Source organism: Podarcis bocagei (assembly GCF_964188305.1).
Source record: "Podarcis bocagei genome assembly, chromosome: 3".
NCBI lineage: Eukaryota > Metazoa > Chordata > Lepidosauria > Squamata > Lacertidae > Podarcis > Podarcis bocagei.
Genome location: NC_138127.1, coordinates 30,555,876 through 30,844,233, shown reverse-complemented (window position 1 = coordinate 30,844,233; position 288,358 = coordinate 30,555,876). Strand labels below are relative to the sequence as shown.

The 288,358-nt window shown below is 40.6% G+C and overlaps 1 protein-coding gene across 4 annotated transcripts; it reads left to right on the top strand.

Annotated features, from left to right (window-relative positions):
- The first annotated feature begins 101,239 nt into the window (after positions 1-101,239).
- EPHA7 (EPH receptor A7) lies at positions 101,240-272,557 on the top strand. 4 transcript variants are annotated; one of them, XM_081186543.1, is made up of 17 exons: positions 101,248-101,610; positions 107,200-107,264; positions 112,347-113,016; positions 163,668-163,823; positions 164,726-165,061; positions 239,108-239,232; positions 243,527-243,695; positions 246,451-246,559; positions 247,530-247,585; positions 254,336-254,449; positions 257,099-257,284; positions 257,876-257,937; positions 259,438-259,647; positions 261,281-261,430; positions 267,675-267,868; positions 269,606-269,761; positions 270,453-272,557. In XM_081186543.1, exons 1-17 carry the CDS (start codon positions 101,514-101,516, stop codon positions 270,565-270,567), a joined length of 2,970 nt encoding a protein of 989 aa, XP_081042669.1. In that variant the 5' UTR covers positions 101,248-101,513; the 3' UTR covers positions 270,568-272,557. The 4 variants fall into 4 exon arrangements, with proteins under 4 accessions (XP_081042671.1, XP_081042669.1, XP_081042668.1 ...); XM_081186542.1 differs by having other exon boundaries at positions 101,249-101,610; positions 254,324-254,449; XM_081186544.1 differs by lacking the exon at positions 101,248-101,610 and adding an exon at positions 106,136-106,538 and having other exon boundaries at positions 254,324-254,449.
- The last annotated feature ends 15,801 nt before the right edge of the window (positions 272,558-288,358 follow it).

Here is a 288,358-nt window from a genome sequence, read left to right as displayed (position 1 = left end):
CATTATTAGAAGGCTGGGATTGGGAGAAAAGCAGAAATTGCCACCCCACATGAGGAATCTTAGAAAACATCCATCCACCACTAGCTCCAGTGCAGTCTTCTCTGACAGTGCTCTGATTTTTAATTCCCTCAGAATTCTTTGGATATTTCACCGGACCCAATTCACTTCAAACTTTCTCTATAGGAGAAATTCAGTAGCAATTTGGTCTCTGGTGTCTTCACTAGAAGTTGTATTAGGTCAATAGTTCTGAGATGGATCTGAAGAGATTGTGGAAGCAATGACTCCCACAGTGTGATATGCTATAAGATGATAATTTCTGCCACACTTCTGAGATGGATGCAGTGGAAAAAATCCTCTAGAGAACCCAGTAGCTTACTATGAATAGCTTATTGCCAACTGGCCTCAAGGTGCCTTTCAATAAAAAATGCAAATAATAACTTTTAAAAGTTGTTGAAAGAAACAGATAAATAGCAGATAGGGCAATAATGACATCCCATAACATCCAGGATAAAGCATTACTACCACAAGAAATACTGGTGGCCACCAACTTGGATGGCTTTAAAGGGGGAGTTAGCCTTATCCTTCCTGAATTTGCCTATCAATGGCAACTAGGCACAATGCCTACATTTACAACCACTGTCAGAGGATACACAGCTCTTAGTATCAGTTGCTGGGGGAAAGTGCTATTGCATCTGTGTCCTGCTTGTTAGCTTCCCATAGGCATCTAACTGGCCAGGGTGAGGATACAATAGTTGTTTTAATCGAGCAGGGCTCTTTTTATCAATTTTTTTAAAAAATGGAAAGGCAATTAAAAGGGCCCTTTAAAAAACATTAAAAAGCATTTCAGGTGTGAACAGGACCGATTTCACCTGGTGCCTGAAGGAGGAGCAGGAAGATAGCCAGGGCAGATGTCTGGAGAGGTAGTTTCACATGAAAAGGCAAGGCACACAGAGAAGGATCTGCGAAGCTGATCTCAAGTGGCAGCTACATTCTTGTGAACAGAGCAGTCCCTTTTCATGACAGGATGGCATTCACCTGCTAGGTTTCTGAACGCCACACTGTTGTGGGAGACAGAAAAAAAGGGCCTCGGGCCTGGTTCAGCAATATATCTAAATATGTCATTTTTTCTTTGACTAGAAATAAAGCGTTCCAGAAACAATGTACATTATTTTTCATAGATATTTTACGGCACATTAATATCCGCAAATGATTTTTATTTATAGGGTCCTTGAGGAAAAGTATCTTCAGAATAAGTTAGGCCACTAAGTGTTTAATTATGGGCACCTTTGAAAATCATATCAGTCTACTATATATGTATAATGAATACCTGTCCTTAATGCACTGAGATAAGTATTATTATTATTATTATTATTATTATTATTATTATTATTATTATTATCAGCACAACATTAATCTTGTTTCTGATGAGAGAAAGCTTTTTGTTCTCATTTTTATATGCTCACAAGCACTTTGACAGGCATGAACTATGCCTCTTACAAGTATTTTGATGTATAACCCAGTAAATAACTCTTGGTTTGGTATTCTGTCATCAAATCCTCATCAGTGCAGAATGTATTGGAATCAATCATGTTTTAGATAGTCACACAACATGCACTGATATGTAAAGTCACATAGCACCCTTGTAAACTGCACACTGCGTTGAGCCATTTTGCTTCTATTATACAAAGTATCCCAGCTCTTTCTGATGAGATTCATCACGCTACATGCAGTTTAGGACAGGCATAGGCAAACTTGGCCCTCCAGATGTTTTGGGACCACAATTCCCATCATCCCTGAGCACTGGTCCTGTTAGCTAGGGATGATGGGAGTTGTAGTCCCAAAACATCTGGAGGGCCGAGTTTGCCTATGCCTGGTTTAGGAAAACCAAGAGGGAGCTACAACCAAATGTTGCAGTGCAATCTCACCTCCTAACATAAGTGCTCCTTCCCAAGCAGTGCTTTCTCCAAGCTACTCCGTTCTATCCTTCCTTTCCATTCTTCTTTAACAACCATCAATCAATATTCTTCTGTTGAATATGCTCAATCCTCATTAAACTTTCTTTTTGGATGAAGGTACACCCTTAAGTTTTTTAATGCATGTTGTGACATAAAATATATTTATGTACAGTTTCCTGAGCATATTGATACCACCATCTTATTTCTCACTGGCCCTTTTTTTGGTTTCAGTACTGTTGTCATTAACCACCTGAGTTTGCTATTGGAAGGATGGCTGCTTTTTCATTACTAGAAAAAAGTATGCGATTGATCACAGCATTTTTCAAGATGAGTGACACACAGAAATCTTAAGCCAAGGCCTTCATTTTCTACTTAGACCCCTACTCTTCTAAATCTGGTCACTGACACTTGAGCAAATCATGCACACAATATGTTAGAATTCTTAAACCATGATATTCTGCCAACACATCAACCTCAGATGTGATAGGCTAGGCCTCCAAAGTGAAATTGTTATGTCACCATCAGTCCCAGTGAGATGATGAGAGTCCATCTCATTCTAGGTCTTTTTGACCTGAGAACCTTCTGTGAGACAAGTAACACAAGCAAAACTCTAGCTGGGATGTACCATTTCAGGCTTCAAGTGGGAGACAGGATAATAGAGGAACACTTTCCACATAACTCCTTGTTACGCGCAAAGAAAAGGTTTCTAAGAGTACTGTGCTCCCTAGAAGGCCACTTGCCTGTTTTTCTAAGGGATGTCAAATATCCAATTCTGCACTTCCATGCTGAACTGATGCAGTTGAGAAATACCTGTACTGCATGGTTCTTCAGGTTCTATAGACTGTCTTAGATGTCATGTAGGCAGGGGAATGAGGACTGAAGCACTGGGGGGGGGGGGCTATTCCTGAAAGCAGGCACAATCAGGTAAGGGAAGAAGTTTTGCAGCTTCTTAGGGGTTGTGAAAGCTCTTCTCTTCCTAACTACCTCCAGCAGTTCCAGGAAAACACAGCCAGAGAGTTTGTCGGCATTTATTTCAATGGTCCTTAGTTGTCCTCTCCCTTTTCCTGCACCGTTGGGTCTGTGGCGGGAGGGTGCTCTGACTCCCTCAGAGCATTGTGCCTTCCCCCATAAGCTGGGCACAAGCTTCCCAGGCCTTGGGAAGGGGGTTCCAGGACTCTGACAGGATCCAGGAGTCCTGCTGCCTCCTTTCTAAACCCGGGCAGGCTTTGGGAAGGTGGGCAACTAACCCTAACTGTTCCCCTATGAAAAATACCACTGCATGCTAAGTTTCTCCCCTCTTTTTTACAAGTCATGTGAATGCACCACTGTCCTCTCATTAACCCATTCACAGCTGTTTCCCATCCCACCCAGGAAGAAGACTCAAGAGACAGAGTAATTGGTGGAAAGGTTATAATTATTTACAGTATAACTAGTCGATCTGCCAAAGAATAATGAGATGGTGCGAGTATGGACAGGTGGGTTGAATTAATATGTCCTGTAGGCATGTTAACACAGCCAGAGGATGTGGCTCCCCAGCCAAGAAATGAAAGAAAATTATCCCTCCTTAGTAAAAAAAAACCAAAAAAAAACACCTTGCGTATGTGAACCTGACATCCGCACCCAGGTCCCACTGTCCAGCATTCACCAAGTCATGCACGCCAGGCATAAGGGGCACTCATAATGTCCCCTAAGCTGAAGGCTATGAAAAGTGACTCAATATCACCTTTTAACCCAATGCCGCCTCAATTTACCTGTGATAAAGGTCTTAATTTCCTCACTTACCTGCACTGTATTGCAAACAGGACAAATCATCAGAACAGTAACAAAATAACACAGTGTGACGTAGATGAAAAAGAGGAGTCTCTAAGGCCAATCAGGAGATTCCCCTAATTCCTATATAGCCACACACACCCCACACAAAGAAAAGGTTAAAACCTACTCTGTAGGGGGAGTGGGCAGGCATTAATAAGAGAGGAAAGGTGCTGAAGAAGACTTCACACTTAGAAAACCACCCAAATGCCTGCCTGTGACTGGGCACACCTGCCCACTTGAGACTCAGGCTCCACCCCACCCCACCCCCAGGAGAGGCCAAGTTGTGTATTCTCCTTAAATGATCCTTGTGTGGCTAAAGAGCTGGTATGGTATTCCCCCAACATTCTCCAAGCTTTCCTTGTCACATGAGATTAGGGAAATGACTGAAACAAGACTGCCACATCAGCTCTGCCTTCTGCCATTGGATATGATGCTATCTCATCATAGGGAAAACCTGCAGAAAATGTTTCATAACACCTGACTTCCACATGAAGGCACCTGCACAAAAGCACAATCTTTTGGTGCTGCTGGTAAAGCAAATCAGTTTAAACTCCCTACCCCACTTTTCAATATAATTCTGTTCTATTTAATTTCAGATACAGAGTGAACGTTTTGAAATTAATCGGCTACACACCAATGTAATTATTTCAATGATTTCTTCCCATTAGTATCTACTGCTGTTTACTGTGTTGTGTATTAGTATCTCTGTCCATTATTTTAATAATGCTTAAATAGCTAAAGTGAGTTTAAGCTACTTATGATGAACATCTAGGGAAATTCACTAGATCAGGCCAGAATTGCCATGATGATAAATTGCAAAATAAATACAAAGGAAGTGGGCACAATTGCAAGCTATAAACACATAAATCTGGCCAGAGAAGTGGTGCTAAGGAGACTGACATACACTGAGTTCAACTGTCTTACTCCCAAGTAAATGAGTATAGTCTACTTGCAGTCTACTTACTCTGTAAACCAAGAACCCACCCATATCTGGGAAGCCATGCCCACCCACTGCAGAGTGGACTAAATCTGCCAAGTTTCAGGCAAATAGGTCCAGGGATGTTTGAGAAGGAGGGGAAAGTAAGAGGTTTGTACTTTTCTTCATGTTTTTGAAGGGAAGAGCAAGTGTGTGTGTGTGTGTTGCTCTTTCTTACATCAAAATAATTAAGAAGTGGCTAAGTGGTGTATATTCTTGATTGTATGTTGTTTGAAACTTTGCAGCTTGACATCTGAGTCTTTCTATTGCTAGGCCAATCTGTGGATGTCTAGAATGCTGTCCAAGGAGTTCTGAAGAGCTCTGAGCCTGTTGTTCTTGTTAGAAGAGAGCAAAATAGCATTTTTTAATATATATATATATATTAAATACTTAGATAAAGCATTAAAATCTTTTTTAAAAAAAAAACTTCCCCTGCTGTACCTTTGCTTCCTGGCCTTTTCTACTGTGGTTTTAACAACATCCTGCTAGGCAAAAATTTAGCAGGTGATGGTTGGGCCCCAGCCATGCACCCCTGTCATCATGGACTTAGGTTTCCTGCTTCATTTTGGGATTTCTGTCTATTCTTAAAGCCACATGAACAAGCCTCATTAAAAAAAAAGTTGTTGCTCTAGCCGATAGCTGACCCGACAAGCAGAATCATGACAGGGGGAATATATTATACCTTTCTCACTGGTACTTGCTTTCCTCATTTGAAATCACAACAGCAAGAATAACTGGCATGTCAGCCATGAAACCAAGTTAAAACTATAGTGACAAAATTAAACTTCTAGTTAGGGAGAGTAATACCTGACGATCAGCAATATCTGCCAGTATGCAGACTCCAAGAAGAAAGTGCAGACTATTTTTTGACAAAAATCTCACTCCAGCTGTGTAGCCTTAGCACTTTTATATATATATATAAAATGCTTTTGTAGGAAAAAGAAGATTTTCCCGCATGAATTTCCCCTACCAAGTATTTTCATCAGATAATTTTGGCAGCTCAAGGAGTTTTTCCTTTCAGCGCAACAAAATAAGCCAAACAGTCTAAGTAGCTTATTTTGTATATAAAGAGTTCCTGTCCAAGCCACACAGCTGGCATTTCTCAATCAAGTTGTCACCTACATAGCTCTTCAGCATAACCCACCACCACCCCACAAACATGCGCTTTGAAGATAATGGTGCAGCTAAATGCACATCTGCTGAAACAGTATGCATCGCACTGGAACATCTTTGTATGTGCTCGTTTGGAATCAAGCACTTTGCTCGAAGTATTTTATGGCCTGTCCTTCATCGGGAGGCTCAGAAATAATTTATAAGCCTTGCTGCTACAGCTAATGGAGTTTCTACTTTCCTTCATTTGATGAAGTCACTCCTTTTGGCTCCAAGGGGTCTTCAGTTCAGCAAGCGGAAGAGCCAGATTCCTCACATAACATGGCATGTGCCTTAAAGTATTCATGAGCTCTTAAAAGTGACAACAAAAGAGATTGTTTCTAAGTGTCTGCTGTTAGACAATTCATGCCAATCACAAATCCTTGAGAAAATATCATTTACTGCCCAGGGATATTCACAGCTCTCACCTATTCAAGAGCGTGAAACTCAGAAGCAGTACTATACAGGAGTTTGAGAAAGGTGATCAAAGCAAACACAAATCCTCATTTTCAAGTTATGGCAAAGATAATTAAAGGTGGGAAGCACTGGCCATTTAACTGAGTCTACAATAAGCAGCCATTGTACAAGTGGTACTTTCAGTGGAAATGATGACATCAAGTTCTACTAGTTTATTCCAGTTTTCCAGGTGCCCAATATAAAGTTGGGGCAATTTAAATTTACTCACAAAAATTATATATGTAAACAATTGCTAAATTGAGTAATGTCCACTCCAGGTTGACTGAACATTGCTGGGAAATAATAGGATTTTTTATTTTTTTTATCATTTAGAATGTTCTATTTAGGTCACTCCACATGTCAACTTAATTATCAAATGCCAACTGAAATGGCCTCCTTCTGGAATTATCTTTCCACCACTTCCTTAATGTGGAGATCTGTATCTCATGCAGCACTTTTCATACCAATGTGATCTCTCCTCTGAAATGGGCAATGCTGGTGTAGAACAGAGGTCACTAGGGAGTAGAATGACTGTAGGACTCAGGTAGAAAACTTGGGAGCTGCTGCTGCTGGATCACATACATTCCAGCACCTGTAGGGATGGCCTTGGTGTTACAGGATTTGGGGATCCATATGAAGTATTATTAAACTCCCCCCCCCCCAAAAAATGTTTTGAGACACTTCTAGAAAGTTCTCAGCAAATATCAGTACCCATAATTCATAGTGTTAAAGGAAAAGATTCTTAAGTTCCATTGGTTTTCATTGGAGAGAAGTACAGTGGTACCTTGGTTCTCAAACTTAATGCGTTCTGGGAGTCTGTTCGACTCACAAAACTGTTCGAAAACCAAGGCACAGCTTCCAATTGGTTGCAGGAGCTTCCTGCACTCAATTGGAAGCCGTGTAAACTGTGTCGGACGTTCGGCTTCTGACAAACGTTCACAAACTGAAACACTTACTTCCAGGTTTGAGGCATTCGGGAGCCGATTTGTTTGGGAGCCAAGCCGTTTGAGTACCAAGGTATCATTGAAAGTGTTTAAGGCTAAAATCCAGCACACATGTACTTAGCAGCAGGTTAACTTGAACTCAATAGGGCTTCCTTGTCATGTACAGGATTGCCCTATAACTCTCCCACTAAAATCAATGGGACCAGAAAGTCCTTAATGTTGACTGGATTGTGCTCATTGCATTTTCTTACCAAGTTCCCACTCGGCGGTGGCAGGTGACTGTTTATAACAAATACAGCTGAAAAGGCTTTAATGGATTAAACAATAAATTTAATTCATTAATCAAGCAGCGGTTAAATTTATTAATCAGTGGGAGTGAATTTTAATCAATGGTGACAATTTTAATTGGTGTGGCTTAAGACTGAAGGGTATACTTATTTTGAAGCCATTTAGCCTCTGATGCGTTAACCACAAGAGGAAATGAAATGGGACCTAATAAAAGGGGCAGAAAGACGCACCAAAAGGCAACTTATTGCTTGTTTATTGTAGTAAATTATGCCCGACCATCACCAATAACTGCAAAAGGTGCCTGTATTGAGCTTCTCATAATGTGCAAATATATTTAAATTTGATTGGCTAATTACTGAATTAATTGGCTAAAAAGGTAGGTGGTTCATCAACACCACCAACAAAATCTTTAGTACATTGGCAGACCTAATGAGAAAGCTCACAGTTCATTGATAGTGTAGAAATATGATTTAAACGCTGCCTTATTTCAGCACCTAGGAAGTCAGTGCATTATTCTATATCACAATAAATACCATAAAGTAAAGGCGAGGTACGGCGGAACAGACAGAAGGAAAAGCATGTGGAAAATGAGATAATATAATGGGCAATAATAGGAGAGCATCAGATGTGCTCGTTAAAACCTTTCTCTGGCTTTGCTTATGGTTGGTCTTTCTCCTCCTCCCCCATCCTTTACAAGAGTCCCACGCTCCTTTCTGTCCTGGTTCCTCTTCTCTTTCATCCCACCCCTGGGTTATCTTACTGGCTGCATGCCTTTCACACTCAAAGCCACACTAATGACTCACAAATCTTTTCACTTCCTGACTGGGCTCACTCAGTTGAATCCAGACACTTCCACGTTAAGGCGGCGATTTGTGGGTTAAGCTGCAATAAGCATACAAGCAGGTTCAGCTCAGGCAGAAGAGTGAGCTCAAAGGGAGAGGCACAAAGTTTTCCTGTGTAATTTGTGCCCCACAGCTAGACCGAGCCAAAGCCAGCATGTAAAAAAAAAAAAAAAACGGCAATTAAGCCCCAAAGCAAAAAATACCAATTAATTATGATGATTAGCTATGTCTTCATTAGCAGCCCATAAATAAATCATGTACTGCATCATGTAGCTACTATTACTGCCGCACCAAAAGAATGAAATAAAACTTTTAGCAGGATTGGGGGGGGGGGAGAGAAGTTGAATTAATTATACACAGTATCCTAACCTGGTATGCGCACTGTGCTTTCAGCATGGGCTGTGTTCCATTCTGTATGTTGATTAGCATATGTTTGCCATTATATTTAAAATATGCTTCTCTGCCAAGCACAAAAAGAACATAAAGCCATAATGAAAACAAAAATAAATAATATATCAAAAGCTGGCTTTATAAATGATATAAATGTTTACATGGAACAAACTTTTTTTTTTCACCCTTCTGTAGCCACCCCTAAAGTTCTTTAATGTTTTTAGCACAATAGTTCTGCATTTGACAGTATCATGCAGAATATGAGAGGGCTGTATCCAGTGGTGTCCCCTGTATACAACCAAAGTGGTTCCAGAGTCTTGGGGGACCATTCAATGTGAGAAGTGACAAGGGGGACTGCAGTGCAGAGGGAGCTGGCAAAAACTGGATTCCTTCCCCCACCAGCTAATGATAACCTCTACTGGTGCAAAGTGCCTTCCATCAGCAGATTATCTGAAATGAGATACGGATGCTAAACACGGAAACATACAATGTTTTTCTTCTTAATTAATCACCTTCCGTGCAAGTCCCAAGCCAATGTACAAAAGATAAAAAAAAACAGCTAAAAACAAGAGAGTTTCAAAACAGAAGACAGGTTTGAAATTGAATGTTGGTAGACCATTCCCAAACACAGAACAGCTGTTTAGGTCAATACTGTAAAGGCAAGAATGTGTGAATCTGCTACGCTGATAAAGAAATGCTATAACAATTGTTGAGATTCCACAATGCCATTATATGGAAGTCCTGTGTTTTTTCAGCAGAGGTTACTCCCAAGTAAGTGTACACTCTCTCATTTACACTGCATCCAGCGTGCTGCTCCTGTTAATTTGAGAAGCGTTTGAGCTGTACACATTATGTTAGCCACAATCCATATCTGTCTGCATCTATTCTGTTGTTTCTTATGAAATAATGCATTTTGATACGTTTGTCCGTGATCCAGCTTTGATTCAAACTGAGGACAACAACCTAGCTGTGTTTTCATATTGTAATGTGTACACAGCCTAAGCATGCTCAAGTCTTCCTCCACATGCCCCAATGCTGCAGACAGTGCATGAATGGAATGAGCCTTCACTGTGCACTCCCTAGGCTGGATTCAGAGCCATCCATGACCAGTGGCAGAGCTTCATGCTCCAGCACCGGGGGGGGGGGGCAGAGAGCAGACGGGGGCAGGGCTGGTGAGCATCCCGGGGGTGTGGCACACCTTCCGCAGGGGCGTGATGCGCATCCTGGGGGCGGCGCACGCTGCCAGCGCGGGCAGGGGGGCAGCCGCAATGGCACCCCACTGGGATCACGCTGCCAGGGGCGGTGCACTCCCCCTGCACTCCTCTTCCTCCACCAATGTCCATGACAAAGGGTTCCACACACACATTGTCTAAGAGTAGTTCCCATTAGCCTCCTGAATGTTAGTGCGCTTTGCAAGATAAATTTGTAGAGGGCAGGTTACAAATAAACACAGGAAGAAATGTGGCAGCTAATACCAAATGCCCAGTGTTACACTGCGGTCCCAAAAAGTTCTTAAAGTCAGGGAACTTTTCAGTAGCAAGTGAGGCAGACCCTTCTTCACCTTTCTATTCTCCTACCTTAATATTGGATTTTAAGCATTATAGGCTGTTTGCAGGGTTCTTATGTGCACTGATACATATTCTGAGGTTTGTGCAATGACCTCTCCCCTGGGGTGTGTCATGTGCAAAGGTTATTGGCATTATGCCAACAAGTGAAGATTTCAGTGAGTCTCCTCTGGGTATGGCTAAGATTGTTTATCACCCACACAGAATGAGAAGTTCCCATCCAACTGCCTGTCTTTTACATATAGGTATTATCAGTGCTTTTTTTTCTAAAAATAAATAAATGCTTAGGGGTACTCTCATTTTTCTACTCATATTGAAATACTGCCCCACAATGAGGCCAAACTTAGATTCACAAAATGTTTAGGGGTATGCATTCCCCTGCCTCCCCCCCCCCCAGAAAAAAAGCACTGGGTATTATATTGAATGTTGCATTATGTTATTCCCCTTCCATTTAATCTTAATTACGCCAGATTCTAAGCAAGATGTTACATTTCTTGAAATACATTTAAATAATGCAAAGGTTTAATATGATTCACTTGGTGAGATTGTTTGAGGTTTGAATAGCGATAGTGTTCAGAAATCATAAATCTGACAATGAGACTTTTCCATACGGATTTAACTGTTTGATTTTATAGCAAACGTCCTCCATTCGCAGCTTGTAGTTTCAAACCAGCAATTGTGTGACTATGTAATTGTGTGGTAATGTAGAATGACACAAAGCCAGTCTGAGTGGGTGCAATCCCAGAACCCAGGCAGCCTACTAAATTCTGGTGCCTCCAGCAATGAGCAATTAAAAAAGTAAAAGGAAAAATGTTCCCTACACATATTCAGTTTGATGAGTGGGCCTACAGCATTCATTGACTCCCATGGGCTTTGCATTAGAAAATTTTGCCATATTTGTACCAAATACATACAGTGATATATTTGAAACTAAATTGATAGGTCCAGCCTGATAACCCTCTGGCCTGATCTTTAAGCTGCTTTGCTGTCAAACCAGCATATAGAGCTGGAGCTATACGGTAATTCTGAGGCCAAGCTGCTCACCCCCTTGCAAGAGCCTTGAGATCCAGCCTCCATCCCAAGACATTAGCACCTATCAGCCGAAGTTGTGTATGCCCTTGACTGCAAGGGAGGACAGCAGCGCCAAGCAATGACACAAGTTACTTTGCAAAGTGCCATGTACACTGTTGCTGCATATAATAAATAATAACAATGGAAATGACAACATAAATAACACGTCCCAAATGTAAGGCTGTACTTAACTTATAACTTTGATGGTTAAAAGAAGAAAAAATGCATTTGCATAATATTTGTTGTTCAAGCCATATATGCAATACATTAAAGCTGGATATACATCTGACATATAATCAATCCTCTAGAATGCTTTTCAGGTTAAAATGCTTTTTGAAAATTAAACAGTGAACTCTAAGGAAATGAAAACAGAGATCTAATTCCAAAATTCACTAAGGCATGTTTGAAGTAATTTAAGGGATGTACCATCTCAGGTATGCTCATGTGTTTCCGATTCCTGAAGATCATGGAGATTGGCAGGCTTTCCTACAGATCTCAATCAACCTTTGCTTTAATCTAGGCTATTATTATTTTTAAACAAACCAACCAACCTGTGCCTCACAACGTTCTGTGAATTAGTTTATCTTTCAGTTTCCAGTTTTTAAAGCTTGTGGACCTGGTAGTTTCTTTTATTAGTAATAAAGGTAAAGGGACCCCTGACCATTAGGTCCAGTTGTGGCGAACAAGAGCAGCGCACGGAAACGCCGTTTACCTTCCCACCAGAGCAGTATCTATTTATCTACTTGCACTTTGACGTGCTTTCGAACTGCTAGGTTGGCAGGAGCAGGGACCAAGCAACGGGAGCTCACCCCGTCGCGCAGATTCGAACTGCCGATGTTCTGATCAGCAAGCCCTAGGCTCTGTGGTTTAACCCACAGTGCCAGCCGCGTCCCTTTCAAACTTCTAGATTGTTTCTAAACCTCAATTACCTCTCTATAAAATGGGAACACGGGTGCTCACCCCGTCGCGGGGATTCAAACCGCCAACCTTCTGATCAGCAAGTCCTAGGCTCTGTGGTTTAAGTAAGCACTTAATTATATTCTGATCTAGACATTCATATTGGCTGAAGGAACTGCAAAACATGTGTGCAGCTTCTTGCCATATATATAAAAAATGACTTCTCCATTCACTCCAGTGGACAGAAGCATTCCACACTTGCAAAGAGAAACCTGCTCCTTCTGTTGAAATGAATGGGAAGCCAACTTTTGAAAAGAGCACTGTCCTCATCATGTGAGGAAAGCAGTCGGAAGTTCTCAAATAGCAAGACTTCATGCTCATTTGGCAGAAGCTATTAATGTGCAATGTAGTATATTTGAAATATATTGTGTAAATCCAAGACATAATTATGCACATTTTACAAGCCAAGATCAGCATTTCTTAATCCGACAGGTTGACCCTGTTTAAGGCTACTGAATTACGCCAAGGATGAAGTATGCATTATTTCACAATCAAGCTGACCCTGCTACCTATTATTCTGGCTTCTTAGTAGCCAGGAGCTTGGAGGTCATTTTCCGAGCTAGTGATGTTCTTTTGATATTCAAGCAGAGATCTATATCATAAACTGTGAAAGTTGAGACAAAGATTTTTATCTTGAGGTGTTAAGGAGCCAGACCTCCTTTCTCCCTTAAATTGGCAGTTTGTGACAAGCAGGGAAGGGGGAAATTCTGAAGCTAACCGGGTCTCATTTCACAAATCCTTTCCAGTTAGTCTTCCGTCTTGCTCAACAGGCTAACAGAAGATGCAGTGTAACCTAAGGAGGCCTGTTGTCAAACCAATTGTTGACTTCTGCTGGTTTAGCCAGTGAGACCAGAAAGAGTTTAATTGGCTATCATATTGCAGAGCAGGAGAAAGCAGAATGAATCACCTATTGTTTGCAGATTCTATCTCACAATATGCTTTCCTATGTCTATGTATATGTGCAGGAGGGGAGAAAGCACAGGAAAAAAATCTATTCACATAAGAAAGAAATGTATTTTCTTCCTTAGATTGACAGGTGTCAGAGCTGCCCTAGGTCCCAGCTCACAAAGGACCAACGCCACTTCGTTGTTATATACAAAAGTCTTTATTGAAGTTCAGTTTGTCTTTCACATCAGCAGCGTGCAGCTCTACGTCTGAAACTCTAGACCGCCGAAGCTCCGTCTGAATCCCCTCCCCCCATACACCAGTTTAAGACTCTAGCCTTGCTCCACCTTTTCACCTGCTCTTTCCGCCTCTGGCTCCGCCTGTCAGCTGGGGTCTCGCCCTTCCTAGACTCTTCTGACGCTGAATCCCCTGATTCTTCTCCTTGCTTCCGGCGGGCTTTAGGACCTGGTTCCCAATCTGGGTTTTCTGCTGTCCCGCACGCCTGTACATTTGAACTTGGCGCACGCGCCCAGCCGGCAACCTTCCTCCTGACCGTTACACTGCTCCTGTCACTGCTTCCCCCTTCGGGGGGGCTAGCTGGACCCGACCTCCCTTCCGTTCCCTCACTCTCCGATGGAGGCGTGGTCAGCCCTGACTCATCTTCTCTCCCTGCTGGAGGAGACGCTGGCCCTGCCCCATGGGACTCTTCCCCCCCACTACGCTCTGGTGGGGAAGCTGGTCCTGATTTCCAGCTGCTGCTTTGGGAGTCCCCGCTGGCCCCTTGTTTCTGGTGTGTCCCCCCCGGGAACCCCCTTGCCCTGACCATGGGCGCCTCCTTCTGGGAATCTTCTGATTCGCTGGAGAAGCTCATGGAATCTCTCGGGTCACTGTCGTATTCCCCTACGCTGCCCTCAGATTCTTCCCCTTCGCTTTCCATTTCCTCTCTCCCCTGTACCTCTGCTCCTGAGCCCCTGACAACAGGGTTTCCAGATGGGTACTGTGGGTGGGTGCTCCTCATGCATACATTCGTGTGTGTGGGTGAGTGGGTGGTATTGACACAGTGTTGTTTCCATTATTAGATCAGTCTGTATCCCCCACCCCAAATTTATTATTTTATGGCCTTTAAAAAATATTGGGGGTGTATTGTTTTGTTTTGTTTTGTTTTGTTTTCATTTTAACTATTTATTTTGTGTTTCTATCCTGTATTTTTATCTTCTGAATCACCCTGAGAGCTTTGGATGAAGAGCAGTTTATAATTTTAATAATAATGGTGGTGGTGGTGTTAAAAATATCTCCATACTCTTAAGTGTGCAGTCAAAAGCCTAGTTAAAATATGCTTCAGGTTTTCGTTTAATGATTAAAGTTTTATCTGTGTGGGAGACTGGGGGTGAGGGAGAAAGAAATATTTGGAATGGAACCACTGTAGAAAGCAAGTCCACTATCCTCCCCTGGACAGCTACGTCAAGAGTGATGAGAGAGTGGAGCATTCTGGGACATGGTTTCTGTTTCTTATATAAAACACATTCACAGCTTTGTTTATATAAGGTTTTGCATTATTTACCAGGGCATTCCACACTGCATGACAAATGAACATACAGAATGATACATATGCACACAAATGCAATGTGTACCATAGCTTGTATTTTCTCTAAAGCTGCTGTGAATAAAATATCAGTCTTCATGTTTTTTATTACATACTTCCTCGTCCTTTTCCCGTAAAGTAAAAATATATAGAAATCAGGGGGGTGGGGTGTACCAAAGATGAAGAAATAGCGGTAGCAGTTTTGTGGATAGATATTAACATACTCTGCAAATTCATTTTCTCCTTGAAGTGCTTCCAGCAAAATACTGAGCAGGACCAGTGCTGCTTTGCTTACAAAATCTGACATGATCACAGCCCTTGGCAATTTAGTATTTTTTTGTTGTCGTTACATTTGTTGAAGCTCTAAGAATCAAATTAACAAAAAGCAAAATCCAGCCTAAATCTTCAGTGTGATATGAAAGAACACGACTTCACCAAGCTGTCTGATTACACAATGATTTAAATAATAATAAAAAGTTTTAAAATGGTCATGCACAGATTGATATTGCCAATAATTTCCAGATGTAGTTTGAATTGTTCCTTTTCTGATGGTACCTATTCCAGGTTGTTCCTCTATGAAGTGTAGTTACCTATTTTGTGTTGTGGTGTAAAGCTGGGGGTAAAGAACTTCCAGCTCAGGGTTCCGATGCAGCCCTCCAAGCTTTTCTGTCTAGCCCTCAACCACGTGGTCTCTCCCCAGGCCACACCTCTGCCCAGCCCTGCTTTGCACCCTCCTTGAGTGTTTTTGTGTGGCTTGAATATGTCACTGCCTGGCTAGAGGATAGAGAACAGAGGGAGAGTGTGTGTAATAATAATAATAATAATAATAATAATAATAATAATCTATTATTGTATAAACTAGGCTGCTCTACATTCTTTGTTCCACCCACTTCTCCCTGGTGCAATCCTATGTGTGCCTACCCAGAAGTGTATAGGAGAGCAGTTTTACTGTGCAATCCTATGCCTGTCAACTTTGACTTCAGTGGAACTAGAATCATAGAGTTGGAATAGACCACAAGGGCCATCGAGTCCAACCCCCTGCCAAGCAGGAAACACCATCAGAGCACTCCTGACATATGGTTGTCAAGCCTCTGCTTAAAGACCTCCAAAGAAGGAGACTCCACCACACTCCTTGGCAGCAAATTCCACTGTCGAACAGCTCTTACTGTCAGGAAGTTCTTCCTAATTCCCATCTAAGTGTGCAGAGACATTGGGAAGGGTGGGATAAATTCTAATACCCGCTGGGTAGATACGTGAGGTTGTTATGTTGGCTGAGGAAGCAGGGGATTTCAGTTTTCTTTTACTGAAAATCAGTTTTGCCATTGATTTAAATAGTGGAGGAACTACAATAATCCACAGACCAGCAGCATTCCTCACTGGTAATAGAACAGTCCAATAAAGGTGTTTCTGCAACCTGCTTGAAATTGGGAAAGAAGACTTTTCAGGCATGACTTATTGGGTTACATTCAGCTTGGTACCTCATGTTAGGCCCTACTGAATTACACAACTTATGGACATACATTAGTATGTAAGAATGCATTAATTTCCATTCTACCCTGTATTCATTGCATGCGGTACTGTTTCCATTCTGCTGCTGTTTTGCTTATGTAAAAAAATGATGTTATTCATTTCACTGTCTGCTGTAGTAAAATTTTAATATTATCATTACATTATTCCACACCATTCATTTCAATACAAAGGTAATTTATTTAAATGCAAAGGAAACCCAATTCAAAGTGGGGGTTGGCATCATCCATTACATATCATTTGCAGAATGAAAACAATATAGGTATGTGAAGGGATGCTAATTATTAATCCTAGAGACCCACATGTAGTGGTTAGCAAACAAAGAAATCAGCTTACCACCTGTATTCAAAAACACAGGTCTGATTGAATTTAGCAGAGTTTTAATCTCAAAATTATGCAGCAGTATAGCATCAATAATATGAGCTAATAAACTTTATTTGATCCTAATTTAGCTGCATGAAGCAACTGACCCTCTTTACACCCCTTCTACAACAAACAGACCAAACAAGTAATTTTAAAACTTTTACTTACATAATCCAAGGTCTTATTCGTGCATCATTCAATGCCACCAGAATAACTATTGCAGGCAAAATATTCTTGGGTAGCAATCACAGAAAGATAGATTCAGGCATGTGTCTGAAGCTGAAAGGTGTTTTTAGGCACATCCACCTCCATGGCTTGCAGAGCGAAAAGAGAGGGAAAGTGAAAAGAACAGGAAAGAGGGGATGTGACCTCACTAAGCCTGCTCTATGGTCCTTAACCCCTTCATATACTAACTAGCAAAATATGTGTGCTAAACAGTGGGTGCTGATTGTATTTGCTGGATTAATTTCCGTTTCAGACACGGAATGAATAAGTGAACACTGGCAATTTCCACTGTTGCCCCCATTTCCATAGGAATTCTCTGACATCCCCAGACTCACCTCTCAGAAATTTAATCTAGCAGATCAATAGAACAAATATTGCTATTCCACCTAAAGTTAGATAAACTTTCCACCTGTGATTTCATTACCAAAACTAATATGTGGATCCGTAAGACGCACACAGTGCTTTTTCTTTTTTTAAAGGACAACCTATTATCCCACATCTTCATTCATCACTGAGGAATGATTAAAGTAACGCCCCTATGGAATTAAAGACAGGGCTCAACTTTATTATCTTCTCATTTTACTGAGATAAATTAGAGAGACATCCATTTAATCAATCAATCAGATTTCCTTTCCCTACAAGTTTCATCCAAAGTAATCCCACTCTTAGCTGAAAGGTAACTCTTACTTAGGAAGATATTAGGGAAAGCATCCCCTCAAATTTACTGAGATATCTTTCTGCCTGTTTTCTTGTTTTTCATTGAAGCGTTGAGAATTAGTTTAGAGCTGGCTGGTAATGCTTTCTGATTCCTGCTCTAACTTTCAGCACATTTCCTCAGCAAGTCATGGAACTTTCAGTGTGATCTGTCTTGTTCTTGAAGCCTTTGCTTCTCGTTCTAATGTCTGAGCAGGGAATGCAGGTCTTATTTGCAAACACCCAGCCTAGCCTTCTGTGACGAGTCACTCATTGTCAGTAGACCATTTACAAAATACAGAGTGAATATAAATCAGCGGTAATCTGGATGTATTCAGAGACATCTGTGAGCATTACAAAAACAGAACGGGAAGCAACGTGAGACTGCATAGTTCAGTCTTGGAGGCTAGTTCCCTGTTGATCTCAGGCTATTCCCTGTAGCATGAGAATCTAAAGATGTGGTTGAATGATTTTTATTTTATTTTTAAAATCTGACTAGATATATGAACTTCGCATTCTATCTCCCAGTGGCTTAACTGAGAAGAGAGTACACTTACTCAACATCTTGTAAGTTTCTGAAGTTCTTACTGATTTCTTTCCTCTCCCTCCCTTTTATTTTTAGATTGTGTTTTATCGAACACCGTTTTTTTCCTGGTCTTGCTGAAACACTGTTAAAGGTTAATAACCCATAGTGTTTCCATGCACTTTCTCACCCTACTGTTTCTGAAATGGGAGTTTGCTGACCATGTCGTTATGTTTTTCTTCGTTTGCATTTTTATGTGCATGACTATATCTCAAACTCAGAGGCAGCACTGTTGCTGTGACAGTGAATCATAGTGACGGAGAGTGTGGGTTTTGATCCACCAACACACAGAAATCTGTGACTTTCCAAATAACTTACTAGATAGTATTATTGGGTCTGTGGCTTATGTAGGACTGAGTGTTGGATGGATTAATAACAAAATTGATGTGATACACTTTGAATGGCCAAACCTATTGCAAATGCAAAGTATTCTTCTGTAACCCAACTGGTGTTGGGGGCAACTGAAATGACAGGGGGCTAACAGATTCTGCCCAAAGAACTGCTGACAGTGTAACCTAAATGGTCTAATGATCTGACTTGGTATAAGGCAGCTTCCTGTTTGTTTTCAGGAGTGATTCAATTTAAGTTATAAAGCTGTGTATGATTTTAGGCCAGCATATTTTAAAGGTCACCTCCACTGAGGCGATTGAGACCACCATTTTCTTTCCAGAGTTTCAGCAATGAGAAAAGGGCATGTACCATATTTTTCACTCTATAAGACGCACCAGACCATAGGACGCACCTAGTTTTCGGAGGAGAAAAACAAGAAAAAAAATATTCTGAATCCCAGAAGCCAGAACAGCAAGAGGGATCTGGCTTCTGGGATAGCCTCTTGATGTCTTGGCTTATGGGATAGCCACGCAAAGCCTCTCCCGGGCAGTGGGATGAAGGCAGGAGCCAGGACAGCAAGCGGGATCACTGCGTGGTAGGCAGCCCATCTCCCTCCTTGGGGAAAAGCCCCCAAGAGCCGCACACATGCTCCACACGGCTCTTTAAAGGGAGTGCTGAGCAGAGCCACGCGCCTGCATTCGCTCCATAAGACGCACACACATTTCCCCTTACTTTTTAGGAGGGGGAAAGTGCGTCTTATAGAGTGAAAAATACGGTGCCTTCAGAAGCCTGATTTACCAAGGAAGCTGTTTGATAGGATTTCAGGAAATACTCTCCCCCCACAATGGTTAAGTCAATGCCACGTTTTGAAATATATATTATGTTGCATATGTGTGTGTTTTACATGATTTGTATTAACTATATACATTCACACAGAGACCTGTTTGGGTAGCTGGTAGACCAGATCTTTGTTGTTAAGAGCTGCACTCTGAAGGTGACATTTCAGAAGCTTTCAAATGTGCTGTGAACGTTATGTCTTGCATGCTCAAGCACTGAAATGGAAGATCTGCCAAAGATCCACAACATGCCCCCAGGCAATGCCTCCAAAAGGAAATGCAGAAGAAGAGGATACAACTTTGCTGCCTAGCACATAGCACCTATTTGCCAGCTGTGGATGTTTAAAGTGTAAAGAGGGGAAGTCAGATCTGTGTTGTCCCTGTGTTTAACCTCACTGACCAGCAGAAAAATAAAACCACCTGGAACTGACTTAAGTGACTTTTTCCTGCTGGTGGTTGCCTAGTTGTCTCAGCCTATTATTTCACACTGCTAATGTTGCTTTACAAGATGCTCAGTGTGTGACAGATGGCATGCCCCAAGGGCTTCCACATGCTACCTAAAACCTGATTGTCCTATATCATGCATTTACTAGGACTGTTCTTCTCTGTGCCTTCAAACTCACTCTCAGATGTATAAAAAGAGCCTTTCCCTTGCTGGGAACTAGAGCTACCTTTATTCGTTTTTTTACTTCTAAAAATATTTATATACCACTGTTCATTAAGAAAAAAACAGAGCAGTTTACAAGTGTAAAACATAAAACCATATAATAAAAAACATCACATTTAAAATCTAATAACCACTTATTTATTTGTAAAAATATGCATGTTCATAAAGAAATATCAGGACAGTTTACAACATTAAAATATCAAACCATACACTGTGTGTGTGTGTTTTGTGTGTGTGTATACACACCCCTAGATCAGGACTTTCTTGCACATGCCTAATTTTGGATTGTAAATTTTGATATAAAGCATTATTTTTTTATTTGTCTTTTTCCAGCAAAGTGTTTACAAACTTGTACCACTGTACCACCATGGACATTTGCTGCCTTGCTGTAAAAACCAGCAAGGAGAAACCTAGTGAGCTAGTAATAATAAGTTGGTGGTGGGCCATTTCCATGGATTTTCCTGGTTTCTAAATAAAACACTGCCTTCCAAATGAGCTATTCCTTCCTTTCCGTACAAGAATGGCAGGCCTTTCCAAGAGATATGATTCTAGACTATGCAGCTGGAAACGTTGCTGAATGTGAGGTTGAAAAATATCAAGTGGGATACCATCGCTCCACCACCCTAAAGAGAAAGCTGGTACTGTCCCAGTTCATGTTGCTAAGCCATGACTCAATTGCTTTTGCTGATTTGATTGAAGATGCTGCTGCTTTCCTCCTAGGGACTGGTCTTGTTACTTTAGCCACAACTGCAGCTAACTATCTTTTATTAATCTTCAGCTGGCACTGTCCAAGTTCTTGCTGCCAATTCATAACGCAATTGCTCTTGCTGGTTGGAGATGCTCCTACTTTCTTCACGGTGACTAATTTTTGTCACTTTCCCTGTTCCTCTGGATGCAGAGTATTTGGCTTCTGGCCATAGCTGTCAACTTACAGATTTGAAAATAAGGGACCAGCAGCCTCAAAAATAAGGGATTAGCAGCCAAAATAAGGGATTTTCCAAGCACAGGTATGTTCAGCTTCTGAGCCCCTCCAAGCCAAAGGCAGAAAGCCCAGCCAGCACCCAAACGAAGCCTCAAGCAGTGGTTCCCACAGCGCAGCAACCCGGCAAAGGGGATGCAGCAAGGAAAACCACTGTCACCTCTCTGCTGGGAAGCGCTGAGCAAAGGCGAGTCCCCAGGCAACATGGCCGATTTGTTTGGCATCATCATCATCATCATCATCATCATCATCATCAAAATAAATTTTATTTGTATCCCGCCCTCCCCAGCCGAAGCCGGGCTCAGGGTGGCTAACAACAATAAAACAGTACAACAGTACAACACAACACTCTAAAATCATTCATTATAAAATTAATTCAAATCAAACCAACGGCAACCATTGGGCCAGAGCTCCGCGAAGATTGCCGAAGGAGGGAGTCAGGCTGTGCCCTGGCCAAAGGCATGCAAGCTCCACCCCCCAGTCGTTCTTGGCTGGCAGGGAGGGAGGGAGAGGAGCTGCTTCCTTTGAAACCCGGGAACTTTAAGGGATATCAACAATAAGGGACAGCAGCGGGACACAGCGCTGGGATAAGGGACTTTCCCGCCAAATAAGGGACGGTTGACAGCTATGCTTCTGGCCATGTCTCTTTCCTCAACCTCTGTATTCATTGCAAACTGTGAACAAACCATATATCAGGGTTACTGACCCTTTTAGGCTCAAGGACCCATTTGAATTCTTGAGGTACAGGCACCACCCCTTAGGGTCACATCCTGCCCCCTCTCCTGGATCAGCCCCCATAGTGTGAGAGAAGGAACACACGCCCTTTTCCAAGGGATCTGTGTAAAGGTCAGATCCAGTAGTATTAACATGAGCCTTGGAAAGCACATAGAGATGAATGAAGTGGAAAAGATCACCACTCTTCTAACTTCCTGCTTTAGCTCCAGTCACCTTTTTCTCTCATGAAAAGTGCAAACAGTCACCACCTCATGACCAAGGAGGCAGTGACGGGGAGATGCTAAGAGGCTTGAGAGTGCCAGCAGAAGACCTCAAGGGTGGCATGATGTCCAGGGGATCAACAATGGCGGCCTACTGATCAGGAATGCAACAGCTTTAGATGACTTATTACAGGGGGGAGCCTGCATCCAGCATTCTGACCCCTCTGGGTCTAAGCATGCATTCTCTCTCAGTTATCATCTGAAATGAGTTACACAGTACAAGGAATGAAGCCATGGACCCACATGAAGTCACAACACCTTGTCATTCGTTTTCTTGGTGTCTGTCTGTTGATGCAGCGAGGCAGGTAAAGCCATTTTACCGGAGCAATTTTTCAGATAGGTATTTGTATTATTAATTGTGTTGCAAAATAAGCACATCAAAATGACCTTGGAAAGCCAAGGAGACAAATTAAAAGAGGATTTGAAAACATTTCTCACTCCTTGTTACAGATATTCTATTTGCCTTCATTAATGGCAAACTTGCGGAGAAGATTTATTTTGTGTTATTTTGCTACCTAATCTTTTTCTTCCCTTTCTTTCCTCCCACCTATCCCTTTTATACATGATGTTCAGTCCAAACAAATGATCCCTGGGCACAGAAGCTTAGCAAAAGATGTTTGTCAGGTGAGTTGTCCCTCGCTCTCCCAGCTCCCATTCCATCAAATGATTGCAGCCACAAACCGCTGACAGAAAGTAGGAATTATCCAAATCAACAGAGGCCTCACAGAGAAAGACTAAACATAAGAATAAAGCTTACAGATGCTTGGAAAATAATCATTAGCAATCAGAGGCTAATAAAGTAGCACTTTAAACAGCAGCTGTTGCCAGGGGAATAGATGACAAATATTAAATTCCCTTCGGCCCACACCTAAGTCACTTAAGCAATTAAGCATATTTCCACTTTTGGAGTTTTCATAGGTACTTATTAGTATTGTGGAAGAGTGTGCTAAGCAACCCACAGGATCTATCAGAGGCCTTTTTGTGTCAATTACTTAGTATTACTGTAAACTGCAGAGCTTCCAGCGATTATTGGAGCATTTCTTTCCCGTCCTTTCTTAGAACTGGAAGTGCATTGATTTATCCTACTTCGTAAAGGGCACGGGTGCATTTCTACCCAAACGACTTATGCAAAAATTGGCTACTCCCCCTGCTCTATGTGTAGGCAGCAAAGCTTCTCAAAATGTCACAGAGGTCAAAATGGGATGAGTGACTATCTAAAGAGGAAGGAAGTAAATGAAAATGGTACATGCAGCTGTTGTGTTTCCTTTCCTCGTTCCTCCTCCAGCCTCCTTGATCACCCATGCCATGAAAGAAAATTAGGCATAGCACAGAGGGACACAAGAAGGAAAAGGGAAAGGGAGGGTGACTCTGTCAATTTCGGTTTCACATTTCTCAGTTTTTCCAGTATAAAGATCTGTTCTTGACATTTCCACATCCATTGGGGATTTGGGTGCAAATTTCTACTAATACACACATTAGTATGCAATTTTCTGCCTGATATACACATTGCCACAAAGCCATTTGTCTTAATATAATGCTTTTTTGTTTATTTTTACTAACTTGTGCATTTTTATGCATACTTACTCTTAGCATATGCACTTGTGTACCCATTATTTGGGTCAGAGATCTGGATTACAAAATTTGGGGAAATGCAAATTTCAAAAGTCTGTTGTGTTTCAGCCTATGTATTGTTTCAGAAAGTGCAAAATTGACAGGCTCACTTTTAAATGGGGATTGAATGGAATTTATTCACCATTGCTATATAGGAATAAGAGCAGCGGTGGTTTCATTCTACTTCAGTCCCTCACAGCATTTGAAGGTACAGACAACACCGAAGGGACTAAGAACTATGTTAAGTTTATATCAAAAAGAATACTCCAAATCACCTTGCTGTGCCTTGTTGCATTCTGAGCAAATTTACTGTTCTTCAGAGGCAATAGCATTTTGTTATTCTGTTCTCAGGCAAATCATAGTGGAGTACCCACTCAGTCCTGGACCAAGCTATGGTTTCTCGAACAAGGAAGATTCCATATGGTCCCATGCTCTGTTTTGTCCTTCCTCTTGCCTTCATTTCTTAAGCCACAGTTTTCTAATCCAGGCATCATGGGAAACAGGGATTTTTAAAAACCGAAAACAGCTAGATGCCGAAGGAAGGAAAAGAAAGCGTGAGAAGGGATTATATGGACATAAGACCTATTCCATGGTTTATTGAACTAGCATTGTTTTGTCTGAACCAGGCCTGTGAGATACCTTACAAATCCCACATACTGTAACTCTATTCATAAAGGGACAGATAACAAATAAATCTGTTTTGAATGTTAAGACTCAGCATTGAAATTTGGCAGGCAGTAATGAAGAAGATGCTTCTCAACATGTCCAGAACGTTATCTACATCTTGGTATCAGTAAGATCAGGTTCCTTGTTGGAGAATAACTCGAACCACTCTAGATATCAATTGAAAATTAACCATTGCCTCCACCTGAGCAATGTAAATGCTGCCTAGAGTCCAAGTTGATATCAGATCCTTCAGCCTTCACTGATGTCACCTTAAAAATAAATAAATCACCAGCCTTTGTTCACCCGTCTAGAACCAGCCTATAGAGAAATAATAGATGAAATCTGCAGAAAGTCATACTTCGTCCTACTCTCCAACCCCCTGCCATTTCGTACATATAATACTTTGGTTGCTTGCTTTGTTTGTTTGTATGTTACTATTGTACTAAAATCATTGCTGGCTGGAGTTTTAAGAATTTCCTTTAATTATCCTAAATCCTTTTTTTGAAAAAATACTGACACTTTTTGTTCCTGACAGTTGTTGACAGATCTGTACACAATACAAGATTAATACTAGTTATTATGCATGGTTGGGATTTTAGACTTTCCAAAATGAGCACTTTCTGACACTGTGAGCGTGGATGGGGGAAGAAAGGTAAAAGCAAACAATAAAGGTTCTAAAAACAGTCTCCTTTCATGTCTCTCTTTCAACTTAAGAATATTTAGCACAATATGAGCACCGCCTGCTGTTTGGGGACTATCCAGCTTTATACATATGGAAATTAAAAAGCTAAACAAAGCAGGCTTAATATACCACAAATCAATTCAGGTAATAGAACCAAACTGGTCAACAGTGTATGAAAAGAAAGTACATCCCCATCAAATTGCCTACGCTGGTTTTCCTCTGTGAATTGCCCTTTGGTGGATTTGTGCACTGACCAGGAAAGGGATACAACTGCAAATGATCTTTTCATGTCCTTTTAAAATGATAAAAATAAGATAGTCTCCAGGTGGTCTTTTTTCATAAATCTCTTTTAAGCTTCAGGGCTACCCTGTGTGGCATTCTGACAGGCCGACAATAAAGAAGTGCTTATGATGGTCTGGAGGGGGGTTGTTCTAAAGCTTCCCCCTACTGTTAAGCAGTAAATCGGGGACTGACAGGATTCCTCACCTGCCACCTCCTGCCAGGGTGACATTAAATCTACACTATATACTCTAATCTCCTTCTAACCACTAGAATCAGGAATATGGGGGAAAGTTAGATTGAGATATCTGGATTCCAAGGTGTTTCAGTAATGGTAAAATCTGCCTGTCCCAAGGCAATGTTCCAATATAAATGTGCTGGGGAAGTAAATAAAAGTTAAAACTCTTCTGAAGGATTTTATGTCTCGGCAGTCTTATCGCTCTCATTTATTTATATTATAATAATATATAATAAGAGAACAAGTCTCCTGAATGGGTCACTTGACCCTAGTTTACCTGAGGAAGCAGGTGGACTTTACTTCTAATAGAATAAAAATGAAGGTTTTTTTTATTTTTTAAAAAAAAACCCACAGCAATTATGCATGGCTGGTGATCCGAAACAAGGTAACGCCAAACGCTTCACGTGTTTCAAGTAGATAGATAGATAGATAGATAGATAGATAGATAGATAGATAGATAGATATATCTGTGTATATATCCTCTAACAATAGTTCTCTAACAATTTTCCATATTCCCCCCCCCTCCTCCCCTGGACTTCCCTCATATTCCCATTTTGTTTTATTTCCATATTACTCACCCTGCGTGTTGTTTCCCCAAAATTTCCCAATATATATAATCTTACTTTTTGTTATATACAATTGTGTTTGTTTATTCAAACCCTGCCAGTGAGTCCAATTCTTCATGTTGTTTCTTCATGTATGTGTTTCAAGCAAGTTTAATTGGTATCTGTAATTTTTACATGGACTTTTATAGATTTCGTGCACTGCCGTCACCATTAACACTCTACCATTCTTTTTCATGACCCTTTAGTTTATATGGAAGCAAGGTGTGCCATTGGGGTCAATGTGGCATCCTCCAGATGTTGATGGATTACAACTCCTACCATTTTGTGAGTCAGAAACTACAACAAATCCAGAATGCGGCAGCTAGACTGGTGACTCAGAGTGGCCACTGAGACCATATAACACCAGTACTGAAAGACCTACATTGGCTCCCAGTATGTTTCCAAGCACAATTCAGTGCTGACCTTTAAAGCCCTAAATGGCCTCAGTCCAGTAAACGTGAAGGACCTCGTTCAGCCTGGACACTGAGGTCCAGCACCGAGGGCCTTCTGGCAGTTCCCTCACTGAGAGAAGTGAAGTTAGAGGGAACCAGTCAGAGGGCCTTTTCGGCAGTGGCACACGCCCTGTGGAATGCCCTCCCATCAGTTCATAAGGAAATAACCAGGCATAGGAAACTTAGTAGGGTTGGTGCCTGCCTGTTTTCTCATAGGAGGCATTTCCATATAGTTGGGCCCACTACAATGAACGCACAGCATCTTATTGACATGAGTTACGCTTCTGGTCTATTGATGGGGGACTACAAATAGTGTTTGCCCAGATGATCTCAGAGAGTGGCTTGGGATATACCAGGCCATTTCCTCCTTTGCCCCTTTAAAGTTTTAATCAGTAATGGATGATGTGATGTTATTTCCTATGAGTCCTCACCCCTGTAGTCCGTGGAAGTTGATACTGTTGCTGTGGGGCTGGCCTAGTGATGTCACATCCCAGGTTTCCTTACTAAATGCTACAGGGAGAAAAGGAGGAAACAAATAACATTTTCTCTCAGACTAGTATACTTCAGTTTATTACTTGACCAAAGAAAATGGGAGATGCATTTCTGGTCTTTTCTCTGAAGTCTCTCAGCCCCACTCACCTCACAGAGTGTTTGTTGTGGGGGAGGAAGGGAAAGGAAAATGTTAGCCGCTTTGAGACTCCTTCGAGTAGTGATAAAGCGGGATATCAAATCCAAACTCTTCTTCTTCTTCTTCTTTTCAGCAGGTGGGTAAACAACTGACTTCTGCAACTGACTTCTGCAAGAAACATGCAAAAGCACATCATGTGGTGAGGAGAAAGGAGAAAGGGGCAAATTAATAATGGTAGATGACTGTTTCCATTTTTATTTGTTTTTGTTTTTGTCAAAGGCCAGCGTTCAGAGAGCATGATTCAGTTTAGACGACTTTCAGCAAGATATCCCCACTGCTAGAATTAAAGTGAGAAAGGGACGCTAACTCTTGGCTTTCCATGGGGTGTCTGGCAGGCTAAGGCACCAACGCTGCTTTAATAAACAGGAAGAACCTTAACGCTTCTCTTGAGTCCTACCAAAGCTGAGGATTTGCAACGATGAAGATGAAAGCACATTAGATCTGTTGTGTTTCTGTGTGATCCTGTCCAAAGCCCTTATAATCCTTTTGTTCCCCACTGAAGAAAGAAAGAAAGAAAGAAAGAAAGAAAGAAAGAAAGAAAGAAAGAAAGAAAGAAAGAATCTTTATCCAGAGCCATTTTAACCCAGTCCAAAGAACGTCGTAAAGAGAGCCAGTGTGGTGTAGTGGTTAAGAGCGGTAGTCTCGTAATCTGGGGAACCGGGTTCGCGTCTCCGCTCCTACACATGCAGCTGCTGGGTGACCTTGGGCTAGTCATGCTTCTTTGAAGTCTCTCAGCCCCACTCACCTCACAGAGTGTTTGTTGTGGGGGAGGAAGGGAAAGGAGAATGTTAGCCGCTTTGAGACTCCTTAAAGGGAGTGAAAGGCGGGATATCAAATCCAAACTCTTCTTCTTCTTCTTCTTGCTGAACGGCTGCAGCCTTTAATTTGCTCTTGGGTGCAAATCCAATTTGTCAGTTGCAGCTCAATACCTTTCTCCCTAAAATCATCACATACAGTATTCATAGTAGTAAAATGAATCTAACAGGCATCCTTTCCAGTCTCTTTTTGTGAGGCAGGATCTTGCACATATGTATATATGAAATTTCCTGCATGTTCCTGTAATTTGATAATCTCTCCCCACTCCCCACCCCGTGTCCCCTTCCTCTGTGTATTCTGTGTTGTATCTGCATTCCAGCTTCAGCTGCTATTGTAGATTGGTTAGTTAGCTAATGCCAGACTTCTTGGTCTGGCCTTCATAATCCCATTAAGTTCTGGAAATATCTTCTTTTTGAAAGCTGGGATGCCTTGCACTCATAGTTCAAGGGCATAAATCACTTAGCTAGAATTTCTACAAGTGCTAATGTAATTTAGCATTGAAGTAAAGACAACAGTTTGTGTAGCCCACCACATAGGGCTTGCAATCCCACCCACCAGTTCCTATGTTGGCGTAAATAAGGGACTGAACTAAAAGATGTGACAGAAATAGTGAGGGTCTGGTTGGGCAAGAAAATATGCTTTTCATTTATTTTGAGTTCCACCTGGGATTTCCTTTACCATTTCATGCGTATAATAAATAGTAGCTGTCAGCTTTGCTGAATTTATTACTTATTCACAAAGGACTTATTTATAACCCTTCTAATTTCATAGTCACTCGTTAGGAAGACTAGTCAACCAACTTTCATCCTAAACCCAGTGGAATTAAGAAGACCATTTGTTGCTTTGTTTGTTTTAACTTTTGTGTGTGTGTGAATTTAACATGCTTGCTGTTTTAAAATGCTCTTAGCTACTACAGGAGTTATTGACTAAGAAATGAGATAGAAATAAGCAATCAAACAAATACTATGATCTAATCAAACTAACGCCAGGTTGTGCTTTAAAATAGATCATGCAAACTACTTGGAAGTAAACAATGTTGAAATTTAATGCCGGTTCCTGGCTATGTGTTTGACAGAAGAATCCTGTTCATGTTTATTGTTTATTTTATTAAAAAATGTTTATCCCGATTCATGCATATTTCTCCAAAGAGACTGAAGATGGCAAACAAACAGTAAGACAAATAGAATAAAACAAAACAATCCCTGAAAAACTCCAGTATGCATTCCAACAGATAAATTGACCTCCTGTTTAGCAAATTCAAGCAGCACAAAAGTAGCCCAGAACTGAGCCAGCAGGCAATTTCACAATTAACCAAAAGCCTTTATAAAAATAAAAATAAAAATAAATTGTCAAGGCTTCATCTTCACCAGCTGCCTGAAGCAAAACAGTGATAGAGCTTGACAGACCTTGCTCAGTAAGATATTCCACAAAGTAGATGTCACAGCAGAAAAGACCTCACTCCTGGTTGACACCAGGTTTTCCTCCCCAGTTTAATGGACTTGGAGTAGGGCCCTGGATGACAGCAGTAAGAGCTGTTGTGCGTACACCTTAGCAAGATTGCAATCTGAGACTGGGATACCCCTAGTCATGAATAATATTACCAAAATCAATGTAATCAGTTGCAGACGGCGTGATGAGGTGCCTCTACTTACTTGACCTCCAGTCAGCTGTGTTGCTGCTGCTTACCAAGAGCTAGAGAGGGGTGGACAAGGTGGTATAAAGGTTGCAAGGATATTTGTAAATGCACTGGCTGGAGTATCAGCTTGGCTCCACTGGTGGATTTACACCACACCAAACTTATTACTGGTGACCTCTCAGTAAACAGCAACAATGCAACCAGCCAGAGATGAGGTGAGCAGTTGCAGCTCACCATACCATCTGCTATGGAATGGAATTGAATGTATTAATGAACCACCATCACGTTCATCCTGACCAAAAAAATGGGCAAACATTTAATCACAGAGACAATAGGAGGTTAAAGATTTGATCCCTGGCATGCTATAATTTTTATGGAAGCAAATTAGTCAATTGGTGGGGAAAAGATACATTGATTTACCATGCTCTTAGGTTGCATTCCTATTCTTGTATTCGCTGATTGCAAATTCCTTTCTCAGCTCTGCCAGAGAGATGTAAACTTAATGAACTGAAGTGACAGGTTTTTGCATCCTAGGTTAGGCAACCTGACAGCAAAGTTGTGTTTATGTATATGCCTGCAGATTATATATGTGTGTGTGTGCCAGGAAGGCAAATAAAAATTTTGCGGCGCTGCTGGAGGTGCAATCAATAAAATCACAGATATGCTTCTTAATTCAATGAAATCCATAGGGAATTCTTTTTGATGCATGGTGCAGTTTAAAAGGAGAAAACAAAATAGCTCCCTAAAAATCTTGCATATATCTCAATTACCATCAGCATTGTGTTCTATTTGAATATGTTTTCAACAAATTGGTTAATAAATAAGGCAATTGTAGTGTGACTAAGAAATATCTCTGCAACCTATCTTGCCTTAAAGCAAGAAAAGAGAAGGGGGTTTTAACCCTAAAACTACTAAGCTAGGACAGAGAAAATGCTGAACTCACAGAACACACACATACACACAATCATTGTTGTGAGATTCTAAAACACCAAAAATGCATTATGGCAGATATGCCATATAAAAGTGTTGGGGGCTATATTTTTCATTTTCTGGAGCAAAGATGCTTGGCTTGCTTTTTTTCAGGTGCAATCTAGATGAGGATATACTGTGATCCATAACACTAATAATTGTAATCTAGGCCTGACTTCTCCTTTTAGTAAGTACTGTCATAGGGCAGGAGTCAGCTTTGCCTGCTGAACAACAGGCTGAAGTGGGAGAAGGTGGAGCGACTCCACCTGTAGCTGATCAACCTACAAGGTTACAGAAGGGAAGGCACTGATGTGAACCAGCTGGTTCAGCCTTCTTCAGCAGAGCTTCCAGCAGCAGTCAGGTGCTGGTAACAATACTTATAGTTCCTGATATGACTCTGCTGCTTCCTGCTCATCTTGACCCTGAGATCTTTGGATTCCCTGACCCCTGGACCATCTGACCATGTGGATTGCTGTTCATCTGACCCTAGGACCTGACTTTGGATGCTGATTCTGCCTCCAGGCAAGTACACCTCAGGGACTCTTCTGGTTGGCTGGCCTCTCAGTCCACTGAGCTCTGAATGTGGTTGCTCAGCAATGAGACTATAACATGTAGACATCTGGATTTCTTCAGCACCACACAATTCTATTTTCCATACATTCAGTACATGCACATCTGGGCAGTGGTGGCATCACAGCAGCAGGCTTCAACTTCATTGTGCACATGCTCATTTGCATGTCTGCAATGTATCCACATGCATACACTTATATTACAAAGTACTAATTCATACAATTGGGAGCCCTGACTTTTTAGGGATCCTGATCACATGTATATGTTAAATATGCTACATATATGCCAATCAACATTTGTGCCTGGTGGAATGGAATCTGCCAATCTCCAGCCCTAACGTGTGTTCACTGTATGTGTCAGACAGTCATTCAAATGCTTGGTGGTGGTGGTAGCTTGGGTGAAAGTGACTTCTTCATTGCTAAAGTTTTTGTTGATATCCCTTATGATGTCTGCCAACGTGGTCCTAACTTCAAGCTCCTCTTCACTTTTAGAATGCATTTTGCTTGCTTCATCTTATTGTCTACTTCCCTAGAAGCGGTTCAGCAATTTCCAGCAGTAGAAACATTACTTACTCCCAAGGAAACCTCAGTAGGATTGTACTGTAAGTCCCATTGTGTCAAGTGCAGCATACTCAGTAGCAAAACGTTTAGGACTGTTTCCCCCCTGGGTTGTGACTCATGCTATGTATTTGATCTTGGAATTCCCCAGCTGTTTCCCTCCTCCTCTTACACACTCAAGTAGCTGACACAAAGTGATCCTGTTTTTTTTCTTCAATGGAACACACATAAAAAAAATAATAATCATCCGTCCACAATTCTGAAAGGAAGGGGCGTATGGGCGAGAAACGCATGAACAGCAGCTGCAGAACAAAATAACAAAATATGAGAGGGCCTGGATAATATAATTTCTTCAGATGTGTTTCTTGATTGGTATCTGCCCTAAATGTTTCAGCTTTCCTTTATGTCTTGTTTACCAGTTCTTTTCACTTCTTCCCTCAATTATACCGCATCCATTTTCTGACTGCTTGAAAGTTTTGCCAGTCCCTCTATCAAAGAGCAAGGGGAGAACTTGATCATTTAACTGCAAAATAGCAGAGAGAATGGGCTGGATCCGGAAAAGATGTACACAAAACAAAGCTGGCAGAAGCTGACTTCCCTGTCACCACGGACCACCGCCAACCACCGTATCTCTTGACGGTTGGGGTCTCTGCTGAATGGAACAGGCAATGGTAATTGGGGGGTCTGAGAGAGAAAGGGAGAGCTCACTTGAATAGGTTGCTTCCCTCCTCCCAACTTTCAGGGATCTCCCCTTCACTCACAGCCTTTGCACCATACTTCACTCAAGTCCCTCAATCCATTAGCTGCTTTACACCTGCATTTTCCTGGATCCAGCACCATCTAATGAAGTTTTGCTTGTGTGACAAAGAATACTCACCGATAATCCTGGGAGGTTGGCGACTGTGGACAGGCACAGCTGCGGCTGTTTGAGCCCTCATTCAATGAGATGCACATTGGAGAACGTCATCCTCCTCTGGGAGCTGTGTGGGCCCCCAGGAGCATGCACATTTTAATTGGCCAATCGCAAGCAGGCTGGGGGGGAGTGAAGCCTGGCTGACAGACCTGGGAGTACTAGGCTTCACTCAGACCCATAGCTATCAACTTTTCCCTTTTCTTGCGAGGAATCCTATTCGGAATAAGGGAATTTCACTTAAAAAAGGGGAAAAGTTGACAGCTATTCTCAGAACTGCTGGCTACCCATATATAGTGGCTTTTTCTTCAAATTTTTAAGTATTGGAATAATTCAAGGGAGCACATGAAAAACTGTAGCGAGAGAGCTGCTTTGCACAGAACTAATATATGCTTCCTTTTATGGAGAATAAAATAATTATATTAGGTTATATCTCAAAGAAATAAACAATGGGTGTAACGTTCAAAGTCCATGTCCAGCCAGCTTTCATTGTGAGAGGCTCTGAGTGAAGCCGGAAGTTTGTTTCTGTTGGTTCAATTCTGCGTGTCATTCCTGACAGGATAAGGACTTCACAAGCATGGCAAAGGCCAGACTCATTTTCTCTCCCTTTGCGGAGAGCTGTGAAGAGACGTTTGAAACAGAAAGTTGCCAAAGAATTCTAATTTGAGAAATCCCACAACAGGTTCAATCGGTTTCTTTTTGTTTTAGTCTAATCTCCAGATACAAGAACTCGGAGCAGGCTTTGTAATAGGGTTAAGATTATGTGCAATATGGTATGCAAATGTTGCTGCTGCAGAGGGCATGGGATAATACCTAATCTGTGCTAATGATTATGTGACTAGAAAAGTACATTAAGCAAATGTTTTGCATGGAAATAATGTCATGGCTTTGCCAATTTACAGATATTAATGGATTATGCTTTGTACTTAGCTAGAAAATCAGACTAAGTACTTCTACATAAACTTTATTAGTAGCCTTTATTTAACAAAAGCCATGGGTCTAGCCTATTTATGTATCACACTTTTTCATGCAGCTATTTGCTTCTTGATCACTATGGAGGAAATGTGTCAGCTCATGGCCAGGCAGTTATATGCATCTACCACCATACAGAAGATCGTTTTTGTTCCCCCATGAGCATCAGCAAATGCAGTATTTGCAGCGGTATTCTAGTTGAGGCAGGTTTACAGCTATTGTGGTTTAGTTCTGCCTAGACCTAGAGTCTCCACAGCAAACAACAACACTTTAGACTTCACCATTCCAATTATAGGATTATATGTCTCCAAATAAGCTGTCCAGATTCCCCCCCACCCTTCCAACCTACAGGGGACAGTGAGTTGGGTACTTAAGGGCTGCTAGTGAAGTGCCCAGCTACTGGCATGAAACTACACCTTCATGTGATAGTACATGGGAAGAGGGAAGAAGCCCATACCTGTGCATTCCTGAACCAGGGTTCAGCTGTGGACCTAGAAGTAGAAGAACCTCTATCAATTGGGGCTCTCTGCCATGATCCAAATTTCAGTGCAGGCCCAGCCAGGTGTTATACCAGTGAGTATAATCAGAACAGAGGAAATGGACAATATCTATAAGGTTTCATAGAAACACAGAGTTAGGAAACATCTATTTCACAGGCTCATATGTGTATTAACTCTAATCCTCTCTCATTTACAAACTTTGCTTCCTTTCATAATCTGAGTACAAAAATATAATCTTAGGAGAATAGCTTTCCTCAACGAGTCAAAAGTTCACTTAGACTAGCTTTCTGTTTCCAACAAGAGTTAGCAGCCAGAAGTCTCTCAAACAGAAGACCAGGCCTGAAGGTGATTGCCATTCCCTGGCATTTGTTCCCAGATAATAATCTGTTCATAGTCACTGAAAAATCAAATCCATTCAAATGTTCATAAAATTTGAGAAGCCCATGCACTATTTTCTGGTGAGGGGGATAGAATGAACAAGGCTTTCTGACATCCATTTATGTCTCTTGAAGTAGAATCAGAAGATGTTCCCTTTGATGTGATTTTTCTCTCACCTAAACATCATAGTTCTTTCTTCACAGGACTGACTTTCTAGATTCTTGGGTATCTTTGTTGCCAACAACCTGAACTGGATATAGTATCCTTTTCGATCCCTTTTGCCCGATTCTGGTGTATATGAAGTTGCAGTCTTACGGATTGATAGTATAAACTTTACAATGCATAGCTTCAGTGGAAAACTAAATTCTGTTAATTTTAAGAATACCCAGGGGCTGCCTCTGCCACAGTGAAGGGTGGATTACATGTTAATATTCAAAGGAATTGAAAGGTTTAATTTCCCATTTTTAAGGAACTATTAGTGTTTCCAAGCAACAGGTAAAGTTATCACATCCTTGAAATAGACTATGCAAAGCTTTCTTCTGCTAAGTTACATTATTCTTACTTTATTCTTATAAGGCGTATTCTCTCTGAAGGGCAGCAGATGGTCATTATCTGAGGCAATGGATTTTCCATATAAGATGTGTACATGGACAACTAGCCACAGTGCCGAAGCTACAGGATGGTTAGCTGCGGGTTTTTTGCCCTGAGTGAAGCCGTCAGAGACTCCCAGCCTCTGTGTGTGTGTGTGTGTGTGTGTGTGTGCGCGCGCGCGCACGCGCAAGTGCCTGAGGGGTGTGTGTGCTAAACAGGGTGAAATACAGCCCCGTTTTGCCGAATCTTCCCCTAATGCACTACATTTCTATTTGCGGGGGATGTTTTGTTTAAAAGAGTTTTCAAACTTGTGAAGTGGCACTACACAGACACTAACTTGCTCAGAATTAGGCTACAGATGCTGTTCTTTCTCTTTTTTGTTATTTTTTATGTTTTGGAATCAAGCTGTGGTAATCACTACAATAAATATAAAAATAGCAAATTGGATGCCTTGTGTTGGAGGCGGCACTCCAGAAATAATACATTTTGAGGGTGTGGGGCATTTTTTAACAATCAAGTGGTGTATAAATTTTATGAAATTTTTGAAATAAATATATAAATACTAATTCCACTGAGAGAGTGTGCAACAAATACAACTGGGGAAAGTAACTCTTTATCAAATAATAGTAGGTTGATAGCCAGGAAACATGGTTCCCCCAGCAACTTTATTCAAAAGTCTCCATTTTGGCTGGAAGAATGAGAGCTAGCATTGGATTGGCCACAAAGAGGAAAAGGGTTCCATGCGTACCACTAACTGTTCTCTACTGAATGAGCTTTCCCCATCCTCTATTTAGCAGGTATAGAGCCTCTGAAATGTGTAGGTACCCTACTCTTTCCTGAGTTCCAATATAATGAACTCCCATTGCTCCTCTGTGATATTGGCTAAGAGAGTTCTCAGAGTCATAGAAGGCAAGATATCATGCAGAAGGCCCTGGGAAAACCCACTGCTAGAACACTATCATGAATGCATTAGTTTAGAAACCTGCAGCAAAGACGAAAAAGGTCAAGGTTTCCTTGGAAATAATTTTCCCCCAGAACACCACACCACTTGACCTAAATTTCCCCAAGCATTTGTGTTCTGGAAGGGCTTATTCTCTGAACATGGAAAAGCAGTGTACATATATGTTTCAAAGCACTTTCCTGAGCAACTGTGGTATCGGGAGATATGTGTAATTCAGAAGAAAAGGCAGTAATGTAGTCTGATCAGGGTTAAGCAGTGCTGCACAACTGATGACTCACCAAGCTGAACACAGACCATTAATCATGTATCTCCCCCCACCCCTGGACCTTGCTGTATCACCTTTTCCTCTGCCTGACACTGCAAGTACAACAGTGCTGTCAAGCACCTGGCAGTCGCATGGTCCTAAAGTTAAGAAACACTTTCTACCTTGAGATCTGATTATTGTGTTCACCTGAAAGATGAGAGGTGGTTAGCTTCCTTCCACCTTCAGCTGTTGCCTTTTAAGGCTGTCTTGTAACTCTGCATCTTTGGCATTTTATCTTAACACATCACCTCCATGCAATCTATCAAAAAAATGCCAGCCACAAAGCTCCATCTGTCTCCTTCTCCCACTTGCATGCATTTCTCCCCTCCTTTTCGCAAAAGATACTCTATTCATTCCTGCCTTCCACAAGAAATTCCTACATAAAGATTAAAAGGTGACTTCGCTGAGCAAATGGTAGGGTCAGTTTCTTCTCTCTTTTTTTAATGTCTTGGTACCTCTTTGTTCCATTTCTAAAGTCAGAGAAGAATCCTGGTCAAAGTAAGGTTTCTGTTTTCTAACTTGTATGAAGTGAGTCTGAGGTTTATCTTCCTTTCTCCCACGCCATACTCCCAGGCATAAAGTGAGGCAGGACCAAAGCATTACTAAGTTTATCTGTACCCATGATTTCCCTGAATCTGTTATTCATGCCTAGAATGAAAGAAGCTCACTTATCTCTCATACTAGGTAGGAAAATGTTTGTTTGGCCTGGGCCAAGGTATAAGAAAGCCTCTCTCTGTCTTGGAAAAACACAGTCTGGTCCCATGCCTACACTCCAACATACATAGTCATCCATTGATATGCAATGTATCTGATATTTTCAAACAGTTTTTTTATTAGGAATATATTGTTATAGGTCTGTGGGTTCTAAATGCCTGGATATAATAAATGTTAGACTTTAATTAGAAATGGTATGTTAAAAAGGAATGTCAGAGCATTGTGTCTTAAGATAGATCTGAGTGTGTATTAGGTTGTGTCTGACACCCACTTCAAAACCGCTGGAATGAGCATGTGCAAAAGCTAATGAAGTTAGGCAGACTACATAAGTTGTGTATTAGACCCTGTCTATATTGTTACCATCCATCAGTCTTGGGGGACAATGGAAGAGTGTGCCTTTGAGTGTGAAGGTTGCAGCGCCTGCTGTGGATGTAATGGGAAATGGGAGAGCTGGCACAGATGAAGGCATCTGGTTGTGCTGCTGTAGATGCAACTCTATATCCACATGGCTTAAGTGGGAAGTGAGCCATTAAGCCAGGCTTCCTCAACCTCAGCCCTCCAGATGTTTTGAGACTACAATTCCCATCATCCCTGACCACTGATCCTGCTAGCTAGGGATCATGGGAGTTGTAGGCCAAAAAACATCCGGAGGGCCGAGTTTGAGGAAGCCTGCATTAAGGCAGCAGAAGATTAACAAATCAACACATCACAGGAGTGGAGGCCACTCCCTGTGTTACAAATGTCTAAGGCTTAGGCGGAGCAGGAATGCTGCTGCTTTTGGAAGGTGGTGCCACTTGCAGTGTGATGCTCAGAACCCCCTCCAAGTTAGGCACAGGTTGTATATATGTGTCAGTATGCCATACTTTGTAAAGACACCACAGACTCCACTGTGCCTCGTTGTCCTAAAGGGAACACAGACCCTGGCAAGCATGCCTGGTACCCCTGGAATCTCACACCACTCAGATTGGGATGGCATGTAACCATATGCTACATGTCAAATAAGCAGAAGTGTGGACAAAACTACACACAGATACAACCACAGCTGGATACAGAAGGCTGTTTTTACCACATATTTTACCTACAGTTAGTCCTGATGTATGTAAGAATTCTTAGTACTTGGCAAGGCAATACAGACAGCTAAGTTACCAAGTGGCTGCATCCATTGCATGTTGACTTGGAATCTGGTAAATGGCTGTCTGAATCCACCCAGCAATTTCTATAATTGTGATGGCTGGAAAAGTTGCTGCTGTTGAAATCACTGAAATGTCTGCCAGCTGTATCTGTATACAATCCAGTTCACACTTATGTTTCCACATGATCAATAGAGAGTGGCTGAGATGTCTCTTATGGCTATTAGTCACTGCACACAGCTTGAGAAGAGCTAGATGGAAAAGTTGGTTGCAACCTGAGTTTCTTGCGTTCCTTTGTCAGCATTTCATGGTGAAATAAATAGGCTTTGCTGAATGACAAATTAATTGAGAATCAAATTAATGACCCAATCTTTCTCTTTAATTAACGGGAAGGCTTCCAGACCCTCTGGGGAGTTCAAACAAAGCAAAAAATATATAGGTACATCATCTCAGCATATCTCCAAATGTCTTCTGAGATTTTGACAGGTGCATACATGTGAAACCATTACCTCCTCCCTCCCCTGCTTTTCCCCCTAGTTCCATGATTGCCTGAAGCCTATTTGAAGCTCTTTCCTCATGCCCCAAACGTGGCAGAATATTTTCCTCAGAGTAATGATGCAAATTATGTCAGATTTAAAAACCTCAAAGCTGAGAGGGGCTAACCCCCCCCCACACACACACACAAAATGCTTGGTTTGGCTGTGCGTGGGAGAAAGGCTTGAGACGGGGGTTGCTGCAAAAGGAAGCAGAAAGTCAAATGAAGGTTAGTGATGGTCAATGAGAAGCTCTCATAGCTGATAGGCAGATAATTAGAGCACATGAGGACTTTAACTTATCAGAGCCCAACAGCCAGAGGAAGGCAAGGGTCCATGCCAGCAATAGATCTAACACTTGACTGGGTGTGTTAGATACAGTACAATGATCACAGAATTGGGTGCAGTCAGCATTTAACACCCTGCAGCTGTGGAAACAGTAAAATGATCCCAACTTGTCATTGTGAGAAAATGTAACGTTCCAACAGTCGTTCCTCTCGGCCTCCTTAGAAGAAACAAAACAATGCCTCTTGCACTTTGAGAGTACAGTTGGGTGGATTTTTTTTTTAAAAAAAGAAAAATCTACCCATACTTTTTAAGAATATTCCTCAAAGGCCAGTGCTCTACCAAAGCCTAGGCAATTGCATCACAAGTACAATAGGTTCTGGGAAGGCAGAACTTGTGCTAAAAGGCTAAAAACAATTTTGAAAGGCAGAGTTCCATATTTGAGGCTGAGAAAGAAGTCCCCAAGTTCAAGTGCAGTCTTTTCCTCATGTCTCCTCATAGGTAAAACACTAACTTTGGCTGCCTTGATTTCCTTTCACTACATATCTTACCCCTTGCTCACTTCCGCTCACATTCTACAATAAAACGTTATATTATGTTGCTGCTGCTGCTGCTTTTTGCTTTTTTGAAGCACTCTGGGTTCCACAAGCACCGTGATTAGATATATCTTTCTTCTCCTAAATCCTACATCACAAACCCTGTTTGGACTGAGACTGTAGTGCAAGTGGGCTTCCTCCAATCCATTTTCCCAATGTAAATTCTCTCTCTCTACCCCCCTCCCCCTTTCTCTCCCCCCCCCCACTATTACGCAAGGAAGGGGTAATATAACTGTGATCTTTTGGTCTCTGCAAATTCCTTGCAGAGTTGTTATAGAGATAGTCAAGTAAAGGTAAGAGCATAAGAAGGTGAGCACTGCTGGATCAGACCAGTGGTTCATCTTGTCCCCCATCCAGTTTCCCACAGTGGCCATGTGGATGCCGCTGAAAGATTCAGGACAAAAGAAACTAGTTATTTACATGGTGCATAACTGAACTATGGGATTCACTCCCTCAAGAAGCAGTGACAGCCATCGACTCGGATGGCTGTAAAATGCATGGATAAAGTTGGTGGCTATGTTCTAGAACCACTGTTAGAAGCAGTGAGCCTCTGCATGCCAGTTACTGGGATTCACAACCGAGGAGAGTGCTTTTGAGCTCAGGTCTTGCTTTGAAGCTTCCTTTAGGTATCTGGTTGGCCACTGTGAGAACAGGATGCTGGGCTTAGATGAGCCATTGTTCTTATACCTCTGGAAACCCACAAACAGGTCTTGAAGGCAAAAGCCCTCTCCTGTTGCTGCTCCCCAGCAACTGGTGTTTAGGGTGCCTCATAAATAGTAGCAACAGTCTTTCTCCAGGAGCTCATCTAACAGAGGGTTGCGCCCAGACCCTGTTTACGACGGCCGATTCCCTGAATTTTACACACTTTTAAACCTGCCCTCTCTTTGCACAATGGCACCAATCCAAACTCTCCAACCATAGAATTCCCATGAAACCTGCAGTTTCACTCTTACAATAGCCCTTGTTAGATCTGACCGTTTTAATAACACTGTATTACAGGCAGGGATCTGAGGTTTGCCTATGGCCATCCAGTGAGCTCATAGCTGAGGTGAGACTTTATTTGGAGATTTTTCAATTACAAGAAAGTAATAGGGTGACCAACATTTCATTAAACAACATTTCATGAACCAGTCGTTTCAAATAGGAAAACCAATTTTCACTTACGTATTCTCTTTTCAGAGTTATCAAATATCAAATTAACAGAAAACATAACATACAATATCTTACAAATTTGTAATGCCGTCCCCAACATTTTTTCAATTCAGTTTATTATTTTTTTGTGTTTATCAATGTCAGTATCACAATATAAATGCATGACTGTGCCCAGCATAAAAAACTAAATACAGGAATTGAATCTTTTTCACGTTCTCCCTTTTGTGAAGTTTGACCCAGGCTCTTCCTGTTTTACAGCTTGTGCACACACTTATCTGTTATGACTCATCAACTCTCTTAGGCACTAAGGGGCACAGTGAGCATGATGGGAGTGATTCATATTCAATTACAAAAGCATAGTACCAGAACTAAAATTTAATCATTCATTTCAAATATAAGAATCAATTTTCATTTACAGGACTCGGAATCAAATGGTCAGGAAGGATCCTTAGTCAGGATCTCCCAAAAGTGTGTTTTATTTGTTTATTTGTAGCAGCTGGCAGAGTGAATGTGGGTGGGAGTAAATCTGAACGAAACCTTCACACAAGAAGATGGTGAGAGTTAACACCTAACATCAATGCTGCCTTTCTAATTATAGTCCATTTCCGAAGGTCCTATTTGCCCCTCGGGTGTCATGCTGCTTACATGCCACATTTAGATATACCCTAACACCTGGATGGTTTGCAGTAATTGCAAAGGCTCTGTTCCCGACCCTCCAAGTATCCCTATTTTCCAGGGACGGTCCTGGATTTACAGAAGCAGTCCCAGATTCTGATATGATTCTGGAATTTCCCACTTTTCCTTAAGACGGCCCTATTTTCATATGCTGGATAGGATGGTAGGATGTTCCTAGTTTCATTGGAGAGAAATGTTGGAGGGTATGGAGTTATGTGACCCCCTGAGCCAAGGAGATAAGCAATTATACAGCCTTTAGAAGACATCTGAAGGTGGCCCTGTATAGGGAAGGTGTGTGTGTGTGTGTGTGTGTGTGTGTGTGTGTGTACGTACATGTTGTTGTTTTTTATGTTATGTTTCTTTATATGATGGAAGCCATCTAGAGTGGCTGCTGGGGCAACCCATTAAAATGGACAGGTATAAACAAGAAAATGGTGATGATGGAATAGGACGACCCTATTTTCATCAGAAAAATGTTGGAGGGTATGCTATTAATGTGTTACTCATGTGTAAAATGATGCTGTGGTTACCTTGGAGGTGGGCTGCACTTTCCCCCCTGCCCCCAGTGTTGGGGAAGACATCAAAATATTCCCAAATTAACATGGCAGGAAAAGGCTAGGCTAAAATCTTATTTCTAACATTATGGTTTTGCAGAGGTATAGTTCCCCCTCCCCAACATGGGGATTCATAATGTCAAGCATATGTTAAGTGTGGCATTCGCCATCCATTACACAGCAGGACTGCACAACTTGTGACTCGCTTTGACAACCACATCCCACCTACCATGAGATGGGTGGCCTATTAGGGCTTCTGTTTTTGCTGCCTGCCTGGAATTGCATAAAGATGAAGGTTGTCAAGCTCCTCGCAGACCACAAGGTAGGTGGGCTGCATTTGGCTTGGCAGGTCACATACAAGTTATGCAGGCCTACTCAACGGGTTATATTTGGAGCACATTTCCCCCCTGCCAATCTGCTCAGACTTAATACATTTTGTGCAAGGATCAGCAACACACCCTTTCCTGTACTGTTAGGATTAGCTTATGATAGGAATGCATTCTGTTTGTTTGCTTTTTATTTTAGAAGTCATAGAACAGAACTAAGTATGATGAGCAATCAGCTGAAGAGATTTCTGAGAATTGTATAAAAGCCAAGAAAAGGCTGGCATTAAGTGGTCCAAGTAATTGGGTAGACTGCTGTTTACTTCCATGGGTTTGGAATTATACACCCTGAGTGAGCAAAAGAAATTATGATTGTAGCACTTCTACAAACAGAGGAGAGCAACTCTAATGTTGCTCTTGATCTAGATTTTGTTGCCCAAGAGACAATGATTACAGTTCATACACATTTTATATTTTAAAAAGAGCCTTTTCTCCCCTCTTAAATTAGTATTAATGATGCCCTACTTCACCATTAATATTTTGTCTCTCTGCAATAGATATTGAAGTGATGTTTTTCTGTAACTTGAAGAAATATGTTGGAAAATAGGACTGCTTTATGACTTATTATCAGGCTTCAAATCCTATTTTATTTCTTCAGTTCTAAACTCCCCTTCACCTGATATTCCAGGGCACTTTACAAACACAATCTTTACATAAAAACAATAATTAATACAGAATACTTAAAATTATAATGAAAATATCCTACAAAATACAGTCCAGTGAGTGAATCATCAACAACAGTGCCAAACCTTAGTGCATCCATTTTCACCCAAGGCCTGGATGAAATTGTGTGTGTGTGTGTGTAGTCAGTGCAGAACTAAAAAATTTAAGTGTTTGGAAAGACTGTAAATTACAGTAAAAATAAGCTGCACTATAGCCAAATTTGGATCAATCCTTCAATATAGAAGTATAGAGTTTGTGAGCAAGCATAGCTACTGCAGTTTCTAGTTTAAGACCCTTAACCACTGCTTCCCAACAAGCTTGCTAGCATGGCCTTTGCTTTTCAAAGACTTCTCACAGTGTATGGAAGGTTTTCACTCTGTAGGCCCCTGTTGGAGCTGTGGTTTCATATATGATTTGTCTGGACCATGAGGCACCAGCTCTTATTCTTTTTTTCCATTCAGAGTGGATTTAACATTCCTTCTAATCAGGAACTCGGGTACTAAGATCTCACTGGCTTGGAACCAAAATGGGACTAAAGACAAATGAGAATTCTTAAGGGACACTGAGGTCTGTAAAGCTAAAAGTACACACACACGATTAAGAAAAGCCTAAAGGTGGCCAAAGCAGCCATAACTCCAAAGGAAAGTCCAATGATTAATTAATTAATATACTGCTTATATGTCGAAATGGCTTGTAAGTGGTTTACAACTATACATACATAATTGAAGTGCACAATAACAATTCTGCCAAAGTATTAAAGCTTTCCTAATTAAAATGCACAATAAAAGAAGCCAGTTAAAAAGCATGGCAATTAAAACAGTTAAAAGACAGCTAAATCTTTCAGATCAGAAGGTCAGTTCAGGGCAATACTTGCCTTCAAGAGCTGGCAGATGGCCAATACTGATGAGGGTCTTTCATATTACAGCAGGGAAGGTATCCCATGACACTAGTCTGCCTTTTGTTACCACAAGCCAATCAGCATGCCATGGCAAAACTAACCAGGTGCTAATAGTGGAGTGCAATGCCCTTGGAGGGGAAGACAGCTTTTTGATAACTTTTTTCAAAGTTATTCGGGGCTTTATATGTGAGTTGCAGAAACAACAGCTAGTGCAGTTCCCTCAGCACTGGCATGATATACACCCAATATGGAGCACCACTCATGATTTGGGCTTCCGAGTTCTGCACCTGCTATAGCCTCCAGATCAGCTGCAAGGGATGCCCAATGGAGAGCACGTTCCAATAGTCCAGTTCTAAGGCTATCCACACAGTGGCCAAATTTTTATTGTTCAGGAAATAGGTGCTCTTCACCACAGCAGCCACTTGAGCTCCATGGACAAAAATTGTTGAAAGAGCATCCCTAAGCTGTGTACTTGTTATTTCAGAGGGAGGGCAACACCATCAAGAACAACGCGTCCTAATTTATTGGACCCGGCAACCACTTGCTCAGTGTCTTTGTCTTAGCAGGATTCAACTTCAGTCTGTTTACCCTTGTCCAGGCACTGATTCAGTTTACACAAGGCCTCTAGTCACCCAGATTTAATAGAAGAATAGAGCTGAATGTCATCAGCATTCTGATAAAATGCATATGTATCATGCACACCCATACACATACATGCCAATACCGTTTAATGTGTTGTTTCTTGGGCAAATTTCACTCCAGTAGGAGTCATTAAGCTGTTCTTAATTCAAATTTATCCAAGGTATGAACATATTTGCAAAAGCCTTTCCTCTGGCTGGGGGTGATCCTACACAGAGCTGTCTTAAGTATATTCGGCACCGGAATGCAAAGATCCGTCCGGCGCCCCCCCCCCCCGGTTGCCCAGTCCCAGGCACACAGGAGGGCGGAGCTGGCTGGCCAGCTCAGCATCTCACTGGCTCGGTTGCCCCTGAACTTGTGGTGCAGAGCTGCCCACAGCAGAAGAGCCCGCTGCAGCGCCCTGACTGACGGGAGGACTCTTCCCCGGACTTAACTCTCAGGCCCTGGACTCTCAGCCTGGTGCCCCTGAGAAGCCAGTGCCTGGGTGCCCTGCACCCCTATCACCTATGGGTAAGACGGCCCTGGTTCTACATGGGTGATGCTAATGTGGGCATGTACAGAATTGGAGTCTCCTACTTCTGTTCCTCTCCCTTATGGGGACTGCTGGCTTGAGCCCTGATCAGAGCCAGCAGCTCAATTAACTCTGCCTCCATAGTTGGATTATTGGTGATTGGTGCTTAACCACTCAGATTAATTACTTTCCAACAGTGACTGTCTGCTATTAATCAAGTTTCCTCAGGAATGCATGTCATTTGATTCATTCTCAACCTGACACCTTTGAGTAGGAAAAAAGCCCTCTATGTGCAGCACCATTTGAGTTCCACATAATCTTCTGAAACGTCACATACCTTTACTACAATTGATTGACTTGGCCCCTGCTTGATTACCTGCATTTTGAGTCATAAATATCTCCTTAATCCTGCCTCATTTTCAGGGCTAGCCCACCCATGAGGCAGGCTGAATCAGCTAAACTCTGCGGGACAGGCACCCTGCCCACCCCTGCTGCCACCGACAGGGTTCCTTTTATAAAACATAGTTGAATATTGGGAAGTTAGATATGGGTGGCCTCATGGAGGACTAGTGCCCTGCAAGTCTGAGACAATGGCAGTCAATAAGCAGTGTATAATATAATGTAGATGAACAGCTAAAATATGCCAAATGATTACAAAACAGATATATATTATAATTATCATTAAAACTCATAAAGGCTTCATGTCCAAGAAATAAAAAGGTATCCATTATCAGAGTAACAAGCCCATCTGCATACCTCAAGAAGCTGTGTGTACCATGATGTCAGCAAATGTACAAGTGCCAGGTAGGCAAAGTGCGTCACCTATTTATGCAAGCAGCAATGACAACATTGTCACAGCTGTAGTACTTCATTGCACAAGAGGGCCAGCAACTCCTGTTGAAACATCCTTCGCATCCTCGTACAAACGGTCAGTGTTCCAAACCCGGTAGGTGTTTACACTATAAGCATTCACGGACTGCTCCGCTGCTGAAGGCTGCTTTCTGTTTTCCATGCCGTCATTTGGCTTGTAACTCTGATGTTAGACCAGGAGAACGGTTTGGTAACAGATCGTTAATTGAGCGTGGATTTAAGAAATGGAAAGAGTGCAACATACATTAAACCAGCCATAGCTGGGGGTGGCAACAACGAGGCACAGACATCCTCCAGCAAATTACTTTGCCTCCATGCTGGGGAGAGGAGATGTGTTCCAAATGTTCTCCCAGTTTCTTAGGCACAAATGTTTAGATGAGAGAGAGAGTGAAATTTTATATTTATGAATATCTAAGTGGTTAAATATTTGGTGCACGTAACAATGGCACAGCTGTGGTGCAGTCGACATTCAGCATATCTAAATCACACTGCTCTTAACAAGCAATTTAACATATGCATAAAAGTGGTTAACTTTGGCTGGCTTCTATGGTGGTTCTTGTTGTTTTTAACATGACACTTTCGAAAGCTCTGGGTGATACAATCCTGCAGGTTCCTTTTAATGGGCTTGTGGAGATGATTATAGAAGAGGTCGTTTTTCCACATAGCAACATATTTTGAAGTCTGTGGGTAAACTCATTATCACTATAAGAAAAGTAAAATCATATTGTATTGTGTTGCAAGTTGAGTCCCTATTACAAGCATCACACACACCCCAACACATTTTTAAGACAGCTGCCACAACCTACACCACTACATTGCTAAAAGAAATACATTGTAAATGGAGAGGAGTAGCTGATTCTCTCAGCGCATGAAGAAAAAATAATATTATTGGTAAACATCGTGTTGCAGGTTGCAGATTGGCATATAAAAATCAGGGTGCTGGCTTGCAGTGAGTCATGTGCAAAACTGCTGTATTGTTCCAAAATTAGAACAAGGAAAATATCTTCTTACTGCCTCTGACTGTTTTTCCACCTCTTCATTTATTATATGTATTGTCAATAAAGATCTACTATTGGACTCCTAAGTCTTTAGTAAGTCTTCCTTGGTCCTGGGCTGTACTACTTTGATCTGCATACAGAAGCCCACATTATATGCACAAATATTTTCTGTACCTAGAAACCTTGGTGTTGTGAGAAAGGTTCTAGCCTAGCCTTCTCCCTGACGTGCTCATTTTCTTATGTGCAGAATCTGTTGGATAGTGGAGGGAAACATTTCAACATCTGAAGCAGAACAGGAGCAGGTTTTGCCATCCCACTGAGATCCCAAGGCCAAAGACTATGGCAAGGTGGCAACAAGCCTTGCTTGTTAAAGGTAGCGTCTACAATGAAAATGGCGAGTGACACCTAGATTTTAAGAGGATATATTGTTAAGTAGGTCACAACATAAATTTTCAGTTTTGTGCTGCAATGTGTCCATTGTTGTACTGTTTTCATGAGATTGGTTTATTATGTATTTTAATTATGTGTTTCTAATTATTCTGTATTTTAACAAAGTGGTACAGTTGGTTTCTGTGTTTTGTAAGCCCATCAGAAGTCATTTGAGCATTAAGTGGTATATAAATTCAGAATATATCTATTTAAAGTGGGAGCTAGTGTGGTGTAGTGGTTAAGAGCGATAGTCTTGTAATCTGGGGAACCGGGTTCGCGTCTCCGCTCCTCTACATGCAGCTGCTGGGTGACCTTGGGCCAGTCACACTTCTCTGAAGTCTCTCAGCCCCACTCACCTCACAGAGTGTTTGTTGTGGGGGAGGAAGGGAAAGGAGATTGTTAGCCGCTTTGAGACTCCTGAAGAGGAGTGAAAGGCGGGGTATCAAATCCAAACTCTTCTTCTTCTTCTTCTCTGGATTTTACAATACAATCTTAGTATCCTTAGAAAACTGGAAAATGAAGAAAAGGCAACAAGACAAGCATATGAATGAAATCAGAGCAAGATGCATGAGTTTTCTAGCAAAAAGAAATATAGGAGTATATCACTCAGTATTTTGTTGTTTTTTTACATGGTGAGAGAGAACAAGGCAGGGAAGTGTTTTAGAGCAGTTCAAAATCCATAACCCTATATCCTTTTAAATAAATGTCTGGTGAAAGGAACTTCTCTTCTGAAACTGTATTTAATATTTCACTGTGGTTTTCACAAGATCAGTGGCTATTGGCTTTGTCCAAAATCTCCTGGAAGCTGGGGGAATAAGAGGTAGAGTAAACATTAAGAACAGGATTTTTTTTTTATTAGCCTGCTACTTTACTTTGATGTGAAAACACAAATCTAGCCTTTTTGTGAATCATGTTGGATTGAGTTGTGAATCCTGTTGGTTTGAATCTGTCTCACCGCCCTCATGTAGCTTGATCCAAATCAGGCCCTCCTCATCTGCCTTTTTCCCAATAAATGTGGCTGAGCTTCTCATAAACCTGTCGTCTCAAAGGAAGGTGCCTTATGCAAAATGAGACCATTTTGTTTGTTACATTTATATCTCACCTTTCTTCCAAGGCACAGTTCTTCTACGCCTTGTTTAATCCACACAACAACCCTGTGAAGTAGGTTTGGCTAAGAGGCAGTGACTGGTCCAAGATCACCCAGTGAGCTTCATGACTGGGTGGGGACTGGAATTCGGGTCTCCAGGGGACCTCGTCCAACACTCTAACCACTACATCACACTGGTCTATCTAGCTCAGCATTGTTCATACCTATTGGCAGTGGCTCTCCGGGATTTCAGATAGAATTTCAGCTCTACCTGGAGATTGAAACTAGGGCCTCCTGAATGGAAAACAGATGCTCTACCACAGAGATACAGCTCCCTCAGTCCATTCCTTCTTGACTCATATTTATTTCCCTTTTCTCAGGGATGTACACAGACTGCCATCTCCCCATCACATCCAATGTAATTTGCAGTCACATATTGGTGTGTGTCAATAAGTGCACATGGCAGAGAACGTGTGGGTGGCCCTGTCCACCCAAGGCACCAGCCATGGCAGATGGTATGTGGGTCCATGAGAGAATATGTGTGTGTGTCAGGGATTGGACTCAAGGGGACGAAATAGGAGGAGGAGTGGTGGGATTCACCCTACCCCCACCCCGTTCTCCTGATGCTGCATTGATTTACAGCAGGGGTTTGGGGAGGATCACAGCTCAGAGATAGATGAACAGAAAAGTTGTGAAGTATTAGAAGGAGGAGGGGGGAGAGACACAGGCAGAGCAGTCAGCTGCCACGTTGTCACTGGAGAGTATTTCTAGCCCTCTTCTCCCAGAACTCAGTGTTAAGAGTACAGGAACAAAGGACTCAGAGACAAATGGCCATGAGTGGCCATCACAAGGGGAAATGCTGTTGCTGGGGGGGGGAGCCCAGTTGGAGCAACGCCATTGTTAGGGCTTGCTGCGTTCTTTTGTTTCTCGCTATTATGAATGAATAAACAAGGACTCTACCTTGTTCTCTCTGCTTCTTGCTGTCACTGGGAGAGGAACAGACTTCCCAAAGCCTTGACAGTGTGTAGGATTGAGTGTGTGTGAGAGAGAGAGGAGGAGTGTGTGTGAGAGAGAATGAGTGAGTAAATCACCCTACCTACCAATGGCACCCGTCACAACCATCTTAAAACAAGGTACGTCATGGGATACTTTTCATGGCTGAGATAGTCATTCTACAATTATGTAGATATCATTTCATATCTCAAGGTGATAATGAATGCAGAACCATAAGCATAGGAAAGAGCAGCTGCTTTTTCCTCTGGGCCCATAATTCCGTAATAGAGCACATGCTTGGACTGCAGAAGATCCCAAGTTCAACCCCTGCTATTTCCAACCCTTAAAAGCATCATGTAGCAGCTGATGTAAAGCCTATCTCTGTTAGTATGGCAGACAATGCTGTCTATAGAGATGACCTGATAATAGGCACATTCCTGTAATTCTTTCTCCTCCCAGGACTGGGAGTTTCTGGCATTTCAAAGCAGTACTTATCAGGCAAGAAGCCCTTGTATTATGTTGCTGGCAACCCTTCCTTTTACGTTCTTGTGATCTGGATTACATTTTTGCATATTGGAGCAAGTGGGAGGACCCTCCATTTACCAGGTAATTACACCTGCGATGTTTCCCCGCCAGCATTCCAGTCTATAGTTAGGTGTACATTTGCTGAGAATAGAAGGAAAGCACGTCCTTAAAAAAAGAGAACAGGTTAAAATGAAGAGCAGCTGAAGAAGTATGTATTATCCATAGTTCTTTTGTTATTGTCAGACTGCGAAATCTAGGACAGAAGGTTTTATCTCTGTGCCTCAGTTCCACCAACTGTATATTGCGGGTGGTGACATGTTCTCCTTGGAGTTATATCAGGGGTGGTGACATGTGCTCCTTTGATACGCACAGCTGAAAAGCCCGAAATTATGATACACCTATTAGAGCCTTAGAGCTCTCACCATTGCAGTAAAAGAGACCTCTGTTGTGTATTGATTGCATGAAAAGTCAGTTTGTTCTTGATGAAACTTCCAAGCTTTGTGAACAAGCAGATTGATTTTTTATTTTTTATTTTGCCCTTAGATTTCTTTGCAGAGGAATTCCCCTACCCATATACCATTCATTTCAAGTGCAACACATAGAGGTAGTTTTTCACTTCATTAGCGTTAATCTCTTTAGGCTTCAACTTTAAAACTGTGTGGGAGGTGCAGCATAAAAAACACTAGTTTTGGTTAGTTATCATTCTCAAAACCTTCTTGTTTTCTCTCCTGTGGTTTCAGCATTTCTGTAGCTGCTGTGAATCCAACCCTAGCTGGTAGCAGGAGCAAGCTACGCTCTGACATGTGTAGACAGACACATTTCAGAGAAGTGAGGCATACAAGTTCAGTTCATCAGCCTTGTGTCCTTAGATGCTATTGGATTGCAAGTACCATCATTCCTAGACTGCTTAGTCAATAGCCAGGGATGATGGGAGTTGTACTCCAGCAGAATCTGGGGACCCAAGGTCTATAGCCTCATTATAGAGTTTGATTTTACGAAGAGTTTTAGGTTCTTGGAAACTATGGAGGGAAAAGAAAGACCTGGACTTGGGGGCAGAAGTTGAAATCTTAGCTTGATTTATGTTACAGTGGTGCCCCGCAAGATGAATGCCTCGCAAGACGGAAAACCCGCTAGACGAAAGGGTTTTCCGTTTTTGAGCTGCTTCGCAAGACGATTTTCCCTATGGGCTTGCTTTGCAAGATGAAAACATCTTGCGAGTGTTCCGATTTTTTCCCGCTTTCCCCCCCTTTTTCTAAGTTGCTAAGCCGCTAATAGCCTTTTAGCCGCTAATCCGCTAAGCCTTTACTAGCCGCTAAGCTGCTAATAGCGCTAATCCGCTAAGCTGCTAATAGAGTTGCTTCGCAAGATGAAAAAACCGCTAGATGAAGAGACTCGCGGAACGGATTAATTTCGTCTTGTGAGGCACCACTGTACTAACATAAGACCAGGAGCAAACTACCAAAGCTACTGTATGTCACAACTGAACTACACATTATGTCCAAACAGGGTTTAATTTGTAAAGCAAAACTGCTGCATCACTCAGTAACTTGGCCAAATCTTCTCCCTTTAACTATCTGTTTCCTGTGCCGCTGTCTCCTAGCATCTAATGGTGGAGCTATCCCTGCACAGCACTGTGATGTAGCATTAAAATATAACTATCATAACTAAATCTCTTCACTGCACTGCTTTGCTTAAATTCAACCTTGAATGTATCAACAAGCAGACCTTTAAATATTGCTTGGAATCTTGCCCCAAACCACTGAAATCTGAAATGGCATTCTGGAGGGAAAACATATAGGAAATAGAGAGCCAATGGATGCCTCTAGCCTTGCCGCTTCACTTTCCACAGAGCAGCCAGTCCAAATGCTCTGGGGAGGCTTGAGCCAGAAAACAAAATCTATTTTAAACCTCCATAGCCTGCTTTCAATAAATAATTTTAGTCCACAGTAGAATTTGCACCATCTGCCATCTGAGAAGCATGAGTTCAAGTGATACAGTGGTACCTCACAAGACAAATGCCTCGCAAGACGAAAAACGCGCAAGACGAAAGAATTTTCCATTTTTTGAGTCATTCCGCAAGATGAATTTCCCTATGGGCTTGCTTCGCAAGACGAAACGTCTTGCGAGTTCTTGCGAGTTTGTTTCCTTTTTCTTAAAGCAACTAAGCCGCTAAGCCGTTAATAGCCGCTAATCTGCTAATAGCCGCTAAGCCGCTAAGCCGCTAATAGCCATGCTTCGCAAGATGAAAAAAACGCAAGACGAAGAGACTCGCGGAACGGATTAATTTCGTCTTGCGAGGCACCACTGTATTTGATTGTAGATTCATTGGGCAGTGTGCTTCCCTTTTGTGAAAGGAAGGCACTTGCAAACCAGCAGCACCAAGCAGGATCAGAGAGCTGTTAACTAGGGGGATTCAATCCTGCATGGTGCTGGTGCGTCCCCTCCGGCCTTTTTTAAAACCCTTTTTTAACTTTATTTTATTGCGTTGATATAGCGTGTTCTCATAAAAGAGAGAGCACGTGTTGCGGATGGGGCCGAACAAAACCCCCAGTTAGTGACCAGGCCATTGATGGCAATGGGCTGGAGCAGATTGGAAGAAGTTGTTACTGGGGCAAAATTGATGTTGCCAATTTAGGGGTGGGGTCAGACCCCTTATATAAGCAGGGTCCACAGCTTTCTCTTTCTCTTTCGCTGTGGACATCGGATCTCCCGCCCGCCCTCACTTGCTTGGGCTTGCGCTTTGACCTTGCTCTGCCTGTCATGGGGTCGTTCGCCTTGGTGCGGGGGCCCAGTAGGAATTTGTCCAATTGGCTGATTAGTGCGTGCCTTTTGGGTTTTGCCTACTGCTTAGCAAATCGTCACAACTTGTAAGGTTGGCGGTTAGGCATTGGTTAAAATTGGTTGGTGGAGGGGTATGGATTGGCTGTGCCTGCCCCTCCAATGCTGCTGCAGACGGGTATTCCGTTAAAGGAATTCTGAAGCTTACCATCCCCCTCGTCCAAACCCTGACGGCAGGGTGCGGGCCGCGTAAGCTTCAAGGAACATGCGCGGAGCAGTGAGAGTCTGTGACGCAGCTCCAGCTGACTCTGACCATGTTTCCTCCGGGACTGGCTACGGAGTCAGTGCTGTCCCCCCAAGGCGGGGGGGGACAGGTAGTCATAACCAATGCCTAAGCAACCACTCTCAATTTGTATAAAAATAAAGTTGTGGCCAAAATTATGCCAAAAACCTTAAAAAAAAATTACGTGTGATGTCTGAGTTATTGGGGTAGGGGTTTTGGGGGACCTCAGCACGCAACCCACCTTTTTCTGTAATGAGCTCAAGGTGGCATGCAATTCCCTTCCAACTCTGCAATTCTATAAATCTATCTGTTTATAATCTATTTAATCCTCACAACAATCTGTGAGGTAGGTTAGGCTGACAGACAGAGACTGGCCAAAGGTCACCCAGTGAGCTTCATGGCTGAGTGGAGATTTGAACCCTTATAAACCAGGTCCTAATCAAACACTTTATGTTAGTGTTTAAAACTCCCTTTAAAAACACTTAAACCAACCACCAAATTGTTTTGGGGTGGATTTGGAGTAGCACAGGGAAGATCTGCTGAATCCATGGGCCACAGGGCAGATGGGAGGCATGCACATTCCTAGCTTTGATGCTGCGAGCCGATGAACAGTGACAAAAATAACTATTTGATACCATTAAAGGCTAAAGTGAAGGGGGATACTTACAAGTGCCTGGTGACAAATTCTGTACTGTGTGTTCTGCCAACCTAGTGTAGCTGCAGGCACTGGGCTTTTCATAATTGGGACACCACACTAATGCATTAATGTCTGGAATTATATGGCAGTTATCACATTTTCAATTACATAGCGCATTTGGCAATTAACATTTTGTTAATCATCCAGTTCCCAATTTCATGTTACTTTTGAAAAGAAGTATCTTACCCTCCACCTATGTACAATTACTGTTTATCATCAAGGAATACATAGAGTTGAAGTTTTGCACTTAGAGCAGCTTCTAGTATTTATTCCTCCAGTAGAATTCAATATACTTACTCCCATTCCTTCTTTGTTGTTTTTCTTTTGAGTTTAGCTCAATTTACAACCTGCAATTTCCTGCTCATGCATTGGGCAACATTGTGGCTATAGTCAACATGTAGTAAGAATGCAGGATTGCTCCTGTCTACCCAGCTGCTGGCCTGACTTCCATCTGATAAACGTAATGTGTATGCATAGCCTAGGCCTGATTATACTCTTCGCACATACACAGCCTTTCTGGATGGGCATTGCATATGGGCCCACTTGAAGATCAGTATTACACGTTACAGGGACTTTCAGGAAAAATGAGAAGCCACCTTGAGTTCCTCAAAAATTAGGAGGGGTGCAAGTTTTTAAAATAAATGGCATGCAGGTCCTATCTTGAGTTATGGTAGTCTGATCAAGATAATTGGCGTTCATTGGTAGCCTTGGGAAAGTTTTTCCATCCTGATCTTAGTTACCACATGTAAAATGGGTCTCTGAGTAGCATACATCTCATGATTGTGAAGAACAGAATAATAAAATGTGAGTCATTTCATGTACTAAAAATATAGTGCCACTTTCTGACTGAAAATATAATTAAGAGAAATAATTCTGGTTTATGTCCTTTTCTAAAGCAGGCAGCAAAAGGCTTAGATGGAACATTCTATAACAATAGAAGCATCTAGGTCTTACTCTGAGCGTCAGCCAAATGTATTTTTGAAGGAAACGTGGAACATGGCTTATCCATGAGATCTTAGATGATGAGAGGGTTCATACTAGGAGAGGCCTACCCTCAGATATGCTGTGTCTAGGCTATATAAGGCTTCAGAAGTCATAAGCAGTTATGCTGCTAATGTATTCCAACACCTAGCTTGACATCTACTTGTGGTAAATGGTACTGGACTTGCCATCAATGAAGTCTCCATTACTGTAGGAGAATGAAAAAGTCAGATGGAATGAAATCATCTGAGAACTTTTTATTCTGATTCAGAGAGCAGTTGACATGCAGCTGCCTTTCCTGCAGGCAAACTTCAACATTCATTCTTTTCCAGCAGAACTGTCATCTGGTAGTTTCTGCTAATATAGAACCACATTGCACAGTACAGTTACTCATGTCAAACCAGGAGAGTATTTAATCATCAGTTAGGTCATTTAATTAACTGTGGCATACTTATGCCTAAGTTTTCAATGGATATTAAAGAAATATGATTATATGAAATGTGTGTCTAAACTCTCCTGGATTGTAATACTATACATTTCAAAAACAGAACAAGATCTGCAGGCCCACCTGTCTCTTCATCTGAAATTGCAGTTATTTGAAAGCGTGGCAATTTGTTTGGTGGTCCTGAGCAAATTACCTGGCCACTTCACAGGAGGAAAGGACCAAGAAGGGAGAGCAATAGGATACTGCATGGTGGCAGAAGAAGCTGGAAGACAGCAAGTGTTGCACAATTCAGTCTATGCACATTCAGAATGACTAGCAGCTGACACACAGGCTGATGATATCATTGGGCACCGAGGGCCACACACTAGCACACACGGTACCAATTAAGACCTGGTGTAGATATGTACATTCATCACTTAACCACTGCAGCATTCAGCGGTGACATGCATATGAGAATGAACCATCACACACACAATGGGACAAACAGAACATTTGTATCCTATGATACAGTTGTCCAAAAGAGTCAGTTGCACATACTGGCTTCCAGTCATCAAGGGTTTAGTTCATACATACATGTCCATCACTTTAGTATCCAGTGGTAACTGCAATGTGTGAATGTGTAATTACATCCCAAAGATGAGACTTTCATATCAGTTCAACGAAAAGGGTTTACCTGTTTAGCTAATAGCAATTAACAATCCTTAACCATGTCTACTCAGAATTCAGTGCTGCTGTCTTCCAGGTAATTGGTGTTAGGACTGCAGCCTTAATTAATCAAATGTGGTAAAATCTAATGATGAACATGATTCTATGTACATTTGAACCAGCCATCCCTTTGAAAACAATGGACTGGGATCTAACCAGAGACCTTGTTAATACCACAACTTCTTTTATACAGTGGTACTTCGGGTTACAGACGCTTCAGGTTACAGACTCCACTAACCCAGAAATAGTACCTCGGGTTAAGGACTTTACTTCAGGATGAGAACAGAAATCACTTGGCAGCAGTGCGGCAGCAGCAGGAGACCCCATTAGCTAAAGTGGTACCTCAGGTTAAGTACAGTTTCAGGTTAAGAACGGACCTCCAGAACGAATTAAGTTATTAACCCGAGATACCACTGTACATGTATTTATTTCTTAGGTTTCTTACCTGCCCGTGTGAGTTACTATAAGAAAAACACTGGGGGCTAATTTGATGAGTTGGATGTCTGGCATCTGGTGGGCGGGGCTTTTGTGTTATGCTCCGGAATCAGCGCCTCCCTTCAGGTGTTCAGTTAAGTTAGAGAGACTAACTGTCATTCTTGCCTCATGTTGTTTTAGTTTCTCTCAGACATTACTGTATGTTATTGTGTTACATTACAGTTTTCTTTATTATTAAAGCTTTGTTTGACATATACGTGAGCCACTTTGCTGAAAGAAAAGAAACTCTGCTGAAGAATGGTGGAATATTCTAAACTGGGTGAATAAGGGGATATTTCCAGTCTGACAATAGGATTGATATTTTTTTAAAATCACCCCACCCTCCACAATAGTTACAACAACAACATGTACAACTGAAGAAGAAAAGACCACCACACAAAGAGTCAAATGTAAAAACAATCAAAAGCCATTTTATATGTAAAACAATTCCCTCTTTTTAAAACTTTGTTTTGGGGGATTTTGCCCAGCACAACCTCTTTAATAAAACAGATTTACTTGACACACAACCCTTCAAGATTGATGCCAAACTTCTACCTACATACCTTTATCCCCAAATCCCCAAATGAAAGTAGACCCCCAAATGGAAGTAGAGCTACAGATCAACCCTGCCTGCTTGCCTGCCAGGTGCCTGAAAAATCCCAAAGCAAGTTGCAGTGTATTCAGTCTATTCTGTTAAAATTGCTTGATACAGAAGAATCTGTAAAGAAAAGCTATCTCGTTGAAGCAAGTGAACATGTGTGGAAGTGATTCTGCCTGCTAAGGTATCTTGCCATTTCAAGATTAATTTTGCAGTCCACGCTTGGTTGTCTAGTTAGTGAAGAAAGCTGTAGATATCCTGTACAATCCATCAGGATAGTAGAAATAAACTGTCACTACCAATCTAGGATGTGAATATGTTTATGTATGAGCTGTTCTGCTGAAACCAAAAGGAGCAGAGACCTAGAGAGTGATGGAAAAAACAGGGTATTTGATATGTTATATGTTAAACAGAAGCTAATAGAAAACATGGGAGGGAGACATTTTGAATCACTTTTCAATTACAAAGAGGTTAAACTTATTATCAAGAAGTTTGGGTCGTATATTTTACCTACGGAGAAAAAATGATACAATTGGCTATGGGTGGCATCTGAATTTGAAATGTGTATGTAGTGCATCTTATTGTTTTAAATTAAGCAACCCATTACAAGCAAAAGTATCACCCAATATGTGACACAATGCTTGTTCTGCTTTTGCAGAGATAGCCATATTGCATATGTAGTTCTTAGATATACCAACATGCATATGATTTCATGTACTGGGGAAGAAAAATAATTTCCAAGCAGTACTCTAATGGGAAGAGTAAATCATGTTTTAAAAACAACTGAGCATCTCCTATAGCGTGCTAATCAGAAGTGAGGCTGGAGGGGGTATCTAACACTGTCTACTCAGCATCACGATCATTTCTGATTACTAAACAGGTAAGTCAATAAAGCTACTTGAAATTTCAAGCCAATCCACAGTTTAGGATTCATTTATATTTGACTGTGTTTCTTTTATTTAAGTGAGCATTCTCAGATGGGGTAACTCTCCACCTCACAGGAAGTGATACAACCAGCTATGAATCAGGTACTTTGTGCTATGAGAGTGAATTCAGGGCTAGTTCCGAAAGGCTTACCCTCTGAGTGGGAAGTGGGAAGAGTATTTGCAGAAGCAGAGAGCCTGCATTGCTGCAACACATGGGAATGTGGATAGATGAATCCAGCAAAATGCAGATGCACAAATGGAAACACTGAATTGTCTCTACAGGTGTGTTTGCACCACACTGACCTTACCACCACCTCATCCTCTCCTCACTTTTCTGGACATGAGAGTTTCAAGAGGCTCAGTAGACCCAAAGTCATGCAGGCAGGATAACCCACCTGTGAAGGCTAGTGAGCTGTAGCCCCAGGATTTCCCTTTGAGTTGGTGGAGTAGCCAAATTTCATGAAATGGTTGGGAAAGCAAGAAGCTAGGGAATCAGGGACATTGTTTCAGAAGAGTAAGAGAAAGCCAGCATGGTGTAGTGGTTAGAGTGCTGCACTAGGACATGGAAGACCAGGGTTCAAATCCCCACTCGGCTATGGAGCTCACTGGGATGACCTTGGCCCAGTTACTGTCTCCCAGCCTAACCTACCTCACAGGGCTGTTGTGAGGATCAACTAATGAAGGGGAGAACCAACTTGAACTTCTTGAAGGAAAGGTGGACTATTAAATAAATTTTCTATCCTTCTGTGCTTCAGATCATAAGTGATTATTCAATAGGAGCATTGAAATTTGGTTACCTTTTCTCTTTTTGAGAACTCTATCCATGCCACTTATATAGTGCTGTCATTCAACAGAACTGCATATCCTACATGAACTCAGAAGTAGTTAATGCATTCTGTGTGCTTAGTCCCAAGTAAGTGTACATAGTTGTTTTAATAGAGTAGACTTTGAAGAGGAACGCATTTCCTTTTCTGTTGGAGCTTCAGACCCATCCATTACCTCCCCCCATCTCTATAGGGCTGCGAAACCAGAAGAGTCACAGCATGCTCCAAGGCTGAACTCCTCTGCCCAAGGCATAAATGGAATACGTTAAAAACTGTATGCAACCCCAACAGAAAGAGACAGGAAATTATCGGCTGGATGAAGCCTTGTTTCCATAGAACATGAGCACTGGTGCACTGGTGCAGTACCGCATCTGAGTTGCATTCAAAAGGGTCCTGAGGGAGGTGGGGAGTAGATAAGGATTGTGATTCACATGGTGCTTCCAGAAAACTCATTTATTGAGTATTCATTCCATTTTCTTCTGGGGATATTAGATGATGTTAGCTGTTTAAAGAGCATTCATTCTGAGTTGTTTGTGGGTTAATTGATGTTGCATCATAGCAAGTGTCATTCCACACTTTCCAGCATATTTTTCCATTCTTTTCCTTATCGCAAAAAGTTGTGATCTTTTGGGGGGGGGTGGAGAAGTGGGTTTGTTGCACAAGAACTCCCAATCACCTATAATTCTGGGACTTAAATTTGCCAGCATGTGATTTACTCCTACATGAAAATAGCAACAGTCTGGAAGCACCAGTAGACTAATGCACACTATAGATCCAGAATCATTTCAAAGGAGGCGGTATAAGTTGCAAGGATGCTATCTCCAGAAAGACTGCCAAAGGGTAATTTTTAGAATTTAGTGCTTTGCCTAAAAACAATATAGAGCTCCACAAAAAAAGGTTGAAATACAGATGGTGACACTTGATAAAGCAACCATGCCAGAGAATTCTCTTGTCAGCCTGGTATTGAAAAAGGGACCAACTCCCACCACTCCTTCCTGATGGTGTTAAGCAACTCTTAAATCAATATGATGCAGCCATTATTTATTGATTTCCTTTTTTTGTCCTTCTTCCTTGTCTGTCAGTATAGTGACAGTCCAAAAACAGATCCTATGCACTAAGACAGAGTAAAGCAAGTGCTGCATTAGCTCATTTATACACACTCTATTGAAGGACAGAGATGATGGCCATCTGTGAATGTTGTATTTACATCTTGTGAAGATGGAATCGCTTTCTGGGAGAGAGGGGAAAGAGGGAAGGGCAAATCTGACACTTTTGGTTTCTCTCGGTTTCTCATTTTTCCAATCATAAATTTGGTTCTCCGTATCAGTTTGCAATTAAACAAGAAAGTTCTCAGGAAAATTCATCAGCATTTTAGTAGGGATTCTACCTAATGTATACAGTGGTACCTCGGGTTAAGTACTTAATTCGTTCCGGAGGTCTGCACTTAACATGAAACTGTTCTTAACCTGAAGCACCACTTTAGCTAATGGGGCCTCCTGCTGCTGCTGCTGCACCACCGGAGCACGATTTCTGTACTCATCCTGAAGCAAAGTTCTTAACCTGAAGCATTATGTCTGGGTTAGCGGAGTCTGTAACCTGAAGCGTATGTAACCCGAGGTACCACTGTACATTGTTATATGCATTTTTGCCTAGCACACTTTTTTTTTTTTTTTACAAAGCAATTTTGCTTAACAAAACAATTTTGGTATGTTATTTTCGATAATATTTGCATTTCTATGTGCACTTTATCCCAGGATATATATGTTTCTGTACACATTGCTTGGCTGGAGATCAGCACTGCAAAATTCAGGGAATTGGGTAAGCCGGCCTTTAAATGGAAACTCAAACAATTTTCTCCCCCATCTCTAGGGCTAGGAAGCATCAGGATCCTTGCTAAAGTGGTGGGATGAGATCAAAATATTAATCTATCAACATGAATGAGTTGTTATCTTTATTTCCAGCTGTCTCAAAACCTAAGTACTTCTTTAATCTCTTTCTATTTTACTCATGCAGCAAATCCAAAAGTCTCACTGAGTTCAATGAGACTTTCATCCTGCTGTGAGTGCTTGGAACCTTAAAACACTGGTAAAAACAGAGATCATGGGAGTGGCACTATTGCTTTAGACCAGGGATAACCTAGCAGTCACCTGTAAGGTGGAACAATTTTCTCAGTCATTTGGTGTTTCTCTGTTCCAGAAGGGCAGAATAAGACAGCCTATGAGAATACAGAAGTTGTCCACTTATTCTTTACTACTATGACACAGTAATAGAGTGTCTCCTTTGCATAATAACCCAGAATACAGTTTGTTGATTCTACTATTAACTGAAATGCATTGTGTGCTCTGATGCATAATACTCATATCAGTATAACCCTTCAAAAACAGAGCACCACCTTTTCCCAGTCTGTCATAGCAGATATCACAGTATAGCCAGCTTTAGTTCTCCTGGAATTGCCAACAGTGGCTACTGATAATAATAGTAATTCATCTCCATAGGAACACAATGCATTCTGTTTTAATGGAAACAAGTCATAACCAATGGAAATGGTTTGTGACAAATTTATAAGAATTTGCAGAGCTACATAAATAAAAGCAATCATTGTGTTAAGAAAGGACACAGATTCAAAGCAAGATCATAATGAATTTTAGTAACTAATATTAGCATCATTCACAAGGCAGAATGTTTCATTTTTATTAAATAGAAAGAACATTAAATCATAAAACTAATGTTTGAGGTTAAAGGTTTATCTGAAGTTTGGGGAAAGTTCAATCTTTCATTCAAGGACATAACTGTAGTTAAAGGTTTTGTTTATCAATTAATGGTCAATAAATTTTAGGTTAAGGAATGTGTAATCATGATAAGCTGAATGTCACGATAAGGATAGTTGTAAAACTTGATGTATTGATGTTAAAGTTCTGAGAATGTTTATAAATGATAAAATAGCTTAGAGTGGATTGTGAGCCTAATTTATGAGACAGTGAGCTATTATTTTCTCATAAGATTCTGAGAAACTTTATAAATATGCTCTAAAGTTTGAACTACCAATTTCCTACGATACGAAGCTCACTTGCCTAAGCCTATGCTTGCAGCATCTTACAAGAGATAGCAAGGGCAAGAAACTTGGAATGCTCTCTTACTTTGAACAATGGAATTCTTAAGATCTAGACTTTGGAACAAGAAATGTTTAAGTAGTACTATTGCTTACCTTAAGCTATATATAGATTCAAGTCAATCAATCAATATTTATTGTATATAGCCCAAAGGCCTTTCCAATGGATGACAGAGAATAAAAGGAAACTTCCATCAAAAACCATACACGTAACCTGTAGCAGTTTACAATATAAAATAAATTTACAACATTAAGACTTAAAATTGGAGTGCATTCACATAGCTGGAATGGAGCTTCTTGGCTGCCAGTGCAAAATTTGATGTGTCATATATAGATATTTATCTGCTAGGAATTCAACTGTCACTTCCTGTGCGAATTGACCTGGAAGCCAATTAAGAACTCCTCTCTAAATATGCTGAGGGCATCTGTTGAAATCTTAGCTCTACAAAGTCCCCGCATAGTTATGAAAAGGTTAGAGTCTCAAGGTAATGGGGCCTTGAGTGATCCTTGGTCTTAATTTGGGGGTACCAAGTAGAGGAGCAGGCAGCAGTGACGGATACACTGTCTTGGTTGGCATCCTGATGAAAAATCCAATTTCTGAGGTCACATGGACTAAGGGATAAGTAGTTCTCCATTTGGAGATTATAAGACCTAAACTTATCTTGGCACTTTTGTGCCCAGCTCCATGTCCTTAGTTGCTCTAACCAGCAGAGCTTAGTAAGAGTATGATCTTCCAAGGCGTTTAGCCTGTGCCAGTATCTCAGGTAGACTAGATCAATTCTGGCTAATAGCGAGGGAAGGCCCAACTAGGCTGTGAGGTGGGCTGCTGGTGTCTCACAGGGAAGCCCCCAAATCTGCCTCATAAATTTATTTTGTAGGACTTCCATTTCAGATTTGACACCAATTTCCCCTATCTCAGCCCCATACAGCTTTTGAGCGATGATTTTAGAGACAAAGATCTTGATAGCTGGGTTGGTTAACTGTCTACCCTTTGAATGGAAGAACCTATATAGCTGCCCAGTAGAATGGCCAAATATTAGCTTAATTGCTTCCAGATGGGATTTCCATGAAGACCTCCCATTGATAAGTAATCCTAGATATTTAAATCTGGGTACTTGATAAGGGTGTGACCATCTAGCGTCTACCTGGACTTGGTAATCTTCTTGCCAAATAAGAGTGAACTTGGTTTTATCGTAGTTAATTTTTGGATGCTCTTTTTTACACAGCTGTCCAAATTTAACCATCATCCTTCTAAGTCCGCTTTTATTCTGGGATAACAAAGCTTAGTCATTGGTGTAGAGCAAAATTGGCACTTTACGATTCCCAAGGGTGGGGACAAAGAAGGATGGGGATGCCATCTCAGGAATGAGATTATTTATATAGTAATTAAATGGGAAGAATGCCAGTATACAGCCTTGCTTGACGTCTCTGTTAATTAGAATTGCTTGTGAGAGGGTGCCTTGAAGGCCCAGTCTCACTTGCATGAGGTTCCCTCAAGGTAGTTGTTGGAAGAGCCAGAGAAGTCTTTTATTGATATTTGAATGGGCCAGTTTGTTCCATAGCTGTTCCCTGTCTATTAAATCAAAGGCTGAGGAGAAGTCAATGAAGGCAACATAGAGTGTCTTATGTGGGCTTTTGGTGAATTTACAGATTACGTGGTACAAAACAAAAACTTGGCCTATGGTGCACCTGCCCTTTTTAAATCCTGCTTGTTCTTCATGGATGAAGACTTGTCCCATTCCAGAATTTTATTTAGTAGATACCGTGAGTATAATTTGGAAGCCACATCTAGGAGACTAATGGGTCTACAGTTATGGGGATCTGATCTGTCTCCTTTTGGAGGGGCGTTCCCATGACTATGCTGCTGCGCCACCTCAAGGGGATATCTCCAGTCATGTTTATGTGAGTAAATAGTTCGGCCAAAATTGGGGCCCACCAATTTACGTCTGAAGAGAATATCTCAGGAGGGATCATATTTTCACCCAGTGCTTTCCCAGGATGCAGCGACATAATCGGTTCTCCAATCTCTGTAGTGGAAACAGGTGGCCAGCCAGAGTGGTTTGAAGAGTTTTCTGACCTGAAAAGGATTAAGTTCATTTCACTGCCATTGATGTCACTAAAGTGGGTCACCCATGTTTCAGGTGTTATGAAGGGTACAAGGCAGAAAGGTTTATCTGATAGGCCTCCTTGAACTAGGCTCTAAAACTTAGTTTTGTTCCCCTTGTTGAGAGCAAGGCCGAGACATTTCCAGCTATTTTCACAGTATGCCCTTTCCCCCTCCCTTATCAGAGTTTTGTACTCTCGTCATCTCTGTTGTAAGAGAGTAATGGCCTCGTCTGATTGAACAAACTGGACTTGTTGGGTCAATTTGGTCAGTTCTTTTTTCTGGGACCTACAGTCCCTGTTAAACCAGCTCCAAGCGCTAGCAGGAATTTTAAGTTGGGAGGTGGCAATCAGGAGTGGTCTGAATTCCTTAATTATCTCCTGATACAGCTCACAAATGTTCCTGGTCCCTTCTAGGGCTTGGAAGCGTAGCCTTTGCAGTTTTTCCATGACCATTCTCCGCTTGATGCTACAAGCAATTTGGTGGGACCATTACAGTAAGCCTCCTCTCTCCATGTAAGTGACCTGCCATTTTAGTTTCTGTTAAGGCTTTTGATCAAATGTGCTTCATTTGGAGCTATATATAGATGCTATATATGTATTATTAGAGGCATTTATAAAAAGTGAACTTCAAGATTATCTAACACTGCAAAATACTGTTTTATGAAATCTAAACTGAACCCTCAACAATTCTATGTCTACACTTTCTTGAAGTGGATTAATCAGTTATAGGCAGTAACTGCAACCTAGGGCTGGTAATATAAATTGCTAACACTGATACTTTGATTCTGGAAAACAATGTCATCACATCCTGAGGTATATGCATGTATCTGAATTAAATGGTTCTATCTGCATATGGTGCTACCTTGCTGTTTTCATTTACTAATCGGCAATGTTTCAAACACTAGTCATATCCATCAAAATCTTAACACCTGAAAATATAAATATATTATAAGTTGAGCACCAATGGACTTCACCTTCATCCTCCTCCTGACTGTAGGTCAAATTTATTTGTCGCTGTAAATTCTTGTGAGAATAACAGCTATGAGGAGCTAATTGTTATTAATGTGCTAATGTGCCTTATCTGAGCTAAGGTTTTACTATAACATATGCAGCATTTGCCTAAGCTGCTGGCCAACAATGTCATTTAAAGGTTCATTTTTATATGCTGCAAACAGTGGAATTAATTCCTTCATTATTAAAATATTATGTGCCCGATATTTCTCATGTTATATGACATGACAAATACAAAGAGGGCTTTAGAAGAATGTAACAGAGTAGGCCCTTGGCTTTCTGCCATTCAAAGCTAAAGGACTGTGGAAATCCAAAGAATGCAGTGACAGCAAGAGCTGAGATTTCCTGTGCAACAAAAGCGAAATATATTTTAGAACAGCAGCAGTCTTGGGCTGTTTGATCACTTAATTGCACTGATGCATTTGGAATGATGCCCCCATCACACCCAGAATCTATTGGAAGTAATAGAAGTATCATTTCTATTTACAGAAAAAGACTGGAGAGCTGCACTAGAAATAAAGCCCAGTGAATTTAATAGGAATAAATCCTTGGTTAGTATATTTAAGATTACACTCAATGCTGAATTTTAGAATATCCCCTATGTAGGATGGTCTATTGGGACACGGGTGGCGCTGTGGGTTAAACCACAGAGCCTAGGACTTGCCAATCAGAAGGTCAGCGGTTCGAATCCCCACGACGGGGTGAGCTCCCATTGCTCAGTCCCTGCTCCTGCCAACCTAGCAGTTCGAAAGCACGTCAAAGTGCAAGTAGATAAATAGGTACTGCTCTGGCAGGAAGGTAAACGGTGTTTCCATGCACTGCTCTGGTTCACCAGAAGCGGCTTAGTCATGCTGGCCACATGACCCAGAAGCTGTATGCTGGCTTCCCCGGCCAACAAAGTGAGATGAGTGCCGCAACCCCAGAGTCAGTCACGACTGGACCTAATGGTCAGGGGTCCCTTTACCTAGGATGGTCTATTGCTATCTTCATCACTGGCAAATGATTATTGAAAGAAAACAAAATCATACATATATTATTTATACATAATCTCTTTACTCCAATCAATAGGTTTAAATGTGGCTAATGGGTTCAATTTTTCATCCCAATATAAATGTTTCACTTTCCTGTGTTTTTTCCCTTAACATTATCAAATGTTATATGAGAGGGTCCCACCCATCACAATACAAAATCCAAAGATATTGAGTTGGATCCAGGTTAAATTAACTGCATTTCCTATCCCACATACCTAGGAATAAGTCCATGTGAATTCAGTAAGACTTACTTCCAAGTAGACATGGTTAGTATCATGTTGCCAGTTCCCATTGAAGTTAATGAGACTTAAGTTAGAGCCTGGAACCTAAGTTAACGTACTTAGATTAGAGGCAACCCGTGCTTTTGTAAAACTTTGACTTTATAGAATGTACAATTTTACAGAGCAATTCAGAATATTTTCCCCAAGCACTGTTTTAACATTGGGCTCCTTTGGGAGGAAAGGCAGGACATAAGTTGAATAACTAAATAAAAATGTGATTATGAAATTATAGTAAATAATGAACATTACAGAGAGATATATTATTTCCTTTTCTTCCCAATACTAAATGTATGGGATTTGGCTGTCTAAGAACTGTAGTGTTGATATTCACAACTTGGGGTGGCTTACAGAATTGCTGCTTATTGTGCACTGTTCTAGCAAATTTGGAATCCTAATGTTCAAACATATCCCCTGGACCTACACAAACAGATGGCGCTCACCAAATCACCTTGGCCGTTCCTCTCTGATGGATTAGTATGCTGAATCTGTCAAAAGCAACGGCCTTCAAGATATTATGTGCACAAGGTGCATAATGCAGTAAAGGAGAGGGGTTTTATGTGGTGTCAGTTTGAAAGACAGGTCCCCATTTGCCATTTTGCACACATTACATTTGATCCAGGATATTTGCATGCATCTGTTTTATATGCCACTTTGGCTTTTTGCATAAATGCATATACCAGCTTCATTATGAGTTTTCCAGGCAATCATGACACATGCTCATTTCTGTGGCAGTCAGCATGGAAGGACACATCAAACCAATATATTCATTAATGTTATGCTGTGCCTTTGTGAACTGGACAATCCTGTCTATGACTCTGGAGACATATATTCCATTTCATATGTCTGGAAGGACATGTACACAATGGAGTTTGTTATTACATACACACACACACACACACACACACACACACACACACACATTTCAGCAGAGTGCAGAAACAAATAGTCTCATAAGACTGTTGGTTGAAAGAATAAAGAAACTTAAGGTTTATTATTCCTGGCAAAACAAAGCCATTCTGAGTACTAGCTCACTTGTGGTCATTACAGTGTCATGAGGCTAAACAAAATGGCTTTAACACCAGGATGTACAGAGAAAGACTGACTGGAGGAGGAGAAGGAGGAAGTAAAGCCTGAGATACAAACAATCTACAAGAAGAAATTAGCGAGGGAAGAACAGGTTGCCTTTCTGTTGGTTCCCCGCCCCCCCTGCCCCCCGCCCCCAAACTGGTTCAGGTAACTTATTGCAAGTGTTGCTGCTTTACTCCCAACAGTTTGAATCAAGGCGTATCTGTGATGTTAGGATGCATAAAGTAACTTATAAGTGTCAGCTTGGACAACCATTATTGTCTACATTATTATCTTGAGAAACACATGAGGTTTGTTATGTGAATTAGAGCAGTGTTTTTCAACCACTGTTCCGCGGCACACTAGTGTGCCGCGAGATGTTGCCTGGTGTGCCGTGGGAAAAATTAAAAAATTCGAAAGATTTTTTTTTTAAAATAAGTCACATTTTCGATTGGGGCGCCGTCCCCGGAGGGAGGCGGGCGAGTCGGGCGGCAAGAGGCGGGGCGGCGGCGGCGAGGAGAGGCCGCCCAGCGCGGGGCTCTCGCTGTCTGCCTGGCTGGCTGCCTGCGAGCTCGGCGGGCAGCGCCTCCGTCCGCAGTGCCCGCCTCGCGGCTCTCATTCCCTGCCCCTGCCAAAGCTCACCCAGCCAAGCCGCGCTCTCCTTCCTGCCTCGCTTTGCTGCCTCCTCCCCCCCCCACCCCCAAAGCTTGGAGGTTCCCCGGCGCCGACCCGCAGGTTTGACCCCCTTCTCACACCTGTTCGCGCTCCTTGCACGGAATGGGACAGATGGGGAGGAATGGGGCTCGCCGCTGCGTCCGCTCGCCCTCCCCCCCTCCTCCGGCGGTCCCGCGATTCTTGGCTTTTTGGCGGTTGGCACAGAAGGAAGGCAAGGGGGAGGGAAAAAATTGAAACTTACACTTTCGTGCGTCCCTCCCGGCGTGACGCTGCGCGCTGACGTCACGGGGCTGTAATGGTGGTGTGCCTCGAGATTTTTTTCATGAAACAAGTGTGCCTTTGCCCAAAAAAGGTTGGGAAACACTGAATTAGAGTGTCTGATGTTGCACTCTTCCTCACATATCAAACTTCACAAGACATTGCAAAATGGCACCCCACCACTATTGAAGATGTCTAGTACCTTCTTCCCCCACATGGAGTGGTCACAATACAACCTCCATCAAGGCAGCAGACACCACCTCCTCATGCAAAAACACATTCACCACACCCTGTACTCACTCAACTATAACCTCCTAGAGGGGACCACCAACCCCAGGCAAGGTACAGAATTTGAATTCCTCATAAAAAGCAATTTCCTATGATGGCTGTGAAATGGTCGTGAGAGAGTTAGAATGGGTGGAGTTGAGAGAAAGAGAGATTTGCTTCATAAAATTTATATACAGCTTGACTGTAGAAAACCTTAAAGCAGTTTACAGAAGAGGCCAACAAAAGAGATGTTTGTTACCTCCTTGGCAATCACTGTTTCCCATATCCACCACCATTGTTGATCCTCCACCTCCCACTGTGTGTTACACTGCCAGTCGCCACCTCTCTTGCTGCTTCACCCACCCACACACACATTTGTGCCTAATTATCCCTTTCCCATACCATCCCCACTGGGGCAATTAGTCCAGCCCACATATTGTACCCATTCGAGGAAGCAGCACACACAGAAGCATTATTTATTGAAAGCCTATATCTGTAGCTGTGCAGGTGTGCATTGAGAAGTAGTATTAGAAGAAGAAGAAGACACCAATAAGACCATCATTAATAAGAAGTAGCATTTGAAATATGACTATTTGGTTGATGGGATGTAACAGAAGATAAAGCCCACAGATTCCCACAGATTCAATGTAAGGTTAAACTTCACATTTTTTTTAGAGATTTCCCATTTAGTTTGAGTTTAGTTCTGATGAAGATATGGGAACAATCCTTGAATCCCATCTATGAGCTCAATCCCATGTGAGTCTAAATACCATCTGGGTGGCTATGAGGCATAGCATCCTTTGTTGATTTAAATGAGAGCTATGGGTTCTTTACATCCTATCGTAAATAGGGGATTTTCGTTAGCCTTACGGAATCAGCAAAACTATTGTTCTTCACGGCACTCTTCTCATGGTTTTTGGTCTACATGCTCTCTCACATTTCAGAACTGCTTCACCAGGAACATTCTCTTAGGTCTTTAATTTCAATTTGGTCTGAGACCACAAAACGCACTCTGTGCTATTTCTCACCTCAAACTAGACAGCAACTTGGCTGAAGAAAATACCCAGCCGGTGTTTTTTCACTCACCGTTCAATGCAGGCACCTATTAAAACCATTCACAGTGCAGTTTTATGAAACAAAAGGTGCATTATTGGCTGAGAGCCATCCAACATAAATATTCCTTGGTCAAGATCTCATAAAGTAGAACATCCTGACTAACGTTAAAAGAACCATGTAACAAGATTTGTATGTCAGATTACATAAAAGTGAAAGTTTAAAGCAGATTAATTGAAAATTATTGTAGCATATGAAGAGAATTTTGCTGATATATATAAAAGCAAACCACAGACATGCATGCAGGGAGATGCGTTATCGATTCCACATGTGCCTACAATTTCCTCGAGTGGAAAAAGCCTCTGTAGATTTCATGTTGACTTTTTCATAGGAGGGAAAAGGTGGTTTTCTGCACAAACACGATTTGTAAACATTTAGTAGCTAGTTTCATTTCTGCAGTCACCACCATTTTTGTCTGTGACACTGTGGGTACAAAATGTCAGCACACATGAGAAATTCTAGTTAGCTTGAGGTTCATACTTAAAGCAGAGCTTGCCTTGAGAGAAGCTGATGGGCCGGGAAGGAGGGAGATCTGTATTTTAAGCAAATTGGGAAATCACAAGACAAAGAAGAATGGAATATATCGGGCACTTCATCCATCAGCTGTCATCTGCCAGCAAATAGGAACTTCAAAGAAAAACAGGAGGTACTCTAGAGAAGAAATATTACAGGCCTTCTGTTATTGGTTTTGTGAGCTCCCTCTGCGCTGACCCTCCTCTCTGGTCTAGTTGTGATTAGCATGGGGACTGGCAGAGTTGTGTAGTGTATATACCTGGCTTCCATTATTCATGCAGCAGTGACCTGCAGGAGAGGTACCTGCTCATCTATGATGCTCCCTGGGTGACCTTGCTGGAGATGAGGGTGGCGTGACCTGATGGTAGTGATTATTTTGAATGGCTAAGCAGAGGAGATAGGAGAAGCATCTAGGGAGCCTCTCAGTCAATGTAAATGTATTAATAATGTACAGTGGTACCTCGGGGTAAGAACTTAATTCGTTCTGGAGGTCCGTTCTTAACCTGAAACTGTTCTTAACCTGAAGCACCACTTTAGCTAATGGGGCCTCCTGCTGCCACCGTGCCGCCATTGTGCGATTTCTGTTCTCATCCTGAAGCAAAGTTCTTAAGCCGAGGTACTATTTGTGGGTTAGCAGAGTCTGTGACCTGAAGCGTCTGTAACCTGAGGTACCACTGTATTTGGGTGAAAAGAGAAAGACTGGGCTATGACTGTGGAGGTTTGGGGCGGGTTCAGAATCTTGGGAGGACTGTGCCCCACTTTGCCCCACAGATGAGCCTCCACTGGCTGTATTAGGTGGTGGATATATTCTGCTACATGTCATTGTTGCCATAATACAGTGGTACCTCTGGTTACAAACTTAATTCATTCCGGAGGTCCGTTCTTACCCTGAAACCATTCTTGACCTAAGGAGCTCCATAAACTGGGTGCTGTAATTGCCGAGGTTCCAGCCAACTCTGCTTCTGAAATAGTGGAACGCATAGCAGAACTTCCAATATTCAACACAGCAGATGAACAGGATCATACGGGAGGAGGCGGTTCCAAAGTATTCAGGGTTTTGTAGTTAAAAAAACAGCCACCAGGAACTTACTGGAAGCACATGGCAGCAGAATACTGCTATTACAGTGGTACCTCTGGTTACGAACTTAATTCGTTCCGGAGCTCTGTTCTTAACCTGAAACCGTTCTTAACCTGAGGTACCACTTTAGCTAATGGGGCCTCCCACTGCCGCCGCCACGCAATTTCTGTGTTCATCCTGAGGTAAAGTTTTTAACCCAAGGTACTACTTCTGGGCTAGCGGAGTTTGTAACCCGAAGTGTTTGTAACCCAAGGTGTTTGTAACCTGAGGTACCACTGTGGTGTATTAGTGGTGGAGTTATACTAGAACTTTCACACATCATGACAGGCCAGTGGCCCTGAGTTGGCATTGGGCTTGAATTCCCATAATTCCTGACCATTAGCCATGTTGCCTGGGACTGATGTGAGTTCAACAACATCTGTAGGGCCAGGGGTTCTCCATTCTTGAGCTAAATCATCATTTTTAAGGGGGGACCATCATTTTAGATACTTAGAGAAGAAAGCTTTAAACATACCGAGTGGAGTTCAACTTCAAGCTGTTCACTGAACTGTCCCAATGGAACAGTGACACAAGACATTTCTTAACGTGACAGCTCAGAGCTGTCATGTAAGAGCAGTGAAACCAATTGCCAAATAATTTGTGACAAGCCTAAAGATATAAAAGAAGACCTGCCACTAAGGAACAAATCTTTCTTCTATGCCTAAATCCAATAACTTTCAGCAGAAGCTAGCTACCCAGGTGCTGAACAATACAGGCTTTAAGAAGTCAGCTATTAGTTTTTTAATGAATAATATTAACGCTGTACATAGCAAGTGCATGGCAGGCGGTTTCTGTGGAAAAGATGCATCTCATTTATTATGCAGCAATGAAGGCAAAAGGGGGGGAACACTATAAGGTAGCCTATTTACCATATTCAATATGATTGCCATTGTGGAAGTAATCTGAGGTAACCTTTATAAGTAAAAGTAAAGGCAAAAAGGCATATGTTCCTCAATAGATAATGTTGGGGATATTGCTAAATGGATGGAAAGGGAAAGAACATTCTGGGAATCAGTGAACTATATAATTAGAAGAAAGTAAGAATAATGGTTACAGTCCAGCCAAACTGAAGCACATTTAAACCCCATTTGAGAAAGCTAAGTACACCCTATTGTGATCTGGGTTTAACTTTGTTTTAGACCAAGAAACACTGTGTGGCACTGTGTGAGTTACTCAGCCGAATGTGCCTCCACAGGTTTCTTGTAAGGATATAATGGGGAGAGGACTCCCTCTGTCTGTCACGATATACTGTATTATATGGTCTATACTAGGAATGGTGGAATACAGCCACAGTAACAATAATAGCTAAAGCATGTTGCTTTATTGAAATATTTGTGGCATCCAAAACATCCCTCAAAAAATCTAAGCAGTATATGAAAAGATAAAAAGGCATACAATACCAACAACCAAAACATAACAGGACAAAGCACAGTTCAAACTTCACAGAGAACATCAAGATATAATAAAATGCATGGCCATCAGCTTCATGGTAGAAGTAGTGAGATCAGGAGGTGATGAAACCCATGAAGAGCTACCTGTATATCAAGACTGTACACCAGGAATGGGGAGTCTCCAGCCTGCATGCTAAATTAGTCCTGGAAAGGGGTGCTACATTAGCCCATGTGGGCATTTCCGCCCAGTCACACCCACTTGCCCCACACCTGAAATCATATGGCATCAGGCAAAGATGCAGCTGAAAAGGGAAACCTTCAGATGTACTCTCAATTGTTCACTGGTTGGCAGCGTTTGCATTTAGCAACATTAAATATGGCACCCAAGGCAAGCTCTTCTGGGGTTGGTTCCACTTGGGAGGTACTGATTAGTTGCTTCTGAATGCAGGCGATCCCTGCTGAAACTGGGGACTGCAGGAGGCACTGAATTTAAATCTGGCACTGACTGCAAGCCCTGCTTTAGGAGGAATCTTTCCTTGCAGCCTGAAATGTTCCTTTGCAGATGCCGATAACAGTAACTTAGTAACTATAGTAACTTAGTAACAGTAACAGTAACTATAACTTAATAGCCATTATAGACTACTGTGCTGTAAGTATTTAAAGCTTGTACAAGATGGTACAGTTGCTAAACCCTATACTGATTTAATGTATCATTTTCTGAACTGTTTGAGGTAAATGAATTTGATGCAATATCCCCATATCATTCATGGGTTGACAACTGATCTCATTTACCCATTTCAGGAATTTGTCAGTCAATGGTTTATAAAAGAATTACTTGATCCAGCTATGTATGTTTGTTTATAACACTTCTATACTGCCTTTCATGAAAACTTCCAAGGCAATTTTAGAGCCATAGAAGACAAAATGAAAATCAATACATTGAAACAATAGATACATGAGCATCCACAACAAGCTATAATACCATATTGGCCCGAATATAAGCCGCACCCACAAATAAGCCGTACCTTTAAAATTCAAGGGGAAGAAAAGAAAAAGACAATACCCAAATATAAGCTGCTCCCTTAAAATTGTGTCTTATGCTCGTGGTCCTGGGAGTTACACACTGCCATGGCTCCTGCCATCTTCCCTCACTGGAAGTCCCATAAAAGCCCATATTTGTAAGGTCATGAATTTAAGCTGCACTTTTAACTTTTCACGGTTGGGATTTGGGGAAAAAAATGTGGCTTATATTCAGGCCAATATGATAATTACAACAAGCTAGGTATCAATGACCAGCAAACACTTGTGGTGAAAGGTAAGCTTTTAGTGACTGACAGAAGCACTTCAAGGTTGGCACATGCCTTAGGCAATTCTGCAAGCTGGGTGCCACAATGGAAAAGGCCTTCTCCTGGGTTGCCACAAGATGGACTTTGACAGACTGGCACACCCAGGAAGGATAAATCCAGGAAGATCACAATGAATGGATATCTCTATGCAGGAGAAGCTTAAGCCCCAAGTTAAGCTCATGTAACTACTGTACATTTCAAGGAGTATGTTAAATGCACACTTTATTCTATTGAAATCAACAGGGATTTTTGAAGTGTTTTAGTTTGGTGGATCATGCCCTAATTCACTATCCTGAATATCATAACAAGATAACAAACTGATACAATGTTATTCATATAATTGTTAAAGAGATATTGCCCATTCTTTGGTATTACCGCTTCTTAACGTTCTGTATGTACAGTAGCATACATGTGAGCTCATTCATGCACACTGAAGGGGAAAGAGCATTATATGTGATACACAGCAACCATGTGTGGAGGAATTGTTGGTTATCTGTGGTAGATTCCCTCCCCTCAAAATTTATCTCCCTACAATACTTGAGCAGGCCCACTGACTATGCATAAAATAGCCTGTTCCTTTCTCAGGTCAGCTGCACATGACAGCATTTACAGTTAGCCACAACAGAAGGTTTAACTTAAGCCTGGTGTATTATTAGAACAATTAATGCAATCAACGTCCAAGCATTTAGGTAAAATGAAATGATCAAATAGCTAATTTGGGTTCATGGGTGGGATCCTTCACCCACTGAAGTCAATAGCAAAAACTGGGGGGATTTCAGCGGAGCAGGATTGCCACCGTAAGCCTCCAAGTTCCTACAAGTGGTCCCAATGACTTCAATAGGATTAATCATATGGCTCTAATGCAGTACATCTTGACATTTGGAAGACATTTGATATGGTTCTACATGACATTTTCACAGTGGTTTAGGAAGCTAATGCAAAATGCAAACAACATTATGCCTAGAAGCTGATGTAAAAATATGAAGAAGGTGGGGGAGGGGGAGGACTTGAGTATTTCTCACTCAGAAGGATTCTATGAGCCCAGTCAACTTTCCACATGTATTTCTATCAAGAATTTTTGTAACGGGGATATCCGCCGAACTAATAATAGCAACAACAGAAACTCATGTTATTTATTTATTTAGCATCTGTAGACCTCGTTTTTCAGCCAAAAAAAAGCTCCCAGAGCAGCTTACAGATCAATAAAACACAAGACAGTTCCTGAGCTGGCCTAAAACTACCTAGCAATTTCACGCTGAGTAGACAGACCCCAGGGGCATAAGGCACGTACTGGTATATCGGGGGTACTGTGATGTCTCAGACATGCTGGTTCCAAATTGTTAAGGGCATTGTATACCAGTCCTAAAACCTTTCACTTGGCCTGGTTACATATTGGTAGCCAGTGAAAATTGCCCGGCACAAGAATTATATGCTGGCAATATGTTGATCCAGTTAACCAACTGCATTTGCACCTGCTACAGCTTGTGGTCCAAGCCTAAGGCGAGCCTCACATAAAGTGCATTGTAGTAATCTAGCCTTGGGCACAATGGAACTTACTCCCAAGTCAATGTGCCTAGGATTGCAGCCTAAGTTTCTTACCTATTACACTCCCGGAACTATTTTTACAGAATAATTTTACACATGTCTGCTCAGAACTATGGGTTGTATCCAGTGCTCCCCCCCTTTAAAAAGTGTTTAGGGATACTCTCATTTTGACTCCAGAAAATCACCATTTTATATTTCAAATTGGGAAAAATAAATACAGTAAATGAACAAAAGTACAAAGATTTACAAAATGTTTAGGGGTATGAATACCCCTGGGTCCCCCCAGAAAAAAGCACTGGTTGTATCCATTGCTATTGTTCCACTCGTGCAACAGACTTCTGCTGGTGCAATGGAACTTCTTTTTCCTCTCCCCCCATGATAGACCTTCAAAATCTACAAAAGAGATTTGAGGGATCCTCTGGGATAGATTTTGGAAGTGTGCAAGGGAAGGATAGGAAGAGGAAGTCGCATTGCATAAGCAGAACTCAGCTTGCACTTGGCTACAACCATTGCTATTTTTCCAGAAAAAAGAGATGAACACCTCCCTCATTCTCTTAGAATGGCAATGGCGCCCACCTGAGAGATGCCAAAATTGAGTTCTGGCAAGTTCCAGTTCCAGCCCTGGATTCAATCATTGAATACAATGGTGCTTGTTCACAAGTGAGTGAATATAGAATTGATACCTTATAAGTATATTTCACATGCACTCTTGCTTAACAATATTGTTTAACAAATAACAAACAAGAACATGTCCTTTGGTTAAAAGACCACCGTTAAGGTTATTTTGCTTGAAGAAGAAATCTGTATACGGAATTTTCCCAGTGATTGTAAACCAGTAGATGGCCAAGTGATTATTCAGTGGATAACTCTAGATGACAATTTTATTTTTCTCACAAACAATTTGTAATGATAAAAAGGTAAAAGTCATCCTATAAATTACTCAGTGCAAATTATTCTCCCTCTCTAACTGCTAATGGCTGGTTGTCAAGTTGGCAGGAATTATTAAATGAGGTGTCTAAGAGAGGCCTACACCGGTGTTCAGATGATTCAATATTTTCAGTAATGGCTGGATGACTGGAGTGGAGAATATGCTAATGACATGTGTTGATTAAACAAAAGATGAAAAGAAACCAAAAAGCACTGTTTTGGAGACGAGGGTAAGAAATATAGATGGCTATTAAACCATGTAGTTTTAAGCTAGTTTGTGTGCATCCTTTTTTTTTTTTTTGGAATTTTAAACAAGTATAATGCTGGCAAGGGCAATAGTGAGGGTCAGTAATGGCTATTGATGTTGCAGTGCAATCAAACTGGAATACATAACTAGGCTGCTGATCCCATGCCAGGATCTTGGATCCCTCCACATGGATTCTGCCTTATGCATGAATACATGAGGGTGGTACATGAATTGCTGGATGTACCAAGGCTGAGCATATACGAGGCTCAAGTTAGTAGAGTTTGTGATGGCCTGGCTCCAAAGGGCAGCCTAAAAATCACTGAAATAAGCAAAACAGTTTCAAGTGAAATCTGGCACAATTGTACATAAACATACAGTGGTACCTCGGGTTACATACGCTTCAGGTTACAGACTCCGCTAACCCAGAAATAGTACCTCAGGTTAAGAACTTTGCTTCAGGATGAGAACAGAAATCGCGCAGTGGCGGCGCGGTGGCAGCGGGAGGCCCCATTAGCTAAAGTGGTGCTTCAGGTTAAGAACAGTTTCAAGTTAAGAATGGACCTCCGGAACGAATTAAGTACTTAACCCGAGGTACTGCTGTATTTTACGTTTAGTAGTTTTCAAATCCACATGCTTTCGCTAAACACATCTGGGATTGGTCCATGTTCAGACAAAGATGGTTGCAACATACCTAGCCATGTTTCCTTGGACATACATCCCACTAAAAATCAATAAGACTAGACTTTGGGGGTGGGGGGTGGGAAGTATGATTAAGGTCAGGCTGTTTGCCCCACTGGAATTAAAGGGGGGATTCAGCATAACTATAATATGATCATTTCATCATCACAAGCATTTCTGCTTGCCAGACAGAACAATCCCTCCTATCCTCATCCCCCATTCACATTATTCTGGGAGTTCTCCCAACCCCCCAGAATAGATTTGGGGGAGGGGTGGGGACCACAGGCAGCGGGGAGGGGAGTAAAGCTCTAGTGCACCAGTAGGAGCCCTTGCATTCACTTCTATTAGCGCACAGGTTTAGCTGAATTCAAGCTAAGGGACAAATTAGTTGTGTCTAACCTAACACTCCATTGCAATCAATAGGACTGGAAGCATGTGTTGTATGGGCTTACTCCCAGTGAAGGATGAGTGTTCTGCCTCTGTACAACTTCCTCACAAAGCAATTTCTGCTGAATCAGCTTTGCACTTAAGCTGCATTCAGGCATTGACCTAGACACTCAGTGGAGAAGAAGGGCAGAGTCATATACACATGTGCCACACCAAATAACTCCATGAATGCTAGCCCTGACCTTCCTTGCTAAGCAAGAAAAGCATGCAAGGAGTTTAGAACCCCTGAACAAGCCTATTCTTTAGTTCTCTCAAATAATTTCATAACTGAATCCTTCTATGTATTACAAAGTGGTGGGTAAGCAATTGAAAAATGCCTGTGGTGTTTAGAGCCCCTCTTTCTGTACAGCTCAGATGCATTTTCATTTTGAGAGGGGAAAATAGCCTGAAAGCACCATTCTATTCTAACCTAAGTTCCTGCGGGGCTTACTCCCAAGTAAGTTTGCTCACAGATTGCCCTGTGAATACAACCAGGCCTTCTGTTCACCTACAACCGATAAATATGCTATGGGACTGTAGCCCAGTTTCTAATTTGACCCTTAACTGCTAAGCCCATGCCAATTTTTTTGCTTACATTCATTGTCATCATCCATCCTAATTTAACCACATTTGACTTTTTGCTTCAGCCTTAAATAGGATGTTGTCTGTATGCAGCCTGTGTTCTCATTTTTGTAAATTACCCTGTAATAATTAGCACATAATCAATATATGTGTGTGTGTTCCCAAAGGGGCTGAAAGCTATATGTGTGGTCGGATCCCAGTTCTCATGTGAAGTTGTGCTTACCTGGCCATTGTGGGTTATCCAAATATTAGCACTTTATAACAGTGTTTTAAAACTTAGTTCTTTAATGGAACGTGGGGGTCTATAACTCAAAACAAAAATCCATAACAGATGGTGAGAAGGGACTTGTTCCTAGTCCAGATGAGTGCCTTCTTTTTCTAAAACTAATTGGGAACACATTCCAAAAAAGCAAAAGATTTTTTTAAAAAATCCTTATAGGTGTACAGATTGTTTCTCATGTGGAAATACACGCTCTGAACAACAAGCACATTTAACCATTGCTTCACTCAGCACTTTGAAATCACCCAATATAATAATAATAATAATAATAATAATAATAATAATAATAATAGGATCCACCCATGCTTACTCATAGGTAAGCTCCTTTACATGCAGTTGTGCCCACACCCAGCTCAGTATGCATAGGATTGCAGCCCAGCAGCCCAATCCTATGCACATTTGCTTTGCAGTAAGGACTTGCTATATGGTAAATGTGCATTCTGAAACCATGCCAGTCCAATCTATAAATTTGTTAAAGTAGAATGCAGTCATTTCATTTGAGCCAATTTAGCCCCATCGGTTGTGGATCATTCCGAGGCTCTTTTAATCAGACTGTTCAACTTAGTCTTCTGAATTTTACAACAACAAAACAAATTTTTTGATATACAGAATTAATTCAAAAATGCTTTATTTTATCAACTCCCCATAGCAAGACAAGCTACTAATCACATTACTGAGTGTAGATAGCAAGACTCTCTCTCTCTCTCTCTCTCTCTCTCTCTCTCTCTCTCTCTCTCTCTCTCTCTCTCTCTCTCTCTGTGTGTGTGTGTGTGTGTGTGTGTGTGAGAGAGAGAGAGAGAGAGAGAGAGAGAGAGAGAGAGAGAGAGAGAGAATGATATTGGGAGGGGGGTGTCTTTTTGCTTTGATTCTGCCTCTGCTCCTGATCCTTTCCTTGGCTTTGTAACACCCAGTTAAAACAAACAATATTTTCCCTTTTATGGTGGAAAACCTGGCCAATGACACAGCTGAAACTAAAACTGTTTGAAAGCTTTTGTTGGAGATCTGGCTGGAAGTCACTGCTTAGTGGAAGGCCGAGAGTGCTCCAGCTTTCACCACAAATACTTTACAAGGCAAGGAACTTTAAAGACGGATGACAGCAAAAACCATTAGAAGATTAATGAGGATCCCTGCAGCCTGGTCTTTTATGGATCGCCAGCTTCTCTTTCATCAGCTATATTTACTGGGCAAGTAAATCTAATGCTAAGAAATATTAAAAGATCTCCCACAAGCCTGGTTAAAGGTAAAAGACCCTAACAAAAGGCTGAACACCATTCTACCAATAATACAAAGGCTTCTAGTGTAAAGGAAGTAGAAAAAGAAGCAACAGCACGTAATCAGGAAAAGCTTCCTTGTTTGCCAATAAGTCACATTTTGCCACCCCTGGTCATGTGGCTGTTGAGCTGTCTTTCCTCATTAGCCGAAATCATATAACATATAATATAATCATGTTATAGCATTGATCCTTTATTATACAGTATGTTAAACCTACACAATCATTAATAAAACTATAATATTTTTTTATGATGTACAGTCTTTAAATGGAGACTTTACAACTCCACAGCATCTAACCACAGTCACACAGGAGGTGAGCTGAATCTGTTTCTTTAAAAAAAGAACTTTACACATATTAGAGGGTAATAAAAGCATGCTATGCACTTATAATAATGGGGCCTAAATAGCAATAAACTTCTCTAGTAATGAAGTACAATACAGGTGCAGCCTAAATGTTGTTAATAGGCTTCTTTTAAACTCTGTTTGAAACCTCCATTGAATTCTCCATCTCTACTTAGAGGAGGGTAAGCTCCCTCTGGAACATTTTAGATTGGAACCAAAAATTAAAACAGTGGCAAATGCATGGAGAAAAAGTTCTTTGCAGCAGAATAATTCTAATTTTGCCCCTCATTGCTGCTGCCTCTCTCACCTAGTACAGTTACATAAGCGGAGATGTCTAGCTCTCCTCTTTTTCCTCCTCCTCCTGCATTCTCCCAATCCTGGCACCTGGAGAGCTGGAAGTTTCAGTTTTCCCAAGGCACCCCAGGCAACATCTGGTGCCCTGGAAACATTACATTCCCTAACATACCAGGTGTGGCTGTTAGTAAGGAAGGATGGAAACAAGAAAAGCCAGTCAGCTAGACAGACAGACAGACAGATAGGTCTGACCACCCTTCTCGTGCTGGATCCTTCCCATCACCAAAGCCAGAGCAGAGGCTGTAAAACGCTAGCTGGAGAAAAACTCAGGGCTTCAAGTATTCACTTCAGCCACGGAGTCATGCAATCCACCAACATCTGTAGTTTCATTCTATGACCAAGTATTTATTAGAAATCTACAGCTGGAAACATAAAGAATATGTCAAGGGTGGGTGTTACACAAAAGTATTATGCACGTCCTTTGTATATGATGGCTCACAGAATTATAGCATTGGAAGGGACCCCAAGAATCATCTAGTCCAATCCCCTTCAATGCAAGACTATGTAGCTGTCCTGTAGAGGGATCAAAACCTGCAACCTTGGTGTTATCAGCACCATGCTCTAACCAGAAGATATACAGATTGCCTTTATGCTTAATATAGATACTGTATTTTGGTGTCGCTGCACATAAAAAAGTAAGATGGAGACTACTATACTAATATTTAGGATCAAACTGTTAGATTTTATTCTTAATATTTCCCGCCCCCCAGGTTTGGAGTTGGCTCATGGTGATAGAATTATTGTAGGCACTGGCATTGTCAAATCCAGTTGTTTGTGAATCCCTGTGCCATCCATGCTAGAAACATATAGTATCTTCTACAGAACATGGCACCCACTTGATGCGCAACAATGCAAAATAATTGGCTTGTGCATTTTCGTGCAAGATATACTGAAACAACCAGGAAAGCAAAATTATAAATCCAGTACACACACGGAAAGTGTTACTTCTTTATTCCCACCATTACATACAACATCCATAACCCTGGATTATCATGTCATCAGTGCTGAGTTATAGCATGGATATCCTGCAAGTGTTCAAGTATACAAGTCTGGGAGTGAGATTTCAGATACGTTACCATTCCCATCCAGTAGCTTTCCCAAATATATAACTTTTGGCTGAAGAGTAATAATGCCATCAATAATAACAGCTTTTGAAAACATATTATTTTAAACTTCCTAGCAGCAGAAGTTGGTATATGTGTGTGTGACTTTTCTTGTTTGGTCGTCATTGGATTCCATACTGCTCAAACCCTAATAAATAGTCAGCTTGTAGTCTTATCATGAAAGGTGTGGCTTTATTTGTTTTTTAAAAAATAATAGCCATACACAAATATAGATAAACCATAAGGTATGGAGTTCCCGTTTTTCCCATGGAAAAACAAAACAAAACTTTGTTTGTATAGTAATAATAATAATAATAATAATAATAATAATAATAATAATAATAATAATATGGTAGAAAACCTGTGTATCAGAGAGGTGGGGGGAGCCCCTAGATTTAAAGCCTCTTTTTCTGACATGTGGACTTGAACATAGTATGCATTCAAACACAGTAGCAATCTAAACAGGTTCACTCCCATTAATTATGTACTATATTGCTTACCTCAATTTATAGATCAGCTGTAAGTTTTGTCTTTTAATATTTTCAGAACAAAAAGACCTCTCAACGCAGCTCACCAGCAAAAAAGATTTTAAACTAAAACACTAGTGTAAAATGCACCCCAACACCTATCAAAGTGCATGTAACAACACAAATCTTTATTTATCTCAGATACCTGTGCAATCAGAGTAAGACTGCAGTTCTAGACCTACTTAGCTGGGAGAAAGCTCCATTGAACACAAGGGGATTTGCTTCTGACATGTATAGGATTTCACCGCCAACGTAACAGAATCAACACAGAGCATAGATCGTGTGTTATTAAATCCAAATTTGGGCAAAGAACTACGGTACTCAAAAACATTTGTGCTCTTGCTAGTACTTTTTACTTCATTTCACTCTTCGTGTGTGTAAATCCATACCTCCATCTGACTGATTCAAACAGGGATACTTACACATTTGTTATCTTCACTCTGCATAGGTCTCTGCCCAATCCACTTCTGCCCCAGCAACCACTATTATAAATGACTCACAGTTCCTCTTGATGGGCCATATTCCTTTCACCTGCAATAGCCTGCCCTGCACTGGCTTTTAAAGCAGGGCACATAACCAGGCTGGCCATAACAGGTTCGGTTTTTTGGAAAACTTAAGTATTTTAACAGAATATTAAATTTCACAATGGATCTGGTTTTATTTATTGCAGAACAGCTGCAACCCAAGTAGTCAGCAACATTTACTAAGTATCTGGATAAGCCGTTAACAAGCAGCAGGGTGTGTAAGAGAAGCTAGTGCACTCTAGTACGTATTTGTACACATGTTCACCATTTTGAAAGGTAAACTAGAGATGGTTATTTGCAGAAAAGGGGGGGACTGCTCTCGGTAAATAGGAATAGGTGGAACATAGGCAAATCAACTCTAAGTATCTCTTATTCTAAGTGGTGGGAGCCATTCAATTGCCCTTCTGGTCTCCCTAGCCTTTAGAGGACCAGCTGAGTCAAAGAGGAGGCATACCAGCTAAAATTCTGGAAGGTACACTCTAGTAAATATGCATTGTGTGTACTAATCTCAGTTGTGGACTTTCTGCCTAAACTGGAATAGTCTGACTATATGAAATCTTATGAAAGGCCAGCAGGGGTGGCTGCATAGAAGTTTTCTGTTTGCTAAATGTAAAATTGCAAGATACTTGAAATCTCAATTTCGTTCAGACATTTATTGTGGCTTGGGAAAGACAGGGGTTTTTTTAGCAGGTAGAGGGGCAGGAATCTTCTCAATATAAAAATCTGTGGGTTTTAAAATGTAGTGATTTCCACATGTTCTTCTCCATTTTGAATTTCCTCCCAGTGTTTCCATCAACTTCTGTTGTAATGGAAAGCTGTGGTGGGAGCAGCTGGCTATAGAAGTTTGTTTATAACTGTTGTAGTCAAGTAAATTAGTATTCTCACCTGTGGTAAGGCCTAGCAACAGAAGACTCCAACCGCTATTAATCACACAATCACTACCAAGGCCAACAAATTAACAGTAACACTCTGTAATGTGCAAAGCACATAAAACCAATTAACACACAGCAGTACAAGTAAATCATACAGGAGAACAAAAAAAATCCGCATTTACAACAAGATGGAGAACATATGGTTGTCTAGAGACTGTTAGACTACCCAGAAAACCCAGACAGTATGGCTAGTGGTTATCTATTAAAGGAGATAGAAGGAAGATGTACCCCTTTCTTGATTTACAAAATTCTCCAGGACAAGGAGGAAGAAAGATTTCCAGAATACTAATGATGAGTTTGGATGACTATCAATACTATACATGTCCACTCAGAAGTCTTACTGCAATCAATTGGGCTTAGTTCAAAATATAGGATTGCAGCCTTATGTACTGATATTCCTACTATGTACTGATATTCCTCCTACTATAATACTGCAAAGAATGCTGCTGCAGGAAGGGGAAGATTTTTATCAGGAATATGGTAGATGAGAAAAGAACTTGCACCCCTTGACACTCTGCTTTGAATTGCCCCCTTCCAAAACAGCTTTTCAAAAGAATAAAAGGACCATCAGGCTCCTGGTATACAGTTTTGTATACAATATGTACCGTAATTTATCCCTAACTCCTTGCATTGAGTCAGACACTGCAACATTGTTTCATTGTTTGAAAAGAATATTTAATTCAATTTTTAATATGCATTAATGAGCCACACTGATCTTTTAGGACAGGTTGTTCTTGAAAACGTTTATGTGAAAGCTTTCTTAAAAGCCTTATTGTTCATTTTAAATCCCTATAACTTCATACTGTAAAAGTAAGTAGCTTGATTCTATCAAGAGTTTGAAGCATTCTTGTTTTCCATTAGCAGCTGTTCCAATTTCCGACACTTAACAATTTGCGACATGTTGCTCCCATCAAACTGAATTTCCCGGAAAAAATAATAATGAAATGCTGGGGTGGCTTAATGTGTCACCCTGTCGCTAATCCATAAAACAGACCCAGACTCAACATGGCTGGAAAGTTAATTGCATAATTAATATAAGTATGCAAAATATACTTGTCTGAAGAACTAAACATGTTATTCATGCTGAGGAAATGCTGCTTTGATGGTAGAATTAACAGTGCAATCCTATCTATGTGTGTTAGCTCAGAGGTTAGTATTGCTGTACTCATTAGGACTTACTGCCCGGTAAGTGTCTATAGGACTGAAGCTTGAAAGCACAATCCTGTCAATATTTAGTCAAAAGAAATTCTAATTGAGTTCATTGAGGCTTATTTGCAGGCAAGTAGACCTAGGATTGTCGGCTCAGTCTGTCTTCATGTAAACAAACCTGCTTACTCGTGTTTCTCAAAGAAAATGTCATCAGGCTGAAATGAATATTGGTTAAGTCCCGTATTCATTCCCAGGGAAATGTTTTAGTTATTTATTTCCATTACTCTTCTCCTATTCATCTGCCAAATCATTCTTTGCAGAAGAAAAAGAGAGGTTTTTATACAACTATACAACCAATGACAATTCTGAGCATATTTTGCTTGAAGGTAAGTCCAATTGAATTAATGCAATATACTTCCAAGTAGATCTGTTAAGGATGGGGTTGCATTTTTATTTTATTTTTTTAAATGAGCTTGCACTTTATTTTTTAGCTTGTTTCCTTTTATTAGTGATGTGGGCTGCTTATTAATCAGTGTTTAACAATGTAATTACAGCTGTTTTTAGTCACACTAGATAACACAGATGAATAAATGATCCGCAAGTAGCAGTGTGTGTAAAAAGGGTAATGAATTCTTTTCAGAAGCCCATTAATTTACTAGTAATAAATAAATAGTATGATGAATTAGGAAAACTTGTATACTTCCTGAATATTGCAACAAAAGTTTCCAAGCATTTAATCATCCTGTTTTCCTTCATTTACTTCTCTTCCTGTGTCATCATGGGCTGAGACGTGCCTTTACGATCTGAATTAAGCAGTCCCTCTAATGCTGTACAGCTCATGCAGGTTTGCACTGGGATTGCTGTACATGAGCTTTACCTACCACTGGTTATGGCATCACTTTGAGGCAAGCTAATGATATACCTTCTGCTGGAGAGACCAGCTTGAACGCAGCTCTTTCAAGCCTGGCAGAATTAGCCTTGCTTTCAAAGTGATTACAGTGGTAGCTTGGTCCTTGAACTTAATCCATTCTGGAAGTTGTTTGACTCCCGAATCCGTTCAAAAACCAAGGCATGGCTTCCGATTGGCTGCAGGAGCTTCCTGCACTCAAGTGGAAGCCGCGTTGGATGTTCGGTTTCCAAAAAACATGCAAAAACTGGAACACTTACTTCCAGGTTTTTGGTGTTTGGGAGCCAATTTGTTCGACAACTAAGCCATTTGAGTACCAAGGTACCACTGTATTTATTTATTTATTTACATTTGTATACTGCTACATACGCATAGATCTCAGAGTGGTTCACAACATAAAATTACAATATAAAAACAAAACAAAATGCATAACAAAATTAAAAACAAAGACAACACAATAATTCGCCCTTCTGCAACACCTTTGAAAGGGCAATAGATGTTGATCAGCCAAAGGCCTGGTTAAAGATGTTGTGGTGTCCTTTCTATGAACCTGGCTGACATCCATTTTGGTAAATATTCCAAATATATGTGGACTCATAAGCTTTGAAAACCTGTATGGGGAGACCATTTTAGCCTGTCAGAAACAGGCAAAATTTGGAGGAATGGTCAACTTTTACTTGGTGGTTTCTTTGTTTTTAAAGAAAGACTAAGCCTGCAACTTGTGGTATAGTGGGTGGAATATTGGACTAGGACCTGGGAGACCAGGGTTCAAATCCCCACTCAGCCATGAAGCTTACTGGGTGACCTTGGACCACTCACTGCCTCTCAGCCTCACAGGGGTGTTGTGAAGAGGAGAACAATGCAGGCCACCTTTAGCACCTTAGAGGAAAAGTGAGATTTAAGAGCAAAAAACAAACAAACAAATATTAACCACCTTGATCAAAGATCCCAAATGCAGCTCACAAAATATGGCCAACAACCATTCAATATAAAAATGGAGAGAACAGGCAAAACCAGCAAGAAAACCAACATAGGTGGTGGCGGTTTTGAATTATGGAGGCTTTTAAAAGGCCTCCAAGAATAAAGTGGTTTTCACTTGGTGGGAAAAGGGAGCAATTGCATAGGCAACACAACCAAGAGTGGCCTCTCTTCATTTGCCACCTCCATCTCTGGCAGCTGAGACATTAAGACAAAGACATTGATAGATTATCTTCTCTTTTTCCTCCTAATTCCAGGTGGATAGAAAGCATTCAAAACAATTTACTGTACAACAAGGCAGTGTACAACATCCTTCACATCTCCAGGCAGGGCTAGCAAAGACTCCAGTATGAAACCCTGGATAGCCATTTCCAGTTAGTGGTTTGACTCCTATATACATGTGTGAATGTACACACACACACACACACACACACACACACACACACTATACATCACTTTGGGATTTGGGATTTTCCCACAGTGCTTGGTTATACTGTCTTAAACAATCTGGAGTGCTGTTGCTGTTTCAAACAACAGGCAGACATCTTGGGCAGTTGAAAACTTTATCTCATTCATACAAATGCAAAGGGTATATCTCACAAGTGAAGTGAAGTGAAGTGAAGTCCAAAGGCCCTGATGTTTGACTCCAGACTCTTGTGCCAGTGGCAGAGCAAATTTTTCCAAATTAATGGTAGGTAGGGGAACTGTGGCAAGTTTCCTGGAACTGTTACTCAAATGGGATTTTAAAAGGAGTTCCATGTTCTGAATGAGACCATACTTGTGTGGGGAGAAGACAGGTGTTGGCTCTTTCTTTTTTTTAAGCCTCTCACAAATATAATTTGTATACATAGAATCATATAATTATAGGGTCGGAAGGGAGCCTGAGGACCATCTAGTCCAACCCATTCAATGCAGGAATCTCAATATGTGGTCCCCCACCCAATTTGAAACCATACTGGACCCTGCTTAGCTTTTCAAATGTGCTTGCTGCTTTATTGCTGCATCATCTTCAATCATAGATCAAACTTCCTTTCCACTTGTGACTATGTATCAATCTATTTATAAAAACAGATCTATAGATTGCTTTTGCTGGGGGGAGGGAATCCCCAGAGCAATTTGCACAATACACAAACTAAAATCATTTTTAAAACCACATTTCAAAAGAGCACAAAACCTACAATAAACTGGCATATCTTGACCACAATGAAACCACACAGCACCAATTGTATGTAAGAACAGCTGCTGAAAGTCTTTGACCCATTCATTTAAAGGGACAGTGACTGTATAACTTTACACAGAATTGAATTCTATAGAAAAACAGTTCTTAAGCACTATTTTACAAACATACAAAGATATCCAGAAAGATCATTTCCTAAATGAAAGTGCCAAGACTACTCTCCCAAAGTCTGATTATGCGCCAACAAGATAGTGGTAAAGAGAAGTAGCGCAGTCGTAGAGCACTTGCCATCAAAGCATAAGGTCCCAGATTCAATCCCTCATATTCCAGGTAGGGCTGGAGATATTTCCTGCCTGAAACCCTGGAAAACAACTGCCTTTCAGTGTAGACAATATTGAGCTAGGTGGACAGACCAAGACAGCTTCCTATGTTCCTAACATAAGCCCTTGCCCAAAATGGCTCCTGCCCACCCTACTTGTGCAGAATTCTCCAGCCTTTCCCTTCTCCAGGCCTTATGAGGTGGTCAGTGCTGGGCTACATCCTGCTTCCCAATCATTCTGTGTGTGGGTAGTCATAAGCATCGTAAAATATTGTCAACTACCTTTCACATACATCTGCCTTCTGGTTGTCACACATTATCATTCCAATACAAAGTATCACAGTGGTACCTCGGGTTAAGAACTTAATTCGTTCCGGAGGTCCATTCTTAACTGAAACTGTTCTTAACCTGAGGTACCACTTTAGCTAATGGGGCCTCCCACTGCCGCCATGCTGCTGCCGCACGATTTCTGTTCTCATCCTGAAGCAAAGTTCTTAACCTGAGGTACTATTTCTGGGTTAGCGGAGTCTAACCTGAAGCGTCTGTAACCTGAAGCATCTGTAACCCGAGGTACCACTGCAGTCTGTATGTGTCGCACAATCATGGCATCTTTAGCACATATTGGTATACCTGTACAAATGTGAAATATCATGTGAAAAGGGTGGGGGACATTAGAAAGCAAGGGAAAGCAGCATTTGAAAGTAACAGACAATGCACAAAAATACTACTATGCTGGAGAAGCAAACGCATGAGTGTGACATCACATTTCTGTTACTGTCCCCTCCCATCATGATCACAACAAATTGCCACAATGTTGCTACCGCTTCCCTTCACCTTGATGCATGACTTGCTTTATGAACGACCCCCAACTGCCCCCACCCCACCCCTGTGTAGCTTGCTTATATATTCGCAATTTGTAGCAATACTGTAAACTGTAGCCATACTGAGCTTGCTTGGATAGCAAATCTGACAGCTTTGTAAAGGTGTACTGAATGCTTAAAACCTACGAAAAGTTAGAATCCGAGAGACAAAAATGTGCTTATATCTGATTCTGAATTGCTACCATTTTTTTTTTAAAAAAAATGCTGCATCTGGTTATGAAAAGGAACTATATCTGATTGTTTTTACATAACAAACAAAAACAAAATTAAAATAGGGAGAAAATTGCCAGTCCCAAAAGGAAGCTTGCTATCTTTCATTAGGCTTGCTAAATGCTCTACAATGACCTCCTTGTTTGCTTAATGTATGACAAGTTTATGTTTTTATCTGACAAATGTCGGATGGTATGTAGGTGGAAGTGTGAAAGGGATATCATAATTCAAATGTATATGCGCGCACACACACACACAATTAACTGCTTGAGGATATATGGAGGTAATCTTATATGTGTAATTGTAATCTACGTATCTAAGCAAAAGTGATTACACATATTTAGAGGAAGGAACATGAATTGGTTTTGTGGAGGAGGACAGAGCTCACTGTGTGTGGCTTCTGTGGGAGTGATTTGAAGAAAGGGAGTGAAGGAGTTGTGTAATGGGATGATTTGCTTGGGGGAGCTCATTCACAAATCATTACTAAGAAAAGAAGAAGTGAAAAAGGATTTGCTTTAGCATGTAGAAGGAAAGGAATTACATGAGCAGGGATTGTACAATGTAAATGATGAGAAGCAAATGGAGGGGAATGAGTCATCTATAAGGAAACAAAAGTACCCAGCATATGAAAATATTATGTACACCTTTTGTCATTTGGTCCATACATTTTAGTAGACTACGTTGATGCAAAAAGCAAAAGGTGAAATAATCACCCCAAAGGAATATAGAGATTTTATAAACGTACACATAGATTTGAATTAAATAGAATAAGCCAATACACCACAGTGTATGAGGAAGGAATTTTGACTTTCTGTTGTTAAAACAAGCATTCTGTGGTGGATGTTTTCAGACCTGCTTTTGCTGCTCCTTCCGTCAGTAACATTTGTTTGATTTTTACATATTGCCATGTAATTGAGAGCTGGGTGACTTAGAGGTTTCTTCCAACATGGTGATTCTATGACTGTTACACTGGAGTCTGCTAAAGTGACTGAACCAACAAGGCTGCTGGGAATTACCTTAGTGGTCTTTGCAACTGTCTATTTTGTTATGGAATTTAAAGGTTGAAAGCTCTCAATAGCCTTAGGGATAGTCCATGAAATATCTGGAAGGGTGATGACTCTCGCTCTCTCTGCCACCCCAAGTTGGTGTTAATGTAAACAAGAAGATATTTGTGGAAAGCAGATGGACAGTTTTGATGCTAATAAAAAAATATACAGAGAGTGAAGTTTGGACTGTATAAGAATCTTTAAGCCAATGTCTGTCTTCCTGAAGACCTGATGTGGGAGCAGTGGACTGTTCCTGTCTGTCAGTGTGTTTCAGCTGGTCCTCCCCCTAGGCTAAACTTGTGTATTTGTAAATAAACTCAAGTACGCCTCCAATGACCTCACTGTAAAGGAAACCAAATTGCTGTCCGTGCTCAGGGGACAGGAGTATATAAAGCAATATTTCGTTTTATTAGTGAGTACGCATATAAATATACATAAAACCAGAAGCAAGCATGGAGCTCTCTTCCTATTGTGTAAGTCTGACTCACCAAATTTGCTATTCCAGTGACACAACAGACAAGATTCTTGCCAGTTTGGACTCCTCTATTTTTCTGTCTTTAAGTATTGTTTCTTCAATTACACATTTAATCAATATTATGGCATCCATTTGTTTAGATTTTCTTTTTTTATTCCAAACATTTGGCTGAAAATCTCAGAGTGATGTCAGAGTTCCTATTCTGTCCATAATATGCATAAGACTGGTAGAATTTGTTTCCCCACAACTCAGCCCTTGGTTGAAAGAAATGTACATATGACAATACTGTGATCAGTGTGTGTCAAACCACTATTAGTAGTTTGATATGTCTAGAGACTTTCCTTTGGTGGTTTAAGACATTCAAACAATATAACCAGGATGGTAATCCTTGTAAATTCCATGTACTTTGGAACTGGAACCATAAAGAAACTGAGGAATTATAATCGCTTCTGGGAGACTTCAGGGAACCATTTTTGCTAGTCACAAATGATAGCAGTCAATGGCATTGATTCACTCATCTGTGACAAGCATGTTCTACTAACAGGTTAGGATAAATATCCAAATACTCACTAGAGTACCGTATTTTTTGCACCATAACACTCACTTTTTTCCTCCTAGAAAGTAAGGGGAAATGTCTGTGCGTGTTATGGAGCGAATGCCTGCGGGTGGCAGGGGGAATCTGCTGCAGTCGTGAGCAGAGGATCCATGGTTCCCCTTCCTTTCCTCCTCCGTGGTTACAAAGCATGGATCCACATGGATCCTCAGGATTTTTGCATTGGGCTACTCCAAACTCACTGTCAGATCACATGTCTGTGGCCACAGCATGAACCACAAAAATCATATATCCACCATCGACCATAACATCCTTCTGGACCGTCTTGAGGGGCTGGGAGCTGGGGGCACTGTCATACAGTGGTTCCGCTCCTTCCTCCTGGGCCGTGTTCAGAAAGTGGTGGGGGGGATGAGTGTTCAGACAAGTGGGCTCTCACTTGTGGGGTGCCTCAGGGTTCTGTCCTCTCCCCCATGCTTTTCAACATCTACATGCAGCCGCTGGGAGAGATCATCAGGGGGTTTGGGCTGGGTGTTCATCAGTATGCGGATGATACCCAGCTCTACCTCTCTTTCAAATCAGAACCAGTGAAGGCGGTGACGGTCCTGTGTGAGTGTCTGGAGGCGGTTGGAGGATGGATGGCGGCAAACAGATTGAGATTGAATCCTGACAAGACAGAAGTACTGTTTCTGGGGGACAGGAGGCGGGCAGGTGTGGGGGATTCCCTGGTCCTGAATGGGGTAACCGTGCCCCTGAAGGACCAGGTGCGCAGCCTGGGAGTCATTTTGGACTCACAGCTGTCCATGGAGGCACAGGTTAAATCCGTGTCCAGGGCAGCTGTGTACCAGCTCCATCTGGTACGTAGGCTGAGACCCTATCTGCCCGCGGACTGCCTTGCCAGAGTGGTGCATGCTCTGGTTATCTCCCGCTTGGACTACTGCAATGTGCTCTACGTGGGGCTACCTTTGAAGGTGACCCGGAAACTACAACTAATCCAGAATGCAGCAGCCAGACTGGTGACTGGGAACGGCCGCCGAGACCATATAACACCGGTCTTGAAAGACCTACATTGGCTCCCAGTACGTTTCCGAGCACAATTCAAAGTGTTGGTGCTGACCTTTAAAGCCCTAAACGGCCTCGGTCCAGTATACCTGAAGGAGCGTCTCCACCTCCATCGTTCTACCCGGACACTGAGGTCCAGCACCGAGGGCCTTCTGGCGGTTCCCTCACTACGAGAAGCCAAGTTACAGGGAACCAGGCAGAGGGCCTTCTCAGTAGTGGCGCCCTCCCTGTGGAACGCCCTCCCACCAAATGTCAAAGAGAACAACAACTACCAGACTTTTAGAAGACATCTGAAGGCAGCCCTGTTTAGGGAAGCTTTTAATGTTTGATGTATCATTGTATTTTAATATTCTTTTGGAAGCCGCCCAGAGTGGCTGGGGAAACCCAGCCAGATGAGCGGGGTATAAATAATAAATTATTATTATTATTATTATTATTATTATTATTATTATTATTATTATTAATTATTATTATTATATTATTATTTCGTTTAGAATATTTTTTTCTTGTTTTCCTCCTCTAAAAACTATGTGCGTGTTATGGTCTGGTGCGTGTTATAGAGCGAAAAATACGGTAATTTAGGAAGCAATCAATCTCCTGAAAGCCAGATTTTCTGAGACTTGCTCAGTCAGAAGAGCAGACCTGAACTTCATGTCTCTGTGTGTGTGTTTACTCAGAAGTTAGCCCCTTTGTGTTCGTTAGAAAGCTTATCCCATGTACGTTTTGGGATTTCAAAATACAGCAATGAAATACATTAGCACTCAAGGCTCAGTCTAAGCCTTATTTGTGTAGGTGGAAATGCCTGGTATTCAAGATATTCTTCCCAATCCATGGTCAAATCTTATTCTTCAGCACACTTTGAGAAACCGTCCTGATCTAAGTAAGACCCAATTCATCCATCATTATGTGTGATCCTTGTGACCCCACACAATTCTGTCTTTCAAATGTCCAGACAGCCACAGGGAAGTGGCAGCCATGCTGTTCTATTAAAACATGAATTGGGCCACAGTCTGGAGGGATTGTATTTGGCAGGCTCTCTTGGAAAGGATTCTGTCAGGGAAGGTGCCATCAGCGAGAGTGCTCTTGTTCAGTAGTTGTGAATCTAGCTTCTGTAAATGATGCCACTGCCAGATTCTACATGTGACTTGCTTCCACACTAGCATAAGCAAACAGATAGATAAACAAGCAATTTGCATGCTCGAACACAATGTTTCATGAATTTCCCCATAGGAACTCAAGCATGAGAATCAGGAAAGATTCCACGAGTGGAAAATGTAACACATGAATCAGTCACTGTTAACAAGGTGGACCTGGATTCAGGCCATTTTGAACTGTGCAGAAACTTGCCTAGGGAGTGCAAATGTTCACTTACTAAAAATACCAGTTTCAGAAAGCAGCCTGATTTTATTGTTGCGGTTAAACTTTTAATTTGATGGTTTTTGAGCTGTAACCTACTGAGTTGTATGGAGCCTCCAGTGGCTTTTTGGCGTGGAATTTTATGGGGAAATTGATGGTTATAGTTTAGTCCCCATAGGTGTTTGAGTTTACTTGTAAGTAACATTTTATTTCTTTTTTTCTATCTGTTCTTCTTCACAGAAGGTAAATAGCACCTACCCAGCAGGATGAGTCAGGGTAGATTCTATAATGTACCACTGCAGAACAAACAAAAAGTGTTAAGAAATATTACCACAAGGTACTGGAAAAGAAAACAGCACGGTCAGTCAAAATCAAAGAAGATTTCAACTTAGGTGTGTATCCCAGTAGGGAATGCAGATATACCAAAACCAGAATTAATTAGATGCTATTTTATACGTTTGATTCATTTTATAAGTTTGAAAACAAAAAGAGAAATAGGAAAAAATATCTTTAAGATTTCAGGGCTCTTCGGTTTTATAGAAGCTGAATGTAAATTGTTTATTAAATGTACCTCATTCTTTCCCCCAAAAAATCCCAGGGTAGCAACCACATCAGCCTTAAAGCAATGCAATGAAAAATCACAATGCATCTAAAAATAATGACAAAACACATTGATCTTTTGGCTACACATTGTATGGATCACCACCCCAGTATTACCGATTTTCACTGGTGTTCACCTTCATATCAAAACATATTTTATATGCTGCTACTCAGAAAAGGGTGCACACCAATCCTTTGCATAGGGACGCGGGTGGCACTGTGGGTAAAACCTCAGCGCCTAGGACTTGCCGATCGCATGGTCGGCGGTTCGAATCCCCGCAGCGGGGTGAGCTCCCGTCGTTCGGTCCCAGCTCCTGCCCACCTAGCAGTTCGAAAGCACCCTTAAGTGCAAGTAGATAAATAGGTACCGCTTTATAGCAGGAAGGTAAATGGCATTCCGTGTGCTGCTCTGGTGCCGGTTCACCAGAGCAGCTTCGTCACGCTGGCCACGTGACTCGTAAGTCTCTGCGGACAGCGCTGGCTCCCGGCCTCTAGAGTGAGATGAGCGCACAACCCTAGAGTCTGTCAAGACTGGCCCGTAAGGGCAGGGGTACCTTTACCTTTACCTAATCATTTGCATGTTTACTGTGAAGTAGGCCCGACTATCTTTAGCATAATTAACTCCAACATAATATAAAATATACAGGGTGTTACAGTCTCAGGTACGTTAATGTTACTTGTGCAACATTTTGTTGTACCTATAACAACACCTAGAACGCTTATCCCTACCAGAGGAGCAGTGAACAGAGTGGAAGTCTTTAATGCTGAAGAGCTGCTGAACTGAAGCCAATGCAGACTTGGTCAGTAACCTAAGTAGCAGATAACTAGGAGCAAGGTATATGTATTAAATAAATCTTTGGGAAAAGTGCTTACCTCTGTCAGGCTCTTAAAATTAAAGCAATTTCCATGATATGTACAGAAATTCTATGCAGCACTGGGATCACTGTGGTACATCGTTGGTGCAGCTCCAGTAACAGCAAGTTTTTATTCTGTCCCCTTCTTTCATTTTATATATTTTGGGTGAGTGACATTGCTAAGGACATCAACCCACTACTAATCATGAGTGAAGTGCACAGCTAATTAAAATCAATGGGGCTGTGGCTTGCTGTATGGTTGGCAAATTGATGATTTGGAATGGAGCTTTATTAAAACAATGCATAGCACCCTAGGGAATGAATCTAGTGAAGTTTCATTGCTGTTATATGAAGTTATACTTGATCAAACAGTGTTTCTCAAACTGTCCTGAACTCAGGGTCCTTCTAAGTTTATCTGATGCGCCAAGCAGCACCAGTCTCTGCTGCTTAGTAGAAAGTGTATCTAGCTCTACCTGCTGTAAGAGCCTTTCTAGGGGATATATTGATATATTGTCCAGAACCAGTTTGAAGTTCATATCGTGATATCGGTTTAATAATTTTTGACCTGGCAATATATCATGAATCATGATGCGTGTGTATGCTATGCAACAATGACAACATGAAGAAAACTGTGAAGCCAGCCAAGGCCTCTACATAACTTCATCCTTATTTCAGACACTGTGATATATTGGTATATCATGATGTTTAGCTGGCGATACATCACAATGTTGAAAACCAGATATTGCCCAGTCCTACTGTTCGCCTCTACATTGTTCAATTCTTATTGCAGACATCTTTATATAGTGTATCAATATATCACGATGTTTAGCTGGCAATACATCACGATGTTGAAAACCACATATTGCCCAGCCCTAAGATTCCTTCCCCTCTTTAGGACAAGGTGCTTCTCCCGCCAATGTTAGAGTCACTGCTACAATAATACCAAATATACTATGAAAAGGATGTAGAATAACAAAATGGTGCCTTAAATTGTGCAAAATTACTTGCCCCAGGACTCCTTTCAATCCAAGGGCCCCATTGTCTTGTGATAATACATCTGGGGCCACATGCTGGTGGTGGGTGGGGCCAGAGGTAAAGTGGGTGGCTCTTTACCTTTGTACCATAGGCTACATTCCAATCATGCAAAAGTCAGATGATTCTAAACACATAAGCCCTCTGTACCTGGGCAAGCCAAATGCATTGTCACAATTCAAGAACACAACTTAATAATAATAATAATAATAATAATAATAATAATAATAATAATAATAATAATATATTATTATTATTATTATTTATACCCCGCCCATCTGGCTGGGCTTCCCCAGCCACTCTGGGCGGCTTCCAAAAGAATATTAAAATATTAAAATACTATAATACATCAAACATTAAAAGCTTCCCGAAACAGGGCTGCCTTCAGATGTCTTCTAAAAGCCTGGTAGTTGTTGTTCTCTTTGACATCTGGTGGGAGGGTGTTCCACAGGGAAGGCGCCACTACCGAGAAGGCCCTCTGCCTGGTTCCCTGTAACTTGGCTTCTCGCAGTGAGGGAACTGCCAGAAGGCCCTCGGTGCTGGACCTCAGTGTCCGGGTAGAACGATGGGGGTGGAGACGCTCCTTCAGATATAATGGACCAAGGCCGTTTAGGGCTTTAAAGGTCAGCACCAACACTTTGAATTGTGCTCGGAAACGTACTGGGAGCCAATGTAGGTCTTTCAAGACCGGTGTTATGTGGTCTCTGCGGCCGCTCCCAGTCACCAGTCTAGCTGCCGCGTTCTGGATTAGTTGTAGTTTCCGGGTCACCTTCAAAGGTAGCCCCACGTAGAGCGCATTGCAGTTATCCAGTCAAAACCACTCACGGAAGGCATAGAGCAGGCCAGTAAGTGATGTGGCCGGGAGGAAGGGGCCATTGCCTAGGAAGAGGCCCAAAGGCTAGACAGAGAAGTCTGGAGAGTTGTATTGAACCTGAGGTTCCCCACCCAATTTACACTTAAACCCAAATCCTAATCATGCTCACTCAGAAGTAAGAATTATTGATTACAATGGGAATTACTTCCTGATAAGAATGCTTAGTTAGGGCAGGGATTAGGACAGTTCAGTGTTGTTTTTTCTCCTCCACAAATACATATGCACACACAGAGGAGATAAAGAGCAATATAAAGCAGTAATTCTACTTGTGCCTGTGATTCTGCTTGTGCTATCCTATTTCAACATATGTAGTCTCCAGTTTAATGGGAGAAAGTATTTATAGTAGTCTTAATGTGTCTTAAGTTATCCAGCAGCTATAAGGCAGGTACAACACTTTGAACTTTCTATTTGTATTAATTTAAACATAACTGCAGTAATTGAAAAGTTTGTAAATGGAGATTTTGTTTCAAATCTGTAAACGGTTATATAAGTAAGCACATTTAAGTCCCATTGAATTCAGTGGGATAGTTAAGGATGTGGACTTAAAAGTGACCGGATTGTATTTTATATTGTTATACCCTATACAGTGGTGCCCTGCAAGACGAATGCCTCGCAAGACGAAAAACTCAATAGACGAAAGGGTTTTTCGGTTTTGCGTTGCTTTGCTAGACGAATTTCCCTATGGGCTTGCTTCGCAAGACGAAAACGTCTTGCGCTTTTTTTTTAAAGCCACTTGAAGAGGCGCAGTTGTGACGGACCGTGCTTCGCAAGACGAAAAACATCGCAAGACGAAAAGACTCGCGGAACGAATTCTTTTCGTCTTGCGAGGTACCACTGTACACACTAAAAGGCATATTTCTAGTGTGCCTATGTATAATAGTAAAAATGCAGCCTATGGTTGTATCCCACTAAATTAGACTGTTACTGATGCCCATTAGTTTCAATGGGTCTACTCTGAGTATGGCTAACATTGTCTATATACCAATAATTGTTTACTTCTCCAGCCTCAATGTGATGGTATATTACAGTTAGAGAAAACTAGTTTACACAAGTTGACTACATTTGTTTCAAAAATATAAACATGTATGCCATTTAGTATCTTTTAAAAGGGCACAGACTGAAGGTTGGGTTTCATAGCAAAATGCAACAATAAATCCTTTTAAATGTAGAAACATATTTCTTCTAAAAATCGTTACTAGTAATTCATTACTAAGTTTCACATTTCAGTTACATATAATCGTCTCTGGTTTCAAACTTTTTTCCAAAGTAGAAAACAACTATTCTTTAACTTTTTGCAATTCTTGACAAAAATAATAATTAATTTTGTTATGTATTCCATTCCTACAAAGGGCACTGCTAAGATCCCCAATACAATCAGATTTTGCAGAGTAAGCATGCTTTTCATCACTGGGGTGAACTTTTAAAAACTGACAACTTTATTTTCCTTTGTAAACAACAAAATTACTTTTATCCGATTAGTTCTTGTTTCTGGTTGTGTGTTAGGGGGGTGGGGAGCCAAAGAGCAAGTAGATTTATGTTGTCTGACTGGTTTCTTCATAACTGCTGTGGAAAGGCGTAAAGGGGCAACATAGTAAAACTGAAAAGGTTGCCAATGTTAATAATTTTACTTTTTAAAGAATTGCAAAGTATACAAAGGTTTTGAATTACATACAATCAAAAGAGGTTGTTTTATATTTGCAATGGCTGCTTCAGAAACAAAACCAAATGTTTTATTGCAGATGTTTTTAGCCAGCAGATCAAACGGATGTGGTATCGTGTTACATAGTTTTTTCTTATCACTTTTTTAAAAAAGAAAAAAACAAACACACCAGAATATTTCATTTGTATGTTCTTGTTCTTTTATTCCGCATGCCAAAAAGGACACTGCAATCTGCAAAGGCTAAAATTAGAAAAACTGGTGATTCTTTTTTTAAACTATATGCACATACTACTGTACACATACACTTCTACTAGTTTCAAAGCTGTGAGTTTGACCCAGATCCACAGAAAAGTCTTAAATTGAGCCAAATTCACATATCAAACAATATAAATAATCTTTTTTCCCTTTTCTTTTTTTGAGAAGCTGAAATTGAAGGGACTGGAGAGTTCTTCTTGGGAAAGTTCAGGGAAGTGGGGAGAGTTAGGGTATGCTACAAGACTTTGCTTATGTAATTTGTTTTCTAGATAATTCAAGGAACTTTATTTAAAGCCGTTTCAGTTGCTTTAACTTGGGAACAAAATCCGCTCAAATCTCACTCTATCAGCTTAAAAAAATTGAACACCAGATTGTGTCTATTATTTGCTGGGAAAAGTCCTTCCATGTTTGCTGCTGCAGCAGCAAACAACACACATTGCATTATAGTGTGTATGCTTTTTAGAAAACATGCTTAACATTGCCACTTTTACTTTGAAGGAAAAGCAGCCCATCAGCAGCTGTTGCTAGTAAGGTGTGAAGATTAAGCAGCAACAGCAACCTGGCCTCCCTCCTCCTGCCCTGCAACAGAAGCTGGAAAGGAGGAAGAGAGATTCCCTGCTGTCAGGAACACCTACTCCTACCCGACAAGGCATCTCCTCCTCTAAAGTCTGCTGGGGAAGCATTCAAGGTAGAGAAACTGGAGGCTGCTCTTACCTCTGCTCTCTTTGGAGAACCTGTCAGCACAAACTTGGCCCATGGTGCTGCCTAGAGAGAAAATGTAAGCAGCCACCTCTGCCAGTTCACACACCCTCTCCAAATCATCCTCTGGGCAGCACAGTGGTGGAGAGTGAACCTTATCTTTCCTTCTGTGCTTCAGTGAGACAGGAGGTCGTGGCTATTTCTGGCAGAAGCAGCTCCTGTCTCCACAACTGCTCATTTTCTGTTTCTCAGTAGCAAGGATTGGACAAATGCTGGCTGCTGCTGCTGCCCGTGATAATTCAGCCGCCCTCTTGCTCTGAACCTGCCCATTCACCCTTGCAAGTTTGGACTGGCTGCTGCTACAGCAGCAGGAGGAAGGATTGGGACCGCCAGAGCCACTCAGAGAGGAACAAGGGAACACAACACGGCACTGACTGTTCACTGGAGGACCAGCCACCATCTCTGCCTGCTCACTCAACTTTTGTGTGGCCATTAAGGCCACGCAGAGGGAGGCAGCCAAGAAAATAAGATGGCCCTTTATAGGAGTAGCCCATTCATCCTCCCATTCGCAGGGAAGGTTGGGCCTTTTGGGACCCAATCACTGCCCCACCAAGAGTGCAGGTGAGCCAGCCAGAGGTTCAGCTGGCTGCTCTTTCCACGCCAACCCTGCCTGGGGCACCTCCTGGAGGGGAAGGGAGCGGGGCTGGCAGAGGTGACTGGTTGCATTTTGTTTCTAGGCAGCCCCATGGGCCCAGTTCTCCCTGCCACAGTGCCCAGAGGGGATGAGGAAGAGCTCGGAGCTCGGAATGGACACCAGCCAAAGCGGCGGAGTTCAGAAGAGGAGGCGCTCCGCTTTCTGCCTGGTCTCGTTTCCAACTCTGCTGCAAGAGGAAGGGAAGATGGGGAGGCTGCTCCTTGCAGTTTGATCTCCTCCCTTGTAACAGCTGCTCATCAGCTGCTATTCCTTTTTTTTAAAAAAAGTGCCAGCGCCAGCCTCGCACTTTTAAAGTCCGCTTAACTTAAATGTGCAGCTTGACCCTCAGACAGACCCACGCCCGCCTCCCGCCAGCGAGCGCTAAGAATACGAGCACCAGAAGGGGAATCCGGGACTAGCTGCAACCTGACACCTTCCGCCGCTGACTGGCTGAGACGCCTCGCTCCGCCTCCGCCGTCCGAGCGACTCATTGCCCAGCCGTGCCTCCAGAACTCGGAATCCGGCTTTCTCGTAGGCTGGGCTCTCCTGCCAGTCATTCTGAAGGACGGGCTCTTCTCCCCGGCTTTGGCCCGGCCCCCTTTCCTCCTCCTCCTCCTCCTCCCACCCCCCCGCGCCTATTGATATTATTGGAGTGTGGTGCGAGCGGCCGGTCTGCAGTCGGAGACTCGCAGGCAGCAAATACGGAGAGAAAAAGCGAGTAGGGCAAGGGGAAGAAGGCAGCCGGGGAGAGAGAGCGAGCTCTGGGCAAGAGCGCTGCGAAATAAAACACGTTACAGAACAAGCTCTTTAATCCCCACCGAGTGGCAGCAGCGGGAGCAACAGCAACCAGCGCACAGTCTCTCTCTCTCGAATATATATGTAATTAGATATATTTTAAACACCTCATGCACCATGGTTTTTCAAAGTAGGCTCCCTTCATGGATTATTTTGTGTTGCGTCTGGCTGCTTCGCTTTGCACACACGGGGGAGGCACAGGCTGCGAAAGAAGGTAAGGCGATGCCGAAAACAAAAGTTTATCTCGTTGCAAGGGCTTCCTGGAGTGTTTATTCTTGCTCCCCGAGATTGCAACTGCATGCAGCCCCTTCTCCCCTCTCCCTCTCGAGCCCAGCAGAGATGAAAGGGGCAGCGCTGGGCACCCGCAGCCCCGTGCCGAGTCCTAGGCAAGGGAGCGAGCACCTCATTCATAGATGATAATGGATCCCCGTTGCACCCCGATTGTGTCTGCGTGACTGTAAAGAACGGCGCGTTTCCTATCAGGATTTAGGTCTGTAAGGTGTGCACGTGATGCAAAGCCCTGGGATGGTTTCAGGTCTGTGCAGGGCTGGCGAGGGGGTGGGGGCGCATATCGGTAGGACCGCTGGGGAGTTTCTTCTATTGCGATTAGGGGGCAACTTAAAAGGTGGCTGATAGCATAAGCAGTGCAATTCTACCCCGCATCGATGCCCCACCACCGACATAATAAAATATGAAAAGATTCCGCCCCCCCCCCCGCTGGAGTTTGTGGAGGAATGAAGCTACTCCATGACTGCAGGAGAGTTTGGGGACGGAGGATGTGATCCCTTGGGGTCGGGAGCGAGGGCGCTTCTTTGGAGTCGCCCGTGTCACCTAGAGCAGCTCCTCCGAAAGTCTTACTTGTCCGCTTCGTATCGATAGCGGGATCTGCAGCTCTCGGAGCGGCGGCGTTCAGTCCGAGAGGAAGGAGAGGGAGCAGGCGGAGCAGCAGCAGCAGCCTCCTGTAGAACTATTTGCATCACATATGCAGTCTCCGTGCGTGTGTGTATTAGCTGTGTGCACATTTTCACGAGATGTGCTTTGCCTCCCCCCCGCACCCGCGCCCTCTGTTGTGCATAATCCATAGGCTGCTTCTGTGTATGGCAGGGAGCTAATCTGTTTCCTCGGCGTCTTCCCTCTTGAATCGCAACCGGGGGCTTCGAAGACCTGCTCCGTCGTTTACAAAACGTAGTTTCGCAGACCTGCGAAAGGAAACGGTTCCCCACGAGATGTAAAATACATCTCTTGCCTTGCCTTGCGGGAAATGTGAGGTTCTGTGAACATATGTGTTCGAGGGGGTATAATGTCTTGGGGGGGGAGAGGACGCCCCCCCCCCACCATACATTCTCGCTTTTTGAGTTTATAGGCATGAGGTAAAATGCATGGCTTAGCCTATAGTCGGAGCTAGGAAGGACGGGTCCTCCTCTTCCCGGTGGAAACGTGCCCTGTACCTAGGCAGGAGGGAGAGCGGGCGGAGAGCGGGCGAAATCAGGCGCTCTCGCTCGGCAGGCTGTGGAAAGTTTCTCCGGAAGGCGGAAAACGCCGAGGGAAAGCTGGCGAAAGGATAAGGAGAGGAGGGGAGGCGGCGGGCAGCGGTGCCCCGGCTCCCGAGAGGGCGGCATCTGGGGTGGGAAAGAAGCCCGCATCTCCTCACGCGGTGCCCTATTGGAGGGGCGGGGGGAGGGACACCGGACAGACCGAAGCCGGTGTCACTTCAGCCACCCCGTTGTGTCCAGAAGGGCGTCATGATTTGTGAATTGACTGGAGGGGGGGGGGAAGAAAAAACCCAACTCGGTGTGTGTGTGTGGTGTGATCTCTGGAGTTCACCTGGGGCAGCCTCGCAAAACTCCTCTCCAACTTTGGAGACCCTGCTCAGTCCCCCTTCTGGTCCGGGAAGAACGGGGGGGGGGAATCGCCGGCCACTAAAAAAAAAAAAGGTTTCATCGTCCACGGTGGTGTGTATGAAGGCCACCTTCAAAAGAAGGGGGGGCCTCGTGGGGTTTGAGGGGGGGCAAGAGAAAAACAATCCTGTGGGGAGGAGGGGGGAAGGCACAGCCAGCCCCACGACTTCCTGACGATCGTTTGCAAGGGGGACTCGGGTTCAGCGGCTATGGAGATGAGGGAGGGAGAGCCAGGGTCGCAGCCTCCACCTCGGCCAGCAGCGGACGGGGGTTTCTTCTCCGCTCCCTGGAAACAAATCCCGCCGCCTCAGCTCGGCTGCCCGCCTGGGAACTCCGCGTAAAAGGCTAAAGGGGGCGCTTGCGAAGGCGCTCGCTTAGGAGGAAGAGAAGCGCGGGAACGGGCTGCCCCCGCCGCGTCACTTCATTAGCTGAGCGGGGACGGCTGCGTGGGGCGCGAAGGGCGAAGGCGCAAGTCTTGCTCGCCTCCTGAGCCCGGGAGGGAGGGAGGCGGCATTCTCCTGGGTGCTCGGAGCAGAGATGCCTCTTCTGTTTCAGTCGCCTGAGGGAAGGATGGAGCCTCGAGGAGATGCTCCGCTTCCCTTTTCCTTCCTCCGGGCCTGACGAGTGCCCCGGACTGAGTTCCAAAACGTAACTCGCTTGTGCTCGGGGCTTGTTTGGCTCTGAGGCTTCGGCTGCGCTTGTTACTCGAGGCTAAGCTGCACTGAACCAGATGGGGCTTGCTTCTGAGTAAAGGCTTCGGCTGTTTTCCAGGCCTGGTGCGGGAAAAGTAGTAATCAAGCGCCTCTGAGCATGTGCAGAGTGACACACATTCCCCGCTGGCAATGCCAAAGGGGCTCTTGGTTAGATTGTTAAAGGATATTGCAGAAAGGAGTCTTGTGGCACATTCAGGCTTTGGGTAGGATGCACTGGACACTGGTGAGAACAAAAAATTATTGGGACACCTTAAAAATGTTTAATAGATTCGCACTATTGAAGGTGTCCCAAGACTTCTTTCGTTTCCTCCTGATCACAGTGTGTGACCCCCATAGGGCCAAGGATCGATCCAAACCAGAGGGTATGGATCCCAGTCAGACTTGTGTCCTAAACTGAACAGTGTGTTTACAGCAGTAGGGGGTGGGGAGATATATTTTTATTTTTTAAGCTGGGGGGATGAGTTGATCAACCATTCAGAGAATAGCTATCAGGTGTGAAAATGTGTTGAGTAATTTCTTTGGCACTCACTTCAGTGTACTGTTATCTGGTTGCGAGAGAGGGGAGAAGAACTTCAGAAAATAGCATAATAAAATAACATGCAAAAACTATATACCTATATAGCAGAGCTTTCCAAACTGTGTCGCGACATATAATTGTGTAGGGTGCAGTGTGTAGGTGTGTCATGCAAACGCTCCCCATGCTCTTATAAGGGGTTGGTTTAACCTCCGGTTTGCTAATAAAACTGAATTACTGTGTCATGAAATGCTGCATGTCTAAAAAGTGTGTCACTAACATGAAAAGTTTGGAAAGCTCTGCTTTATGGGTACCAAAGGTTATAATTGACGCCCCCCCCCCAAGTAGCTCCATTAGGTACAGCTAGTTTTATATAGTAGCACCACCGTTCATGAAATGGTTTTCTATCTGGCAAGTTACACTGGCTGTCCTTTATTTTTGAGCTGTTGATCTGACTACTGCAGCAAAGCTGGAATTGGCCGATGTGTGGACTACAGATTTCATTAGAGGCCTTTCTCTAACAGAATCTAAAATGTATTTCATTTTCTGTTGTTATTGACCTGGTTTGAGTTGGTTGGTTTGTTGGAGGGACTTATTTCTTTGGAAAAGAAAAACCTCTGTTTTGAGCACTTGGCAAAACTTAAGGGAAGTTTGCTTGTGAAACTTGAATAAAGGGTCCCTCAGCACCTGTGAAAGTATTTCTTTTTTCTCTCCCCAAAAAGTTGTTGTTTCTTTAAAAGTCAGTATCATAAAATAGGATTATTCTCATAACTTTGAAAAATCAAGTTAATGCACACTAAGCACTTTAAAACTTGTATTCTGTGTACTCCAGACACAGAAGAGAGATACCCCTTTCACTATAATTTTGTGTACAATACATGTTTAGGTTGTTTGAGTACCACTGGGAATGTTTAGTGCAATTAAAGAATTACAACCTGTTTTCAATAGATGTACTGATGGAGACATGGAGGGTTAAACCTGCACTATGACTTTTTTTAGCTAAGCTTATCAGCATGGTCTTTAATTAGCAACAGCAATACACAGAACTCTATTAACTCCTAGTTAGAGACCATTAATAGCTGAAGTCCCTTAGATACCTGGCTTAATTAAATAAATAATTAAATGAAAAGTGAAGCTATTTAAAGTTTGAGTAGGGCCTGAACTTCATTGAGAAGGCACGATGTAAGGATACAAAAAGATTCTTTAAAACAATATGCTTTCCACAATATACTTAAGTGTAGGGCTGCAACCGTTGGTGCATATTTATTTGAGAGTAAGCACCTAAGTGGGACTCACATTTGTGAGCATAGATGATCAGGTTGGAAGGCTGCATTCCTCTTTGGTTGGAAGTAATCTGAATTAAAATCAATAGTGATTACTCCCATTACACATGGTTAACACTGGATCACAAAATTAGACAATGCCTGAATATATTCCACAAAGTTCTATTTTTTATGATGGGAAGTTTATTTTTGCTTATTTCTCAAAATATGTCAACGTGCATGGATAGATTTCAAATGGTACTCATGGTAAGAAGTACTTTTAAATCTAAGACTGCAGCCAGCTACACACTTGGGCAGGGATTTCAATATAATTTACTGCTAATTAACTGTGTAGAGAACTGCAGGCTGTATATTGATTTATATTAATTGGTTATTTTAAACTGAAAGGTGCTTTTGTTAACAGTCGATTAGTAAAATGTACTCTTGACTAAAACATGTCAATGTAAAAAAGAAAAAAAGAAACACCAAGTTTGTATCTGCAGTTAGCAGAATGATGCTATTTGAAATAATATTTCATTATTTGAAGTTTAAATACTGACCAACAGTTTTAAGAGGTGGTGTGGAACTAAATGCACTAATGTGTCAGTAAAGCTTTATGATAATACTCAATAGTACTCATATTCAGCAAATTATAAATAAATTTATATTACTACCCATGTATAAGCCCTTTTCTATTTTTATTTTGTTTATTGGACTGAGCACTACTGTAAAATAACAGTACTTCTAAGTAGCAGGTAAGTTTACAGTACTTGTAATTTATAACAAATTTTATAGGAAAAAATAGAAGTGTAGTCTCTGTTTTGCTGAAATGGCAACCCCCCCCACTCCAGTTGCATCCAACATCTGTCAGTTTCATCTTCGTCTTTTTGAAATATATTTTCTGGATCTCAGTATGCATATGTGCATTTTAATAATTTATTGTATAATGAAGAATTGTAAAGCTAAGATATATGTATATTTTTGATGATGAACAGTTCCAAATTAACTGGATTTATCATTTTTGACATCTCGGTATAATATATTGTTTTATATACACACATAAACTTTATTGTCAATCTTCTCTAATACATCTTTGACTAGTACAGATCACAATAGGTTATTACATAGTTAAAAAATTAAAAAGTAACTTAATGTTAATGTATATAAATGCATGTTGCACAATAAATGTACTTTAATGAAAATGAATTTTTTTTTTGTATTTTCTGTCATTTCCCGATAGAATTTTGTTTTATATAATAAATTATACCTGAAAAATTAGTCATCTGCATTTGAGGAAGTTCATCCAGCTGCTCTGTGTTAATACTTTTTGAATTGATTTTTTAGGGAAAGATAATTTAATAAATGAAACTTGATTCTTAAAATAATTTTAACGCAAATATTTTTTCTCTCTTTCAGTAATATTGTTGGATTCTAAAGCACAACAGACAGAGTTGGAATGGATTTCTTCTCCTCCTAATGGGGTAAGTATACCACAAGAACAAGAGAAAATAAATTGCACCAAAAAATCGCGCGCACACAGTTTAAATTAAACATTTTCCCAAAATGTTTGTCAGTGTAACGTTTTTCCTGGGAAAGGAGGTATAGTTCAAACCTGTGTTCTATAATTTAACAATACGAGTGTTTTCAAGACATGAGAAACATTTCAAGCATTTAATTTTTTTTATAGAACTTAAAGATCAAGATACAGAAATTGCTGCCATTAGAGCAGAAATTTTATGTACTTATTTTCAGAACTTTACTTAACAAACTTATCCTGATGTAGTTTGACATTACTTATATAATTAAGTCATTCCTATTTAGACTTCCTTCCCCCCCCCCCCGTTCATTTGATCATATGAAAAACGCCCATCTCACATCTGTTTAGAAACAATATGATGGAATGAAAGAATCTAGATTCTTCTAAAAATGAAACACTCTGGAAACTATATCACATGGGCAGTTTAAATAAGTAAGCATCCTTAATAATTTTCCTCTGATGAAATTTTGATTTAATTAAAAGGGTTTCTGCTGCCTCAGCACTTTGAGCATTGGGTTGCCCACCATTTAGAGTAGTTCTTAAATCACACAGTCTCTTTGAGTGCCTGTGAATAAAGGTTTGCGCAATCAATCCTTTAATCCAAAGCTTATAAAGAAATGTGGAACTGAAAGAGCATGAACTGTGAGTGGGGATACAAAAGTGTAACAAATCCTGTGTATAAGAAGAATGAAAACCTGTTAAGTGTCTTAGTTGAAAAGCAAGATCGTAAACTCAATCCAACATAGGGTGAAAGTAAGTCTGAAGGCTTTCGAAACGTAATGTGAGCTGAAAGTTTAAGACGAATAATAACTTCATATGTGTGTTGGAAAGAACAATTTTAGGTAGACTGCATAAAGGCATGGTCACATGTTTGGGGGCTGGGGATATAAAATGTTTCAGGAAAGGTGATGGGAATACATTTCAGTGGTAGTCCATGCTGCAAGTGTCATATTTAAGATACTGATTAAAATAAAAGCATTGTACCCCTGACAAAGAAAAAAATACTGGTGTCATCTAGCAAATAAAAAGGCACAAAGTCTGCATTTATTATGCTTATTTGTTGTATGCGCTAGAGTCCAAGCATTGCCAAGTGAACTTATTAACACATTTTCAAGGAGAGGTTGATGGCTCTTGAGGAAAAAATAGTTTCAGTGTTCTTAGTGCATTTCTGAAACCAAAGAAAATCAAACCAAAGTCTCCATTATTAATGGCAAAAAAGGCAATAATGTGTTTTATTATATGTAATTCTAGAAAGTACCAGTAGCATACTTCTGATAATCAGGACGTTTCTGCAGTTGTTTATATACACATTAAAGCTGGGAGATTAATATAATATATCGAAACATTTTATTTCAAGGTGATTGTCTCTTATGTCCCTACTTTAAGCTAAATACAAGCATCAGTTCCGGCTTAGATTGAGTTTTCAAATTAAGAAAAGGTAATTGCAGTTACCTACTGGTACTCAAACCAAGGAAAGAAAGTAAATATGTACACTTAACTTGCATATACATAATTTGTTTGAATTTTCAGTATGAAAATGTCTTCAGGTGGTTTCCTTTCTCACAGTTATGACAGATAACATATTTCCCTCATAATACCAAACCTGGTATTATGTACTGTTCAAAGCAGTGAGATGAGAAGAGACCATTGCTCAGTATACAAAGCATGTGCTGTACCACTGAAGATTGCAAACTTCATCCCCATTTAAAAAGAACTTTGGTTATAAGGGTGGGGCAGCCATTTGCCTGCCAGTCAGTTGGCAGTTCTGTGCTATGTAGACCATTGGTCTGACTTAATATAATGTAGCTTCACATGATTCCTTTCTTAAAGGGAATATTAAGTTTCAGTGGGCAATTAGTTCAGCTCACTAAAGCAACAGTGTGCATGTCATATCATGCGTATTGTGACATAAATACTGCAGTGCTTTGAAAATACAGTTTTATATTTACAACTTCTGTGCGTTTCAACATTTACAACCATCATATATTTTGTGGTAATAAGTTCCAGCATCAGTTCATCAATGTCTGCTTTTCTTAGAGCAGTGGACTAACACTAAAATGATCTCATTTGCTGTCAAATAGGCTTGTGAACTATTGTGTGATACATGGCTTTGAGCATGGTAGGCCAGTCTTCCTTAGTGCTTGCCTTCCATGAGTCATTAATAGTGATGACTGGGGTAGATATAATGCTGAGCAGCCCCTTAACCATGGTTAAAATGGCAGGGGTTTCAAGGTCACGTTTCTCTCAGGGGGTGATTGCAAGATCCCCCACTCAGCCCCTTCTGTCACCTGGTAAAAATTCCACCTGCTCATTACCTATTGGCGTTGACAACAATTAAGCACTCCGTGAGCACAAAACAAAAGGAGTGGCTGATGCTGACCAGGGTTTGAAAGTGGTTAGTAAAACCTGAATAAGTGTTACTGTTAACTTCACCTAATGTGAATACTGATCTAGCACTTAACTGCAAATAATAAGAGAAAGGAGAAAAACAGTTTCTTTTTAGGAGGGTGCATGCATATGAGCTGTTCTTAATCATTAAGTGTTACAGATAACTGGTCCTGAGTAATGAATTGTTCCCACAAGAAGATGAGTGATTGTGACCCAACCTGATTCACACTCCAAGGCCTGTTCAATGTTAAGGAAATAATACTGCCAAAAAAATAATAAAAATCATTGGGTTGAATCCAGACCTGCTTTTCCATTTTTGGAAACGCTCTTTCTGTTCTTAGAATAAAATTGCATCTGACAGGGGCTACTGCTCCACAAACGTCATGTTTTCTTGTGTGGAAGTGAGGAGACGACTCTCACTTGTTCTTCCTCTCCCCTGCAGCCCACAATGCCATCTCCCACACGCTTCTGAAGGGTCTCCCAAACTTCTTGAGTAGATTTGTAGAGGCATGGGGACTACAAGGGGTGGGGGGGGGGGGAAAGGGATATGCAAAAATAGCCTTGACCTTTTGCCTGAAGGAGCATACTGTATGCCACTACTAACTTTTATATATTCCTTCGTTTTCAAACGAAGTTATATATAAGTTATAACGAAGTTATACCGAGATAGTTTCCAATATAGATGTAAGCTTTATCTAATACCAGTTTCAATAGATAAGCCAAATTTAAATGTCATTATTTTACTCCAAAGGGTTAATTCAGATTGCATTTTGGATATAATTGCAGTCATAACTTGATTATACGAAGCAATATAATCATGTGGTAATTCATCAAAGATAATTGTCTTGTATCACCTCATGCAATTCCAGGATCAAAGCTGTAAGGTGATAAGCCTGTCAGCGATAAGCTGTATGCCATATGATGTTTCCCACATGGAATGTGGTAATTTTTCTTCATTTGTTAGATGTGGAAATATATTTTTGGACTAGCCCTTTGGCCTTCCCATTGAACTATGTTCAATCACCTATTTTTTCATCGACCGACGAACCACCTCAGTCTTCGCTCAAAACAGCTTTATTCATTACCTGCAGGAGAAAATATTATTATTTTCCTTCCTTCAGAAGAAAACACATTGAAATAAAGATAATCTGGACTAGACTAGCATAGCTGAATGACTTTTACGAGTCAAGAATTTAGGGGCCTGAATTGTTACAGTGAACCAAGTAGGATATTGGGTTAAATTAAAAAATGATTTTCTTGAGTTTTTGCAGTTCATGTAAAATAGTAGTAGAAGAAAAAATAGTAGTTTCAGTTTCAAACAATTAGAATTGATAACAGTTGATTTCTAATGTAAACTTTCTGTTCTGATTTCTAATATTCAAGGAAGTAAAAATCGAAGGATTCAGTCCCTAAATATTAGAATGCTACCATGCTTCACTGGATATCATATGCATACCTTTGTAACACAGAGACTTTTTACCTACTCGAAATTCCACATAGCATACTTTTTTACTCTTAGACAGCTGCAGAGAGGCTGCATAGCAGATTGTAGCCCCGATATTGCAGCCTTTGTTTGTAGATTTATATCTTTCTAAAGGCATTTTGTTTATTTTGATACCCCTGAAGTTCTGATTGATTTTTGTAGAATGGAAATCCCATAACTCAGCAGTAGCCCCATGGACCTGCCTGCCATTTCTCTGTATCAAATGTGTTGTGAATCTGTGCCTGTTGAATAATACAATTCAGAGACTATGGCTGGGATCCAGTGTGGTTGTGTAGGAAGCTTTAGTGAATCCAGCAGGGCTTCTAATTGCAGCCTCCCTGAGCTGTCTGAGAAAGTGATCTGGAAAAATCTGCCATGTCAGACACAAACTCTTTAGATCTTGGCCCACAAAATTTGTGTGTTTTGTTTATTTATTTATGACAGTATTCATATACCACCCTTTCCTAAAATACCAGTCCTGTGTACAGCAATATAAAAACATAGCCTTTCTCTTTCATTAAAAGTAGTACAGAACATCATTAAAATGACCATCTACTCCAGAAAATGGTAAACAACTGTATATGCCTAGTGCCATAAAATCTTCAAGAGATGCATGGAGGTCAAAAGGCAGGATGTCTGCCGAATCACAGTTGGAAGAGTGTTCCTCTATAATCTTAGTTTTCTCCTTTAATTATTAAGATTGCAGACCATAGTCCATGGAATCGGTGACAAAATTTTCCTGGTGTTTCTGTCAGATCTAGAGTACCCATTTAATGCAAGATGAAGTAAATGGTTAGAAAATCATTTATATAGCAATTTAGTGTGTCCAAATTGTTTCACTTAAAATATCTTGTAATCCTTGTAACAAACTTGCAAAGTAGTTTGTTATTATTCACAATCTGAATCTTAGATAGGACAGAGGTTAAAATGCAACTTGCATAGTTCAGGTAAGATTGAGAACCAGGGCTGCTCACTCCTTTGGCTACTACAGTATACTAGCTCTCCATGTAAATGCTTTTGATATTGCTAGGGTTTGGATCAGATTCATCACCACAGTTCAATCCCCCCCCCCAATATTTTGAGAAAGATGTTTTATTGTTAAGTATGCTAAAATGTCCTATTTTAATATGAATAATTATTTCTTTTATGTTTTAGTGGGAAGAAATTAGTGGGCTGGATGAAAACTACACGCCTATACGAACGTACCAGGTATGCCAAGTCATGGAACCTAACCAAAATAACTGGCTTCGGACTAACTGGATCGCAAAAGGCAATGCACAAAGGATTTTTGTAGAACTAAAATTTACTCTGAGGGATTGTAATAGCCTTCCTGGAGTCCTGGGAACATGTAAAGAAACTTTCAACTTGCATTATTACGAAACAGACTATGACACTGGCAGGAGTATCAGAGAAAACCTGTATGTAAAAATAGATACTATTGCAGCTGATGAAAGCTTTACCCAAGGTGACCTTGGGGAGAGAAAGATGAAACTTAACACAGAGGTGAGAGAGATTGGACCTCTGTCCAAAAAAGGATTCTACCTTGCATTTCAGGATGTAGGTGCCTGCATTGCTTTGGTTTCTGTCAAAGTATACTACAAGAAGTGCTGGTCCATTATTGAGAACTTAGCTATTTTTCCAGATACAGTGACTGGGTCAGAGTTCTCCTCCTTAGTTGAGGTACGAGGAACCTGTGTCAGCAGCGCAGAAGAAGAGGCTGAGAACTCTCCTAGAATGCATTGTAGTGCAGAGGGAGAATGGTTAGTACCTATTGGAAAGTGTATCTGCAAAGCTGGTTTCCAGCAAAAAGGGGACACGTGTGAACGTAAGTAGAAAAAAAAATACTTTTATGTATTCCCCTACTGAATATTTTACTGTGTCTCTTTTTTTAAAAAAAATGACTTTTGAATGAAAGTGTTCCGTTATTTAGTTCAGATACCATGAGGCTTGGAATTGTTATGCTTCACACTAGCTGGCGTAGATCAATTGCATTCAAGGGTGGAAGTCAACAATTGAATGTTGCATTTTGAAAAGGCTGTTAAACTGACTATGCAGAGCACGGTTCATCTTTACTAATGGTGTTGCACGCACACTGTAAATGCAGTTACATAATGCTATTTTACCAGAAATAGGCCAAGGAGGACATTCTTCAGAATACCCTTGAAGAAATCACAACTTGCAGAAAAGATACCATGAACAATCTTGTGTGTGATGAATGCTTGCTGCTTATTCTGAGTAGCTTATTTGTAGGAAACTATACAGAAACTAAAAGTAAGAGTATAATGCACTTTTGATTAATTAGCCACTGAAAAGCTTTTTGGGGATGCATTAGGGTTAAGGTCCTAGGGGTGGCTGTAGGAAAGTTGCTATTCAGAAAGGGAAGCGAGTCACAGCATGCATGGTTTCCTCTGCACCCATATCAGATCTGGTTCCTAAAGGTTTGATTCATTACACAGGATTCTAAAATGCAAACACGTTTTATTTCTGCAAGTTTCCCACAGGTGGATTTTATACAGTGTGATATTGACTTTAGATCTTTGCAGGACTGAACAAATCTTCCAGTATTGAAGATGCAGAGAATAAGAATCTGTGCATTAAACTTGGGAGATAGCGTTAAGAATTGTAATATGAAACTACCCATGCAAGTCTGTTAGAAGTATTATAAATACTGCTAACTTTGACTTTAATAATAATAATAATAATAATAATAATAATAATAATAATAATAATAATAATAAGTGACTTGGGATGAACAAAGGTTTATCATAATAGTAATGGTAAACACTTCTTTAGTATTTGCTTGGTTTTTCCCAACTTTTAATTATCACTGTTGTTTCTGAAGATAAACATATCTTCCATAAAAGTGAGAATATTGATAAAAATGAAATGTTGAGACCAGTGTCTAGACATTAGAATTCTACTAATTAAACAGTCTTCTTGATTTTAGACATCAATGGTATTTTTGGTTGAGGAATTAAATGATAACTTGTTTTTAAATTTCTCTGTGTTCATTTTGCAAGAATACTTCTCATATCTGGCCGGCTGCCAATGAAACTGCTAAGACAATATGCTACCCTGGAGGTGATCCAGGTTTCATTTTGTGGGGGGTTTTTCGGCCTTCCTCTCCATCTCTTTGTTCAAAAATAATCCTGATAAGTTTCAAAATAAGCCCATGTATATTAGATAGCTACTAACCCTATTTATTTATTTAAATCTATATACCGCTTGATTGTAAAAACAAAACAAAACTCAAAGCTGTATACAAAAGATAAAAGCTGTCAGCTCTTTTATGTCGGAAGGACATGAGGTGTCTTAAATGCCTTTAGTCAGCTGCCTCATTCTGATACTAGTTAGAATTTTCTGCTTTAAGAACATTAATGATAAACTTCGTAGTAACTTATAATGTAGCTGGAAGAATGGTACATTCACTTTGAAGGAAACTGAACACAACATTAATGCAATTTGTTCTTCTTACTGTCAAGTTTTGTAGTATATGAAGCAGAATCAGGCTTTAACTTTTTGGGAAATGGTACGGTCTGAATTTATCTCCGCTCCCTATAAGACCATCTCTTTGGTTCTATGAATGGGTCTGATCTATCAAAGGAAAAGTCCTAGCTTCTGAATGAGAGGATCTAGCAAAGGGCACTGCCCATTTTTCCTTTGTATACAGAAAATGATTTTCACAAGAAAAACCTTCTTCTGTGTGCACCTTCCCTTTACTAAATTAAAGTGATTATGTGCATAGAAATATGATTTTAATGGAATTTACATAGGCCTCTGTGTTTTTCGGGTTGTTATGTACATAGTTTACATTTTGTTTAGATATATCCATTCTACTACTAAAATATTTTGAGAGAATTATTAATATTCCATAACTACAATCACAAACACATTTTCTGGGAGTATGATTCATTGAACACAGTGAGACTTACTCTTGAGGAAATATGCTCAGCATTGTGATATTAAGGCGGACATTGCAATTCTTGCTAACAGACACCCACCAAAGAAAAAAAAGCTGTGTTGCTGTGTTCTTCCTCCAGTCATAGCACAACCTTTGCGGAAAATTTATGTAAATTCCAGCATATATGTTGTGGTTTTTTCTTCTGTGTCCAATTAACCAATAGGATTTAGCCATTTGTGTGACCAGATCTGTACAGTTTCCTAATATGTTTTGTTGTTATGGTGTTTTAATTAGTATTTTGAAATTGAATATATTTGCACATTGCCAATATAGATATCTTTGTGTACTTTCATGCATATACATATACTATGCAATAAAGAAGCCAATTCAAACTTAAAGGAATACCTAAGAAAATACTTTTTCACTGACTATATTTTCAGTGTGGTGCATAATATGTTTTTTCTTTAGACAGAAACTATATTCAGGTTGAAATGAGGCTTTTTTTCTGGGTGGGAAACTTTGAGAAGTGCTGATATAATCCATATTCCATATGTTCTGTGTTATTTAAAAAGGAAAATAATACTCATTTGCTCACACATGGCTATATAATATTTCATATGCTAGGAAGCACTTTTTAGTGTGCATGAAATATATATGAAAATTAATTTGGCATTGTGTCTGAAAAGTCAGACTTCCAATAAAAGCAAAACTGATCTACTCTTCAGTTCAACTGCTTCAAAACATGATGAAATAGTTGTCTAAAACATGTGAAAGAAGTATGGTCTTTTTTGTGTCGCACGGCTTATGTGCTGAAACAGCGTTCAGTGCAATGTGACACTGCTATTCTGAATAGTTTTAAAAATAAATTTAAAAACCTGATTTACCCATAAAATGCTTTAAATATGGCCAGGTCTTGTGGTGTCCATTTGTTTCTAGGTAATGTAGATATTATTAAATTGAGAACTGCTTGATATTACAGGTATAAGGATATCACTGTCATTTGGTTCCCACACTTACATATATGTACAGTAGTAGATAGGTAGCCGTGTTGGTCTGCCATAGTCAAAATAAAAAAATTCCTTCCAGTAGCACCTTAAAGACCAACTAAGTTAGTTCTTGGTATGAGCTTTCGTGTGCATGCACACTTCTTCAGATACACTGTGTATCTGAAGAAGTGTGCATGCACACGAAAGCTCATACCAAGAACTAACTTAGTTGGTCTTTAAGGTGCTACTGGAAGGAATTTTTTTATTTTGATATATGTACAGTGTTATAATTTGTGGGATGGAGAAGACGGCGCACTGTACCTTCTTCCTTCCACCACACGCAGAATATATAGTATGAGAAAGGTGGTCCTGGTGGAGGCTAGTAATGCATGGAACCATGATCTGTGTGGTTCTTCCCCTAAAAAGAGGAGGACTCTACAGTGAAATGAAAGAAAGTGAAATGTATATGAAGGAATACGTTGGACAAATTTGAACGGCATATGAGATGCCTTTCTGGTGTACTTTGACTATAACAACATTTCCCCCAAACAACAGCTGCTAATATCACCTGGGAATCTCACTCCTTGCCCAGATGGCATACATAAATTTTCGCCCCGTCCTCTTCTTTCCACTTGCTTCTCCTTCATCTGGTTGCCTTCCCTTTCCTCTTATCTTGATTGAAGACACAAGACTGGGTTTTCAATTATTCTGCAGAATCCAAAGACTCTAAGACAGGGACATAATTTAATTATCAAAAGCTCCCCATCCCCCACCCCTCCGATAATTACATACCGCACAAAGAGTTGGTTTGTATCTGTGCTTTACACTTTTACATTATGCTCGGATTTTAGTTATAATTATTCTCCTTTATTTCAGTTATTTATTGTTAATGAAAAATCCCAGCAAATAAGTAAACAAAGCCACACTACTCCTCTGAGGGATGAACAGCGCATTATCTTTGTGATAGTATGTTGACAAACCTGAGTTTGCTGTGATAGCATTTGTGTGTAGGAGAAGGTGATTATAGAGATGGACTGAGAGGCTGGAGGATTGTTTTACCGTGCCTGCATCTGTCAGTTCTCGATAATACTGGCCTACCTTCCAGTTGTTATAAGGATTACTAAGATAACACATGTAAAGTGCTTTGCAGTGTTCAACGTGAATGCTAAGCGAGTAAGCGGGAAATGAGCTATACTAGTGCATAATCTCATATCATGACCATTGAACTGGATAGTGGTTTCAGTGCTGAAATTTGGTTTTAAGAAAGCAGTAATCTGGTGCTGGAGATTCAGAGACTTCATATACCTTCTAGTGTGCATTTGGTATGCAAAAATCTGTATCTTTTGTATGCTGTATTTCCCACTTTGCAGAGCAGTGGATGTCCAATATATATGTTTCCAATGAGAGCAGGGCCCTTTTCATGCTGTAGCAAGAGAAACAACCAGAAACATGTACTTTGAAGTTGCATCCATATGTGTAGTGAGGAACATTAATGTCCTGGAACAGGAGAAACAGGAAGCTTGCTGTGAAAGGTCAGACACCAGAGAAGCAATTCTTTTTATTCTCAAGTGATGAAGAAGTTTAATTGTCATATATCAATGTTACAATGCTTTCAAAGTTCATTCATTATTTCGTTTTATTTGTACGCTGCTTTTCCACACAAAAATATGCTCAAGGCAGCTTGCAACAAAGAAAACAGGAAAGCACTTCAAAGAAACACTACAAAAGCAATTTCATAATAATATAGCAAAACAATAGCAGATTTAACAACTTGCCAAAAACAAACAAACACATTTTGATACTAAGGCTATAAAAAGATTACGTAAACAAAATGCAGCACCCAGTAGCAAAAATAACAAGAGAGCTTCATTCATAGCTTCACCTCATTCCTAGAGACCCCCCTCCCATTATGTTGCTCACCGACCCTTTCCTTCAGCAGCTTTTTATAAGTTCTGGTACGATTGTGTGAATTCTTAGGTGCAGTGTACATACTGTTCTGTATCTGCGCGTGTTTCCATTGCTATAAACATTGGAAAAGGCATGACTGGAATAAGAAATGCCAGAACACAAGCATTCAGAAGCTGAAATTAAGGTGGAAGGAGGAACTGGAAAGGGGGTGGGGTGGGGGGTTAAGAAAACCCAGTCAGGGCACATGCATGAAACAAGTGGAAGAAAAAAGATTTATGTGATGAATATTTGCATGAATGAGCAAAACATTCCAAACCTGATGCGCTACTGAAAGATGGAATCATGCACTCACTTTCACCCAGCTGTCAGTCCATTTGTATTGATTAGCTCAGGAATTCTAATACAAGTCTCCTTTTACCTGAGAAACCATGGAAATTGTGCTCTCTTTGATCTTTATCTGGGCCTGAAGCTACTCTTATATTTATTGCCACTTAAGACTGTAGTGTAAAAATCAATTATTGCTCCCTCACTTTTAGCATTAATAATACATGTGCTTAATGTTTTCCCTCCATTGTGCAAGCCCCACATTCAAATGGTAGTCTAGTTTATTAAAACCAATAATATGTTCATAGAATGTGGACATGTAGTCATTAAGTCTGAAAGGTTATGAATTAAACTGTTTCAATTTAATGTGCTGTAGCAGACCAAAAAGAATTTCTGTAAGTGGCTTACTTATTGCATGGTTGTAGAAATTGAGACTATTTTTTATTTTTTTATGAACTTTTATTCCTTCAACAGGGAAACTTGTGATTTTACAATATTTTTTCTTGGTCTTTTTAAAATTAATCAAGCCAGACTGAAACTGGGATTGGAGCAAAAATACATGCAAAATATCATATTTCAAGGAACTGGTGTTTTTTTTAAGCCAGCTGTTTGAAGAAACTCTGTTGTAAGCTGTATAAGCTGTAATTTCATTTCATTCAAGAAACCAAATGGTCAAAATAGATGCAGTTCACAGCATTTACTATTAATGCAGGAGTTACATCAGTGCATATTTTATAGGAAGAAATTAACTGGTATTGATCTTTCCTTGTTTGAGCTAGTGCAATTCTGATAGCTTCATAGGGCCCTGTACTGCCAAACTTCTGCATATGAGGTTCTGATGTAGTGTGAAATCACAGATCTCTGAAAGCACTACATGGCTATATGTGGCAAATGAGATATGGGCCTTGTCATTACAGATAAATTTGGTTGTGGCAGCGAGTAGCCTGGTTCACACAGTGCAAACCCTGTGCCTGTGGGTTTACTTAACAAATGCGAGCAGAGGCCCTGGAATATGGAGTATTTGTGCTAAGCGCACTTCACAGGACAGGTAGTGCTGGTCCTTTGGCCAAGCAAAACAGTAATGCCGGTTGCCAGTCGTGAGACCAAGTAATACTTTCAGTCCCCTGAAAGTTACTACTCCGGCGTCTCCGCCTTCGGTCTTTTAAATTGCAAGTTCCTAGGGCCAGATACTTGTTTTTCTTCCCTGTAAGTTCCATATATCTTGCTTTAAAATAGTTCCATATATCTTGCTTTGAAAGTAATTCTTAAGCAGCTTACCAGAAAGTAAGTTTGATTCCAAAGGCCCAGGTTTCAAAAATATATGCTGAGGAATGTAGGCTTCCACAGCCTTTTAGTTTCAACCATTCTACTGGCCTTTGTTAAAAAAATTACTACATTGTGAATCAAAAATTTTGAGTCAGAATACGCAAATGCAATCTGATAAAATCTCTGGAGTACAAGAGTAGGCACAACTGTGGATTTAATTCACTGTGGCTGGCAGATGGTTGGCTACAAGTTTAAGGCTGCAACCATAAGTACATTAATAGTGACGAAACTTGTATAGGATGTCACTGCATATAAGTCTTGCAGTGATATGACTGGATGGGCAAGTTATCTAGGTTGCCTAAATCACACGTCTCCTTTTAGGTATTATAGCTGTATGGGATATTTGAACCATTAGTGAGGGTTGGAAACCATAAACCTTGCCCTAGTAGATAGCAGGTACAATGTATATACAAGCAGTTGTGACATGGTACCATTTTCTTGTTTTCAGCTGCAGTGCTCACATACGCTTAAGAAAGCACAATAGCAGTCATTAAAATTCAGTAGATACCAGTCTTACTGCTTGTTACCAGTCCAAAAAATGGAGCCTAGGAAAACAGTGAGGTTGATTGATGGTGATATTCTGAGAAAATGTACACAAACAAGCTGCTTAGGTAACTTGAGCACATGAAACCAATGTAGCATAAGCTCAAAGATCCTCTCAGCAAGATCTGATTCTTAATCTAATAAAGTTGCAGCCCATTAAACCTCATTTATGGTCTCTACATCTTCTTTCTGACTCCTGGGGCAAAATGCAGAAGCCATTTGATAATTTTTATTCAGCGACCATCCAGAGTAAATGAAGTAGCTACTGCAAAGGCCAAGTAATTTAATATGTCAGAATATCCTTAAAAAACATTACCACCATGTTTAGAAATCACAGGGCTCTTGTGCACATTTAAGAGTACACCTCCTTAAAAAAGAAATAACATAAAGCAAATTCAGCATTCCATAGTGCCAGCTAATAATTAACTGGCTGATGGGATTTATAGCCATAGTCCACCTGCTGGCTTGATGTCTGGAGGCTTGATATGTCCAAAAGCCTTAAGTGAGATATCAAATATCAACCCAGTCTCTTCTGTTATGGATCAAGTATTCCATTGTCAGACCCTTAATCCTTGCACTCAAGTCTGTATATTTGCTTTTATTCATTTTGGATTTGTGTGTGTGCAGAAAAGGGGCTTGTATCTTCTTTTTCACTTATCACCCCTACTTGGGACAGCTACACTCCAGAGAACCCAGTCTTGAATCTCCAGCACTGCCAGTTCCAGCACAGCTTGGATGTCATTGCTGATTCGCACTGTCTTCAAGCTCCACACTCCCCAAGAAATTAAGCATTGTCCCCATGTTACCCCAAGAGATGTCTAGGCATATTACCTATTTGGCAGCACATGATCAGCCAGTTTTATAAGAGATTAAAATAAATGCTTACATTGGATTACGGCCTAAATAACAGATTTAGGGGACAAACACATTCAAAGCTATCAAATACAATTTGTACAGTGTGACTCTGTACAGACACACTGTCACAAAATGAAAGTTATTTTCATTTCCCCTTACTTGGTTTCTGGATGGTCCAAATAAAAAGTCCCTTTAGGCATAAACAGCTTGCTTTGCCTTAAGATCAAAATCAACCCAACACAAATTTCATGCTCACCATTTGTTGTTTTGTTTCCTTCTGGACTAAGCCATGTATAAAGGAGCCCCCCAAATGGACTTCAGATGGGAAGCCCAGGGCAGGCAGGTGTGATGCACTTTTCTACCACTTCAAAATTTCCTGTTTGTTGGGGGGGGGGGAAGGAGCTCACATCCTTTTTGAAACACAGAACTCTAGTTCCATTAAAAGGCATATAGGGCCAAGGGGACGGAGAAGGGTTTTTCCGCTCGCACTTTAGGGACATCAAGGTATATAGGGTGGGAAGAAAGTGCACTGCAATTTCATATTCTGAACCCCACCCCATCTGTGTATGGGGTTGCTTTGTACCTCCTCGTTCAGTCATTCTTGCTTTTATTGCTGATAATTTGAAGAGGCAGCTGCTGGCTCATATGGAGGAAAGAGTCAGAGGAGTGTTACTGAGTGCAGTGAGTAACTATTGGGTAGAAGTTAGAAGGAACCTGATGCTTAGCCAGTCTCAGCTTTGCACAGCAACAGGCAGCTTGAAATGTATGGTGAGCGCAAAATGTAAGATTGCTGCAGTAACAAAGGCACAACCAGGGACATGTCTCTCTGTGTGAGGAGAAAAGGAAAGCAAGGGCAGAGGAGGGGGAGGGAAAAAACTTGAAGTGAAACTTAGCTAGCATAGAATAACTTGTTGCCTACAGACACGTAAACAAGTTTTAGAAACCAAAACCAAAATCATCAGTCCTATGAAAGAACAGGAAAGAACTGGACAGCCTTTGTTACCCTAATAGAGACAGCTGCTTTCTGTCTTTGGAGCACCCCTACCTGGCCTGCTTAGACCTATTTAATTGGAAAGAAAGCTATGTAGTGTGTTTGGAAATGCTCAGAGGAGGAAGAAAGTATGGAATTCTGATTACCAGACTTAAATGTATGGTTGTCTTGGTAACTGGATGGCACATTTGAGTTTATCTTCACAAGTTGTCTGATACATAAAAAGAATCATTTGTAATTAGATTGCTAATGAATTTTCTTGTCCTTTTCTACCAGGAAATTATTTGCGTTTAGGGCACCTTCTGCACATGGTTTATGTGCTGGATCAGGAAATGCGTATACACAGCTAGCAGCACATTTGGATGTTAGGAGTTTAGCACAGCCCACATTCACAATACATGCATGTCCCCGAACACAGTCTTGTTTCATTTTTGCGGACATAATCTGATGCGGTGTTTTATGTTACACCTCCCCTTCTGAGTGTTTCCAAAGCCCTTTATAGATGTTATCTTGCCTAGCCTTACAACAACCCTAGAAGTTCAGTACAGTGGTATCTCGGGTTACATACGCTTCAGGTTACAGACGCTTCAGGTTACAGACTCCGCTAACCCAGAAATAGTGCTTCAGGTGAAGAACTTTGCTTCAGGATGAGAACAGAAATCGTGCTCTGGCGGCGCGGCAGCAGCAGGAGGCCCCATTAGCTAAAGTGGTGCTTCAGGTTAAGAACAGTTTCAGGTTAAGAACGAACCTCTGGAACGAATTAAGTATTTAACCCGAGGTACCACTGTCCTATTATCATAATGTTAAGAAGGGAAGTGAATTGATGAGATGTCTAAGGCTAGTGAGTTCATGAATGTAGTGAAATTTTAGATGGGGACTATGAGCTCAGAGCTTATTGTCATGACCACTTTACTACAGCCACTCTCAAATTTGGAAACATAAGAACAAATTTAGTGGACAGAGCTAAGCGCATGCTACATAAATCAGTGCATCTTAAAAGCAATTAACTTCATTATATTAATATTATATTAATTCAATAGATTTTATTATTCAAATAACACTATCAGTCTACATAATTTTTATAGAGGAGCTGTGCAAGGAGTTAGTACACAGTGGACATTACACCTTTCAGAGGCATGGTGGAGGCAGAGTTGGGCCACCCAAGAGAAGTCTAGCATCTCTACTGAGCCAGCCTAAAGGTAGCACAGCAAAAAAAAATGTAGATTTTATTGCTCCTCCCACCTTTTGTGCTTGCTGGCATGAATGGCAGGGCTCATCTGATCTGTTTCACCCCACTAAGAGCCCAGAGTTAGTATTACTCTGTAACAAAGAGAAGGAAAGGAGATATGGAATCAATGAAGGTGACCAGTTTACATTATCCCACTTCTGGTTCTTCTCTCCAGCCAAAATAGTGCTTGAATGTGCATAACTGCATTTTTATGCATAACATGCAGTCATACAGGTTTAGGCACCATTTTGATTCGAGTTAAGAATTAAAAGGGGTGCAAGCCGGCCACCTTGATTTTGCAGAAAAAGAAGCTGCAGGGTATCACTCCAGAATATGTTCATAATAAAGATTTCCCCTGCCATTACCAAAAACCCCATCCCCACTTCCTTTCTCCTTCACAGGTGCTATTTACAGAAAACTACAGCTTCAGTGGCAAGTAGCAGCTAGGGTGGGCAATTTTCATCAGGAAACTAGCCTGGGCCCCCAAGCTACATCAGGAGAACCCATAGCTGCTTTTTCTAAAAATAAATGTGACCAATTTAATCATATTTATTGATAAAAACACATGAATTACCTAAACTGAAGGATTTATGTTGCTTAACTTTATGCAGCTTTGTATCCATTGTTATTAGTTTCAAGTCCAATGATTTTCTGTCGCATGTATTTAATAGTATGGGTGCGTGGTGTGTTAGTATTATAAGCAATTGCACACTAATGAAGTTTGGTTTGAGTTGGTCTGGTGTGTTGTTAAGGAATAAATATTGAATTTCAACAGACATTCAAACATTCAGCAGAGAACTTTTTAAAAAAGAAAACTTCTAATGCACAGTATACATGAAAAATGCACAGTCTCCGGTTTCACATCAGTTCTTCACAATTCTGTAGTTTAAGATATTTATTTGTATTTAATTTTAGGAAAGAACTACCATTCATTTTTCATTAACGTTGAGGAGATAACGTACTGTTAGCTGCCAGTCAAAAATGGAGTATAGGAGAATACTGACATTGATTGATGGACATGTTCTGACACTACACACATACAGTCTATTTAGGTCATTTGAGCATGAGGCCAGTGCAGCATAGCTCCAAAGATTAGAAAATAATCCTTTGCTTGAGTTATTCCAGGATATGTGAAAATTCACTTGACACCAGAGTTTTCTAAACCATTTCCTCCCATTAAGAACTGTGTCTACTTTGATATGGCAAATACAGTCAAGGTGGTTCTTCCACAAACTAAGACAAACATAAGATTTTCTGTATAAATTCTATTAGTGGCATATCACTTTACAATGGGCATTTTCAATTTCTATCATGTTCCTTTTTAACCGAAAATACATTGAAAATCAGATACTAAGGGTGAAAATAAGATGCTAAGGCTGTGTACAGGTTGAACTTCAATGTAATTTATTTATTTATTTTAAACAGAGTTTCCACTGCTGCCTTTGAAAAGGAAGAAGTTTATAGGCACCCTGCTGTCATCATGGAACTTTCCTTTCCTTGTATCACTGTGGGTGGCTTTGGGCATGTTAACCTGTCAATTAAGGCATCCCTCAGGAGCAATTTATGGTGCCTTGAAAGAAGTTGCACCTCTTGAGACTGCTGCACTCTGGGGCTGATCATTATATGAACATAGGTAGAAATCATCCAGTGACAGCCTGCAGCTGGTCATTCAATTGCATGCTCATCGAGGAGCAACTGCTTCCATATATCAGAGGCATGGTTAACAGAACCCCTCCTGGGCTGCTCTGGGATTGAAATTCCTCACTGCCATAGGTTTAGGGATTTAGGGACATCAATTTTCCATAGTAGACCAAGAGCTGTTTTATGAACATGCTAAAGATTTAGAGGCTATAATTTACTCTACATTTTCCTGTGTGGATATTTAATCTTCAGTGAATCTACACAGCTCAGATTACTGTATTTTTCGCTCTATAAGATGCAACAGACCACAAGAAGCACCTAGTTTTTGGAGGAGGAAAACAAGAAAAAAAAAATATTCTGAATCTCAGAAGCCAGAACAGCAAGAGGGATCGCTGCAGTGAAAGCAGCGATCCCTCTTGCTGTTCTGGCTTCTGGGATAGCTGCGCAGCCTGCATTCGCTCCATAAGACGCACACACATTTCCCCTTACTTTTTAGAAAGGAAAAAGTGAGTATTATAGATCCAAAAATACGGTACTTTCTCCTTCCCCAGTCAGGTCAGTTCTTCATGCATTCTACAGTGAAATCAGAACAGTGTTCTGGGGTGGTAATTTCAAATGCTTTATTTGGTTTTATTAATTATACTTCTGGGCAGATTGTCAGTGGTCTTTGTGCTTTGGAATGTGCCAGAATTTTCCCATCTTTCTGCCTTCAGCTATTAGTGCAACATAGTACTGAGCAACCTAAGCCAGTAACTTCTTCTTTTCCCCTCCCACCGGAATTTCCTTGGAATTTACTGGTAGGCTTTGATCTGCCATTTGGAAGCTATTTTGCTAACGTCTCAGGAGGGTGTGTGATAGTAACCCCATGATGTCACCTTTTCCCTGTTTGATCCTAGGAAGTAAAAGCCAGCCTTAACTTCCAGGAGTTAGGCTTTGGTTTACTCATTTTATGTATACAAAATGTTTGGATTTTGAATGCTTTCCTCAGTTTCGAAAATAGTTTGGTATGCAACATGGGGAGTTGTTAAGAGAACAACTTCTAAAGCCTCATTGGAATCATGGAACAAGTTTCATTTTTCTTTGGATCCTGGTTTTGGGCATCATCCCTGCATTGGCATTCATGTGAGCAGTTTGTGTGAGCTGATAGCTCATGAGTGTCATCACCATAATATGGAGTGTTATAGAAAATGTAGTTCTTGTAAGATATTTATTAAAGAAAGATATCAGAAGCTGCTTTATCCTAGGTTCAGCTCATCGTTGTAGTTTTTAACTGCCCACCCTGAGCTCCTTAGGGTCTGAGGGATGAAGTGCTTCCTAGCTCTGCTTCAATAGATCTTTTGTGCAGCAATGTCTGGATTGAATTGGGGGTTGTTACGCATGCAAGGCATGTATTCAAACACTGAGTTACCACCTTCCTTTTCATTACGTTTGAGAAAGTAATGCTTATGAATTGCCTACCTCACCAGGTCTGTTTGAATTATTCATGCAAATGATAATCCCCTGGTTTAGTAAGGAGTTGGCACCTTTATGCTAATTATATGTCAGTTGATAAAAGTGTGAGGACCTGATCTTGCAACTTTTTATCAAACAAAAATGTCAAGAAGCTGGGGGAGTGCTGCATTAGACATTTTAAAAAAGTGACCTTTATGGTTTTAAAATGTAACTATAGGTTTGTATTCTGCATTTTGTTCTCTGAAATTGTTTTATAAAGCAAGAGTACCAGGGATCATTGCATGCACTCTTAGGCACTTTGTGCAGTTCAAATAACAAAGTATGTGGGGTGTTTTTTTCGGGGGGTAGCTTTTTCCTCCCTCCGTGAATCAAAGCACTATGTAACTAACAACACCTCCAAATCAGATCAGGCCCCCTCACAAAGCCTTGTGTCACTCTGCTGTTTCTGTACAGAATAGCTATGTTTTCCTATATAGTTCTGTTTCTCCAGGTCCAGGGGATTTGCAAGAAGCTGTCCAAAATACTGCCTGTGGGCTTTTAAAATTTGTTTTAAGGCACAGCAGTGGATGGTTTAAGAAAAGAAGAGAAAAGTTTGAAACTTAGGTGGGTTTAAAACAAAAAACCCTAAGTTCTGCTTTGACATAAACAGCTCACAGGTCTTCAGAACTCTGCAGGCAGTATTCTAAGCACCCTCACATTGTAAGTTGCTTTGGTTTGCCTTGGGCAGGATAAAGTGACTAACAAATCTAATAAATAATACCAGTAATAAAGTGTTTTAGAGGCCTGTAAGGCTTAGTACTCAAAAGGCTGGTGTGGAGTTTCATTTTTTAAAAAATAAAATAAAAATAAAACGAAGTAAAATGTACAAGTAAGAATACACACCATTCGGTCACTTTCAAATTATGTTAAGGTTAAAAAGGGTAAACAAAATCCCCCACTATTTCCCTTGAAAGTATGACACTACTACAGATTATGGAAATGTGTTAACCCCTGTTACTTCAACCACAAAAAGTCCCTTATCATACTTTTCTGCAAATTTGCAAGCTTAATCTGTTTTGCAGTTGGGGCCCCTATGTCTGCAAATTTTATCCACTTTGACCAAAAGGAGGAGAGGTTATATGTATTCTTAAGTATTCAACTCAGATCCTGAAACATAAAGCAGAGAGAGTGCAGAGCTACTCGGAAACAAATTGAACTTCAAAAATTCAAAGATGCAAAGTGAACTTTGGGACCCATGAACACCTCTGATAAATACTGAAATTGAGATGCCTTGCTGTGTCTAAACTGCATATAGTTTATTCATCTAAATCAAAGGTAAGAATTTGATTTTGTGAAAGCTTTTCAGAATAAATAACTCAGTGGTGAGGATTGCATATATACGATTAACCATTAGCACAGTATTAATTAATAATTAACGAAAACTTGCAAAAGATTGTGCAGTTCAGGAGAGAAGGAGCGAGAAAAATTACCCATCCACTGTCTTGTGTGACTAACTCCAGTAACTTCTATCTCTTTGGTTCTGAGAATATAGAGTAATCATGGGGTTCAGTCCTTTACATATGTTAGCATTAACTACGTGGCCCAAAATCACTGTTCTATGGGCCTTTGGACCACAATAAAGATTTATTTATTTTTAACTAGATGGCCCAGAATCACTGTAGCATATCTTAGAATAAAAAAAATATTTGTGTTACATTGAATTTAACACTGTCTCTATACTATATATAGCAACAAAGATAAAAATATATCCAGTTAGCCTAATAATTTATCTGTGTTACCTGTGACTAGGGGCCACATGTGATTTGTGTTCCATCAGTTCCAAATCATTTCATTTTGTTTTGCTATGCCTCCCCCTTTTTTGAATGCTCATTACAATTGTTTCTATTGCAACAGAATCCTCATACAGTGGTACCTCGGGTTAAGTACTTAATTTGTTCCGGAGGTCCGTACTTAACCTGAAACTGTTCTTAACCTGAAGCACCACTTTAGCTAATGGGGCCTCCTGCTGCTGGTGCACTGCCGGAGCATGATTTCTGTTCTTATCCTGAAGCAAAGTTCTTAACCTGAAGCACTATTTCTGGGTTAGCGGAGTCTGTAACCTGAAGCGTATGTAACCTGAAGTGTATGTAACCCGAGGTACCACTGTATAGAATTGAGGGTAATATTGGTGGGTTAAGAATTTCAACTTATCCCTGTTACATAGTGGAACCTTTCACTGAATCATTGGGCCTGTGAAGCAGTCATCAACAAAAGAAAACAGTTGCTTTTTTTCAGGGTTTCGCATGGAGGTTGTGCAAGCCCTAACCTAGCTTTATATTATGGCCAATTTTGGGAAAGCTCTGCCAATTTCATGCGATAGCCTCAAATGCTCGAGCAGAGAAAATGTCCCAGATTCTGCACTGAAAATGTTTTTGTTTAGTTTTTTGTGCCGGATTGGGGAGGGTAATTTTTAAAAAATAAATAAATACATACATTTAGGAATATAGCAAACATTGTTTCTAACCTAGGCTTGTACATAAGAAAAACAAATTCCAAAACTATATGAATAGTTTTGGGCTCACTCATTCAGCGATATACCTGAAGGCTTTAATTTCATTTTACCATGTTTATTATAATTAGGTATTCTCAGCACACAGATGTTTGAATCCAGCTTTAGATTTCTAATTTATCATGGATATGATTGAGTTCCTCCACTGAATTAAGTTCTATGTCAAAGCCGTGTTTTAGTATTTTACGTGAGTGTTTCTTTGCCTGAACACTAGGGAAATAACATTGTTCTTCAATAATATATAGTGGTACCTCTGGTTAAGAACTTAATTCGTTCTGGAGGTCGGTTCTTAACATGAAATTGTTCTTAACCTGAGGTACCACTTTAGCTAATGGGGCCTGCTGCTGCCGCATGATTTCTGTTCTCATCCTGAAGCAAAGTTCTTAACCCAAGGTACTATTTCTGGGTTAGCGGAGTCTGTAACCTGAAGCGTTTGCAACATGAAGCATCTGTAACCCGAGGTACCACTGTACAGTATAAGACTACAACCCTAATTTATCTCTTTGCAGTCTCCAGGCTCTCCAAGCACGGTTGTTTCAGGGTGCATAGTAATATTAATATTAATAATTATTTGTCACTGCTTCTGTGTTTTTTTTTTAATGTCTTAGCAAAAAAAAGTCTATTTAGGCACACACACACTTCCTCTGATGAGTTATAAAATGGTTAAACTCTGCAGTCAAACCACATATCAGTTTCCTCAAAATGCCATTAGGAAACTGAGATAAATGGTGCAGCATTTTCTGTGTTGACATGATGTTTGCCTGTCCGATTGCATCCTTCCCAACAGACAGCAGTGAAGCAATTACAAAATAAAAAGACATCTGTGCCAAGGTTTGGCTAGCCAAAGAGGGCAAACTCTTGTGTTTAAGAGGTATAGAATCCAATCGATGAAAATGTCTGGACCTGTTAGTACCAATAAAGCTGAAGGCCACTGGGAAGCTCAGAGAGGGTCTTTTGTTGTGGAGATAGAAAAGAGGCCCAAACGGTGACACTTAGGGAGGAATGAGGTCAGCCAGTACGATCATCCATCTTCCTCAGTGGCAGCTTTCTGTCAGCTTCTAACCCTGCTCAGCAGAGGATCTAAACTTCTATTGTTGACACCAGCCAATTCTCAGCCAAGTGTAAATGAAGTTAATATTCACTGACCTTATGCATAGCCAATGAAGGCCCTCAGTGTCATCTTGGAAATAATGTTATCTGACACTTCAAAAGCAAATGCTGGCAGGTTGTTTGTGTATTTTTTCCTTGGGTAGGTTTTTGTGTGTGTGCTGCACAAGTAAGCAGAGCTCCATTGTTCAGCTATCACACTATTCCCCCTCCCTTTCTTTATATTATGTGCCCAGAGGATATTTCTACTTTAAATCATCCTAAGTATGTCTTGGTTTTTCATATAACAATGCCTTAATGATAAGTGTGCATTGACTGTCGTTTAGAGATACAGCTCTCAGTAAAGTACATTTCAGCAGTTATAAACATTAAACATGTTAAATGAATACAATAAGTAGGTATACAAGACTTATATACGGCTCAATCAGAAACACATACCTCTAAGTAGTTTATGTAAAATGATAGAAAATACCAATAAAGTAACAGACATTTAAAACAAGTAGACATGATAGAAATATCAACATTTATCAACAGTTTAAAAATGAAAATACATTTGAAAAAAATCTATATACACATAAAAACAAAACAAACACAGCTCGGGTAACATGAGCAAGGCAAGATATACCAGTGAAATAGTTTTCCCTTCCAACAAAACCCCATTGAAAGGTAGTGGCAAGGGTGATTTTACATTTAGTAATAAATTTCTTTTGCTGTTACCTTAAAAATATGTATCCAGTGAAAACTGATAAGAAATTCTCAACTGGAAAGAGCAAGAATTACCAAAAGTCCAGACATCTGGGGAAAGCCTTGGAATAAATAAAAACTAGATGTAAAAAGTGATATTATTAGTAGACTCAATGTTCTGGTTTGTATGTTGCAGAAAGCCAATCTTGCAGCTTCCCAGATTAGAGATTGTGTGTGGTTTGTTCCTCTTTGGTTGTTCTGCTGCTGCTTCCCACTGAGTGAGATCATAATTTGGCCTTGTGTGTCATTTGAACCCAGGTTTAAGATTTTACTTTCTCCATGTGAACCATGAAATGTAAGTAAGGTTGAGCTATGGTTTACAGTGGTTGGTTTGTCCCACAAAAAGCATGTAGGAAGTGATCCAAGTGATTGATAATTTTGGCATGGAGTGAAAAGTAATTGTTTGATCTGGGAGCGCCAAAACTAGTGAGAAGGCTGATAAGTGATTATTTGACATGCTTGATAATATGCTGAGAATAAGCAGAACAGATCTGCATCTAATTCACATCATTCATATTAGATGTGGCTGTAAACAGTCCATAGAAATTTTGGAAAGTCTATATTGATTTTTCTTCACTTCATCAAACTTGTTTATTTATACTTATTAAAGACATGAACATGTTTTCTGGAACTGCAAATTTATTCAGACAGTAAATGATCACCTGCTTTTCCCATTAAATTAATTTAAGTCAGATGTGATAGACTGGGCCTGATCATGTTCCTACGCCAAAGGATATGAAATAAACAAGAATTTAAAAGGAAAGAAAAAAGATTCATAGCTGTGTTTTATTAGTCTTAGTTTGCCATCTGTGGATGATCAAAAAAGTCCATTCAATAATTGCTGAATTCATTTGATAACTAGATGGGATTATAATTGTACAACACTAATATTATTATATAGCACTAATCCTATACATAGTATTAAAAGCACCATGAATATTTTACAAACTATAAAATAGTAAACACAGGTGCCGGTTCGAATCATGGTGCTTGAGAAAGGGATCTTATATTTACCTTTTTACACCACAATATTCCAGTGAAATATTTCTGCATATTATCTTCAGAAACGAAGTAATGCTTCCCATTAAGACATCGGTACATGCATGTTGTGTGTAGCCATGCCTCGGTCGGGTGTTAAATTACCCCCGGAAAATGCAGGAATAATTTCCATGAAAACATAAACAAGCTGCAAAAGTATTTATGGAGAAACTTATTCTCCCCCACCCCCAGCCAGTTAAGTAGAATTCCTTCAAAAACATAGCATCTTCCATACTCTGTTATTAACAGAGTCTTAGATCACCTCAACGACTAACAAACTTACTGTTATAGCATAAACTATCACAGACTATACAAAGGCTAATGTGTTATATAACAATTGTGGTTCAGTCCTCACAGAGTAGTCAAATTAGTATACACTATAATCCCACCTACAGGAAATGTATTTGGGATTTGGATACTAGTATGAAATCCGACAGGGCAGGGCCCATGTTCTTTCTGTGTGTGTCGTTCTGCATATTGTTGATGCTAAATGCCTCTGCTACCATAAACCTGCCCATACCCTAAGAGCAACATCCAAGGCCCTTTTCTGGATGTCACCTCTGAGAGCGGTTTGGTTCTGCTCTCCCCTTATGGAATGCTTTTCCCAGCAAGGTCCAGCTGGAGTGAATGATACTATCCCTTAGGTGCCTGGATAACAGTTTCTTCAGCGCTCAGGTATTTGCTGGCACACAGCAGGCTGCTTATTATTAATTGATTTCTGTCAGTCTTTGGTTATTGACTGTATATTGTAGGGCACTGCAGTGGAATACAAAAGCCCAGAACATTATTTTTTAATCTGAAGAGTGATTTCTTTTTCTGTGTGAAAAGGAGAGAAAGCTCTTGAATTCATTCACAGGACATTCCTTTCGTTTCCTGCTTTCAATATTGAATAGGTATTTTGCCTTTTAGGTTCCGTAGGCCAGGAACTAAACAAGTGATCCTCAAATAATCTAAATGAGAAGTGTTTGGTTAAAAGTACACTTCTGTTTGTTTTCCCTGTAAAGAAAAGAAGTAAAGAAAAGTCAGAAGACAGGTTCTTTGTACTAAATGTCAGCAGAAGATTCATTACGCCAGTAGTGACATCTCTGGCTGTGAATTGTGGGTTTCTGAGAAGGTGGCTGCTTTTTCTTTGTAGCTGTCCGAGGGAAAAATAATCCTTGCATTACCAACAGCTGTTTTTATGTTGTCACTCTGTCCAGCTTTAACACAGTAATTCTGTCTCTGCCAAGAATGTCAGAGTAAGTAAGTAAGTAAGTAAATAAATAAATAAATAATCATGTAGGAAGATAAAATCTCAGGAGGCGTTAGTATGATTTTTCTCCTGATTAATGTTATTTTTAGTGGTGCAAGATTGTAAGGAGCAAACTTTTGACCCGCTTCTGTTATTCAGAGTAATAGGTAACTTTCACCTTCTCTTTGTCTGGGTCTCTGTAGAGAAGGTATGTATGGATTGGAGTTCACTGTGTATTGCATTGTAAGCATAGCTGTGATTTTTCCTGACAGTTACATCAGTAGGGATAAGGAAGGAGGGGTGAAATGGAATTAAAGCATGAAAAATTACTTTTTTCTCTTGGGTTCTAGAAAACAGGCTTTGATGGCCTTCTATGCAATCTTCAGCACATCTGCTGGTAATTAAATTTATAAAGAATAAACATCAAAATTGTGTTTGAAAAATTTAATATTGCAAGGGGGGAAAGGCAAAACAAAATCAATTGAAAGTGTAAATAGAATATTTTATGGTCAACATTCTGCATTGTTCAATAAATAAAGAGTAAAATTACATGACTGATAGAAAACCATATTGAAGGCCAGCAATTAAACTGTGTATATGTACCAGTTTGCTATAAGCATGAGAAGTAAACAGATTGTTGTTGGCATACCTCTTTCTTGAGAGATAATGGATTATGCCCCGGGGTGTATGTGAAGTCAAATCACCTGGGACGCGGGTGGCGCTGTAGTCTAAACCACTGAGCCTTTTGAGCTTGCCGATCAGAAGGTCGGTGGGACGAATCCCTACGACAGGGTGGGCTCCCATTGCTGTGTCCCAGCTCCTGCCAGCCTAGCAGTTCAAAAGCATACCATGCAAGTAGATAAATAGGTACCGCTGTGGCGGGAAGGTAAACGGCATTTCCGTGCGCTCTGGTTTCCGTCACAGTGTCTCATTGCACCAGAAGTGGTTTAGTCATGCTGGCCACATGACCCAGAAAGCTGTCTGTGGACAAACGCAGGCTCCCTCGGCCTGAAAGCGAGATAAGTGCCACAGCCCCCTACTCTCCTTTGACTGGACTTAACTGTGCAAGGGTCCAGTCAGACCTTTACCTACTGAAGTCAAACCGCTGCATTAGTAGCACCCAAGTGACCTCCCTGGGGCATTGAGATCCTGGGCTGCCCAGACCCCACACATCAAGACTCCGCTCATGGTCTCACTGATGTGGTCCAAAGGAAAGCAGAGCAATATGTTTGGTACCAGCATGGCTGCAGGAGTTGCAGGAAGGAGGCATACAAGGCAATATCCAACTATCTTAGGGACTCCAATCCAGATTTGTGTAGTGTTTACCCTTTAGCCTTTTCTTCTCCCAAAGTTATCCCACAAGGCAGCAGAGGTTTAGGATAAGAGTTTTCCTTCTCTAAGATGGGCTACCTTCTCAGGTTCACGAGCCTCATCTGCCCCTCACTTCCACCCTACAGCATGTGCAGAAACCGCCTTCTTGACCGATAGATAACACATAACACCGTGATCAAAATGCCAGCCTGTATGAAGTTTTGTTTTTTAATTTTTATTTTATTAAAATGAGACTTCGATCATAGAACAAAATCGTCACAGAAAGCAGACGTGATATATCAAAGAAGAGACAAAGACCAGGAATGAGACATCAGCAATACATTCCAGACTTTTGATGTAATAGATATTGTAACAATTCTATAAGAATAAACAAATGTAAAAATTTAAAAAATGTCCAGTAGCACCTTAGAGACCAACTAAGTTTGTTCTGGGTATAAGCTTTTGGGTGCATGCACACTTCTTCAGATACACTTAAAACAGAAGTCACCAGACCCTTATATATAGTGGGAGGGTGGGGTGGGGTTTTTCTCAGAAGGGTAGTAGGAGATGGGTGTTTGACTCAAAGGGTATGGTAAACCTGTTGATGACAGTTAATGACTGCAATTAGTTCTACAGGAAAAAGCAAGGGATAGTATGCAGATGACCAAAAATAGCTTTAGCATATGTAATGAGACAAGAATCCAATATCTCTATTCAGACCAGGTCTCTGCATAGTTTTCAGTTTAGTAATAAGTTGTAATTTTTTTATTTATTTCAACTGCGTCAGACCAACAAAGCTACCTACCTGAATCTATAAGAATAAAAACATCCTTGGTGTGGATAAGAGATATCCACGTCAATTGAACTTGTTTACATTGGGTAACATCCAGCTCTACTTTACTCAGAGTAGAGCCATTGACTCATACTCAGTGTAGGCCTATTTATCTGGCTTTCATTATACATTGCAATTGCTGTGGAGGTGTGTTACTGCATCTTTCGTAAGTTTCTTTTAGTTGGTGGCTTGTTAGATGTGTGGTGATGTCTCTGTGAGTCATTATCATCACACCTCTACATCCTTTTGCTCCTTGCCTGAGTACAACATAACAACTTTCTTGCTGGCAGCTTAAAAAATATAAATATAAATGTGTGTGTGTGGGGGGAATTATTTTGGAAACTGTAATCATAGTACATACACTGGAATGTACACCAAAAACAAATATTGTGCCAAACCTGAATATCAGAATTTTAATATAGGTAAACAATAGTCTTGCCCAATATCCTTCTATTAAAACAAAACAAGAACAAATGAAAATGAACGTTGCCCACACCCAAAAGCACAAGTTTCCATCTTGAAATATAATGAAGGGCTGGTAACATTTCTTATTGCTCACTGCTGGGGGAAGAAATATCTGTCCAGAAACATCTGTCTAGAATGGGGATAGATTGTGGAGGGCAGGGAATACTACCGGTACTTGTGGGGAGAAACCAGAAAATGCAACACAGAAACTTTCCATCAAGGACCATCCACAGGTTTGGATGGGAAGCAGTAAACACCTACAGGAAAATGAAGGCTAAAATATATTTCGTGTGGATGCTTCTGTGGCAATCACACACAGAGAAAAATTCAATCCGAAAGACCCATTTGCAGCATAAATCTCCTGTATGGAAGCACTCTAAGAAGCTTGATTGCTGTGCAACTATATGACCTATAAAGCCAGCTGTTTTATACATCCATGCACAGTTGTTCTTTAATGTTAATGGTCCCATTCTTGGATCACACTCTTTTGATGGTTGAGAAGCGCGGGACTATACCTCCATTTAATAGCAGATAGTCACTTTCTCTCTCTCTCTTTTTGCAGAAAGCAGAACTTGGAGGGCATTGTATCAATACATGGGCATAGCCAGGATTTTTGTTAGGGAGGCAGGCCTTTTGTTGGGTGAGGCAGAACCTCAGTTTGCTATGTATTTTTATTGATATTTATTTTTTCATTTGGGGGAATAGCTGCCCCTCCCTGCCGTCCCTTGTCTACACCCTTGTAGCAATGTTTTAACTGTAAGTTTTCCTTATGTAATTTGAGAAATTGTTCTGTGATTATTACTTAAAATGTATTATTTTACTGTTTACTCTTTTGTGTTGTTTCTACATTTAAAACCTAAATAATAAATCCAAACCTACTGCTAGCATCCCTTTGTGGAATGGTGAGGCCACATCCACATCCATTCTCTACTGTTCACAGGGGCCATGATGAAAGCTGGTGGGGAACCGGGTAATTAGGCATGAGGGCAGTGTGACAGGCCAGTTCAGCCCTGCCCTTGGAATTCCTCGTTCCAGGGCTTTCTCCTCGCTCCCATTGGTAGGGATCCTCCTGGGAGGCTGCCTGAATAGAGGTAATTGTGTTCTGAAGGCAAAAGGTGGGTGCTGGGAGGCTAGCTTAGCCAGGAGAGCTATGTGGAGGGACACCTCCTCTTAATCCACAACCACCACCAAGCCTGATGTAAGGTTTTCCTGTGAAACTTGTAAATAAAAGCCTTTACATTATCAATACAGTGGTACCTCCAGTTGCAAACGGGATCTGTTCCAGAGCTCCGGTCGCATCCTGAGGAATTCGCAACCGGAGATGCCGCTTCCGCACATGTGCATAGCACATAGAGTGCTTCTGTGCATGCGCACACGGCGAAATCCGGAAAAATACTTCTGGGTTTGCCGCATACATATCCCGAAGGATACGTAACCGGAGGTGAACACAACTAGAGGTACCACTGTACTTTGACCCTTTTTTATCACATTATTGCCACTTTGACCCTACTATATTTTTTTTTGTATTTCTACAGATATACTAATTTTACCTTTTTTAAAAAAACTGATATTGAAACAAATCTATATCTACATAAGTACAACATATTCACTGAAACTTTCAGCATGTGGAGTTGGGAGAGAAACTGTGAAAACTTAAATATGCTAGGCTGTCATGGACTGAGAAGAGGAGGAATGGTGGAGACCCTTCCATGGAGGAGGAAAAGGAAGACAGTATAGATTTACAACAGGGGTTTGAGGGAGGTCGCAGCTCAGAGGCAGATGAGGGGAACAGTTGGGAAATAATGGGAGAGGAGGAGGAAGTGGGGTGACAGCTGATGGACACAGTGTCTTTAGAAAGCATTCCAGACCCCTCCTCTCCCAGAACCCAGCAAGCCTTGAAAGTAGGAGAGCAAAGACAGAGGGCACTTGTCAGCACCCGTAGAGGAGATGATGATGAATGAGGAAGTAGGAGAGATGAGGGGAGGGGGGGGGAGATTCACTTGGGACAACACCATTATCCAAGATGCTGGGTTCTACAGCCTCTTTTTGTAAAGTTTTAAATAAAAAAGGACTGTAAGAAACATTTCCTTGTTTTTATACTATCCTGGGCCACCAGCTGGGAGCCGCTGACAGCACCCTTCAGGCATCCTTTTTAGTTTGCATTCACAAACTTATTTATGATTGTGATGCTACCAGGGTACTCATATTACAATCCCGTTTTTCATACTGTTTGTGCCAGAAAAAGGTTTGGGGTGGTCACATTGCTTAGATTCCAATCGGTTCACATCCCATATCTTTCTGAACCAGAAATGTTCTTGTTATTCCCCTTGGATCTCACCGCTTTTGTTACATGATAGCCCCCTACAGACAGCAATAATTTGGTACCATTGTAGGAGTATCACAGAATAAACTGAAGCAGAACATATCCACTACTAGGTCAAGAATATGTTGCATAATACACCCACAACAAAGCACCTACCTGGAGAGGTATCTGGTCTGCTTTGCAACTGAACCTATAACTCCAAAGTCAGTTTGCCACCACAGCATGTTTTTAATATAGTATGTTTAAAGTTGTACCCATCTCCTCTAATCCTGCCCCCCCCTACTTCTACCAAATAGGATTTGTGTGCCCGGATGTTTTTATCTGCTTATTCTTTTCTTTTCTTTTTTGTACCGTTAACTTCCAAAAAGCCATCTCATCTCAAAAAGAGGCAGAAGAAGAGTCAATTAAATCCAATTTATTGTTCGCAGAAATGTTTACACAGTACCAATACCTGAGCAAATTCTTTAAAAATTGGGTGCTGAATATAGTAGGATTGCTATTTTTGAGCAACAGAATATATATACATGGCCCGCAGAAGCTCCTTCGTAAGTGATAATATACAAAATGGAAAGAAATCAGCTAGGCTCTTAGATTTCACAACTTAGACTGAGGTTGCAAGCGTATATAAATATATTTGCCAACAGACCACAAGAGCTTGCAGAAAATTGCACTTTGTAAAACGGCGAAAGATATTTGAGTGCAGTCAGTAAGCAAAGTGGTCTGCCGAGTGGTCTGCCTGGCTTGGACATACCATATTTTTCCATGTATAAGACACCCCCATGTCTTGGGGACTCCAAATTAAGAAAACACCCCTCAGCACTACCTGTGTATAGGACGAGCCCCACTTCTAAACCACTAGTCTTATACATGTAAAAATAAAGCACTGCTAAAGTATGATTTTGTATTACACAGTCAGGTGTAACTTTTGCGGTCCTCCTGTTATAGCTGTGGGAAAGAGATCTGAAGCTTTCACTTCTGTTTTCAATTTACAAAAGTTTAGTGGTGCCTTCCCCAACTTATTGCCTCCCCAGTATTTTGGACTATTAACTTCCATCAACTCCAGCCAGCATGGTCACTTGTTAGGAGTAACATTCATTCATTCATTCATTCATTCATTCATTCATTCATTCATTCATTTATATTTTTATTATTTTAGAAAATTGGTTTCAATATCGCCAAATAATGGAAATTTTTAAACAGGATAGGAAAATCGGTTTCCAAGTGGAGAAATCAAAACTAGAGACCGAATTGCTAGAATCCAATACTAAGAATTTATCTAGAATGTATAACTTGCTGTTGAAATGGAACACACAGGATGAAACAGTTAAATCTGCTATGATTAAGTGGGCGCAGGATGTTGGACACAACATTATGTCAGATGACTGGGAATGGTTATGGAACACCGGTATCAAATTTACGGCATGTAATGCCTTAAAGGAAAACATTATGAAAATGGTATACAGGTGGTACATGACCCCAGTCAAGCTGGCAAAAATCTATCATTTGCCCGATAATAAATGTTGGAAATGTAAAGAGACTGAAGGTACTTTTTACCACCTTTGGTGGACATGCCCGAAGATAAAGGCCTTCTGGGAAATGATCTATAATGAAATGAAAAAGGTACTTAAATGTACATTTTCTAAAAAACCAGAGGCCTTTCTCTTGGGCATTGTCGGCCAATTGGTGACAAAGAAAGATAGAAATTTCTTTATGTATGCCACAACAGCAGCAAGAATACTCATCGCAAAGTATTGGAAGACACAAGATTTACCTACTCTGGAAGAATGGCAGATGAAAGTGATGGACTATATGACACTGGCTGAGATGACAGGCAGAATCCGTGACCAACGTAAAGAGATGGTGGAAGAAGAATGGAAAAAATTTAAGAGCTATCTTAAGGACTACTATAAACTCAACGAATGTTAAAATGTTGTGGTTGCTAGAAGTAACAGGGTACAGGGATACAAGGTTAGATAATAAAGGAGGACTAAGATGACAGAGATTAGAAAGTAACAACTGGGAGTTGCTAGTTCAAATATGGACACTGGGATGCAGAGAGGGGGGGTATGGGGAAGTCCAAGAAAAGAGGTTTATGAAAATATCTTTGAAAGTATTTTGTATGTTTGTTTTGTTTTGTGTTTGTTTGTTCTTTTTAAAAAATGCTGTAAAACCAATAAAAATTTATTAAAAAAAATATATTTTTATTATTTTATTTTATTTTATTTATTTATTTATCAAATTTGTTTACTGCCTTTCATCCAAAGATCACAGGATGGTTCACAACATAAAAATACAAAGTGAAAACACGAAATACACAATAAAACAAATGCAAAAGCAAAGTAAACCAATAACCCACCTTTCACAGACACATTGAAAAGACCACAGAATGTTAATCAGCCAAACACCAGCATTGTTTTTATTTCTTAAATTTGCTGGTAAGAGCTTTTTGATGGTAAGTGCTTCTTGACTGTGGAACAGACTCCCTTGGAAGGTGGCGGACTCTCATTCATTGGAGGTTTCTAAGCACAGGTTGGGTGGCCATCTGTCATGGATGCTTTAGTTGAGATTCCTGAATTGCAGGGGTTGGACTAAATGACCCTCAGGTTCCCTTCCAACTCAACAGTTCTATGATGGGATGTGTAGCCAAACAGCAGAGGTCACTAGGCTGAGGAAGGCCAGTTTGCAAATATCTGAAATAAATAGTAATGTCACATTATGCTTGTGCTTTGAATTTTGGTTTATCTTAGTAATGGTGGGTTGTTGTTGTTTGGAAAGAAACCAGTTTCATAAAGAATAGTTGGACATTGTCTTGTTTCAGTAAATCATAGTTAACACGTGTACAGTTTGTCTTCATTCTGGCATGACGTTAAGATCCTCCTACTCATTGAAGAAGGAAAGGGGAGCAAGGAACTGATGATGCTTAAAGGGACGCGGGTGGCGCTGTGGGTTAAACCACAGAGCCTAGGGCTTGCCGATCAGAAGGTCAGCAGTTCGAATCCCCATGACGGGGTGAGCTCCTGTTGCTCGGTCCCTGCTCCTACCAACCTAGCAGTTTGAAAGCACCTCAAAGCGCAAGTAGACAAATAGGTACCGCTCTGGCAGGAAGGTAAACGCCGTTTCCGTGCGCTGCTCTGGTTTGCCAGAAGCGGCTTAGTCATGCTGGCCACATGACCCAGAAGCTGTACACCGGCTCCCTCGGCCAATAAAGCGAGATGAGCGCCGCAACCCCAGAGTTGGTCACGACTGGACCTAATGGTTAGGGGTCCCTTTACTCACTGAAGGAAAGGGGAGCAAGGAACTGATGATGCTTAAAGTTTGAAGAAAATTTGAAGTTATATCTGAATGAGACCTACCGTATATAGATTGTAGTGCTTTATCTCCTATTTGGAAAAGCAGCAATATTTTACATGAATGTGATATAGTTGGGGATTTGTCAGTAAATTCTATCAACATTGGTGTGCGAGGGTCAAATTGGATAATTGCAAACTGTGATGTGACTGCTCCCCCCCCAAAAAAAAATTCTGTTTCATTAGTTCATTAGGAATGATGAATTTGTGCCAATTGCAACTACAATATTTGGCATGCTCGACAGTTTTAGAGTTACTAGCATTGTTTACTAAGTACAAGTAAAATAATCATGCACTCATTAGGGCATCAGAAAGTTTTCCAGTGCCAATTACCCTATGCAAATTATCCTATTTTTCAAAAGATCCCCCCCCCTCAAAATCTCCACCACTGATTATGCACAGATGTCCTCATAATCCATTTCAAGAAAATGTGGTTCTAAGTGGAAGACTAGTGGGAGAATACTGGGTATCTAATAGTTTGCCTAGTTTTTCCTCTTAAAATGACACTGAGATTTCTTCTATCTCAAGCCCAGGTTACTAGAAACATCAACCTGGGAGGTGAGCAGCTTAAGGGAAATTTTAAGCAGGTATTTTTGTGTCTTTCCGGGTCCTTAAGTTTGATAACATTTGGGCATTAGAATGTGAGGCATGGGGGGGGGTGTTGTTTCCAATAGTTGCATTTATTTTTTTTGCTTGTGACAGTCTGGAGATAGGAAAGATGTAGAAACAATCTTTATAAATTTAAGTATTAAAAATAGAACAACTTTTTTTAATGTACCGCCTGTTTGAAAATGAAGAACATTCCTGATGCTGCAGAAAGGTAACCCATTTTAAACTCATTAAAAACACATTGAATGTTTATTCTCACTACGATGTGCTAATAGCACTTTGAGCTATTAGTGAGTGTCTGTTGTGCATTTGCAATAAGTTGCATTGCTGGGTCAGCATGTGTGTTGCCATTTTGTGATAAATGAGTGGTATTAACATAGCTGGGCATAAGTAGATTAAAAATAGCTTAGGATATCAGCTTTTATTGTATATTTCAGCTATTTCCTCCTGCTTCTAAAATTATGAGCCAAGTGTTAAATAATTTATGACTTCACGTTTACAAATAGGGTTACATCATATTGATTTTGTGCTACAATCTGGAGTTTTAATATGGACGGATAAAATTCACTTCCACTTTAGTCTTCTTGTCGGTGTGATGTACCTGAGGTTCTTAGGACCCTTCTTTTATTGCATAGAATACATGGGGGTGGAAAGAAAAAAAGAAAAGAAAAATGTCTTTCTCCCTTATCAAGCTTGAATAGAATAATTGTAAATGTTGGGTGAGCTGGTGAAAAACAAGAACAATGCCCTACACACACACACACACACACACACACGCACACATCTATATATCTATATATATGAATGATGGAGGGGAAAATATTTGTAAAACACTATTTTAAAAGCAATATTTCTATGCAGCCACTTCATGCTACTACAAATCTTTTAGATCTAAGATTATATCAATGATGCTTTGTGATTACGTATAGTCTTGCTGTCATATGTGGCTGGAATACTAATGGATTGAGTGGAAGAGGGAAATTCGCCCACTCCACATTGCATAGACATGCCTACTGGGAATGGGAGCTCTACTCACAGAATTTGCCAACACCAGAATTTTAGGCATAATCCCCTGGGCCACAGCCAACCCCATTTAGCAGCACTGCCTTTAAACCAGGGGTTGAGGGACTCATTAGGGCCATGCTCTGGTGGAGGAGAATTTCACTCATTTCATTCTGTGCTGGTTTCCCAGCATTGCTGCTGACTTCCCAGTATTTATAATCCCTGATCCACACTAGTGGAGCCTGAATAAACCCACTATATCCGGAGCCCCCAACACGATGTCCACAAACCAAGACTTTCTGTCTCTTCTGTGATTTTATTTTATTTTTTGGCTGTTGAGGGTTTCCTTTGTTTGAGGGTTGTGGGGCAGGGGTTATTACCTGCTTTTTGCGTCCATGTTCTGTTTGACTTTGGTCAGTGTGTAGGTGTTTTACCAGTTTTGAGCGCTGTCCTGAACGTCACCAGATTTTATTCTGTGAAATAGGTGTTTTGTGGTGCCCACAACAGTTCCTTAGATTTCCAGATGTGCCTGCAGGCCCAAAAGAGTTGGGGGCCCTTGCACTATGTAGACAAAGCAACTCACGTACTGTAACTAACATGCATACAAAAAATAATGTAGGAATGAATGTGGCCATACACCATTGCCAAAAGAGTTTCTGTTAAAACAGAACACACACAGACTTCTACAGTCTTTTTGCCTGTGTGTTATAATTTTACATATATTGCCTGAGATTCAGAGCAGGTCAGTGCTTAAGTTCCATGAACTTGAGAGGGGCTTGTCTAACTTTTTTGGACTGGGACAATTGTGCTTCATCACATATCTTCTATCTTGATGATGGGCATTCTCTTGCTCCCACCTAAGTCAAGCAAGAATTCAGTTTGATTCAGCTTGCAGAGCCGTTGTTGTTTAAAAAACCACCACAGGATATTTCTCTTGTAACTTTCAGCTTTCCCAACAACAAACTTTGATGCCAGAAGGGGATTGTAGCTTGAGGTGAGGAATAGCAGCAGTAACTAATCATCCAAGCATTGCTGATCCCGTTTATGCAAATTCATTTATAGCATCTTTGAAAATGGGAACATGTGGGGAGGGGGGGATTTATGCAATATATCCATCTCTAAATTTTCAAGGGGGTAAATAAATAAATAAGCTACTTTTAACTGTTGCAAGATGTTTAGTGATTTGAAGGGGGAAAACATTATACACACAGCCTAATATGCCATGTTTGATTTTGTAGACATGAACAATGCATCGAGCACTTGCCAATGCATGCATGAGCCAGTCTTTATTTCCAAAGAGTTTTCCATAGAAACAGGAGAAGCGAACTTAATAAGAGGCATAGCTTTGCTTTGCTGCTGTGGAAGAAGTTTATCTATTGTGAAGGGTGGGCTTCTGAATGAAACATTTGTCTCCAGCTTCCTTGTAATTGGCAGTATGGCCAACCTTGTCAGCTGGATTGGAATAATATGCTGATTTTGTGAGGCTAAAAAGAAATTCATCCTCTGTTCCACTTTTAAAAATTGATATAAGTTTCTTTAGATGTTATGATACCTAGCTGGTTCCAGTTGTTCTGATTTTAGCCTATCACTTTCCTTGTACAAGCCAATACCGCTATGCTCTCTGAGGGAAATGTAGTCCAGGGATGAGAGAAGTTTAAGTAGCAGTGTAGGGGGCATTCTTTTTGCCATTTTCTAAGGTTTATCTTTCAAATATTTGTCAGCTGCTCTCCGTTCTCGTGCAGATTAAAGGTTCTTGTTATGGCCTACAAAGCCACAAACTACTTGGGAACAAACTACTTGAAGGTCTGTCTCATTTTAAGTGAATTTTGTGGCCCTCTTACATGTGCTCTTGCCTTCTTAACATGTGAGAAAACTTCCTCTGTGGTGGTGCTCTGTATGTGAAGCTCCCTGCTCCAAGAGGTTAGGTGATCTTCTTCATTTATTTGTGTCTGTCTGGCAGTAAAAACATTAAATTTTGAACTAGTGTTTGACTCTGTGAGTGCAGCTCTGTGGGTGTGTGGGTGGGTGTGGTGCTGTTTTGGTTTGGTAATTTGTCTTCTAATGGTTGGATTATTGCTTTTAACTGTTTTTTTGTTTTTCTTTTCTGTTTATAAGCTACTTTGAGCCGTTACTTTGGAGGGGAAAAGCAGGGCACAATTCTTTCAGTTCATAATAAAATCCAGGGATGCTCAGGAAATAGGTTTTGCATTGAAACAAGGTTTTTCAAGGTAACATAGTAATTGTGTATCATCCTTGGCAAATTTTGAACCTTAAAACAAATCCTAGTATTGTGTAACAATGCTTTAGAACAGGGCAGTTGCAGCACATGGCCCAAGGGCCGCATGCGGCCCTCAAGGCCTTTTTTGGTGGCCCTCGGCAACATTTGATGCCTCCCAGCTCAACAGCCCTAGCAGTACCTTCCCATACCCAGCTACGTGAGTCACTGGACTTTGGGAAGGAGGCACGACATCTCTGACAGGGTCCTAGAATCTTTCCACCTCCTTCACAAAGCCTAGTGGGTTCCCTGTCAAGGTACCCCTTTCTATGAAAGGCTGGACTGCCCTGTTTTAGAAGGGCTGATATGTGAAGCACCAAGCTGTTCAAGTTTGTTTTCAGGTAAATAGGAAATGCTGATAAATAAACAATAGCAACACTAAGGCCAGCCAATACAATAAACAAAGAAGCAAGCAAATATCCTTTTAGGCTATTGAATAAACCGTGGGCTGTTAGAAGCTTTGCAGAAAAATGTTAGATGTGTATTTGTGTTATTCCCCTTCCCCTCCCATTTAATTTCACATATCAAGATTTATAGGTATAATAAGCATTCAGGGCACAGCAATTCTTGGGATAATTAGGGAGCTTGCTGAGATTCTGTTTTTCATGCTTTCCGTCAACATTGGGACTGTGAAATCTCCAGCTTTAAATTAGAGTGGTATGTGGGTAGAACCTAGTAAAGAATTTGTGCCAAGTGATTCTGCCTTCTCCTACGTATAGATTAAATCTGGATCTCCAGTAGCAGTGGAATTAGATGGTAATGAGAAGGCAGAATTCTCATGTGATAGAATTGACTCCCATCACTTCAAATTGCTGGTGGAGGAAATATTTCTCTGAAAGTTTCTCTTGTGGAAAACTCCCCTGGAAGTAGGAAAGTCAGAGTGGTAGGCTGTTTTTTTCTGTCATACTTTTCTACACAGAGAGTTTATACTGGGGGACATTAAAAATGGTATCTATTTTATGGTATCTGCCTAATTATTTGCAGTGTGTAGATAAAATCAACTTGTCAGTTTCTACTTGATTGTCCTCCATTGCTATGTCTTTTTTATATTCTTTCGAGTGCAGTGTCTTGAACAACTTGCTCTGACTTGGTTCTACACTTAAAATAACATTTCTAGCATCACATCTGTTCAGTTAGTCAAATACAGATTTCAGTTTCTCAGGAAGACAGAGCTGCCTTGAGTACAGGGCTGCCTGTTCAGTGCTCCTGCCTACATATTATATTATGGCCTGGGGAACCTTCGCAACATGTGGCATGTGGTTCTATGTGGCAGTGTTTCTGCTGGTGTGTGGAGGTCATGTATGTGTTTGTCTGTAGCTGTTATTAGAGGATGTTGCATGACAGCATCACCATGCAGCGGATGCAGTCGACCTGCTCTGTGCACATGCTAATGTGGATACCACCCAATATGGGGTGTTGGAGTTGCTTTTGCATAGTGATTGTTTCACTGCTAGTTAATATATGAATGCACCAGTTACAAGTACAATAAATGGCCATGCTATAGACGCGGGTGGTGCTGTGGGTTAAACTGCAGAGCCTAGGACTTGCTGATCAGAAGGTCGGCGGTTCGAATCCCCATGACGGGCTGAGCTCCCATTGCTCGGTCCCTGCTCCTGCCAACCTAGCAGCTCGAAAGCATGAAGTGCAAGTAGATAAATAGGTACTGCTCCGGTGGGAAGGTAAACGGCATTTCCGTGAGCTGCTCTGGTTTCGCCAGAAGTGGCTTAGTCATGCTGGCCACATGACCCTGAAGCTGTACGCCTGCTCCCTCAGCCAATAAAGCGAGATGAGCACCGCAACCCCAGAGTCAGTCATGACTGGACCTAATGGTCAGGGGTCCCTTTGCCTTTTTATATGGTTACAAGGTAGTTGGAGGGCTCTGAGAAACAATGTATTTAGATAATCTGGAAGAAATGGGGCAGATCCCTGTAAAACCTTTAACTTGGATCTAATGTCCAGCCCCAGACTTCTCTGAAATTTGACCTTCCCAAGGTAGTAAAACCAAGGTAGAAATCTGAGCTAGACTTAATTGGGCAAATTTGCACAAATACTACATTTCTGAGGTGCATTTCCACCAGAGCCTACACAGATAATCTTGCAAGTGTCTGATTAGCCTTGGGCTAGTTTTCTGTGTAGTTGTTCCTCAGGTCTTGCTTCTGTGAAATATCTCTGTAATTCCTGTTCAGCAAGAGCTCGTCTCTTCTGTGTAAAAGTTGCTTTTAGAGAGACTCAGTGCCTGTGAATTATCTGCCGGCCTACAATTGAGTTGGGATGAGTGTGAGTCAGTCTCAGTGAAGTGGTTATGGGATGTAACAATGTTTGAGATACAGAAGAATTCAGATATAGAAGGTAACAGCACCAGAGTATCTTTGATACACATTGTTAAGCAAAGTGGTACTGAACCTTTAATCATGCAAGGTATGGTGCAAACTAACCATGAACTTCAGCTCCACTTGTTAGCTAGTGGGATCTCCAGAAATATTTTAAATGGTAACAAGTTCTCTGGGGAATTTGAGACTGCTTTGCCAGCCCTTAAGAAACCTGCTCAGGATACACCAGTATCTCATCTCTGCTCTAGCCTAGTCTTAGTGTCTGCAGGTGAGCCCTGGTAAAGTATAGATGTTTGCAGCTGTGCAGGAAGGTTCAATTTCAACATGTGCAGCTGTTACTAATCCTAATGCTTGAAGCATGTACTTCAGTCTTTTCACTCATTGTGTTTTGTCAGCACATCCCTTTTAAATCAGTGTTGTTTATATGTGTTATTCTAGATTTCAGGCTATTACTAATAGTGTTTCATGTTGAACACACCACTGGTTTGTACCATCGGTTTGTACCAACCATCCTTTGGTACAGATAACAGGCTTTTATGGTGCCTTGAGGGCATATATATATATATGCATAATTTTTCATAGACTACAGTCCACGTCAAGAGCATGGAGTACAGGGGTTTTTTTCGGCCGGAACACAAGGGAACAAGGGAGGCATTGATGGTGAGTTCCAGCACATCTTTTTCTAGAAAAATAGCACTGATGAAGTCTTGTCCCAAATAACAGGTATTTATATTGGTTTGTGGATATTTACATAATTATCACTGTCTCTAAGCTTCAGTATTTCATTTCCCGCTTACTTCACTGTTTACAACCCCACTCCCCCAAATATGTGTATAACTTGGGGAAACACTTTATGCCTTTGAAGTAATTAATAAAGTAGTTGATAACTCAGACATCCTGAGTTAAGACAGTTGAAAATTGATGAATTGTAATTCAGTGGTTTCATGTTGCAGTTTCCTTTTTGAAGTTCTCTTGTTCAGTCATGGCCACTTTAAGGTAATCTACCAAGCGTCCTGAGAGGCTGAAGTGTTCTGCTACTGGTTTTTGAATATGCCATTTTGGATGTCTACTTATTTGTGTCCATTTGTTCTTTTGCATAGAGGCGTGCCTGTTGTCCTATGGACATTGATGGCAGATGATGACATATATCACATTAGAAGATGATCAGGTGAATAACCCCCTGGTGTTGTGGATGACATTATTAGGTCCTGTGTTGCTGGAGTTGTCATCTGGGTCTGCTACAGGGTGTGGTGCTTGTGTTTGTATATGGCGTGTTGTAGCTGGTGAGTAGCTGTTTTAGGTTTTGGAGGCTGTTGTGCATGCTGTTGGAGTCCATGAATACTGTAGATTCCTTTCATGGAGAAATCCATGGCAATCCAGATTTAGTTGTACTACCCCTTCAATCAGATGTAGTTTGCAGAGCCCATGATCGTTAGTTAGAAGAACCAGTGTTACATTCTGTGTTACATACTGTGTTACAGTCTTCGCAATGTACTCTTCCCCTGTTCCCAAGCATTCCACTAACAAGTTCAAAATTCATTCAAGTCTTTAAATGAAATCTCCAAATAGGAAAGCCAGTATTGTGACTAGTCTATTAGAATTGAATCCAGGAAATGCGAGTTCAAATCCCTCCAAATTATGAAGCACACAAGTCAACATCTTCCAGCCTAGCTTATTTTATGGGAATAACTAAGAGTATAAAATGAAACATCCAATGTATCCTGAACTCTATAAGTCATATTTATGATAACATGAAATGTGATAATAAACATGGTTGTAATTCTTTTTTTAAGATGTTTTTTATAGAAAGATTTTCTATAAGTAACAAAAGTACATTCAGTGTCTCAATGTTTTTAAGTAGTAGAATCCTTCATACAAGTCAATTACAGTCAGCTAGGGACATTTTTTGTTCTAGGCAATGTGGGGTTGAAGGGGGAAAGAGAAGTGGGGGGAGAGGAGGGAGATAACATAGGATCAGTATCAAACTTTATTTTGGTTACAGATAGGTAGCCGTGTTGGTCTGCCATAGTCAAAATAAAAAAATTCCTTCCAGTAGCACCTTAAAGACCAACTAAGTTAGTTCTTGGTATGAGCTTTCGTGTGCATGCACACTTCTTCAGATACACTGAAACAGAAGCAACTTCTGTTTCAGTGTATCTGTAGAAGTGTGCATGCACACGAAAGCTCATACCAAGAATTAACTTAGTTGGTATTTAAGGTGCTACTGGAAGGAATTTTTTTATTTAAACTTTATTTTGGTCACAGACCAGCATAAGATAAAACATATGGATAAACTGAACACATAAGGTAAGGGATAAAACTATTACCGTAATTAAAAGCTGATTTTACCATACATAGTTTAAAAGGATATAAACAAGGACAAATGGTTAAAAGTGACTATAAGGGAAGGAGCATAAAGGAGCACAGGTCTTTCATAACATAGAAAAAGAAAAAATAGGAGCAGGGGAAAAGAGGGGAGGTGAATGAGACATTAAACTTTAATTATTTGCATAGTATATGTGGATCTTTTTTGTCAGCATCACATGGATAGGTATCTTATTTTTGCTGGTTGAGCGAGAGATCAGAGGGCTCAAGGTATGGTTGGTTGCAATTCTAAGCATATTATGTACTAGGGAGTAAATGTCATCGTGCACAGCGACACATGCCTCTCAGTAAATCTGCATAAGATAGTTCTGTACAATAAGAGGGCATGTAAAAAGACAGCTATAAGTGGAAGGCCTTATTATCCAGAAACCATTTAGAACTTGGAAAAACAAAAGCATATATGCAGCTAACTGTACTATAATTTATTTTTCTTTTACTGTGCAATTGCTTCTATCATGTTGTCAGGATTCCCTCCCCCATTCCAGTTGTTCAGCTCCATGACTTTGCATTTGCTTTAGTCTTTAAACAATTCCAAAGGCTATGGATTTGGACTGTATTTATTTATATACGTTCCCTATCCCTGCACATTATTTCTTTGCTATTTGTGGCTAAACCCCACTTGAGTATAATACATTCTGCTTGTTCAGACACATTTACAAATACATTTTCTTATCAGATCCTTGTTGAACATTTACACACCAGGGCATGGTTTTAAGAATGAAAATAAACGAAATTTGAAAATCTTACTTGACCTCTTCCACCTGGTCTCCATCTGTGATTATTCTGTCTCCACAATCTGTCATCTGTTTTTCCTCTGTGTGTTCTTTATCATTTCAGATGGGTGCGTTACTCTGCCCCCCTTTCCCCTTTCTGTATTACACTTAGTGGAAAGTGACATTGCCAAATCCTCAAGTTCAGCCAGGCAGATTTGATACACTATCAGCTGAGATACAGTTCTGATGATCAGGGTGTGCAATTAGCAGAGACAGCTTCATTTCACAGTGCAGTGGCTCCTGCTATACTACTACGAACTGCAGAGTTATGAGTTTCTGGGAATAACCCCTCCTAGGAAAAACTTCCAGAAAATAAACCTGTCACACAGCTATCAGAATTTCTCTTACTACAACTATACAGAACCTCCTTCTCTTCTTGGTTTATTTAACCACGTTCCAGCCATTTCCATGCTAAGTTATTTCATTTCCAAATTTCATTTAAACAAGGACTAATATATATAAACCATACAGCGCCGCCACTCCCTCCAACCCATTCACAATTGTATTTCATGTTAAATTGCATTATGAGTTTGCCTTTTTTTTAATTGTTTCTGTTTTCAGTTTAAAAATTTAGTAGGAATAGGAAGATGTAGCCGTTCTGTTGATTTGATTTATTATATTTCTATGCCTCTTTTCATTAAAATGAATCCCAAAGTGGCTTACAAACACCAAATAACAGTAACATGATAGAACATAAGGAAAAGTCACAAAAAATCATATAGAATAATTAACAGATCATCAGCAAAGCAACTGCAATCTATAAAACACTGTTAACAAAGCTACAAAAAAAAAGCTAAACATCACAATTACATCAAAAGATACACTTCTTTTTGGTGGCATGTAAAGCAGCTTGGAATACAAGAATTATACACATAAGAAATGGATGAAAAACCCTCTTTTTCTGGAGTTATCAGGCAAATTAGCCCCACTAATGGAAGCCTGAGTAAGGACTTCCACTATCACAATAGGGCTCTCCCATGGGCATAGCCAGGATTTTTTTTAGGGGGGTCAGGACTTTGTTGGGGGGTCAAGACTTTGGTTAGGGGGGCAGAACCAATGTGACTGGTCCATTAGTTAAGTATTTCTATTGTTTTACTTGATTGGGGGTGGGGGAGAGCTGCCTCCCTGCCCCCCATTGGCTACACTCATGGCTTCTCCCACTCTCCTCGTCCCCCAACTTTGTGTTAGGGAGCGGGAGAATCCCCAGAACAGTGTTTTGGGGGGATAAGAGGGGAGAATGTTCTGTTGGGCAAGTTGAAAACGATTATGAGCATTCATTAGAAAATCCTGATGTAAGGGGAAGTTGTTTTAAATTTCATTTTAATGAAGTATTTTTTTTTTTAAAAAATAAGTGTCTGTGAATCAAATTGTTTTGTGTAAATTCTCTATCTCTAGGTCTTGAAACTTACACAAACATATGTACCTACTTAACTTTCAGCACCGGAAGACTTCAGCTGAAGCTTGTGATGCACATATAGGCATCCTGGGTAGCTACAGAAACCCTTAAATTTTTGATGGCTGTATAACAGTCTTTCTCTTATCTGATTGTCCTTTGAGTACTGTTTTATTGATGGCTCTATAGTCAAACTCAGGTTTATGTCCCCCGCCTCCCCTCCCCTTTTGAATAAAAGCTTGCTGGAACACTTAGAGCAAGTCACTACCCAAAGAAAACACGAATCTGATATTAAATTATTTTAATTACATTTCAATTGGAAAGCCTATAGACATGTCTGCTTCTGTTTATTATTATGCATAAGCCCTCCAGATTTATTTCTTGCTGGCTTGCCATTAAGGCTTACTAGAGAAAAATTAAATTAAAAAACTAATTCAAATGCACTGTGACAAAGCCTCTTGAAACACCACCTTACCTTATTGCTTTCTTTATTCAGCAGTTTATATCTGAGCAGGCCATTTTTGGGACTGATTCACTCAGTTGCAATTGTTGCATCATAATTAAAATGTTATCATGCGATAACATAGTAACATGCAATACTTGTCTTTTATATACTTAGTTTGGATGTAACACCTATATCTCAGTTGAGCCCCTGGGACTGAGATTTGGTCTCACTGTTTAGTAAATTTCCAGTTCTAGTTTGGAGGTAAACTCTGGTTTGTGAAAGCCATAGTTTGAGTTGGATTTTATAGCCTGGTTTGCATGTCAAAGTAAGCCAAACTATGGCTTAGCAAGAATGTGTCACAGTCATTCTTTCCTACTGTCATAGACCAAGGCTTGGTTTAGCAGGTGATCCAAACCTAGGCTTCTAGTTAAGCCAAGATTTATTATTGATTACAGCTTGTGGGTAGTGAAGAGAGAACATAACTACAAGCCAAGGACAAAATCAGAGTGTGCAGACCGAGGAGGGGTGGTATGCAAACAATGGTTTGACTGTTTCAGTTACATGTGAGCTGAACCTTATTTTAGTGCAGAGATTTTGAGCCATTGTTATATGAACCAAGTATAATCATTTTTTTTGCGGGAGGAGACTGGTATATGCTGAATTTGTCACCGCTTGGTGCTTTGATTTACGTATTAGTATATGCACTATTTGATGTATGACTGAACAAAAAAGCAATATTCAGTAAAATAGAATATTTTGTTGAAAAATGGACGTACTCTGCAATATTAAACCAATGTATTTACTAGGTTCAGCTTTTAAAAAATGAAAATGCCTTTTCAAGTTTGGGCACTTCTCTTTTGTGAGAACAATAGACAGTGAGCAAATCTTGAAAGATGTTAGAAATACGTATGACAGCCAGGGTATTATTGGGTGGAGGGGAATAACGAGTCTGAGAGATTCTTGACAAGCAACAGCAAACATTGAGCTGGTGATGGTATGCAGCTAGAGGACAGTCTTATTTGGAGATGTCATTCACACTATTGCTGAGGAGCCATTAAAAGTCTCGTGTTTACTTTGGCTAACCATACAATGTAATTCTTTGATGGAAGCACACATAGACTTTAGACACTATTGCTGTTTAAAAGAAACATTTGCAAGATAAAGTAAACATATTTTAAAGCTAGGCATTTATCACTGCATAGTGTGAGACACATAAAATACAACAGCTAATATATATATATATATATATATATATATATATATATATATATATATATATATGCTTTCGTAGATTTTCACGGGTACAGGAATGTAGGTTTTGGTGTCTTCGGGTGTCTTCCCGTGTAAGAGTTGGGGTGTCTAGGCGACGTTTCGACGAGGTCTCACTCGTCATCTTCAGGCTGGTGCTTTCGGCTTCTTGTTACTAGAACAGAGCAGGATCTCAGTGTTTGAGTTCCTATAAATACTGTTGAGGGGGTGTGGTGTATAGCCTCCAACGTTCTGGGCAGAGAGGAAGTTCCTAGGTTAATGTGCCTTTTCTTCTTTTGTTCATTAATTACTTGAGGGATATCTTGAGTGATTACTTGAGTGATATTCTGAGTACCACTTAGGAGGGTCATTAGGTGTGGATTAGTTGCTAAAGCTTTCGTGTCTTGACCTCTTGACCTTGTAAAGAGTTTTTCTGAGAAGATGGCTGTACTGCACTTAGTTGTGCTCTGGCTTGGCTTCGTGTATAGGGGCGAGCTGTGGTTTTGTGCCCTGTGCCAGCCAGATCTGTGTAGGGATTGCAGGGGGGTGCAGCATCCGGAGGTGCCACTATGGTTTGGCTACTGGATGGTGTCTGTAATTTATCTGTGGAGAGGGTCTGGGTTTGGGTCTGGTGTGGTTGATTGGAGATGGCGTTCTGTGTGCCTCTGGTTCTGGTGTCGGTTTTTGTGGGGAGGGCTAATTTCCAGATGTCTGGCAGGCGGGACGTGTCGTCACGCTTGTTCATGTTGTGAGGGTGTTTCTCTATCTCGATGGCTTCCATGATTATTCTCTTGTGGTGATGTTCCATGTTAAAGAGCAATTTGGAATCTGCAAAATTAAAGAGCAATTTGGAATCTGCAAAATCTACGGTCTCCCCAAGATACACAAAGAAGGAACACCACTCAGACCAATAGTCAGCTCCATAGGCTCACCTCTACAAAATCTCGCTAAATTTCTCGCTAAGCAACTTCAGCCCTATGCAGAATCTATCGCTTCACACGTTACAAACTCCTTCCAGTTCATAGAAACAATAAAGAAGCAAAACCTACATCCCGATGACCTACTTGTGAGCTTCGATGTTGTATCTCTCTTCACACAAGTGCCCATTAATGAAGCCTTGACAGCCATTCAAAACAAATACAATCCCCCCGAATACATCCTGGACCTGACCAACCACTGCCTAACCAACACGTACTTCATCCACAATGGACAAAGATACAAACAGATAGAAGGAGCACCTATGGGATCACCCCTCTCACCGGTCATCGCAAATCTGTACATGGAACACTTTGAAACCAATGCTTTAGACAAGTCAGAACACAAACCCAAACTTTGGCTCAGATATGTTGACGACACCTTTGTAATTTGGCCACACGGGAAGGAAAAACTAGATAGCTTCCTCACACATCTCAACAGCCTACACCCCAAAATACAATTCACTATGGAAATAGAAGCCAACAACCAACTTCCCTTCCTTGACGTCCTAATCTACAAAAAACCTGATGGCTCCCTAGGACACACTATCTACCGGGAAAAAACACACACCAACCGCTACTTACATGCACAATCACACCACCACCCTGCACAAATAAACTCCGTAGCCAAGACTCTCATCTCCAGAACCAAACGCCTGGCTGACGAAGACCACTTGACAACTGAGTTACAGAATCTCTCAAATGTGTTAATCGCCAACGGATACCAGCAAAACAGGGTTACGAAGCTAATCCAAAAAGAAACACCCCCCAAAAACCAAGACACAGAAGAAAACAATGGCATGGCCCTCCTTCCTTATATCAAGGGCACTACAGATAAAATTAGCAAAATCCTCCATAAACACAATATCAAAACAGCCTTTTGCACCAACCAAAAAATAGCCAATATCCTCAGAAACCCAAAAGATAAAATCCAGTTAGAAAACCAAGGGGTCTATGAAATACCCTGCAAAGTCTGCCCAGCCACGTACATTGGACAAACAAACAGACGAATAAATGCACGTATCGCAGAACACAAGAATGCCGTCAAAAAAGAAGAAAAAACTTCCTCTCTTTACCAACACATGAAAGAAACAGGACACGAAATTAATTTTGCAGATTCCAAATTGCTCTTTAACATGGAACATCACCACAAGAGAATAATCATGGAAGCCATCGAGATAGAGAAACACCCTCACAACATGAACAAGCGTGACGACACGTCCCGCCTGCCAGACATCTGGAAATTAGCCCTCCCCACAAAAACCGACACCAGAACCAGAGGCACACAGAACGCCATCTCCAATCAACCACACCAGACCCAAACCCAGACCCTCTCCACAGATAAATTACAGACACCATCCAGTAGCCAAACCATAGTGGCACCTCCGGATGCTGCACCCCCCTGCAATCCCTACACAGATCTGGCTGGCACAGGGCACAAAACCACAGCTCGCCCCTATACACGAAGCCAAGCCAGAGCACAACTAAGTGCAGTACAGCCATCTTCTCAGAAAAACTCTTTACAAGGTCAAGAGGTCAAGACACGAAAGCTTTAGCAACTAATCCACACCTAATGACCCTCCTAAGTGGTACTCAGAATATCACTCAAGTAATCACTCAAGATATCCCTCAAGTAATTAATGAACAAAAGAAGAAAAGGCACATTAACCTAGGAACTTCCTCTCTGCCCAGAACGTTGGAGGCTATACACCACACCCCCTCAACAGTATTTATAGGAACTCAAACACTGAGATCCTGCTCTGTTCTAGTAACAAGAAGCCGAAAGCACCAGCCTGAAGATGACGAGTGAGACCTCGTCGAAACGTCGCCTAGACACCCCAACTCTTACACGGGAAGACACCCGAAGACACCAAAACCTACATACATATATATATATATATATATATATATATATATATATATATATATATATCCCACAAGCATGTATTAGGTGTCATGAAAAACATAACAGATGACATCTTTGACTATTAAAAAAAATACTGTTTAACATGGTCATGATGACTGAGAACTATAATAGAAAAAGTGGTCTATGATAATAAAATCTCCCTTTCCTGTTGCGTTCTCTCCTCTATTAAATGCTGATTTGTTATATTAGATGCTTTGATTTCAGTTACTTCCTTCTTTACAGACATATTTTGAATATGTGTTTGTTCTTAATATGTCTTTGCTAGTGTAAAATGATACTTCTTTATTTACTGCCTTTATCAAAAAGAAAGCTTAAGGCAACAGAATATAATTAAAATGTGTAAAAGCAGATATTTAAAAACTTACTGAAAAAACCCCATCAATAAGAATAGAAAAAATAGCATCACTAAAATCAAAATATACCTAATGTAATAGTTAAAGCTGTGAACTCCCACAATATGCTTTTGAAAAGAAGCATATATCCTGGAACCGTGTGTTCAATGTCTAATCAAAAATTTGCATTCCTGGATTCTCCTGTGTCATGGGTTGCAAAATAATTGCACTGGATTACTGCATTAGAATACTCACAAATCTTTATTCATTGCACCATGTTGTTTCCATCCACCTCATATGCTGCTCATTTTCAGTATTAGAAAATGGTTATATATCAATGACAGGAGGTCTGAATTTGAGGCTATTGTAATTATTCCCACTGAGACACTGTCAATAGGATTAAAATGAAGATTCTGGATCTGTCCTTCCAAGATGAGGTCACAACATTAGCAGTAAGATTCCTGTTTTGGCAAACTGCATTTTCAATTCTGAATTACAGAACATTAATATGACATAAATATCTAAAAGTTGCAGTGATGAGAATAAAAGAACTCAGACCCTCCCAAATCTACATTAAAAAACACCAAGGACATAGCAGCAATGTATCCTGACCTAGGTTTATGTAGCTCTTTTAGAAAGCCGGAGGCTCATAGGTTTCTTGTTACAGAACTGTCTTATTTTCATTTTATTACTAATCTTTTAGCAGCTGTATAACTTCAGTAATGAAACTTCTGAATAAACCCAACCACTTTAAAAAAAAATGAAAATGGAAGATATATAGGGACAGGCATACAAAGAAGGAAGAAAAATCTAAGTAAAATTCACTTAACAATATACAGTTTGCTCTTATATTGAAACAAAACAAAGATTTATTTGCTGTTTAACAGAGGGAAGAAAAATAAACCAAAGTCCTAACTTTAATAGCAAGTAAATTTCCTCTTTGCTCAGTTTAATAATCTGATTGTGAGCAACTGGTATCAGAATATGGTATCAGAATTTACCCTGCTCTGAGCAGCACTTCCTACCTTCCTCCCCCCCCCCCAAAATACTTTATATTAATTTCAATATTACTCTTTTCTAGATGCCTTGAAAAGTGACTGATAAATAACTAGAATAAATAAAAAGAAAGGTAAGTTCAAACTGAAATACTAAGAATATTGGAAGAGCCTGCAGGATTGGACCAATGGCCCATCTGGTCCCACAGGCTTGTGGGAAACCCTCAAGCATGGCCTGAGTGCAACGACACGTTCCCTTCCTGCAGCTTCCAGCAATTGGTATTCAGAAGCAACAATGCACTGATTCGGCAAGCTAGAAGTCCCAAAGGAGCCAGACTGCTTCACAGAATTGCTGTGGGTGGTGTTACTGGGCCCCATAGATTTTCTGTTCAGAGAGAACCTTGTCCTACTGGTTTTCTCCATTCCACAAGGTTTCTCTTATACCCACTATATCAGCACTTTCTTCTAAGTCCAAGCACTCCCAATTTGCCCATATTGGCTCAGAAGCCTTTAGTATTAGCATGTAAATGCTTCCATGCAGTTTCTCTCTTCGCCACTTGCATTTTGGCCTGTGATTATTTGGTATCTCTGAATTGCTGTCCTGTGCACAATGCCTACTTCTATGCCTCCACCATTTCCATTTCCATTAGTTTTTCCATCTTCACCTCAGGAGGTTGATCTGACCCAAACTGGACCCTCACCAGCTCCTGTCGGCTTTCACCTCAAAATCAGTTCACAAAAGCTGCTCTGCCACCCTGCTCTGTTCCCAGCTCACGTGGGTCCCTTCCCTTCTGTACAAGCCTGGCTTGTCCCAGAATGTTCCCCAGTGCCAAACAAATCCCAACCTTCATTCCAACATCACCATCATCTCATCCATGCATTGAGACTGCAAAACTGCCTAGTTGGCCATATTAATATCTACATTTCCTCAAATCTGTCTAGAAATATATCTCACTCTACATGCCTTCTGCTGTAGCTCTTCTTTTGTCTCCGCTGCTCTGCCAGCACTGGAAACAGCTCACTTGCTTTCCAATTTTTTATTTTTGTGGTGAAGTGTAATTGAGTTTCTCATACCCTGCATACGTGGGGAGAGAACTGTTGCATAGGTCCTGCTTGCGAGGTTCTCATAGGTATGTGTTTGGTCATTGTGAGATTAGGATACTGGACTAGATGGGTGTTTGGCCTGATCCATCAGAACTTTTCTTATATTCTTAGAATTGCATTTGTGTATAGGAGGGGGGAGTTGTGTGATGGCACTCAACTAAGTTTCATTCACAGTAGACCTACTAAACTTAATGAACCTGACCAGTGCTATTTTTCTACAAAAAGAGGTCACCATGAATGCCTCCTTCTTTCTCTTAGAATGACAGCGGCACCTACCTGAAAGGTGTTGGAACTGAGTTCCAATGAGTTACCCATGAAAAAAAGCCCTGAACCTCACTAAGCTAGGTCCATTAATATCAATATGACTGCTCTGAGTAGAACTTAGTTGAATGCCATCCTTTGCTTTTTGTATGTTACCCAGTTATCTTCTTATTTCAAACATGGGCAATAAGCGTCACTTTGCTGCTGTAAAGTGTCTTTTCTATGTGTGAGAAAGATTGGATTTAAAAGGGTGCACATTTTCTAAGCAGTATTCCTTTTACTTGGGATATATTCCGTGGTAAAGGGACAGCCCCCATTCCTTGCCAAAATAATATTTATGCTCTGGAAGAGGATTACAACACAGAAATAAGCTTAAACCTTCTGTGTCTTCCTCTTTTCAAAGCAAGTGATAGCTACTTGAGTCCACAGTTATTTCATTTGTGAATGTGACTTGTGTTACAAGCCTTCCATGAAATTTTGTTGTGCTACTCAGTTCTGATTTTACATGAGATTTTTCTTTGCAAAGCAAACAGTTCAATAATCACAGCCTCACTGGTCCTAAGGGACACATTCTCCGAGGCATTAGAAATATCACCAGAGACACTGAATATACAATAGGTGTCTAAATGACATTTTTACCTTTGCTAATCTAACCCCAGAGTGCTTTCACATGCTGCATTCTAAAGCAGATTAAAATGACCAAACTTGTCACTTGAAAGGGCCAAGGGAGCTATTTACATAGGGTTCCCTTGAGATGGCTGCCCAGTGCATTTCAGAGATTGCTGATCCAGTCTGGGATCCTGGATGCAAAATGTGCAATGTGCTAATAACAGTTCAATGTTCTTTTTAAACCATGGGCACTCTAGGTTATTGCCACTCAAATCAAAGTTGCATTTCTGCCCACAAAAAAAAGAGAGAAGGGGAAAGATCATTTACTCTATCTTAGTCTTGTATGATGTGACAAAAGACTCTCCTTTTCAGATTCAAGAAATGGCTTCTGTTTAGGTGACACAAATATATAACTCCATCTCTGTATCTTTGGCTCCATCTTTGTCACACAGCAAATGGCAAAGATTTGTTCTCTACTTCCCCAGAGGTCAGGGAAAGTTCTAATGGATTTCAGCTACAGAAGGGTGGATTTCAGTGAAGGTGCTTATTAATTTTAAGAGCAGTTCGACAATGGAACCAATTACATTTGGCTGTTGCTTTCTGGAAGCCTTCAAGCAAAGTCAGCTGTTTGTTGGTGATGTTATAGGAGGTGAGATGAAGGCCCCTACAAAGCACTCTATGACTCTCCAAGGCACGCACAGGCAAACCTGGCCCTCCAGATGTTTTGGGACTACAACTCCCATCACCCCTAGCTAACAGGACCAGTGCTCAGGGATGATGGGAATTGTAGTCCCAAAACATCTGGAGGGCCGAGTTTGTCTATGCCTGTGCTTGCTCTATGGCAACTGTATGTTGGCACCGGAACTAGTTCTAACTGGGGGCGGGGCACACACTCCAAAGGTTAAGTTAAATTAACTTCCACAGCTTCTGTATTTTCTAATTCTAATTCTAATCTACAGCAACAACCAATACTTTTTCATATTTTTTTTGCAACAACAAACAAACAAACAAACAAACACCAAAATGAATAGATCTTTTCATGTTTGAACCATTTTAGCTTCCCATCTCTTCTCTTTTTCTGCTTTTTTGGTGGTAGTAGCCATTTTGTGTTAGGGTGCACCTCTAGCGCTTGCCATTTTCTGACTGGTCCTCTCAGCTTCTTCTCAAAATTCCAAATGTGCCCCTCGGCCCAAAAAGATTGGCGACTACTGCGTTAAATTTATATATTGTTGCTTAATTTTAGGGCAAATTGCTGCAGTAGAAGAAACCTTCTGTTAAACAAGTAGTAAAAAGTGATATACCACCACAAATGTTTAGGATACAACTGTCTCTTCTCTTTGGCTGTGATTTCTGAACACACGTATGTGTACGCATTTGACCAAGGTAGGACTTTGGGGCAGGTGGAACAGAGGGAGAGGGAGTAGTAATCATACCCAGGGAATACCCACAGTGGTATCCATTGACTTACAGGTTATTATTGTGAAACGGGTTCCTAGAAAATGCCTGTGATGGTTACAACTGATCTAGTGTATGCACCACAGCCACTATTATATGACTTCCATTTTGGAGCCATGTTTGTCTGTGACTGACAACTTTCAGTATCCGTGACACTGAATAAATACAAAATGTTAGTTTGATTGCGTTACTATTTGTGTTCAGCAATACAAATTTGAATTCATGCCGGTTCAGATCTCCTATCTCATTACTTTAGACATGCTTTTTCTGTGATTCACTTGCAGTTTGCTGGGCTTACATAAATTATTTGCTCCCAGATGCACTTTTATATGCTTTTATAGCATTGCCTGAGTTTGTTTTACAATTGATTTAACAACTTAAATGATCATAAAATTTGCAGGCTTCAGTGAGAAGTGGATTTTCTGTTAAAGGTGAAGAGGGTAAGTTCCCAATTGGTTTTCTGCTCCTTCTCAAAAGTATCATGGAGAAAGTATGGGCAGGTAGAGAGTATGGGCAGCACATCCTTTACAATTTGTGGTATAAGCTTACCATATTTGTTGTCCTCTGTACCAGTCAGTTCCATGGGGTGGGGTGGGGGGACAACGATGGACGGACATAAATTACTATAAACACTGATACATTGTGGACAGCCAGTGCTGAAAAAAGGACTCTGTATGAGATGAAGGCATGCGTGTCTATAAAGCTGCTTGCATACGTATTTATTGGTTTTGACCTATAAAGTTATAAACAACTTACCTGCTCACTTACAACCCTGCTCCATGGCTGTGATTGCCTGTTAAAGCCCTCTTGGTTGTGCTGCAACCTATGGATGTTTTTTAACAACAGCTAGGGAGAGGACTTTTTCTATGGTGGTGCCTTCTCTAAGGAATCACCTGCCCTCCGAGCTTAGGCAAGTTCTAGCATTAGTGGCATTTCAGCACTTATTTTAAAATGTATTTATGTTTCCATGCTTTTGCGGTGCTTACTTCCAGTGAGTTGTTGTGATATAATCCTGCCCTAGATTATTAGCAGCATTTTATTTCTTTGTAAGTTTGATGTTTAAATTGAAAATCTGTTGTATTAACTTTCAACTATGTGTGAAAGGCTGTTATAAATATGTTTCAATAAATAAAATTTTGCACACACACACGATTGGAAATATATATGCAAAAGAATGGCTAACATTGTTGATGTTTTGCTTTTATTTTATATTAGATTTATGTCTCTAAAAATAATTGTTTGATTGCATTTATGTAGTACGTGCTGTTGAAGAATATTTTATAAGTGTCACTGCATAGCCTTCTATATAGAACTACCCGAGACACTAATTGAGAGACCACACAAGGAGCTTTGGGCTGGAACAGTCAGTTCATTTCTTATGCACTTTCCTCATAGCCTGATAAGCTCAGCTATGGCAGAAAACAATGGTTTTGTCATTTGGCTGTTTTGATAGATTTGGCTGAAAGTGAATCAAATATATATATAGGTTTAGTGCTATTTTTGAGACAGCATGGCTGACCTTTACTTCAGTTAACAGCAAAGATAACTATGGTTCAGTTAGCTGTGGTTTAGATAGAGCCTCTACCCCAGGAAAAAACTCACAACACAAAAACAATGATCATATGTAACATGAGCGTAATATGATGGGAACAATTATAACTATTTGATTGGGGGAAATGAAGGGCAATTTCTTCCATACTGACACAAGATGTTCCCTGTTACAGCAGCAGTGTACTCTAAAAAGTGTGCTCTAAAAGTCTACTCCTGTCCCCCACGGATGTACTGAGGGAAGGATATGGTACTGTTGATCATTAGGCAAAAGATTCCTGCATTCCAAGGGGTTGGACTGGATGACCCTTGGTATCCCTTGCAATTCTATTATTTTATGATTATAAATAATAGTTTGATACATATTTTTTTCCTAACTGCAGAAAGGCCTTATTTTGGTAGTCCTTATGGAAACTGGAATTATTATGTAGCTGAGAGGGGATAGGTTTTTCTAATGAAAGCTGTAGTGTGTAAGTTCAGCTGATGTTAGAAACCAGAAACTTCCAGTTCCTAATTTATGCTTTTAACCGCTACCTTTTGCTGGGAGTGAAGTGTGGGACCTTTTCACAATATGAAAGAGGAGTAAAAGTGCATTTTGAGAACATTTTAACACGGTATGTTTTCACACGCCCGAATCCATATATCCCTTTAAAACGCATGGTGTTTTTTTTAAAAAAATAATGGTATCTGTTTGTTTCATTATCTTTTAGCCTGCGGCCGTGGATTCTACAAGTCATCTTCGCAAGATCTGCAGTGCTCCCGCTGTCCTATGCACAGTTTCTCAGACAGGGAAGGATCTTCGCGATGTGATTGTGAGGACAGCTATTACAGAGCACCTACTGATCCACCATATGTTGCATGCACAAGTGAGTTATTCATGTAGATAATCACAAAGAATGTTATCTTGCCAGCCGCAGGCACACATCTATTTGTTAAGATGGGCTCTCTCTTTCTTTCTGGTACACAGTATTGGCCTTTAGTCTATCTGAGTTAGAAGTGTTTGAAACTGAAAGTTCTGGCAGAGCAGCAAAGTGGGCAAAGTAAACAGAGTAGGAACTACATAAATCTAATTTCCCTGTTGCCCCCAACATAACCCAGAGAACACACTATGCAAATATATGTAATATTGTGATGAGGATGAAAATATGGTTCTCCTACATATATTTGCATTGTCATATAAGCCTAATGTGTTACTGCACCAAATGAGCGACATGTGAAATGAAAAGTAACCTGTGTAGATAAGGAGTCTGGTTGAAATGTAATGGGATTTGGCTTGGCATTTCACCTGCAAATAGACTTACCTATGTAGACTGGTGATTCAAGGAACGAATTTGTGCAGTTTGCTCAAAGACAAAACCACCCAAATAAAGCTGTAATTTGCATCAAAACCGGGTAAAGAGGATCTAAATGTATTCTGTTTAATGCATTTTAAAAGGACACAAGAATTCAACTGGAGGCATTTTGTATGAGTCAGCTTCAGAGGTGCATTAACTTATCCCTTTAATTGCACAGAAGAAAAGCTGCTAAAGCTAGGTGTAGTAAATACACAGAGAACAGCTATCCTGTTTCCTTAATGGAAAATAAATAAAGCTTCTTGTCAAGTGAGTTCAAGCAGGCTTTTTGGTAGCTTGTAGTAAATATAATGAAAAGTTTATGTTCTGGCAAGCTTTTGCCTAGGTAATTAAAACATGAGCTAAATTCCCCCCTGCTGGTTTCTGTTTTAACTCCTCCCTCCCATTTGTTTTTGTGTGTTTTGTGTTCAATAAAGGACCTCCATCTGCACCACAGAACCTTATTTTCAATATTAACCAAACTACTGTGAGTTTGGAGTGGAGCCCTCCTGCTGATAACGGAGGAAGAAACGACGTGACCTACAGGGTATTGTGCAAGAGGTGCAGCTGGGAGCAGGGCGAATGTGTTCCCTGTGGGAGCAATGTTGGATATATGCCCCAGCAAACTGGATTAGCAGACAACTATGTCACCGTCTTGGACCTGTTAGCTCACGCTAACTACACTTTTGAAGTTGAAGCTGTCAATGGCGTTTCTGATTTGAGCCGCTCCCAGAGGCTTTTTGCAGCTGTTACTGTTACCACTGGTCAAGCAGGTAAGTAAACAAACTCTAGGATTTTTTAAGCACATGCAGCAGGACTTGTTGCACACTATATTTGTCAGCAGCTAAAGCGAGGCACATGTTGTGCATGCCTGTAGTAAGCCCCTACAAGGCCCGCCCCCTTTTTTTGCTAGTTTAACATTGTTTTGATTCTAGTGGCAGATGTGGCTTTTAGGATGGAGCACATGGGGCTATTTGTGGCCTACTTGCAGAGTGCCACATGGTTGTCAGTGCTAACCACTACCCTGTTGCAAGGCGTAAGACTGGATTGTAATGCTAGTCAAAGACAAGAACTGCTCTGTTGTGCCAGAACTGACTCTTTTGCCTGATCTTGACATTTGTTGCTGTGTGCTACCTTGCATAGGATCAAGCTGTTAGATGTTTATGTTATAAGGGTATGAAGTCAAGCACTTTCAGACCCATTGATTTCAATGAATGCATTAAGGATATGTTTAAATTTTCTTCAGTGGGTGTTTTGTTGGTTCAGTATGTTGGTTTATTAGTGACTAATAAATTTAACTTACTACTCTATATGTTCTTAGTGCAATAAGAAACATAAAAAATCATTTGTATTGATAAAATGGGTTTCTGTGCGTGCATTGGCTTCTTTGTAGCAATACCCTAGTATTTTCAAACTCTTAAAAGAGTTTGTTTATATTTCATTCTGAAACAGTTTAAATCCTCTGCCGGAATCTGAGTTAAGGATAATGCCTTCGGTATTCACATCCTTCCCCCAAGATTATCCTTCCAGCTTAATACTTCCAGATATTTGATGATGAGATCCAGTGAGAATGTGACAATTATTCTTTGTTTCTTATATTTATGATAATCTGACAGGTGAAATGTCAGGAAAAATAAAATCAAACTAGCATATCACCCAAGGGGCAAAATGTGTTTTAGTGATCTTTGCATGTCGAAATAGGAAGTCTCCTATTCAGGAATGTAAAATGATGAATTGCTTGTTGATAAAAATGATGTTCTAGCAGGTCTGGGCTGCATTTGTGTTGATGGTAGAAATAGGGGTAGACTAACGGCAACAGGCCAGCTGTTTATTTTAAGCAAAAAATAAAATAAAAAATAAGTTTTTTCGATATTCTGGGGTTCAGATGAATAACTCTGGAGCAGGGAAATTAGTGAATGTCTAGAAGTTGCTTCTTGAATACTCATTGCTAAAGGGACATGTACAACAGGCCCAGTATACTTCCTACTGCATGAGCAGGACAAGTATCTGCATTGGGCTCTCCTGGGCTCTCTTCGCTCCATCCCTTTTCTTCCTCAGCCCTTGCTCAGGTGCATGTGACTTGCAGCATGCCCGATATTGTAAGTATTAAGTGATCCAGATGTAGACACATCTGGACAGCTCCACCCTAAGGACATGGATTTTGTCCGTGTTTTCAATACTTTTTATATTTTTATATCACATTCTATAGATAATTGCAATGAATGTTTTAGTTAAAATATTTATTATGCTAAAAAAACATTTTCCATCCATGTATTCATTATATTTACATTATTTTTCTCATTTAAGAACACAGGACAGTATTTTGTAAAGGGACGATTCACATGGCAGCAGTAATCTTATTTCATGGAATTGTCAACAATTTGGAGATACTAATTTTTCATGTCTCCTCTTCCAGACACCTCCTAGGGTTCTTGGTCATTTTCTTCAATTTCAACTAGAATAATTTTATAAATAGTTTTAAGTATGTTTTTCCTTGTTTTCCTTTTTAATATCAGGGCATCATCCATCCAAATGAGGAGCAGCCTATATCATGCCTGAAGTTTATAGATTCGGATTGTGGGAGGTTCTGAAAGCTCCTTTGCAGTGTTTTTCTTGTTTCCCAAAACATGATTTCTCAATTTGTTGGTATGGAGAGGAGAGCTCTGACTTGGGCTGAGAGCAGGACTGTCTGTGCATTGCAGTGCCTTAGGAGTGTCTAAAGCATGTTGCTGTCCTATTCTGCTGTGACATCCTGCTGACTGCCATGGGGAATGTAATCCTCATAGCATTATTTAATCTAGAGGTGCAGCTAGATAGTCTCTGGATTTGCTGGACCAAGTAACAATTACTGGGTGAGGCAAAAGTACAGCTTTCAGAAGGAAACATGGAAGGTTCAAACTCCCCTATCTTACTGTGAATTTACATAGTTACCTAGGAGCAAGTTCCATTAAACTCAGTGTATCCCTTCACCTACTGAAAAGATAGGGGGAAAATATTATTTTTGTTATTCGACAACAGCTTGCACATATTTTAATCCATTAACATGCTTCAGAGAGTAGTGTTATTGTGTAAAAAAAGAAGGCTAAGCTTCAAGTATTAATTTGTTTAATGACTTTCACAGAATCAAATACAGGACCCAGAATAGTTGTGTATATTTGCAAAAGCCCTTTCCTTATGCAACTGCCAGGCTCGGCTACATCTGTGATGTGAAAGAACCTACTAGTGTCTTGGCAAGCAAAACTGCTAAAGCTCAGCTTCAAACAGCCTTTTTCTTTTCCATTCTTCCACCAGTATGGCTGTGGCTAATGCTAGCCTCTAAGTTTATAAATCTTCTAAAATGTGTAGAGCATTTAATGCTCCAATTCCTTTTCCAAGGATTATGAATAAGCCTTGATCTACAGAAAAGAAGTGATGATTTTTGTTGGTAAGAAAATGATTTCACATAAAACAAAGAAATTGGTTATGATACTGAATATGCTTTCTAAATCTCCTTCCTGTAATTAAAGTTTCTACAGAGCACTACAAATTGTCCAATATCTTAATATTCACTTTTATAAAATTATTCTTAAGCTGCCTGTTGGTCCCAAAAGGGCATCCGAAATGACTTATAATTGAAAAACTTTAACACAAGAACTTTAAAACAGTATCATAACAAACCAGTTAAGAACAAGAGGAGAAAACACATTTTAAAACAGAAAGTGTGATTAATCACATTTAAAATTGGGCAAAAGCCTTGCAGAATGGAAAAAAGGGTTTCACTTACCCACTAAAGCTAAATATAGATGAAGCAAATTTGATGTTCGCAGGAAGGGTGTTCATTCCACTAAAGAAAAGGCCTTGTCCCATGGTTCCATCTGTGTTACCTCCTTTGGTGAGGATATACAGCAGAAACTTTCTTAAACTACGGGCAGGTTCATAAAGGAAGACACAGCTTTTCAAATACCCTGGCTCTGTAGTGTTTAAAGCTTTATAGGTAAGAACCAGCAATTTGAATTGTACCCGGAAACAAAATGGAAGCCAGTGCAATTTGTACAAGACTGGTGCAATACAGTAGTGTCAGCAAAGCACACAGAACAAAGCAAATTGGCCATGACATTTTGCACAAGCTTCAATTTCCAAACATTCTTCAGGCTGTTGCTGTGTACATTTTTAAGTGGAAAGTGATTAAGGGATAGCTCACCATGTACAGATCCACTTTTTCCAGGAAGAGGCACATCTGTCCTCCTACAAGCTGGGCAAAGTTGGACCTAGCCACAACAGCCATGGAACCTTCTTGGAGCAATGCTGGGTCTAAAAGAAACCCCCACATTGTCAACGTGATCAGACTGGATGACCTGCCCCAGTGGCTTCATTCAGATCTTTAAAGCGTTAGGGGATAAAATAGAGTCCTGAGGAAACCCATAGGTAAGAGACCAAGCAATGGTCCTCTACTTTCTGAGGGACAGAGTTGTCAAATCCCATACTGGTGAAAAGCCCCAGAAGTTGATGGTATCAAATTATTATTACTGCCTCAAGGTGATTTACACATAAGGTAATTAAAAACAACCAAAAACACATAAACAGCAAATACATTTAAAGCAAGACTAAAATCCTAAAAAAAGTAGACACTCATGGTTAAGACCCATTTATCCAACTGAGAAATCCTGCCAGAACAAAAATATCTTAAATTGTTTCTGGGAAGTGTGGTTGGTGGGCTGCTGTCGTATCTTCATAGGAACGCTGTTCCACATAGCAGGGGCAGCCATACTAAAAGCCAAGCTCTGAGAAACTCTCCCACAGACTACAACAATTCACTGGGTGTGTAAGGGATTCGGTGGTCTCTCATATAGCATAATCCTGAGTTTTATAGTGCCTTGTATGTTTATATGAACACCTTGAATTTGGCCCAGTAGCAGATCAGTAACCAGTGAAAATCCAATAAGCAGGGTGTTATGTGCTGCCTGTAATTTGCCCCCACAAGCAAGCTAGCTACTGTGTTCAAAACTAGCTGCCGCTTCCAGACCAGCACATTGCCATAATCAAACCCTATCACTGAGAGGTCTAACAAATGCTTAACCAACAGGGATATACACCCTCTGTATAGTTAGTTCCTGAGATACGTCTTCCATCAAGATGACAAAGGCTACTGTTCATTGGAACATATCCAAATAATTCGCTTAATCCAAGAAAGCCTGGATATTTATTTTTGAAATTATTAATATGGAGATGGCATCAACAGCACAATCCTATGCAGTGTTGCTCAGAAAGAAGTCCCACTATGTTCAGTGATGCATACTCCAGGCAAGTGTGCATAGGATTGCAATAACAGATGACACATTTTGTTGTGTAGTCATCATTTGCACTGAACATAACTCAAACGTTAGAGCTTACAGTGTAGTTTAGAGCTTCTTATCTGCTTTCATTTTCTATTTGCTGAGAATTCCGGTGTCTAGATCCAGGTTCTCTAGTCACAACTACAACCATTGTGTTTTTTATTCAGGTATCATGCTATACCAGAGATAGAAGAAACTTTAGCTTTTCAACTATGCTTCCCTCCCCCCTCCACCTTCTCATTCTGGTTTGATAGTGGTCACAAACCATAGTTTGTCAATTGAAACATCACATTAAGCCATAGTTAAGCTTCCTGAAACATGGTGTAGCTTGATGACTGAATTGAGTCCTTTTTTTCTTTCTCTGTAAATTGCCACCACTTTAATTAAATGGTTGGCAAAGAGATGGGCAGCACTCAATGGCCTATATAAATCCATGCTGTCAATGCCTTAGATTGCCATATGGTGAAAAGTATTTGAGTTCTCAACGAATTAAGCTAATCAAAAGGACTTCATTATGCAGCAGCTCCTTGGCACGTACCTTGATATCTAGAGACAGCATGGTATATTAAATAAGAATTAGATTTGATGGGGGTTGGGAATTTATTTTATTTTCCTACTTGTTTAGCTTAATTATTGTGCCACAGGAAACTTGCTTTTCATACATTAAAGGAAATAGATAGAAGTAACAATGTAGGGCTTGGTGGGAGAGGCGAAATAACCTAGGCTTCATATACTGCAAAACTGCAGACATATCCTACCACAATAGCACACAATATGCAAGTTACCTACCATATTTCTTCTTGGGTCTTGTTCCACAAGAAAAAAGCTAGGCAAAATGCAATACTTTTAAAGCAGATTGTTTACAGAGTAAACAGTACTATAATTCCCAGCAACCTTTAACAAGCCAGAATATATTTGGGGGGGGGGAGGAGAAATGTACTTCAATTGTTCTTTACAGGAAGAGTATGACAGCTTGTTCACAGCCACAGGTGAGCAAGGGTGGTCTCAGTGGAAGAGCTGTTGTTTGTCTGCATTTTGCATCTTCCATTCTGCCCATGACCAAGGTGGTCTGTAGGAAAGGCAAGTCATACTTTAAACTGTGTGAATGGATGACAATTGTTCATTCTTTGCCGCTCATTTGTTCTCATGAATTAGGCTTTTTAAAGATTTTCTCTCAGCCCAGTGTTTGTGAGAACAACTTTTTTTGTGTGCAGGGAACAGACCCTTAGAAAATTATAATCATTTTTTATTTTTATATTTTTTCCCATTTCCCATTTTCCCCACCTGTATTATCAAATACTGAGCATTTCTACTAAGCATTTTGATATATAAATGCATTCTATCACAGTTTTTTTTCCTTTAAAAAATACAAGATTTTTTCCCCTTTAAAAAACATTATTAAGACCCAAAGAATAAAAACTGTTTTATTGTGTAACACAAAGCAGTTTTGTCATATAATTGGTAGCCTCTACAGTTCAGAGAACAGAAAATATTTTAGGAAAATGATTGATAACTATAATTGAGTATAAAAAAAAGGCTTGGAACACAACAGAAAGAGTCTTGCTTCTGTTCCTTTATTTGAAAAAAAAAGTTTACTATGGAGCGAAGAAAATGTTTAACCTTCTTTATAGCTGCGTAAACTGGAATTCATGCAGTTCTTATTTGTGGCTATGATTGTTCTGTGCTTCATGCAAAAATGGTTATTTTATGTAGTCAGATTTGTGTGTATATAGGAATAAGGGATGCTGGTGGCTCCTAGGGCTTGCCGATCAGAAGGTTGGAGGTTCGAATCCCCGCGACGGGGTGAGCTCCCGTTGCTCGGTCCCTGCTCCCGCCAACCTAGCAGTTTGAAAGCAAGTTAGTGCAAGTAGATAAATAGGTACCACTCTGGCAGGAAGGTAAACGTGTTTCCGTGCACTGCTCTGGTTCGCCAGAAGCGGCTTGGTCATGCTGCCCACATGACCCAGAAGCTGTACGCCAGCTCCCTCGGCCAGTAAAGCGAGATGAGCACTGCAACCCCAGAGTTGTCCGCGACTGGACCCAATGTTTAGGGGTCCCTTTACCTTTACCTTAGGAATAATATAGTACAGTATAGATGTGAGAATGCTTGTGATCTATGCACTTGCTGCTGTTCCATCACATTATGTGGACACATTCAATAACCTGGCACTCACCACGCAACAAAGTTGTCCTCCGCCTTCCAAAAAATTATTCTTTCAGGTTTTTGTTCTGGCGCATTCACTCTTAGAGGCTGCATTCACAAAATGCAAATCATTATGTAAAGATAACATCAACTTAATTGAGAAAAGAAGTGGGAGGGGCCATAGAATATGTACAACTCATTACTCCTCTTTTGTTCTGTCTTACCCCCGAGGAGAAAAAATGTCAAAAAGGGAAAAGAGATGCCAAATCAGCTGGGAATTGGCGGGCAGGTGGCAGATGATTAAGATCAAATTATTTGTCATATTGGAATAATATGGAGGAGGTGTATGTAACAAGATAATTGACACAGCAGGGCTCAGGCTTCATGATATTATTTTGTGTTGTGATATAATTAAAGTTGAAATTGGGATGTAACGTGTAAGGGTTTCAGCAAAAGGTCACACCAATATTGCTCATTTATTAGGAATCTTTTCTCCAAAATTTGAAAGACTGCAGCCAGGAGCACAAATGAAAAATATTATTTATTTGTTATTTTAAGCCGGCCCAGGAGAAAAGTCGCACCTTGCTTCTAAAAATTTAGGCTAGTTTTGTATACTCAGTGTTCTTAAATACCCAAAGGCAGGAAACCAGCAATTGGTTGGTTGGCAACCAAAAACCAACAAGCTGGACTGGGAAGTGCTGTTGTGCTCATGTTCTGCTTGTAGGATTCTCATAAGTATCTGTCTGGCTACTATAAGATCAGAATCCTAGACTCATAAGCCTTTGGCCTTATTGAGCTGAGCTCTTCTGAGGGAGAAAGGTTGTTTTCTGCTGCTCCAGAGAAGCGGACACGGAGCAATGGATCCAAACTACAAGAAAGAAGATTCCACCTAAACATTAGGAAGAACTTCCTGACAGTAAGAGCTGTTCGACAGTGGAATTTGCTGCCAAGGAGTGTGGTGGAGTCTCCTTCTTTGGAGGTCTTTAAGCAGAGGCTTGACAACCATATGTCAGGAGTGCTCTGATGGTGTTTCCTGATTGGCAGGGGGTTGGACTCGATGGCCCTTGTGGTCTCTTCCAACTCTATGATTCTATGATTCTATTCTATGATTCTATGATTCTTAATATGCATATTCATGATTGGTCACAGTGATATAACAAGGGCAATGGTTGACATCACCACATGTCTGCAAATACTGTAGGTAGAGGGGAACTTACATCCAGCCGTGAGGTGTCACAGTCTCTGCTTTTGCTGCATATGGTATATGAACAGATGACTGTACCTCTGAAATGGAGTGTTCATAATAACCATCAGTTTATTTGTATGCTGCTTTTCCATGGGAAACAATGCTTGAAGCTACTCATAGCAACACCAGAAATAAGATACATTTCAAGATAATTCACGAACAATGACAAAACACAGTATTTGAACAAATAGTCCAGGCAAAAGATTAAGCAACTCGCAGAAGCACCATCCAAATAGCACAAAAAGCTGTACATCATATCCATAACTAAATGTTGACCCCAGCGACAATGCCGAAGTCTGTCAAGTTACCTCCCTTCTTCCCTGCCAGGTGGAAATGAGCCAGACAGAGAAGGAGAAACCTGCTCTTGCAGGAGTCACAAGTGGTCTTTCACATCCGAAGTGCCCTGCTGGATCAGTCCAAGGGCACATCTAGCCCCGTATCTTGTTCTCAATGTGACTTATGAGAATCCCGCAAGCGGGACCTGAGTACAACAGCACAATTTCCACTTAAAATCCCTGCACCTCATACTCAGGGGCTTATTCCCTCCAGCATTGGAGAGTAGAACACAGTCATATGACTGCATCTTCTTTTGAAGCTGGCCAAGTTGGTGGTAGTGAATTCAACAGTATAATTATGTGGTGTGTGGAAAAGTACTTCCATTTGTCTGTCTCGAGTCTTCATTCAGCCTCATTGATTCATCCCTGAGGATGGGGTAGCGGGGAAATTTCTCTAGTGGCTACTTTCTCTGCATCCTGCATAATCTTATACTTGTTCTGTAACTAACAAAGCTCAGCTAATAGTAGGGCAGGCTTTCAGGTTACTAAGCAACATTTTAAATATAACAACAAAATAACAACAATTTATTAAAATGTTATCTCAGATTATGAGTCAGTACTGTTCTTTCCCTTCAGCTTCTGAATTTGCACATATTAAGCTGATGTCCTTCAAAGGTGAAGGGCAGTTTATTTGTCTCTACATTGGATGTAAATATCTTACGTTTCTTTATGGGCTAATAGCCGTAAATAAATAAATAAAATAAATCTTACGTTTCACATGCAAATAATGTCATTACTGTATAATTACTTGACCACAACCTTTCTATTTTTCTCATGCTATTAACCATTTAGACATTTAAAAATATTAGGACCAAGTTAAAAGTATTTCTGCTCTGAGTTACAGTGTTCTTTGAGTCTATTCTGTAACCATTTTATAAAAATGATTCATTGACTGTTTTACACTGGTGTAGCCCAAATAAACTTAATTGCCCCCTGCCTCAGATTAATATGTCAAGTATCTGACAGGATTTAGTAATTGGTTTTATGTCTGAATAAAATCTAGATACAATGGCTGTCTTGTTTGCATGAAACATGGATCAGGTGAAAAATAAGAAGCCTAGCCATTCAAGTGGCTATAGCAACTATCATTTTAACATCTTAAGATGCAACAAGCTAGATTGCTATATTTTCTAAACAAAAGTGGCATTGTACTGTTGGTATGAGGTGGGGGTAGCTAGACACACTATGAAGGGAAAATGGCTTTTAGCCCACTTTCAGCTCCCTGAAAAAAGGCTATTTCTTGCTTTCTACATTGACACACACCCATTAAACCTTTAAAATATAAATAACTCTTAACTAGTGAAACAGAAGTACTCATGACCATAGGTTTTAATCTATAACTTGGGAATTCAGAATTCTATTTTAGTTGTTGTATTTTTAAAATGATGGTTTCTAATCATCGTGGTTTGGGGTGGGGTGGACCGCGACTGCTTTTTAGTCAATGTTTGCCATTTACTGAGACATATTGGCTCATTTGGATGTTGCTGTCGGGTAACTAGGTATGCAAAAATTTCCTAAGTGTCACTACTTCTTCTCAGTTCATCTCCTAAACAGCGGCGTAGCGTGAGTTGTCAGCACCCGGGGCAACGCAAGTAATTTGCGCCCCCCCAACCCCTAACCTGCAAGTTGCCGCTGGCGCTGCCGCCCAAATGACGCCGCTTGCCCGGAGGAGGAGGGGGGCAGAGAGGCGAGGAAAATGCAACGGCCCAGCAGCTGCAGCAGCAGCGGCGGAGGCGGGGCTGTGAGGAGGGGCTGCCTGGCGGGACTGGACGAGCGCTGAGAGCCGCTGCCTGCCGGACGCCTTCAGCCCGGGCGCGCGCACAGCTCGTCGGTTCCGCGAGACATGCGGCTCTGCTACAGCCTGCGCCCGAGGCTCTTCGGCGACTCCGGAGGCAGCGAGCGCGCCCCCCCAGATGTTGCGCCCGGTGCGGCCTGCCCCCCTTGCACCCCCCACGCTACGCCACTGCTCCTAAATACAGATTTGTCATATTCTCAGTGCTTTGTTCTATTCCTCTTAGAGCTCATCTTTCTACTAAATTAGTTAACCTACCAGTGTTACAGGAAGTAAAAGGTACAAAAGTTAACTAGAACTGTGGTTGACATTCATTGTGGTGAGCTTTAAACAAGCCAACTTCATAAGCCACACTTTGAAATCACTCCAAATGCTGGTTTCTCAAGCTCCTTTAAAATTAACTATAGTCAGCGTTAACTACAGTTTTGTCAATCCAGATGACATGACAAACCATGATTGACCAGAAGTGAAAGTGAAAACTTTCAAACTATTCATCTTGGCTGTACAAGAGGAGAGGGGGGATACATGAGCCAAGAGGAGCTTGGGTTTGTTCATGTCATGCTAAAACATAGCTTGCAGGCAGTTGTTTAATTTGCATAATTTATCATAGTCACAAATTTGGATTGTTTGCATGGAACACTGACTCCCTTACTCTTTATCCTCCTCAATTTATCATACAATAATGCACAAGGTCAAGTGGAAGAGGAACTGAGTTTTCACATCCCATTCTTAAGCACGTGAAGACAAACCATGGCATGGCATCTTGTAATTTCTGTGATATAATCTCTATCAGACACTGGAGGTCTATCTCATTCAAAATAACAACAATGCATTTCCTTTTAAATGATGATACATTATTTTTGTAAATAATCCAAGCTATAATCCAAACAAAGTTAAGCACTTACAAATCCCAGTGACTCCAATGGAATAATTTTAAATGTATTCCATTGGAATAAATGGGACTTTAAAGCGGTTAACTTTGGCAAAGTCATGTTCCGTAAATAGAACAACATTTGTCAGTATTTTGCTTTGCGTAAACAAACCCTTCGGGAGATTTGTTGTACTTGCAACTAAGCATTGCTTACTTTTCACATTGCAATGTTTGGTGCTGGAGGATATAACAATGGCTTGGAAGCTGTTAGAAATAACAGCTTAGCTGACTGTGGTTGCACACACTGGAAAGACAAACAGAACAGTTCTAGCTGACTGGTCTCCTCTTTTTTATTACTATTGACATGAAAGTTATTACACTGTTTCCATAGTTCCAACGCAGAAAAGAAGCTCACAGTCCCTCCTCTGCCAGCACTCAGCTGGATAGTGGTTTTGGTGTTTTTCTGCAGGCTACAAACCTATGGGGTCTTATTTGCAAGACTATGTTAGCCCTAGAGTTAATCTCTAAACTGAACGCATGCCGTCTTCCAGATATGTTAAGATGAAGTAGGCTTTCCATGTGAATGAATAACCAACTCGATAATTTCTCAAATGTGAATATATGTCAGCCACTTACCTAGCAGAGACATTTCATCGTCACCTGATAAAAATAGGCCTGCTTTGATCTGTCAATCACATTTTTGTTTGCTACTTTTTGTGGGGGTAGGGCTGGGCAAACTTTAGAGGAGCAACTTTAGAAAGAGGGGATGGAAGACAAATAGTGCAGGTTCCTGCAAGTGTACCCACTTACTCGGAAGAAAGCTCCATTGAAACCAAGTACACTTACTTCTGAGTAAATAGGAGGCTATTATTTGCAAACCCTCATGCCTGCTTCTTGTACGGGCAATCCTATATAAGGATATTTCGAAGATACTCCTACAGAAAAAAGGAAGGCATGAAATACAGATTCTGTACAGTCTGAGTAAGATATGCAAGGCTTGATTATAACAATGAAATGGTAGTATAAATAATACTTTGTTTAGTGTAAATTAACATGGCTTAGTGGTCATATTTTGGTCACCATTGAAGAAGTATCAGCGGGAAGGGTGATGTAAGTCAATTATTTAAATTGGCTCCTTTTCACCTTGATTAAAATCATGATTTCAATCATCTTGATTTAAATAAACGAACCTGCATTTAAGCTAGCAGTTTGAGAAGCTGCCCTTGAAGGAGGAGCAGTAACACAGTGTGGAAGAGCTCAGTGTTAGCATAACTCTTGCTGGTTTGCAACCTATGCCCACCTTGTTGATATAGCAGCGACTCCTGCTTTTGGTTCAGATAAGTGTCTGCCTGGTATGAGCAGATGACATGGTGTTGAAGTACAGTTATTTTATTTTTGTTTTTGTTTTTATTATTAAAATTATTATCATTCACCAGCAGGTCCCAGGGCAGGTTACAAACCATTTTAAATTCAGCATCCAAAAGGTTAAGACAAATTACAGTCAAAGGAATAGGGTAGGTCCGGTTGGTACATATGTCTTCTGAAAATAAATCCAAAAAATGGAAATATTTGATAATTTTATTGGGGACAAGCTTCTCTAACTCATGATTGTTTACTAATTGAAAAACAAGATGACATTGTAGTTGCAATAACACAACCCAAAGAAACAAGTGAAGGGTAGTATTTCTACTCTGTCCTATTTTTGTATCCTTATGTAAAATCCTTGGCATTATTCCTGTATAGTTTGATAAATAGCACACAGCTGCTTTTAGATACGCAGACAGGCAATTCGGCAATGAAATCTACAAGAATAAATGAATTAAGTTCCATGATATCTTAAGGTCCTAAGCAGCTGCTCTTAAAGACCAAATTAAAAAACCATAAATATAGGATTGAGAGCTTGATGCTGAAAGGCAATATGTACTGATATCCCACTGATATTTGATTATTTTTAATGGTAGAAATTTGGGCTCCAATTCAAATTATTAGAAGCAAAAACATGTTCCCTGTGCCATCATAATGTATTTAAGGATGCTGGCTGACCCGGACTGGTATTTTGCCCCCCTCTATTTAAAAGACTAGCATGCAAAACTCAGGTTCCAAAGAGGCTTGTGCACAACATAGCACTTCTAAGTTCACATGGTTGTTGCTATTTTTCCTTTCTGGTAACAGATTCTACTGCCTTAAAGAATGTTGATTTGCAAGGTTCCGGATGCTAGGGGGAAGCAAAACAGTTCTTTAGATCCCATCCATTATGCTTTTTTCTTGAGCTTCGTTTGGAAAGCACCAACTCAGACAACTTTCAGCCCATTCTTGAATATGCTTTCCTTTCCTCCCTTCATTTTGCCTCCATTACTTCCTACAAAATACATATCTATTTCATCACACAAAACAATGTTCGTTTCTGCAGAGTCTAATCAAAGTAGTGTAGATATACTCAGTATGGTTTCTCTGCCTTTTTAAACACGTATTTTTATCGGACAGTGCTGTGAAGCCTGCACCTCCTAAATGGTTATTTCTGTGCAGTGTACCATATTAATCACCTATTGATGAAGTCACAAAGTATATCAATATAGTATATTTCTGCAGAAGACAACTCCCTCACGCTAAAGATTAAAAAAAAGCCCTATGGGCAATTTGCTGAGGTCGCTGTAAATTGCCAGTAGTATTGGGTATCCTGTGTTCCGTATTTAATGCTAACATAGTAAATGTTGATTATCTTATTTTTTGCTTCGTTAGTGATGAATGAGAGCAAATTTGAGGTAGACAAGCAGTCTGGTGGAATGATGCAGAGCCATCTATGAAAACATCTGTACAACTCCACCAGTGCAGTAAATTATTGCTGCAAGCCAAAGACATTGATCCAAAAGGATCATTAACAGCTTTAGCCAACTGATCCAAGTAATAGGGCAAATGAAAGAACATTATCAAGATCTAAACTTTTTAAAAGCTGTCAGTTATAATTGCTAAATCATTGTCACTACTTTGTATCAATATGCTACGTTATGACTTAAATTCACTTTCTTCTATTGCGAGCAGAAAATAAATATCAATTAAGTGGTAAAATCCACAGGATAAAAAATTATCCAGCCCTCCTGCACTCCATTTTCTAGGAGGTCACCCACAAAGGGAGAGATAATTGCTGCAAGGCAGCAAAATTAATCCAGTATGAGCAAGAAAGGATGATATATGTTCTGTGACAAACTACGTGACAGAGATGTACGTATAAAACAGTGGGTTCTTCTTTTGGAGAGGATGCAAGGGCAAGAGAAGGAGACCTGTGAAAAACAATTAGCATGGCTTCAGAGTGAGCAATTCTTAATTATCCATAGCATGTCGACACAAGGTAATTACTGTCCGAATTTTAACAATATTTGGTGATTAACTAGTAGAACAGGAAAGAGCAAGAATACAGCCAGTTGTTTCGTATTGCAAAACAACATCCCATATATTAACACGAATCAAGCAACTCGCAGCAATAATGTGACATGGCAATTCTGCTGTTGTTTGACTGACCCACATGTATAGAAGGTAAGGAATCTGTATGGCAGCAATCCAGCAATACACAAGCTGCTTTCTTGTATGCATTGAGAAGTCATGGTGGGCAAATTAAACTGATCTCCTTTCTGGCAGCACCTGTGCCTCATGAAATTGCCACCCCAGAAGCTGTCTCAACCTTTTTAAGAGCCTTGCAAGTGCATTTGGATGCTGCTGCCTGAAGAGAATGCCGAATTACTTTCATATATGTGTGTGGTTTTATTCCTGGTCTAATGTACTTTGTGTAGGCTAGCAAGATTACCGTATTTTTTGCTCTATAAGACTCACTTTTTCCCTCCTAAAAAGTAAGGGGAAACGTGTGTGCATCTTATGGAGTGAATGCAGCTATCCCAGAAGCCAGAACAGCAAGAGGGATTGCTGCTTTCACTGCATAGCGATCCCTCTTGCTGTTCTGACTTCTGAGATTCAGAATATTTTTTTTCTTGTTTTCCTCCTCCAAAAACTAGGTGCGTCTTGCGGTCTCGTGCATCTTATAGAGCAAAAAATACGGTAAGCATATGGTGAAGCGAAGGAAAATCCCAATTTGGAGCCTCTAAACTTAAGTATAAATGTACAGGTACACTTGTAACGATGAAATTATATGGCTTCTTGGACTGACTCACATATACATTTGTTAGATTGACCTGTGCAGTCCTTGAAAATATTAAGCAGCTTTCAAGTTTGTATTTTGTGAACAAATATTCATTCATACAGTGATCTTGTTTGGTAAGAATCTTGAATCCTATTGTTGTTCATGTTGAATTCCAAGAAGTAAACCAGGAAACACATCTCTGGGTGGGCTTTTACTTACAAATTGTGGCACTGTAATGTTAGTGTAAAGGGTCTTTGAAGTCTTGATATCTCCTTTTGTGAAACAGTCAAAACAGCTGAAGTGTAAAATGTAATTGAACACAGTTGGCTATGTGGCAATGCAACTGAACAAATTGACTATAAAGTTCAGTGACACACATCAATTTGTACTGAAATGTTTATTATCCAGTTTGTTAAAGTGCTCAGTGTGTGTGCTTCCAAAGGTTATATTTTTGTGGCCTTTCCAGCATACAGCAAACAACAAAAGCCAAGTTTTATTTGTTCACAAGATCTCCAATACCCAGACTTTTCCCGCCCTGAAGTTGATTTTGGGTTGCTATTCTGCAGTAGGAATTCCTTTGCAGAGGCAGGATAGAGCTGCACTGATATTCCTGTGATAGTTAAAGAGATCGGGAGCAGATGGTGAGATAGTGTGTACCACCTTACCATCCGGCCTTCTCTCCAGCATGAATTCCCATTTCTCTACAGGATATGTCAACACCAGTGGCTCAACACCAGTTACCTGATTTAAAGGGACGCTGCCTGCCCCCTTCTCAGTAGTCCACATCAGCTTGCTCCTCCTATTGCATTATGTAATAGGCACTGACTACTGTAGTTGAATAGATCTTTATGCATTTTAAAGGGAGAAAGAGAAAATTGTAATGTAGGAGGCAATCTAAAAGGTACAGGCAGGGCTTTTTTCCCAGAAAGAGGTGCCAGAACTCCCCCCTTTTTAGTGGGGACACCCACCCAAAGTTGTTGAGCTTTTTTTTCTTAGAAAGCACCCACCGAGTCTCAATTTTATTGTATATAACCAAAGGCCTTTACAATAGACGATAGAGAATAAAAGGAAACTTTCATCTAAAATCATACAATGTAACCTATAGCAGTTTATAACATAAAAATAAATTTACAACATTAAAACTTAAGATTGGAGTGCATTCACATAGCTGGAATAGAGCTTCTTGGCTGCCGGCGCAAATTTGGCTTTCTGGTGTGTAATATATAGACATTTATCTGCTAGGAGTGGTGATATATTTTTTCCTCTGGGCATTGTGTACAGTGTGGCAAATCAGCAGAAAGTGTGTGATGCCCTCTACCTGATTGCATCCATATACAGTGGTACCTCAGATTACAGACGCTTCAGGTTACAGACTCTGCTAACCCAGAAATAGAACCTTGGGTTAAGAACTTTGCTTCAGGATAAGAACAGAAATCGTGCGGCGGCAGCAGGAGGCCCCATTAGCTAAAGTGGTACCTCAGGTTAAGAACAGTTTCAGATTAAGAACGGACCTCCAGAACGAATTAAGGTCTTAACCTGAGGTACCACTGTATACATTTGCAATCTATACAGGAAATTCCCCAACATCTCCCCTCTAAATATGCTGAGGGCATCTGTTGAAATCTTAGTCCTGCAAAGACCCTGCTTAGTTGTGGGAAGGTCAAGATAATGGGGCCTTGAGTGATTGGTCTTAATTTGTGGGTACCAAGTAGAGTAATGGGCAGCAAAGGTGGATACTCTGTCTTGATTGGAATCCTGATCAAAGATCCAGAACTTTGTAGAGCCCCCCCCCCGCCCAACCTCTTGTTTGCCTGCTCGACCTAACGCCACAGGGAAACCATAAAAAGCTTCACCGCTGCCACGCTGCTAAAATCCCTCCACCATGCAGCCCAGAGCGCCGTGCAGGGGGACGGAACTGCAACGCTACAGACCTTCTGGAATGCACCATTGAGGTGCCGGAACTCAGTTCCAGTGAGTTCTGGCTGAAAAAAAGCCATGGGTATAGGACGGGTATTCCATCTGAAGGAGAAAATAGCTTATCTAAGTGCTTTGTGTAACAAATTGTTGCAGTATGAAGTGTTCCAGAAAGACTGTGTGATTTCCCATCACATTGTGCTAATTCATTAGCATTTGCGGAATCACAAACCCTTGCCATTGCTTGGAAAACATATTCTGTTGTATGACATCCAGTGACTGCCTGGTCACTGAAGCTACCAAGGCTAGGAAGAATGATTTCTCCTCTTTGTTTTTCCATACATTGTCATAGCAAGATGTGAAGGCTGTCTTGTTTTAACGAAAGCAAGATATGTTCAGGCCAGTTTTAATTTGAAGTGCTGCTAACCAGTCCTGCATCTCATTATTCCGCATAACTGTTTGACACAGTGACATCCTTGAGTGTGACAGAGCAGTGCTCAGGGGTTTCTAGCTTCCAGTTTCTGTTTCATTTCTTGGTTGATCAAAACTTCAGTGGAATTTGGAACAGGGTGAATCCAAGTTCAAAACTGGAATAGGGAGGAGGGTTAGAATCAACCATAACATCTACTTCTCATGTTTATTCAAGTTGCTTTTCCCCCTGCTTTGCTAAGGCTTGATTGACAGCACACTGAAACGAGATTCCCTAAGAATGTATTGTTGTTGTTTGAAAAAACCTGCATACCACACATCCAAACTGTATACTACTGTGACAGTTTTATTTTTAAATGGGAATCTAGTAGCAGATAAAAACAAGACAACCATCAAGGGAAGCTACAACTAGAGACAGCTGAAGCAATTGGGTGTATAATGCGTTCCTTTGAGAGGCTGCTTATTTCCCCATTTTTGTTTCTGCAAACCTGTTAAGTCTAGGGATGGGAGATGAAAGTTCAGTGCATGGGATACCATGGCATTTTGGCAAATGTTTGTTCAGGTGTGTGTAAATGTATGTATGGGAAGAAGTGATCATTCTTGGGGATTTGGTGTTTTGAGTTCAAACCCTAGAGTCGTCTTGCACTTGGTTTGTCGTCTTGCACTTTGGTTTCTAACTTTAACTAGTTTGCCTTCTGTAAAATCAACACTGCATTACAGCAGCAAATGTTTTGTCAAGACAGTAGCTTTGTTGGGCTCTATATAGTTCCAGCACTTTGTTTTTCTAACTGAACAGTCTAAAGCCTCTGGAATGTTTAGAACCAGAGGTGGAGAATCTCAGGTCTAGGGACTTTTGGGCCTCTTCATCTGGACCCAATACTTTCTTATCCTCTCCTCCTGGGTCATTCACCTTCTTCCCAGGTTATACCCCTAATTGGCTGGAATATACCCTACTTGAACAAAAGTTAAGAGCCACAACCATTGCTCTAACTACTTTTGCCTCTGAGTATATGAAGAATTCTAAGTCCTCCGTTTGGTATATCAAAATTCAGAGTGATCACGAAAGGGCTACTTATCTACAAGAGTTCATTTCCCTCCATTAGACATGTGCTTACTCTGCTCAGATTTCAAGCTACATCCACAGAATACCTGGCTGGTGAATTATTTAATAGGCAAACAAATGACTTTAGGCTTGACCAAAGACAATGTGTATTATATCATGTATTAACCTTTATACAGCCCACCTAGGTCTATCAGATTATTCCATAACTAGATGGTTGCCTATAGAATAGAATGCACTATCAGTGAGAAAGGCTCTTTTTCTTTTACCCCCAAGTACTGCTGTGAGCTGAAGGGATTTTGAAATCTAAATGATTTTGGAAACTCTTGGATTTTCTGAGTTTAGTATTTGTGAGTTATATTCTAATGGCCTTTGGCTGCACTTCCACTGGCATGAGTCTTCTGGAAGGTGGACCAAGAGCCCTTGGGGCCTGAAAAGGTTCCCCATCACTGGCCTAGGAAACAGTGATGTCACTGTGTTCTCCCATTATCTGAGATTCAGCAGTTTATTTCTGAACATCAAGCTGGTTGGAAAAGTTTTGCATGGGTGGAACTGAGGGGGGTGGGAAAGAATTAAAGCAGATCCCGCTGGATCAGACCAACGTGCAGAATCCTGTTCTCACAGTGACCAGCCAGATTCCTATGGGGAGCCCACAACCAGGACCTGAGCACAACAGCCTTCTCCCCTCTTTCGGTTTTCAGCAACAGGTATCCAGAAGCATTACTGATCTTGGAGGCAGAACAGATGTGATAATAGCTTGGCAAGGTGACGTTGCAGCACCTTTGCTTTTTTTTTTTTTGGAGGCACCGGCTGCCCCTGCTGAGTATAAGGAATTAACACTGAATGCAGGAAGATATATTAAGTAATAATGACAATGTGAGGTCCATGTGCCCTTTTAAACCTAATTTATAACCCTGGTAGATTACTGCAGCATTGCTTTCATCTGTAAAAACTTCACCCAAGAGACTACTTTATATTAATTCATCATGTTGACTTCTTTTGGTGCATTTGCCGTAATATATATATATATTAAAATATATGGGAAGACAAGTCTGAAAAAGCTGCCAGCCAATTTGTTCCACCTTGGATGTTTTCATTTTTCAGGCGTTTGTTTTCTCTTCCTTGGAAGTAAAATGACAACTTTATATTTTGCCTTCCAGTACTACAGAAGGAGTAAGATAGCAAAATATCATCCAATAGCTACAGTTACTATAGTTTCTAAAGAGGCAAGGCCTGTCTCAAGTTAACCTGTAGCTTTTTTTTTAAAGCCTTTTGATTTATCTGTCACCTGATCCATCAGCAATGAATAATTTTCATGGAAGGTGCACTTTAATTACATTCCCATTTGACTTGCATTATCATGCCCTATCTAGGTAATTAATCTCACCAAGTATCCAATTTCGGCCTTTATTGCTGGCAGGCAGGCCTCTTGAATTATGTGTGCTTGAATGGGTATTTGGTCTATTTTAAGCTAAACACACCACGAGACAATTTTTAGGGTCTCCTGTTCTTCCCTCCCCCCATTAAAATGTGACCCTTACTTTGGAGTGATTTGGTTGATTTGCTTATTTTGCTTGACTGTCTTAGCATTTTTAGACTTAAGTGGCCAAGGGCAGCAGTTCACAGAGTTGCAGAAAGAGTAGGTATGCCAAATTAACCAAGATCCTGATTATGGTACGCACTTAAAAAAAAAAAAAGTAGTTGGAAGATGAGTCAAGATATGGGAGGCAGGCAGGAATAACGATTTTAGTTCTGTAGTTTCATGGTATGATTCAAGAAAGAGAACAGTCTCCCATTCGTTTTGATGGGTGTTTTGCAGGAGAACTTCTCTGTACTGTGGCCCGAGTCATGTTCCTTGTATCACTCTGAAATTAGAAATTGCAATTACGTTAAATTTAGTTCCATTTACCCTGTGGGATCATTCTTTATTTTATATATATATACAAAAAAAATGTACAATTGAACCCACATATTAGCTTGCATACTAAGAGTCTTGTAGAGAAGATTATTCTTATTCTGTACCCTCTTAAAAGGATTCCAGCTAAGGTCTGCAGTAATTAAGCTTATAACATAAGGGATACTGTGGAGAAAGTAAAGAACTGTATGGTAGAAAAATTAGAAACATAATTAGAGCCTTCATGTACTTTAAGAGAAGGAAAATATATGTGTGCATTGAAAGAAAAGTTTCATGTTTCTGAAGGTGTTTGGTTCCTTTGAAATAATAACAGTGAGAGAGTAACTTTAACTACTTAGCTAAGATATAGTTCTTTGCTTCCCAAAGACTTTTTTTCATATACTATTAATTTGGTTCTTTTTTTTTACTCATTAGATCTCTGAACAACATTGTGGCATTTATTTTCACTTTTTCTTAAATAAAGTAAGTTTGTATCTGTAACCATGTTTAGAGTTACATTTACATCCAGACATGTTCTTTAGTGTACCATTAATTATCTGATAAATGTTTTTAATTACTTGTTTTTAACTGTTTTTATGGATAATTTAATATTTCTTGTGAACCGCTTAGAGGCTTTATTATAATCAAACAATGTATATTTTATATATTTATATTGTTAAATATATAAAATAAAAAGTAAGGTGAGATAAACATAATCATTAGTGGTGCCTTTGTATCAGTAGAAAAGGAGAAATGCAAAATTAAATACATATGGTCTTGTAGAACTTTCTTTATGGAAATGGAGAATCATATTATAAGTCATCAGTTAGTAAATGTTGAAAGTCCCTGAATAAATTTGGCTTGTACTTTCCTGTCTGACTGGGCAGCCAGGGGCTTGCAATGACACCATACCACCACTTTGGTGTCTCCTTAGAACAGAATAGTTCAGAAGTCTCCTTTCCTCTCACCTAGGCATCTACCATGAGACGCCATGTAGAAAATATTCCTATAACTTGGTATATAATGCTGATTTTTAAAAATTTGTTTGCAGATTTATAAGCCATTTCACAATCAAAAGCTTCACACTCAAAATTTTTAAAAAGGATAAAATTCAAAAGTGGTTTTTTCTTTATGTCTTTAAAACGTGCATTGATTTTGTTTACAAGCTTCCTTAGAAGGATTTGTTTCCTAAAAGGTGGGATATATTCTTCCTAATACCAAATAATAACATAACTTGCTCATAACTCCCTGGCTCACAGCTGATACTTTCAGCAACTACACTCATCTTCAATAATTGCTGCAAAATCTCTTGTCTCTCCGCTACAGAATTTTACTGAGCTTTGCTCACTAGAACCCAAAATCTTCATGCCAACTGGAACTTTTTCTTACAAGAGTAAAGCATGCCTCTTTCCATATCACAAACACAAACATCTGCTGTCTCATATGCACACTATTTGGAACCCTTCTTGACATAGAGAGGCAGTTTTAGGAATCTTTATTATTCCACAGGACCTTAGTCAGCAAAAAATAGCTCTGGTAGAAGGGCATTTTAAGAAAGGAATGGGGGAAGTGATGAACCATCCCTTCATTTCCATTCTAGTGGACTGCTTTGTTGTCATGTTCCATTTCTTACAGATAAAGCTTATTTACACCTTGCTATTGGTGGAGGATACAAAGGGGTGATGTCATATTTGGTCTAGCACTATCGCTTCTCGGCCTTTTGGCTAAGATCAAGTGTAGTGTATTTGATCTAGCACTCTGCCGTTGCGAGCCACCGCTCTATAAGTCAGATCATCTTTGTCCCGAGCTTCAGTGTCCTTGTTCCAATGACTCCTGAGTTTAAAGGACACATCAGTGGTTGTTCATGTGAGTTGGTGCAGGAGTTGGAAATTTCATATCCTTTTCAGTTTTTATATCTACAGCTTTTGCATGAGATCCCAGCTTGTAAACGTAGCTATTCAAGCCACTGCAAAATTTGAGTTCAGTTTAGTGATCATTACTTTTGTCGGAAGCCCCATCAAAGGCATCTGTAGTGCCGCTAACAGATGCTTGGAGAATCAAACTAATATGCAGCTGAATGACACAGTGCTCACAAAATCTTGGTGTTTGCTTAACAATTCAGCAAAGCATATGCTAGTGCAGTAAGCCCTAAAAGTAATAGTGTAGGCTGAGGGTGCGCGAAACAGCCAGGACTTTATTGCATACCTTATGCCATTGTCATGTGCACAGTGAATAACGGAGAGCAAGATTTGACTTGGAGTAGAGTTTTAAACAATCCGAGTATAGTTTAGAAAAACTGAAGCATATTCAGAAATGAGTTTCAAACTTTCAACTCTCTAGTTCAGGTATGAGGAACATTGGGCCCTCCAGGTGTTGCTGATCTGCAACTCCCATCAGACCCAATCAGCGAAGCCAATGGCCAGGGATGATGGGAGTTATAGTTCAGCAATATCTGGAGCTCTCCCCACACCCGTTCTAGTGGTTTTATATTGATTATAATACTTGTGCAATTTGTAATGCAATAATTTGTAATGTAATAACGTAATAGCTAAAAGCTTGCAACCCTGAAAAATACGCCTACAATATTAACAGTATTTAAAAATGATTATAGTGGTGCCCCGCAAGATGAATGCCTCGCAAGACGAAAAACTCGCTAGACGAAAGGGTTTTGCCTTTTTTGAGCTGCTTCACAAGATGAATTTCCCTATGGGCTTGCTTCGCAAGACGAAAACGTCTTGCAAGTTTGTTTCCTTTTTCTTAACACCGTTAATACAGTTGCGACTTGACTTCGAGGAGCAACTCATAGAACGTGGTGTGGTATCCTTTTTTGAGGTTTTTGAAGACTTTGGTGATTTTTGAAGCTTTTCCAAAACTTTCCCGACACCGTGCTTCGCTAGACGAAAAAACTTGTGGAATGAATTAATTTTGTCTTGCGAGGCACCACTGTAATCAATTTATGCATTCATTATTTAAACATAGTTCAGTTAGGGTACATTAAAGAGTGCATTGTTACGGAGTGCAAAATAACAACAACACACCTCTAATATTAGTGTATATTTCCTGCAATGAGCAGAAACTTAAGTTTTCACTTCAGTTAAATCCATGATTCAGTAAGTGTGTTATGTAAGAGTATTCGGACTTCCTAATAAATGTAAAGTGTCGTTTTCCACTTGGTATTAAAAGAAACAATAGCCAAATGTCAACATACCGCATTTTTCACTCTATAAGACGCACTTTTTCCCTCCTAAAAAGTAAGGGGAAATGTGTGTGCGTCTTATGGAGAGAATGCAGGCTGTGCGGCTATCACTGATAGCCGCGCAAAACCTCTTCAGCGCAGCGGGAGCGTTTCTCCTGCTGCGCTGAAGAGGCTTCACGTTGCTTTCGCTGAAGCCAGAACAGCAAGAGGGATTGCTGCGCAAAGCCTCTTCAACAACATTTGATTCAGAATATTTTTTTTCTTGTTTTCCTCCTCTAAAAACTAGGCGCGTCTTATGGTCGGGTGCGTCTCATAGAGCAAAAAATATTTTGCCACTCAAGTAAAGATGCTGAATGAGATTATGATAATAGACCACTTTGTTTGAAATATGCAAATATTAATTGTACATTTCACAACTTTGGAGAGAATGCTTTGTTGTGTTCTGTGTAACATGAATATTTTGCACTACACAGTACTGGTAGATGATTAAGACCCACGAACTGAGAAATATAGATAAAGTATATTAATAAAGTATTTTAACTCTTTCTTGAATTAAGATATGAGTTCATAGTCAGAGCATATGGAAACATATTAATGAAATCCAAGGATGTGAAACCTGATTGTTACAAAGGATAAAACAGTATGTTTCATTTTTAAATATGATGTAGTTGTAAGAGCTCTGCAGCAAAATTTAGAAGTGGCTTTCTTGTTAACAGATTGTACATTAAACTTGAACCTCTTGATTGTCTGTGGCTCATACAGCATCTATTCTGATTGTATATAGATGGCAGTGAAGCTCCAAATATATATGAATTGATTTGGTTCAAATATTATATAGTTCTCTCTAGCTATTAATCTGTTGAGAACAGTGAGAATAAACAAGACTTGGTTTCCATTAATTTGATAAAGTGTGGATAAATTTGTTGCTTGTTGCTTGTTTTGAGATCTATAGATTGTCTTTTTGAAACTGGATATTTGAAGGTTACCAATGGGCATTTTAAGATTACAGTTACATTTCATCATTGCACTTTACAGTGGCATGTAAAACTGCTGGGATATTTTAAAAACATTGTCCTTGACACCAAGTGTTAATATAAATAAGGGGCATTATAGCTGGTAAATGGCTTAATTAACTTTTACAGTTACTGTTGTTTTTGCACTATCAATTTGGAAAGAATAATACTAAAGCCTCCAGTTCTTTTTTTTAAATAGAAAAATAGGTGCCAGTACTCACCATAAATTTGTTAAGATAAGTTCCACACTTTTTAAGAAAGAAGAGGTGTTGGTACTGCTTACCCTTTAGTATCCTCTGAAAAAAAGCACTGAGAGCATCTTATGGCAAGTGATGCAGCCCACCCATTTAAACTGGCTCAATAGGATGAGCTTTCTCTGCTCATTGATCTCATGAGTGCCTGTTTTTGCTCTGTTAAGTCAACAAACACCATGAGCATCGTCATAATGTTGTGTGAGATCCCCAGCCCTCACTTACCAGCTTTCACTGCTACTAAGTGGGGCTACAGAAACAAACTCTGTGATGCCATAGCATCACATGGTGTGTGTAGACATTGGATGGAATTCAGTTGATGTTCTTGCACTCACAGAAAGCTTTGGTCTAGTGGGAGCATCTGCTAATATGGGAGTGGGTGATTTTTGCTAGGTACCACTGTATACCTCATGCCACCTTCTTGGCACATTTCCAAGCATAATTCAAAGTGTTGGTGCAGATCTTTAAAGCCATAAATGGCCTTGACCCTGTATACCTGAAGGAGCGTTTCCAACCCCATTGTTCATCTCAGACACTGAGGCCTAGCTCCAAGGGCCTTCTGGCAGTTCCCTCACTGTGAGAAGTGAAGTGACAGGGAACCAGGCAAAGGACCTTCTTAGTAGCCCACCGTGTGGAACATGCTCCCATCAGATTGTCAGTGTTTGTTTTTTAAAAAAGGTTCTGACCTCCCTTTGTTGCCTCAGCCTGGTCCTCGGACCCTTGTCGGCATAAAAGAGTCCACAAGAAAAGTATCTTTGCAGAGTGCTTTCTGCTTTTTATTCTTAAAAGTCTTTCTGCAAAAGCGACTGACCAACTATACACACATCACCACTACCAGCTTTCACTAACCAACCAACCAGCCCAGCCTAACATTTCTCACTCTCTATGTACAACTCGGTACAGGCCGCTGACTCATGCTGACCCAGCTTTCTAAGCATTAAAGAAACAGCGGCCAATTTTTAGCCATGACACAGATATCAAAAAAATAAACAACTATATGACTATATGACTTTTAGAAAACATCTGAAGGCAGCTCTGTATGGGGTATTTTTTTACTGTTTTATGTTTATTGTGTTTTTATATTTTGCTGGAAGCTGCCCAGAGTGGCTGGGGCAACCCAGTCAAATGGGTGGATGATGATGATTCCATTCTGGAGGGTCCTGCAACTTTCTGGGGGAGGAGGAAGAGCAAAATTTCCCTCCCCATATCTTCCATCATTGGATGACCTCTTGATCAAGATCCCCTCCATGAATGCAGGGGCTATAACTGAATGCCCCCTTAAATGCAAAACTTAAGCTTATTATATGGTAGCAGCTCAGATGCAGGTAAATTAATTCCTGAGCAGCTTAAAAGGATGGGCTGCATGGAAGCATCACTTGGTGTCTTATGCTCTCCTCATGCTGTGTCTGTATCTAATAAAGGGTAGCCTAGGGTTGTTTAACTATTAAACCGCAACATGTTATTCATTCTTTATTTTTAGCTGAAACAAGCCAATGAGTTTGATACAATTTTGTTTTGAATTTAAGCTCAGGGGCGGGGGGGGGGGGAGAGAGGGACTGTGGAAGAAGAGACCTACAAAATTACTGTGCATTTTTATGGAGCTGCAATATTTTGAAATTAAGTTCACCAAATTACCTACCCTACTTGCAGGCCTGTGAGCTCTACATAGTCTAACTTTTATAGGCCAGCTGTTGGCCAACCGCTGCTTCTTGTTGAAGTGGGTCTGCAAAGCCATGCATCAGTGAAGCTACCAAGTGAAATCTTTGCTTCCTTCTGTTCGGCTGCACATGCCACCCCCTTAAATGGCAGGCTTTTCGTTTCCTTATTTTTATTCTTTGCTATGAGTTTCCAGCTATGCTATGGAGAAGTGCTTTAAAATCCGTTTTTCCAATTCAGCAGATATGGCATATCACCAGTATCATGAAATGATTTTGCAACAGCTTGAAAATATCAAGCTCATGCCGTTTGAATGACTAGCTGTATTAAGCGAGGTGATAGACTTAGCACTTAATTTGTCATATGTGCAGGTTTTCTATATGTAAAGAAAAACAGTGAAATGCATATTGGAATTGGAAAAGGTAGCACATAGTTCACACAGATGCAGCCAAGAAATTAAAGGCAAAACCTGATACAAGCAAAGATACTTTTGTGTTTTATTTGTTTTCATCCTAGCAAATTCGTAACCAAAGTAAATGTTACATATGTTTTGGAGGGCATTTGGAAATGGGAAAATAGCTAGCAGGAAAAAGGGTTAAGCATGTGGAGGAGGAATAAGTTCTAAAATGATTTTTGCATGGAATCTGGTGGTTCCAATGTGATCGAACTTAGGAATACCTATTCTATCTAGTGCTTGTTCGTGTTTGAGTCTCTGGTGCATTGTTGTTGGTTTAAAAAACAAACCAACAAACCCTGACTAATTATTTGCGGAGGTTGGGTTGGAGGGGTCTGTCTTGTTCTGCCAGCTGGTCTGGAGAGTACCATGGTCCCCCCCCCCCTGGCTTGGGAGGTGTTTGAAGACTAGATCCTGCCTTTTCTCATACAGAAATCAACAGGACCGCCTTCCATGTGCCACTGGGAACAGAAGTTCAAGATAAGTAAACTTCCTCTATCCTCGCATACTTCTAGTTTGGTGCTAAAGCGACAAGCAAGGAATAAGAGAATTATCTTTGCCGATGTGCCTTACATGTGCCCTGAACAAATACTGTGTTTGTGGCATTCCCATTATAGTTATCAATTACATCCTTCCTTTGCTCTGTTTTCCCCAATTGATTCTTATATATATATATATTTATAAATGCAAAATGCAAATTTAAAATGACTTGAGTTGAGTCAGTCAGTCAGTTTTGTTTTGTTTTAGTTTTGTATTAGCTATAGCTATATAGTCAAAAGAGCCACAAGGGTCAGAATCATATATTCAGCTGTTATAAACGGGAACAGTAATAACAGCTTCATTGTCACCTTTTCAGCCAATGTAAATCTCTCTTGTTTGACATTGTTTGGTCTTGATGCTTTATGATTTTTCTCCCTACTCCCATCAATAAAGGATGCTTAGGCTTGCCGATATGTATAGAGGTAAACAAAGAAAGGTCTGCAATGAAGTGATATCCTGGCCCAACTACACTGGCTGCCAATTAGTTTCTGGGCCCAATTCAAAGTGCTTGTTTTGACTTATAAAGACTTAATTGGCTCAGGACCGCAATATCTCAAGGACTGCCTGTCTCCAGATGACCCTATACAGGCCCTGAAATCATCCTCTGAGGCCCTTCTTCATGTGCCTCTTCCATGAGAGGTCCAAATGGAGTCAATACAGTGGTACCTCAGGTTACAGACACTTCAGGTTACAGACTCTGTTAACCCAGAAATAGTGCCTTGGGTTAAGAACTTTACTTCAGGATGAGAACAGAAATCGCGTGGCGGCGGCAGCGGGAGGCCCCATTAGCTAAAGTGGTGCTTCAGGTTAAGAACGGTTTCAGGTTAAGAACAGACCTCCAGAACGAATTAAGTTCTTAACCCGAGGTACCACTGTACAAGAACGGGCCTTTTCTGAAGTTGCCCCCCATTTTTTGGAATGGTCTTCCCAGGGAGGTTCAGTTGGTGCCTTCATTATAAAGCTTCAGGTGCCAGGTGAAAAGGTTCCTCTTCAATGAGGCTTTTGGCTACATCCAATACCTTTTTAAATGTGTTGTGTTAGGGGGATGAGGGGTTATTGGTTTGTATTTGTTCTTATTATGTATTTTGTATGTTTTTCTATCTTGTATTTTTATGTTGTGTCCTGAAATCTACATTTTTTTCCTTATAACGATTTAATTTTTGATTTATTTATAGAGGTTTTTCCCTGTGGGTAGATCCACTCTTGGTTACTTGAGTTCTCTGCTCAGATGACTAGCAGCACATGTTCAATACAATTCCACTAGAAAGTTCATTGTGTTTCAGGTGCTGTGACACCTATGCTGGTTCATTCACACATATGCATCCCTACTTGCCATTTCAGTCATTGGAAGATAAATATGTGAATTTGAATCCCTCCTAGTTTTGTGAAATTTCCCCTTTTGACACAAAGCATACACATTTTTTTGAATGTGTATTACTGTATATTGTGTGGAGTATGTAATTGCATAACAACTAGCTTTATTCACAATTCTGGATCTCTCTAAATGTGGAATCGACTGAACCTCTTGACTTTCATAGTATGAAAAGGAAGACACTTGCCTTTCAGGCAGAAATACATTTAGCTGTTTTACAATAAGAGATCAAACAAGACTTAACTGTTGGATACAATTGCGTTCAAGGATGGCTTTCTTCGTATGTCACATTAAACCATAGTTTTTAACTGTTATTTAATGCAGACCAGCAGCTCAAAAGGCCATGCTTTGTTCCTGCTATGCTCCTGGTAGCACTGCTCCAAGAGCAGCAAACCACAAGCCTTGACTTGCTGTGGCATCAGAACCTGGACTTGTGGTTTGTTTCTCCTTAGCAAACTACAAGGAGTAGCCAAGGTTTGTTCCTGGCTTGCTACTCGAGGTTTGTTTGAGGAAAACAAACATTGAGCTGAAATTCCAAGAATACAACAGGCAAGGCTTATGGATTGTTGCTTTTGGGATGGCACAGCCAGGAGTGAGTACATGCAGCAAGGTGCTTCTTTTTTGTGTTTAAACCATAGTTAAACAAGAGCCAGTATAGTTATAGTGTTGGACAAGAACTCAGGAGATCAGGGTTCACATCCCTACTCAGCCATGAAACTTATTGAGTGACCTTGGGCCAGTCACGGCCTCTTGGTCTAACCTACCCCACAGGTTCAGGTAGGCAGCCATGTTGGTCTGAGGCAGTCAAAATATATATAAAAATTGTCCAGTAGCACCTTAGAGACCAACTACGTTTGTTCCTGGTATAAGCTTTCATGTGCATGCACACTTCTTCAGATACATACACTGAAACAGAACCCTACCTCACAGGGTTATTGTGGGGTTAAATGAAGAGAGAGAGGGAACCATGTAACACATTGCAGAAATACAGCCAGCAGCTCCTTGATTATCGTACCCAAGATATTGAATCTTGAAAGATATTGATTGAAAAGCATCAGAATAGGTAAGCCACATATATTTTCCTGAAGTTTTATGGCAGTTGGAGTGCCTGCGCCGGCAAATTCTGAGTAGGCAGCACCTGCAGTATTGATAACATCTCTGTTGACTTGCCAAGTGTGCCCTGTGTTTAAGTGGCTATGGGAAGACTGTGATTCCATATGCAAATGTTGTATGGATTGGCATAGAACTACAAGAGTATTTGTGAAAACATTAAAAAGGCTGATGTGGGCCAAGTTTTATATATGACATGGTGTTCACAGAACTGTTTCAGCACATGGCACCATGGCTTAAAGTCGAATAAACTTACAGTGGTAACTCGGGTCACAGACGCTTCAGGTTACAGACTCCGCTAACCCAGAAATAGTACCTCAGGTTAAGAACTTTGCTTCAGGATGAGAACAGAAATCGTGTGGTGGCAGCGCGGCACCAGGAGGCCCCATTAGCTAAAGTGGTACTTCAGGTTAAGAACAGTTTCAGGTTAAGAACGGACCTCTAGAACGAATTAAGTTCGTAACCAGAGGTATCACTGTATTTGGTACTAGTACAGACCATGCACACACACGCACATGCACTAGTGAATCTTGAAATAGACAAGCTTTATTAAGCCAAGTCTTGCTATAGGACACATATGTATACATTTACCTTGCTTAAATTTTATGCATAAGGCAGAAATAATAGAATGTCCTCTTCATTCCCTGGGATTTCACTACACTAGGGCATAAAAGGACCTTAACATCCCATCCCAGCTGGTTTTTTACAATTGTTGCTATTTGACTTAAATAAGGAATACCTAACTTTCCCCCCTTCTTTTCCCTCTCCATCCAGTTTTTCCTCGTGTGTTATATCTTTTAGATTGTAAAATCGGTGGGTAGAACTGTCTTGTTTTTATGGATTGTGTGTTAGCTACTCTAGGAGCCCTTACAGCTGAAAAGTGGAGTATAAATCAATTATGTGTAGTTCTTACCAAAGCGATAAACCTGTGTCTGAAGTTGGGAGTTCACATTACTGAATGCTGCTGTACAAAAAAATACTAATAAACAAATTCTTTGTCTCATGATATTTGGCGTTTAAGGCACACCATGCAAATAATAAGGTAGATTTATTTAAACATATATTTCTAAGAGACAGAACTCTCTAAGAGCACTGAAGGGTCATAATTTATCATATCTTTTCATTTAATCTGCTGAAAGCTACTTCTGAAACCATGTGTGTGTTAATTTCCCCCAGTAGATGTGTAGTTTTAGTGTGAAAATGGACAGATGGAGCTACAGCTGGCAATGTATATGTTTTAACAGGTTAGCTGGCATTTATCTGCATAAAACCAAACAAAAATACAACTTTAAAACTGCCAGATTAAAGGACGCTAAAAAGCAGTCATGACTGGAGAGTAATTCCATTTGGTTGTTAACTAAGAAATTCTGTAACTTTTTCCATGATTCAAGTAAATAAAAGTACCATTTTACTGTAGTGAAAATACTAGAATTCTAAGTGTTTTCCAGAGCCTGGAAAGGGTAACATTACTCCATGTTTTGTAGATACACTAAAATCAACAGGTGAAAGGTATGGTACAAAATGAAATTATACTGTGGAACTCACTGTCACATGATATTATTATAGGAAAGAATGTTAATGGATTTTCAAAAGTCTCAGACAGAAACATTTGTAAAGAGAAAAGTAGATTAACAATTATTGATGCATTTGTATTCTGTTCTTCTCTCAAGGAGTACAAAGTGGGATGCATGATTTTCTAGTTAGTCTTTAAACCAGATTTGGTTTTTTAAAGACTGATTTTTGGTTAACCTACATTACTCAGTAACCTGGTATTGACACTGACACCAAAGCGCAGTCTGCATCGGATTCAAAGTGACATATATATCTCCAAAGTACATGGCAAACATCATAGCAGGTTACTGAGCACCAACATCATCAGCTAACAAACCAATACTATGCTAAATACTACTCTTGACAACACAGAGTCAAAGTAATGGTGTCATATCTTCCACAGAAGAGGCTCTAATATGAGGTCATGTGTGTGTTGTATGGATTCAGCTCTTTTCTCCATTTCCCCTCTAGCCATCATCCCATCTGTTTCATCTCTGTGTAACAAGCCGTGGCATGGAATCTTAAGCATTGGGACTTAGCCCCATCTGTGCCAATCACCTGTGTGAGGTCCCCATTCCAGAAATTTATTAGGAGGGCAAAGGAGTAGCCATAATACCAACCCATGAATTCCCAAGGGTATTCTGTAAGCAAGTACAGTGGTACCTCGGGTTATAGACGCTTCAGGTTACATACGCTTCAGGTTACAGACTCCTCTAACCCAGAAATAGTACCTTGGGTTAAGAACTTTGTTTCAGGATAAGAACAGAAATCGCGCAGTGGCAGCTGGAGGCCCCATTAGCTAAAGCGGTACCTCTGGTTAAGAACAGTTTCAGGTTAAGAATGGACTTCCAGAATGAATTAAGTTCTTAACCCCCGAGGTACCACTGTAGTTGCTAAGATTAGACCATACATACAGCATTTAGAGACTACAAAAATTCTATACCTGACCTTGTCCAAGTCAAAAGAATGATTTAAAATTTGCCCTTTGTAGACAAGAAAGCTGGAGTAATCCCATGGTTGTCATGGCAACCATGCTCCTGAGATGCTCCCTGCCAAGAATATTTGATGTGGATATTGAAGTGCCCAAGTGTCCAACTTGAAACCAAAGTCCACCTCTGTCTGCTCTGCTCAGACAGACTTTCCTATGAGGACCTCTCATTTCTCTGAAAAGCCCAAGACTTTTGAACACTTCGTATATAGAAAATGTCAAGAGTATGGAGCAAAGAGTTCAAGAGAAGGCAGAGGAAAAGAGGGGAAAGGGTAAAGCATTTCTCAGTCAGTGATTTGCAGCCAAGGCCTTATTACCGTGTTCTTATTTTATCAGGGCTCTCTTTTGAATTGCAGTATCCCAATAGCACCCACAGGGTTTAGGTCTTACCCAGACTATGAAAAATTCCAGATGAGCCCTGGGGAAATTATATATCCATGCAACAGAAGTGCTACCTTGAAGGAAGACTGTAACTAATGACTAAACACCAAACATCTATTGTGATAACAATGATAATCTGGAAATGCCCCAAGCTTTGTTCAATTTGTGCTACTTTCTTGCATAGTCTGTAGTGCAAAGGTCGAATGCCTTCCGTGCCAGCTTGATTCATCTTGATGTAAAAGCTTGGAGACTGCTTTCATGTAACACTATAGTCAGTCTAAACAGGGATATTGATTTAGCCACAATTATCTACATGTGTCTTGTCGCCACTGCAATGGTACATCTTGATAGCTATCTCAGGTGAGCAGTCGTATTGTAAAACCTCACGTCTCTGTTGTCGTTCTTCCACATGTTGCCACAAGTGGAAGTGACAAAGACGAGTGACTCTCCTGGCACCTAAAAAGGCAATATCATAAAGGACTGATTGTAAATCTGATATACAGCTTGAAGTTGGATGACCAGGCAACTTCTTTCCTGTTCTGCCACTTTGTAAATCACACCTTGGCATGGGTGTAATTCAAGCACACTGAGACCTTAACCTCTTCTGCCCCCCAGTTATAAAAGGCACATATACAAAGTACACAATACAGCTTTGAAAGCCTTACATTATGATTCTGACAAGGATTAATTGAAACTAATTGAATGAAGTCCCATTTAAAATTCTCTGGGCAAGGCCTGAGTGTGGAGGCCAGGACATGTTGCAGTTTTAACCTAAATACACCACCTTTACAAAGACAAGTCTTTTCCCTACAACTGTTTACTTTTTGATCTTCAGGCCACTTCGCATTTATTATATCTGTATCCCAACCAAAGAGCTCCAAATAGCAGTTTAGCTTCACAATGATAAGATGTGGTAGATCAGGCTGATACACAGGGACTTGTCCAGGCCCACCCAGTGAGCTACAAAAACGTGGTGATTTGAACCTCGATTTTCCGTATCTAGTCCTAACAGTGCAGAAACGGTATCACACTAGCATTTGTATGTAGCAGGCTTCTTCATTTCCTTTTACAATAAACCAAACTGTACAGTTTCCTGCAGAAATAAATGTGCTGTTTGCCCTAGAGCATAGCCTTGTTTATCTAAGTGGCCTTAGGACATCCAGTTTTAATAGGGTTCTATTGACATAAACCTTTATCTAGCAGGGACAGTGGTGAATTTGAGTATTTTAAGCATGGACTGTTTCAAGTTTGGCTCCTGTGAGGGAGCTGTCAATTTCCTGTTCAAGCTAATGTCAAATCTCTCATTAATTGTATTGGTTCTTGCAGCTGCTTTGTCACTAATTCATTCCCCACTGTCAACCAAACAGGACCCACTAGGAAGGCAGGGACAAGCAGATATTCCTGGGCAGTATTTCAGTAGAGATGGTAGCCTGTGTTGAAATGAGGACTCAGAAAGAAGCAGGAGCTGGAATATTTGGGATGTAAATCTTTTCTGTGAAAATAGAGATGAAGCCCAGGAACAACTATATCTTAGATGTACTCATCTTGCTGAACGGTGGCCAAGGCAAAACCTTGGAGAAGCATAGAGAAAGGGCTTTTGATTGCTATCTCAGGGATTTATTAATTGCTTTTGCATTCCAGAACTGGTGGTGTAGCCTAAATATTTATATATACATTGAATAAGATTATTTTGAAGCTAATATGTATGCAGTTATTTAGCATATCTACAGTTAACTATGATAAACAACAAGTGATACTGTGTATTTAGAAAGTCTTCCTGTCCATGCCAAAATTTAAAATCTTACAGAAAATTGAACAATATCTTTATATGTAGACCTCATAAGGGCTTTTATTATGAAAATGGCATTCTATGGAATATAAATATATATTTGTGGAATATGAACAAAAATTGTTTCTCCCCAGTCTCATACAATTGTAGTTGAAATCTTTGTGTTCCAATAGCTGTGTTGCTTGAAAGTGGTCCGTAGCAGCATTTTATATTATAGTGAACCAATATTCACATTCTATAATACTGCCATAAATTGCAAGAAAGGGATTGTTAATGGTATATGAATCGGGGACACATTGAACAAGTTGTCATCACAATACTGCATAGGAATTTTGGGTCTGCACCAAAACACAGGGAGCAAAATTAATATCCTCTTCCCTACACATCATCGTCCTGATTGGATCCTTTGTTTTCATGTTTCATGTTTTTGTTTTAAGCAGGTATATGAAATATAATCACATTTCACATATCTTCTATTTTGTTGCTTAGAGATGATCAACAGCAAAACATAATTACAAGATTGTGGTTCATAGTACCTGCATGCATATACACAAAGGGGAAATAAGAGTTATGTAGTACGACCTATCTAAGCACAGTGGGATTCATGGGGTATAAACCTTTATTCCTCCATTTAAAGTGAACAGAATTACTAATGAGTACAAGATAAAGGCTATTTAATCTTCCCTGGGCCTACAACATTCGTGTTTGGAAAACTGTGCTAAGTACAGTGGTACCCCGCAAGACGAATGCCTCGCAAGACGGAAAACCCGCAAGACGAAAGGGTTTTCTGTTTTGGAGGCGCTTCGCAAGACGAATTTCCCTATGGGCTTGCATCGCAAGACGAAAGCCCATAGGGAAATGCTGGCGGTCGGGAGCAAAGACTTTCGCCCACAGCCGGCCTTCAGAAGAGGACCTCTTCTGAAGGCCGGCGGGGGGGCAAAAGTCTTTGCTCCCCCCCGCCTGCCTTCCCCCCACCTGCCCCGGGCGATCTTAAAATGCTGGCGGGCGGGAGCGAAGCGTTCGCTGCCGACCCCCAGCATTTTAAAATCTCCAAGGGACAGCAGAGAAGTCTCTGTCCCGGGGAGGTTTTAAAATGCTGGGGGTCGGGAGCGTTCGCTGCCGACCCCCAGCATTTTAAAACGATGTTCCGAAGTGGGGGGGTGGGGCGGGAACAGCTGCCCCAGCCGCCCCTCTTCGGAACGATGTTCCGAAGGGGGGAGGTGGGGCGGGAACAGCTGCCCCATCCGCCCCACTTCGGAACGATGTTCCGAAGGGGGGAGGGGGGGCGGGAACAGCTACCCCAGCCGCCCCACTTCGGAACGATGTTCCGAAGGGGGGAGGTGGGGCGGGAACAGCTGCCCCATCCGCCCCACTTCGGAACGCTGTTCCGAAGTGGGGAGGTGGGGCGGGAACAGCTGCCCCAGCCGCCCCACTTCGGAACGATGTTCCGAAGGGGGGAGGTGGGGCGGGAACATCTGCCCCAGCCGCCCCACTTCGGAACGATGTTCCGAAGGGGGGAGGGGGGCGGGAACAGCTGCCCAATCCGCCCCACTTCGGAACGATGTTCCGAAGGGGGGCGGGGGGCGGGAACAGCTGCCCCAGCCGCCCCACTTCGGAACGATGTTCCGAAGTGGGGGGGTGGGGCGGGAACAGCTGCCCCATCCGCCCCTCTTCGGAACGCTGTTCCGAAGTGGGGAGGTGGGGCGGGAACAGCTGCCCCAGCCGCCCCACTTCGGAACGATGTTCCGAAGGGGGGGGTGGGGCGGGAACAGCTGCCCCATCCGCCCCACTTCGGAACGATGTTCCGAAGGGGGGAGGTGGGGCGGGAACAGCTGCCCCATCCGCCCCACTTCGGAACGATGTTCCGAAGGGGGGAGGTGGGGCGGGAACAGCTGCCCCATCCGCCCCACTTCGGAACGATGTTCCTAAGGGGGGAGGTGGGGCGGGAACAGCTGCCCCATCCGCCCCACTTCGGAACGATGTTCCGAAGGGGGGAGGTGGGGCGGGAACAGCTGCCCCAGCCGCCCCACTTCGGAACGATGTTCCGAAGTGGGGGGGTGGGGCGGGAACAGCTGCCCCATCCGCCCCACTTCGGAACGATGTTCCGAAGGGGGGAGGTGGGGCGGGAACAGCTGCCCCATCCGCCCCACTTCGGAACGATGTTCCGAAGGGGGGAGGTGGGGCGGGAACAGCTGCCCCATCCGCCCCACTTCGGAACGATGTTCCGAAGGGGGGAGGTGGGGCGGGAACAGCTGCCCCAGCCGCCCCACTTCGGAACGATGTTCCGAAGGGGGGCGGGGGGGCGGGAACATCTGCCCCATCCGCCCCACTTCGGAACGATGTTCCGAAGGGGGGAGGGGGGCGGGAACAGCTGCCCCAGCCGCCCCACTTCGGAACGATGTTCCGAAGGGGGGCGGGAACATCTGCCCCATCCGCCCCACTTCGGAACGATGTTCCGAAGGGGGGCGGGGGGCGGGAACATCTGCCCCATCCGCCCCACTTCGGAACGATGTTCCGAAGGGGGGAGGGGGGCGGGAACAGCTGCCCCAGCCGCCCCACTTCGGAACGATGTTCCGAAGGGGGGCGGGAACATCTGCCCCATCCGCCCCACTTCGGAACGATGTTCCGAAGGGGGGAGGGGGGCGGGAACAGCTGCCCCATCCGCCCCACTTCCGAACGCTGTTCCGAAGTGGGGAGGTGGGGCGGGAACAGCTGCCCCAGCCGCCCCACTTCGGAACGATGTTCCGAAGGGGGGAGGGGGGCGGGAACAGCTGCCCAATCCGCCCCACTTCGGAACGATGTTCCGAAGGGGGGCGGGGGGCGGGAACAGCTGCCCCAGCCGCCCCACTTCGGAACGATGTTCCGAAGTGGGGGGGTGGGGCGGGAACAGCTGCCCCATCCGCCCCTCTTCGGAACGCTGTTCCGAAGTGGGGAGGTGGGGCGGGAACAGCTGCCCCAGCCGCCCCACTTCGGAACGATGTTCCGAAGGGGGGGGTGGGGCGGGAACAGCTGCCCCATCCGCCCCACTTCGGAACGATGTTCCGAAGGGGGGAGGTGGGGCGGGAACAGCTGCCCCATCCGCCCCACTTCGGAACGATGTTCCGAAGGGGGGAGGTGGGGCGGGAACAGCTGCCCCATCCGCCCCACTTCGGAACGATGTTCCGAAGGGGGGAGGTGGGGCGGGAACAGCTGCCCCATCCGCCCCACTTCGGAACGATGTTCCGAAGGGGGGAGGTGGGGCGGGAACAGCTGCCCCAGCCGCCCCACTTCGGAACGATGTTCCGAAGTGGGGGGGTGGGGCGGGAACAGCTGCCCCATCCGCCCCACTTCGGAACGATGTTCCGAAGGGGGGAGGTGGGGCGGGAACAGCTGCCCCATCCGCCCCACTTCGGAACGATGTTCCGAAGGGGGGAGGTGGGGCGGGAACAGCTGCCCCATCCGCCCCACTTCGGAACGATGTTCCGAAGGGGGGAGGTGGGGCGGGAACAGCTGCCCCAGCCGCCCCACTTCGGAACGATGTTCCGAAGGGGGGCGGGGGGGCGGGAACATCTGCCCCATCCGCCCCACTTCGGAACGATGTTCCGAAGGGGGGAGGGGGGCGGGAACAGCTGCCCCAGCCGCCCCACTTCGGAACGATGTTCCGAAGGGGGGCGGGAACATCTGCCCCATCCGCCCCACTTCGGAACGATGTTCCGAAGGGGGGCGGGGGGCGGGAACATCTGCCCCATCCGCCCCACTTCGGAACGATGTTCCGAAGGGGGGAGGGGGGCGGGAACAGCTGCCCCAGCCGCCCCACTTCGGAACGATGTTCCGAAGGGGGGCGGGAACATCTGCCCCATCCGCCCCACTTCGGAACGATGTTCCGAAGGGGGGAGGGGGGCGGGAACAGCTGCCCCATCCGCCCCACTTCCGAACGCTGTTCCGAAGTGGGGAGGTGGGGCGGGAACAGCTGCCCCAGCCGCCCCACTTCGGAACGATGTTCCGAAGGGGGGAGGGGGGCAGGAACAGCTGCCCCAGCTGCCGGGCTTCGTAGCGCTGCTGCGAAGCCGGGCGGGTGGGTGGGAACACCTTCTGAAGGCGGGCAGGGGGCGAAAGTCTTTGCTCCCCCCTGCCTGCCTTCCCAGGGGCTTTTAAATCGCCCCGGACAGCGGAGAAGTCCTCCGCTGTCCGGGGCGATTTTAAAATGCCGCCCGCCAGCATTTTAAGATCCCCCGGACAGCGGAGAAGTCCTCCGCTGTCCCAGGGTTTTTTAAAATGCTGGGGGTGGGAAGAAAAGCCCTTGTCCCGCCCCCCAGCCTTCAGAAGAGGTCCGGGGACAGACTGTCCCCGGACCTGGCCTGAAGGTGGTTTCCCTAGGAACGCATTAATTGATTTTCAATGCATTCCTATGGGAAACCGTGCATCGCAAGACGAAAAACCCGCAAGACGAAGAGAATTGCGGAACGAATTAATTTCGTCTTGCGAGGCACCACTGTATAAATAAACAGAATTTTGACAAAAGAGTTTTTGGGGATTTGCCCAAGTTTTCACAGTAAGGTAAAATGATGAATAGGGATTAAACCTGAGAATAATCCCATTTCTTAATTCTTGAACTATACAGCCAGTTTTAGATAGTGCTGAATCAGTTCTTGCATGTAATAGAATAACTCTTTGGGGAAGGATAACCTTATCCCTGTATTGGTTTTCATTCATAACGCTTCTTAAAGGACACATTGTTTCCTGTTCCATGTATGCGCTTTGCTTTCAAGCAGGCAGCTAGAAGTATTCCATGCCTTCTTTAGAAAAGCAGCAGTCTATTTCTTATTTTTCTTGTTCAAACAGTTCAAACTTACTTGTTCTTTTGCCTCCTCTACTTTCTGGTCATACCTTTATGGCAAGAGACATGAAAAAAATCAAATGGGGGGAACAGTGGCGTAGCGTGGGTTGTCAGCACCCGGGGCAAGGCAAGTAATTTGCGCCCCCTAACCAGTGGATTTGCGCCCCTAACCCTAACCCCCAGATGTTGCAGCCAGTGCGGCCGGGCCCCCCTGCACCCCCCACGCTACGCCACTCTGCAGCAGTAGCTTCAAAACCCACCTTGCCAGTTCCCAAAGGGCACCATGCACAGCAAAATCCAACGCCTTTCGTTTTTCTCATTTATTTTTATTATTACTATGTATCTTTAAAAGATAAACATTCAGCGTAACAAAGAACTTAAACCGGAAGCCTTTCTTTAGCGCGTACACACACACCCTTAGGGGGATGATCCACCACTCATTTACTCGTGAGCAAGCCCGCCAAACTTGCTGATGAAACCGAAAGCCTCTTAACCCGCTGGCGAGAGGCTTAGCCGGGCCTCGCCCGCCCACTGGCTTCCTCTCGGAGGTTTTTGGGGAGCGCAGGGCGCGGCGAGGCCCGGTGGCGCGTCGGGGTGCGGAGGCTGCCCGTGCCGGCCAGGCGTCGGTGGCGGCGTCGGCGCTGCTGCAGCAGCTGCTCCTCCTGCGAGCAGTGAGTGGAGCGCAGCCGCAGCGGGGGGCGCGCGCGCTAGGGTGCAAGGCTGGCGGTGGCTGCGGGGAGCCCGGCGGAGGAAGGAACTTGTCCCTTCCCTCTGGACTCGCGCCCCCCCAGATGTTGCGCCTGGTGCGGCCGGCACCCTTGGCACCCCCCACGCTACGCCACTAGGGGGGAAACTACCAGTGTTGTCTGAGCAGCAACTTCTATACTTCAGCGTATTCACAAAATACGAATGTTTGCTCTGTACCTCTGAGCTATCCCATTTGCAGTTAGAATTTAGAATAAGCCATCCAAGTGTTTTATTGCCTCATCTGTACAGAAGGCAAGTGTGTCTGGGACACTCCCCTCGGCACCCTATCCCTTCAGGGATGTTAGTATACAGGCACTATAGTAATCATCTCCCTCTCAATTACTTCTAACGCAAGCCAAGGAATCGAAGACTTACACATGAAAGTCTGAAAAATCAATCTCCTGCTCATAGTTGAAATTTCTTTTCTTTTACAGTATTAATTCCCCTGTTTGCAATCATGACCATTGCATTGGATTTCCTGAAGTACACATGCCTAAACCTCTTTTTTTTTGGGGGGGGGGTGAAAAAGGGAAATGATCAAAGCTTTCCACAGCACCATGGTTGTGTTGCAGCTTTGAATAGATTTCTATTAAAGTTATAGCACATGGGGAAAATACTTTATGCTGTAATTGAAAAGAATGCAAAGCGGGAATGATCCTGCATGCAAAAGGAGACAAATAAAAAAGCGATTCTTCAGGCTTGTGTGAAGCTGCTTCTCAGGGTAGATCTACCTGCTGTGAGGCAAATGCTAATGTTGGAAGGAGGGAAGAATTTTCAGAGGAGAATCAGCAAATGGGAGGAAACACCTTTAAAAAAACAAAAGGTCCATGCCCCGGCTCTTCTTAGCAGACAGAGCTTGCCTTGGAAAAAGTTTGGTGCTGCTCCCATACTCCCCACAATGCTCCAGGTTTTATTTACTCTCATATTGTGTTTAGCCCCTTCCCCCAAATCAAGCTGATAATTGGAAAAAAAAATATGATGGGAAGGTGAACAGAGGGGAGGGCTAATTTGTAGGACAGAGTCAGCCAGGCAAATGGGAAGGGTTAGTATGAGTGGCCCCTCCAACTGGCTGCATTTACTTTGAGCTAGGTATGGAGGCAGTGTTTGTGAAAAGCAAGCAGAAGGGCAGGCTTTGGCAGAACTCTCACACTCATGCATGAAGCAGTTTCCCTACACAGAGACATAGCAGAGAGTCCCATCCCTCATTTGAACAAATGCAGATTTGGGAACACACATTTGACAGAGTAACATGGCATTCTTCCTTAACTGAGTGTCCAAGCAGAAGCTTCCAATATTTGTGATTTGGTGCTGTAGTTTACCTGAATAAGTAAATCAAGTGTCCTGAAAAGTTCAGATATTTTACATGAATAAATCACGATTTGGATTAAGTAACAAAATAAGTTGTGAAATTTCCCATTTTAACTAGGACTTGTAACTTCTATAGTTAGTAGATAAATCAACTAAAACTTTAGCCAATTAATTGCTGATGACAAATTTAATCTGTGATGAGATAAATCAATGGTACTGCCTATTTTTGTGTTCTGTTTTGGTCTGAGTGTTGTAACTTGGAACAAATAGAAGAAAAATACGACTTTTCCTTATAACAATGGTAGCTTTTCAATTAAATTAAATTAGAAAACATCCTGAATCAACTAAGAATTCTTTGGTCACATGACAGCCTTGATTTTAATATTCTGAATGTACCTTGAATTTCAAAGAGGTTTAGTTACATGAAAGCCATGCTTGGCTTTTCAAATGAGTTCCCTTTAAATCTAAATCATTTTAAGATATAAAATTCTTCAGCATTCTTCATGTTTGCATATGGAAAGAAATAACAGGAAGCATATTCTTTATGTATCCTTTTTTCTTAACTGTAACGTGTTTAACGGGCCTTTTACTGTACATTACAGTTTTTATGTTTCTTTAATGTATAATCTTTCACCCATTAACCATTCACTGCAAACTAATTTTATATACAACAATATCTGGCATATGCTGTTCAGAAGTAGCATAGTGATAAGCAAAACATTTTTGCTTTTAAACTCATTTGTCCATCATTGTGAGGCAAATACGGCAATTTAATGGGCGGAACAGCATGATTACTTCTCAAATTGTTTGCAGTATGTTGAACTTTCCATTAGGAAAGGGCTCTTGCAACCCCCAGTTAAATTAACTGACTATTCTGTAAACTTTCACAGCTTGTGTTCTGTTGAGTTGACTCTCTTAAGACCTCCATGCCATATTATCTATGTGCCACTTCATCTTTTACCCTTGCATCTACCAGCCAGCCAATCTGATTGCAAGTGGAGAAAAGAAATGTGTCATGTATACTACCTCCATCTGGAAAACTGTAAATTATGAAGCAGCCTTTGTTCATTATGGGGAAATAGCCTTCCAGTTTTACAGTCTGGAAAAGGAATCCATATGCAGATTAGGTAACTTTGTCTATATCAGAGAGTAGATGTACAAGTAGAAGACCTCAATACTTAGGAGATTTACCTTGCTGAACATAAAAACTGTAATGTACAGTAAAAGGCCCGTTAAACACATTACAGTTAAGAAAAAAGGATACATAAAGAATATGCTTCCTGTTATTTCTTTCCATATGCAAACATGAAGAATGCTGAAGAATTTTATATCTTAAAATGATTTAGATTTAAAGGGAACTCATTTGAAAAGCCAAGCATGGCTTTCATGTAACTAAACCTCTTTGAAATTCAAGGTACATTCAGAATATGTTCTTGTGGGTACTCAGTATGCGGGGTGGGGAATACTTATCTCAAGAGACAGGGAAGTGGGGAGATTAGTGGTTCTTTTGTCACAACAAGCACCAGAAGATCTAGGAATTTATTGGTGGTAGTAGTTTATGAAACAGAGAGAATATTACAGGCTGATGCAGTGTCAACCGTAAGAAAGCAAGAGTCAATGCTTAATGCCTTGATGGATCTTAGCTGATGTGCAGGTGTGGGGTGTGCTGTATCCTAGCACTGGGATTCATATGCTTAAACCTGATACAGTGTTCCAGAAAATGTGATCAAGATGTTATTGAAACAAGCTTTCATAAATAGGTTCATGTTGGGATAGTAATAGTATTACCATCTGGTTATATACCTAAACTTCATGATACTTTACAAACCCAACAGGTTGGTTTCAAGCAAACCAGGAGTGCCTATTCGGTCTTTTGAGCTGGCGAAAATGAATTGTTTTCAAGTCACACCTTCAGGCTCCTACAACTGTGCATCTTAACAAGCTGCTAATGGTTTGAATAGTTCATTAGAGTCAATAGCATCTCATCTTTCTGATTATGCAGCTCATAAAATACATTGGGAAGCGCAAAAATTGAAGTAATAAGTATCTGAATATAGATAGAACATTAATTTTGCTACCATTTTCAGAAAATCACTCCTATTCAGAAGGCACAGAACTATTTGCTTAACATTAAGTGTTTTCCCCCCTCCATAGGGAATAGATTAAGCAACAGGCATAAGTGATTTGCTGAACTGGCGCATTTAAATGCCAAGCTGGAAGCTCAATCCTAAATCAGCTCCACTGAAATCAGTGGGGTTAGCAGATAAGAAGTGTAGTGATTGTATGTATTTATTTGTATCTTGATAGTGCATTGTACTTATCTTCCTAATATTGTAGGGCTAGAAGAGATCTTAGTAGCTACCCAGGCAGTGTTTACTATGTCTTGATCAAGAAGAACTCAATGCTGCTTTAGACTAGGCCAGTGTTTGTATGAGAAGCACATGCTTTGAATCTTGTAGCCATTTTCAACGTTATGCATAGTTCAATTTGTTCCGTCCACAATTATACCCATAGACCAAGAACAGTAAGCACAAGCCTCATGGTGTCATCACAGTGTGTTCACCTTTAAACCATTGTTAAGCTTAACTCTAATTTAAGTGAACCAGGCCATTCTTGGAAATCATTCGCCTCTTTAAACTAAAGCAAAGCAGAAAATGGTGCTTCCAAAAATAATCATGGCAAAACTCCTTATTTGTACACTTTCATACTCTTGCTCATCCATTGCAACATGGTCCTAAATCTACTTATTGTTCCAGCAGCCTATCTGTGAGCATTGTAATCTCTGGCAGGAGGAAAAAGATATTGCCAAGTGTTCATCTTATTAAAGGGTGACTGACTGAGTTATAAAGCAACATTCAGACTGGTTTCATTGATGAATTTGGAACAGATCACATTCTTCTGAATTTATTGCGGATTAAGCTTGATTAATCCATGGCCCACCATTTTACCAGCTGTGAGCTTTGTGGCTTTCTTTGCTCTTAGAGACGGATTAGTTTTGATTTAGTTTGTAGGGGGAATGGAAGTCACATTTTTCTTTCTAAAACACACTGTTAATAAACGGCAGTCCTTTGACAGGTCTTTTGCTGGGCTTATTGAACCCTCTTGCACTCACCAGAGCAGGTGATAAAGGGAACCTTTTGAGCACAGTCCTGAAAGCCTCTGAGATGGTACTTTTGAGCTGCATTAAAAGCTTGGTTGGGTTAGATGGAGCTTTTGAGTTATCAGGTAGCACATCACTCAGTTGTGATTAATCCTCAAAGACTTCGACAAGGTGACCATTTTCATGTGAAATAAAGAGTACTTTCTTTGTATGGACCCCTTCAACTGTTTGTGTGTGTCTCCAAACCTACATTCTCATCTGTCTACTAAAACATTGCAATTAGAGGGCTCCTGTGTCTTTTTAAAAAGTACAAATGGCAATAGACAACAGAAAAGAGCTCATCCATAAAAAATACTGAATTATAAAAACAGGGGCTCATTTTCATATGAAAGTTTCTCTTCTGCTAAAGTATTTGCCCTTAACCACTTTCTCAAAATACATAAATCAACACTTTAAATAGGTTCTTATAAATGATAGGGTCTGTGGGTTAGCATGAATTGTGCCCATAGAAGGAGACACATTACACCACATCCTCAAGAGTTACTAGCACTGCATTCAGTTTACCCTGAAGATCTTGAAATGAGAAATAGGAGAAACATGGACTAGATAACTGCAAAGTTTTCCTAAGTTTTGTCTGCTTGACACTTTACTGCAATAATTTATTTAACAATCGAGATGTGCTCATAATAGTAACAGTTTCATTCAATAGTACAGTGGTACCTCGGGTTACATAGGCTTTGGGTTACATAGGCTTCAGTTTACATACGCTTTAGGTTACAGACTCTGCTAACCCAGAAATATTGCTTCAGGTTAAGAACTTTGCTTCAGGATGAGAACATAAATTGTGCTCTGGCGGTGCGGCAGCAGCAGGAGGCCCCATTACCTAAAGTGGTGCTTCAGGTTAAGAACAGACCTCCAAAATGAATTAAGTACTTAACCCGAGGTACCACTGTAGTGGGAGCTGTTTCCACCCATCCTCTTTTCCCTGAATTGTTAAGTGATGTGACGAAAGTCCCAAGACTTTCATCAGGAATGTTTAAAAAATCTTTGTAGAAAAATGTGCCCTTGCTTAAGGCTTTTCAAAATGAAGTATTGAATCAAACCATGGCTTAAAGGTTCAAACACACACCACCTTTAGTAATGTGATATAGTTATCAGGTGTTCCCTATTTCTCTTTTGAAAACTACCAGGGAAAATTTTATTTAGTGCCAATTACTTTCAGTTGCAATTTAACATCTCTGCTTTGTTGGGTTTTTGGGTTTTTTTGTGGCTAGCGTTCATATAATTGTACTGGAATGTGTTGGAAAAGTATCAAATTTTGTGTCAATAAGCAACCTATCTGGAATCTAAATCATGTTCCACTGTTTGTGTCACATCCAAGCTCAGTACAGTTCACAAGCCAAATAGTTTGCAGTATTTTCTGACTGATGGTTTTTACTTTTTTATTCTGTGAATCGCTCTGAGATCATGTTATGATGGACAGAATAGATGATAGATAGCTAGATAGATAGATAGAGCAACAGTGGAAAACATAAGAAAACTATCACAAGCCATCTCATGCACACAACAACTGATCCTATGCATACTGAGATTGTGAGAAAGTTATGTGTGTTCAAATTCCAGGATGCAATATCATTAGCAGCTTGATCCAAACACCTGAACAGAAATGGATCTGTGCTGTTGTCAGAGATGATGGAAATGCAGTGAATTCGCTGGACTGCATGGGTGTAAATGAGGAGTGATTAGTAGTGCTGGAGCATTGAGAACAGAACTTGTAACAATAACAAGTTTAAATTGTTATTTAACTCTTTTTTAAAAAATGTGTGCCAACCACTCAAGCAAAAAATAAAGATGTTACTGAAGTGCAGCACTTTAAGGAGAATACTTAAGGTTTTCCCCCCAAATGAATTTGACTGAAGATTTAAAAAATCAAAATTTGGTGGATACATAGTGGTCTTATGTTTCTGTCTGGTTGGTTTTGAGGAAATTGACCAACATTTACCTTTAAAGCTGCATATGATAAATTAGATCAAGAATTCCATATTGCTGCTTACATGGCAAAGAGAACATGTACTGTGTATCAGTTAAAGAATACAGTAATATTATATTATATTATATTATATTATATTATATTATATTATATTATATTATATTATATTATATTATATTATATTATATTATATTATATTATATTATATCTTGGCATGGGTTGGGAGAATTCCCAGAACAGCATGCTTTGTGACAAAATATTTGTCATAGCATGACATTGAATTCCACTCTGAGTCCACTACTCCAACCCATTGGTGCCAATGTGCAAGATTACAAATGGGTTTATTTAGGTTACTGTTTATTTGCTAATTTTAATGCTTTTATTTTCTTCCTTTTAAAACTAGTACTCAGTGCAGTGCACATACGGTTCCTAGGTGGACTTGTCCAGACAGTGATAAATGAGACTTACTTCATTTTAGCAAGGTTGCTATATTAAGTGCCTTCAGACCATAGTCCTGGTCATGGCTCTGATTTAAACTGTGTAGATATTAATGGACGGCCACCTGTCATCAATACTTCACTTGAGATTCCTGCATTTTAGAAGGTTGGACTAGATGATCCTTAGGGTCTCTTTCAACTCCACAGTTCTATGATTACGACTCATAATGGTTACAGGCACAACATACAGTTCCTGTCCACAGTTCTGCAATTCAGCTAATTATTCTTTCCTCCTTTGCATTCATAGTTTAATTGCATTCTTCTTCACTAATTATCCTTTCAAACTCACATTTACATTATATTTTATTACGGAAATTAATTAATAAGTGATGGGATTACATTTGTTTATAGACATCTTTAAGGAAGTTGTTGGCTAGATGCTGTCTCTGCCTGAATATGCAGTGTAATAGCTGTTCTTTTCTATAATGTTGTTAGTTTTTAATCACATGCACCTACATGCCAGGGGCTTAGGGGAGTTTGCATATATTTCCTAGGTAATTTCTGATCCTTTCAGTTTAGATGTCTAGACTGAGCCCTCTAAATGTCACGGGTAGAAATGTATAAGACCCATTCAGAACATTGTGAGGCAAATATGAGGCCATCCTTTCCAACTTCACGAAGTGATTTAAGCAACACAAAAATACATTTTATGTTAAATTCGCCACAGGATTTGGCACTCCGCATTAGCATCATTATTTGTGGCTATATGGCATCAGCTTAAACATGTTATGGACTCATTAGCATGTTGCCCAGAAATAAGCAAAATACACAACAACAAAGTTGATTATGTGCAATTTTTAAAATTATTTTCTAAAGTATTTATTTAAATCTCTTAGAGTGTAAATATTAAAAATACTAGGGAATTGTTGTTGTTGTTGTTGTTGTTGTGTGTGTGTGTGTGTGTTTGACAGCGCTGAGGATTCTCAGACACTGAATCCAAATGTGATTATTAATCCCTGCCTACCAGACACAATTGCTCTAGGCATTGTACATTGTATCTGGTTGCATCCCAAGACATTTTAACTGAAGTAGTCAAGATGTATTTCCTTATTGACATACCAGAGGCAGGTCTGCAACTCATGTATCAGTGTCACAAGATAAGTTGCTTTGTTATTATGAGTTATTATGTATCTTGCATAAATTGGATTCCACCTATGTCAGGGTCAAGGTCCCACCAATATCCACTAGCTTTGGGCATATGCTCATTTTTCTCCTTTTCCACATATATATGACCAATTTTAGGCAGCTCTTTAAAATAATAGCCATTCTTGATTTTGTGAAATGTAGTGGGGAGAAGCCTGCATTGATTGCAAGAAGGGCAGAAAGTGGTTATCTGAATCATCTCTGAGATAATCAGAAGAATGTGGAAAAGGTGACATGACATAAATTAGGATGCATTAGCCCAATGACACTGCTGCCATCAATAGATCTGCTTGAAAAACAGCCTGATAATGAAATACCAGCCACTGGAATTGTGCATTGAAAAGAGAAAATATAACTTAATATGCCAAGCAATTTCATTTTGATACAAAATAGCAACTCATTTGTTTCAGGATAGAAACCTTTCTGAGATTTAGTTCCTCATTTGTATTTTCTATATTTTCGACCTTTATTCAATTACAAAAGAGTTGAACTTTCCTGCAACAGAATATTTCCATTTCCAAACAGCTGTAGTGATCACATATCATTGTTGTGAAGATTTTGGATCAGAACAGCTTTATTTAATATGACCTCTAGGGTAGCTGCAGTGTGTTGTTGGAAACCTTAAACTGTTTATGTGTGCATTTACCAGGTTTGAGGATAACAACTTCTTAGGTTAGGCCACAGAAATAATCTTGGACTCTTTTACTGGTAAAGTCACCAATGTTTATTGCAGAAGTAACTTACCAGTGGAATATTCTTACAATAATTGCTCATTATTTTCCTCCAAACTAGGCCATTAGAAGAATACATTGTTATTACTTGTGCCTATACTTTTTGGAGGCAACAGAAAAAGCAGAATTTAAGCAGAAACATCTTTTGGAATGTTTATTTTGGCTCTTGATGGCTCATTGTGATGTTGTGCAACTTTACTACAAAAGTTTTCATATTTTTAATGGCACATAATAAATATATTTATTACCATTACCATTATAGTGCTAGTAATCATGATTATCTTCTGTAACAGAAAGAGGAATTAGTGTTTCTGTAATTCAGCAGCTTGCAACAACCAGTATGAGCACAATTCAGCCACCGATATTCACTTTTAAACCCTGTTGATTTTAGTGGGACATATTTAGGCTGTAATCCTCTACGTGTCCATGACTTAAAATTGACTCACTGGGACTTTCTTTGGAGTAGAAAGGTATAGGTCTGCACTGTCAAATACATGCTTGGTTCTGCCATTGTAACCAATAGGGCTTAAAAGTCCTTGACATTGATGGGTTCATGCCCTGATTTAGGACATTGCAGGTGTGCAGGGCAGCCTGATGTAACCGTAGAGACAGTTCCCATGCTTATTTATTCAAGACAGCAACTCCTGGTTTGTTAGCATTTTTAGTATATACATCAGAAATCAAAAGTAAATCAAAAGGGGTTTTCAGTTTGCCTATTTCTCAAATCAGGATACATGTTTATGTTAGCAGGCTTATTCCCTCTGGTAGCTGACATTTACAATCCCATAAAACAATTATCTATGAGGGCCACATTAATTTTTAATGTTTAAACAGGACCTGGGAGACTCGGGATCACTAGGCATGGGAAAGGGTTTTGCAACCTATCCCTGCCATGGCCATCCTATTGAAAAGAGTTAGACCTCCTTCAACAATGCAGTGGCTGTAATCCTGGCACGCATATCCCCGTATGCTATTAAAGCACTAACGTTAAGAATGCTTATTGTATTGACATAATCTGTGTAATATGTAATTGATTGTGTGTGTGTACAAGAATAGCCATCAGAAGGGTCTCTCAGAGCAATTTACCAAAATCAGTTCTAAGATGGTCCCTGCCCTTAAACCCACAATGTTAAAAGACATGAAACACTAGGAAGAGGAAATGGCAGGGAGGAGGGGAAAGTAAGCTCAAACACAAGTTCTTGGAGTAACAGTTCTGAAAGTTTCAGCAGATGACATCAATGGTGGTTCGGAATGTCCTGCCCTGGATAAAAAGCAGACCCTACTCTGAAGCATTCTCTGCCCCTCCCTCACAATCAGATCCAGGAGTGGACCTGGAGGCAACATCCAGGCCTGAAGAATAGGTCAAATCCTAGGTCTTCCCTCGCACAGCTGATTTGACATCAGGTAGAATTCTTACATTTCCCTCCCTACCCAGAAACTCTCCCCTTGCTCCCGCTCCCCAAATCAGATCCAGGAGCAAAGCAAATTACAATGTCCAGGCTGGGAGAGGGCAGTACAGGTGGTGTGTGGCACACCTACTGTTTCAATATAGAGGTAGCTCCACTTTGTGTGGGCACTTGCAGTGGGACTTGGTCTTGCTCATGTATCTTCTTGATTGCTACCTGAACTGAGTCAACCATATTTTGCATGTTAGTAGCTTTCCAAGCTTATGGGAAAGCACCTTAAGGAGACATCAGGATGTCGTATCTCCTGAAGCAAGTTTAAGACCATGTCCTTGGGAAGGAGTTGCTAGTTCTCTAACTGGTTGAGTTGCCATTGTGATAGAAATCTAAGCATTTTAAGGACTTTGAATGCCTTATCTTCTGGGAGGTATGGGGTATACCTTGCCCTTAGGTACCATGCCCTTTTGGTAGCTTAAAAACATGTAAAGATTGCTGTAGAGCATGAGTGCACACACACATGTGCACATACACACACAGCAGCTTCCATAAATTTCCTTTCTAGTTTTATAGTTTTAAAGGACAGAGTATACATGACTTCCAAATATCAGATCAGACTGTGTAATAAGACAGTCAGGGGATGTTTTATCTGATAAGCCTGAACTAAAATTAGATCAGAACCATTGGGGTTTGCCCATGCCTACTTTCCTTTTTCTACTGCTTACTATGTTAAAAAGTGAGTGAATATGAGTGCTTTTGATTTCTCTAGAATTACTTTTGCCATTTTAACTATTGTAGTCCAAGCTGAAATGCTTTGTTTGTGTTGCCTCTTTTTTCTTTATGCCTTATTGCCAAAGGTGGCATTGTGTCCTTTGAAAAGCAAGTCTTTTGCTATCATGCCCGGCAAATTCCTTTACTTAAAAGGAGCTAATTGAAAGGAGTATTCAGGTTTCTGCGCCACATATTATTGGAACACTGTAGCTAACCCAGCAGGTACTGCTTTTAGCTGTTTAAAAGTACTGTATCTGATTGGTCCAAAGGTTCCATTGTTTCCACAGGGGACTTAAGATATCATCTCCATTGTAATGCAGTCAGGACTGTGAATATAGATCTTTCACCTGCCGATATTGTGGCAGTACTGTTTTGTTAGCTTCATGCTGCAGTCTGGAATCCCTTTTCTGAATGTTTACTGTGGAAAAGCCTTCATTTCTAATGTTAGTGCTAGCATCTTTGCCCTAGTTCCCCACATTTGCAATATTATAATTTATTAATAATTCCTCCTGGAATTATGGAGCCTTGTCTTGTGAACAGCATGAAGCCAGCCCATGGGCTGTTACTTCAGCTATACATTCTCTTAAATTGTCACTTTCAAATTGCTGAAATAGAATCCCTATGCAATATATTTAATATAAGAGAGAAACTTTGAACCAACACTCAGATTCCCAACAGAAAGTTACTGAACCCTAACATTGGAGATCACCCAATACTTACAATATTGAGCTGTATAGGAATGCTAGGTGCTAATAATATTGGGTTGTATTTGATGCCAAACAGAATGGAACATCGCCAGGATAGATACTGCCTTGCTCACATATAATCTCACAATTGTGGCTCCCTCTATCTGAGCTGCCATGGCATAGTCATCCTTTGAGCCCCCAGGAATTCCTGTAATTGGCTTTGAGCCATCTTACACCATGCACATTGCACACTAGAACTCTTTTGACTCCATGGAAGGAAATTAGCTATTTGCCAAGTAGGGCACGGGTGGGTGAAGGCATGCCACAAGGGAAGCCACAACCTTCCTGGAGTAGTCTTCAATATCTAGTTCTGTTGTGGTCTAGATGTGAGCAAGTCCTGTCTTGGGAGATGCCAAGAAGCCACCCTTAACTATTGCATGACTAGGTAACAGCAGTCATTCCACAGGGGGGAAAAGGAAGTTCCCAGGGCTTGAACCCACAGTGCAAACTCTACAAAGGAGCTCCCTAGTCACTCCACCACAACAGGAGGAGAGACATTATGGGGTGTCAGATCCTGGCTGTCATACTGAAGACCATGCTAGAAGCAACACACTGGTTGCAGAAGGAGCACTAGGCCTGTGGCATAATAGCTCATGTGCCTCGATTCCAAAATCCTCCTAGGAAAGGTCCTCTCACATACAGGCACATCTGAAAGATTGTAGTTTCTGAGCCATTCAGGGAAAATACTCTGTGGGCTTGGCCAGATAGACCCCTGTTTGAAGAGTTGTCCATTCCAATATCACTTTAAAGTTAAAGAACTAGAAGAAGAGAGAGCAGGGACTTGGAGTTGCCCACCAGGAGTCAGTGCCCCCTAGACAGTAGACTGACACAGTAGACTTGGTCTCCACTACAGCAATATGTATTTTTACAGAAATTATAGTACTTCTCTCAATTTTTTCATGTGTTAAGCACATTTTATGCAATGTGGTGGTGCACAAATGGCCAGCCTTTTCCCCATCAGAGACTCACCTGAAATGAGTTCAAGCCAGATGGGACCTAGTGGGTGGAATAGGAATCCCTGTTTGACAAACCCTAGCAACAAAGAAACAACATGTCTGCCAACGTTTATTTACTAGCATCAAGTGTAGAATGTAATAGTCAACAGGCACATATTTAGATATGCTGTAAGCTGCCTAGAGTTGCTGGGGAAACCCAGTCAGATAGGCAGAGTATTTATTATTATTATTAATTTAATAATAATGATGGTGGTGATGTTGCTGCTTTATTTCCCTTGGATGCAGCTCATCAGGCCCTGGAGATCTGAATTCATTTAAAGTAGTCAGGTGTTCCCTTACTACAGACTTCCTCAAACTCGGCCCTCCAGATGTTTTGAGACAATTCCCATCATCCCTGACCACTGGTTCTGCTAGCTAGGGATCATGGGAGTTGTAGGGCAAACACATCTGGAGGGCCAAGTTTGAGGAAGCCTGCCTTACTACCTCTTTTCCTATCTTGGGCTGCAGATCCCTCCTTACATCATTTATTATGTTATCACCAGGTTGGGCATCGCTTTCCTTCTGGATGAAGACAGAGGCAAAGTAGGTGTTGAGTAGTTCCGCCTTTTCTCTGTCACCCAATAGCATTTCTCCATGTTCCCCATGCAGAGGACCTACCACTTGCTTGTTCTTCCTCTTACTTCGGACATAGCTGAAGAAACCTTTATTATTATTATTATTATTATTATTATTATTATTATTATTATTAACCTCTTGCAAGCCTGAGCTTTAGCCTTCTGAGCTTTAGCCAGCCTGACTTTCCCCCTGCAACTGTTGGCTACTCGCCTTTCTTCCATTTCTTATACATGCCCTTCTTAACTCTCAGCTAATCTGTAAGTTCCTTATGCAGCTATACCAGTTTCCTTAGATGCCTCCCACTTTTCTTTCTTGATGGTATTGTCTGCATATGGGCCTTCAATATTTATCCTTTTACAAACTCCCATCCTTAATAGAATAGACAGAATTCTTTATTTTTTCCTCTTCTGCACTGAGTTCAAAGGAATGAATTTTCCTTAAACCAGGTCTGTTAGTATAAGGTGTTCCACAGTTTCCTTCAATTAGAAGGAAACAACACTCTGACAATAGCTTGTGCTGTGTTTGTGTTAGATAAACTGGCCCAATCTAGTAAGAGCTGCACTTTATTCCACCCTCTTCAGATACATCCATTGTGTTCAGTGGAGACTCAGGTGACCATTGCAATGTCCATTGTTCTGTAATGTTTTAAGAACCAATGAGCTCATATGCAATGGTTTTGCCTTCGGTACCATAGCCTCTATTTTGTCTGTTCCTTCAAATGGAGAATGTGAGGGATGTGAGGGCGATCTGGCTGCGACATCTGTCACCCCATTGATCGCCAGGGTTGATTCGGCTGATCTGGCTGGCTAGGCGGGTGTCCCCTTCCTCCTTCACCGCTCCATGTGCGTCCCTCCCGAAGCTGCGCGCTCGGTGGAAGAGGACGACCATCCCAGATAGAAGGAGTGTACTGTTCTTCGGTCAAGGGTATACGATAGCTGCGCTCCCCTGCTAGAACCTCCAAACAAATGGAGAATGTGAGCTAGAGCTTTCTGACAAGTATTATCAGAGGGCAGTAGTTCTGTGATTCTGAGAAGAATTGAGTTGATATGGCACTTCTCTTTTTTGTTGAAGTAATTGATACATTTAAATGTGTAATATTTCCAGGTTACCTCCTGAGGAAAAATGACTGTATTGTGAAAGAAAACTACACAACTGTCCTATATCTGTAATTAATTTTAGCAAAGCTAGTTTGTTTGATGTTTTTATTCACTGTCTTTTGAGTCCCAAACTTAAGCAATGTATTTTTTACAGTAAATGCTCAAATATGAATAATAAAATCAGAGAATTGTTGACTTGGAAGGGACCACAAAGGTCATCTAGTCCACACCACAGCCATGCATGGTTTTTTGCTCAATGTGGGGCTCAGACCCACAACACTGAGATTAGAGTTTCATGCTCTACTGTGCTGTATGGTGACAATCATACATGAATTCTGAAAATTCCAGCTGAATTTTGTGACAACCTGAAAACTATTTTTTAGTGCCTTTACCTACACAAGCAAGTGCTATTAATTCCATTTAGTTCACTGTCAAGTACATCTCTGAATTTTTGTCCAGTCGCAAAATTAATCTGAAATTGTTGAAATAGGTTCCTGATGAAATATGTAGCTTTTGTCTAGTAAAAACAATCCTCTCGTTATATTAATAAACAGTGAAAGGTCTAGGAATCATTAATTTTACACCTTTCTTGTTCCTTGTGAGACTCTGAAAAGACTCCATATTAGTTGTTACGATTTTGTTTTCGTTATAAAAACAATTTAGAACAAAATGGATGAAAAGCATTCCATTCATGGCTGAAGTTTATCAGATTGGCAAACAAACAAGGTCTGAAACAAAATGAGCCAATTCGTACTGGATAGGAGCACATTTCACTATCACCACCGCACAGGATGTCTGGATTAAATAATATGCCGGTACTTCTGTGGTTTTGTCAGACAAGGCCAGAGCTATTGAAAACCCAAACACAAAACAGGGATAACAGAACATTTTTAAAAAGAAGAAAGCTGGACTGGCTAAATCCATACATAAAAGGCATGCCTTAAAGAAATAGAGAAAGGGTGGTGGTTGGAGGGGGGAGTATACCACTTTAAAGTTTAGAGTTGTTAAAGAAAGGAGAGAGGAAACAAAGACTTCAGGCCTCTGGACAACTGCCAAAGATAGAGAACGCAACAAAATGAAGTTAAATGGATTGATAAAGAGGGTGCTCAAAAAGCAATGAAAAAATCAAGCTGCATGTTGTTGAAGCATTATGGGCACAATCCAGGCAAAGTTAAGTACTTCTGCATTCTATTTAGTTCAATGAAAAAGTTAAGTTAGTGGTTAAATCTTTCTCATTGAAATCAGGGGGACTTAAAAAGTGCTTAACTTTGCCTGGATCATGCCTTTTTAATTTGATTTATCTTATCCAAATCCAGTTATTCGTTTCTGACGAAGAAAAGAAGCTCACACTATCTTTCTCACAGTGTTCCCATAAGGTTATCCAATATGAATCTTGCCATTTTCTTTCTTCATATTTTAAAAATGGATTTTATAACAACATATCAAAATAATTTTATGTAAACAATTAAGCTTACATTGACAAGCCTTAAGGTCCAGAAGTTCTGTGCCGTTCTCAGAGTTCTGCATTTTATTTGGTGTAACTCTTCATGGGAGCTAATATTGTCTCTAATTGTCTCTCATTGTCTCTAATTTGACAAATGGTCCTTGTGGAATTTTTTACCACTAAGGTTGTAGTCCAATGTACACTTACCTGGGAGTAATCCCCACTGAAGTTTCTCTTGGGTAAATATTCATAGGATTGTGGTGCAGTTCACTAACTGAAAGTGAGACACTTTGCTATAAAATTCAGAGTTGGTAGTTCCATTTAGATCACATTTAAACTTCAAGAAATGGAGGAGATTTAGCCATATGCTTTAGTTTTTCTCTCTAAAACGTTTCATCACAGCGGTCTGGACTGTTAAAGTTGTTTGACCATTTACAATGTTTTATATACTTTTCAATTTTAAAAATCCTCAAAGCTGTTACTGAAACATAAAATTTCATTTAAAACATTGATCGGATTAAAACAATAACATTAATTTAGTTCTGAAAAGAGACAAAATATAAGTGATGCAGCAAAGAAACAGGCGGCAACCACTTCACCAGAATCATTCTCAAATCCTGACAGAGAAGGAAGATGTTTAACTGATGTCAAAAATTAAACCAAAGAAGGTGACTGGCAGAGTTCCCAAGGAAGAGCATTTCAATTCCTCAGCACGACAGAGAGGAGACCCTGCTTTGGATTATTTGTTATTTTCACCCCATAACATTGATATACCACTTGATTGTTTTTTTTTTAAAAAAACCCTCTCCTTTATTCTGCCCAGAGATCTTTTGATGAAGGGCAGAGTGTGTGTGGTTTTTTAAAAAGATGAAGACCAGACTCACTTACCTTAAGACTGGATGTATGGTTGTATCCACCAATATTTAGGATTCAGCATTTGTGATGTGACATTGGGACAATATAATACTGGGCCGCTTTATCCTAGTCCACTTACTTAATTCCAGCCTCAATGCAAACCTATAAAACCCTAGCTGGTTTGGGATGAGGCTTGCTGAAGGACTGGCTTCTTTTACATAAACCTGCCTGCACATTGTGCTTGTCATCAGAGGCAGTGCTCCACATCCTGTTGCTATAAGAAGTTTGTTTGGCTGGGACTTGAAGCAGACCTCTTTCATTTGTGCACTATCTTTTCTTTGCCTTTTTTATTACCATGAGAAGGAACTTTTCACAGGGTAGAGGTTTTTCATTCTTATTACTTGGGGCATTTATCTTTTCCATTAATAGTTGGACTAAGACTAACGTAGTTAAGTAATGGGACACATGACACAGTCAGGAATATAAACCAAAGTTCTTAGAAGAATTGTAGGAATGAGGGGAAAGGCAGGGGGAGCCAGGCTGGTCATTCAGCGTATCTTGTTTTCATTTGAAAGGGAGAGAAATCCTGAACAGATTCTTCATCCCGTTTCCACAGAAAGACTCCCACTACATTACAACTGGATTTAGATCAGACATTTTTCAGTGATGACGTTAAAAAGATTGATTATTTTCCCTGAAACGTTCCTTCAGTTTGTTGTAGCTCCATTTACTAGGATGCTGAGAAGAGAAAAGGAGATTTAGTGGTTGGATTAGAAAGTGTGGTGCAACGTTAATCGAAAATAGAATTGCTGCCATGGCACGGATAACTAGTGAGACTTTGGCAGTGATGAGCTCCTTCCTTCTTAAGAAATTGTAACCCTTTTGAGCCTCCCTTCACTTTCATGATTAATGGACTCATTAGAAGAGTGGTTTGTTCTATTTGTTATATCTAAGATTTACAGGGTTGTGGTGCAAAAGTGTCATTAAATAGATTATTCTCCATTCCAGCTTTTAAGACCATTGCTGATTTTTTTTAAAAAAATGAAATAGTGTTTGCATTTGCTTTATTGACCCTTTCTTCTTCCTGTGTCTTGTGGGTATGCTTTAAAATTTAACCGTTCATAACTATTGTGTTAAATACTTAACCTAATCAGAAGTTCTTGGGAGAAGGAAGCAACCTAACAAAACTTGAAATGCCTAAATGTTATAAATGAAGTAGGGCAACAGAAAGTTCATGCCATAGAAAAAGAAAACAGATTTCCTGTGAACTGAGGTAAAATAATTCATAAAAACTGGGTGTTAAGTAAAAGATGGTTTGCTTGCTTGCGTATTTATACATATGATGCCATCAGTGTAAGAGGCGCTTTACCATGTTTCCCAAGCAGGAAAGACAGGTTCCTTTCTGAAAGAGCATAGAATCCAACTTTTACTGAGGAGAGACAGCATTGGGAGAATTAAGGCAATCAAGGAATAGCTAAAAATACGTAAGCTTAGTTACAGATTCAGGATGAGGCTTAAGGAATTTAACCAAGGTTTAATGATAAACCTATGATGTTCATACCAGTACTAATTCCTGCTTCCGGCGAACTTTGTATACTAAGCTCTCTAAAGCTACTACCACCTTAGTCATGAAACAGAACTAGTGCTTCAAAGAAATTCTCTTCTTTGAACATTCATAATTTATTTTCTTAAATGATTAAAACTGCACACAAGGATCATTGTGATAAATGTCAAACTATATTGGTAAAGAGAACCAATCCATGCATTTACATGTTATGTAGCTATTGTAATGCTTCCTGTAATGGTTCTAGGGGTTGCTCGTGCCTGAGTGAACCCTTTGTGTCTGGACAGCCACTCTCTCGTGGCTGCCTCAATCGCTGGCAGAATCCGTCAGTGGGAGTTTCTTAAACTTTTTCCAGCAAAGAAGCTCTTTGACGCCTAGTCTCCTCCTACTCTCTCTGCACGAAAGCCTTCTGCGCAAGGAGGGCGTAAGCAGCAGAGGTCCTCTATTCTCCCCGCTGGTCCCTGGCAAGGAGTCATGGGACCGTCTCGCCGCTTCCCCCATCTGCCCCCCTTCTCCACTGGTGCTACGCTGATTCTCTTCCTCAGAAGATGGGCTGCCTCTCCCCCTCCCGGGACGCTCTCTGGAATCCCTTTGGATTTTGCTCTCTCCCTCCGGCACTGATGGCAGTTCCCTGACACTTCCATTTTTCATTATTATGTCTCGGAAATCTTTAAAAATCCTAGGGTAGTTTCAGACCACAAAAGTTTCAGATAGAGAGATGGGAGAAGAATGGAATCCAGATAAATCAGAGAACCCAATAAAGATGTATAAACATTGTAAATTTTAAGCAGTTAGAAGCTGATTTAATAGGCTCCTTTTCACCCTGCATACATGCATGTTTCTGTATCTTCACAGGCTGCATTCAATCAATGTTAGGGCTATACTAAGATGCTGTATTTGTGGATCCTTTCTCTATTTTCAGGAAGAGGTATGAACTGGGCTGTGTTCATTACGTATTGGAAAGTGGAGGCAGTTTCTTGTGCCAGCCAGGCACCATTCATGGCAGACTGGCCACCATTTTCTTAATTCCAAAATGACCACCATGTAGCATGATTTTGGGAGAAGAAACTTGTTAAGTATCATAAAAAGGTAGATGCAATTTTTTTTTCTTAAAACGTGAAAAAGGTGACATAAGGTTTTAAACAAATTCAGATGCTCCTTCCTCTACCACCACGTCAGATAACACAGCCCAGCAATGAGTTATGTAACCCCTTCCCTCAGATATCAATAAATTCATTGCCACCACCTGTTTGGTAGCCTAAATTAGCTTCCCCAGTAACTGGTAAGTCCAGCAGGTTTCCTACTAAGATTTGCATCCTAGTCTTAAATTCTAGTTCCTATAGTATACAATAGGGAATATATTTAATCAGGCAATGGTAGAAAAAGAAAGGTAAGGTCAAGTATGCAGGAGGATTATTTCCCAGTGTTTTTCATTCCCAAGCTGCCACTAAGGGCCCCCATAAATCCAAAACATAAATGAATTATTTTTCTTCACCCAGGTGTCAGAATTCCTTGATGCTGTGTAAGGGCTTCTGGTTTACTCTTGTGGCTGCGTTTAGCAATTATTCAATCCATTCTTCATTTTTGCAGTGTATAGCTTTGAAAGGTGACAATATGAAGTGTTACTATGTAGTAATGGTTTTAATACAAACTAGCAAAAGTATTTGGGGTGACCAAGGAGCTGTTATGTTTCCCAGTTTTGCATTGTTGAAGGCTAATATTCTGGATGCTTAAAGAAAAAGAAAAACTTACATAAGTACTAATCTCTTCTGACAAAAAAGAGGAAATTGCTGTTTAAATTTATTTTCCTTTTCGGACTATGAAACTAATTAAAAACAGAATGGTTGGTTAAACCCATGGATAAACATGACATGTTAGGGAACAGTCAATATAGATTTTGTAAATAGAGATTTATAAAGAAAATAAATATTTAAGTGTCGATCAATACTATTTCAGCCAAATCTGTCCCAGTGCCTTCAAATGAAATAATCTCTAGAGCAGAATGTACCTGACTTTGAAAAAAAAAAGCTATTTGCACATACTCATTTTGTACAAATCATGCTTATTAGATATATTCCAATGAGCTTGTTTCTTAGCACTGAATTAAAGGTGGCTCATGAAACAGGTAAATAAACCAACTGAGTACCACAGAATGACATTGCATAGCCTGTAGAATTCAAAGATGACTAAATATGAATCCACACAGTACACCTTTCTCCAACATCACTACTGCCCACCTCTGACTAGCCAGGTGTAATTTATGAGCCAGCAAAGAGAACAGAAGGAAGAGGTTTACCATGAGCACTGTGTGAATTCCTTCTGCAGGTACAACTGCATAAGTGGTGGAAAAAATGGTACCCTCAATAGCTAGCCAGTGATTGACATAGAAGAGAATGTAGCAAACACAGTTTTAAGCTCCCCACATTATTTAAGGGCATTTTTTATTCATATATATGATTTGTTTAACCCCCACCCAGCTTTAAGCACTTGTAGGTTTTGAGCCCTATCAATATTTTGTTTTCAATAGAGCACAAGACATCAGCACAAGACAGCATTGCTAATGGTGAGGAATGCTGGCAGTTTAGTCCAATGACATCTGGTGGGCCACAAATTCCCCATCCCTGCAATAGAAGTTCTGTTGAATTTATACTGAATTTATAACATCATTATTGTGTTACTTTGAAAGCCAGAGTGGTGTAGTGGTTAGAGTGTTGAACAAGAACTTAGGAGACTTTGGTTCAATTCCCTGCTCAGCCATGAAGCTCACTGAGTGGCCTTGTGTGACCTTAATGGGGGCGGGAGGCAGAAGCCCTCCCTGACATCTCTGTATACATCTGCACATCCCACCTTCTTGTGTTAAAAGAAAAGATGTGAAGAAGGATTCTAAGTGCATTGAGTTTTTAGACAGTGCAGAAATATTTGAAGTGGAGCCAGCATTACATGAGGATTGGCAGGAGCGAAAGAGCTCTTGCGCAAACCCTCCCCACTTTAAGCCCACATTTGTAAGCCTCAGATGCCCGAATGGGTCTTTTGTCAACAATAGTTCCCTCTGTTTGTGGGGAGCAGGGAAATGAATTCATATTCTAGCACATGGATGTGCACATATGTGCACACAATTTGAACTATAATACTCTTTATTTCATTTGTTGCCTAGTAAAATGGTGGGAGTTGCTTTGTTCAGATACCTAGCTCTCAAAACTGCATATGCAGTGCTGTACTTTTTTATCCTGTACCTGATCCAGGAGGAGATGCACACATACTATTTGTTTTTGATTGAGGTGAAAGGAGTTGAATCTAGGGCACATGCTGCTTTTATCTTCTGCTTGTGCACCTTCCTTGCCTAGTCTCCCAGTCTGTCAAAATAATACATTTTCTTCACATGTGCCATTCCTCTATTTTTGTACATATTCAAGAACACAAAGAACTGGGTTTTAAATGCTTCAGTGTCTGGAAACACTGAGAACAGTGGCTCTGTGTGGGAGGTAAGCTAAGGCTGTTTAAACTAGTTATCCTTTACATCTTCTATATTTGTGAATTCTAGACAGTCTGTGAAAGTTGTAGACAAAATTACTTACAAAAATAGCATAACCATTTCCTGATAAAGTTTTAATATGATTTTGAAAAATGGTTGAGTAGGAGTATTAATGATGAGTGCTTTATGATTGGTTACAATAATTAATTTTTTTAATGATGTGGAAATGCTTCGCAAGTCATGCATTAGTGAGAGCTAAAACTACATATGGAAATAGCGTTCCACATGCCAGATTCTATTCTGATGTGCTGCTGTTACTCCACTGCCGTCCATGAGATTACATGATGTAATACTGAAAATCAGAGTCTACCCCCTCTCTTTAAGAGAACTAATCAGAAAACAAAATGATTTCTAAAAGTTTCCAACTTATGCATTCTTTAATAATGCATTCAGCTGCAGCTTTGATTTGAAGTACTTACACAATAAATTAACCTTTGGGTAGATATTGTGCAGTTGCCTTCATATCCATGTTAGGCTTCATTGCCGCTGTGAAAGGACTATAGGCAATAAGATGTCTGTATAATTTTCAAGTAGGACAAATCACTTTGATCACAATCCAGTACACAATTGGATAGAGAGAGAGAGCTATAATCCTACGCATGCTTACTTTCAAATAAGTCTGATGGGACTTGATTAGGAGCAGGCTGACTAATTTGACTGAAATGACGAGGAATTGCCCAGGAAGCACCATTTCAGTGGGCTGGGTTCCAGCACTCATAACAGTTTCTAAGAGAGTAATACAGTGTCCAGATGCAAAAGACAACAGGGTTCATGTGCCTTTAATAGTTGTGTAGAAGACAAGTTGTTGCTGTTTAAATTCCCCTTTTCAATACAAGTATTAAAGGTGCAGTAGCCCTGTCCTTTCTTGCATTTGGCCACCCTCACTAGGAAGGACAAAAGACGGGCCAGCTCCAATTGAAATCAAGGAAGTATTCCTTGCTATGTCAGTCCAAGGTCTATCTAGTCCAGCATTTCTTATTCTCTTCCCTATTAACTATTTGCTTCTAGAAGTTCACAGGCAGGGCATGAAGGTGATAATTAGGACTGGGCGATATCTGCTTTCCAACATTGTAATGTATCGCCAGCTAAACCTTGCAATATACGGATATATCATGATGTCAGAAAGGAGGGAAGAAGGCAGTTGTCCGCAGCCTACCTGGAGTCTACCAGCTGTGGCTCACACCGATGATCACCTCTCAAAGTAATAAATGGCTATATAGGGTAGTATTGTTGAGCAACTGTGTATACTATGAGTATACTATGTATACTGAGTATGCATACTGTATACTATGTGTACTGTATACTATGTATACTAAGTATACTATGAGTAACTGTGTTACTCATAGTATATCCATTGAAAGTAATCAGCATGATGATGTTAGGCCCATTAATTTCAATACATCTACTTTGAGTAATACCTATTTAAATACCATATATGTTCCATATTGATACAATTGTACAGTGGAACCTCAGGTTGTGGACGTAATCCATGACAGAAGCACATCCGCAACCCGCGGCGTTTGAATTCTGAAGTGCTGCATCTGCGCAGGCGCCGGCACGATTTGGCACTTCTGCGCCGGTATGAGCGGCGAAACCCAGAAGTAACCACTTCCGGGTTTCCCACTGTCTGCAACCCAAAAACACTTAACCTGAAGTGGCTGTATTATGAGGTATGACTGTACTGCCAAAAGAAGAAGAGGGGAGTTGACCCCCCTCCCCATGTGTGGAAATACAAGATGGCAAACAAGTTGGAGGGGGAGAGAAATGGTGAAGATTCAAGGTTATGCATGTTGGCTTGGGTGTGTGGCCAGTATGGGCGGGGTGGTACTGGATGATTAAGAGGGGTTAATTGTTTGCTCAGTTGCAGCTGTAAAGAAAATTTGCACAGTTATTCATATACATCAACAATAGCCACAAGCAGAAATACGAGTACTTAATATCAGATTCTTTCTGTTTCTTTATTTTGATCTGTCTCATTTTTGGAAGGAAGAGTGATATAGTCCAATTGGTGTAAGCTCTGAAATTGCTTTTGTGAAACTGTTCTACAGGTACCATGTGTGAAAGTTTTGCAGGCCGCTATCAGCAGTTTTACAGGAAATAAAGGATATGATTGGCAGTGTAGTGAGCACATAGGCCTTGATCTTTAAAAATAAGTTTAGAATAAAACGTTTGAACAATGCCATTGGTTTTTATGCCATTGTCAAGTAGGGTTAAGGTGTGTTTATCTGATCTGTAAGATCTATGGGAAGTGCTGCATATATGAACCCCTGATTAAATTTCACAGGTATTTGGAAACAATTTAGGAACGTTCATACTAAGTGATGTTGTAGTTCCTGCCACAAAATTACATCCTTGAACATGGCAATTTTAACAACTCTGCAGCACAGCACTAATTATTGCTTTCTGTTGACACCTGGATGGACTATTTATACAATTTGCACTTAATATTTGACTCTATATTTGTCTCGCTGTTAATTTGCTTTTCCTGTTCCTCAGCTCTAGTTTATTTCAGGCTCACCCGACAAGAATAAATAACTAAGTACACTTTCTCACGAGACTGAAATATATTAAAGTGTCCCTTGGGCATCTCTCTGTAATAAGCTAATCACTGCAGTGTGCAACCCATAAAAGCTGTGGTTTTATGCACTGAGAATAATATTTTAATGCACCAAATTGTGACCATGCTGGTAGACAAGTTTAAGACCAGATGGCATGGCCAAAAGGCCAGTAAAATTGTGGCATAAATTAAGATTTTCCCCCACCACCAACATGCCTAACACCCTTGAAGTTGACATCCTTGTGTGACTGAATAGATAGGAGCAACAAATTCAATTACAGAAAGCAGTTTCTGTCATTACACCTGTCTGCTTCCCCAAGAAATGATTTGTAAATTGTGCTTTATCTTTCCATCCCATAAATCTTGTGGCCATAATTGACACTTGTCATGGAAGATGGATAGTGAAAGGAAAAGGATAAAACGTAAGTGAGTAAACTCAAAAGGGGAAAGTATCTCTGTTGCGGGGGTGAGGGGTGCTTAGAAACTTCTGTTCCTATGGGAAAGACTGAATTCTGAGGCATCTCAGTTAAAGAAATGTACAAAATGTAAATTGGACGCTCACATATGGTGCACACAATTGTCTCTTGATAAGTTTGTTTACTGAATCTCTGAGTTTATGCTTAACAGGTCAGAAATCATTTATGATTCTGACACAGAAGCTGCAGATTCCATCCGTGTCAATATTGTTCATCTTCTGCAATTCAAGTTCAGTTCACTGTTGATTAAAGCTGTATGTTAGCTGGTTTGGAAGATGCAGGGCAGAGAGATCACAAAAAATAAACAGTAACACAAAAATGGAGGCGTTCTGAAAATGTCTGTAGGCATCATCTGTAACTCAGATAGACTCAGCTAGATTAGTAAAGAAAAAGCAGTTTACAGTATATGCATTGTATCTGCGATATAACATTGTGCTGCCAGATGGCGACGTGGAGTCCCGTTTTTCTCTACCTGTTTTCCCTGTTTAAATTTACAACTTTTTAAACTGAAACGCTTCTTTGATGTGTCTCAATCCAGCCCATGACAGCTATTACTTTCACGCATAATGCTTTTATTCTTTTTTTTTTTTGGTAATGTTTTCTCTCAAACTTGGAAATTGAAATAATGGCACACAATTGATTCCTACTTCCCACTTAAAGAGGTGTTTAACAGAAACTCGAAATGAATATGACAGAATATATAATAGGGGAAATTAGCATATATAAAATTCAACCCTGAGTAGTTTTTACATGCACAGTTAACAAGGTGTATGCTAAAATGATCCAATTAACCAAATGAAATGGAAACAGCAAGTGCCATTTTTGGTCCAGATTTTACAACAGTTCAGTTCTAACCTTGTGTTTTTCCTCACTTGATTTGGAAATGTATTCAAACAGCTATAGTTACCAATGCTCCCCTAGGAAAAGCAGGTAATTTAAGGGCCTTTTAGCCACCAAAAATAAAACAGTGATAGAAATCTGTAATGAGCAGTCAAGTGTCCCTGAAGTAGGTTCTGTCTTGCCTCCTAATGCTTTAGTCTCCCTGTGTTTAGCTACAAAGAGGCTGCCTTTCTGCCAAGACACCCAAGAAGACTTGAGACAAGAAATATGGCAACGGGTGATATTTATTTTAAAAAAATAACAAGAATCTTCCAATCAGAATAATTCAACCAAATTAACCAAAACCAATGAGGTTTGGGTGGTGATGTGATTGATGACAAGGCCCTCTGAAGTACAGACAAGATACCATGTAAGTAGACTGATACACATGAATTAAGAAGGGATCACTGCCCACAGGCAGAGTCTACAAGTATCCCTTAGTGGCTGATACTGGACAAAGACAGGGGTATAGGCAACTGACCAACTAAACAGTAGCCCCCAAGTTCCTTTGGTCAGTCTTAGACTGCCTTCAATATAATTGCACCCTCTATGGGTGCAATCTACCACGTCTCCAAAATGCAGCACTCTGCCAGAGACATCAGACTGGTGGCTCACCATCAATGGGGCTCCATAAAATGCCAATTAAGATGCAGTGTAAAACAATAAGCTAGATGAATGCATCTCCTGGAACTGCAGGAGCAGGATTAATAACAGGTGTAATAGGTTTATACCTATCTATGGTGGAACCCATGGGACACGGGTAGCGCTATGGGTTAAACCACAGAGCCTAGGGCTTGCCGATCAGAAGGTCGGCGGTTCAAATCCCCGCAACGGGGTGAGCTCCCGTTGCTTGGTCCCTGCTCCTGCCAACCTAGCAGTTCAAAAGCACGTCAAAGACAAAGTAGATAAATAGGTACTGCTCCAGCAGTAAGGTAAACGGCATTTCCGTGCACTGCTCTGGTTTTCCAGAAGCGGCTCAGTCATGCTGGCCACATGACCCGGAAGCTGTACGCTGGCTCCCTCGGCTAATAAAGCGAGATGAGCGCCGCAACCCCAGAGTTGGTCACAACTGGACCTAATGGTCAGGGGTCCCTTTACCTTTACCTTTTATGGTGGGACCCGACTTCCTGGCTCAACCTTCTAGCATCTTACATAATCAGAAGCTGGGTGTGAAGTCTTTCACCTCTCCGGCTTGAGCAAAAAATGCCAAGACCTGGTGCTCATAGCCTGTTCCTAATCAAGAAAATGAAGACATTGCATTAAATGGGAAGTTTAAAGCTCCACTGAAGTCCTGAAATTCCTTGTGGCTCCACTGATCAGCCCTCCTACTGCTAGGTGCCAAGGCAGAGAGTATAGTACTATTGGTGTCCATCTGTACAATAGAAATTTCCTCTAGGAAACCTTTGGATCTGAGCAGACCCAGAAATGTCTAAAAGATAATTCTCAGAACCTCACCATACTACAATACAGTGGTACCTCGGGTTACATACGCTTCAGGTTACAGATGCTTCAGGTTACAGACTCCGCTAACCCAGAAATAGTACCTTGGGTTAAGAACTTTGCTTCAGGATGAGAACAGAAATTGTGCTCCAGCGGCGCGACGGCAGCAGGAGGCCCCATTAGCTAAAGTGGTACCTCAAGTAAAGAACAGTTTCAGGTTAAGAATGGACCTCCGGAACAAATTAAGTACTTATCCCGAGGTACCACTGTACAAAGGATTCATTGGGGGGTGCTCACTCTAGAATTAATATAGTATGGTTGGGCAACTCTGAAATAAGAGAAGCTCACATATTTGAGCTTGATATTCTGGAATACATGATACATGATTTAAAAGTTCAAGATCACAGGGAAGGTTCTCAGTGAATGGTTGAGCACTATGTTGATAAGCCTCCGTGGGCTATGTCCCTTCTGCCATGACCAGGAGGAACACTTAAGTCAAGCTTAGTCAGTCCAAGGTCTATCTAGTCCAGATAGAAATTAGAAATTAAGGACAGTGTTTACTTTCTAAATCAGCCAACTTGGAAGTCATGAGTAACACATCTGGCTTGTTTAACTAATCATTTTTTTAATTAAGAAAACCAGGATTGCTAAACTGGGATTCTTTAAAGGCCAACTAAACTTGGCATAAGCATTCATCCCAGCTGTGTGTAAAGATGAAGGTGGCTCACAGAAGCCTGATGCTTCCCTCAGGTCCATGGAGGCTCAATGCTACACCATGCCTTATCCTTGGTTGTAAATATAGCCATTGTTTTGTTGTGGATTGATTCTTAGATTTTGAGCAGAAGCTCCTAGTTTCATACTAGAGTAAATGAATTATTTTTGCTTCAGTTTACTGACAGGATGAGGCAGGAAATACATTGTTGTGCTTGTTCATGTCCTATCTTCCCAACAAAGAGCTCAAGATGGCACACGACGTACATAGCTCTCTTGCCTCCATTGTACTTTCACACAGTCTGTGTCTGGCAGGTCAGGGTGAGAGAGAACAACTGGCCCATGTCACCCAGCAAGCAAGTTATTAATTTACAGGCTTTTAGCTCAAAGCGATATAGGAGAAAATGGCTGAGTAATTTTGTTTTGTTCAAGCCTTTTAAAAAAGTTAAAAAAAAATCTTACATTAAACTTCTTTTAGCGCCAGAAACAGCTCTCTTCACTTGCTGATAGATTGGAAATAAACTCTCACTTCTCTTTTCAATTTCCTTGCTTTCATTGGTATCTTTTATTCTAGACTTGGGTTAAATTAAAGTGAAAAGCATTTCATTTCACATAAGGCTCTTCACTTCATATACTTCATTTTGTACTGAGAAATAATATGGGACTCTGAGTTGTTGTGAGCACCTCATACATTTTATTTTGCTTCCCTCCTGCCCCAGTGAGTATAAGAAAGATGGGCTAATATATTTTTTTTAAAAAAAATTCCACACATTTTAGAGAAAACTAAGCTCAATTTCAAGAAATTTATCTTTCTGTGTATTCATGTTTACTCATCTATGTTTATTAGTATTTTGGGAGGTGACTGGCTTTAAAAAGTTGCTACATCTTCCTACCTTCTTAGGAAACACTGCTGATTTTGCCTGAAGCTTGATGTGAAAAGGGTGACAAGTTTGGGGGGGAATCCAGAGACGTTATATGTACCTTTGTTATCCATGAAAATCTTCCAATAAAAACAAATAAATAGAAAAATAAGCTTTGATCAGTGCAAGTCCAACAGATTTTTCTATGGCTATTTATCTGTGGCTAAGATACTTAAATAATCAGTTTCTCCATGTACTAAATGTTTCTTTGACATTAATATGAATCATTCCCAAGTAGTCTCGTAATCTGGGGAACCGGGTTTGCGTCTCCGCTCCTTCACATGCAGCTGCTGGGTGACCTTGGGTCAGTCACACTTCTTTGAAGTCTCTCAGCCCCACTCACCTCACAGAGTGTTTGTTGTGGGGGAGGAAGGGAAAGGAGAATGTTAGCCGCTTTGAGACTCCTTAAAGGGAGTGAAAGGCGGGATATCAAATCCAAACTCTTCTTCTTCTTCTTCTTAATTTAGAATGCAGTACCACTGATACATTTAGTGCTCTCTGTTTGATTGGAGTCATTAAAAAAGTGGAGTGGCCATAGTTCTGTGAGAGCACACATGGTTTTCCTGGGGAAGGGTTTTGGTTGGATCTCATGTTAAAATAATTAATGGAAATGAATGGAAAAATATCTCTGCCTGACACCTTAGAGAACCACAACCAGTTTAGAATACATCCCAATCCTAAGAATACTTTCTGGGAATAAGATCCCTTTTATTTCAGAGGCCTGGTAAGCATTCTAAAGCCAGCCTCAATTTCAGTATTACGCTAATAAGTCAATGCATAGACCATAGTCTATTTTTCAGTTTTTCATGCATATGTTGGAGAGTGGTAGAATGGGCATTTCCTGCCCCCACCCTGTATGTGAAGGTTAAGAATTATATTTTGATCCCTTTGAAGCAGTCTGGCAAATATCAAACAGTCTATTTAAACTATTCTAATCCATGGAGGAAGTGTGAAGTTTTCTCATGTTGTTTGGCAATCACATCCAAGGACAGTGTAATCCTCCAAGCTTCCCTTTGCCAGATGGATTAAATTATTTCATTTGTTGAGTGGAGAAACCAGCCAAGCGGGAATTTCCTTTGCGATTTCAGCCTGTATTGTCACAGCAATACACAAAATACTGGGTGAGAAGATGAAAAGTCAGGTCAGATTGTAAGTATGTGCCTTGTACATATTTTGCTGTCTTTTTCAAGAAGAAAACAACAGCACTGGATAGGGTAGCTTTCAGACTAGTGACTTCTAAATTCCAGCTAATGATTATGAACACAGGACCAGGGGATAATACTTGTTCCAGCCTGGAACTGGCACATAATTCTTGAGGAAAAAGGTTTCTATAGTCAGACTTGGCGGTAGCACCCAATATGTTCTGGAAAATGTTACGGTCAAAGGGCTCCAGAGAGCCTGCCATGGCTGATACCAGGATTTATTTATTTATTTTTATTTGAAAGAATCATCAGCTGGTGATGAAGCAAATGAAAGGGGGGAAATTGGAGGTTGAAGAATGGGGGGGGGGGAGAAGGAGAGGTTCATTATGAGTGACTGGTCTACCTTGTAATCTGAGTGGGTGAGTTCAGGGCCGTCTTTAGCATATGCACCGCTGGGGTGCAAAGAGCCACCCAGCGCCCCCAAATTTAGTTTAGCCCCCAAATTAACTTTTATTATGCTTATGTCAGACACCATGCTTATGCCTTATCTCTTGTTTACAAAAGAAGGGAGGAAAAAGAAACTAACTTATTCATTTGCTCATTTATTTACAATACACTTATACTTAAGTATACAACACCACCACACTTAAACTTATAGGTATTGTTTAGGCACCTACTTAGGAGAAACATCAGTCATGTCAAAGGTGCCGCTGATCCCTCTGCTGCGTAGCAGCTCAATACAATACATAACATAATATTTTGATGTAAGAGTTAATTTTGTTTGCATGGCGCTGTTGTGAATGACAAGCGTCGCTGCTGGCACAACACATCTTTGGTAAATGAGCACACAAAGTTGAAAGTTCTTTAGTGAAACAATAGATATACATTTTGATAATACCTAGGTATATATGTATTTTGTGTTTCTAGCTTGATCAAAATTATTTATTATTTCATAACAGGTAGATAGTTAAGAGCTTCAGCGGCAGGTGCCTGGCGTCCCCCAGAATTTGGCGCCCGGGTGCCCCGCACCCCTTGCATCCCCGGGTAAAGACGGCCCTGAGTGAGTTTACCAGGGCCAAACCAAAGTAAATAAATAGTCTTAGCCTCACATATTTCTTGATCCTTTGCAAGTTCAGTCTCTCAAGAGTTATTCAGAGAGAGAGTTCTGTTGGAGTAGCTGAAGAGTCTTTTATTTTGCTTAAGTCCAACTCAGAATGCCTTCCTTTATCTACCCTTCCCTTTCAAATTGTACAAATACTAATCAAATTCTAATTCAAATCATATTCCTTTTCTATTTAAACTTGCTGTTGTTTCTGTTTGAATCTTGTATTTTTTGGTTGTTCTTATTAAAGTCAGAACAACTGTAGAAGGAACTTTGACTTAAATTCAGTCTGTTTGTCTCAAGTTTTGTTATTTAGCTATACTTTGTCTTAAGTTGTTCATTGATTTGAATGTTCGTTTGTGCGTGCGTTTCATACCCGTAGCTTTGTCCCAAGTGGTTTTTATAGCTGTAGTCTGCCTTATTCAGCCATTGTTATTACTGCTCTTCCTCTTCCTGCTAGCATTCACTGCTGAAAGCAGCAAAGCATCACACGATACACATTTGGTCTTTTAGCATCATTGCTAAAAGTCATACCCCTGTTAGCAGTTTATTATTTGTCTGACCATGAGGCATGTCCAAGGTGCTGGCCACAAACCGTGATGGCTGATGCACTGGCCATTCCCCCCCTTCACCAAGCTCAAGTACAGCTTCATGGTTACAGGCAGGAGCAGTGCACAGCGTTGAGTTGCCAGTGGATCCTAGCTATTGCAAGTGGCGGCTGGGTAAGCAGAAAATTCCAGGGCACTACACACCAGCAGCCCACTCATACTCTTGCACAGGGGGTACCAGTTGATCTTACTCAAGAAAGAGGCAGAGTTAGAGAAATCAGACAGGAAGGGCAAGAGACACATGGAGCAGAGTAAGAACTCTCCCTCTTCCTCTCAGGCTTCCATGTTCCACTCCCCCAAAATGTGGAAACAGTTTAAGCAGGTAACTATGGAGGATTCGAGGCGAAGAAGGTATGGATTCACAAGATCTAACTTTCCGGTGGCAACTCCAGCCTTCTCCTCATATCAAAATACTTTGCTTGCTCTGTGCAGTACCACCTATGTACCTTCCTTAATACCATTTGTACCTTCCTTAATACCATTTGATCAGTGCTCACAAACAAAACCATAGGGAGGAACATGAATCCATTTTAGTTGTTCCTCCACCCTACCTGACCCTCCCTGCCCCCACAGTGTAGATGCCTAGCACAAAAGAGCTGGATCTATTTGTCTGATTTCCCATATCACTTATTTTCAGACTAATGGAGAGGGGGGACCTGCTATGTAGGCCAGGCTTCCTCAACCTCAGCCCTCCAGATGTTTTTGGCCTACAACTCCTATGATCCCTAGCTAGCAGGACCAGTGGTCAGGGATGATGGGAATTGTAGTCTCCGAGGTTGAGGAAGTCTAAGGGATTTTTCTTCTCTTTTCCTTTTAAGTGTCCCCAAACTGTAAGAGAAACCTTTGGGGAAACCCACTGGAGGCCTCCTTCTGAAATTTGGTAGGATCCATCCCCTCAGAAAGGCTTACCAAGCCCCTAAATTTCATCAAATTATGCTTCTATATAGACATTTATTTTTAAAAACACACACACCATACTTTAATGGTGTGCAACACACATACAAATGGTGGACATAACAGCCTGTAATTTGACATGCTTTATCCATTATGGAGGGGCAAATTCCATCTTCTTCCATAAAAAAGAAAGTTACAGCCTTTTTTAAAAAAAAATCTGAACAGTGAATTGGAAAGATTACAAAGCAGATTTTTCCAAAGCAGGTCCCAAGCCGAATTAGGCAGTCTTCAAAGCAGGGTCCAAATCAAATATTGTGGTTTAGTACACACACACCCTAATATAAACACAATATTTTTCTCTCTTCAAAAGTATTTTTAGCATATTCAATTTTAGTTTCATCTATTAAAACTAATTTGATAAACTGAGTATGATTTCTATATCTATGTGACAGACTTAAGAAATTTGCTATAATGATAGCATTGATAGGGCACCTTCCATTGTCAGGTAATGTTTATGTCAATCTGCTGGAGAAAGAGAAAGCACAGCAGGTGTTAACCGTGCATCGGTGTTTTGGTGAATGAGCTCACATTGACATTGTAAGGGTGCACCCTCTTCCCAGTGTCCAGCTGAAAACTCAGGAGTCTCTCTTCAAGCATCATCTCGTCACAGAGATGCTGACAATGACAGTGGGTTAGTGTGTCCCCTAGTCTAGATAAATGTCTGCTTAATGACAGTTAAATAAACTTGGCTCATTTAAAAAATGATTATTCAAGCAAGCAAGCTTCTCAAAAGAAAAATGCTACCAGATCTGCAACTAAAGCAGATCTCTTTTCCAGCGATGCATGCTCTTTGCTTTCAAACTGCATGCATAATTGGAAGAATATGATGGGACTGAACTTGAGCTGGAATTACACACAATATGGGTCTAAAGTATGACCTCATCTTTGCCTCCTTATTTGTTCATTTGTCTTACAAGTGTTGTCGAAACGTTTGTAACAAATATATGGTCTGGTGGTTTACCACCGGGGATTAATCTGGAAGCATATTTTCCCGGTTTAATTAGAATTCATTTGCTTAATTGTCATTCTGATCCCATCAATTGCTGCCTTGCACTAACTTGAACAATGCTGTCTTTTGCTGTTTACACTTTAATTTAGATTTCTATTATGGTTTATGAGCAGTAATAAGGCTCTGCTTGAATATTCATTAGCTTCTGAATTGTGAACTATGGAAAGGTGTTTTCTCCTACCTTAATGACAGCAACGCAGCAGGGGACTGATCAGTGGTGACACTTGATTGGAGACTTCCAGCGCATTTGCTTATTGTTTATTGACATGTCTCCTCCAAACAGCTCCCTCGCAAGTTAGCGGCGTAATGAAAGAGAAAGTGTTGCAGAGGAGTGTGGAGCTCTCCTGGCAGGAACCTGAGCATCCCAACGGAGTCATCACAGAATATGAAATCAAGTATTACGAGAAAGTAAGCACCACTCTGAAATATACTACTCTTCCTTCTGCCATGGGCAACGTTTTGTACAGACTGGGATTGCTTTACTTTTATCACTCGTGATTCTTCCTTACTGTTTTCTTTATTGTCATCATTTCTATATTATGCATGGTTTTTTTTGTTTTTTAAAAGTATTTGAGGAAATAGAACAATAACAGTTAATCACCAGATCAATCAATCAAAATTCATTCATCAATGATGGCAAATTTAATTGTTAGGACTGTGAGTTCAGGGCGCAATTGTACTTCCTCTTGTTTACTGTAACATAGGGAAGGAACAAAAGAAGTCTTAAGATTGCATTTCCTTCTAGAAATGAACGAGAACTTATCAATTATTTCACAGTGCCTTCAAAATTCAAGAACGGACCTATGTTTTTTAACATAGTTTGCAAAGTAATGTACATCCAATTGCTTTATAAGTTAAAATGTAGGTGATTAATCCACTAAAATTATTTAATTGGTGACAGCCCTAATTATAATAGGCAGACTTACGATCTCATCTGCGGGATTTTGTGTTCCAGTATAAAGATTTTCCAATAATTTCTGTGGAAGAAAATGTTAGCTCAGAAGGAAGAGTCTTGTGCAAAAAAAGATTTTTCCTGCAAAATTCTCCTCCCCACCCCTTTGTGTTCCTTGGTATAATGCTACTTGTGCAAGAAAAACATTACATTGGAACAAACTTCATATACCCTTTTATTCTTCTAAATTTATCTTCCAAATTTATTAACAGCATAAGTGCTGGCTTTGGTGGGGTTACTTGGAAAAATTGGATCTGATGACCTACCTAGCTTTTCTATTTTCCTTCCAGTTTGAGTGGAATAAATTATTTTCCTCAATTACATTTGCCAGCTTTTAGCTCTCAGTGCTCTCAGGATCCCAAGCTTTTTTATAAATCTCATTGTGAGCATACATGTGTTAGAATGATTTCCCAGTGATATATAGTATATCTACTGTCACAATAAAGAGAATGAGATCAAAATCTAATATAAATATATGAGATATATAAAAATAATGTAATGAATCCTAATAGCAATTATAAATAAATGATTTATTTCTATTTCTACCAAAGCAAAAGAATACAAACACAGTCTGTATTGTCATAATATCAACACACTAAAAAAAATGTAGCTCATAAAATATCACATAGCACAAAAAGGTCAACAAACCTTTTTGTTAATTTTGAAACAACAAACTTGGTAAAAATATAATACACACAGGTATCACAAGTTAACAAAATCATCCCTTCACAGTATGTCACTAGTTTAAAGTTTTAAAAAACTAAACATTTCCAGTTAGAATATACACGTAAATAAAAACATACTTTGTAACTATTTTCAGATCAAAATCTTTTTATTGCTCCTCCATTTTTGTTGGGATTTCTTTTTTTCTTTTGTACCACAGTAATATCTAGCAGGCAGTTTTACTTGGTAGCATTGAATTGCTCTAGCAGTTTGTATCTAACATATAGTAGAATAGCAAGTCTTTTCAGGTCTTAAATAAAGTGACAAATGTTATTTAAAGTGTTTTAATACAATTTTGACAAGGAGAAATGGAAGTGTGGAAATCTTTTATGTCTCCAAATCAGAGGTTTCTGGCCCAGTTTGTAAACTTAGGAAACTGTACAGTTCACGGAAACTTCAGGTTTTTTTTTTAGTGAAGTCATCTTTTTAGATATAAAACACGTTCACAGCTGAAGTCATGATATATTGTTTTTCACAAATTAGCACTTTCCTTTCCACCCCCTTCCTTTTTTTCCTATTTTCGAAATAATTGATTAATTAAAAGAAGTATAACAATTCTTTTCTTAAACCTGCGCACACAAAAACATATTTTAACTCACTTTGTGCTAAACTATAATTAAAATCTGGCAAATCTCTGTGGTTTAAAGGCCAGGTTTCTGTTGTCATCATCTGTTAATATATAAAAAATACCCCAGCAAATAGTTAGCTTTGTAATCGTTTGTATTTAAAATACTTCATAAGATAAAATTAGTGTTTAAATAGGAAACATTTTCCCCCAACAAATACGCATGTCTTTCCTTGAGAGGAGATCTACACAACATACCTGTATCAGTTCTATACAATGTTGCCATAGAATAATCCTGAGAGTTGTAGTTTGGTGATGTGCGGAGAATTTTCTACCAGTGATTCCTACCCTACCACAAACTACAATTCCCAGGATTTATTTGAGAGGATAACTGTTAAACCGATTTCAAGCACTAGTGTAGAAATGGCTGAAGTTTTCATGTGAAGGTGCTGGTCAAATAGTGACAAAACAAAGTGTGATCACTCTTTGATTACTTTAGGCACAACTCATGGCAATGACCGCTCCCCACATCAAATGGGGGGTGCCTTTTGCGTGGTCGCATGCAGTCCCCCGGATCCCAGTGCGGCTCCCAGTAGTTCAGGCTGGCTTCATCCTCCCCAGGCTGGATACCTGGAGGTCTCCGCTTACCTCAGCCAATCGCCCAATCCCGCCTGGGGAGGCGTTGCCAGGGGATCAGCCAGGTAAGGGGAGGGACCACCCAGCCCACACAACAGAAGGCGAATCTTACCTGCGAAGCGTCAGTTGGCTCCAGAGCTTCTCCCACCCTGCCCTCCTTCAGTTCTTCTTTTGCAGGTTAACTTCTTTTCCACAGGTACACTACGTTAGGGTCGCTGTTGAAGGGCCGGAAAGGAATTTTCCTGCATTGGCAGATTTTGCGTTTCCCGTAGCAAAACATCACAACTTTGGCGGTTTCAGGCCTTGGGCGGAATCCTTTAGTCTATCTTCCTAAATGGGGGGGTGAAGCGGTGACCCACGCCCCCTTGCGGCGGTGATCCCAGGGTTCCCCGTTAAAGGGGTCTTGAGGGGAGGCATTGGCCTTACACTAAGAGGCTGTCATTGCTCTCCCCTCCAACAGTGTCGAAACGGGGGGTGGGCTCTCTACTTGAACATATGTTCTCCAGAGCCAGCCCAATCCCCACACATTCTGGATAACCCTGATGTCTCCCAGATCCCCGGCTGGGGACTGGGAAGGATAAACGCCCAATGCCTGAGCCAAGGTCTCCCTACATCTGAAACTTAATAAAGTTGTGGCCAATTTTAATCCCATAGCACGTTGTCTTGAGTCATTATTCTGTTCAGGGGTCACCTGAGGTTGGGGGGGGGGCTCCGTCTGTCCACACAAAGGTCTCTGTGAGCCCCACTGAAATTGATGAAAAGTAGGAGCTGAGAAGTGCTCCAGTGAAGCTTGCACAGAGAAACTTCCAAATGGGCTCCATCCTATAATAGGTTCAGGTAATTTATGGTTTAATCCAACCTTAGGTTTTTCCATGTGTATATATATACACATGGAAGTTGAATGCACTGACCAGCAGTTCACTACATGCAGATCCACACGTGTGCACAGTTGTCCACCCATAGAGCTCTTCTTTATTATTTTTAACATTTTAACAATATGCCCTCTAGGTGGATCATTTTAAAAATAAATAAATCATAAAACATAAACAAAGAATTTAAAGCACTAAGACTGATAGGGGGAGAACCATGCAACCAAAACCATTCACAAGCAGCATAAAATAATTTTCACGCACCATTAAAACTCGACTTATTTTTTTGTTTTGCTCCAAATTGATTTTCTTTGTCCCTTACAAAGCAGTGCACACACATATCTCCTGTAGCTCATGGACAGCTGTTACAGTCAGAGGACCTCCTTTTCCACATCAAATCTTCACCCAGAAGACACAGCAGGGTCATGCAGAATGACTTACTCTTTATCTGCCTAAATGAAAGTAAAAAATTATATGAAGGAACAATAAAATACCCCATTTTCAGAGCAAGGCGGTGGGGAAGAAATAAATTGTGTGGAGATATGGCTTGCTGTGTTACTTAAAACCTGACTTAATACACTATTTGAGCCAATTGATGATCAGCCAACAGAAACTAAAGCATCATACAATGAAATACAAAAAGGCAATGGCATTTCCAGAGCCCAGTAAGTAAGGCCTTGGGCTTTGAGAGGGAAGTGTGAGCCCTGGCGGCTTCTTCCAAAAGCTGAGTTGCCAAAAAACAAACAAACTGGGTGGGCAGAAATAAATAAATGAAGAGCAGGGGAATCCATTTATTCCCCCCCCCCGGGGTAGTCTTGGGAGTGGCGGGGAGGAGATGCTCTTTGTAGCAAATTGAAATAAAGTGCCAGGACCAGGGGCTGCTATATAGCCATTGGTGTAATGGAGCAATTTTGAAATCTCTGGTTTAAATACTATCCACTCATTTATCTTTTCCAGGACCAAAGGGAGAGAACTTACTCAACAGTGAAAACCAGAGCCACCTCTGTATCGGTGAATAATCTGAAACCAGGAACAGTTTATGTTTTCCAGATTCGTGCGTTTACTGCTGCTGGCTATGGAAATTATAGCCCTAGGCTAGATGTTGCTACACTAGAGGAAGCCACAGGTAAAAATTAATTGCATCTTCTTTTTAAAAATAATTTTTATTAATATTACATTATGACACTTTCCTCCTTCATATTTCTTTTTTCTTTTCCCTTTCTACTTCACTTGTTTTCTTTTTCCTTGAGAAGCAAGCTTGTTTGATGTATGTCAAGTGTAAAACTTTAATTATATCTTATGCCAATTAAGAGCATCAATATAAATGAAAACACTGTGTCTTGGTAAGAAAGGTTGGAACGGTACTTGGGGAGACAACAGTTGCCCTGTGAAAACAGCCCCTGGTTGAGTATGTATATGTCTTATTTTAATGAGCATCTGAATTTGTGGACCCTTCATTTCTTTCTTGATAGCACGTCAGTGGCACTTGTTTTCTGCCTCTCACCTGAAGTCTCAAGTCTCTCATTAGATGCCAGGCTGGCTCAGTGCCTAAGCCTGCAGGTGAGACCCAGATTAGTTATACCTCTCAACTTTCAACTCATAGTCACCCCCACACCCTGAAAACTGTGCCACAAGAACAGAGTGGCCTTACGCTTTGAATTCTCCACTGGAAAACTGCATGGATTAGAGATTTATTTATTTTAATTTTTATTGATATATCATAAACATATGGGCAAACTAACACATATACAATAACATATTCAGTATAAAAAAAAGCTAATTACAGAGATATTGTTACATATAGCCAAGTTTTTAAGATGAGTCTATATAGCCCAACCACAATGAGGAATGAGTCATGGGAGGAGTATTTCTATGAATCTCCCTATTTATATAATCAAAAAAGGGAGACTATTCCACATCAAAACTATCCAGTTCGGCTTCTCTCCAGACTACATGTCTGACCAGATGTTCATATAAAGCAACGTTATTTATTTTGTAAAGTATACATAATACACAATAATTCATTGTCTGGTGGGTTTATTTATTTAACACACAAAAAAGTTAATATTAAACTTCTCACCTCTTTGTTCCTAGTTAGCTATTGTCTCCCTATGACTCATGCTTTTTAAGGGTTTTTCTTCTTCTTCTGACATAAATGACATGGCTTCTGGGGCCAGAACTCTTGTTATTGGAGTTTAGAGCAGTAAATAATTTACTGATACTGTAGATCTTCATTCAGTTTTCAGATCTTATTTATGTAACTTCAGTATGGACCATTCTTTTCAAAATCAGAAGAAAACAAGTGAAAAGTCTGAATTAATGTCAGTTTTAGAAAAAGTTGCTAACATGTGAGTGTTTGTAAAACGTACACTCATCGCTATTGCTTTTATTACTTTTATTAATATGTAACAATTCTTAGCAGGAGTGGTGAGACAATGTGACACTTCTCAAGCCTGCCAGCTTGCACCTGTCAGGGCAGGAAGTAACAGGAAGCAACACATTTTCCTCCCTCTCAAGTGGTTGTTCTAAAAAAATAATAATCATCACCCCTCTAAAATCACTTGAGGAATTAAGACAGCTCCAGAATGAAGTAGATAACAGGCCCAATCATGGAGTCCCTTGAGGAAACATAGGGGCTTTTGGAGCCAATGGATTTAAGGCTGCCCTAGTCCCACTCTCAAGGGATGCGGGTGGCACTGTGGGTTTAACCACAGAGCCTAGGACTTGCCAATCCGAAGGCCGGCAGTTTGAATCCCCGCGACGGGGTGAGCTCCCGTTGCTCAGTCCCTGCTCCTGCCAACCTAGCAGTTCAAAAGCACAAAGTGCAAGTAGATAAATAGGCGGGAAGGTAAATGGCATTTCCGTGCGCTGCTCTGGTTCGCCAGAAGCGGCTTAGTCATGCTGGCCACATGACCCGGAAGCTGTACGCTGGCTCCCTCAGCCAATAAAGTGAGATGAGCGCTGCAACCCCAGAGTCGGTCACGACTGGACCTAAGGGTCAGGGGTCCCTTTACCTTTACCTAGTCCCTCTCTCAGAACACTCTATTTTGGAATGTAATTCTAGTCACCGACAGCAGTAGATCTGCACCTGCAGCGTTCTCCACAGGCACATCGGGCAGGCTCTGCAATGGGCATAGCCACCCCTACCTCATAAACCCTCTCCAGCCACTGAATCTGGGCGTTGAGATATCTGCGCCTATTCTGAAATTATTTAATCCACAGCAATTGCTAATGGAAGTTACCGTATTAAAGGTGATGGAAATAGATCTAAATCCATAATTGTTTAGTGCAGTTTTGAAATACTTGTAACTGGCAGTAGAATCCTCTCCATGTCTTTCATAAAATCAAGTCTGTTTTGTTCAGTGGGACTTATTCGCTGGTGAATATGATTACAGCCTAACAATGCAACCCCATGTGTGTCTGTTAAAAAGAAAGTTCAGTGGTACTTTTTGTTGTGTTATTGTGTATAGGATTGCAGTCTTCATCTGTAACTATCAACCTTCATAAATATTTCAATATTCTCCTATCCCATGCTGAGATTGCTGCTTCCCCACCCCACCCCCCACAGATATCCTTGTGTGTCTTTAACAGCTTGGAAAAACCCAGTAGGCACCTTTTCCTAATATAGACATGTAGCGAGGGCAAAACTGCACATGTTGAATTTCTGTGCCTGTCAAACTGTAGTTAGACTCAGGACCTTTGTCAGGATAATGCAGCAGACCTGATCGTAGCTAAGACATAAAATGTGTATCCTGCCTTTTGGGGTAAAAAAAGATAACCCACAATAGTCTCGAAAGTTGTAGAATCGTGCCAGAATCTGTTTCAGAACGGCATACTGGATTCATCTTTAACATTTTCTCTCTTCTTTTTCTTGTTGGCAGCCACTGCTGTCTCCAGTGAACAGAATCCTGTAATAATCATAGCTGTGGTAGCTGTGGCAGGCACTATCATTCTGGTCTTCATGGTTTTTGGCTTCATCATTGGACGAAGGTACTGCTTATGGATATTAAGAGAGTTGTTAAAATATAATTCATATAAACTAGCTATTAAGAAATTTTTCTTCGGCCATGCATTGGCATCTGTAGGGTTTTCAACTTAAATATTGTAATATTTTCCACTCAAAGCATGGTTTGGCTAAAAGCTTTGTTTTATTGATAGCTATTTCGCAAAAACATGACAGGGACGTTCCATGAACTTAAGCAACTAGAGTGACTGGTTATTTGAATTTGTTCATTGACTCTTCCGTAATATTCGTGACAAAGGCCAAGATCCCAAGGGCCTAACCCTAACCTTTGGGGACCAAAACACCTCTGAGATACATGAAAAAGTACAGGAAATAATAGAATTGTAGATATCTAGTCCAACCCCCTGCAATGCAAGAATCTCAACTATAGCATCCATGACAGATGCCCCCACAACTTCTGTTTAAAACCTCCAATGAGAGTCTACTACCTTCCAAGGGATCCATTTCCATTGTCAGAACAGCTCTTACCCTGAGAAAGTTCATCCTGATGTTTCGTTAGAATCTCCTTTCTTGTAACTTGAAGCCATTGGTATTGGTCCTAGCCTCAGGAGCAGGAGAAAACAAGCTTGTTCCATCTTTCAGGTGACAGCCCTCTAGATATTTGAAAAGGAACGCATTGGGTGGGTTGTTGTGTGGAATCAACAATTCTTAATGTGTGTGCTGAAGTACTTTTCACCTATGGATCGGAAGGCAAATTCACTAAGTGGTTGCTGAAATGCACCACTTCTCATACATGCACACTTTCCAACAAATTTTTGTGTGAGCCATAGCAGTATATGGGTTGTAATTAAGGATGAGTTTAAAACATACAAGGATTTTATATTTATACGTCCTCTTATATCCATTTCATATCTAGTTTTCACAATGGGGGAAGGGGAAAATCAACCTGTAGTTATATATTATTTTTGTGAAAATGCCCTTCTCTTTTTTTTACAGGCACTGTGGCTATAGCAAAGCTGATCAAGAAGGAGATGAAGAACTTTACTTTCATTGTAAGTGTTTTGCTGTTATTTCCCCCAAGAATTTCCAGGCCAATTATAATGCATTGGGACTGGCAGTAATAGAATAGACACAATACAAAAACAACATTCTTGCAGAGGAACAACTATAATAAATTTTAAAATGCTGTGTAAACGGCAAGTGTGAAGTTAAAAACTGTAAAAGAAGTATGACCTCTTCCAAAAGTACATAGAATAAAATCAACACTGTTCACATGGCAGATTTTATTGCTGTACATTTGGATGATATATAGTTGTCTCCAATCCACATTTTTCCTTTGGTTGCTTTTGAATAAGTGTTTCATAATATCCTAATGGTTCCCTCTGAGATACTGTGATTGATTGCTGTTGGCCCAATAGCTATTTGATTTATTTTTATTATTTGTGCAGGAAAGTTAGGATTCATCCATTGCCCAAGGCTAAAGGCAATTCAGTTAAAACTATATTTCTAAATTTGTCTCAGTGATTAGCCAACATAATACTTATATAACTTAGAATAACTGGTGAAGAAAATAGGCCAATCAACCAATTAGTATGTCAGTAAAATCTTGAGTTTTATCGATATTTTTTTTTTAAAAAACTCTAATAAAATCAGCATTACATAGAAGAGGATCAGAAATAGTTGTGTGTAATATCATACTTGCTCTCCAGCTGCTATGCTTAGTGAACTCAGAGCTGCCTAGATCCTGTTAAAGTTAATCTCTGTTGATAACATCACTTACATTTCAGCAGAAACATCTTGTAGTCACCTCTGTCTACTCAATAAAGGTTTTTCTCCCATAACAATACAGTGGTGCCTCGCAAGACGAAATTAATTCGTTCCGCGAGTTTTTTCGTCTAGCAAATTTTTCGTCTTGCGAAGCACGAAATCCCATAGGAATGCATTGAAATTCAATTAATGTGTTCCTATGGTCAAAAAAAGTCCAAACAAAGCCAAATTTGGTACAACAAGAGTTTATTAAGTGCTCTTTAAAGTCACACATACTGTAAAGAGCATTTCAAAAACTGAAGGAACAATAAATTAAGTTTCTAAACATGACAGAAAAACATTTAAAAATCAACAAAGTGTACAGTACATTTTCTAAGACTCTGGGGGACAACTCGAAGAAGGTTCCTCTTCCACTCTTTGCTTCTTGCTGAAGAACCCCCTCCTCAACTGTCCCCCAGCCACCCACCGCACAGAAATTCAAATCCAGAATTTTTTTTAAAAAAACAGCAGAGTGGCCCAATGGTCACAGAAAATCATAAAAATGCAGAAAAAAACACAAGCTTCCAGATCCTTGCAAACCCCTCCTCAACTGTTCCCCCAGCCACCCACCACACAGAAATTCAAATCCAGAATTTTTTTTTTTAAAAAACAGCAGAGTGGCCCAATGGTCACAGCAAATCATAAAAATGCAGGAAAAAAAACAAGCTTCCAGATTCTTGCAAACCCCTCCCTAACACCAAGTCCTTGAATTCCAAACACCCCAACCCAAAATCCAAAAAAACCCCAAAAAAGTTTTAAAAGTTTAAAATAAGTTTTGGAAAAGCTTCAAAAATCACCAAAGTCTTCAAAAACCTCAAAAAAGGCTACCACAACTCTATGAGTTGCTCCTCGAAGTCAAGTCGCAACTGTATTAACGGTGTTAAGAAAAAGGAAACAAACTTGCAAGACGTTTTCGTCTTGCAAAGCAAGCCCATAGGGAAATTCGTCTTGCGAAGCAGCTCAAAAAACGGAAAACCCTTTCGTCTAGCGAGTTTTTCGAATGCGAGACATTCGTCTTGCGGGGCACCACTGTATTTCGGGTATGATCAGATCCCAAGTGATTGTCTTCATATAAAAACTAGTTGTTGATGAATTACATTGTTCTGCAATCAGAATGTGTAATTGATTGAAGAATTATAGCATACATTTTGGAGGGGAGAATAATTTTGAAATACACACCAAAAGTTCCAACGTACTTTTGTTTTCTTTTGGGTTGTCCATCAGTTCCCACAGCGCTTTCTGATGCTTTCTGGTGGTGATTCAATGAAAATTGATTGCAAGTTGCCTTTCCCATGGATTTCAATTTAAATCAATTCAAATCTCCTTTTTAAATCTGGTTACTTAATTAACAAATAGATTGAGCAGTGCAAATTAGACTGATATAGGTTATTCAAACATGACTTGGTAAAAATTAAACTTTTATTTTTCCATTGTGTAGTGGAGGCTGGTCTTTTCAGGGTAATGGGGCACTGCCCTACCCACCTCTGTCCTCATCCAACCATCACCTGCCTGTCTTCATCTGCCCAATCCATGGGATGGCAGTCTCTGCTAGCTCCCTTATCTGTCTCAGTGTAGCCCTTGCAGAACTTGACAGGCTCCACTGCCATTGTGCCTCCAAAGAAGCTGTTCACTTGTGAAAATAAGTCTTAAATTTGTTCCCTTCACATTAAATGGAAAAAAGATGCAAGATTAATTAACAGTCTGTAGCCACCATCGTGGTACTGGTTCATACACTGCGTAGATTATTCACTCTAGTATTCACTCTAATCAAGAATTTCCTCTATAAAGAGGCAAGTTATTTGTATGATGGATAAAGTCATGAATTTCGGTGGAGCATCTAGAGTTATGATACACAAATTAATATTTTAGGCTTCATCCAAAAAATCATTCCTGTGGGTACATCTAATTAATATTTCAGATACAGCCCAACAATCTTCCCCAGCATGTGTTCTAGGTCTATGGTGATTCTAACTTTCCACTAGAGCCTCTTCCATTGCTTTGAATGCTCCTTGAGAGGGTTCCCTGACTTTCAGCAGTGCAGTAGAAATAAAGGGCCTGAAAAATCCCTTTGGTTGTCTAGATGTTGAGTCGCTGCCCTTTGGTCTTTACTCTTCCTTTTTATGTTGCAATGTAATTCTTTATTTAAAAAATTTGCAACCTGTCTTTCAGAGCATCCTGCTCTCACAAAGCAGTTTACGAAAGCAGTATAAAATATGGTGATGATGCTGACGAGGATGATGATGATAATAATAATAATAATAATAATAATAATAATAATAATAATAATAATAATACTCAAGGCACACTGCCCTTACAAAACAGTTTAAAAACACACAAACTGCAATACCTAGAAAAGCAACAAAATGCCTACAACAATAAAAATACCTCCCAAGTAAGAAAAGAGAAACAATAAAGCATTGAAAAAGCACAACACATTTAAATCAGCCAAACAGAATTTGGCAAAGTTTTACTCACCAGTTGAAATTAATGAACATGAGTAAATTTGCTCCATTAATTTGAATAGGGCCACTCTGAATAAAACTTGGTGTTTAGCAACCACTTGAAGACCAGCCGTGATAAGACCATGCATATTTTCTGAAGAAATGGATCTCAGCTTGTAGTTAGTGGTAGGCCATTTTTTTTACAGTTAGGTTCATAATACTTCCCTTACAACCTGGGTGCTATGAATTCATGTTTTGCACTTGTGCTTCCTGAAGCAAATGACTGATTCATCAAAGGAAATATAGTAAATTAAGAATCAGAGTGGCTGATAATAACATCTGGATGAATACAGAGTCATTCTACAATTCAACAAAAGAGTCATTCAATACACTCAAGGGAAAGTTATTGGGAAGTCTAAATACAACCTTTCTGATTTATAATTTTCTTATCTATCAATAAGTTTAGGAGTTATTTTTTGCCTTGTAGATGAAGGTGGAGATATTTTAGCAATTTTTTGCTGCCATATCACCAGAGTAGTTTTAATGTAACAAAGTGGCTGGTTATCAGTATTCTGTTTGTAATAGTTTATTACTATGTGGAATTTGTTGCTAACATAAATTTTAATACTCGGGAGTAAATGAAACAGCATTGAAAACAGTAGCCAAATAAGTGCTGTTCTGGTGGTATTTGGTAATGCTATCCAGAGACTCAAGTCAAAGTCACATCAAGTTTTCTCTTTCACTTTCCTCCTTCCATAAAATTTGATCAGCCTGAGTTCATTCATTCTCTCTAAGTCTAGATATGTCAATAGTTAAATCACTTCATTAAACTACGGATTGAAACCATTCCTGCCTCATTCAAGCCTTGCAGGGCACTTTACCTAATAAATGGAAAATAGTAATAGCAATCAGGGTTATCACGCTCTGAGTGCATGTTGTTGTTTTAAAAATGAAGCATTTGCAAATACCCCACTGTTGAAATGAAGCTCCTCTGAAGGATTAGAATCTTAGTAACACCATCTTATTTTAGTGAGGCTCTTCATAGCCTTAAAATACTTTAAGGTCTTTTCAATATTCCCTACCGAGTGATGTCTGAGAAAGAAATGAAATTAAGCATTTTTCCCCTTTACATGTGTCTACAGGGAAAGTGAAAGTGCTAGCTGGAGAATGCTTTCCCCCAGCATGCACTATTTTTAGATGATATGTTTTAGGGAAAGAAAATGTAAATAGGTTAACAGCCTAGTCTTAATAGTCAGAAACTGAAATTGAAAATAACACTTCATTCCTTCATTGTATCCCTTTCAAGAAATCTAGTTATCCAATATCTGGGGAAGCTTACAGTCTGTCAGAAAAGATTACCAACCATGAAGCCAACCCGAAAGTCTTATGATTTTCATCTTTACTTGACTACATTTTTAGAGCCTTTTGATAAAAAGCATAGTATTTAATTTGATATGATCATTGTTTCTGGGGAGAAACAAAACACAGTCTTGAAGTCACTGATGATTTCCAATTTTGCATCCTTTTGTTCCTGTGGTATACAGACAATTTTCTTATATGCTAAAACATCAGACTGGATTTTCAGAGTAACCTGAAATAGCAATCCTTTTAACTAGCTTTCAGATCAGTGAATTTAATAGAATGTCCAGTCTTCCCATTCAATTCCCCTCAACTTTGAATGATCCCAAGTGCTACGTTTTTAAAGGTATAACACAATGGAAGAGTTTAGTCAACCAATTGCAATTTACATTTTGTTTCCTCCTACCATTTTCTTTTAACAATGTCTTTGAATCTGAGGGAGCACTATTTCACGTTGGTATGCCAAGAAAGCGTTGGCCTGTCAAAATGTTTTATGACAGCTTGAATAAAGTACCATCAGAGACCCATTTACGATTCACAAGGTTACCTCCAATCCAGGCTCCTTATCGCAAGCACAAGAAGATGGCTCATTCTCCATCTGCTTGCTTGAGAGCACAATATAGGCAGTTAACCTATTGTTTTCTGCTCTCTTTCCCTTCTGGTTGGGGACGTAAATAAAAAATGAGCCCTTATCAGCTCCAGAAGCTGAGCCATTATTATTATGATTAGCACTAAACCTATTGAAAAATACAGTGCAGCAAAAGTAACCTCTGGGGAAGATGTGAAATAATTTCTTGCAGATCCTCAGTATGCCTATTCAGCTCCGTGGATGACCTCCACATCACTAGCATTCTTTTCCCATGGCATTATTTTTAATAATATAGCTGCTGCAGTTTGAAACATGTGATACCTGCTGAATATGTCGCCCATGACTATTTCATTAGGACCTTTCTCAAAACTGATGGAATCTGTGCCTGAAAACTTCTTTTCTCAACCCCATATCTTGGTGATTAGGCCATTGTACTGTCTAGGAGAGAGCATTCTGCTTCTTGTATTTCATTCCATAAACTCCCTACCACCACCACCACCACAAACAAACAAACAAACAAACAAACAAACAAACCAGTGTGCTCAAACTACAGATGTAACTGTGTCCCAAAGAAACAATGTAAACACAACTTTTGCCCTATATTATTCATTTACTAATTAAATTTATATATCACCCTTTGTCCCAAAGGAGTTCAGAGCAGCAATTTATGGCTAACCCACATTTGGTCGGGAAAATCAATATGAAATTCTGAAGGGTGGGGAAACTTTGCATTCACTTTCTACAATACTGATCTGCACATTTTCCTACTTTTCAGTACACTCACAGTTGGGGAAGATATGACAGAATCTTGTGGATAAATGAAATGAGAGAGCTCAAGAAGGTGTATCATTTATATGTCAGAGACAGCTAAGACTGTCAAAATGTGATGCCACTTTGTGTTAGGGGAAAAAGGAGGTTGGCACCGGTTATATTTCGTCTCAGAATAGTCACCTTTCTGATCTCTGCCCTTGCAGTATCTTCCCCCTCTTGCTTGGCAAGCCTACCAAAAGCAGGCCAACACCAGCAGCATGAAAATAGGTTGTGAGAAGGCACAGAGGTATCCCACTGCCCCTCCAGCAAGCCACTTACCCCTCTTCAGGAAGATTCAGTTGGGTGGAGGTCTCAGTATATTTTTCAGAACACAGGATGTGGATAAAGGACAGATACTCAAAACAATGAACTTGTTAGAAACATTCACTCCATTCACTCAGGACAATGTAAGTGTAAGGTAGGGATTAGGAACTAGAACTTCCAGGGCCAAATCCGTATCGTCTTTTGGCTGTCCCAATTGCCAGTCCACAGTTAATGGTGTGAATAGTGACTGTAGCAGAAGAGCTTGCAGCTTCTACTGGGGAAGAAAGAATTGGGTTTTCACCTTTCACCCCATCTCAGATGGGTTATCCTGCAAAGTTGCTTGCTGGCCACAAAAGTAAGGAATGGGGAGGTGTTTCCTGAGAAACACCCATTTGCCTTACCTAGCTGGCTCGACAGGAGCCTCACTGTTCTAGGGTGCGCTCTGCTTAATGAAATTCCGGGATTGGCTGCACAATAAGTGCTTTGCTTCATCACAGTCATGCTTTCTTACATCATTACAGTTAAATTTCCAGGCACCAAAACCTACATTGACCCTGAAACCTATGAGGATCCAAATAGAGCTGTCCATCAATTCGCCAAGGAGTTAGATGCCTCCTGTATTAAAATAGAGCGTGTGATCGGTGCAGGTAAGCTCGCTGTGGCTTCCTTATACAATTCTTCCATTTAGCTCGGATTGAAACTCATACATCATGATGACAGGCAAATAATTATATCTTGTGCATGGAGCTTTTTGCCTATACCAGAGTGGTTAAAAGCACTGGAGCTGCATTTGCTTATAAATGTAAAATAAATAAATAACCAGTCCAGTGGTCCAAAACATGTGTGTGTATTTCTATTTCCTTTTAGGAAAATGAAATGAAAATTGTGTTTTACAAATGCAAATAATGTCATTCCTCCTCACACATTGTTGAGAGAAGGTGGTGCATTTGAGTTAAACACCTGATGGCTATATTTGCATCAATATTTCCATTAAACTCCAAGAGAGGCTTACTTGTGTGTGTCTATATAAAGAACAACATTTGTGTTTGTTATAACTAAAAGCTGGCTTTACAAAACAAGTTTTTCTTTGGGGAATGTCATTGGTGCCATTTTTAAAGTATCTTATTGCTATAAGGAGTCCTCATCTTAGCTCTTGTGAGTGATGGTAATTGTGCTGTCATTACATTGCTTTTCTTCCTTTTCCCACATACTTAGGCAGTGGTGTTCATGCTCTGGAAACCTGTTTCCATTTGTTTGTATTAATAAGATATGTGACACTTTTATTATTATACTGGTTCATGTAGTGAAATTAAGTATCCATGGGCAAGAAAAATATCAAATACCTGGGACTCCTGGAGGAAACATTCTTTGATTTCCTGTTGTTTTATGCAGCACTTTTAAGTCCTCTTTTTCCCCTCTTTAAATCACTCCTGCAGCAGTGTGACAAGTGCTGTAAATTACAGATAATAGCTCTTTGTTGTTGTTTTTTAAAAGGGGAGGTGGACTCACTTAACTTAATGTGAAAACAGATGAAACCTATGCATGCTATGTCAGTGTGTATAGGACTGCAGCCTTAGAAGATGTTAATGACGACATTAACTAAAACTAAATTCATGTACACTCCTGATTCAGAATATTATCTTAAGTCATGCAGCAGTCTGTCCCACTGGAATTCAATGGATGCTCCAACCTTGTTTTTTAATATCTGCTTTCGGTGCCAGCATAACCACATGCTTTCACTGTAAGCACTTATTTGCAGGCACAGAGGTGAGTAATAACCTTCAAGTCCCAGTTCTTAAATTCAGCAGAGGCATCATTATAACATTTTGGAGCAGATTTGACACAACAACTTCATTTTCACCATGCAGATAACCTTCCCGCATGAGTTGGAGCCTCCAGGCAAAACAACTGTTCCGATTGATTGATTGATTGATTGATTGATTGATTGAATTTATATACTGACCTATACCCGGAGGTCTCAGGGCGGTTCACAGAACAAAATCTAAATATAAAACCACACTATATATAATCAAAATAAAAATAACAACCCCCCCAAAAAAGAACCACATTTTAAAAGGGCATAGGATGCTTTGCCAAGTTAGCTGCATTGAAGGCCTGCTTCCAGGAAAACTGGGTCACCCTTTCTCCATATCCATTCCAGTGATTTTACAGAAGTCAAAGCAGCCCCCTTATACAAAGTCTGCCTCTGAAAAAAAAAGTTAGCAAGTTTAGATAGGTTCAGAAATTAACCATGGCATTTCCCAAATTAAGAGAAGGCTCATTTCTGAGCCAGTCCAACAACACAAAGCATGGGTGAGCTTGCCCATCTGTAGACAATAAAAATCAATAGCACCTTGGTAGACTAAAGTTGTATAAAACCCTTAATTCACAGCAAGCGCTCACTGGCTTAGAACTAGACTGAGATAATAGATAAGGGTCTGTGGTTAAATAAGCTTGAGACAGCACAAAACAACAATCTTACTTTCCTGTTCTTGTGGAATTCTGATTCAATTTGGTTTTTTAAAAGGAAAATTAATTTTCTGATTGATTTTGTGACTACAAACTCAGAACTCCGCTGACAAACTGAAAGGCAAATATGGAAATGTCAGTCCTTTTAGTGGTGAAGTGTTAAGTGTAGTTGCCTTATTTATATTTCAATTCATGGATCATACTTAGCAAAGAATGCGAGGAAAATGACTGTTGCAACAGCCTGACGATAAAGCAGAAAAATATATGCACGGTTTATATCAAGTAAACATATGCAGTATCAGTGTGACAGACAACAGGCAGCATCAAAGATTTTAGCATGTTTCACTGCTAATGTGGTACACTCAACTGTGGAGTAAAGGTTCTCAGTTCTGTGAGTGGTTGATTTTGATGAGGGCACTATAATCTTCTGTTCCCTGCCAACATGTTTATGATACTCCCGTTGTGCACAACCATTGTGTGCTATACTATTGTCTGTACTATACTACTGACTGTGCCATCATAGTCCTTCGCTTTTATAGCTTCCTCACGTTGCTATAGAATAGGCTAAAATTTGCTCATTTAGGGCCTGATCTTGCCAAAGCTCTTTTATATTTCTTTGATTTCAACCATGTGCTTAAATATTTTCCACTGAAATTACTGCAGATTGGAGGCATTTAACCTTGGTTGGGTTATGCCCTTGTTGATTTGATTCAAATCTAGCATAACATTAAGTGGGAGTGTTCAGTTGACATCTAAATGCATTGAACATAAGTAATTCTGGTCCTGTATCAGTGATTTCCTAACAGACGATATGTTTTCCATTTCAGGAGAGTTTGGAGAAGTATGCAGTGGGCGCCTAAAGCTTCCAGGCAAGAGAGATGTTGCCGTGGCCATTAAAACCTTAAAAGTAGGCTTCACTGAAAAGCAAAGAAGGGATTTTCTTTGTGAGGCGAGCATCATGGGACAGTTTGATCACCCCAATGTTGTTCATTTAGAAGGGGTGGTTACCAGAGGTAATTAACTACCAGATCTGACCTTTAGACAACATGCTAAAAGGCAATACATTGTTACAAAGTTTTCATAGTCAGCAATTCAAAAGACAGAGATGTGCTGCATAGATTAACAGATTTTCTTCTGATGTGTAACTAACTAAGGGAATGCTTAGTTTATGCAACAACATGAGAGAGAGAGAGAAGTAAGATCAGTGGATGATGAAAAGATGAAGAACTTTGGAATATTTATTTTTCCTAGTCCCATTTAGCCTCAAATACCATGTAGGAAGATAAGGTTTTTTATGTCCTTTCGTATTATCTGAAGTGCCATTTCCCCAGAATTCTCTTCACACAGCGGGAGTCAGGAGAACACACTGACATTTTGATTTGTACGGTTTAACTTTTGCGAATCATGACCATATTCTGCACACAGACATTTAAGGGCCTTTTAGATCTCAGTAACAGTTTGGGAAGCTTCAGGAGCACTCATGCCTCAACTATTCAGCCCTTCAAAGGAACAACATATGTTTTATCAGGAGTGGAAGGAACCACTCTGCTCAGATTATGATTCCTTTAAACAAAATGTGTCCCCCTTTCTTCTTTCTTTTTTAGGGAAACCAGTCATGATTGTAATAGAATACATGGAGAATGGAGCTCTGGATGCATTTCTCAGGGTGAGTGAATGCTAGAGGGAAACATACATAGCACTTCAAAAATAAAATATATATGCTACCAATTTAGCATAATAAAACATTTTCAGTGTAAAATGAGAACACGCCAAACATTAAGAGATCTCTGAATGGTCTCTGAAAAATCAGATTAGAAATTAGAAGAGCAGACGGGATCAAACGAAAACATTTTTGGCCATCTAAGTGATCCAATGTGGGACAGATATTGTGGTTTTGATTACCATCATCGAAAGGGACCTGAAGCCATATTGTGGGAACACATGCTTCAAAATCATATTTGTATCTTTTCAACATTGTAGAAAAGAAAGAGTCCTTAAATTAAGTGCAGCAGTAATTCAGAAATGAAGGAAGCATTTCCTCCCCCAAGTCCCAAGAGAGATTTTACAACTTTTTGTGACTGTTTACCATTTATGGTAGACAACTTGCTAAACACTACAAAGTCCAAAAAGGAAAGTACATATAACTGTTAGCATCATTAAGCTAAATCTGCTGCATGGATCCCAAAGTATAATATTGGTAATCATGGGCATAGGCAGGGGGGGCAGCTGCCCTCCCCTAGAGGGAGTAAAACAATAGAAATACCATATTTTTCGCTCTATAGGACGCACCCGACCATAGGGCATACCTTGTTTTAGAGGGGGAGAACAAGAAAAAAAATTCTCCCCCTCTCTGCGCAGTGCCCCTTCAGTGAAGCGGCAGGAGAAATGGAGCCCCTTCCATTTCTCCTCCCGCTTCGCTGAAGGGGCACTGCGCAGAGAGGGAAAGTTGTGCAGCGCCTCTCCAGGCTTCATGTTGCTATTGCTGAAGCCAAGGAGCCTGCATTCGCTCCATAAGACGCACACACACTTCCCCTTAATTTTTGGAGGGGAAAAGGTGCGTCTTATAGAGTGAAAAATACGGTACTTAACTAACTGACCAATCACATCAGTTCTGCCACCCCTAACAAAAATCCTGGCTACGCCCATGATTGGTATCATAATGTTTCTTCCCATACTCGCAACAGCTACTTTCCTATTATGTAGTTCACACTTTAGGAGCATGGATGCCAACATAAATGTCATGTAATATATACTCTTGCCCTCAAAATACATTTTTACATAAAGCTAAGGACCAGTATATTCATAGCTCTCATGGAGTAACCTATTCCTCTACCCTTTCGAAAAGGTTTAATGAAAATCAGGATTTACACATATATATTCATATACTAATAGGGTTTCTCTTATGATTGATCTGCTGCTAGGGTGGGAGGTGGGGGTTGACGGACTGCACATGTGGAGCCCAGAGCGACACTTCATGTCTTACATGTGGGCTGTGGGAGGCAAGTCATGCATGAGATGGAGGCACTAATGACATAGTACATGTGGAATTTGCAGACACGGGGCTGTGGGAGGCCTGGCCTTAAAGCACCAGGATTTTAACAATGTTTTTATCCTTCCCTCTCAGCTGCTTTAAGACGCATTTCTCTGCTTCTTTCTTTTACTTCAGAAACATGATGGGCAATTTACAGTAATTCAGCTGGTGGGGATGTTGAGAGGAATTGCTGCTGGAATGAGATACTTGGCTGATATGGGATACGTGCACAGGGACTTAGCAGCACGCAACATTCTGGTCAACAGCAATCTTGTTTGCAAAGTGTCAGACTTTGGCCTCTCCAGAGTTATAGAAGATGACCCAGAAGCTGTCTACACTACAACAGTGAGTTGCACATTAAACAAAAAAAGAGCACAGTCCGCTCAAGTATATTGTTGCCCATTCCCCACTCCCAGGAGTGGTGAGAATTTCCAGGGGCTGTGCTCCACAAGTCAAGTGACCTTTAGATGAAAAAACACTGGTGACCTGTGGCATTTTTGCATTATTTGTGTTATTTCCAAATACATGTGTAGAGCACAGGTGGAGGCAGGTGGCATGCCTATTATTACAAGACGGTAGCACCACTATCCCACATCAGATCTTCAGGGGTGTCTTTATCCAATTCTCTGTTCTTTCTCCCTACCTCCTGTTTTTGTTTCTCACACACAAACTTATTTAGAGAAGTAGGTATCTGACTTCTCCAAGATCTGATTGCTTTCCAGTATAAAAGTCTCTATCTGCCAGACATTAGCTCCCATTGATGAAACATCATCACTCCAGTATCCTGGGCTAGTAACAAGCAGGGTCTCTTAACAAAGGAATTGCCAGCCGATCATAGGAATTTTATTAACTGTGAGAGTTAATATTAAGAGTAATAATGCAATAGAACTCCATGCAAGACTCAGTAGAAATGGGGGGCGGAGACAGGGATTGAGAGGGATTGAGTGGCACCTGGGGAGCCACCCAGGGGGAGTGATCAGCACCCATTGGGGGCAATTGGCATCCAGGGGGGTGGTGCAGCAATCTGCCCAGAAGGGAATTTGTCATACACACCCCCTCAGGGATGACACCCGGCCACCCATCTTCCTACGCCCCTGAGCACATGCTAACAGCAGCTCTAACTATGCAATTTGGGACAATTGACTTGAAATATTTCCTGTTAATAATCCTAAACTGTCTCAGAGTAAAGGTGCCAGTAAAAAAAGGGGGGGAGTGAAAAATTCATGCTCATTAGCAAGCTCATTACAATACAACAGGTGTGGTAAGTCAGGTGTCCTCCACAATAATTTCCATCAACACTGACCATTCTGGCATGATGGCAGTTGGAGCTGAAGAACATCTGGAGTGCCACAGGTTCCCCTGCCCTAAAATACAGTACCTGTGGAGCTTTCACCAGTGCTCAAGGAAGGTGCGTATTAATGTCATCAGCCCACAGGTGCAATGATTGCTGCTGTCCTCTGCCAAATGCTGGATTATGGCATCTGCACACCGCTCTCCCAGCCCAGTCCTCTAATGGATGTTTGTATATTCTCTTGAGCTCCCTGAATGATGGAAAACCAACATGTTAAGAAGGAGAAAGTGCATTTTTAATTGTGGAGGTTCTCAGTACATTACAAACTAGCGTATCGGGAAGATGTCAAGAATAAGAAAAAGTTTCTTCCTGATATTCTAATTTTCCATGTATAATAAACATTTATATCTAGTTATATTTAACCATGTCATCCTTGCAATGATCTGAAGTTGTGCAGCCCAGTAGTAGCTGATCTGTATATCGTATAGGTTGACTCTGTAGGAGGGAGGAATGGCTATAATCTGTGAGATGATGCAAGATTTAAAGAAGCACAGGCATAATTTACTTCCTTAGTTTTAATTTTCTTTTGTGATTGCAAGAAGATCTAACAAGCTGCCTGTCAGCTAATGCTTTCATAAATAGATGCTGTTACTGTAAGTTTGTTTCATAAACTTTCTTTATCCATAGGGTGGGAAAATACCAGTAAGATGGACAGCTCCTGAGGCCATACAGTACCGCAAGTTTACATCAGCAAGTGACGTATGGAGTTATGGAATAGTAATGTGGGAAGTCATGTCTTACGGAGAGAGGCCATACTGGGATATGTCAAATCAAGATGTAAGTTCCAAAAATGCATGTTCTGTTTCTTATAATGCACAGTGCTAGATAATAGAATTAGCAAATGATATATGGATTAGAGTTTTCTCTCTAGCAACATACCCAAAGACTTGACTAATATTTATATTATAAAAGGGAAATAGAAACTTATTTTGGAAAGGTATAAATTTATTAGCACTAGCCAGCTAGTGGGAAGCCAGCTCAAGGGTGCACTGGAGTTTGACCACTTCCTCCTCCAAATCCACTCCGGAGTGTGTGTGAGGAAGGGGCAATTATTCTGTCCAGCAAATAGAAATGCTTGCGCTGACAGAACAATTGCATTAACGTGATGCTGAATTCCACATATTGTTTTAATTATCTTTTTAGCTACATCTATATTATTTTATCATAAATACTGGTGCTAGCTGTTTCATTATTTTATAGTTCATTAAGAGGGCATAGCAAGCAGCATACACAGAAAGAGACTACATAGCACATAACTTGTAGGCAAATAGCACAATCCTGCACGTCTACTCTGAAGTAAGACCCATTGAGTTCACAGGTAAGTGTGTAAAGGACTGAGCCAAAAGCTGGGATAAGGATCGGTTATGATATTCAGGCTTTTCCAGCCATTGTTGCCTTTAGACATCTTAAAAAGTCACTCTTGGTGTTTGAAGACCTCTGAAAGCAAGTTGGCAAGGACATGCAAGGGCACTTTGGATCCTAGACAGTTTTTGGGTTTTTGTTAAAGCCCACAAATTCTGTAACTTTCAATAACACCATTACAAAATCCCCAAAACACTACCCCATTAATCATCCTCTTCTAAAACTTAGAGAGAGGGAGTAATGAATAACTATTCATCCATAATAGCTGATTTCTTCTCAACATTTTACAACTGAACCTTTATTCCATGTCATCTTCAGTGAAAATAATATAATCCTACAATGAGAAAAGAAACCCTTTTCATAACAGTATATGCATCCTCATTCTAGGTAGGACTTAGGCTGTCACTTTTTTCCCTTTACAAAACAGGAAAAATGAAAACATGTAGTCATCTCCACACCCTTGATCTTGGCCTCAGGCTTGTTTGCACAGGTGCAGATTGAGGGCTTGTTTACATGGCACCCAATCTAGCCCTACAAGAGCATTTTAGAGCAGATTCATGTGCACGGAAGTTCCCTGTGACTAACCCTTTTGAAGAGGATTATTCCTTGAACAGGGTAGCCATTTTCACAAGCAAGCGGGGAGGGGACTTGGCTTTACCAAGCTTTAATTTTGAGCACAAAGGTCCGTGGATGTGGAACAGAGCTATATCTAAATTAGTTCTTTATTTGGACACAAAATACTTCATCAAATAAATAGACGGTACAGTTTGGCCTAAGTTACAAACTTACTTACAATTGTCATCTGAGCTTCTAGTGACAATGCTACCTCCGGGAGCATCCCCAAGCTGTTCTTTTGGCAGGAATGCAACTCCATTCAGAACAGGCTATCTCCCTGGCTCCTAGACCCTGGTGCTGCCCACTATTCCTGCCTCCAGCTAGTAGGAATTCAGTCTCCGTTTATAAGCCCTTATACAGCTCAACAACCCCAGTACTGGTCCAACATCTAAAGAGCTTCTCCTTATTCTCTGGATGACTTCTCCCAGTGCCTTCATATAAATGTTAAAAGGTATGAGAGACAAGATGGAACTCTTGCAGAAATCCTCAGGTACATGAGAGGTTAAATGCATGGCTGACCACAAGCTTTGACATTGATTCAACAAGCAAGACACCTCCCTTTGAAGAGAGCACAGCTGTTCGTATGTCCCAAGACTGGACAGACATATGGGCATATTCCTCTGTGTGGGCTGGCTCTCTGAAGTTTGTCTTCACCAGTGCTGGCATCTCCATGTCCAAAGAGATGGAGGTGAAGTTAGGGCTGCTTTAGCATCATGCTAAATCTCTAAATCTGCTCTGCAAGGTAGAGAGACACTGCCCCGTCCCCTGAAACAGCAGGCAGGGGAAGGAGAGGGGGACAAGTAGAATGCTTGTGCCAAGGTAGTGTTGGCACAGTACAAATGTGCTGGTGATGCCAATATGGTGCTCCTCCCAGGGCATTTCCACCATGCCAACCTTGCCACTGCTGCCTCCCTCTTCCTCTCCATAACAGTATGCTGCAGTGACTCAGCTGAACAGAAGTCAAAGGAGCAGTGCAGCCCCACCACATGGCCTACTGCTGTGAAAAACAAAGGACTAGGGAGAATTTCTCAATACAGCGAGGCCAATATTTGATGCAATGTGTGCTCTTTCCCTAAGTATAGTACTATTAGCTATTCTGGTTTCAAGTTTATTGCTATTTTATAAAATATGGGAATCAAACTGCAGATACCAAGGGAAGTTTCATTTTGTCATAGAAATAAGTGTGTTTGTAAATAAATGATGAGGAAAAAAATGTTATTTCCCTGTTATCGTTTTTTTAAGAATGATCGACATCAGAGAGTACTTTTTTGGTGCATTTTTTTTCTAATCTACCATATAAAATCTAAATGATGAGTCAGTTTGGCAGAGAGCAAAGTTGTTAATATTTGACAGGTCTCAGTGTCAGAGATTTCATGGACTGTCAAAATATGGGCAAACAAGTCCTTGGGGCAGGGAGAGAGAAATATTTACATTCCCTCGACACCCAGTCGAGTTTCATTCCTTTTGACACCTTCCTTCTGTACTAGATTCAAACATAAAAGGTGTCTGACAGGAATATAAGATGCCTCAAAGGCAAAGCTTACCTATCTTTCAAAAAAGACATAAGGAAAGAACTGTTAGGAGAAGGGAAAGCAGCAGACAAAATCAGTATTTTCATACTTCTTGCTGAAATTTTGCATTGGGCTTAATGTATGGGCTTAATTTGTAAATAGGTAAACAGAGCAAATTGTCTGACAGTGAGAACAACGTACCAGTTTTATTCTAGTTAGCATTTAATTTATTTCCTGCTCAGCTGAAATGAGGTTTTCAGTGCAATCTTGCACATGTCTATTCAGAAGTAAGTCCCATTCACTTCAGTAGGGCTTACTTCCAGGCAAGTGCATTCAAGAATGCAGCTTAAAAATTTTAAGCCTGGTATGATAGGATGGGATGAGGATGTGTTGAACTACTGCTCTACAAACTAAGCAAATCAGAAAAGAAATGAAAAACAAGCACAAGGGATAGTTGTGACATAGAATAATAGAATTGTGGACCCCAAGGGCTATCTAGTCCAACCCCCTGCAATGCAAGAATCTCAGCTAAAGCATCCATGACAGATGGCCATCCAACCTCTGTTTAAAAACCTCCAAGGAAGGAGCGTCTACCACCTTCCAAGGGTTCCACTGCCAAGCAGATCTTGCCATGAGAAAGTTCTTCCTGATGTTTAGTCAGAATCTCCTTCCTTGTAACTTGAAGCCATTGGTTCACGTCCTACACTCCAGAGCAGGCGAGGCAAGTGGTACCTAAATAAAGGATGTAGTGTTCTCATTAGTTTAGACTAAAGCTACACTTTTACAATCAGGTTTCACACAATCATGTTAACTGCATTTTGTGTCATTTGTATTCACCAGTACAGTATGTAAAGTGGAGTACGTCAGATGAGAGGGACTAATTTATTTAATCTGGTTTCGTATGGCAAGACAAAGATGGGTTGGAACCTATTTCCTTACTGAAATAGCTAGTGTTCTTATCCAGTTTACATGGCTATAAATTCATTTAAATATATATTCACTACTTAAAATAGAGTATGTGCTGGAACTAAGCCAAATAATGTGAAAAATTGACCTCATACCATTTGTTGTTGTGGTGGTTTTAGTGCATCTTGTCGGTCCCCATCATTATGCTTTGACTTTAAATCTTAGAGTCACTTACCTTATTTCTCTCATTCAGAATGGTCTTAAACAAAAACTATTTGAATTTCTGGTTTTATTTGTTCAGCATTCATGTGTAAAAGAAGTATAAACTTTTTCTTTTTTCTTTTTAAAAAGGTGAACCATTAACCTTTGCTGTTAGTCATTTCTCATCACCATGGAATTTTCTACAATCAAGAAAATATATTTGTCATCATGCCTGCTAATGCATATTTTGTTGCACTTTCTTCTTTCGTTGCTTCGCTTTTGCTGTCTAGGTGATATGTTCTGCCATGGTCATGTTTTGGATTTCTAGATCAATTGACGGCAATCAGTCAAATAATTGTGTTCCAATTACTGTGAGAGATTGGCAAGGCATGTCGTATTTGTATTTCTCTCATCTCTAATTCCTTTGGAAATTCTGCGGAGTACTCACATTTTATTAATAAGTGTCTGAGTTGAATTTTCATCATAAACACATTTTTAGTTCGAAGAGCATAATTACTACATCATCATTTTGTATAATTACACACACACACACACAGAGAGAGAGAGAGAGAGAGAGAGAGAGAGAGAGAGAGAGAGAGAGAGACTGACTTTCCACATGTATACCTTACACAGTTCTGACCTCTGCAAATTTCAGATTTGAAAATTTCAGATTTGAAAAATTTGATGTTTAGCCCAAGCTAAACATCAGAGCTCCAGGAATCTCTGCGTGTTTTATCCACACTCACCCATGCATAATCATAGAATCAGAAAACACAAAATTACAGCCATTGAAATGTCTGTGGCATAAGAATGAACACGTTAGATAACATTAAGGATATTATTTGAAGTAAAGCTGCAACCACAAAAGTAGTTTGTGACACTTCAGTTTGAATGAGGAGTACCCTCCAACTTTGCAAGTGTATGAGAGCTCTGTATTCAGCTGTAGGTTTCCACTCAGAAGAGGGAAGGTGATATTGACTATATTTTCTTCTCTCCCTAGCAGCTACCACAGCTTCCAAAAAAAATCTCTTCTAGAGGATCCCACAATCTATTAAAAAAATTTTTTTGCAGGTGGGGAGGTGCTGGTGTCTGCAGCCGAGGGAGAATCACACAAACACAATTTCTTTCCCCCTCTTATGCGAGTGGATGCTTCCTTTGGCACAAAAGTGATAGGAGCGCTAAGTGACAATCACCCTGTGTTTTCAAACGTTTACAATATTTGCAGCCTGCATCCAATAGGATTGTGGCTTCCTCTGTTCATATATATGTCATTGATGCCTGTGTATATGGCATTACACATCGTTATACTTTTCTGCAGTGCACTGGGAGATTTTGAAAATTCTTGGAGTCTACTTTTCATTCTTTAAAATCCTCCTTCAATTCACATTCCAACATGCGTATATAATATATATTGAACAAAAGCTTTCAATTCTCACCAGCTTTTATTTATCATGACAGCTTTATATCCTAGGGTTAACCCCAGAAGAAAGCCCCAAGGTTGGCTTTCTCTGTGGACTGCTGCAAGGGAGAGAGCCTGTGCTACTTACTCCTGAGGAACAAGCACTCTTCCTTAGCAATTCTAACACAGTTATGTTTGTCGGTATTTGAAATACCCACCCCACCCTGAAACAATATTTTAACGCTTTATATAACTTTTTTTTTAATCAGCTCATTGCTTCCCATCATGGTTTCTTATCCTGTCCTAGGGGCATTTAGCAGTTTCCTATAATTATTTTCCCCTCCCTCTTTTACTTAAACCTCAAATGAGTTTTGCTAGAAAATCAAGCAGTGGGTGTAACTCTTCCTACAGACATTAACTGCCCTGCACCATATCACAACATGCCACATTTTATTAATAATGGACTTTCCTTCTCCTGATTCATTAAGATATTACCCAGCCAAGCTATGCTTATACATGTCACATTGCATTCAGATCCAGTTGTGCCCACTGTAAGGGTGAGTATTAAGGGAAAGTGCTTTTTTAGAAAGTACCTCTTATGTATAGTGATTTCCAGATACTTTTCTTGCATAGCATGCACCGATGCCTAAACCTCTGTTCATTTAAATGCTGTGTGTATTCCTGGAGGGGAAATGAAGGGGGGGAGCTTTTGGGCAAATGCTGTTGCCTTCAAAGAGCATCTCCATGTATCAATTTATCAGCTGCACCCTTGGTGAATTTAATTGCTGCTTCCTGCTGCTGATTTGACTAGGTAATGCAACCATGTTCTCAGCATACACCACAGAATAATCTGTTTAATAAGCATGGAAAATAAAAACAAGTTTATTATACAGCAACATGAATGCATGTGTCAAAACAACAGGCTCTGTTTGAAAGATACATTTCATAAAGCTTTGATTGCTTAATTTGGCTGCTTGATTCTTCATGGGCCGTAAAAAAATCAAAACAACGTTGTTTTGTCTTTTAGGTTATAAAAGCAATTGAAGAAGGCTATCGCTTGCCAGCACCCATGGACTGCCCAGCAGGCCTTCACCAGCTGATGCTAGATTGCTGGCAGAAAGAGCGTGCGGAAAGGCCAAAGTTTGAGCAAATAGTGGGCATTCTGGACAAGATGATTCGGAACCCAAACAGCTTGAAAACCCCTCTGGGAACCTGTAGCAGGTAAGTTACTGGTGCTGTTTCTAAGTCGTAGGCCAGATTTTTAGGCTGTATTTCTTCATTCAGTTCAGCTGCTGTTATCCGCTGCAGGGTGTACAGAAACATCCCCTGTTCAGGCTGCCTTTACAAAGATAAACCAGCAGATACTCTAGACTGTGCTGTGTGTTGCTTGTCATAAAACTAGCAGGAACTGAACAGAGGAACCTGAACAGCTTCCATGTTTTGAAAGAAGCAGAAAGGCCACTGTTTGATTTGAATTTCCCTGATTTGCTACAGTTCGTTTACTAAAAAGGTTTTAGCACAAAGCAGCTTCCAACAAAATTGCTGTAAAATAATTTACAAAAACATGAAGTTTTAACTGCTGCTCTTTACTGTTTTATTGTTGCTCTGTTGATAGAAATATGCAGCAGCTACAAAGGCCTAGACTCCATATGAAATGTATTTATTCATTTACTGTATTTAGAGCCCATTCGTCACCAAATGATCCAAGGCCAGAAATTCAAAAAAATAAGAGATACTTAACAATATTTCTAAAATATTGTGTGTGGGTGTGTACATACACACACACATACATATACTACACACAAGCACTAGATGCTGTGTTGGCTATATTTTATTCCATGTTAATTTTTGTCAAATCCAGAAATACTCAAAACCACAATGTATAATCTTCAAAATTCCAGCATATTTCTACTGAAGTAAATGGAGCTGTTCTTTGGTTTGCATATATCAGACCTATTTATCTTCAGATCTCTTTTTATTTATAATAGTTAATCTCTGATTCATTTTATTTTTATGTTTTTTTAAAAATTGCATTGCACGTTTATGTATTTGGAAGGAAGTCTCTGTGCTCAGTGAGGCTTGCTCCCACATAAGTGTGCATTCTAGAAGGAAGGTTTTCTGGGTGTCAGGTGGGCACAAGCTACACAAGGACTACAATTTTACCTACAACAATTTGGGTCATGGAAAAAGGCTATCAGAATCAGCACAGGTTGTACAGCCAAAAGGAGTTGATATCACAGGGATAAAAGAAAACCTGCTTCTTGGTGTCTCTTTTCCCAGACATCGCATTCTAAAGAACCTCAACAAGAAACAAAGCCAGCCTTCAGAGAAGCTAGACCCAGTGCCAGAAGTCAGATCATAGTTGCCACATTTCTCTGTCTTTTCTTCTCTTTGACCAATCTTCATTTGATCACAAATGTTTGGAGCGAGGCTTTCCTCTTGTGTGAATTTTTATAGAGTCAAATCTCCATTGTGTGTATAAGACATAGCACACTAATTCAAATAAGAAACAATAATACAGTCAAACCTCGGTTCCCAAATGCCTCTGCTACTGTATGTTTTGGCTCCCAAATGCCGAAAACCCAGAAGTAAATGTTTCGGTTTCCGAACATTTTTTGGAACCCGAACGTCTGACACATCTTCCACTTGAGTGCAAGAAGCTCTTGCAACCAATCGGAAGCCGCACCTCAGTTGTCGAATGTTTTGGAAGATGAACGGTCTTTGTGAACGAATTACGTTCTACAACCAAGGTATGACAGTAACCCTAGTAGATAACTAGTGAAAAAGAAGGGGGATTGTTGTTGGAATTGAACAATGTGGACAAGGCCTTATGTGCTTGCTGTGCCTTTAACCCAATTGGATATGATTTGTTCCTACTCCTATCAGGCAATATAAATGCTCTCTAGTGTTGTAATTTATCTTAAAATATAATAACTTTCTGTTTCCCTTCCGATCTAGGCCAATCAGTCCTCTTCTGGACCAGAATACACCTGATTTCACTACATTTTGTTCTGTAGGAGAATGGTTGCAAGCCATCAAGATGGAAAGATATAAGGATAACTTTTCAGCTGCAGGTTACAACAACCTTGAGACAGTAGCCAGGATGACTATTGAGTAAGTGATTTGATTATCATGTGATTATGATGGCTGATGTTTTAAATAGGTGTTACCACAATAGCTTTCACCATGGCCCAAGATATCATCATTTCCTCACCAAGTCTGGAATGAGGAGTAGAGACATTTTTTTCTCCTAGAGGTCCTTTCCCTACCACCACTATCAGTTCACACAGATTGCTCTAATTATTAAAACACGTTGTTTAAAAATAAAGGAAAGGTAAGTGCACAAAAGAGGAGCCAATAAGAACCCTAAAAACATATTGTAGCAGAGCCAACTTGCATAAAAACATTGGGATCTCCAGACATGTCCACCACTCACTCTTTAGGCTCAAACCCACAACCCTGAGATTGAGAGTCTCTTGCTCTACCAACTGAGGTCCTCCAGATATTGCTGGACTACAACTTCCATCATCCCAAACAATTTTATATCAATTTTCTATATTTTTATTAGAATTGGAGATTGCTCACTGCTTAGATACTCTATGATGAAGTGGTATATAAATTCATAAAATAAACCAATATAAACCATAAAACAACCACCAGAAAAATCAGGCCTAGGCATCATACTGACATCCCGGATGTACAAAATATCATTCAGTTCTGTGAATTGTACTAATGTTTCTTTTTTGTCTTCATACACTGACAGTCAAATGCCTAACCTTGAACCTTTCTCTTCCCTTTCCACCAGCGATATTATGAGCTTAGGCATCACGTTGGTTGGCCATCAAAAGAAAATCATGAGCAGCATTCAGACTATGAGAGCACAAATGTTACATTTGCATGGCACTGGCATCCAAGTGTGATAAACGCTTCTCCCTTACGAGGGAGGTGACAGACTTGAGAGAACAGTGCCGGCCTTCGATCTACATGAAGTGCTGCTAGAAGACACATGATTTTCTGGGTCCTTCCTGCAGACCACAGAAGGCCCACAAGAAGCACCTACAGACTTGAACTCCTAAGTGCCACCAGAAACTTACTTAAAAAGGGAATATGGATCCACTGATGGCAGCAACGAAAGCAGTGACAATAAACAAAGTACTACCTGAAACACCTACGAACACCTTGAACTCTCTAACCTCCTTTTTATCTAATGGACTTTTTAAATTGTACATAAGGGATTTTGAAAAAGAAAGAATATATTTGTCAGATAAAAATCATATTATTGCTAAAGTCAACAAAATATTTTCCTTAAACCTTTCATTTCAAACTTTTTCCCCCCCAAAAAGAGGGGGGAAAAGGAATCAGTTGTGTTGCTTTGTCATATAGACCTTCTTTTAATGTAACATTTATATCTTTGGACCTTCTTAGTGCTAAGCATATGACGCATTATTACACTGGGGACTTTTGAAAGATTGTATGAATTTCTACAGACACAAGAGGTGTAACTGAGAAATGTGGATCTGACCGCTGGGTTGGGTGAAATGGAGTTGCGGGGTAGGGTTTGCTTTATGAAGTTTACTTCGGTCTGTTAATTCCGCACCACATTTATGTGGTTTGCTAATTGGCAGGAAATCAGGAAGGGGGAAAAAAGACATTGCCAAGAGTTCTGATATTTTTGAAAATAATTTTGTATGATAAATCACATGGTCTCTTTAAACAGGAAATGAATAAAACGGAGAACCTAGCAATAATGTTCCCTTAAAATGCCCAGGCACTTTAAAAGAAAAGGCTTGAAAGATGACTTTAGGAAGTTGCCTGGGTTAAATATAAGCTGTACATCTGCAACTTTAAACTTGTTAAGACCTCTTTTGCTGAATAATTGATTGTAGTAGGTGTGTCAAAACAAAAACAAAACAAAACAGGTACAGTACTGTAGTGTTGCCTAGCCTTTTAATCAGAGCACATTGGTGTCTATTGCTGTTGTTTCTTTCTTTAATTTTTCAATATTCCACATTAGAAGGTCTAGGAAAAATAACTGGCATATGGTTAATATGAGATTAAGTTGAATGTAGTCCCTCCTGCAAAAATAAACATCTGGGGGTGCAATCCAGAGAACAGAAGGCATACCTACATCCCACTGAACTCAGCATTTAATTGAGACTAATTTTTACTGGTTTCAATTGGGACTTAGTCTCAAAAATGTGTTACCACATTCTGTATGGAGTCCCAGCAATTTCAATGGGGCCTGAGTGCAGCTAACTTTCTCTGGGTTGCACTCCTCCAGTGTAAGCCCTAATACAAGTGAATGAGAGGTGAACAGCAGCTGTGAGGCTTGCACAGGAGATGTTCCTATCAGATGGTGCCTTTGGATTTTCTATTAGAACCGCTGAGTGTAAGGCAAGTGGCAGTTCAAAAATTTTCAAGTTTTTTGTTTTTTTTACAAGCTGCTCTATACATACACAAAAACAGTCATTTGAGACTTCTGACTGAAAAGTAGCTGCTGAATGAGAGAACTCTCTTTTTTTAGGAAAAAAAACCAGTTTTAATTTAATATATGCGTACTTGAGTTGAATGAAATGTAGAACTACCATAAGCAATAACAGTGCGTTGCAGGAATATATACAAAACAGGTGATAAAATGCTGTCAAAAAAATATCATGAAAATCACGAGCTACCCCAGCAGTGAATAGCTGTACTTCCAAAGAGAACTGGGCTGCTCCCGTTGGTTTTCATAGAGAAAGATCCCAGGGATCAGTCATAAATTAAGTCTTGTTTGATAATGTGGGCATCCACACAAAAAAGTATAACCCTGTAAATGTTCCTTTGTAAAACTTGTACATTTTATTTATACTGTCTTGTTTTGTACACACATTTCTGTGCGGTGAGCTCTGAATACATTGAAAATGCACTATATTTTTCTATTTTACTTACAGAGCATCACAAAAAAGAAAATGTTTTTCAGTGCTACATAATGTGTTTTCCCACATTTAGGACCAAAGATAGCTACAGAAAACTTAAATAGATCATTTACCCCTCCCCCCGCCCTAATCTTCCACTTTTAGTTCACTGTACAGTGTTATATTTGTCATTTTATTTATTTGTTTGGTTAGAAAAAAAATCACTTTGATTATGCTATTTTTTTCTTATTTCCCCTTTGTTAAAGAAATCTGTAAAAAAAATGAGAGAAACAAAACAACCAATCTTTGAATTAACATAATCTCATTACATAGACACTTCCATTTGTAATCTTTGTAATAGACTGTAAATATATTTTTGGAAATATAACTGTGCATAAGGGTTATTTTTCATTGTCTGTCTTATAGCAGTCACAACACACTATAGTAAAATGGCAAAAGTGTAATTCCCCCTTGATATTTGGAAAGTACAGGTGAATTCATTAATTTCATTTTAAGTTATGAGTTCGATAGAAATGGTTATCTTTAGCTACAGAGGTGATTCTACCACCACCAACCGCTCACCAATTTGTCAAAGTGCAAAGATTTCTTAAGGCGATATATCAAACTTTTCATTATGCAGGCTTATCACCCTATCTAAAACATGTTTACTTGGATTTAAGTACTATTGATTCCAATGCCCTTATTTCATGGTATGCTTAAGATAGGCTAATGTATGATCCAGACAGGGCCTAGACACACACAAGCAAGCTTTTCTACATGCATCCCTGGCTGCATGAGAAAGCTCATGGAAACAGATGTTCTGGGTACATTCCTTAAGCATAAAAAGACTTATCTGGGTAACAGTTAAATGCTCAGGTGCATGTGATATTTTTATCCCACCATCCCCCGTCCCCAAGAAGTGGCTTACAGGATTCTCCCCAAACCCATTTTATTGTCATCTCAGTCCTGTGAGGTAGGTTAGGCTGATTCAGAGAGACTGGCCCAAGATCATCCAGCAAGTCAACACCAAGTGGGAATATTAAACCAGGCAGGAATAGAGGACATGGTATCATCCCAAACAGGTGATTTTGCTAGTGTTGACAGCAAGATAATGGAGCATTTCATCCACTGCTCTTCTCATTCATAGTTGGACAACCACCAACGGCTGTAGCTCTTAATCGGATGGAATTTGCTTGCAACACTCACATTGACTTTCATTGCTGTTTTCTTGTGCTGTTAACTTCTAAATGTACATCCATAGTTATCTCCTCATCATATCATTCAGAGATTTAGGAGCTGTGTTTGTTTTTGTACAAGCAAATCATGTGGGCTCAGCTTGGTGAATATAGCTACATTTACTCACTTTTAAGATATACACAAGTTTGAATGTTAATGCGTATTGAACACTTTATCTTTCTGAACCAGTGATCAGATGCAAGTAAATGGGACAAACTTCTGCATGCACTCAACTTTCCACCGGGTGTAATGAATAGAGGTCCCAGAACTGGATCTCTGTACAAACCCTCATCACCCAAACAAATTACCAGCCACATACATAATGTGCTTCCGGATGCTGGGAAGTGTGGGAGGTCATAATTATCAAATGGTCTAAAATGAAGCATTCCCTTTTCTAAATAATTGTGATAATGCATTATTTTAGTTTAACATCTCAGTAAAGAATTTGTAGTGGTTTTTCCTAAAATGTCTAATAGATGCATATGACAATTCAAATGATATTCAAAGGGGGTGGGTCCTACATTTTAAAATCCTAAGGTTAGGAGCACTTCTGTGCACACAAAGATTCCTCCATATTTAATGTGAGCTTTAGAGCTCAAGGGATGGCATAGAACTACACATTTTTATTTGTATGTCACCTTTCCATCATTAAAACCATGCTCAAGGTGGCTTACGACATGAAAAAAAATACATAATTATAAAAGTAGTCGTAAACAATAAATAAAACACATCAAAAAGTACACAGCCTACTTAAACTATTTCCACACTTAAATCATAGTAATAGCCTGTTTGTGTTGTAAAATGTAATGTTGAAAAGGTTCTTACTACTAGGTCCATTCCCTCGCATACAGCATAAAAAGGGATTTGTGCACACAATCTATCAGAACTGAAAGTCTTAACATTCACTGTTAAACCATATTTACTGATTTCATCAGAATCCTTTTCGTCTTCCAGGGTGTAGTATCTTATGATACAGCCCTCTGCATGTCTGCTCAGAAGTAAGTCCCATTGGGTTCCATGGGATTTGACTCCCAGGTAAGTGAGCACAGAATTTGGATTAGCCTCACAACAAGTCATTTGAGAATGGGTAGGATGACAACTAGAGATTTCTTAAATCTACCTTTTGCATCTACTGATTTATTTAAAACTTTTCTATACCACCCTTCAGTTCAAAAGTGCGGAGTACAATAACTTTTCATAATCACGAGGATTAAAACCAGAGGTGGTGGTTTGTTTGTTTGTTTTGCGGGCTGGCGGGACAATTATATCCTTGCTGTGCAATTTCTGCATGCAACTGATTGACTTGATGGACAGATTCTTACAGGCATATGGCATATACAGAGTATTTGACCCCTCTGTCCACTCCAGGAGGCACTTACTAAAACTATTAGATCATGATTTTATGATAGCCTTTCCCCAATCTGGTGCCATCCAGAGGTTCTTGGATTCCAGTTGCCATTATCCCTAACAACTGATGAGACTAATGGGGAGCTAGAATCCAACAATCTCTGCAGGGCAGTAAGTTGGGGAAGGCTAGGGTTATGAGCTACCCTGAGATGAAGGGATATTTCACACAACGCCAGCCTCATCCCAGAGTTAATACCTGGACTTTGGCAGATGTCTAGCCTGGGGAGTGCCTAACCCATGGTCCTCCAGATGTAGTTAGATTCAATTACCATCAACCTATCTAGCATGGCCAACATTTGGATGGTAACAGGTTAGCCAACTCAGCCAGGGATGAAATACACGTGGTCCTTCAGTTGTTTGAGGCTCCCATCAAACCCAGCCAACACAGTTACGGGTGATGGGAAGCCACTAGAAATGTTCTGCCAGCTGCTGTCAAACCATAAGTATGAGGGCACTTCCGGGGAAATTAAATATATCAATGGGAACATAGGAGAGGCAGCAGTCTTTCAGGTTACAGTTTAAAGGTTTGCAGGTCAAAACCTGGTTGAACTGAGCCCATCAGACAATAGTGAGCCAGTACAGAAAGCAATAGCAGTGTAATATACAACCTGTGGCCTAGCCTTGGCAGGACCAGAGCCATAGCATTCAATTAACAGTTCATGGTTCCAGACTCTCCCAAGTGTTGCTATTTTCCAGGGACAGTACTGGATTTAGAGAAGCCATCCCAGTTTCTCATTTAATCCCAGAGTATCCCACTTTTCCTTAGGACATCCTTATTTTCATTGGAAAAATGTTGGAGGGTATGGAGTTATATGACATCCAAGCCAAGGAGATAAATAACTATACAACCTTTAAAGGACATCTGAAGGCTGCCCTGTATAGGGAAGGTTTTTTTAAAAATAAATAAATTAATGTTTTATTATGTTTTTATGTGTTGAAGCTGCCCAGAGTGGCTGGAGCAACCCAGTCAGATGGGCAAGTTACAAATAATTGCTGTTATTGTTAATATTTATTTATTTATTATTATTATTATTATTGAGACGGACATTCCTATTTTCATCGGGGGGAAATTGGAGGGTATGTGGTTCTGAATTACCATGACAGGCAGCCCCACAAAGATTATGTTCCAGTAGTCTAGCTTCAGGTTTATGTAGGTATGAATGACAATACCAAGGTGTGAGTCTGAGAGAAAAAACCTGCAGATTGAGTCGATGACTTTATTCCAGTCATGCTGGAAAACAAATGTGCAAGAAGAAGCAGCAGCTTGAAGCATTTAGTACTTTGGGGGAGAGGCAGGGACAGGTCAACACTGATATAAGAACACCAACTGGAACAAAATATTTATAGCCCCATCAGACATTTAGGATCTCAGTGTTTGAAAGATTTCATCACATGCACGCTTGACTGCTAGACAGTTTAATTGGATGCAGGAAGGAAAGAAACAATATATGGTTTATGGCAAAACCTTCAATATCTTTCAAATTTTTAAAGCAAAAGTAATTGCCTTTGAAGAAGTGGCTTTCAGTAATTCACCAGCATGAGCTGCAAACCCACCCCACCCCCCAAAAATAAGCATGCCTCAATCCCATGGAAACCAATCACATAAATCCCATTGGTGTATGGGGGACTAAAATGCACATAATGGTTTATGGGCTGCATCCACTATTATCCAACAGGCCCAGTGGTAGTTTTCCAATGTCTCATGGAAGTGTAATGGAAATAATAGCTCTGGAGAGGCTGGAGTGCCCAGACTATTCATACATTGTGTCAAGTACTACTTCAGTTTTTTCATAGACAAGGAACAAAGAGCAACCAACTTGGCAGCGTTATAGAAAAGCAAGTCACAGGACTCAATCTTTATTTTTCTGTAATTTTTCTTGGCTTTTTCAAGCCAAGTCACCCAGTGTTGCTCTTGGCTGGCTATTACTTTTTGTTAACGTCCACACACACAAACACACAGCCCTGGGACATTCTTTTCCTATGTGCCTGATTGCCTATATTTTTCACCAAGCACATTCACGATCACTCCTGTAATATAAATAAATACATGAACAATGAGGGCATTTAATCAACCTACTGCAGAAGTCATTCCCTTTATTGCATCGGTGGGGCTATTGCATGAGCTGCCATTGAGCCAGTAAAGGTAATTGGTTCACTTCAAAAATGCATGTCTACATGCCATTTGCAACATGGCAAAGGCTACCATCCAATGGGACTTAACATTTGAATAGAAAGTTGCCTGTACAGGATCATCTCCCTTCCTGGGAATTTATTCACCACTATCAGCACCTACATGTGTAATGCACACACAGCATTAGCACACACATACATATAGCAAGGTGTGGTTCATTAATGTGATCTATCATTACTTAAGTATTACAATTATTTAAAGGTGGTACACATTGTGTACACTGAATATGTGCAGAGGAAAGAGAATGGCTGCCTGTGTGTCCTGGCCCTGGCCCACATTATATGCACACAGCGTAATTCCTAAATAAGCCTCTGCTTTCTGCAACTAGGGATCCTTCTTTTTAGTATGGCCTGCAAGTGCACAGGCTTTTTAAGAAGTTGTTCTGAATATATACAGGGAGTCCCCCCCGCCCAGTGGGTGTAATCTTACTCCAGTTTATTTGTTTGTGAAGTGTGCACACTGTCAACTGAACTTGTGAATTATCTCCAGAGAAAAGAATTGTGTCTGAGCTAGCATCTGAAGATATTAATATGTCCTGATTAATCTTTGATGGCTCATTCACTTTTGGAAGTCATAGCTTGATGTCATGATCAGGTGGTAACAAACATGCCCATGAAAACTATCTCCTTAAAAGGTTTAAGGATTTTCATTTTTCAACATATGCATACACTGACTATAGATTCACATGTGACGTCCCAATTGGGCACTGACCCAAGCGAGCCTGTTCAGCTTCAGTGAGGTGACTACATCATATGCATTCAGACTATGCGCTAGGACTTACATGCTGGATTTGTGTGTACGTACGCTGTATATATCAGCAGTGAACACCAAAACAGCAAATTGAGCAAGATTATAAATTCCAGCATGGGCAGATGCTGTAACCCACACTAAATCAAACTACAGTGAGCTTATGTTAACTTTCATAGAATCACAGAATTGTGAGCTGGAAGGGACACCAAGGGTCATCTAGTCCAACCTCCTGCAATGCACACATGACAAATGGCCATCCAACCTCTGCTTATAAATCTCCAAGGAAGGAAAGTTCACCACTTCCCAAGGGACTCTGTTCCACTGTCAAACAGTAGTCAGACTCTCCTTTCTTGTAACTTGAAGCCATTGGTTCAGGTCCTAGCCTCCAGAGCAGGAGAAAACATGCTTGCTCTGTCTTCCATGTGGCAGCCCTTTAGATATTTGAAGTTGGCTGTCATATCTCCTCTTAGTCTCTTCTTTACCAGGCTAGACATACCCAACTCCCTCAACCATTCCTTATAAGGCTTGGTTTCCAGAACCTTGAACATCTTGGTTGCCCCCCTCTGCACACATTCCAGCTTGTCAACATCTTTCTTAAAACGTGGTGCCCAGAATTGGACATAGTACTCCAGGTGTGGTCTGGCCAATACAGAATAATGTGGTACTATGACTTCCCTTGATCTAGACACTAGGCTTCTGTTGATGCAGCCTAGAATAGCATTAGCTTTTTTTGCTGCTGCATCAAACTGTTGACTCAAGTTAAGCATGTCGTTTACTAAGACCCTGAGATCCTTTTCACATGTACTATTGGCAATCCAGGTGTCCCCCCCCCCTTTTTAAACATTTGTACAGCTGGTTCTTTCTGACTTTTCACAGCAGTGTTGTCAGTTGTTATAGGTTACTTGGACTGTTCAGTCTCCCAAACTAAGCATGACTGAGGTTTTCAGGACAATGGCTGCCACAAGTTGCTGTGCACTTTACAGATTGACAGTGGGCTATGCTGGACCCGGATCAGGGAGCTTTGTATAAGGATATCATCATGGAAAATTATGCAGAATAGTTTGTTTAGGATTTCTGCTGTGCAAGCTGGACCTTATTGCCTGGATGGAATGAGGGGGGAAGCTGTGGGTGCCAGACTCTGGGATTTCCAGCTGACAAGCCTGACCTTGTTGCCTACCTGAAATGAGGGGCCAAGCCTTGAGTGCCAAACGCTCAAGGTTCAGATGAAATGCAGACTCCTGGCCCCAGTTCAGTGGACTTTATAATCTGACAAGGAGCCAGGAACTTAGTGGCAGGACTAGTCTTGCATACTTCTTTATTAAAATGACAAAGGAACTGAAAACTGCTGTCCACGGTGCTCCTGGCTGTTGATTGGAAAAGTCCAAACAAAAGAAAACCTACAGAGAGACTCTAAAATGATCCAGCAGAAGTCAGCTTCCTCAGCAAGGGAGTGCAAAGAAGGGAGAAAGAGCCTTGCCTTCCCCACTCTCAGTCAAGTCCAGCCGAGCAATAGCCTCTCCCAGGCCATGACTTTAGCAGCTGGGAAGTGAGAAGAGGATTTGAGGGTTTGTTTGTTTGTTTGTTTGTTTTTAAAAAAATATTAAGTTGTGTGTCTCTGTTTCTCAATTTGATCTTTTTACATGGTTTTGAATATATTGTGGTATTTTACACATTGTGACTTGCAATTATAGTTTAGTAATTTTTTAATTGTAATTGAGAATAGTGAATTTCTGTTTCATTATTATTTGCTGATGTGTTCAGAGTTAATATCATTGCACACTATTATAGTCTATTGGATTATTGAATATTACTTTATTTGATAGAAGTTGTTTCCATTTTAAAATTATGTTTTACTAGGACTTTTTTGTATTGATTATTATAAGGTGCGTGATCTTTGTTGTATATTTTTTTGCTGCAAACTGCCTTGTGTATAGTAATATACAAAGGCGGTCTACAAATTAAAAGTGAAATGAAATGATAAATGGCATGAAGAGAAGGGTTCTGTGGTATCCCCCTGTGGCAATGGGGATAATGACTCGCCTCAGTGGCGTAGCTAGCCGCTCGGGTTCCCGGTGCATCGCGTGTGTCCTGCAGCCAGGAGTGGGGCAAGCCAACCACGGGGGTGGGGGCGCTGCGTGGAGCCTCTCCGCAGCCTCCCCCTCAGCAGTAGGGCAGCTGTGGGAAAGGCGGTGGGCAGACGCAAGCTCCACACTGCCGTTTCCCAGAAGAGACGCATGGCTCAGGCATGCTGCGGGCCCCGCAGTAAGTGCCACCCCCTGTGGTGTAGTGCCCAGTGCTAGCCACGTTTCGTTGTGTTTGTTGACTGAACTAAAAAGTTTCAGGAGCCCAATTTTATTATTTATTTTTTAAAAACCTCATATTTTTGTTATTTTGTCACACCCCTCAGTGATGACACCCGGGGCAGCCACACCGACCACACCCACCCTTCCTCCGCCACTGACTGGCCTCTCAGTGGGCTTCATGGTTGTGCTGAGATGCAGACCTAGGTGCCTCACACACATTCTGATCCATGCAACACACTAGTACACAACATGGGCTGTAACATTTTGCATACAGAACGGCTGGTACTGAAGCACACGTCACAGTTTAAGAATATATTTCTAAAAAACCCCGAGACTTGATCAGAAATTAGCAACAGCACGACTATTCTGGCGAACTTAACATTAACTGAAGAGTGGTAAATCTGGGCAGTTGCATACTTTTGGATCAAGGAGTCATAAAAAGCCAGCCAACAATTACATTCAAGCAAGAATGTAATGATGATATTCTTCCCCATGATATTCTTGTAAAGAAGCTGGTAAAATGTGGTCTTGACTATGCTACCACTCAGTGGATTTGTAACTGGCTGACTGACCGAACCCAAAGGGTGCTCATCAATGGTTCCTCTTCATCCTGGAGAAGAGTGACTAGTGGGGTGCCACGGGGTTCTGTCTTGGGCCCGGTCTTATTCAACATCTTTATCAATGACTTGGATGATGGACTCAAGGGCATCCTGATCAAATTTGCAGATGACACCAAACTGGGAGGGGTGGCTAACACCCCAGAGGACAGGATCACACTTCAAAACGACCTTGACAGATTAGAGAACTGGGCCAAAACAAACAAGATGAATTTTAACAGGGAGAAATGTAAAGTATTGCACTTGGGCAAAAAAAATGAGAGGCACAAATACAAGATGAGGGACACCTGGCTTGAGAGCAGTACATGTGAAAAGGATCTAGGAGTCTTGGTTGACCACAAACTTGACATGAGCCAACAGTGTGACGCGGCAGCTAAAAAAGCCAATGCAATTCTGGGCTGCATCAATAGGAGTATAGCATCTAGATCAAGGGAAGTAACAGTGCCACTGTATTCTGCTCTGGTCAGACCTCACCTGGAGTACTGTGTCCAATTCTGGGCACCACAGTTCAAGAAGGACACTGACAAACTGGAACGTGTCCAGAGGAGGGCAACCAAAATGGCCAAAGGCCTGGAAACGATGCCTTATGAGGAACGGCTAAGGGAGCTGGGCATGTTTAGAGAAGAGGAGGTTAAGGGGTGATATAATAGCCATGTTCAAATATATAAAAGGATGTCATATAGAGGAGGGAGAAAGGTTGTTTTCTGCTGCTCCAGAGAAGCTGACACGGAGCAATGGATCCAAACTACAAGAAAGAAGATTCCACCTAAACATTAGGAAGAACTTCCTGACAGTAAGAGCTGTTCGACAGTGGAATTTGCTGCCAAGGAGTGTGGTGGAGTCTCCTTCTTTGGAGGTCTTTAAGCAGAGGCTTGACAGCCATATGTCAGGAGTGCTCTGATGGTGTTTCCTGCTTGGCAGGGGGTTGGACTCGATGGCCCTTGTGGTCTCTTCCAACTCTATGATTCTATGATTCTAAGAATGGTTATTTACCTTGTGCAGTCTTGCATTTAGTTAGGAGTATAAGCACTTGTAATGACATTTCCCTTGGAAAACAATGGTTTGGCCAATTCCTTTCATAATGAGTCTGATGAAATTTTGAAGCGTTTGCAGAAATCCAAAGCATACAGAGTAAGTGAATTAGATGAAACCCAAAGAAAAATGCCCAACCTCAGTCCTCAGTAGTAAAATTGTGTAATGACCACAATTAGATGAATGGAATAAGAAATCTGAATCCTGAAACAGAATGCTACCTTAAATTGCTGGATGGCTAACTCAGTGTTTCCCAAACGTTTTTGGGCAACGGCACACCTGCTTACCAGAAAAAAATCTCGCGGCACACCACCATTAAAGCCCCGCCCCCGTGACGTCAGCGCGCAGCGTCACGCCGGGAGGGACGCACAAAAATGAAAGTTTTTTCCCTCCCCCTTGCCGGGGTGGGAGGAGGCAGCAGAGCGAGGGCAGCTGAGGCGGCGGCGGCAGCTGAGGCGGCGGCGGCTGCGATAGCGGGCGGAGGAGGAGCCGTCGCCGGGAGTTGCTGCTGCTGCTGTTGCTGCTGCTGCCCGGACATGCCGGCCTCCTCCTCCTCCGCTGTCTCGCGCTCCTCCCTTTTGCGCGCGCTGCCCCGCCGCTCGGCACGACCACCGCGGAGCCGCCCCGGCTCGACGCGGATCCTCCCTGCCGCCTCTCGCCGCCGCCTCTCGCCCGCCTCCCTCCCACGGCACACCAGCCGGTGTCTCACGGCACACTAGTGTGCCGCGGAACACCGGTTGGGAAACACTGGGCTAACTCCACGTTTCACACAAACAGGAACAAATGAGGCTTGATGCTGTGTTGTTGTCAATAAAACCTGACTAGGGATGGGAAAATCTGTCGTATTTGGTTTCTCACTTTTCTAATCTGAAATTGAGTTCTCTGTTTCACTGCAGCAACTTGAACTTTTTTAAAAAAAGCTCCTCATGAAAATTCTCATTATTGAGCAGGTTTCTCCTAATAAACACATTTTTGGATGCAGGACTGAGTAATATGCACAATTTTGCAAGCAATTTCCTTTAATAACATGCATTTTTTGTGTTATTTTCACTAGTAAATCTATGTGTGTGTGTGTGTGTGTGCGCGCGCGCATTCCCAAGTGTATGAATTTTCGGCCTGAGAACTGCCTTGCAAAATTCAGAAAAGAGCAATTTTTGAAAGTTTACATATTGGTTCAAGCAGTGCAAACTAGGTTGTTTCTCAATAAAATGCAAACAAAATCAAATACCCCTCACAGGGTAGTATTTCTTGTTGGCTCCAAGTGGCTTTGCTTTGCTTTGCTTCAGCAAACATGATCTTGGAGGCAAGAAATGGGAAGGTAAGGGCTAAGCACACCTCCACTGTCCTTTGCTGATTCTCTGCTCTAAATCTCCTGTCCCAGAAACATCACACGCGCACACACACAAGAGTATCAGAACTGAGTTAAATGTATCCCAGAACAGATTGCAGCCTACTGGGTTTTTGAAATGCAAGAACAAATCTAAAATGATGAATTCAAGATGAGAGTTTGCACCTAACTTAGGCACTCTGAAGCCTGTCATAACTGAAGAGGCAAAACTGAAAATGCTTCACATCCTGCAAGCACCAGTTGAGCATTTAGCACAAATAAATGCATGCTGTCTAAAAGTGAAGGGCACTCTCGGAGAGGTTATGAGATGATGAGACCTTGTAGCCAATGTCACCGAAAGCCTTAAAAAGCTGGAAAGCGAACACATTTCCCACTTAGTAACGGACATGAGTAAGAACTGATATAGTTTGCAGGAGACAGAAGGAGAATGTGAAAGTATCTCTAACGTTGACAGGATGTTCCATTGCAGAATTTTAACAAGAATTTCTAACACAAAGGGGGGGAGAGAAATCTTTCCCCCTTGTTGGCATCCTTCCAGAGATCTATGCCAGTGATGGGTAGGGACAGAGGCAAAATCAAGCATGGCAATGGATGCAAAGCTTATTGTCGTGCAGAAGGCAACATTTCACTCACCCCAAATCCAAATATTTCTATGCTCGACTACCCCATAACAGCAACACCCACACATCTCTCTATCCAAGCAAGCAAAAGGCATTATCAAGGAGACCTTCTAGCCAGACTCTAGGGAGGTTCAGAAGAGGCTGGTCAGAAAGTCCTTGGGCTACAGGCCAGAGGTTCCTGACCACTGTTCCAAAGCTGTTCAAAAAGTTTCTGTGGGATTTGATAGGGGAAAGGGAGAGGAAGGGAGGTGTTAAATAAAGCACCATTGTAAATAAAATATGGCTAATAACTTATATAAGTGAAGCTGATTTGGTATTATGATTTTATTCCTCATGCCAGAATGTAATTTGTCAAAGAGACTAAATTGAGACAGATGGGAGAGCAACTGGTAATGTATAGCTTATTCAAGTGGATTTGAAAAGACATGAAAGGAAAATACTTTTTACGGTAAAAAGCATGAAAGTAAAATGCTAGCTGTGATTATGTTTGCTCTTAGTGGCACATAGATGGGATTTTGGATAACTTGTCTTCACAAGAGCAGATCTGTATGCTAATAGTATGCAAAACAAGCAAAGCAACTTCTTGATTAGAATGGTCAAAAGTTCAAAATGAGATAGAGTTAGCATGCTTTAGAGACATTCCCCCCACTTTTTAAAAAATAAAAATAAAGGGAGTTTTGAAAGGGCCATGCCTTGCCCACATAGCTAAAGACAAGAAGGGTAAACAAAACAGAGTGGATATCAAATCCAGTCAACTAAACAACATGAATGGTGAATGTGATCTCTTTCTTTTCCTTTTCTTTTTTTTTCATTCTTCCAAGTGTGTGGATTCTGCTGAGCTAAATCCCGGCTGAAGAAATAGGCTAGCTAATCATGCATTGATTTGTGCATTGATTTGTGCATTTATGGAGGCTTTTAGCCTTTACTTTTTGTGTCAAACGTATCCTATCTGGAACCTAAATCTGGAGTTGGACCAATATACCAAAATAGAAGCTAAAGAAGTTAGAGCTAAAGCTCAGGGGTTGAAACCAGGACTTTCAAAGGGGCTGGATGGGCTGTGATTGATGGGATGATGTTTCCTCCTCTGAACAGGTCTAGAAATACTCTTCCCCCTGTGCTACTTTTTGTTAAAGACACAGCTGCAATATATTTTCCCCACCCATCATATCTATTGCATACCACCACTTATTGGATAGTGTGCATCTTCTCACACTGATCACACCTTTGTGACTTTCAGGCTTGTTGTCTCTGACATGTTCTACACTGGAGCTGCTCCTTGACAGCTTCTGGCAGTGCAATGGGGAAGTTTGGACAGCCCATGTTGTGTTTTCTCACCACTATCCAAGAGGAATTCAAGGTGACTTCTGAAGGCCTTCATAGTGTGGGAAAACCTCAATATTTTAGAGGCTGTCTTTGCCCAGCATGCCACCACCCCGCCTCCTACATTCTTCCATTCAGGCAGGCACGTACTACAAGGTGTTTCCATCATAAATTCAACGTGCACATTAGTACTGGTACAGAGAGCAGAAGTCATTGTGTGCTCTGTTACTGCTCTGATGGCACTGAGAATGAGTCCAAGGTTAATTGGTAACAACAAAAAAGCAGGTTTGGCCTGATAAACATTTTAAGAATTTCACAATTTTATTTACCTAACTATATTTATTACTTCATGAAACTGGAAAAGAAAAGTGTGATACAAAGTAGGTAACACAATCGACAAACATGAAGAATGAGAATTAAACTGGTATTTTGAACCAAAATAGTGAAGCACTATGATGCTCCAATAAATGACCCACTTTAAAAACACAACTTTTGGCTACTGGCAGGGCTTTTTTAAAGCCACGGATCAAAAGGCACAACCCATAAAGCAATAACTCAATTCTGGAGCATTTTGAAATTGCAGTAAAGAGTTCTGCTTCTGATTATATGCAGCACATCATTTCCTAAACTCTTAATAGCTGTCATCCATTCACATACTGATACTTCTAGGATTAAGAGTCAAGTGCTTTAGGTCGAGAAACATAGAAGGCTGAGCCACCTCAGCTTTCTGTTCAGCCATTTGCCTCTAGTTACTCTTCCAATGAAAATTGACCCATGCAGCATTTTAACAGCTGTTTGTTGATTTAAGGAAGCTGATGGATATTGTATGTATTTCCATAGAAAATTCTTCAGTGTGTGGTCATGAGAAATCCCCTGTTAGAAACAGACAAATCTATCAATTTCAGTTTCTCCCAGTTTCTCATTTCCCAGCCTTAAGTTCTGTGCACATTTCTGCAACAATTTGTGATTTTTTAAAAAAGTCCTAATGAATATTCCTCAGTGTTCCAGTGCAGGGTTTTTTGTTTTTGTTTTGTTTTGTTTTTTTGGAAATATGCACATTTTGGTATGCATTTTTGTGTATTATACACAGTAATATATACATTTTTCTGCAACCTTCCCCCAATTATACACATTTTTGCATATATTGCTTGGCTGTAGAACTGTGCTACAAAATTTGGAGAAGTGCAAATTCTGAAGGATAGTTGCTTTTAGGATCACTTATTGTTTAGGAAACTGCAAATGAAGCAGTTTACTTCCTTACACTCCATGCAGACTTTAGGAATTGTAAAACTTGTGCTGTTAAACTGTTGAACTTCACTTTTTTGTTCTTATTAATGTCAAAGCCTAATGATTACCCCCCCTACTAAAAACAAACAAATATTGCCTCACTATATACTTACACAGTGAGACTTACAAATGTGTGAGTGGTAAGGAAAACAAATGAAAATGAATGATCTGATACCACATGACTGATAAATGGTCTGGCTGACATTTTTTTAAATCTGTCTTCCAGTTTTAATTTTAAAAAGATCTGGTTTTTTTTAATTGTACAGGGAGTAAAATTAGATTAAATGTAGTGGAAAATGTTTAAAGAGGAGGAAGTGGCAGAATATTAACTTCTTACCCCCACTTTACCCACACAGCGCAGCATCTTCCAAGTTTGCTTTTCATCTACAATTTATTTTTATGTCCCTGACAAGTGCTTAATCCAGTTTCATGTCTCTGTCTGCGTGTGTGTGTGTGTGCATGCACGTGTGTGTGTGCATCTGTATGTGTAGGGAGAGAGAGAGTTATGCTACCCAACTGCTGAGTGGTGTGAGATTTTAGGGGTCCAGGAGTGTTCATGTTTCCTTTGGCATGAGGTACAATGGAGACTGTGGTGTCTTTATGATATATGGTTTATTTACACATATATGAGCCTACGATGCAGGGGTTCACAGCAACACCACAAAAGGATATTGCCTCTTCCTTAGCCATAGCTAGAAGAAATCAAACATGGCTCTGAATTTCTGCCTTCCCAGCCTGCTGCCTTGCTTCCAGCTTCTAGTTTCTGCCTTCTAGCTCACATAATTCCACTCTCCACTCTGGCCTTTGTCTTTCTAACTACCAGTGACTTTGCTATCTGGCACAGAGCCACTCCCTTTGTTTCCCCAATGGCCCATGACCTCACCAGGAAGCTAGTCTGGCTATTCCAGGAATTAGAAGGGTCTCTGCACACAGTTTAACCCCCAGACTCCAAAATCATAACAATATATGTATTTATGGCCAGATTAATAAAAACCCTGGATGTAGTCTAACTCTTTCACAGTGGTATCCATTTTTTGATTATTTCATGAAGACTGCATTTGCACAAAAATTGCATTTCTAGCTAAGAGACAACCATTAAAATGCTGTAAGGTAGCATATCTGTGTCAGCCAGTCCACAGCCAATGTCTCTGTTTGAGCCAATTTAGCCTCATTGAAAAGAAAGAGGTTTAAATCAACTTAACTGACCTGTGGATCAGGCTGTAAAAATGATGATAAACGTAATAAACAACCACTGTCTAGTAAGCCTATGGGCTACTGATTGCCTTTCTTGCTTCAATGTGTAAAACTACAGAGAAGTGTGTTTATGTGGAGGTTTTGGGGTGGAAGAGACGAAGGAAATACTGAATAATTTCTTAACAGCAGGACATATATATTACTTTGCTGAAATTCGTTATAAACCTATAGCAATTCCCTGTCTCCACACATTAAGAAATCATTTGTCTTTGAGTGTGCCTATGTAGCATGGTATGCAGATTGGTTTTAAACTTTTCTGTCTGCAAGCAAACATTTATGCTGAGTTAAGCATTAATATGCTTTCTTTTATAGATAGGGCTATGGCATAGTTATGCGCTTTAGCCGGGGGGGATCTCCCCCCCCCAAAAAAAAGGTACTTGGCAATTTGGATATGTACTCAAAAGATTTATAGTATTAAAATCAATTCAGTCCCTTCCTTTGTGCTACTTAAT

Coding starts and splice junctions, on each gene's coding strand:
- EPHA7 (XM_081186542.1), top strand. CDS start 101,514: ATGGTTTTTCAAAGTAGGCTCCCTTCATGGATTATTTTGTGTTGCGTC. Junction 113,017..163,667: donor AAAAGGGGACACGTGTGAAC/GTAAGTAGAAAA, acceptor ATTATCTTTTAG/CCTGCGGCCGTGGATTCTAC. Junction 254,450..257,098: donor AGAGCGTGTGATCGGTGCAG/GTAAGCTCGCTG, acceptor TTTCCATTTCAG/GAGAGTTTGGAGAAGTATGC.